Source organism: Mustela erminea, chromosome 1 (assembly GCF_009829155.1).
Source record: "Mustela erminea isolate mMusErm1 chromosome 1, mMusErm1.Pri, whole genome shotgun sequence".
NCBI classification, from domain to species: Eukaryota; Metazoa; Chordata; class Mammalia; order Carnivora; family Mustelidae; genus Mustela; species Mustela erminea.
In genome coordinates this window covers 184,273,339-184,561,696 of record NC_045614.1, presented here as the reverse complement: position 1 = coordinate 184,561,696, position 288,358 = coordinate 184,273,339, and positions in this window count along the sequence as shown.

Here is a 288,358-nt window from a genome sequence, read left to right as displayed (position 1 = left end):
ATCCCTTTGAACTAGTATTTTTGTATTCTTTGGGTAAACACTCAGTACTGTCATTGCTGGATAATAGAGCCAGATGGCTTCTAGATGAATTCTCCCAATACCAATTATTTAAAGAAGAGTTAATATTTATTTTTTTAATATTAAAAAAAAACCGAGGAAGGAAAACTTATACATTCATTCTATGATCCCACCATTGAACTGATACCAAACCCAGGTAAAGACTCCACTAAAAAAGAAACCTATAGACCATGTTCATCCCAGATGAACATGAATACAAAAATCTTCAGTAGAATGTCAGCAACCCAAAGCCAACAATACATTTAAAAAAATCATTCACCTTGATCAAGTGTGATTTATTCCTGTGTTGCCAGGGCATTCAATATTCACAAATCAATGTGTGATACATTTCATTAATACAAGAAAGGATAATAACCATATGATCTTTTCAATAGTTGCAGAAAAAGCATTTGATAAATATAACCACCATTAATGATAAAAACCACCAACAAAGTAAGGATAGAGGGGAATATACCTTAAAATCATAAAGACCATATACCAAAATATGCCAAGTATACCAAAATATATGCCATACTACAGCTAAATTCATTCTCTATTGGGGAAAATTGAGAGCTTTTCCTCTATGGTAGGAATTAGGATATTCACTCTCACCCCTGTTATTTAGTATAGTACTAGAGGTCCTAGTCACAGCAATCTAACAACAAAAAGAAATAAGAGACATCCAAATTATCAGGGAAGAAGGCACACTTTCACTATTTGCAGATTATATGATACTATATGTAGAAAATCTACAAGACTCCACCCCAAAGCTCCTAGAACTCACACAAGAATTCAGTAAAATTGCAGGATACAAAATCAAAGTACAGGAATCTGTTGCAATTCTATATACTAACAATGAAACAGCAGAAAGAGAAATCAAGGAATGGATCCAAATTCACAATTGCACCAAAATACATAAGATACCTAGGAATTAACCTAACCAAAGTGGTGAAAAATCTATACTCTGAAAACTATAAAACACTGATGAAAGAAATTGAATATGACACAAAGAAATAAAATATTAAAAACAAAACAAAACAAAACAAAACAAAACTTCCATGCTCATGGAATGGAAGAAAAAATATTATTCAAATGTCTTTACTACCCAAAACAATCTGCATATTTAATAAAGTTCCTATCAAAATACTACTAGCATTTTTCACAGAGCTAGAACAGTTGTGTTCTAAAATTGTGTGGAACCACAAAAGAACCTGAATAGCCAAAACAATCTTGAAAAAGAAAATCAAAGCTGAAGGCATCACAATTCCAACATCAAACAATATTACCAAGCTGTAGCCATGAAGGCAGTATGGTATTGGCATAAAAACAGACACAGAGATCAATGAAACAAAATGGAAAACCCAGAAAAGGACTCAAAACTATATGGTAAGCTAATCTTCAACAAGGCAGGGATTAATATCCGATGGGAAAAAGACAGTCTTTTCAATAAATGGTGTTGGTCAAACTGGACAGCAACATGAAGAAGAGTGAAACTGGACCACTTGCTTATACCTTATGGAAAAATAAATTCAAAATGGATGAAAGACCTAAATTTGAGACAGGAAACCATCAAAATCCTAGCGGAGAACACAGGCAGTAACCTCTTAGACATTAGCCACAGCAACTACTTTCTAGATATGTCTTAGATATATCTCTTGAAGCATAGAAAACAAAAACAAAAATGACCTATTGGGACTTCATCAAGTTAAAAAAAAAATCTAGACAGCAAAAGAGACAACAAAACTAAAAGGCAACCTTTGGAATGACAAAACATATAAAGAATTTTTAAAACTCAACACACCAAAAATGAATTAATCCAGTCAAAAAATAAGAAAGCATGAATAAACATTTTCCAAAGAAGATATATAGATTGCCAATAGACATATGAAAAGTTCGTTTTTCCTCCACAAAAAAAAAAAAAAAGAAAAAGAAAAGTTGCTCAACATCATTCATCATCAGAGAAATACAAATCGAAACTACAATGAGATATCACCTCATACCTGTCAGAATGGCTAAAATTAACAAAAGAGGGAACAAAAGGTTTTGGCAAGGATGCAGAAAAAGGGGAAATTGGTAGGAATGCAAACTGGAGCAGCCACTCTGGAAAGCAGTATGGAGATTCCTCAAAAAGTTAAAAAAATGGCTGTCCCCTACAACACAACAATTGCAATACTAGGTATTTACCCAAAGGATACAAAGATATACTGATTTGAAGGAATACATGCACCACAGTGTTTACCAACAATAGCCAAATTATGAAAAGAATTCAATCATCCACTGACTATTGCACGGATAAAGAAGTGGTGTATGTATATGTGTGTGTGAAACTAAGTGTAATAGCATTCACACACACACAGACACACACACACGTGTGTGTCTGTGTGTGGGGGGGGGTGGGATATTACTCAGCCATCAAAAAGAATGAAGAATAAATTCTTGTCATTTGGAACGACATGCATTGGGCTAAAGAGTATTATGCTAAGTGAAATGAGTTAGAGGAAGGAAAATACCATATGATTTTATTCATATGTTGAATTTAAGAAACAAAACATATGAACATATGGAAAAAATAAAAGAGAGAGACAGACCAGAAAGCAGACTCTTAACTATAAAGAACAAACAAAAAGTTTCTGGAGGGAAGGTGGGAGGGGGAACAAGTAAATGGGTGATTGGTATTAAGTAGTGTACTTACAGTGTTGAGCACTTGGTATTGCATGTAACTGATGAATCACTAGATTCTATGCCTGACACTAGTTCTACACTGCATGTATGTTAACTAACTGGAATTTAAATAAAAATTGAAAAATAAAAAGACATGGATAAATTCCTCAAAAAATACAATGACTACAACCATGTCAAGATATAAAATATAACTCGAGTAGTCCTATGATTATTTTGATTTGTAATTTGAAGTTTTCACAAAGCAACCTCCAGACCCAAATGTCTTCAGTTGACAGTTTTGCAAACAATAAAATAAAGATTTACAGCAGATTTAGACAACTTCTAGAAAGAAACTGAACAGTTTGTTGATTTTATGAGGCAAATACGATCCAGATACTAGAATCGAAAGAAAGAAAGAAAGAAAGAAAGAAAGAAAGAAAGAAAGAAAGAAAGAAAGAAAGAAAGAGCGGGCAAGAAAAGAAAAAGAAAGAAAGAAAAGAAAGGAGAGCAGGGAAAAAAAGGAAAGAAGGAAAAAAAAGAAAGAAAGGTAAGAAGAAAGGGAAAGGAAGAAAGAAAGATTGATTCACACATCATCTTTGCTTCTTGTCTGTCATATTTGAATAAAAATCTCATAGACTTCTCAATTGAATTATCATTCTGTCACAATTTTTTAAAAAGTCATACTCCACCAGTGGTTTAAATGGCACTCATGAATATAATGAAATCCTTTTTATTAGCTTTATGTGATTCTTTTTATGCGTGTGCTTAAAATGCAATAGTGTCACAGAATCATAAGCACTAATATAATATTATAAGTAATGGTGATGAACTCATTTATAGTCCTGTCCTAAATTTTAGAATATGTATTTATTATTTCTCAAATTAAAAAAATAGAGATACTTTATAAATGTTAAATCTCCTTGATTTATTTATAGTTTCTATCTAGCTACAAAATAGCCTAAAACATCAAGGATTGTAATATCATCTATAATAAACAATCTATAAAGCTCAAAATAAAATATATCATCCAACCTTTTTAAAGTAAGATATCAATGAAATATAGATGGAGAAGTTTTGTTTTTCCTTGGTGAGTAGAGAGTAAATGAAAATGAATGAGATGGAAAAAGGTATATGAAATTGTACATTTTGTTTGTGCCATGATAAAAAAATAAATCAATGACAGCTTTTCTTTAGAACAGTTTTTTGTTTTCTCTGGAGTACATAGTTTTGATGAAATTGATTTTTCTCAATCACTGTCAGCGTTGTTCTGTGTATTTCACTAACAACAATAGTTTTTCTCATAGGGCAAAATTTATGAAATATTCCCAGGTGAGAATAGATGTGACATGTAATATAGGTATATGAACCAAGACAGTCTTACGTAAAAAATACTTAAAATACCTAAAGATATGTACATGTCTAAATGTAATAATATATCTTCATACCATTAATATCAACTTATTCATTTTCTTTGTGTAATACACAAATGCCACAGTACAAAAACTAAAACAAAACAAAGCAAAACAAAAAAAACACATGTTGAAATGAAGCAATCATCAATATAGTTTCTCGAGTGACTATAATAAATATGGCCCTAACATTTCCTCAAGTGAAATAAAAAATGAATGAGAAAATGCACTGTCTTTGGATACTGAGGTGTTGAGTTTGTTTAATAACATAGTAGCATATGTTACACTGTCTTTTTTTAAACAAAATAATAACAAAAAATAGGTTTCATCAAGAATAAAACTTGTTTTCTCAGCCATGTAATATATTTTTTCTTGCATGGAATTATCACAAAAATTATAATAGTAATATGCTCTTTAATATATATGTAAATAAAAAATCATGAGATCTTTATTCTTTTGTTATCTATAGCATGAGAATTGTCTAACAAACTTTTGGGACCACTCCTGCCCTGCTGTGTACATGTAGCATGATGGAAGAATTAATTTTTGCTGAGATAAACCACTAAAGTTTGAGACTGGATATTATGGTAACATTTTCTAGCCCTTCTTGACTAAGCCTCAATCTTAATATTTATTTTAAATTATATTCAATCATTATATTCTATAATTCCATATTTGTGAAATTATATATATTACATATTATCATTATGTAATAATTGTTTCCCATCTTTACATATTTTTGATCTGCTTAATTAGTTTTCTGGAAAACCTGAAGAATCTTTAAATTGGGACCCTTCCTTTTTTTTTTTTTTTTTGATATTACATGTTGTTTTCTTTGGTATCTCCAGTACATACATGGATGGGAAAATTTATTTTTAGCTCCCTTGAATAAATCTTCAACAGTTTCACATATATTCAGAATTTGTTAAAACACACATACACACACACACACACACACACAGCCAAGTACTTGTATGGCCAAATGTATATATGGAAATGAATAGATAATAAAGATAACTGAATTTTATTTTTTAATTTTTGTGTAAAATTTCATTTATTAACAAACTATAACAGCTTTTATACTTTGGAAATAAATTATAAGTATTCATGACAACTAAAGTAACATGCAAAAGAAATATTGCCCTTGATTATTCTTCCTCATGTGGAAAAACAGTACTTTAGTTCTGGCCACTTACAACATTCTGAAAAGATGTTTTGTCAGTAATGATTCATCTTGAGGAAATTTAAAGAAAACATAATAGAACTACTGCTCAAAGGGCCATGGCAATAACAGAATGCCATAGATTGTACCTAATAAACAACAAGAGATTATTAAAATCTTCAAAATGTTGTACACAAAGTAAATTATAAAAACTCTCCCTACCTTTTCATACTGTAGGGTTACTAAGCAACCAACAAAATATATATGCCTTGTAAAATTTCTGCACAGAACTTAAGATACCTATCAAAACTCAATATAAAAATGTTTTCATTTCCTAAAAATGAATATTTGACAATTTTAATTTCCTGGAAAGAATTAATATAAATAGGATTGTCAAACTTCCAGGGTAATTCAGCATTTATTTACAAAGATTATAGGTGCTCCTTTAAATTATAACTTAAAAAATAGTAACTAGAAAACACTGACTTGTCTTAGATAACTTGTTCTCTATGTCATCATGTGGAACTCAGTTCTGATGGACATATATCAAATCTGGTCATTTTCTTCTATTTCTGAAATAGACTAAAATTCAAATATTTTAAAGAGTAATGATTGCTATATATTTATTATTCTCACTAATATTAAAATATTATTGTATAAATAACTATTAATGTCTATGAAGGCAAATGTATCTTCAAACCAAGTATTTAATTAATAGTCTTATTCACAAACTTTAAAAAATTGAAAACATTTGAAAGGCAAAATTCTTTGTTTTTTGTTTGTTTTATAGGAATTGAATACTCTTACAGGAAAATTCTTACTATCTTTGCTTCTTCAAGTACTTTCAGGAAACATCAATTTTACTGCTAAATGGTATTTCTTAAACTTAATATACCATTTTCCTTCATAGTAGAACCATAGGTGGGTCTTGGATTAATAAATTCAAAACCTAATATGACTGATATTAATTTTAAGAATAAAACTGCTAAGGGGTTCCTGCTGTGGCTCAGTTGATTAAGCATCTGCCTTCAGCTCAGGTCATGATCTCAGGGTCCTGGGATCTAGTCCCACATGGGGCTCCTTGCTCAGTGGGGAGCCTGCTTCTACCTCTGCCTCTCTCTCTCTGACAAATGAATAAATAAAATCTTAAAAAGAAAAAGAATAAAGCTTCTAAATCTGTCACTGTTTGGGGAAATGTCTTGGATACTCATGATACTTTCAACAGTTAAGTTTTAAAAGAATAACCTGGTTGCTTATTGCTTTATTTCAAGATTGACTGTTGAAATTATTTCCCACCAGTTCACAAACTTACTATATTGCATGAAGTTGTACTTTTTTGTATGCTTAAATTTATAATTCTCTCCAACCTTCTCACAATTTTACTTTTTCACCTCACCATATAATAAATGTTTGGGAAATCTGTTGTTTTAATTTATCTGATATCATTTAGTTCACTGCAGTTTTATTAATCATGAATGAATTTCATTCATTCATTATTACAAAATTTATTTTACTCATAAGCGAGACTGATTAATCTGAGAAATGTTGCCAACAGCAAGCACAAGTGTAATCTTGATGCTAATAACCTGTGGTGTTTTAAATCACCAGTTTCATGAGGAAACATCAGTTTATGTAAACAAAAAGAACTCAAATTTACAAGTTAGTGGGTCCACCTAGATGTTCCCTAAGGCAGATGCATTTATCTCACTTTTCAGTCAATCATTACTGGAATGATTTTTCATCTCTGCTGGATTTTAGCCTTGGTTTCCCATTTTTAGTTGTTATTTATCTTAGAAACTCAATTCAGACATACAGACTCACCTCTTCACATTAGTTTTCCAAAGACCCACTGTTAGAGTGTGAATATATGTCACAAATTGTATTAGAATTCTGTGAGTATTATAGGTGCAAAGCACCACAAATAACATGAAGCTAGATAATGTGACTAATCTTGGAATCATTCCAGTTTTTTTGATATAACAGAGACTTTCTCAATGGCTATTCCCTTGAGCCTTAGTTATTTTTTCAGGCATTTCACTCTTACTATCCAATTCACAATAGCTCTAAGTGTCACACTGAAAAAAAAATTAACCTCCAAAACCTCCCCTTAAAATTGTTTTTTTAAAAGATTTTATTTATTTATTTGAGGGGGGCATGAGAGAGGGAAAGTTCTGAGGGAGAAGCAGACTGCTTGATGAGCAGGAGGTCAGATGCAGGACTCCCTTGAAATTCCAGGATCATGGTCTGAGCTGAAGGCAGTCACTTAACCCACTGAACCACCCAGGTGCCCTTCAAAATTAAAATTTTCTATATCAAAATACCTCATCAAAATATCTTTCCTAAATACAAAACATGTTTGTATTTTTTTTCAGTAGTGGTATTCATTTAAAATATTTACCTGTTCCACGTAGTTCAACAGTAATTGACAACAGATTTTATTTATGTAGATGCTCTCTTTTATACATACCTTATATGTTCATTCTATTAATGCTGTGTTGGTACTTAAAAAAATCTTACATTCCTATCTGATTAATTTCTCCAGAAGACTTTTTATAAAGAAGGTTAAAGAGAAATAGTTGACAGATGCTACAAAAAGAGAGAATGTCTCCTTGCATGCAGTTCAGTCAAAAGATTCTTTTATCAAAAGCACCCTCCTTTGTGAGAGCTGAAATGTATTTTATGGACGGTTTCCAAGAAATTGTTTGGATTCGATTTGTAAATAGAGGGTAAGCAGAGAAAACTACCTTAACAAATGATAGTGGAAATTCCCAAGTATGCTACATTGTAAGAAGCAGTCAGTTGATGCTGATTGGAAAGAAAAGTGTGAGCAGATCTATAGAAGCTGAACACTCTCAACTAGAAAAAATAAACACACGGAATTAAACACACACATGCATATATATCTTACAAAACATGTACACACAGAAATACAGACAACCCACCCACATCAAAAGTAGTATTTCTTTGAATCAGTGGGAATCCTAGCTATTCCATAATACTTTCATCATCTCTTCACACAAAAACAGCTTAAATAGAAAAGAACAGGAAGGGGGTACCCGGGTGGCTCAATCCTTTAAGCAGCTACCTTTGGCTCAGATCATGATTCCAGGGTCCTGGGATTGAGACCCAAATGAGGCTCCCTTCTCAGCAGAGTGACTGTTTCTCCCTCTCCCTCTGCCTGCTGCTCTCCCCACTTGTGCTCTGTCTGTCAAATAAACAAATAAATAAAAATTGAAAAAAAAAGAAAATAATAGGAAAAAAGTGACATATAAAAATAAAACTCATAATCCAATATATATGCATGAAATAAAAGATCAAAAAGGTTAAACCAAACCTCAAAAGTGTTAGAAAATTGAGACGGATTTATCTGACAGCAAAACATAAAACAATAAAAATAACTCAAGCTGAATGGAAGTTTAAATCTTAAAAGTCAGTGAATTCATGGTGTTGTTAGAATTGGAATAAAGACAACTATTATGGATAAAAAAGGATTGTAAGGGTAATTGGTCAAGATTGAGAAATGCAACCAAATCTAATGAAGTAACATCACAAATAAGTATAGATTTTACCATAAAGATTTATTATAAAAATAAGAGTTAAGCAATAAATCATCAAAATCAATGCTATGTATGTTCTTCCTGAAATGATGGTTTAGCTGATTTTAACAAATTATTTCCCTGAGAATAATTTAAGAAATTAGAAAAAATACAAATTTAACATTTCTGAAGGTTTTGAAGAGCTAAAAAGCAATGCTGAAATAGGTACTAAAAAAATCGGCATTGAATATTTAGGTCAACTTTCCCCTTCAAAGTCTATTCTGAAATGGAAGTCAAAAGTTTATGAAGCTAAGTAGTCTTACAATCAGAATCATTAGACTAAGAGGCACAGCTGGAAATTCAAAGACTGCCAAAGAGAATGAAGTTGTAAAACAGCTTCAGAATTCTGTTGGGACAAGAGGAAAATAAATCTGAAGGTTCAATAAACTAGGCATCCCAAGACTAAAACTTGGTTTTGAGTTTTCTCAACCCTTTATAACATTAACATGAGTTAGCATATCTAGTGGGCTTTTATGAGTTGCAATTTGGCAGCAAAAATAGAACTTCCGTAAAGATTGCACACTACATATCATTGTTACAATAATTTATATTCAACCTTCAACTTTCAATAAGAAAAATATTTTAAATAAATAAGATCAACATTAGAAACAATGAAGATCTTCTAAAAACTAGGAGAAATTTCAGATCTTTAAAGTAGTTTGGGGGGCATAAATGGACTTTGAAATGATTATAATTAATATTTTGAGAAAGTACCAAAGCTATGGGTGCCTCGGTGGCTCAGTTGGTTAAGTGACTGTCTTCAGCTCAGGTCATGATCCCAGTGTCCTGGGATCAAGCCCTCTATGAGGCTCCCTGCTCAGTAGGGAACATGCTTCTCCCTCTCCCTCTGCCTGGCATGCCCCCTGTTTGTGCTCTCCTGCTCTCTCTCTGTCAAACAAATTAGATCTAAAAAATTGAAAAATAAAAAATAAAATAAAGAAAAAAAGAAAAAGAAAAAAAAAGTAACAAAGCTAAGCAGAAGGGAGAAAAATGAAATTTTATGAGGCCTCTGAGAAATTAAGTCATTTAGTGTACTAACATTTGCATTTTAGGGGTCCCAAAAGAAGAAGAGAGCCAATGGTTAGAAAACTTAGTTGAAGAAACAATAGCTGAAAACTATCTGGGGAGGAAAACAAACATCTAGGTCTAGGATGTACAGAAAAACAAAAAGATAATCCAAGGAGATCCACACAAAAACATATAACAATTAAAATGTCAAAGATTAAAAATAACGAGAGACTCTTAAAAGCGTAAGAGAAAATCAACTGGTTACATACAAGGAAAAACCCATAAGGCTCTAAGTTAATTTTTCAGCAGAAATTTTGCAGGGCAGAAGGGAGTACTTGATTATATTCTGAATGCTAAAAGAAAAAGAGAAAAGTTAAAACCAGTAATACTCTACAAGCAGGGTTATCATGAACAACTGAAAAAGAGTTTTCCAGTAAAAATAAATAAATAATAAATAAATCCATTACATCTAAAACATTAATTATGAGACTCACAAAAAAAAAGATATGAAATAGGACATCATATATATAAAACATGAAGGGGGAGTAAAGATGCAATAATTGTAGAATGTGTTAGAACTTAAACAATCACCATCTTAACATTACTTAGAATGTTCTATATGAACCTCATGGTAATCACAAGCCATCAGCCTATAAAAGATAAACAAAAAATAAAGAGGAATCCAAGCATAACATTAAACAGAGTCATCAATCACAGGGAAAAAAACAAAAGGAGAAGAAAAGAATAGACAGCTACAAACAAAAACAATTGATAAAATGATACTAAGTGCATGCCTATCAATCATTAATTAATATATAAATAATCTAAATGTACCAATCAAAAGACATAAGGTGACTGATGGATTAAAAATCAAGACCTTATCTATATGCTGCCTACAAGAAGCTCACTTCAAACCTTAAAATCCAAAGGCTAAAAATAAAGGGATATATCAAGATATTCTATGCAAATGGAATTAAAGGGGGGGGGCCTAGGGTACCAATACTTAGATTAAATAAAAACAGACTTTGAAACAAAGACTATAACAAGAGGCAAAAAAAAAAAAAGGCATTAGATAATGATAAAGGGATCTATCCAAGAAGAGGATATACCAACTGTAAATATCTCTGTACCCAACACAGAAGTGCCTAAATACATAAAGTAAGTATTAACAGACATAAAAGGAAATATTGGCTTTAATACAGTAATAGCAGGGGACTTTAATACCACTAAAACATTAATTATAGATCACCCAGTTAGAAAATCAATAAGGAAACATTAATGATTAATGTATCATGTAAATGATACATTACACCAGATGGATATAACCAATATATACAGAACATTCCATTCAAAAGCAAGATAATTACATTATTTTCAAGGCATACATGAAACATTTTCCAAGACAAATTACATGTTGGACCACAAAATAAGTCTTAGGAAATTTAAAAAGTTAGAAATCACATCAATAATTTCAGGCACTGGATCAATCAGTCTGTTAAGCATCTGTTTTTGGCTCAGGTCATGATCTTGGGTTCCTGGGATTGAACCCTTCATCAAGCTCCCTGCTCAGTGAGATGTCTGCTACTTTCTCTGCTCTTGCTTTCTCTCCTTCTCTTTCTCTTTCTCTCACCTGTTCACTCTCTCTCTCTCAAGTAAATAAATGAAATCCTTAAAAAAATATTCCTTTCTGGCCACAACATTATAAAAGTAGAAATCAATTACAAACAAAACAAAACAAAACAAACAAAAAAACAAAAACTGGAAAAATAACAACACATGGAGACCAAACAACATGCTACTGGAGAGCCAATGGCTAATGAAAAAAAAAAAAAAAAAAAAAAAGAAAATATACTCTGAGACAAATAAATGTGGACAAATAAACCATTCAAAATCTTTGGATGCAGTCAAAACAGTTCTAAAGAGGAAGTTTATAGAGATATACAGACCTACCTCAAGAAATAAGAAACAATTTAGACTTATACCTAAAAGAACTAGAAAAAATAACAAAGCCCAAAGTTAGTAGGAGGAAAGAAACTAAAACAAGAGCAGAAAAGAATGAATGGCTGGCTGGCTAGCTGGATGGATGGATGGAAGGAAGAAAGGAAGCAAGAAAAGAGAAAGGAAGAAAGGGAGGAAGGGAGGAAGGGAGAAAAAGAGGAAAGAAAGAAGGGAGGATGGATCAATGAAGCTAAGTTCTGGTTCCTTGAAAATATCAATAAAATTGATGAGCCTTAAGCAAAATCATCAAGGAGATAAAAGGATGAAAATTAAATCACAAATGAAAGAGAAGTAACTGACAACAAAATAAAGAATTATAACAGACAACTATGAAAAATTATAGGTCAACAAATTCTACACCCTACAAGAAATGAATGAATTCTAAGAAATATATAATCTTTTTAAAAATGAGTAAGAAGTAGAAAATATGAACAGGCCAGTACTAGTATGAATTGTAATTTAAAATTCCCACCAAACAAAAGTGCAGGACCAGATTCAAAGATGAATACTACCAGATGTTTAAAGAGTAAATAGCCATCCTTCTCAAATAATTCCAAAACACACAAGAGGAAGGAAAACTTCCAAATTCATTCCGCAAGACCAGCATTACTCTGATACAAAAACCAAAGTGACCACTGAAGAAAATTACAAGGCAATAACCCTGATGAACACAGATGCAAAAATCCTCAACAAAATATTAGCAAACCAAATTGAACAATATATTAAAAGGATCATTTCATCCCAACCAAGTATGATTTATTTCAGGAATGCAAAGTTGACTCAAAAGCTGCAAATTAATCAACATGATAAGCCACATTAACAAAATTAAGGATAAAAATTATATGATAATCTCAATGTATGCTGAAAAAGACATTTGAAAATATTAAACTCCCTTTATTGACAAAAACTTGCAATAAAGTAGGTTTAGAGGAAACCTACTTCAATATAGTAAAGGACAAATATGACAAAACTATGGTTAACATCATACTCAATGGTGACAATCTGAAAGTTTTTGTTTTTGTTTTTTTCTAGTATGTGGAACGAGACAAGGATGCCCACTCTTATCACATTTATTCAACATAGTACTAGAAGTCCTAACAGCAGCAGACAGACAAGAAAAAGAAATAAGAGACATCAATTGGTAAGAAAGTAAAACTGTCATTTGCAGATGACATGGTACTATACATAGAAAAACCTGAAGAGGGGCACCTGTGTGGCTCAGTGGGTTAAGCCACTGCCTTCGGCTCAGGTCATGATCCCAGAGTTCTGGGATCGAGCCCTGCATTGGGCTCTCTGCTCAGCAGGGAGGCTGCTTCCCCCTCTCTTTGCCTGCCTTTCTGCCTACTTCTGATCTCTGCCTGTCAAATAAATAAATAAAATCTTTAAAAAAAAAAAAAAAAAAAAGAAAGAAAAAGAAAAACCTGAAGACGCCACCAAAACAATATGAGAACTAACAAATGTGTTAAAATTGTAGGATACAAAATATACAACTTGTTGTATTTCTACACACTAATGATGAAGTAAGTAGCAGAAAGCGAACTTAAGAAGCAATCCCATTGACAATCACATCAAAAAGAATAAAATATATAGGAATGAATTTAACCAAGAAAGTGAAAGACTTGTACTTTGAAAACTATAAGGTGAATTCTGAAAATTATAAGATGTTAATGAAATAACTTGAAGGCTATGCAAATGAATATAAAGATATTTCATTTTCACATTTAGAAGAACTAATGTTCAAATGTCCATACTATCCAATGAAATCTAAAGATTCTGTGCAATCACTATCAAAATACCAAAAATACTTTTTACAGAAGAAAAGAACTCATAAAATCTGTATGGAACAACAAAGGATACTAAATAGCCAAGGGAATGCTGAAAAAGAACAAAGCTGGAGGTGTCACAATCCCAGATTTTAAGCTTTACTAAGAGCTATAATAATCAAAAGAGTATGGCACTGGCACAAAAATAAACACATAGATCAACGGAAAAGGAAGCACAGAAATTAACCCACACCTATGTGGTCAATTAATCTATAACAAAGAAGTCATGACTATATGATAGGGAAAAAAAGTCTCTTTAATGAAGGGGGTTGGAAAAACTGGACATCTACATGCAAAAGGTGAAACTGGACCATTTTCTTATAAAACAAACAAAAATAAACTTAAAATGGATTACAGACCTAAATGTGAGACCTTAAGCCCTACAACTCCTGTAAGTAGACCTAGAGAATAATCTCTTGGACATTGGCGTTAGCAAAATATTTATTATGGATATGTCTTTCAAGGCAATAGCCAAATAAAATAGTTAGGTTACATCAAATTAAAAAGTCTTTGCACAGCGAAGAAAACCATCAAGGAAACAAAAAAGGCAAACTTCCAAATGAGAGAAGGTATTTGCAAATGATATATCCAGTAAGAGGTTAATACGTGAAGTATAAAAAGAACTCATACTTGGGCGCCTGGGTGGCTCAGTGGGTTAAGCCGCTGCCTTCGGCTCAGGTCATGATCTCGGGGTCCTGGGATCGAGTCCCGCATCGGGGTCTCTGCTCAGCAGGGAGCCTGCTTCCCTCTCTCTCTCTCTGCCTGCTTCTCCATCTACTTGTGGTTTCTCTCTGTCAAATAAATAAAATCTTAAAAAAAAAAAAAAAAGAACTCATACATCTAAACACCAAAAAGGCAATATGATTAAAAACTTGGCAGAGGACCTTCATTTTACCAAAGAAGACATACAGATGGCCAACACACACATGAAAAAAATACTTTAGCCCATTACTTAGAGAAATACAAATCAAAACCACAATGATATACTACCTTATACCAGGCAGACCAGCTAGTATCAAAAACACAAGAAATAAAACTGTTGGTAAGGATGTAGACAAATGTAAACTGGAGCAACCACTATGCAAGTACCTAAAAAAATTAAGAATAGAAATACCACATAATCCAGTAATTCCACTGTTAGTATTTTCCAAAGGGAAAAAAACATTAATTAAATAATGTATATACAACCTTACCTCTAATGCAGCATTATCTACAGGTATAGAAGCAACCAATGTATCCATTCAAGATATGGAAGCAACTAATGTATCCATTTTCAGATAAAGGGTTAAAGAGATTCACTGTGTGTGTGTGTAAAATCAAATATTACTCAATCATAAAAGAAGAGAAAAATAAATCTTGCCAATCTTGACATATATGGACTTAGAAGATATGCTAAGTGAAGTAAGTCAGACAGAGATAAACAAATACCCTATAATTTCACTTATATGTGGGATATAAAAAACAAATGAACAAACAGAAACAGACTCTCACATACAGAGAATTAACTGTGATTGCCTAGGCATAAGAGGGTTCAGGGATGGGCAAAATAAGCGAATTAAATTTAGAGGGACAAACTTCCATGTATAAAATAAATGACTAGGCTAATTATTTATGGATGAAAGTACAATATAAGGAATAGAGTCAATACTATTATAAATATATTGTTTGGAGACAGATGATGACTACATATTTTGTAGTGAGTGTTACCTAATGTATGAAATTGCTGAGTTGCTACATTGTATACCTGAAATTAATGTAATATTGTATGTCAAATAAACTTCTAAAAAATTAATATTGCAAGATATGAAAAGGCAATATGGAGAATTTTAGCAAAGTATTTCAGAAGGTATAAATACCAAATGCAAATTCTGAAATAAAAACCACAGTAACTGAAAATTAATATCTCTACAATCACAGATAAATTAAAAAATAATCAAAGATATATAGAAAAAAACATCAAGACAGAAGCACAGATTTTTAAAAAGTCATAGAAACTACAGAGAATAAAATACAGAAGAGAATAAAAAGACCTGACAGATTTACAATTTCTGATCCTAGGGTGGAGAACATAGAGGTCAGAAGCACTAAATGTGAGTGAAATAAGTCAAGCAGAGAGAGTCAATTATCATATGGTTTCACTTATTTGTGAAGCATAACAAATAGCATGGAGGACATGGGGACTTAGAGTGGAGAAGGGAGTTGGGGGAAATTGGAAGGGGAGGTGAACCATGAGAGACTATGGACTCTGAAAAACAATCTGAGGGTTTTGAAGGGACGGGGGGTGGGAGGTTGGGGTACCAGGTGGTGGGTATTATAGAGGGCACGGATTGCATGGAGCACGGGGTGTGGTGCAAAAATAATGAATACTGTTATGCTGGAAATAAAAAAATAAATAAATAAATAAATAAATAGTCCATAAAGTATTTTAAAAATTGAACCATGAAGCATATATTCTTCCAAAAGTACTAAAACTAAATAAAGAACCAAATCTTTAAACTATCCAGAAGGAAAATAACAGAACAAAATAAATAAATAAATAAAAAGATAATAAATTGACTTCCCTAATAGAAAATTAAAAAGAAAAAAAAAAGGGAGAAAATGTAGAAGACAATGGAATGATGTTTAAATTGATGAAAGAGAAACAAACAAAAAACCTCCCAAATGAGAATTTTATACATAATAGAGTTAGGAGAAAAAAATATCAGAGTAAGAAATGTTTTAAGTCTACCCTTTCATAAAGCAATACAAAATTTTAAAGAAACTCTCAAACTTTCTTTGAGTTCTGCTTCTAAACAAAAGTTTGCAACAATCTGGATAGGGTTTATTCAACAAAATAATGGATGCTTAATAAAAAGATTGAGCCCTGTGGTGTCTTAACCATTCTCATCCCTTTCTTTGCTCTCCAGCTCAGTAGCATTCTTAAAATTAAGAGACTATATTCTAGGTACCAGCACCTGAAGGGGCAGAATGGATCTTATTGGAAGTAATTGCTTGATATGTGGTCTGACTCTATTTCTATGGGAAATAACCTTGTGCTAAAGCTGTTATCCCAGGAGGTTTTGTTGAAAATGCTTAGAAGCAACTGACTAAATTATGACATGTAACACATGGAACCCCAGTGCAAATAGCAGAAGAACTTTGTAGTAACTGGGATTTAAAAAAAACATTTCTGTCAATGATGTCAATGATTAGCCAACCAATGACCTAATAGAACAGAGACTTCAGCGGCCACCAATGAAAAATAAAGACTTTATAAATTAGTTATATAGATTCACTAAACAATGATTATAAGAGGCAGAAAAATAGCAAGCCTAGAAAATAGAGAATCTGGTTTCCAGAGCTGACACATTATAATATTCAAATGTCCATTTCTTTACAAGAAATTATGAGGAGCGCGCACACACACACACACACACAAACACACACACACACACACACACACACACACACACACAAAGAAGGAGATTATACTCCATGCAAAGGGAAAATACAATTGACAGTAATTTTCCCTGAGGAAGTTCAGAGGCTGGGCTTACTAAAAAGACTTTAATTCCTCTATTTAAATGTGTTTAAATAGCTGAAGGAAATCTTATCTAAAAAACTTAAGGAGGCTATGGAAAGAACCTAGATGTCTATCAACAGATGAATGGATAAAGAAGATGTGAGATAGATATATATATATATATCTATATATAGATATATAGATATATAGATATATATATTTATATCAATACTATGCAGCCATCAAAAGAAATGAAATCTTGCCATTTGCGATGACATGGATAGAACTCAAGGGCATTATGCTGAGCAAAATAAGTCAATCAGACAAAGACAACTATCATATGATCTCCCTGATATAAGGAAGTGGAGATGCAATGTGGGGGGTTTGAGGGGTAGGAAAAGAATAAATGAAACAAGATGGGATCGAGAGGGAGACAAACCATAAGAGACTCTTAATGTCACAAAACAAACTGTGGGTGGCTGGGGGGAGGGGTGTAGGGAAAGGGTGGTGGGGTTATGGACATTGGGGAAGGTATGTGCTATGATGAGTGCTGTGAAGTGTGTAAACCTGGTGATTCACAGACCTGTACCCCTGAGGCTAATAATACATTATATAAAAACAAGCAAACAAACAAACAAAAAAAACAAAACAAAAATAAACAAACAAACAAAAAAACCCAAAATACAAAACAAAAACCTTAAGGAGGTCTGCCTGGGTGGCTAATCCATTAAGCATCTACCTTTAGCTCAAAGGTAAGGATGATCCCAGCATCCCAGCATCCTGGGATCAAGCCCCATGTCGGGCTCTCTGCTCAGTGTGGAGTCTTCTCCTCTCCCTTTGTGCTAATTCTCAATCTCACTCTAAAATTAATAAAATCTTAAAGAAAAAAAATTGTCATTTGACATCTTTTCTTCCCCTTTTCACATGTCAAATATGTAATTCCACTAACATGGATTTTTTTTTTTTTAAGAAAATTAGTTCATCTAATTGAGGAAGCAACATAATGACATTCTATATCTGGCAAATCTATATTTCTAAAAATGATGAATTGGTGTGCCTGAGTGGCTCAGATGGTTAAGCATCTGCCTTCAGCTCAGATCATGATCTCCAGGTCCTGGAATTAAGCCCCTTGTCTGGCTCCCAGCTCAGCATGGAGTCTGCTTCTCCCTCTTCCTCTCCTCCTCCTTGTGTTCTATCTCTGTCTCTCTCTCAAATAAATAAATAAAATATTTTTAAAAATTAAAATGAAATATAATTTCAGGCATTTCCAGACAAACAAAAACTGAGAGTGTTAATTGCTAGCACACCTTCTCACAAGAGATGGTAAGTTGATTGAAAGGCCAGAAGATATTGACACAAATCCACACAAATAAGTAAACACTGATAAAGATAATAACTTTAGTAAGCATAAAGACAGCATTTATGTATTTATAATTTCTTTCTTCCTATTTGATTTAAATATAAAACAATAATTATCAATCTGTATTTTTTACACAAAATGTATAAAGATTTAATTTGTGTTAACAGTATAAAGGAAAGGAGAAAGGACCTATATAGGACACTTGGAATTAAGCTGATATTAATCCAATATATATACTTTTATATTATGTATTAATCCAATATATATACTTTTATATTATAAGAATATATTCACAAGGCAATCACTAAAAATATAACTAAAATTTTATATAGTAAAAGAAATAAAATAATTAAATTGGTATGTTAGAAAATATTTATAATGCAAAACAAGGCAAAAATAGAGAAAATGAAGAGCAAAAAGATATAAAACTTTGGGGGAAAATAATAAAAATATAGAAGCAAGCCCTTTCTTATTATTAAGCCCTTTCTTACTATTAATTACATGAAATGTGCAAAGATTCAAATCTACTATTAAAACTCAGGGATTGGCAGAATAGATTAAAATATAATTTGCTCCAACTTCAAATGTGTATAGAAGACATATACTGCATCCAAAAGATAGGTTGAGATTGAGTTTTTTTAAAAAAGAATGTTTTCAAATAACCTATAATTTTATCTCAAGAAACTAGAAAAATGAGAACAAATAAACATAAAGCAATGAGAAAAAAAAAAGAAAATAATCAATGAAGATTAGAGTGGAAATAAATATTAAATGAGAAGAATAGAAACAATTCATTGGTTTGGGGGTATTTTATATTTTAAATGAAAATGACAACAGCTTGATTGATAAAGAAAAAATGCAGTAGATTGAAATCACTAAGAATAGAAGAAAACAGAGACACTGATACCCAATTTACAGAAACAAATGATGATAAGAGATTATTATGAGCAATTGTATGCCACAAAATGGATGATCCAGATGAAAAGGAAGAATTCCTAAACAGAATAGCTGCCAAAATTGACTCAAGAATAAATAAAAATCTGACGAGACCTATAACAAATTCAGAGGCTTTAATCTGCAACCAGAAAATCTTCCAATGAATAAAACCCCAGAACAAAATATTTCACTGGTAAATTATATAAAAAATGTAAAGATAATGAATACTGTTATGCTGAAAATAAAAAATAAATTAAAAAATTTTAAAGAAAAATTAATACCAATCTAATTCTCAAAGTTAAACACACACACACACACGCACACACACACACACACACACAAGAGGGAGGAACAATTAATTCCTCATCACTGTATGAGGCCAATATTACCCTGACACTAGAGTATGATAAAGACATCACAAAAAAATAAAACTACAGACCAGTAACTACTATAGATATTGCTTCAAAAATATCAAACAAGATATATACTAGAAAACCAACTCTATCAGCATATTTAAATGATTATACACCATGACCTAGTGGCATTGATTGGTTTGATATACAATAATCAATAGATGTAATATACCATTGTAATAGGATTAAGAAAAAAAGGCATATGTTATCCCAATAGGTAAAGAAAAAGCATTTGACCCTATTCAAAACACTTTCACAATAAAATCACTCTTGGGGTAGAAGAGATAGTGCTTAGCCCAATATAAAATGTGTTTTAAAAACACAGTTAACATTATACACAATGGTGCAACCATGAAAAATTTTCCCTTAAGATCAGGAACAAGAATGTCACTCTTGACACTTCTGTCATCATACTAGAATTTTCAACAAGTGTAAGAAGGCAAGGAAAGGAAAGAAAAGACATCTAGATGTGAAAGAAGAAAGAGTATCTATTTACATCTGAAAAAAATCTTATATATAGAAAATTCTAATGAATCCCCACATATTGCAGCTAATAAATGAGTTCCAAAAACATCAAATGAATTTAATTATTGAGCTCAGAATGTAAAGACAATATAAAGGAAATCATTAGTATTTCTCTATAGCAACAATATGTAGTTCAAAATGGAATTTAAAAATTTGTTTCATCTATAATATCATCAAAAAGAATAAGATATTTGGGAAAAATATAACCTAGGAAGTGAATGACTTGTACAGATAATATTTATAATAATCTGTTGAAAGAAGAAAAGACTTGAAAATGGAAAGAAATCTTATCTCCATGGATTAGAAAACTTAATGTTATTAAAATAGAAATACTCCCAAATTCCTTAACATATATATAATTCCTATTAAAATGTCAGCTGCTTATCTTTCACAAAGGTACAGGTTGGTCCTAAAATTCATATGGAATTACAAGGGGTCCCAATAGCCAATAACCATCTTAAATAGGAAAGATTTAGAAGAATCACATTTCTCAACTTCTAAACTTACTACAAAGCTACAATAATCAAAACTGTTTGTGGATAACACAAAGATAGACACATTGATCAATGGAATATAATTCAGAGTTCAGTTACAAGCTCATGGACCTCTGGTCAGTAGCTTTTTGCCTAGGGAGTCAAAACCATTTCATTGGGAAAGAACAGTTATGACATGTGACAACTGGATATTCATGTGCAAAATAATGACAATAGACTCCTACTTCACTCCACAGAAAAAAAAAAATTCAAAATAGATTAAATACCTAAATGTAAGAGCTAAAATTATCAAATTCTTAGATATGCACATAAGCAATTCTTCATGATCTTGGATTAAGCAATATGCAAACAAAAGCACAAGCAACAACAAAAAAATAAATTGGCAAATTAAATTTCATTAAAATTAAAATTTTGTGTATTAATATATGCTATCAAGAAAGTCAAAAGATAGCTGTCAGAATAAGAGAAAGTATTTAAAAATAGTATCAGGCTAGAGTATAGTAACTGGAGCATATAAAGAAGTCTTATAACTCAAAAATAAAAAGATAAACAGTTCATTTAATAAATGCACATAGGACTTAAATAGACATTACTCCAAAGAAGATCTACTAATGGCTAATAGCACATGAAAAAAAAAAGTGTCATATCATTATTTATTGGAGAAATGGAAATCAGAATCATAGTAAGATATCATTTCATATACACTAAATTGGATATAATGATATTCAAATAAAACAACAACAACAAACAGAAAAAGAAAAAAATAGTATTGAAGAGGGTGTAGAGAAACTGGAATCTTCATGTACTACTCACTGGAATATAAAAGAGTGAAGCAATTTCGGAAAACAGTCTGGCAGTTCCTCATATCATTAAAGAAAAGTAACCATATGACCCAACATTTTCATTCTCAATTATATATATCCAAGAGAACTGAAAACATGTTCACACCCCCCCACACACACACACATACAATTATACACAGATCTTCATAGAATCATTATTCATAATAGGCAACAAGTAGAAGAAAAATGTCTATCAAGTGATATATGGATAAACAAAATGTGGTATATCCTATACAATTGAATATTCAGCCTTAAAAAGGAATGATTTAATGATACATCCAATAACATGAACACATCTTCAAATCATTACCTGAAAGAAGCCAGACATAAATGACCACATATAATTCCATTTATATAAAATGTCCAGAATAGGCAAAACCATGTAGATAAGAGATTAGATTAGGGGTTATCATTACCTCACTAAATGTTTCTAATCCATACACTTAAAGAATATAGTGAAATACTATTCTCTCCCCAGCTTATGAAGACCCTGCTAATATCTCTGGCTCATCTCCTGACTCTTTAGTTTCCCTTCTCCTGCCATACTAGTTTAGTTTAGCACACTGAACATGTTATATATGTTCTCCCCATAGGATCTTTTTATCCCCTCTAGTTGGAATGGTTTATACTGCCAGTGTCATGGCATCCAAATCTCAGCTCAGAAGCCTACCTCCTCTCCTTATTCGGCTCAGGTCATGATCTCAGCATCCTGGGATCGAGTCCCGGCTCTCTGCTCAGCAGGGAGCCTGCTTCCTTCTCTCTCTCTCTCTGCCTGCCTCTCAGTGTACTTGTAATTTCTCTCTGTCAAATAAATAAATAAATAAAATCTTAAAAAAAAAAAAGAAAAAAAAAAAGAAATGGGAAGAGGACATGAACAGACATTTCTGCAAAGAAGACATCCAGATGGCCAATAGACATGTGAAAAAGTGCTTAACATCACTTGCCATCAGGGAAATACAAATCAAAACTACAGAGAGATACCACCTCACGCCAGTCAGAATGGCTAAAATTAACAAGTCAGGAAACAACTGATATTGGCAAGGATGCAGAGGAAAGGGAACCCTCCTACACTGTTGGTGAGAATGCAATCTGGTACAGCCACTCTGGAAAACAGTATGGAGGTTCCTCAAAAAGTTGAAAATAGAGGTATGCTATGACCCAGAATTCACAGTACTGGCCATTTACCCTAAAGATACAAATGTAGTGATCCAAAGGGACACATGCTCCTGAATGTTTATAGCAGCCATGTCCACAATAGGCAAACTAGGGAAAGAACCTAGATGTCCATCAATAGATGGATGGATAAAGAAGAAGTGGTATATATATGTAATGGAATACTATGCAACCATCAGAAAACCATGAAATCTTGCCATTTGCAGTGACATGGATGGAACCAGAATATATTACGCTAAGCAAAATAAGTCAATCAGAAAAAGACAATTATCATATAATCTTTCTGATATGAGGAATTTGAGAGGCAGGGTTGGGGTCATGGAGGGTAGTGAGGGAAAAAAATGAAACAAAATGGGACCAGGGAGAGAAACAAATCATAAGAGACTCTTAATCTAAGGGAACAAACTGAGGGTTGCTGGGGATGGTGAGGGAGGGATAGGGTGGCTGGGTTATGGACACTGGGAAGGGTGTGTTTTGGTGAGTGTTGTGAAATGTGTAATACTGACGATTCATAGACCTGCACCCCTGAAGAAAATAATACATTATATACTAATTTAAAAAATAATAATAATAAAAGGCAAGCCTACATCCATATTTATGAATATTGATTATACTACCTTCTGTTCTATATCTTCATATTTTCATGCTTTTATTATGGATTATAGAATAATCTCAAAAGTAGCACTCATAAAAATATTACTATAGTTTAAAAACTTTATAATGATACTGTTTTATGAATAATATGCATTTTATTCAAAGGTAGCTTCAAATTTATTAGTTCAGGACCCTTTTATTGAGAGAGGTGATAAACTGGTATATTTGATTCTACTATAGTTTTAAATATTTTGTTATTTGATTATAGTCCATAGACTTTCCATTTATTGCTTTCATTTCTAACATCATGTAAATTCTGGTACTGAATTAATTATTTGTTCTTTTTATTTATCCTAGTGAATTTCATGTGATTATAAAAGATTCATTTGATCTTGTTCAAGTAAATTATGATTTTCCACAGGGTTATATTTTAAATTATGTCCTCTGTGGTTATTTACATTTTTGTATTAGAATTATTTTTAGGACATGAGTTGTGAATTATTGCTATTTCATGCATCAAACAATCTTATCTGTGTCACACTAAAGATGAAAATATAAATTCCTATCATGAAATGTATTAAAAAATGATTCTTATAAATGCCTAAAATTGAAATCGTATTTGAAGTAATACCAGTCCTCTCCCAGCATGAAAGATACAAGTACTCTTATTTAATTTAAAGAAAAAAAGAATAATAATTGATATGACTTATCTTCCTGTCAATTTTGACATACTTATATTAATAGACTAATAATGCTTGACATGGCTCAATAATAATGCATGCATTTGCATTATCCTAAATTAAGAAAACATTCATTTATTAAATGTTGAAGTTTGAAAGCATTTTGCTATGCTAGACCACTGTATATTATTGGGCCCATAAATGTTACTTTTTTCTATGAAACATTGCCAAAATCTCAAAATGAAATGCTCTTATTATGCTATTCTCAGGGCAAAGATCCAGTTTGAATCATGACCTACGCGCAGTAAGGAAAAAGAAGTTAAAACTGGCCTGTGACTCATTTACCTGCCAACACCGATGCTTCAGGAAAAGGAATAGAAGTTTGGTCTCATATTCTTGTAAATATGATAAGTGGACTCCCTGAGAAGTAGACTACTGATATATGCAAGAAAGGATCCTTTTGTATATAATGCTTTTGGTCCTGGTTTAGCACTGATTTTTCCAAACAACAACAACAGCAATGTGTTTTTGGTGCAGGAACCAGGGGATTTGGAAGCAGCTCCTAATATCCCAGACATTCTTTCCATTTTACTCTGCCCCTTGTTTGTCTTTTTGAAATTACTGATAAAACTTGATATTGAATAGGATCTTCAATTCATGTGAATCTGGTGTCACAACAGTATTTATGATGTCAGCTTACCCAGTATCAATTCCTAGGCAGGAATCCAGAGAACTTAAGTTACAGTTCAATAGCAGTCACAATCTCAAGACTGTCTTATCTACATCTGTCTGTTCCAAGGGGAAAGATAGTTGGTGATATTACAACCTAGGTGTATCTCACAAAGGCTTTTTTGTTATTTTCTTTCTTTGCTCACTTCTTCCATCTCCTTCCTTCTTTGTGCACCACAAATTTTATAATTCTACTTGTATATTATCCTGTAACAAGCAAAAACTTACATTAGGAACATTCTCATAGTAAAATTCCTCCCCAGAGGTAGTACTTACAATTTGTATATAACCTTCTTTCTCAGCATTTTACACACACACACACACACACACACACCCTCACTGGCACATACACACACAGTATATATGTTGTTTTATTTATATAAATAGGATCATCATTTATATTTTTTATTTATCACTTGCTATTTTTTACAATGTATTTAACAATATGTATTAGAGATCTCTCGCTCCCTTTATCATTCACTTTCTCCTTCTCACTGTTATACCTCATCATCATGCACAATATTCCATAGGACACTAATACTGAAGTTTTCTTTAGTAATACCCAAATTATTAAAATTTAAGATTGTTTCCAGTCTTTCTGAATCAGAAAAAATGCTACAATGAATATTACTGTGAATATAAATCTTTCCTTACAACTCCAATACTATCAAAATGTGCATATTCCCAAATGTATGCACAAAGTTAATATCTATTTTTGTTATAATTTTCTTCTCCTTGATTTGTACACATTCTCTATGTAATTTATATCATTATTAGCCATTTTCATTTTTTAATTTTTATTTTTAGTTCAAATCTTTTCTCATTTATCTACTGGATATTTTACTTATTGACTTGTGGAATACTAATCTATTCCTTGTTTAGGTAAGAAATTTGCCAATCACTCAATTGTTTTATACCTTTGCATAAGGTGAGTTTTGTTTTGCACAATTAGTTATGCATTCAAATATCTAAAAAAAAACAAATATATATATTTTACTTTTTTAAAGATTTTATTTATTTATTTGACAGATAGACAGAGATCATAAGCAGGCAGAGAGGCAGGCGGGGGGGGGGGAAGCAGGGTCTCTTGCCAAGTTGGGAGCCCAATGCGGGGCTCGATTCCAGGACCCTGAGATCATAACCAGAGCTGAAGGCAGAGGCTTAACCCACTGAGCCCCATAAGATATATATTTTCTTGATAGTCTGGTGATTTTTTATATACATAGGAAGGTATTTTCCACTTAAATATTATAAAATTATTTTTCTGTTTCTTCTATGATTTCTAGAATTATTTTTTAATATTTAATTAACCTATAATTAATATTTGTATATGATTGTGAAATTCATTAATTTCATTTTTGCTCCAAATAAATTATCAAGTATTTTATCATTATGTATTGACTGCTCTATTAGCTGGTCATTGGAAATTCTGTGTCATATACTTAATTCTTGTTAATAATCTATGCATCTGATTGTGATCACTTGTTTTTATTTCTGTTTGTTTATATTACAAAGCTCACACACTTAATTTATATAACTTAATGTTTCAATATGTTTGAAAGCCAATCTCATATGTTGCTATTTATTTAAATTAGGTCATTTTTCAGGTTTGTTAATCCTCTTACAAAATAACTTGGAAAAAGAACACTTTTACAATATTATTTATTACTATTATATATACTACTCTCATATATGACTCTTTACATTTCAGTCTACTTCCACTGTTTCATTCTTTTAGTGTTTTATTTAGCTCTTACTAATTTTATTTTGAGGTAGTTGAGAATTTTAAAATATTAGCTGCTTTTATGAATACTTATTCTGTTTCATTTTGTAAGTGATTTATTATGGTGTATATTAAGTAAAGATTTATTTTATGTATTTATCCTAAAGTTGATTATTCTCTTGATTTCTTTTTTCTGAATGTATTACACTTTGACTTACGCTCATATATTAATGCATTTATCACTTGCCCAAGACACAGTATGTTGTATATGCATGCAATTGTGGATTAAAATTTTAGATTAAGGAAACTTCTTGAATGAAAGTATGACAGTTTGTTAATGTGCATTACCTAAATTATCGTTGTACCTAAACTAGTCAGGAAGGTCTATTAATATCATTATGATTTTAGGGTGTTCTTTTCATATTGATTAAACTACCTGAAATATTTTTATGCTTTTTCCATATAGAACCAAATTTATGACCTACAAAATCTTATCTCTTATTTTTCTTTTTTTTAATAAAGATTTTATTTATTTATTAGACAGGCAGAGATCACAAATAGAGAGGCAGGCAGAGAGAGGAGGAAGCAGGCTCCCTGCTGAGCAGAAAGCCTCATGTGGGGTTGGATCCCAGGACCTTGGCTAGATCCCAGGACACTGGGATCATGACTACCTGAGGCAAAGATAGAGGCTTTAATGCACTGAGCCACCCAGGCATCCCTATTTTACTTTTCTATGAATTTCACAAGCATTTGCTTGTGAATTACGTTGTTCCTTTCCAGCTGTTTCCTTCTCCCTAGTTGGTTTTAAAACTAAGACAGAATTTTTACTTCTCTGTATCATCACAGTCCTGTGCTCTTACAAATAGAGTTGGGAAAAACAGAAGAGCTTTTTACTCCACCAGTCAGTTATTTGTCTAGTCTTTCTAGGGCATGCAACTTAAAAGCTTTTCAATAAAAGGGACTAAAACATTTTGATACATTTCTAAAATCAACAGTGTAATTTTATACCATTATTAGCTAACCTTAGAAATAAAGATACCCGATTTTACATATGGGATTGAATTTATGATTTTGCCCTGTTTTAAAAAAGATACCTAAGTGTTTAATTTTCTGAAATAAAAAAATAACTTACATAAACATTCATCATTGTAAATATGTGTACTTAGATTGGAAGAAACCTATCTAAAATAACATAATCAGCTAATGAATTAGTCACAATACCATTCTCTCTTTCTCTTTTATAAGATATGAAGACCACCTGTCCCTTTCCAGCCAATAATGAAAAATCCTTTTTATAAAGATAGAATAATTTTACCTGAACTTGAAGTTCATATATAAATGGAATAATGCATCATATAGTATTTGATCATATTTTTTTATCATTATAATTTTATCTCTTTTATTCTGGGGTTATAAACATAACAGCGGTTCTGTATTAAAGCTATTTAGAATCCATATAACACGTTATTTGTACTAATGTTGATGGACAGTTGATTGTTTCTAATTTTTTAAATTATGAGTAGTATATATACAGATGTGTGTGTAAATTTATTAGGTAGCTCATAGAATACTTTTCTTAATGCCTGTGCATTTTCTAAATGTATATTTTACTACAAAAGACTTGTTATAATACAACATTCAGATGGAATGGGAAAAGAGTGATAATTAAAACTTTAAACTCATTATATTTATCCCTGTTTTTATGTCCTAAGAAACAAAATTAGTCCTCTATCAGACATCATTAATTTATCACATACACATACACATAACATTAAAACATTGTTTTACCACATACACATACTATTAAAACATTGTTCCTTGTAGTTTTGCTTTAGAGGATAGTTATGATTTTCTGTAAATTTATTTAAGTACATAAATGAATAAATAGGAAGAGAACAGGCATTGGGAATAAAGACATTGGGAAAATACAGATGCGCATAATATATTACATTTATTTTAAAATTATTATATAAATAAAATGTGTAATCCAATATAATAGAAGTTTAAATAACATGATTATTTAAAATTTAACACAATGGTTATTTATTATAAAATTTACCTTTCAGGCTTGTAAGTAAACCAGAAATACATAGGAGAAAGGTCTCTTGTAGTGGTTGCTTCTGTTAACAGAATTTCTCATAATAATAAAAATAATAGATTAAGAAACTATCATAGTAGATTCTAAGTAATTTAGAGAAAGACTAAAATAATTTAAGTGGTTACTGAATTTTAAATTAAAATAATTACAATTTTTTCCCTAAGTCTTGGTCAAGTTGTTCCTTTTCAATAGCTTGTATAAATGATTTATTATATTCCTGAAACAACACTGTAGAGCTGCTCATGGCCTCCAGCAAGTAACTTATAGGACTGGGCAATTTTAGTTTACCCTCCCACACACTCTTTTAAACTATAATACCCTTCCTCTGGATTGTTTTCCTATATTCATATCTCCAAAACACTCCTTGCATTCTAGGTATTATCACATCCATGACTCAACACTATGTCACACTCCTAAATTCCAAACCTTTGGTCGTGGTCACCATCTTTTTATAATAACTGTGTCTTCCAACTTCCCTGCTTTTATCTAAAGCAAGATCATTTTCATAGGCACTGAGAATAGAGAAAATCATAGGGTCATTTTTAAACTAGTTCTTATTTTCTATTCCCAAGCTCACGAAGTTAAAAGATGCCTTCTGGGGAAAAGTATATTAAATACACTTTCATTAGCATTATTGGAATATTAATATGAAATTTAAGATAATTTATTTTAGTCTGACTAATCTACACAGAAAATAAAATGTATACAACAGTATGCTAAAGTAGTGCAGAAATACACTTTTAAAAACAACCTTGTTTTGAGAAGTTTATTATCATGCAGGGGATGGATATAAGTAAAACGAAGAGTTATGATAAGAAAGGAAGCAAGGAGATCTCAGCTGTTTCTAGCATTTGGGGTGGGGAAGGGATGTTGGCAACTGATCATTAAAAGTTTGACAAAGTTGCTAAATTTTACTAAAAGCAAAGTTAAAAACCTAACATAGGTATTTAGGTATATTTCCCATAATCAGGGATAAAATTCTCTACTAAACTTTGTCTAATATAGGAGATCACAGAGGATAACACTGGAACAAATATCACAGTATATAAAGTTTATATATAAAACCAGACAACACTGATGGGCAGTTCAGGAAATCAGATAGGGAGGGAAAGAAAGGTTCCCAAAATATATTAGGAAGCAAGTCATCACTGTTGGGGAGGGGAAATAAGAAAAGAAAAATGTTTAATCCCACTGTATACGTATGAGGGAATTGAAAGGACATGTTTTGTTTTCCCACCAACAAGGCAAGTAGTCTGAGACATCAACCAAATCAATGTCTACCATTTGTTGAGAGCTGTTTCTGGGAACATGAACTCCCTGATAATTGCTGTTTGGCCTGCACAAGGCTTTAACAAGCTGAAAAATTTTACCAGGTGATATGCCTCTTTTGTAATGATGGGTCAAGATTAGGTAGCTTTTTGATGGAAGGCCATCCAAGATGGGAGCACAAGAAGAACCTAAAATCAACACACCAAATCTATACCTAATATAGAGCAGTTCCTCCTAAAGAAGAACTAAAGGCTGATTAAACAATTTCTGCACAGTAAACAGAAGGGCCACATAAAAATAGGAGAGATGGAGACAAAGTAACAAACAAGAACTGGACCCCTGATGCAACAACCTATATTAGGGAGAAGTATCACTGAGGGGCTTATACACAGACTTACCCTCCCTAAAGCACAATGGAAAGAACAGCAGTGTAAAAGGCAACAGGACTGTAGGTGAAGAAAATATGTTTATTAATTCTAAAGTGTCTGCTAAATGTTTTGGGGGGGAAACTGCTAACTCTCTTCCTCAGGGTTGGAGGCACTAGAAAGGGCCACTGTTTATTCAACCTAGAATTAGATGTTCTAACCAGAGAAACTAGGCAAGGAAAACACACACACACACACACACACTATAATAAAAGGCATTCATATTGGTAAGGAAGAAGTAAACTTGTCACTATTTGTTAATGGCATATTAAAAAAAAAAAAACTAAAAGCTCCACCAAAAACTATTAGAATAAAAAAAATAGTAAAGCCTCAGGATACCAAATTAATATGCATTAATTGGTGTTTCCATAAATGAATAAAATGTGTCAGAATTAAGAAGACAATCCCATTTACAAATGCATCAAAAAAGGTAATACATAGGAATAAATTTGACCAAGGAGATGAAAGACCTATACCCCAGAAATTATAAGACAATGATGAAAGAAATTGAAGATGGCTTAAATAAATAGTAAGATAGTCCATGTTCACATATTGGAAGGATTGATATTGTTAGAATTTAATACTATCCAAAGCAATCTATAAATTCAATGCAGTCTTTATCAAAACACCAACTGTTTTTCACAGAGCTTTAAGAAAGAATTCTACAATTTTCATGAATACACAAAACACACTGAATAGTCAAATCAATCTTGAGAAAGAAGGAAAAGGCTAGAAGAATCATAATCCCAAATCTCAAGCTATATTACAAAATATAGTAATCAAAACAGTGTGGTACTGACATAGAAACAGATATAGATCAGTAGAATTAAATAAAAAGCTGAGAAAATAATGCATATATGGTCACTTAATCTAGGACAAAAGAGGCAAGAATAGATAGGCTCTTCAACAAATGGTGCATAAATGGAAAACTGGACAGCTGTGTGCAAAAGAATGAAACTGGACATTATCTTACACCATATACAAAAGTTAATTCAAAATAAAGACTTGACTATAAAATCTGAAGCCATAAAAATATATTAAAGGGATGGGGCGCCTGGGTGGCTCAGTGAGTTTAAGCCACTGCCTTCGGCTCAGGTCATGATCTCAGGGTCCTGGGATCGAGTCCCACATCGGGCTCTTTGCTCTGCGGGGAGCCTGCTTCCTCCTCTCTCTCTCTCTCTCTGCCTGCCTCTCTGCCTGCCTCTCTGCCTACTTGTGATCTCTGTCTGTCAAATAAATAAAATGTTTAAAAAAATATATTAAAGGGAAATATAGACAGTAAACTCTATTACACTAATCTTTGCAATGTATTTTTTAAACCAGTATTCCCAGTCAAGGGCAAATATATATATATATATATATATATATATATATATATATATATATATACGATTATATCAAACTAAAAAGCTTTTGCACAGCAAAGGAAACCATCAGCAATAAGAAAAATCAATCTACCGAATGGGAGGAAATATTTGAAAATCATAACATCTTATAAGGAGTTAATATTCAAAATATATAAAGAATTTATACAATTTAATGTTTTAAAAAAAACAGAAAATAACTCCGTTTAAAAATGGACAGAGAACGTGGATAGATATTTTTCTAAAGAAGACATACAGATGGCCAAGAAGCACATAAAGAGATTCTCCAGATCTAGTCATCAGGGAAATCTAAATCAAAACGTCAATGTGACTTTACCTTACAATGTCAGATTGGCTATTATCAAAAAGACATACCCCAATGTTTATAGCAGCAATCGCCACGGTCGCCAAACTGTGGAAAGAACCAAGATGCCATTCAAAGGACGAATGGATAAGGAAGATGTGGTTCATACACACTATGGAGTATTATGCCTCCATCAGAAAGGATGAATACCCAACTTTTGTAGCAACATGGATGGGACTGGAAGAGATTATACTGAGTGAAATAAGTCAAGCAGAGAGAGTCAAATATCATATGGTTTCACTTATTTGTGGAGCATAACAAATAGCATGGAGGACATGGGGAGATAGAGAGGAGAAGGGAGTTGGGGGAAATTGGAAGAGGAGGTGAACCACGAAAAACTCTGAAAAACAATCTGAGGGTTTTGAAGGGGCGGGGGGTGGGAGGTCGGGGTACCAGGTGGTGGGAGGGCACGAATTGCATGGAGCACTGGGTGTGGTGCAAAAATAATGAATACTGTTATGCTGAAAATAAAAAATAAATTAAAAATAAATAAATAAAAGACATAAAATGAATGTTGGCAAGGAAATGAAGACAAGGGAACAATCATACATTGTTGGAGGAGTGTAAATTGATGTACCATAATAGAAAACATTATAGAGGTTCCCCAAAAATTAAACACAGAAATCATTCCTGATCTAACTTCTAGGTATTTGTACAAAGAAAATGAAAATAATCTTAAGCAATATATCTATCTTCATGGCAGCATTATTTCCAATAGTTAAGATAAGCAATACAAGTGTCCACTGATAGATAAGTGTATAAGGAAGATGGGATACACACACACACACACACACACACACACACACAGGAATATTATGTGGCCATAAAAATAATAAAATCTTGCCATTTGTTACAGCATCGATGGACATAGAGGATACTATGCTAAGTGAAATTAATCATAAAGAGAAAGATGAATATATGATTTTACTTTTACGTAAATCTAAAAAAGAACAAAACATAAAAGAAACAAACTCATAGTTACAAAAAACAAACTTGGTCAACATGGGGGGGGATGGATTGCAGGGGATGAGTAAGTGAACGGGATCAAGAGGTACAAACTTCCAGTTACAAAATAAATAAGTCATGAGGATGCAATGCACAGCATAGGGAATAAAATCAATTATATTGTAATAATTTTGTATGGTAACAGATTGCAACTACTCTTATAATGAGGATCGTATAATGTATAAAAATATTGAATCACTATGATGCCTACCTGAGAAAATAGGGTATTGTATGTCAGTTATGGTTAAATTAAAAATAAAAAAACTGGGGCACCTGGGTGGCTCAGTGGGTTAAAGTCTATGCCTTTGGCTCGGGTCGTGATCCTACGGTGCTGGGATCGAGTCCCACATTGGGCTCTCTGCTCGGCGGGGAGCCTGCTTCCTCCTCTCTCTCTGACTGCCTCTCTGCCTACTTGTGATCTCTGTCAAATAAATAAATAAAATTGAATTTAAAAAAACCTCTTAATATGAAAGAAGATGCAAAACCTTTTCCTTTACCTTAGGGAAGATAATTTATTATACGATATTTTAATTGGCTCATGTAAATTTTAACAATGTAATAACATCTGAATATTTTTCAGATATTTCTTTCACTCTCTGATGTCCATATACGTAATCATAGCATCAAGCCAGAGGACATACAACTCTTTTTTGCCAGGTCTATTCAACATTATGCCATGCAAGAGACCTCAACCTAGGCCCTTGTACTATTTTTGAACTGCTCAGCACAGTCTTAGCAAAGAATCCTGTTTAGCCATTTCCTTGATCTTGATATTTCATCACTTTGGTCTGCCTTCAGGAAGAATCCTATTAAGTTGGATTAGCAAAATTTCTTCTACCCTAGATGTCTTCTCTTCGTACTTTCCATCCATTGGTTATCTCACACTACTCCTTTGCTATAAAAATCCCCATTTGCCTTTGCTATATTCAGAATTGAGCTCAGTTCTATACTGAAATCTCTGTCCCTTATTAAAATAGTTATAGGATAAATTCTGGTTTGGATGCTTTAACTAATGTCAAGCCCTGATTATCTTAGATAGTTCCCTCCTGTGGAATATGGTCATGTGGTAGGTTATCTGGTTCACCTACAAATAATAATAATAATAATAATAATAATAATAATAATAATAAAATAAAAAATAAAAAATAAAAAAAGAATCCACTAAATGCATATTTTGATGCTAATTCAGTCTTTTTTTCAAGGCAGATCCAAAATTTCCACCTTGTTTACTATATGCTATATTTTTTTAAGTTTCTAGGAACTAATCCAGAAGAATATTAAGAATGATTCCAGGCTTTCTAAATCATAAACAAGTCCCCATATCAAAAACTATTTACTATCCAGCTGTATATTCTATGTCTCAACTTCTATTCAACACCCTAAAGGTTCATTACCAGGCATTTCTCCCATTTTCTGCCAGGGTTATATTAAGCAGGTACAGGAGATTCTTTAAGGTATAATGCTTTCTTCTCCAAAGCAGAGGAAATGTATTAGTTTAAACCAGCAATGCTCAAAATGTACCATGCATCAGAAATACCTAGAAGGCTTGTTAAAATATAGATAGGCGGCCCTTTCTTCATTACGAGGTTTGGGATAGGCCCCAAGAATTGATTTCCAGTATATTTTCAGGTGTATCTGATATTGTTTATCTACTTTGGAAATTACTTGAATCAAAGGAAGAGAGAGGGTGAGGACAAATTAGGGATGCAAACAATATTTTAAAGGCATCTGTCTCAGGTGACTCCTTTTTATTGCACACAAGAGAAGGAATCTGCTCACTATAGTAAGGGAAGACAGACAACTGTCTCAGTCCATATGGTTCAGGCAATTTGGGTGTTCAAAAGTCTTAGAAGAATCTGCCTAAATATTTCCATCCTGTATTTCAGGCTTTCACTCTTTCCCTCAATACAGTACTAAGTTTAGTTTAGTTAAGTTAAGTTTAGTTTAGTTTAGTTTAGTTTTCCCAAAGACTTGCCAGGCTTTTGAATGTCACTATTCTAATAATGATGTTTTGTGCTAATTTTTTAGCATACTCTACCTTCCAGGAGATGAAGACATGTTTAAATGCTGCCATGGAGGGCTTTTGGATTCACATCATATTGCTCTAATTTGATATCAAATTTTTTGGTAGCAGCTGACCTGCTCTCATTTTCTTTTTCTCAACATTTCAATGGGAAATAAAACATATCAATAATCCCCATATTAAATGAGGCAAATCAGGAATAGCCTATTCTATCTTCTTCCTGGAAATAACATCATTTATGCTCATGTTTTACTTTACAAAGAAAATCACATGTCAAACATAACTTGAAGGGTTTGAAAAGTTTAATCCTCAAAGTGCCTGAGGAGTTCTGGAAATATTTGGTGAAGAGTAATAATGACTAAGTTTCATGCTTCTCAACATTAAATATTTGCTTCAATATCCTCTCCTTCTCTCTTTGCCTCTCTCTCTCTCTCTTTCTCCCACACACACACTCACTTTCTCACTACAAAATACTATCCAATTTCTTATCCATTCACCCCCTTAAACTCAAAATCCTGCATCCATTTCTTAGTTACAAATGGCAGTTTCTTCATCAAAAAATTAAGGCTTAAGACCTAAAGCAAGACATTTCAATTAATAGTATATTTGATATTATTCATATATGAATATCCTGCCTAGACACCTCAAAATAACTATATTCAATTCAGAATATTTTTATTAGTAAAATGGTGGGTTACTATGGTTTAGGTAAGGGTTTGGATTAAGTGCTCCCAGGAAATTCTCTTCTCAGAATTCTTTATACAAAATCCTAGAAACATGCCCAGTCCTCTCTGGTGACCTCATTATCTTCCCAACGTGTGTCTAAGGTGAAGAATGATTTTGTCAATCACTGTCCTGAAGGACCAGTTTGGGCTCTGTGAGAGGATCTCTTTTTATCTTTTAGGTCTTTGATCTTCATAGGGTGCAATTATCAGGCCACTGACTCTTCTGTCATTTTTGTCTTTAGGGAAATACCTGCAAGCTTCAATTTTCACATACACTGTAATTTGGACTTTCCTTTATTTTACTTCATAATAGTGGTTTAAATTTAGGTGTACCACTATTTAATAACTATTTCATCAAACTGTATTTGTCATTGTGCTTTGTGCAAAGTGAAAATTGTTTACATATTTTATTTTGTTCCCATAGCAACTGAAAAAATAGGTAATAAATAAAATGCTTCTCCGTGACCCTCTACATTTTCCTGGAAGCCTTATCATTTCTTTTTGAAGAGATTTATGTTTTACTAGTCAAACAAAAGTACCATGCCAGCAAAAGTTATTTTTTGGCAATACTCAAATGTCAGTGCTTATGATATAGTGATTACAGACACTGAGTTACTCATCTATCTAAAAAATTAGATCATCAGCACAACTTACAAATTGTAACCACTCAGTAATATTGTATAAGAGATTTTTACTATGCAACAAAATAGTACCTACTATTGAACTCAACAATTCACTTTTATGTAGTTGCCCAGAAGCAAGAAAAATATATATCCACAGAAGAATTTGTGTAAGAATATTCATAACAATTTTATTTATAGTAGCCCAAAACTGTAAGAAATTGAATTGTACATGAACAAGTAATCATATTGTATTTATATGTACATAATGGAATACCATACAGTGATCAAGAAGAATGGACAAATAACACATGCCATGAGATGGAGGACTCTCAAACATTGTACTTAGTGAAAAAAAGGAGATACTAAAGGACACATAGTATATAATAAGATTTACATAAATTAATAGAAAATTCACACATCTATAATGACAGAAAATAGATCATTTGGTAACTGGTCCTGACTTGAAGGTCTTCGATAACAAAGTGACATGAGGGAACTTTTGGGCATGATGGAAATGTTCTATATCTGGATGGTGGCTGTTGTTCCACAGACATACACATCTCTCAAAAAACATCAAAATGTAAATTTTAAAACAGTTAAAACCTAAACTTAGAAGACCCAAGTTGATGGGGCACCTGGGTGGCTCAGTTGGTTAAGCAACTGCCTTCAGCTCAGGTCATGATCCTAGAATTCTAGGATCAAGTCTTACATTGAGCTCCCTGCTTGGTGGGGAATCTGCTTCTCCTTCTGACCTCTTCCCTCTCCTGTTCTCTTTCTCTGACACTCTCTCTTTCTTTCTCAAATAAATAAAATCTTAAAAAATAAGATACTATTAAAAAAAAAAAAGAAGAAGACCCATGTTGAGACACTCCTTTACCAGTCTACAAAATAATGAATTTTGGGGGTAATGACCATAAGAATTACTCAATATTTCTAATCAGAATAGATCATATTGGTTATATACTAGCTCAGGTTCTGAAAATTATAGTCTAAAATTGTGATTGATATACATCTTCAGCCCACCTGAGATTTTGTGGTCATGAATTGCTAATTCAAGAATCAAAGTTGTAAAGATATCAAATTTTGAGTCCTTCCTTAATGAACATCTCTATCCTTTTAATCCTGTGATGACTTATAATTAATTAAATGAAATAAAGCAAATCATTAGTATTGATAACTTTATTCTAAAATTAAGAATGATGTTTAGCATTAAAATCACTATAATTTTCAAGGGATGTGACATTACATGAATGAAAGAGAAATATTTTGATTCCAGTTGAAAAAGTATAATTTTTCTAAACTCAGGTTTTAAGTAGAAATATAACAGATAATTTAACTTTATTTGAAGCACATCTGAACATTTTTTATAAAGTTCTGTATATAAATTAGATTCTTTAGGCTTAACAAATTTACCCAAGAGACTTATAAAAGTTGTTAAATATTTGTTTAGGTAGGTTGCCTTTTTGAATATAAGATTGCTCCCTTGGACAGCTATAATACTAACAGGGACTATATACTAAAATTCTACTACATGTCAACCTGTGTAAGGAAATTTAATAAGAATACAAATGTTGGGAAAAAAAAGGATTGTAAATGGAACTATTTAAGGATGAATCTATACGAATTGCCTAGAAGCAACACTAATAAAATTACCTATGAAAATAATTATTTATAATTTATACAAAATTTTGGGGTTACTAATTAAAATGACAAGATCTTTCAGGTAGTTTGAATGAATTATATGGAAATTAGATTTTAAATGTGCTACCTTAAATATGAATATGAATTGAATACCCAAGTTACTCTGGAAAACCCAAAGTTGCCCTCAAATGTCAAAAACTGACATTAATAACAAAGTGAAGGCACAGAGTCATAAAATTTCATTGGAGAAAATTATGGCAAGATGATGATTATGAGAGTGTAATTGTTCCGACAGAACAACTAGATGGTGAAGTCAGAAATATGGGCAGTACCTTCAACAAAAGTAGGTGGGGAAATATGCATACTTATCTCAAAATTATAACAGATGAGAATAAACCACTAACAACCATGAAATATTCATGGTGTCAATATCTTTGTGGGAAGAAAAGTAAGGAAGTAAAGAAACAGGCTCTAATGGATTTGTGAGGAGGAAAACATCAACATTAATGATGGATATTCATTGAAAAGAATGTAACAGGAATATTTGAAAATAGCATATAAACATGACAAAGAACCAATAACTGGTGACTTCAAGAGGCCCATAGTAAACATGACCAAGAGCTGAATCATTCTATTTTTTTTTTCAATGTTTGTCTTTTTTAAATTTAATTTATATTTTTTCACTATTCCAAGATTCATTGTTTATGCAGCACGCCCAGTGCTCCATGCAATATGTGTTCTCTTTAATACTCACCACCGGCTCACCCAGCCTTCCACCACCCTCCCCTCTAAAACTCTCAGTTTGTTTCTCAAGAGTTCACAGTCTTTCATGGTTCATCTCTCCCTCTGATTTCCCCCAACTCACTTCTCCTCTCTAACTTCCAATGTTCTCCATGTTATTCCTTCTGCTCCACAGGTAGGTGAAACCATATGATAGTTGATTCTGCTTGACTTATTTCACTCAGCATAATCATTCTATTCTTATTAACTTTCAAAATTTATGTGCCATTCTTGGACAGGGCCCTGAATTGAGAAACAAGTGGGTTCAAATTATTCATGAAAGAGACAAAAAATGATAGATGACCATATGGTCCATAAATAAACAGAAAGTGTGAGGCAAAAATTTTATATCTAACAAATCAGAATAAGCATAAAGAACATAGACAAACCAACATGCAAGTGTATGAGGTACACTGTTCTAATAATTCCCTTGGAAGTTAATTTTAGAAATGGCTGGAGAGACATAGGCACCATGTACTGATGGGCAGCATTAAATATATAATTAAAATAAACTATGAAATTAGAGGGACAGAAGGAGACTAAGGGTTGTAAGTGCTATGTGCTATGACAATATACAGAAAATCTGTATATAAAAATAAGAGAATGGTGAATGAGTGTGCACCATTTTTTCTTGTTTTAAGAAGTTATTTGGTGATAATACTGTTATTGTTATTCTGAAACTTTTATGTAGGGACAAAAGGACAGCACAAATTAATAATTTGGAATATTTGAATTCTATCATGTCCAATATTCTTGACCACCATAAATTTCACTAAGGAATAAAAGAGATGTCAACAGAGTAAAGAAGTTAAGTAAGCATATATTCTTGAATTTGATTGAAATGATAAACATAAAATCACCCAATATGATATATACACATATATAATAACTATAATTCAAATACATACGTACATGTACATGTATTTATCCTCCAAAGAGGATAAATTTTTTAAAAAACTTAAAAATTAAATTAAAAAAATACAAAACAATGAGAAGCCAGTAGCTGATTGTGATCTTATAATATCATTTATGACAAAGGGATTTGGGTTCTATTACTGATTCCAGAATTGTAGCAGGAAATATTAAAGATGACCCCAGAGAAAATACATTTTCTCACACATTATAGTGCTTCAAAAGGTCTTTTAATTAATCTTAAAGGAACTCCCACTAGCCAAACATTATATATATGTATATATACATATATATAATTTCAATAATAATAATTTCACTATATTGAAACCCATCAATGTTTAAATCAGTGAAGTTATGTTTAATTCCACTATAGTCAACACTGTTATGTTTGTTTCAAGTGTATAATATATGATTCAAGAGGTCTATACACTTTTCAATGCTCATCAAGACAAGTGTACTTTTAAACCCTTTCACCTGTTTCACCTTTCCCCACCCAATGCCCCTCTGCTAATCATTTGTTCTCTAGACTTGAGTCTGATTCTTGGTTTGTCTCTTTTTCCCTTTTTTGTTCCTTACATTCCAGATATTAGTGAAATCATATGGTATTTGTCTTTTTCTGATTTATTTTACTTACCAGTATAATCTCTAGATCTATCCATGTTGTTGCACATGGAAAATTTCATTCTTTTTTATGGCTGAGTAATAGTCCATTGCCTATATGCATATGCATATATATAAGCATATATACATTTTAGAAGCAGACTATCCATGTCTATCGATAGATAAATGGATAAAGATCACTTCTTCCATAATTTGGGTATTGTTACTCATGCTACAATAAATATATGGTTTCTATTTTTAATTTTTTTGGGAACCTCCATATGCTTTCACAGTGGCTACACCAGTTTCCATTCTCACCAACAGTGCACTAGGGTACCTTTTCTTCACCCACACTTGTTTCTTGTGTTTTTTTATTTTGGTCATTTTGACAGGAGCAAGGTGATATCACATTGTGACTTCGATTTGCATTTCCCTGATGATGAGTGATGATGAGCATTTTTTATGTGTCTGTTGGCCATCTGGATGTCTTCTTTGGAATAATGACTGTTCATGTCTTCTGTTCATTTTAAATTGGATTTCTTTTTTGGGGGGCAGGTAATGGTTTGTTTTAGTTGTTCATGTATTTTGGATGTTAACCCTTAATGGATAGGTAATTTCTAAATATATTTTTCCATTCAGCAGGTTAACTTTAAGTTTTGTTGATTATTCCCTTTGCTGTGCAGAAGCTTTCTTATTTTGATGCAGTTTCAACAGTTTATTTTTGGCTTTGTTTCCTTAGCCTGAGGATATATCTAGGAATTTTATGGTTTCACGTCTCATATTTCAGTCCTTAATCCATTTGAGTTTGCTTTTGTTGTATGGTGTAAGAAAGGTTCCAGTTCCATTCTTTTGCATTTAGCTGTCTAGTTTTCCCAACATCATTCATTGAAGACATATTTTATTCCCATTGCATATTCTTGACTGTTCTGTGGAAGATTATTTGACTATATAAAATGGATTTATTTCTGAATTTTCTTTTGTTTCATTAATTTATGTGCCTATTATTTTTTTTCCTCTTTATATTTAATTTCTGAGAGAGAGAGAGCACACACAGTGGGGCGGAGAAACAGGGAGAGAGAGTCCCAGGCAGACTCCACCCTGAGCATGGAGCCTGGCTCCAGGCTTGATTCCATGACCCTGAGATCATGCCCTTAGCCAAAAGAAAGGGTCTGACACTTAACTGATATGCCACTCAGGCACCCCTTATGTGTCTATTCTTGTGCCACTAATATGCTGTTTTGATTACTACGGCATTGTAATACACCTTGAAATTTGGGATTGTCATACTTCCAGTTTTGTTCATTTTTCTCAAGATTGCTTTGGCTATTCAGGGTCTTTTGTGGTTCCATGAAAATTTTAAGGTTATTTGTTTTATTTTTTATTTTTTTTAAAGATCTTGGTTCATTTATTTGACAGACAGAGATCACAAGTAGGCAGAGAGGCAGGCAGAGAGAGAAAGCGGGGGGAAGCAGGCTCCTTGCTGAGCAGAGAGCCGGATGCGGGACTCGATCCCAGGACTCTGGGACCTCGACCTGGGCAGAAGGCAAAGGATTTAATCCACTGAGCCACCCAGGCGCCCCAGGTTATTTGTTTTAGTTCTGTGAAAATGCTTCTGGTTTTCTGGTAGGGATTTCACTAAATCTATAGATTGCTTTCATAGCAGGGACACTTTAACAATATTTGCTCTTCCCATCTAGGAGTATGGAATATCTTTCCCATTTGTGTCATCTTCAATTTCTTTCATCAGTATTTTACAGTTTTCAGAGTACAAGTTTTCACCTCTTTGGTTAAGTTTATTCCTAGGTATATTACTGATTTTTGTGCACCTGTAAATGTAATTGTTTTCTTAATTTATCTTTCACTGACTCATTAGTGTATAGAAAGCAACAAATGTCTATGTATTGATTTTGTATCCTGCAATCTTACTGAATCTATTAGTTTGACTAGGTTTTTGGTTGTATTTTAGGTTTTCTGTATATAGTATTATGTCATCAATAAATAGTGAAAGTTTTACTATTCCTTACTTATTTGGATGGCTTTTCTTACTATTTGTTTTCTGACTGCTATGGCTAGGACTTATATTACCATGTTAAATAGAAGTGGTAAGAGTGGACATCTTTGTCTTGTTCCTAACCATAGAGGAAAAGCTCTCAGTTTTTCACCATTGAGTATGATGTTAGTTGTAGGCTTTTCATATATGGCCTTTATTATGTTGAGGCATGTTCCTTCTATACAATTTCATTGAGGATTTTATTATGAATAATGTTGTAACTTGTCAAGTGATTTTTCTGTATCTACTGAAGTGACCAGATGTTTTTTCTTTTTTGTTGATGTGATGTCATGTTGATTTATCTATGAATATTGAATCACTCTTGTATCTTGGGACTAAATCCTACTTAATTGTGGTGAATAATTTTTTTTAATATATTTTTTATTCAGTTTGCTAATATTCCTTGAGAATTTTGCATCTGTGTTAATCAGGGATATTGGCCTATAGTTCTTTTTTTTAGTGGTGTCTTTATCTGGTTTTGGTGTAGAGTAGTGCTGAAGTAGTGCTGGCCTCAAAGAATGAATCTGGAAGTTTCCTTTTTTTTTTTTTTTTTTTAGAATTGTTTGAGAAGAATAGGTATTAACTCTTCTTTAAATGTCTAGTAAATTTATCTATGAAGCTGTCTGGTCTTAGACATTCTTTTGTTGCTTATTGTTATTATTATTATTATTATTATTACTAATTCAATTTCATTGCTGACTCTTGGTCTGGTCAAATTTTCTATTTCTTCCTGATTCAGTTTTGGTAGGTTATACATTTCTAGGAATTTATCCTTTCCTTCTAGGTTATCTAATTTGTTGGCATATAATTTTCACAACATAAACTTAGAATCCTTTGTATTTCTGTGGTGTCAGTTATTTCTTTTCTTTCATTTCTGATTTTGTTTGCATCCTCTTTTATTTATTTATTTTTTATTAAGTTTAGCTAAAGATTTGTCAATTTTGTTGATTTTTTCAAGGAACCAGCTCCTGGTTGCATTGATCTGTTCTATTTCATTTTAATTTTTACTTCTTTCATTTCTGCTCTAATCTTTAATTTTTTCTTCCTTTTACTGACTTTGGTTTTCTGTGTTCTTTTTCTAGCTCCTTTAAGTTTAAGGTTAACTTTTTCATTTGGGATTTGTTTTTCTTGTTTATTGAAGTAGGCTTGTCTTACTATAAACTTCTTAGAACAACTTTTGCTGCAACCCAAAGATTTTGGACTGTTGTACCTTCATTTTCATTTGTCTCCATGTATTTTTTCAACTTCCTTCCTGATTTCTTATTTGACCTACTCATTGCTTAGGAACATGCTATTTAATCTCCATGTATTTGTGATATTCCATACCTTTTTCTTGTGTTTGATTTGTAGTTTCATAGCACTGTGGTTACAAAAGACCCTTGGTTTGACTTCGATGTTTTCAAATTTGTTGGGACTTGATCTGTAGCTTAATATGTGATATATTCTAGGGAATGGTCTATGTGCACTGGGAACGAATATGTATTCTGCTGTTTTAGGATGGAATGTTCTGACTATATTTATTGGATCCATCAGGTCCAATGTGTCATTCAAAGCCACTCCTTTTTTATTTTTTATTTTTTTCTTTTCCCCCCTCTCCTGTTTGGATGATCTCTCCATGGATGTAAATGGCATGTTAAAATATCATGCTATTATTGTAATACTATTGAATACTTCATGTTATTAGTTTTATGTATTTGTGTGTTCCCATGTTACATGCATAAATATTGACAATATATTTTTGTTTTATTTTTCCCTTTGTGATTATATAATCTTTTTGTTTCTTTGTATTGTCTTTGTTTGACATAAATATTGCTACCCTTGCTCTCTTTTCACAACAACTTGCATATTTGTTTCTTTATCCATTCACTTTCAATTTTCTTGTGTCTTCAGTTCTGAGATTAGTCTCATATAGGAAATATAGACGGGTCTCCCTTTTTCATACATTCCAACACCCTAGCCTTTTGATTGGAGTATTTAGTCTATATACATTAACAGTAATTTTGATAGGTGTCTGCTTATTGTCACTTTGTATCTGTTTTATAGTTGCTTTTGTAGTTCTCAGATTCTTTCTTCTCTTAGTCTTTCCACTAACAATTTGCTGGCTTTCTTCAGTGATCTAATTGTATTCTTTTATCCTTATCTTTTTTTTGTACATGTATCACCAGTTTTTGAATTGTGGTTATCATTAGGTTTATATATAACATCCTATGCATATAACAATCTCTCTTAAGTTGATTTTTGCTATAGTTTGAACCCATCCTTCACTCCTCTCCCCTCCACATTTTAGGTATATGGTGTCATAATTTACATCCTTTTACTCTGTAAAACTCTTGACTGATTTTTATAGAGATACCTAATTTTATTGCTTTTATGTTTCCTACTTTCTTTACTCCTACTTGTAGTCTTTCCTTTCCAGTCAAAGAGTTCTCTTTAACATTTATTGTAGCACTGATTTAGTGGGGATGAATTTCTTTATCTTTTCTTTCAGGAACTCTTTATCTCTTTTTTTCTGAATGATAGCCTTACTGGACAGAGTATTCTTGGTTGCAGCTTTTTTTTTTTTTTTCCCCCCAGAATTTTGAATGTATCATGCCACTCTCTTCCACCCTGCAAAATATCTTTTGAAAAACCTGCTGATACCCTTATAGTGTTTTCCTTGTATGTAACTATTTTCTCTTGCTGCTTTAAAAATTCTCTATCATTAATTTTTGCTATTTTTGACTATATGCCCTGGTGTGGACCTCCTCAGATTGATTTTGTTTGGGTCTCTCTCTGCATCTTGGATCTGGATTTCTGCTTTCTTGCAAAGATTTGGGAGGTTTTTCAGCTATTATTTTTTCAACAAATTTTCTGCCACCTTTTCTCTTTCTTCCTTGGATCCCTATAATGTGAATGTTATGCTTGTTGGTGTCTCTGAGTTCTTAGTCTATTCCTTTTTTTTTTTTTTTCATGATTTTTTTTTTAAAGATTTTATTTATTTATTTGACAGAGAGAAATCACAAGTAGACGGAGAGGCAGGCAGAGAGAGAGAGAGAGAGGGAAGCAGGCTCCCTGCTGAGCAGAGAGCCCGATGCGGGACTCGATCCCAGGACCCTGAGATCATGACCTGAGCCGAAGGCAGCGGCTTAACCCACTGAGCCACCCAGGCGCTCCCTTCCATGATTATTTTTTGTCTCTTGTTCATCTCATTGCTTTCTACTACTTTGTTCTCTAGGTCACTGATTCATTTTTCTGCTTCCACTAGTTTAATTTTTATTCCATCTGGTGCATTTTTAATTTCAGTTATTGATTTCCTCATCTCTGATTGGTTCTCATTTTTTGTGTTTTCTATCAATTTTTTGAGGGTCTCACTGAGATCCTCCACTCTTTTCACAAGTCCAGTGAGTATCTTTATATAGCCACTAATTTAAAATCCCTATCAGGCACATTATTTATCTGCATTTTGTTTAGCTTTCTTGCTGTGATTTTGTCCTGTTCTTTTATTTGGGTCATATTCTTCTGTCTCCTAATTTTTTCTAATTCTGTGTTTCTATGTCTTAAGAAAGTCAGCTATGTCTCTTATTCTTGAAAGTAGTGGCTTTATGAAGCAGAGGTCCTGTAGTTCCCTGCAGTACAATATCCTCTTTTCATCAGAACCTGGCACTTCATGTATGTCTCCAATGTGTGTTGTGTGCTGAGCTGTGTTTGCCTTCAGTCCAATTGTCTGCAATGATTCTCTTTGACTGTTGTGGGCAGGGCTTGGTCTTTGTGTTGTTAATCTGGGGTCACTTTGGGCTTCAGCAGACTCAGACCAGGCATTTTTCAGAGATGCAGTATCACCAAACTGCAGGATGCTTTGACCGTGCTGTCCCTTGAGAAGCTTCCATTGATGGCTAGGGCCAGTAGTCAGCCCTGATGTTTGGCCCCCAGGCCACCACTGGGGTCACAGTTGGACTGGTGTGTGGTTATGTTCCCCCTCTCCCCACGGTGGGAATCACTTTAAAGTGGTGCTACCCCATTGGGGCTGCTTACGCACTGCCAGGTCTGTGGTCTGCCATTTTGGATAGGTCTGCCCAAGGGCATATTGGAGGAGGTGGGTTCATAAGAGAACATGGGGAGGGGGACAGAGTGTGTGATATAAATAAGGTCAGCTCCAGCCTGCTGCCAGAGGGGATCTACAGATGCCCTGGAAAACTCCTGCCCAGGCTTGGATAGAAGAAGTAGTCCCACAGAACACAATTCCTGAGCATTATCTTAGCAATATAGGTGCCAAGTGTAGATGCCTCACTGGTTCCTGCAGTGTCTGTATACCTAGGCCAGGCTAGTGAGGGAGGGAAATGACATCTGCCATCTTTTTTTTTTTTTTTTTTAATTCTTGGAGAAATATTACAAAGATCTCTGCCCCTCTAGCACATGCTCTGAGATTAGTAAATGCATCTCCTATGGCTCTGGCATTTTCTAAATTCTTATTTCTATACTATCTCCCAGTGGAACTTTTTAGTGACAGAAACTCTTTCCTCTTGGCTCTCCCAGATCCAAGACCACTTATTTTTGAAGTTCCAGAGTAGGAGCCCTGTTAAACCCCTCTGGTTTTAAAAGCCAAATGTTATGAGTATTTGTCTTCCTCATGGCTGGGGTGTTTGGTGTGAGGATCTGGTTCTCTCCCTTCTCCATGGCCCTGGTATCTCTTCTTCTAAAAGACAGCCCCATCCATCTGTTAAGCTCCACACCTTGTCTCCACCCTTCCTATACGCTTCAATATGGCCTCTTCTCTACATTTATCTGTGGAGAGAATCTGTTTCTTAACATTTCTAGAGGCTAGAAATCCTAAATCAGGTTGCTAGCATGGTTGGGTCCTTGGTGAATGCTCTCTTCTTGGCCTGCAGGTCAATTTTGTGTCTCATATGGTGGAAGGGTGATAGCAAGGGAAAGCAAACTCTTTCATATATCGTCTTATAAGGACACTAATGCCATTATGAGGGCTCCAACCTCATGACCTAATTAGCTCTCAAAGTCTCCATGTCCAATTAGTATCACATTGGGGATTAGAATTTCAACATATGAATTTTAGGGAACACCAATATTCAATCCATAGCAACAACTTTATTATATGTCTCAACTAACACATGAGAAATCCATAGAATTAGAGTATAACTGTTTTGTCACATCTAATGAACACATGTAGCCATTATTTATCAATGGCAGTTGGCAAAAACACCACCAGATCTTGCCAAAGATCACATATGCCCTTGTTAAAAATGTAGATGATAGGGGCACCTGGGTGGCTTAGTCAGATGAGTGTCCAACTCTTGGATTTGGTTCAGGTCAAGATCCCATGGGTCATGAGTTCAAGCCCAGGGTCAGGCTCTGCACTCAGTGGGGAGTCTCTGCTTGAGATTCTCTCCCACTGTCCTTCCCCCCACTCATATTCTCTTGCACTCTCTCTCAAAAAATAGGTCTTTTAAAAAATGTACACAATATTAAAATTAGGTTGATAATTTCTCAGCTTTCTAAAACTCTATGTGCATTATTCCTTTTGTTATCTCTCTTACCTCAACTTCTATTACTTTCCTTTTAGTTCTTTTTCTTCATTTTTCACTGGTCTTTTTGATCTTCACGAAATACAGGCAGGTAAACTCCTATCTACCTCCAGGATTTTACACTTGCTTGTACATTCCACCAATGTATGGGAGTTTAAAAAAACCTCCCAACTTCCTAAGATGTTTACCTATGATATTTATATAAATTAGATTCCTTTTAATACACAGTATTACAGGTCTCTGTTTTATATATTTCTTGATGCTCATGAATGCTAAACCCTCTAGATATTTACTTGTATATCTTCTGTTTACTTCACTGTAATGTAAACCCCATTAGGTAGGAATTTTTTTGTCTATCTATTACTGTAACCTGTGCCTGCATACAAAGTACAACCTTAGTAAATATTTACTATATAAAAAAATGAATGATTGGTTAAAGTGACATGTGGCATGAAGTACAAGGATAGATTTTTGGGAAAAGGTATTATGTTTGAGATACTTGTGGAACATGCAAATAAAAATGTATAGTACACACCTACAAATATGTAGACTTAATAGAGACTTTAAATTTAAACAAGTTATTCATTAAATAAAATACTCAATTTTATAATCTCAAACTAGCTACAAAGAGTATATAAGTAAATAAACATAGGTAGACCATGCCTCTATCAAACTTATATTAAGGCTTTCTTTCTATGGATAATAAAGTCTTTGCAATAAATGTGATTATCTGGTAGGTGGGATGTGTAAAGCAATAATAGCTAAATATCAAAACATATCCATGGAAAATAAAAACTTTTAGGAGAAAGAGATACATAATATTAAAAGTGAGAAAAAGTACAGGCAAAGAAAAAAATGTAAAAATTAAATTCTCTGTAGTGAAAGAGAAGATTTAAAGAAGAGTGAATGTAACTGTGCCAAATACTGCCACAGGATTAAGTAGGATGAGAACAAAACCCAGGGATTGAATTTATTGATGAGGAATTCATTAGTAATAGTAGCAAAAGCTCTTTCTATGTAGAAATAGAGTTATGGACCAGATTTAATGCACTGGGGAAGAGGTAGGAATAGAGACATTGAGAATTACTGTTGCAGTCACTGAGCTTTATCATGAAAGAAAAGAAATAGGGCATAACAATGTGGGTGAGATAGTTTCAAAGGAAGTATTTTTATCATTTTTTTTCCTTTTTTTGTTTATTTATTTGTTTGTTTGTTTGTTTGTTTGTTTGTTTTAACATGGGAAAGACTAATATGTAGATTGACTGAGGAAAAAACACACTGTGGGGGAGGAAGAATAGCCTTGGAGGCCAAAAAGGTCAAGAATAATGTGCCAAAGCCTTGAAGAAGATCAGTCTTCCTCTGAATTAGGAAGGATATCAGGATAACTACTCCTTAAAGAGAGGAAAATTTATAGGTCAGGAGTATGTATATACCTGAAAGATTGCTTCAAAAATAATTCTTTATCAAAAAAGAATTGGAATGCTATATTTGTGACATGTCCAGTCATTTTATTTTGGGTTATATTTGTGAATCCTATTTCCTTTGGATACTTTCTAGACTCTAAAAAGTAGTTACCACATGGGTGCCTGGGTGGCTCAGTTGTTAAGCGTCCGCCTTTGGCTCAGGTCACGATCCCTGGGTCCTGGGATTGGCCCTGCATTAGGCTCTCTGCTCAGTGAGGAGCCTGCTTCTCCCTCTCCCATTCTCCTTGCTTGTGTTCCCTCTCTTACTCTCTCTCTCTGTCAAATAAATAAAATATTTTTTTAAAAAATTAAAAAAATAAAAAGTAGTTATCACAATTGTAATGAAAACAGCCATTGCTATTTTTGGGGGAATGCAGATTAGACTTTTCTAATTTTACGTATTATTCCAAAAATCTCAATGGAAAATTTTCACCTTCAGTTTTACAATGTTACCGCAGAGCAAGTCAATATAAGTTGTATGATGTTACTGCAGAGGAGGTATCAAGAATTACTACAGTGATGAGAAATTTTGAATAAATGTATTACAAATAGGATGTGGTGAGAATCAGAGAAGGGCTTCATGGGGAGACTGCAAATCTGGCCCAGATCAGGGAAGTTCTGATCAAAGGAATAGTAGGGCCTGTATTTAAAGGAATAGAATGGAAATGGTATCATTTTCAGGTAGACAGAGGTAAAGTAGACTAATATTCTGGATTTTGTTGGGCAGAGTACAGGTTTCTGTCTCTAGGGTTTTGGATGTAAGCACTTTTTAGAAAATACAGCCCTACTAAATTATTAAATGTGCACTTTAGTTGTGATTTTATAAGAAGATATTTCTCTGAGGAAACACAAAATACAAACTATTATGACTGAATTTTGTCCCCATACCTAAATTCATTTGTTGAAGCCCTAAATTCCAGTACTTCAGAATATCACTGCTTATAGAAATACATACATTAAAAAGTTATAATGAATACTTTAAATTTGTGTTCTAATCCAATTTGGTAGGCTCAGAAACAGTCAAACCTGCAAATATCTTTACATTGGATTTCTGGTCTTCTGAATTGTGGGAAAATAAATTTTTGTTGTTTAAGGAACCTAGTCTATGGTATTTTCTTATGTCAGCCCTAGCAAACTAAAATACAAAACATCACCTTAAATTTTTGACAAATACTACAAATCTTTCTGCTTGATTATATTGGAAGTGGCAAGCAATAATGATTTCAAGAATGGTAAGAGTTGTACAATTAGGAAAATCTAACATTTGTTAGGATATTACACTAAAACCTTACATAAACTACTGTTATACTCATTTTATGGGCAAAAATTAAATAATTTCCCCAACATCACAAAAAGTAGTGACAGAACCAGCAAATGTTATTGATAAATCAGTTTCCTAGAATCTAACATATTTTTGAAAGACGACTTGAACAGCATAGAGATAACTTATTAATAACATAATATTTTGGAAAACAGAGAAACACAGAAAATTGACATACTAGGGAGGATAAAATGTGAATCAAATAAAAGAACATTTAAGGGCTATTATACAATATATATGTTCTAATTAAAAAATAAAATAATCTGGCAGTTTTTCAGTCTATATCCTTTGGAGCAGATACAGATTAGATGAAATGTTAGATTCAACCAAAATTCCGCTTATCAACCCAATAATAATGACATGAGAAAAAGTCAAGGGAATCAAGTATATAAACAAAGGAGTGTTTATAATTACTGACCATAAAATTTAAACAACTGGAGGACTGTAGACACACAGAAGATGAGAAACATTCAAAAAGTGGGACGGTAAGTGCCTTGATGGTCAGAGTGAAGTATAAGGATTTTTACAGAGTTAATATAAGGAATGAACTGGAATGATAGAAGGTGGTAGGTTGGGGGGTTGGATATATAATGTTACTATTATAGAGGAGTTGTTCTGATAAGTACTGACAATTTATGTGTTACATATCTGCCGTAAGGGTCTGAGAAAGTTTGGACTCCAAGACCTTTAGAGGAAAGCAATTCAAGGTACTGAAAGACAGGAATTTAGAAGTGTCATACACATATGTATTATATTACTTCACACCAGAAAATAAGACAGTAGTACTATTAGAGAGAATAGATTTATCTAGGAGAGAAAATTTCTAGATTGAAAAAGGGGGAAATATGCATGGGTGAATGAGTGACTGCAGCAAGAGTTAGTGGGTAATATGATCTTATCATAGGAGATTCAAAACTAATTTTGTGTGTGTGTGTGTTTTCCCACGAGTGAGAAAAATTAGTCTGAAAAGAGTTACTTAGTTGCCATTTAAGAGGTTTTGAGGGGAAATAGTTCCTTAAGGAAGAGTCCGGTTTCTATTAGAGAAAGGTGAAAGCAAAATAAACATATGGAGAAAAACTAAAAATATATGGGATTTTGCAGAAAATGAATCATAAATTCCAGAATATAATACAACTGTGGGGAATTATATAAGGGGAAATGATGAGGAAAGAGTAGGACCATATATATTATGAGAAGGTGGTTGACTCAGACCTTGGTATTCTTGGTGTGGCTGCCGTAATCAGGCAATAAAGGCATAGTGATACTGATTCCAGTGGACGCAAGACAGAGAGCATTGCAAAAGACTAAATAAGAAAGTATTGGAAGACATGGGTTTTAGTTGATACTGAGAGACAGAAAAGACAATGACTAGACTTCATATAAAACCAGAACTCTTAACAACCTGCATTAAACTCCCCATGTTACCAACCCCTCTGTTTATGATAAACATCTCAGGAAGCCAGCCTAGTAATTTAGACTGCTATCTCAAATAATGATCCAGGAAACCAAACAATAATCCCTGAAATGATTAGCCTCAAATGGTCAGGATGTGATTAATAACTGACAGCTTTTTCAATTTTTGTCCCACTTCTACCAAAGAAATTAAATATGCATCTAAAATCAAATCACATGGGACGCCGTTCTAGTTTGCCTTCCAACAACTCTTTTATGCCAACCATCTCCAATCAGGGTGAAACACAGAACCTTCCTTTTTTTCCACTATAAAGCTTTCTAACTCTACCTACTTTTGAGTCTTTTCCAAAACACAAGTGACCATGGCTGACTCTCTTGCTCTAGCCTTTGCTTATTCAAAACTAACAATAATGACAGACACATCAGGGGAATCATGATCTTAATCTCTGGTCTAGTATAACATTGAAACATTTTGAGGTCAAGATCTCACTCCATGTATATGTGCACCATATTATGCCTGGTTGATGGACTTCAGGATTTTTAGCAAGCTGAATATACTCCCATCATAGTTTTTGTTTGTTTGTTTGGTTTTGTTTTCCCACTTCTCTGTGTGAACTTCTTATGCTAATTTAAGTCCCTGCTACAGTAGCCTCTCCTAACTAAAAAAATGTTATATTGCTATTTATTCCTTGCCCACTTTTCCATTAATTATTCTCTACTCTTATATTGCTTCTTATGTTAATTTGTGTTATAACCTGACCAAGCAGGAATGCAACATCTTCAAGGATAGAAGGCATTTTTTTTTCCTTTATTGAATAAATTCCAAGGGCCTAGATTGTGCTTGGCAAAAAACACTTGATAAATACAGTTTGAATCAATAAAACAATTATAACATTTAGACATAGAAATTTTCTCATGATCAAAACCTTCTGAAGCATGAACTCTATCATAATTTTCAGGACCTACTTTGCTAAAATCCAAAATATAAAGATTTGCTTCTTCATAAACTAGGTTCAGCTGTCTCCAATAACTAAGGAATAATAATTTTTAAATACATAAATATAACTTAAAATGGTATCTGGATAAATATGATCATTAAATCTACTTCAGCAATTCCTTACATTTTACATCCCTGAAATTCAGTGATAATAATGGTATCTCTCCAACTTCCCTATACAGAATGGGAAAACCACTGTTCTTAACTAGTTTTTTTCCTGTTTATATCAACAACCCCTTCCTTTTATGATTAACATTTTTACTAATGGCTCATTTACCTATAATTTTAGAGAGGTTATTTACAAATGTGCTGTCTCTTGTCAAGAGATCCTTAAGTAAATTTAAGGCTCTGACAGCAGATTTTTCAAGATTATTTTGCCTAAAAATCCATACATAGTTTTAAACAGGCAGATAGTATAGTTTGTTTATTTCTTTGTAAGTATTTTTTAAACATGGTGTGCTAAAATATAATGATAATTGTTAATGGGCAGAATTGTGTCTCTGCAAAATTTTCATGTGGAAGCCCTAAACCCATATACCATATAATGTGATTATATTTAGAAATAAGCCATTTAAAGAGATAAATGATGTTAAATGAGATTCTATGGGTAAGTTTTAATAAAATGTGACTATATCTATAAGAGGAGGAAATTTAAATGCCAAATTTCCAGACACCAGTGGTGAACAGGACAGAGTAGGATTCGTGTAAGGGCACGTCAAAAAGGCAGTCATCTGCAAATCAAGGACAGTGGTCTTAGAAGAAATCAAACCTGCCAACACTCATTTTGTACTTCCTAGTTTTCAGAATTGAGAAAAGAGATTTCTGGTTTTTAACCCCCAGTACATATTTTCTTATGGCAAATCTAGCAAATTAATGCAATAATAGTTTTATTTTTCACTTCCATGATAGTCAATTGCCAAAGTAAATTATGGAAAAATCAAGTGAAAATTTCCAGTGATAATTATTTTTAACTCATGCTTCTCTTTTATAAATAGCATGCCACCACTTTTACTCCTACAGTATCATCAACATCAGCAATAGCAGCTGCCATTTTTGTAAGCATAGCTATATTCCAAATGGTGTTTTTGATATACTTTATCTGGCTGTTGTGAACTGAACAGTGTCTCCCCAAAATTAATATCCTGAAGAACTAACTTTGATGTGTCTATTTGGAAAGAGGATCTCTAAGGAGGTAATAAAGTTAAATGAAGTCATAATGGTGGGGTTCTATTCAATAGGATTGATACCTTTACAAGAAATGAAAAGACACCAGAGTGCAAGTGTTCTGGCTCACTCACTTGCTCTTCCCCTCTCTCTCTTCCCCTCCCCCTCCATGTGTGTGCACACAAAAAAGGAGATGAGAAGGCACTGTCTGCAAAATAAAGAGACAGAACTACCAGATATAAATCCTATTGACAGCCTCAATTTGCATTTCCAGCATTTAGAACTGTGAGAATTTAAACTTGTTTTTCAAGCCAACTAGTCTGTGCTATTATTTATTTTTTTTTTATGACAGCTCGGGTTAACAAAACAGATTATAGTATCATAAATGGCTTTCTGCTGTAATAAACATTCAAAAAGTAGCAATGGCTTTGGAATTGTGAGATGGGTAGAGGTTTGAAGAGTTTTGAGATGCATGCTAGAAAAGTTGAGATTGCCTTGAAGGGACTTTTGGTAGAAATATGAGTGTTAAATATGATTCTAGTGAGGTTTTAGAAAGAAAAGAGCAGAGTGTAGAGGATGTATCATCTTGGAGGATACATATGTCATAATGAACAAAATAGCATGGAAATAGGAACATTAAATGTGCTTCTGATCTCAGACAAGGACCATACTGGAGGAAAGATAATTCCTGCTATAAAGTGGCAGAAAACCTGGCTGAATTTTGTTCTAGTGCTTTGCCGAAGTGGTAGAACTTACGAGTTACTACCTGGGATATTCAGCAGAGATTTATAAGCAACATGTGTTCAAAAAATGACCTGATTTCTCCTTACTATTTAGAGTAAAATGCAACAAAAGAAAGAGAACTTGATGGGACGCCTGGGTGGCTCAGTTGGTTAAGCTGCTGCCTTCAGCTCAGGTCATGATTCCAGCGTCCTGGGATTGAGTCCCACGTTGGGCTCCTTACTCAGCGGGAGCCTGCTTCTCCGTCTGCCTCTGCCTGCCACTCTGTCTGCCTGTGCTCACTCTGACAAATAAATAAATAAAATCTTTTAAAAAATAAAGAAAAAAAGAGAGAGAACTTGAAGGAATTGTTAAGCAGAAAGGAATGAGAAATGAAGATTTGTAAAATTCTCAGCTTATCCTTATTGCAAAAAATGGGAACACATGTTCTGGAGAGAACACAAAGGGTATGGCTGAACAGTAACTCCATAAAAAGATTGTCCATAAATTTAATCAGCCATCTTGGCTGAAGCCAGGAATAGTGATGGGGTTATATTAGCAGAAATATTACCTGTTTAGATAAAGGGAATGAAAGTGGGACAAAATGAAGGAGGCTGTCAGATTTCTAAAATCCTGTAAGATGGGTCAATAGAGTTATGCGACCAATAACATATTATCCTTAGAGAAAATGGAAGAATGACCTTAAAAAGCAGTACTAAGAGCTGGGGGACAAAGCAGTCTTTTCTTTAATTTTAAAGAATGAGAACACCTTGTTTTCAGGAGACTAGGCTGTCATGGCCCAGGGCCTGAAGAATAGGGTTTCCTATTAATAGATGTTTGAGCAATACTGCAATCCCAGTGGGTGGAAATTGGGGCCACCAATCAGGTGGGTCCTTATAACAGAGCATAAAGGCAAACAGGATTATTTTCAAGCTATAAATTTTGATGGAATCTTCCCCGTTAAGTTTTTTTGTTTGTTTGTTTTTGTTTTTTACTTATTTGGGGCCAGCAACCACTTTTCTCCATCTAATTTCTCCATTTTGGGGTAGAAATACTCTACACTTGATTCAGATGATACTTAGAAGAGATTTTGGACTTGGAGTTAACACAGGAATGGGTTAAGACCTTAGGGTTGTTGGGATGGGGGAAATGTATTTTTCACAAAAAAAGCATGTGAATTTGGGAGTTGCAGAGGATGAGATGCTATGAGCTGTATTGTGTTCCCACAAAATTCATATGCTGAAATTCCAACCACCATAATCTCAGAATGTAACTATATTCAGAGATAAGATCTTTAAAGAGGTTATTAAGTTAAAATGAAACAATTAGAGTAGTGTCCTAATCTAAAATGTCCAATGTCCTTAGAGAGGATAAACACCAGACATATGTATACACAGAGGAATTACCATTTGAAGAGGCAGAAGAGAATAATAAACTGAAAGCCAAGGAGAGAGGCTCCAGAGAAGCCAATCCTGCCAATGTCTTGACCTCAAGCTTCCAGTCTCCAGAACCATGAGAAAATAAATGTATGTTGTTTAAGCCACCCATCTTGTGGTATTTTGTTACAGCAACCTTGGAAAATGAATATCATTAGCATCAGAATTGAATCATAGTACAAGGACTTGGGATGAAAATGGAACAGATGCAAAAAGAGGTGTACATAGTTTTAAGCAAGTGAATATAATACATAATATTGAGATACAACTTCTAAACACTTCTACTAAACACTTCTACACCCATACCTATTCTTGGAAAATTATTTAAAGTCTCAATTAAGATTCATTCTGTGTCTTTCTTAGAAAACAAATTTATCCTTTAGAGGTTAAGCCATTTTAACAATAATTTAAAAATAATAATGAAGTCATGGGAAATAAAAAGCAAAAAGCAAATAAAATATTTTTCCTACTTATATTTTTCCAACATATTTTTACTCCTATTTGTACACTTTAATTTTAAAATATTTACACCTAGCAATTTCTTTTTAGTGGATATTTTCATAGTAATAGTATCCTTAAAAAATAATTCATAACATTGCAATTAATAATACTTCAATCATCCTATAAAGGTAATCTGATAAATGTATGTGCGGCCACTGGTTACTAAGTGTAGTTACCAGGCCCATCTTACCAAAGGGATTAGCAAGAACACCTGGACGCTATATAATACAGTAACACTCAAGCTGAGAACCAGGAAGGCACTGCTGATTGCCCCAGAGCAAAGTCAGTACCAGGCCCGATGGGTTCCCCTGCAATGCCCAGAAAAAGGAGTTAATTCATAACGCCACACATTGGTTATCCAGCCCCTACTGACTGGAAAGCCTGTTCAGGAAAATTATAAGCTACTTGGAGAGGGCCTTCCCATACCAACCGAGCAGGAAAGCTGTCTCACAGTCTTTGCACTTCTGTGCATGGCTCCTGGACTATTTGACCAGAAAGGATGGTAGAAATGCCTGGACACTGGATTACCAGGGGGCTCAGTCAGTTAAATGTCTGCCTTTGGCTCAGATCATGATCCCAGGGTCCTTGGACTGAGCTTGTGTTGGGCTCCCTGCTCAGTGGGGAGTCTGCTTTTTCCTCTCCTGCTCCCCCTGCTTGTGCTTGCTTTCTGTTAAAAAAAAAAAAAATATATATATATATATATATATATATATATGAAAGAAATGCCTGGACACTGTGTAAGCTAAGGCAGAGAAGTGTGCAAACACAGTTTATAGATAGCAAAACAAAGCAAAGCTAGTGACCCTGTCCAGCCAGGGAACTTATGGTATGGGTCAGCTTAAGTCAAGACCATAAAGAACCCTATGTTTTGCAGCTCAGGCAGGAAAAAAATTATTAATAGTTGTATCTATTGATGAATATAACCTTCAGCCCACTTAACTAGGGAATGTTACCAGGCCACATAGGAAATTGTGACTGTTTATACAACCAATAGACCTGTTTACAGTGGCCCTTGAACAGCACAGCACAGCCAGTGCTTTCCCCATGTGCAGAGAAAAACTGGGACTTATGTGGAAGGAAAACTTAAGTGCAAACTTTTGCCTGATTTGAGTCACCAAACTGGCACGTACAGGCCCTGTGTCTCATCCTTTTGTCACTTCAGGAAGCTATTTGATAGTCCCACCTATTGCTGAGAATAGTACCCAGTCCCAACTATCTAGTAAGCCTTGACTAGTGAACCCAGGCAACTATGGAACCCAACCTATGGTCTCAGTTGGATAGGGAATCAAACCAACTGTCTCATCCAACTGTTTTCAGCCAGCAGCACACTCCCAACTTCTAATACCAGAGTTCAGGCAGTATTCTTTCCCCAAAATAGATCCTAATAACAAACTCCATCTGTCGTACCTTACCATCAGACACACTCAGAAATCCAAATAGTTAACTGGTAAAGAATTGTATCTGGCTAAGCAAACCTGTGAAGTCTCAAAGACCAGACTACTTACTCAAATGCACAGATATCAAAAGAATCAAGGATCATAAAAACTCGGGTAAATATGACATCACCAAAGGAAACTAATAAAGGTACAATAACTGATCCTAAAGAAATTAAAATCTATGAAATGGCAGGAAGATAATTTAGAAAACTTATCTTAAAGAAGTTTCGTAAACTACAAGAACACATGGATATTCAACTAAATTGGGAAAACAATTCATGAGCAAAATGAGAAGTTCAACAAAGAGAAATCATCAAATAACCAACCAATCCACCAGAAAACCTAGACTTAAGGAATACAATGACTGATCTGAAAAATTCATTAGAGAACTACAATAGCAAACTTGACTATGCAGAAGAAAGAATCAAAGACTTGAAATAGAACATTTGAAATATCTTATCAGAAGAGTAAAAAGAAAAAAAAAATCGAAAAGAAGAAAGTCTATCGAACTTATAGGATACAATGAAAAGAAAGAATATTTACACTGTGGAATTCCAATAGGAGAGTAGGAAGAGAAATGGATGTAAAGTATATTTAAAGCAATACTGTCTGAAAACTTCCCAAATCTAAAGAAATAGATAGATTTTGAAATCCATGAGGCCCACAGACCTGCAAGGAGTTTGCACTCTATTAGAACTAAACCAAGATACATTATAATTACATTGTCAAAAGTCAAAGACAATTTTGAAAGCAAAAAGTAAATTTATATACAAGTGAATCTTTATAAATTATCCATGTATCTCTCAACATGAATTTTTCAGACCAGAAGAGAATGGTATGATATATTCAAATAGTAAAAGGGGGAAAAAAAAGTCAACCAAGAACTCTGTATCCAGCAAAGCTGTTCTTCAGAAATGAAGGACAGATAAAGAATTTTTTGAGCAAATAAAAGCTGAAGGAGTTCATCACCAGTAGACCTGCCTTAAAAGGACTGCTAAAGGGAGCTGTTTATGTGGAAGTAAAAGACAGAAATTAATATGATAAAAACATAAAGTTGTATAAAACTCACTGGTAATGGTAAACATATAGATTCTGTAACATGGTAATGGTTGTGCAAAATTCATTTACAATTCTAGTTAAAAATTAAAATATAAACATTAAAAATAACACCTATAATAATCCATCATTAGTTACATAATATAAAAAATATGTAAACTATAACATCAATAACCAAAAATGTGAGGGAAACGTGTAAAAGTATAAAATTTGGGAATTCTATTGAAGTTAAGTTGTTACTAGCTTGAAATAAGGTGTTACATTTTAAGATATTTTAGGTAAGCTACATGGCAACCACAAGGGAAAATATGTAGTAATTACACAAAAATAGAGTAAAGAAGTCAAATCTTACCGTTTTTTTTTTGTTTTGTTTTGTTTTTTGTTTGTTTTTTTAAATCCAGTGATATGTTACTGACTTAATCTTAAAGATACACATGGACTGAGAGTAAAGGGATGAAAAAAGACATTTTACAGTAACAACAAAAACAACACAAAAGCAGGGCTAGCTATACTTACCTCACGTGAAATAGACCTTAAACTCAAAATGGTGAAAAAAAAATCATTATATAGTGACAAAAGGGTCAATCATGTTAGTTTGCAACATTCCAACATCCTTGAAAACTTCCTAGATATAATCTGAAACAGGCCCTCTTATAAGGAGGGTAGGGACAGACTGAAAAAAAAAAAAAACAACAAAAAAACAAAAAAGGTGGTTGCAGTTTTAGTAAGGTAGAAAACTTACATATGAGATTTTTCTTGGGTGGCCACAAGATAAGTATATTTCTGCATATGACTACCAAATCTTTAAAGATTATATGCAGGTCTTAACTGTGTTCAGTCATATATATAGATAGATAGATAGATATAGATATATATATATACCATCCAATAACCTCAATCTTCTATATCATGGCTATATCGTTGGGGCAATTTCAGGGAATGGAGAGGCAAGGCACATGTATATTCCAAGGATAGTGAAGAGGGCAGAGATCCTGTAATTACCCAGGTCCAGTTCATGGGTCAACTAGAAGTCATGTCTTCTCAATGACCCCCCCCAACAAATGTATCAAAAAGTTATAAAAATTGTAAATATTTATATGTTCCATATCAGAGCACCTAAGTTAGTTTAGTACAAATTAAACAAAACTAAACTAAACAAACTAAAAGAAGAAAATAATAGCAATACGTTAACAGTTTGGAGCTTTAATATCCCACTCTCAGCCACTGACACATCCCAGACAGAAAATCAATAAGAAAAGAGCAGATTTGAACAGCACCATAAGCCAAATGGAACTACCACACATAAACAGAATATTCTACTCAAAACCAATAGAATACATATTTTTCTCAAGTACATGTGGGATTTTTTTTTTTTTTTTTTTTTTTTGCTAGACCACATGGTCGGCCACAAATCAAGTCTTAGCAAATTCAAGAAAATTTAAATTATATCATGATTCTATGAAACTAGAAATCAGTAACAGGAAGAAAACTTGAAAACTCTGGAATACATGAAAATTTCCTGAATATTTGATGGATCAAAGAAATTAAAGGGGAATGACAACAAATATCAAAATTTATTGATGTAGCAAAACCAAATCTATGGGGCGCCTGGGTGGCTCAGTGGGTTAAGCCGCTGCCATCGGCTCAGGTCATGATCTCAGGGTCCTGGGATCGAGTCCCACATCAGGCTCTCTGCTCAGCAGGGAGCCTGCTTCCTCCTCTCTCTCTGCCTGCCTCTCTGCCTACTTGTGATCTCTGTCTGTCAAATAAATAAATAAAATCTTAAAAAAAAAAAAAAAACAATTCTAAGAGAAAAGTCATTGAAACAAACAAATCTATATAAAGAAGCAAGAAAGACTCCAAATAAACAACCTAATTCTATGCTTTAAGGGCACATATTGCATGGAGCACTGGGTGTGCTGCATAAACAATGAATTTTGGAACACTGAAAAGAAATAAAATAAAATAAAATGAAAAAAAAAGAAAAATAACACACTTAGCCCAAGGTTAGCAGGAGGAAGGATAAAATTATGATTAGAGCAAAAGTAAATAAAGAACAAGAAAAGAATAGAGTTACCAATGTAAGAGTTGGTTCTTTGAAAAAATAAACAAAACTGACAAAACTTTAGCTAGACTAACCAAGAAAAAGAGAGGATCCATTTCAACTAATTTTAAGTGAAAAGGGGGACATTATAGCAGATACCACAAGAAATACAAAAATTTGTAAGAGGTTACTATGAACAACTATAAGCCAACAAACTGAATGACCTAGAAGAGAAACATTCTTAGAGACATAGAATGTACCAAAATTTAATCAGAAAGAAATTAAAAAGCTGAGCAGAGTAATTGCTAGTAAGAAGATTTAATAAGTAACCAAAAATCTCCCCATTAAAAAAAAAAAAAAAAAAGTTCAGGACCAGATGGTTTCACTGGTAAATTTCACCAAACATCTAAAGGAGAATTAGAACCAATCCTTCTTACACTACCTAAAAATATTGAAAAAAGGAAACACTACAAAAATCATTTCTGAGGTCAGCATTAGCCTTATACTAAACCAGAAAATTACCTTGCTAGAAAATGGCCAAACAATATCACTAATGACTCTCAATGCAAAAACTTCCAATAAAATGCTAGCAAACCAAATTCAACAAGATATTACAACGATCATTCACCACGATCAAGTTGGATTCAAGTGATCAAGTGATTCAATATACACAACTCAATCAATCAACATGAAACATCACATTAACTGAATGAAAGAAAAATATATAATCATCTTGATAGAGATGGAAAAAGCATTCGACAAAATGCAACATCTTTGCATAATTAAAAAAAAAAAACAACTCCTGAAAATTGACTAATTTTTAAGACAGGGAACATTCTTCAATAAGGCTACATAAGGTAATCGCACAGCTATCATTGTATTCAATACTAAAAGGTTTAAAACTTTTCCTCCACTGTCAGAAGTTAAACAAATATGCTCATTCTTACCACTTCAACATAATACTGCAAGCCCTAATTAGGAAGACAGACAAGAAAATGAAAGACATCAGAGTTGGAAAGAAAAAAGTGAAAATATTTTTATTTACAGAGATGACATAATCTTAAATATAGAAAATCCTAAAGAGTCCCCCCCAAAAATCTGGTAGACCTAATCAACATATTCAGGATAGTTGCATGATAGTAAATTAACACAAAAATCAGAAGTGTTTCTATACACTACAACAAATCATTAGAAAAATAGATTAAAAATATTCTGTTTACAATAGTATCAAAATGCTAAATTATTTAGTAATACATTAACTAAAGAAGTGCAAGTTCTCCACTCTTAAAACTATAAGATATTAATGAAAGAAATCTAAGAAGACACAATAAATGGAAAGATATCCTGTGTCTACAGTGTGAAAGAATTAACATTAAAATATCCATACCACCAAAGCCATCTATAGACTCTGTAATCCCTCTGAAGATTCCAATGGCATTTTCTTTTATAGAAGCTTAAAAAAAAAAAAAAAAAAAAAACCTAAGATTAATAGAACCACAAAAGACCTGAATAGCCAAAGAAATCCCAAGAACAAAGCGGGAAACAAAATATTTCCTTATTTCAGACTATATTACAGAGCTGTAGGAATCAACACACTGTGATACTGGCATTGAAAACAGACAAATAGACAAATAGAACTGAAAGCTCAGAAATAAATCCAAGCATCTATGGTTACCTAATACTTGACAAGGGGAGCCAAGCATACGCAGTAGAGGAAAGACAGTTACTTCAATAAATTGTGCTTTGAAAATTGGTTATGCATATATAAAGGAATGAAACTAGATCTCTATCTTTTATCACTCAGAAAAATTAGCTCAAAATGGATTAAAGACTTAAGTGAAAAAAGAAAAGAAATTAAATTTAATTTAATTTAATTAAGAAATTAAAATCAATGAAATGGCAGGCAGATAATTTAGAAAAATAATCTTAAGTTTAGTAAACTACAAGAACATGTGGATATTCAACTAAATTGGGAAAACAATACATGAGCAAAATGAGAAGTTCAACAAAGAGAAATCATCAAATAACCAACCAACCAACCAGAAAACCTAGACCTAAGGAATACAATGACTGATAATTTCCATATATTTTCTCAATTTAAGTAATTAAATGAAAAGAGTTAAATGCAAGACCTGAAACCATAAAACTCCTAGAAGAAACCCTCAGGAAAAAAAAAAGACCCTGGTGCTGTATTTAGGCAACGATTATTATTTTTTTAATTAACATATAATATATTATTTGTTTCAGGGGTACAGGTCTGTGATTCATCAGTCTTACACAATTCACAGCATTCATCATAGCACATGCCCTCCCCAATGTCCACCCCCCTGCAACCCAACCCTTCCACCTCCATTCCCTCCAGCAACCTCAGTTTGTTTCCTGAGATAAAGATAAGTAATGATTTTTTGGATAGGATACCTAAAGCAAAAAGCAACAATAACAAAAATAACAAAATAAACAAACTAATAAAAATTTTAAAAAGATAACAAAAACAAAAATAAGTGGGACTGTATCAAACTAAGACTCTTCTGCAGAGCAAAATAAATAATCAAAAAAGTGAAAAGACAACCTATAGAATGGAAAAAAATATATTTTCAAATTTTATATCTGATAGAGAGTTAGTATCCAAAATATAAAAAAAGGAACTCCTGCAATTCAATAAGAAAAAAAAAAATCCAATTTAAAAATGACCAAAGGATAGGGGGGCCTGGGTGGCTCAGTTGGTTAAGCCTCTGCCTTCAGCTCAGGTCATGATCCCAGGGTCCTGGAATCAAGCCCCGCATCGGGCTCTCTGCTCAGAGGAGAGCCTGCTTCTCCCTCTCCCTCTGCCTGCCTCTCTGCCTACTTGTGCTCTCTCTCTCTGTCAAATGAATAAATTGAAAAAAAAAATAATAATGACCAAAGGACAGAAAGAGACATTTTTAAAAGGGAGATATATGAATAGTCAACAGGTACATGAAAAAATGTTCACTATCACTAATCATGAAGGAAATGCATATCAAAAACCCAAATGAGCTATTACCCAACAACTGTTAAAAAGGCCATTATCAAAAAGACAAGATATTGGGGCGCCTGGGTGGCTCATTAAGCCGCTGCCTTCGGCTCAGGTCATGATCTCAGGGTCCTGGGATCGAGTCCCGCATCAGGCTCTCTGCTCAGCAGGGAGCCTGCTTCCCTCTCTCTCTCTCTGCCTGCCTCTCTGCCTGCTTGTGATCTCTCTCTGTCAAATAAATAAATAAAATCTTTAAAAAAAAAAAAAAAGACAAGATAAAAATTGAGTGTATGGAGAAAAGAAAACCAGCATGCACTATTGATGGGACTGTTAACTAGTACATGGAATATAGTATGGAAAATCCTCAAAAATATTAATAAAATTACCATACTGCTTAACAATTCCAATTCTGAGAATATATTTCAAGGAGGGGAAAACCGTTTGTCAAAGAGATATCTGCACCCTCATGCTTCAAGCAGCATTATTTGCAATAACTAAGACACATGGGAAACAAACTGTGTTCCTATATATATACACATATGATGGAGCATTATTCAACCATACAATAATAAGGAAACAGTACCGCTTATGGCAGTATGGATCAACCTTCAGGTCATCATAATAGCTGAAATCAGTCAGAGAAAAACAGATACTGTATCATCTCACTTATATGTAGAACCTAATTCAAAACAAAAAAGAAACAAACAGAAAAATACCCAAACTCATAGAAAAAGAGATTATTTTTGTGGTTACCAGAGATGGGGGACTGGGAAATTGGAGGAAGGCTCTTAAAAGTTACAACTACTAGTTATAACATAAATAAGTACTGAAGATATAATGTACAACATGATGATTTATATATAGTTAACACTCCTGTATAGTGTATTTGAAAAGTACTGAGTAAACCATAATATTTCTCATTACAAGGAAAAAACTGTAAGTATAAGAGGTGATAAATGTTAACTGAAATTATTGTGGCAATCATTTCATTATAAATATGCCAAGTCATTAGGCTGTACACTTTAAACTTACAAAGTGCTATATGTCACTTGTATCTCAATAAAACTAAAACAATTCCTCATTTCATTAAAAAAAAAATTTACAGTATGCTGGAGTAAATAACATGAAGATTAATGAATGTCAGTATGACATTTTTACATATAAACATTACAAAGCATGACAAGGAAATGGAAGATTTATGATTTAAGATTTTATATCATATGGCCATTAATTGTACTTTCATGGCCTTTAAAAAATATAAATCTCTAACAACCCATCTCAGTAGTGTTTCTTTCTGGGGAAATTATCGATATTCTAGTGAAACAACTCTTCACAGTTTTTCAGTAAAATAATTCCCCTCAATTTTTGTGACCATCAAAAATGCACATACAGGGGCACCTGGGTGGCTCAGTGGGTTAAGCCTCTGCCTTCCGCTCGGGTCATGATCCCAGGGTTCTGGGATCGAGCCCCGCATCGGGCTTTCTGCTCAGCAGGGAGCCTGCTTCCTCCTCTCTCTCTGCCTGCCTCTCTGCCTACTTGTGATCTCTGTCAAGTAAATAAATAAAATCTTTAAAAAAAATGCACATACATATTTTCAATTGTCCTTTGAGTGGATCAGAGGCAAAGGGACAATGTGAGGATAAAAGCAATAAAGTACATAGCACTGAACAGTCTTCTGGAAGGGATACAGGCCTGCTCTCTTATATGTAATTCATAACTTTATCTATGGACTAACCAATTTAAACTTTGATGTGCTTTCTAAAAGAATAAGGAAGAAGTAAGTTTCTATAATGGTAATGAATTCATGTTTCCTTCATAACAACCTGTGAAAATCAGACTGGTTTTAGATCTCCCAAATATTCCTAGTGTGGATACGCTTTTGTGGAGATAAGGCAACAAAGCTTAGAAAATGTTGCAAGCCCTTTAAGTATATAGAGCTAGGGAGTTGGAAGGTGTGGGAATTAAAATTTATTGTTTTGCTCTTATAGAGTAGTACTATTTTTAAGAAGTGCAAGTGACACACTTGTAACATTGTGAAAGTACAAGGAAGGCTCTAAGACTAACATTACAATCTTGCTTTATGAAAAGACTTTGAGACCCATCTCTTCTAGAATGGAAAGAAAGTGATTGGTCTCAGAATAGCAATAAATTGTGGAGCACCTGAATGGATCAGTTGGTTAAGGATCCAACTCTTGATTTCAGCTCAGGTCGTGATCTCAGGGTTGGGAGACAGAGTCCCAAGACAGGCTATACACTCAGCAGGTATTCTGCTTGAGATTCTCTCTCCCTCTTCCTCTGCCCCTCCCCCTGATCACACTTTCTCTTTAAAAATAAATAAAGCCCTTAAAAAAAGAAGAAAAGCAATAAATGATTAAAAACATCATTTCCCTGATAGAGTAGGACTCGAAGTTATCTAAAAACTGGTGTTATTTTCTGTTATGTTGAAGTAGCAGGTTTTCTTGTTGGCATTTTTTATTGTTGTTTGTTTGTTTTTATCTCCCTCTCCAGAACCACATCCCCTCATCTCTCAAGAAATCCACAATAAAAGAAAGGATACAATAGAAATGTTACATAGTGAAAGGGGATGTATAGAACCTCACTTTACCATTTTAAGTTCTTTGTGTTTCAAATGTAATATGACTATTTGAACTAATAAATAAAACTATAGTACATGAAGTATTTCCATAATCTACATTTCCAAAAGGTCAGTGATGTAGGAACCAAATTACAATTATGGCCATCCTTACATCACTGGTAATTATTAATATATTTTAATTACATCATTTAAAGAATATTAGACTTTTTTAGAGCAACCTTAATTCACAGCAAAACTGATCAGAAAATACAGGGGTTCCCCATATATCCTTTGCCCATATATGCACAGTCTCCCCTGTTGTTAATATCTCCTAACAGAGTGTTAACATTTGCAACAACTGATGAACTTAGGTTAACATTATCTTAGTCACTTAGAGTCCTAGTTTACATTATGGTTCACTGTATTCTACATTCTATGCATTTTCATAAATGAATATCTATCATTATGGTATCATACAGAGTATTTTTACTTCCCTATATTTTTTCTGTGTTCTATTTTTTTAATTTTTACCCCCCAAACCTCGGGAACCACTGATCTTTTTACTGTCCTCAGTGTTCTCCCTTTCCTATAATGTCTTATAATTGGAATTATACAGTATAAATTTTTATACTGGCTTCTACTAAGCAAGCGGCATTTAAAGTTACTCCTTATCTTCTCAAGGTTTGATAGCTCATTTATTTTTAATGCTGAATAATATTCCATTGTTCAGATGTACCACAATTTATTCATTTGCCTACTGAGGGACATCTTGTTTGCTTCCAAGATTTAGAAATTATACATGAAGCCAATAAACACATCCACATTTAGGTTTTTGTAAGGACATAGTTTTCAATTCCTCTGGGTAAATGCCAAAAATGAAATTGTTGAATTCTGTGATTAGATCATATTTACTTTTGTAAGTAACCACTAAACAGTCTTCCAAAGTTACTGTACCATTTTGCTTTTATATCAGTAATCTGTAAGAGTTTTTGTTGCATATCTTATCAGTGTTTGGTGTTGTCAGTGTTCCATATTTGGGCCATTCTGACAGGTGTGTAGTGATATCTCATTGTTGCTTTAATTTACATTTCCCTGATGGCATAGGATATGAAGTATCTTTTCATATACTTATTTGCCATCTGTATTTCTTCTTTGGTGAAGATTCTCTTAAGCTCTTAGGTTCATTTGTTAATCAAGTTGTAGGTCTTTCTATTGTTGAGATAAAGAATTATTTGTATATTTTGACTAATGGTCCTTTATCAGAATTGTCATTTGCAACATATTCCCCCAGTCTGGGATTTGTTTTGTCTTTGTCTTGACATTGTCTTTCGCAGAACAGAAATTTGTAATTTTAATGAAATCTATCTTTTGTTTTGGGTATTGTATCTAAAAAGGCATCACCATGTTCAAGGTCACCTAGGTTTTCTCATTTATTTTATAGAAGTTTCATAGTTTTGTATTTTACATTTAGATAGGTGATCCATTTTGACTTACTTTAGAAGTATGTTAAGGTCTGTGCCTAGATTCATATTTTTGTATGTGGTTGCTGAGTTGATCCAGCATCATTTGTTGAAAAGACCATTTTTGCTCCATTGCATCATCTTTGCTTCTTTGCTAAGGACTAGTGGACTATATTTACATGGGTGCATTTCTAGACTCTCTATTCTGTTCCATTAATTTTTGTCTACTCATTCAATAAGATAATGTCTTAACCTGATTACTGTAGTTTTATATTAAGTCTTAAAGTTAGATAGTGTCAGTCCTCCTACTTCGTTCTTTCCTTCAATATCGTTTTGAGTATTTTGTATCTTTTGCTTCTTCATATAAACTTTAGAATCCATTTGTGGATATACTCAAAATAACTTCCTAGAATTTTGATGGGGACTGCATTAAATCTCTATATGAATTTGGAAAGAAATAACATCTTGACAATTTTGAGTTTATCTATCCATTAACATGTAATATTTAGTTATCTTCATTATTTCTTTGCTTCTCAACAGTTTTATAGCTTTTTTCATATTTACTCATATGTATTTTGTTAAATTTATACATAATTCATTTTGTGGGTACTTATGTAAATCTTATTTTTTATTCAAATTTCACTTGTTCTTGATTTGTAATAAAATTATTAACTTTTTTGTATTAAACCTGAAGCTTGAGAACTTGCTATATAACTTACTAGCTCAAGAAAAATTTGTTTTTTGTTGGATTTTCCACATAGATGATCATGTCATCTGTGAACACAGTTTATGCATTCCTTCTCAATCTATATGCCTTTAACTTCCTTTCCCTGTCTAACTTCATTAGCTAGAAACTCCAGTATGATATTGAAAAGGAATTGTGAGGGGGAAGATCTTTATTTTGTACCTGATCTTAGTGGGGGAAACTTCAAGTCTCTCACCATTAATTATGAAGTTAACAATAGATTTTTTTTGTAGATTTAGTAATTAAGTTGAGGAAATCCCCCTCTATTTCTACTTTATTAATAATTTTATCACAAATATTTTTCTGCTTCTATAGATATGATTATGTGATTTTTTTTTCTTTTTAATCTTGTTGATGGGATTAGTTACATTAATTGATTTTTGAATGTTGAGCTAGCCTTACATACTGGAATAAACTCCTCTTGGCCATGGTATGCCATATTTCATATTTTGTTTAGGATTTTTACATCTATGTTCTTAAGAGGTATTTACAGGTAGTTTTTTTTTCCCCCCCTTGTAATGTCTTTTTCTGATTTTATTATGATGTCATCCTAGAATAAGGAAGTATCCCTCTGCTTCTACCTTTCAAAAAATATTGTAGAATATTGGCATAATTTCCTACTTAAGCATTTAAAATTCCCCAATTTACCCATCTGGAGCTAATTTTTTGTTGTTGATCTGAAAGGTAATTATTAATCAAATTTTTCATTTATAGACCTATTCAGATTGTCTATATTTTCTTGTGTGAATTTTGGCAAATTGTCTTTCTCAGGGACTTGATCCATTTCATCAACACTGCTGCATTTGTGGGCATAGAATTTTCCTTGATTCATGGTATTCCTTGATTATTCTTATAATGTCCACAAAATCTGCAGTGGTGTGCCAATTTTCATTTCTGATATTAGTAATGTGTGTCCTCTCTCTTAGTAAGTCTTTCTAGAGCCTTATCAATTTCATAATCTTTCAAGTAATACAATCTTTTAAAGTACAAACTTTTTGTTTGATTTTTCCTCTATTGATTTCTATTTTCATTTCTCTTTTAATTCCTATTACTTCTTTTCTTCTACTCTGAATTTGTTCTTCTGACAGTTTCCTGAGGTGAAAATTTACATTAATGATTTTAGATCTTTCATATTTTCTAATATATGTATTCAATATTATAATTTTACCTATAAGTCTGACTTTTGATTCATTCCACAAATTTTGATGAGATGTATTTTATATTCATTTAGTTCAAAATATTTCTCTTGAGATATCTTCTTCGATCTATATGTTATTTAAAGGTATGTCATTTAATCTCTGCATTTTGAAGTTTTACATTTATTTTTCTGTTATTTACGGTTTAATTTTATAGTGGTCTAAAAGCCAACACTATAAGATTTCTATTCTTTTTAGTTTGTTGAGTTTTAGGGCCCAGAGCATTGTCTATCTTGGCAAATGTTTTCATGTGCACTTTGAAGAATGTACAATGTTGTTGGATGCAGTAGTCTATAAAGGTCAATTATAGCTAGCTAATTGATGATGTTATTGAATTCAACTATGTCCTTACTGAATTACTCCTCTAGAACTGTCCATTCCTGATGGAAGGGTGAAATAATTGGATTAATATCAAGTATATTTGTTTCTATTTTTTTCCTTTCAGTTTTTGCTCCTATTTTGTCTTCCAGTTTTTTTCTGCCTTTTGTTGTTTTAGCCAAGCATTATATGCAATTAAATTTTCTTTCTTACTTCTGTTTAAATAGTTTTGTTTACCTAGAATTTTTAATATCATTATTAACTAATTCAAGTTCACTTTCAAATAACACTAGATATCTTCATGGATAGTGGGAATATCTTATGATAAAAAATAATTATAATTATTTCCTTCTATCTTTTGTATTATTTCTGTCATTTATTTCACAAATATATAAGCATGTATAAGCATACATATGGAAGATAATCATGTATTATATACACATATTATATATGTAATGTATTATATAACACATAAATATGTACATAAAAAATAAAATACATTATTTGTACATAACTGTTAAATCCATTAAGAATAAGAATAGATGAATGTTATTTTATCCTAACTTACACATTCTTCAATGTTCTTCCTTTCCTCATGTAGATCCAAATTTCTGAGCTATATTATTTCCCTTTTCTCTATAAATTTTCTTTTATCATTTCTTACAAGGCATGTCTACTAGCAACAAATGCCCTCAGTTCTTGTTTGTCTGAGACAGTCATTATTTAGCCTTTATTTGGGGGATAATTCTGTTTGTTACAAAAATTTGAGGTTTATGTTTTTTCTCAATGCTTTTAGTATTATATTTCTTTCTCATATACATGGTTTCTGAGAAATTGAATATAATTTTTGTCTTTATTTCTGTATAGTAGGTAAAGTGAATTTTTTTCTCTAGTTTCTTTCAGAATTTTTTCTGTACCTTTTATTTTCTACAGTCTAAAAATGATAAGCCTAGGTGTTTTCTTGATATTTTTCCAGTTTCTTTTTCTCTGAACTTCCTGTATCTGTGATTTTTATGTGTCTTACATGAATTTGATGGAAATTCTCAGCCATTATTGTATCAAATATGTTTTCTCCTCCTCCTCCCCCTCCCCTTCCACTTCCCCCTCCCCTTCCTCCTTTCCCTCCTCCTCCTTCTTTTTTCTTCTGTTATTTCCACCATACGTGTGTTGTATCTTTTGTAGCTCTCCCACAGTCCTTGGACATTCTCATCTGGATTTGTTTGTTTCATTATTTTTTTTTTTCCTCCAGTCGTTATTCTCTTTGCCTTTCTGTTTTCAGGTGATATAATCTCTAGTTCATGATTTTTTTCCTCAGCCTCTTCCAGTGCACTAATAAGCCCAAAGGCAGCAGTCTTTTTTCTGTTATAGTGTTCTTCATCTCTAGAATTTTTTTTTCATTTGTTTTTAGGATTTTCATGCCTCTGTTTACATTGCCCATCTGTTTTTACAGTCTGTATGCTTTATCCATTAGAGCCCTTAGCCAATTATTCATAGCTGTTTTAAATTCCCAGTCCAAATATTTCCAACATCCCTGCTATATCTGCTTCTAATGCTTGCCTTGTCTTGACAAATTGTGTCTTTTGCTATTGGAATGCAAGATTTTCTAAATAACCATACATGGTGTACTCTGGTAAAAGAAACCGCTATAAATAAATACACTTTTAGTAATGTGATAGGGAGGTGTGAGGTCAGTGGAAGTGCTGTATAGTCCTATTCTTAGGTCTTGGTCTCTTAGTAAGCTTATACTTCTGGACTGTGAGCTTTGCAATAGTTTGGGTTTGTTTTTTGTTTGTTTGTTTTCTCCCTTCCTGGGTGTAATAGGATAAGATGAGTGGCTGCATTTGGATATTTCCCATCCACAGGTCTAACAATTAGAGCCCAAGTTGCTGGGATATTAACTAGTTTCCCTTGAGGCAGGCCTTGTTAAAAAGAGCAGAGTTTTCTGGCATATTTCAAAATGGTTCCCTTTGCCTTCTCCTGTCAGATGCCTGATGGGATTTTTTTCTGATATTTTCTCCATGGGAGCCTGGTAGACTTCCTTTAGCTAAAATCTCACAATACAGTGGGGAGCTATGATTGGGACCCCTTGGAATTCTTAACTCTTACAACTTGTCTAAACTAAAACTTCAGCAATTCATCAATTATAACTCAGGGTTTCCTACCCCGGCATTTGTTTCCACAGAGATTTTTGTTCATGGTTTTATGCTCGGGTAAGCTATGACTCCCTATATTCAGTCTCTCCCATCTTGGGAGAAGCAATTTGCCTTATATCTTCCATCTCTTAAGGGTCCAAGAAGAATTGTTGACCTTTTAGTCTCTTTAACATTTTACTTGTTAGAATGGCATGGGAACTGCCAACCTCCTGCCATGTTGAAATGAAACAACAACACTTCTGAGGTTTAATTTTGAAATAATTTGCATATAGAGGAGAAAAATACATAATGACGGGAAATATATCTTCCCATTAATTTAAGAATATCTCATTCTTGGGGCACCTGGGTGGCTCAGTGGGTTAAACCTCTGCCTTCGGCTCAGTCCATGATCCCAGTGTCTGGATTGAGTCCCACATTGGGCTCCTTGCTCAGCAGGGAGCCTGCTTCTCCCTCTGCCTCTGCCTGCCATTCTGTCTGCCTGTGCTATCTCTCTCTCTCTGGCAAGTGAATAAATAAAATCTTTAAGAAAAAAAAAAAGAATATCTCATTCTATTTATTTTATATCTTTGGGTGTTTATTATTATTTTTCTATTATGTTCAGTTAGCCAACATGTGGTACATCATTAGTTTTTGACATAGTGTTCAATGATTCATTAGTTGTGTATAACACCCAGTGCTTATCACATCATGTGCCCTCCCTATTGTCCATCACTAAGTTACCCTACATAGATTTATCTACTTTTGTCTTATTACAGAGAAGCTAAAGATAAATTTGGGTCTGCTAGTAAACATGTTTTAGGCCTTGTTGGAAGGTTATACTATAAAGATGTACATATTCCTATAAATTACTAAATATATTTATAAAATTTCCAGTCTAGAGAATTCTGATGTCATAGACAGTTCAGTTTCTTACTACTTAGTTTTCACACACACAAAAAAATCAGATTTATAAGCACCAAGAGTTCTAACAAAAATAATATAAGATGTATGCTCTTGGTAAGAAAATTATAAGAGTTAGAGATGTGTTTGTTGAAGGCAAAGTGTAATTTTATCCTAAAATGAGACTGGTTGTATAGAATGGGAAATATTTGAATATTTTTTTAAGATTTTTATTTATTTATTTGATAGACAGAGAGAGATCACAAGTAGGCAGAGAGGCAGGCAGAGAGAGAGCGGGAAGCAGGCTCCCCGCTGAGCAGGGAGCCCGACGTGGGGCTCGATCTCAGGACCCTGAGATCATGACCTGAGCTGAAGGCAGAGGCTTAAACCACTGAGCCACCCAGGCGCCCCATGAATATTTTATTAAAAAGTTGTGGAACGTTGTGGAAAGGGAATCTTTGGAAAAGAACTTTATGAGTGGTCAGAATTAAGGTTGCAATAAATGAGTCTTATTATTTATTTATTTATTATTATTATTTTAATATTCCTGCTTTATCTCCCCTCTTCCCAGGGGCTTATCACAATGAGCTTTTCCTTTCTTTCTTTTTAATATGTTCAGTTAGCCAGAATATCATACAATTACTTTTTGATGTAGTGTTCAGTAATTCATTAGTAGTTTATAACACCCAGTGCTCATCACCACATGTGCCATCCTTAATACCCATCACACAGTTACCCCACCCTTCACCCCACAACTGCAACTCTCTGTTTCTCAGAGTCCCGAATCTGTCATGGTTTTTCTCCTCCTTTGCTTTCTTCCCATTCAGTTTTCCCTCCTTTCCCCTGTGGTCCTCCACTCTATTCCTTATGTTCCACATATGAGTGAAGCCATATGATAACTATCTCCCTGCTTGACTTATTTCACTTAACATAATCCCTCCAGTTCCATCCATGTTGATGCAAGTGGTGGATATTCATCCTTTCTGATATCTGAGTAATACTCCATTGCATATATGAACCACATCTTCTTCATCCATTCATCTGTTGAAAGGAATCTCACCTCCTACCACAGTTTAGCTATCATGGATATTGCTGCTATAAACATTGGGATGTATTTGTCCCTTCTTTTCACTATATCTGTATCTTTGGGGTAAATACCTAGTAGTTCAGTGGCTAGGTTGCAGAGTTGCTCTATTTTTAACATCTTGAGGAACCTCCATACTGTTTTTCAAAGTGGCTCTACCAGCTTGCATTCCCACCAACAGTCTAAGAAAACGCCTCTTTCTCCAACTCCAAATTACTAGAACTCATACAGCATTTCAGCAGCATGACAGGATACAATATCAATGCACAGTAATCCATTTCATTTCTATACACTAACAATGTGACTGAAGAATGACAAATTAAGGAATTGATTCCATTTACAATAACATCAAAAACCATAATATAACCAGGAATAAACCTAACAAAAGAGATAAAGGATCTATACTTTAAAAACTAGAAAACTTATGAAAGATATTAAGGAAGACACAAAGAGATGGAAAAACATTCCATGCTCAAGGATTGGAAGAATAAACATTGTGAAATTGTCTATGCTTTCCAGAGCAATCTATACTTTCAATGCTATCTCTAACAAAATACTATTGACATTTTTCATGAAGCTAGAACAAACAATCCTGAAATTCGTATGGAACCAGGAAAACCCCCAAATCGCCAAGGGAATGTTGAAAAAGAAAACTAAACCTGGGAGCATCACAATGCCTGACTTTAAGCTATATTAAAAAGCTGTGATCATCAAGACAATATAGTACAGGCACAAACCAGACACATAGATCAATGGAACAGAATAGAGATCCTAGAAATGGACTCTCAACTCTATGGTCAACTAATATTTGATGAACCAGGAAAGAATGTCCAATGGAAAAGACAGTCTCTTCAATAAATAATGCCAGGAAAATTGGACAGCCACATGCAGAAGAGTGAAACTGGACCATTACCTTACCCCATACACAAAGATAAACTCAAAATGGATGAAAATGTTCAGTGCAAGGAAGGAATCCATCAAAATCCTAGAGAACATAGGCAGTAACCTCTTCGACATTGGACACAGAGACCTCCTTCAAGAAATGTCTCTAAAGGCAAGGGAAACAAAAGCAAAAATGAACTTTTGGGACTTCATCAAGATAAAAAGCCTTTGCATAGCAATGGAAACTGTCAACAAAACTAAAAGGTAACAAACAGCATGGGAGAAAATATTTGCCAATGACTTAACAGATAAAGGGTTCATATCCAAGATATATAAAGAACTTACCAAACTCAACTCCCAAAATGTAAGTAATCCAGTCAAGAAATGTGCAGAAGACATGAACAGACACATCTGCCAAGAAGACATGTAAATGGCTAACAGACACATGAAAAAAATATTCAACATCACTAGACATCAGGGAACTAGAAATCAAAACCACAATGAGATACCGCCTTACACCAGTTAGAATGGTTTGTTTTAATAAAAACTGGTATTTATTCTTGGCAATTGGGTAAAACCCATCCAGTGAAGTAAATTTTATGAAACCATTATCTAACCTTGCATAATCTGAAATAAATATTGCAGGCAAAGGTCACTTTAAAATGAATGCAATAATATTTTGAGGGCAGGATCAAATAATTTTTTTTGACTCAAGTAAAAGAGTTCACTATTAAATATAATAGATTATTAAATAATGTAGAATATACCTCCAGATATGTTTAGCTACTGGGCTGACTAGTAGCATCATCTATAAAGGCAGTGTAACTATTAAGGTCTTTTAACCAACCCCACACACTTCCATCATTAATGGAATATGAAAGAATATATTCCTTACATGTATTATGGCAAAATAAAAACTTATGGGAGGATATGTATAACAATAATTAAAGTATTTTTAATGTAACTAAGCACTCAAAAAGGTGTATGCTAAAGCTAACTTATTACATGCTGATTGAATAATTTATCCATTGCTCTTTTAATGTGAAATATTATACAGATAATATAATAGTTTCATATTATGCATCCGTATACAGTAAATTGCTATTCATAGGAAGCCACAGGTAAAACTTCAGTAGATAATTCTAAGTTGATTTTCAAAGTATTTACATGCTCATAAAAAATGAGACTTTTCTAAATGTTTTCTTATTGATATTTAATTATAATTTTTATATTCCTGGTGAAAGTGAACATCAATATGTTTTCTTAATTCATCTTTTATAAATTTATTTCTTTGGTCATCTCCATTTTTGTAGTTTTTTTACTTGTTGACTTATAAAAATTGTATATTATAAATACAAATTCACTATTGGTTGAATAGTTCAGTAATGTTTCCTTGTATATATCTCAACTTCTTTTTCACTTAGCTTATACTTTTTATTGTGTTGAATATTCATTTTAATAGAGTCAAATTTATCAATGCCTTTCTCTTTCATGCATACTTCAGGGTCTTGTTTAAGCAATCCTACAAAACATCAAGGTTATATTATCTAATATTTCCTGGTAAATATTTTAAATATTTAATACATTTAGTTCATTTTTATTTATATAGCTGACATAATGCAGAAATTTATTAATTTTGTTGCATGAAAAAAACTGAATGTCCCAGGACTATGTTAACAAACCATTAATCATCACTTTATAAGCAGTTGGGGAATATCAAGTTTCCACTTAATGGGGCCGCTTCAATTGATCTATGATATCTGAGCAAAAGTTTAATGTCAATAAAATTGAATTACTCTTTTCAGTTTTTTCCCCCATAGTCCTTTAATCAGTCAATTCTCTTGAGGTCAAATGGGTCTCAAGATTCAGAACTTTTACAATTTAGGAAGAATTTTAGAATTAGCAAAGTAATACTGGAGATATACCATGCACTATACTGTATCTCCAGAGTGGTCAAGGAGAACATTCTTTAAGAGAACTAATTAAAATTTATGAATCGGGGCGCCTGGGTGGCTCAGTGGGTTAAGCCACTGCCTTCGGCTCAGGTCATGATCTCAGGGTCCTGGGATAGAGGCCCGCATCGGGCTCTCTGCTCAGCGGGGAGCCTGCTTCTCTCTCTCTCTCTCTCTCTGCCTGCCTCTCCATCTACTTGTGATTTCTGACTGTCAAATAAATAAATAAAATCTTAAAAAATAAAAAATAAAAAAATAAAATTTATGAATCAAAAAATATAATTATTCACACACATAGGATGAATTTTTAAATATTCTCACAACAGTGTAGGTCAGATTTCCTGCCTAATGAGTTCAGGTCAGATTTTTTTTTTTTTTTTTAAAGAAATTAGTTATGCCAAATAGCATGGAGGACTTGCGGAGTTAGAGAGGAGAAGGGAGTTGGGGGAAATTGGAAGGGGTGGTGAACCATAAGAGACTATGGACTCTGAAAAACAATCTGAGGGGTTTGAAGTGGTGGGGGGGGTGGGAGGTTGAGGTACCAGGTGGTGGGTATAATAGAGGGCACGGATTGCATGGAGCACTGGGTGTGGTGCAAAAATAATGAATACTGTTATGCTGAAAATAAATAAAAATAAAAATAAATAAATAAATAAATAAATAAATGTAAAAAAAAAAGAAAAAAGAAATTAGTTATGCAAAACTTTAAATATTTTGGGATAAATTTAACAGAAAAATGTGCAAGACCTCTACCCTATAAATTATAAAGTATTGCTGCTGATGGAAATAAACAAATAACTAAATTAATGGAGATATATACACGTATTTATGGATTGCTATAATTGTAACTCTTCTTGAATTTTGCTATAGATTCAAAGTACTTTCAATCAAAATCCTACCAGTTATTTTGAAGAGATCTACAAGGGTTTTTCTAAAAATTTATATATATGAAACAAAACGTTTATAATTTCAAAAAATAAAGATCAAGACTAGAAAATTTGGGAGACCTTATTTTTAGTGTATTTATTAAATAGGATAATCAAGATAGTAGTATTGACTTTAAAATGGCCATCTAGATCAATGAAACTTAAATCCAAATACAGATCAACATTTATTGCCTAATTAATGTTGAAAATCATCAATTCAATGGATTATAGTCTTTTTAACACAAGGTGCTAGAACAACTTGGTAGCTGTGTTTTGTTTTTTTTTTAATACTAAAACTAACATCATACAATACAGATCAAAACATAAGAACTTAAATTATAATATTTCCATAAGAGAACAGGGGAAAATATTTGTTACCTTATGTTAGGCAAAGATTAATTAAAGAGGATGTAAAAAGCATGGATTATAAAAGAACAAAAGTATTGTAACAGAATATCAAAATTAACAACTCTTGCTCTCCCAAAGACACAAATAAGCAAATGAAAATATAAGCAACATATTAAGAAAAAATATTATATTCATATATCTAAGGAAAAGCTTGTACACAGAAAATATATAGAACTTTAAAAATTAAGTAAAAAAGAAAGATCTTTGAAAAATGGAAAAATTTTGAGCTGAAACTTCAACAAAAGTATATGAATGGACAATAAGCACATAGAAAACTTTGCCAGAATCATCAGTATTAAGGAAATGAAAAGTTAAATCACAATCAGATACCATTACATTTGCACACTCTAGTGTAAATGTAGATAAAATTAAGAAGCCTGAAATATCATGTTAGTGATTATGTGGTACACTAGAGTTCCCATATATTGCTAATGGGAATGAAAAATTCACTATCAATTCAGAAAATGGAGGACAATGTTTAATAAAGTAAAACATGCATATAACTCAATAATATAATTTAGTAATCACAATCCCATATAATTAACCATGAGACATAAACTCTATACTACACTAAAAGCACAAAGTTGTTCTTAGCACTTTTCTTCATGATAAATAAAAACTAGAAAAAACCCTAGTGTTCACAACTTGGTCAAGAATTAAGCAAATTGTGGTTTATCTGTAGTTTGGCATATTATTCAGTAATACAAAAATTAAATTATTAATAGATGCCAAAGCACAGGCAAATATCACAAGCATTATGGCATTAAAGAACAAAGATCAAAAATGCTTGTATGTATTAAACAATTCTATTTGTTTTAAATTCAAGAAAACACAAATTTATGGAGACAGAAAACAGATCAGTGCTTTGCAAACCTGTAGAATTGGGGAAAGAGACTGACTGCAAAACAGCATATGGGAGGTTTTTTGGAAAGATGTAAATGCTAATATCTTGATTTTCAAGATGATTACAAAGCTGAATATCAAAAATCACAATCTGTACACATAAATTGGTTTATTTTTTTGGTCTTATAATTACATCAATAAGCCTGGGATAAAAATCAAATTTAAGGAAAAATATTTGCAATGAAATATTTAAAAATGCAAAATAAATGCCCATACTAGGGTATGAACAAAGTTTGAATGCCTGTCTCAGATTTTTTTTTCAGTTATCTTAATATTTAAGAAAATGACCTATTAAAATAATCTTAGTCAAGTCAAATATAGAATGTATTCTTTCTAAAGCATACCAAGTAAAATCCTCAGACTGTGGCATCACAAGCCTAAAACTTAGACTTATTTCCTGGAGTCTGCACAGTATCAGTCAAGCAACTAGTTTGCTAAATTTGGTACAGATTTAATTTGGCTACTGAATGCCTAATCTAGATTTCTTTTCCCATGTGCACTGATCCCTATGGCAATAAATGAATAAAGGATATTTCACTATTTGAACACCTTTAATTTAAAGCAACTTAATCAACCCTCTTCATTGAAAGATTCTGAACTACAATTACAGCACTAATGTCTAGCTGTCGGTTCTTTTCAGGCCTGGTACCAAAGAATAATTGTATCCCATGTATTTTCTTGTGGAAATTGCTTCATGCCCAGAGGTTATATTTTTTTCACCTTAATCATTTCTTCTGTATGTTATAACTGCTAGTCACACAGAAGACTTTTTAGCTATGATATTCAAATGTGACCTACCCCATCTGGATACCATAGAGGTACCAAAATTAATTAAATTATAAGGATTTAGCAATGCCGAAAGTACATTTAATAGTAAGAAGGTTACACATTCTCTGCAATGTCTCCTGATATTTATAGGATGCTCTAATTTTTAAGATTTACTGAATGCTGGGAAGAATTTATTTCCAAAATTTTAAGAGACAGTTCTTTGACAATTTTTTTCACTTTATGCTCTAATAACTTTTGTTTTAATACTCAAAATAGTTTTTTTTTTAAGATTTTATTTATTTGACAGACAGAGATCACAAGTAGGCAGAGAGGCAGGAGAGAGAAAGGAAGGGAAACAGGCTCCCTGCTGAGCAGAGAGCCCAATGCAGGGCTCGATCCCAGGACGCTGGGATCATGACCGGAGCTGAAGGCAGAGGCTTTAACACACTGAGCCGCCCAGGCGCCCCTATTTAAATACTCAAAATAGTTTATTAATAGTTGACTAAAAAATTTGCTAGACTGTTTAAAATAATATTGCCATCAAAGACTTTAAGTAGCTCTAAAAAAAGAAAATCCGTGGAACTTTTATAGAAAATTCAAACCAATGGCAGAAATTTATAAACATCATAAAATTTGACTGTGTATTTATATATTCCAAGTATATTTCAGTGTGAGTTCATGACCTAAAATATGTAATCATCCATCTAATATTTTGAGCTTTAATATTTATGACTGATCCCTTATAAAGGTCATTAACCTAATTATATTAAATATAATCTACTGTTATCCCAATTATCCTCTAGTGCAATGTTATATATTCCTCACCCAGCATTTCTAGAGTGTTACTTGTAATCCTTTTATCTTGCACTAATGCAGTAAGTCCCTCCAGCTCATCTAATTTCTTCTTTAAATTCCAATGAAAATTTAAAAGTGTCATTATTTCTTCCTAACAAAGAGCAATCTGAAAGCAGTATAAAGTTGTTATCCTAATTTGTAATTAAAAAGTTGAATAACTTCTAACTTTAGGTCTAAGGGCATGGCACAAAATGTCACTTCATTTTTTTGTTTTGTTTTTTGTTTTTGTTTTTACTTCAGGTGTCTTGGTGTTTTCCAGTTTTGTCAGAGTCTACATCCTTGAGAATTTATTAGCCACAGACTTTCCATAATAAGGATAATAATGAATACTTTAGTATTTTATATTTTATTTATGTCTAGAGAAACAACATAGTGATCTCATAAACTACATCCTTATCAGCTTAGGTGGAAAACCAGTAATTAGAATTGTGTTTTACCTGGTTTGGCACAATCAGACTTCTGTGATAATTTTGTATTTGAGGTCACCATATTTTTTTGTCAAAAACCAAAAGTACTAACGTTTGTCTGCTTCATTGTTGCCTCAACTGTTTAAAACTTCTTCATGGATCTGTAAGACCCTGTTTCTCCTGCCTCTAGAATGGATGTCCTGGTAAACCTATTTGAGTTTTGTCCCTCGAATGGTGGAATGTTGGAGTTCTCTTGGTCACAGGTCCTCCATGCTCCTGACAACATGAGTGTCCATTATCAAAGGCCTGTATAGTTACAAACATAACTGCTACTGAGCAGTTTTTGAGTCACAAAAACATATTTATGAATGAGGGTCATAAATATGAAATCATTTTATGCTATTTTCAATTGTTCCCTATAAACTTTTATTTTTAATTCTTAATATTTATGAGAGATTCCATATATTTATATTTATTCACTGTGGTTTAAAGTTAGGAAAGATTTAATCAGTCTCAGATACCGTCCCCCCTTCTGGATATGGTTCTTCTGGGACTTTAGGACTAGTAGAAAGAAAATAAAAAAGGGCAACTATTTGTTGTGGTTTTTTATCCTCTCTCACTCTTCACAGTTTTCATATCCACCAGTTACTGCTGTCTGTGCCAGTCCAAAGGAGTTACCTTCTAATGTGGATTAAAATACACATATTCTGACATGGAGGTCTGGCTCCAGCTCACTCTACACAATCTTTTTCAACTGATGATTCCCTATTGTAGGAGATTCCTTTTCTACTTTTGCTGGAGTAAAAGTAAGAGAGTAAGTCCCATTGTTGTCTGAAATAATATTACAATTCTTGGAAAAAAACATTTACCTTTATCATCATATATGATAAGTGTGCAGTCTTTTCCACTGCTACGTTCTCATTATCCATCCTGTCATCTCCCCAAGTTTGATTTTCATTTCCCCAATAGATACAGGAAAGGGTTGGCAAATCTAATGATTGAAATGCCCCAATGGGGCTTGTGTTTTTTTTAAGGCAAGTGCTCCAAGTATTTTACAGTGATTTTTTTGGACTATCATTTCATTAGACTTCAGGCACTAAAATTTTGTGACTTCTTACCTCCCTGTGGTAGACTCAATCAGTTACTAAATCAGTTAATTTAGCAACAATTATTTTTTTTTATTCTCCACTTAACAGAATTTGACACTAATGAAAATGTGCGTGTACACATCAACCTAAAAGTGTATGTTTTCTTGGTTCATAAGAGAACATACAATTTCTTTATTTCCTTCCCAAAACTTTGGCCATCCACTCAATATCTTTCAAATCCCCTTCTCCCTGTTCCCATTTTCTCATTTATTATTCTCACTGAAGGATCTCTTCTAGGTTCTCTTTCCTTATACTCTACATACAATTTATCCTTGGGCAAAATTATCTACAACCATATTTTCTGTTACCATGTCTGAGAGATGGTACGTTTTTCCCAATTAACCTTTTCTTTTTAACCTGTAGAAAAATTACATATTCTAACTCACTATAATATAATTTGAAGGGTCTTTCTACCTTTCAAAGAATAATTTGAAGAATTATTTCTTACTTATTACACGTAGACTAGGTCATGGATTTGCTCTTACAATATGAATGTGAGTGATCAATAGGAGTCTCCAAGAATATCACAAAATGCCACCAACATGATTGTACTTTGCCTTCACTTACAAAGTGGTTAACTTACATGTGGGTTGCAACTTCAGCCTAGATCTCACATTGAAGAAAACACGTAGACCTGCAGTTGATTGTAGCCTGATGCTAAGCCATAATTTAGAGTAGACCCACAAGCAGCTCGAAGAATATAAATGTAAAAATGAGGTTTTTATAAATGTCTTTATTGTTGTAATCCATAAGGATATTGTTGTGTGGTACTGTAACAAAATAAACTTCAGACCATGAGTATATTTCAAATATCTAAATCTTTAATCTGTGTCCAGAACTGACATGAATGACTCTAATCCATTCACTATATCATTACAGAAGACTGTTCTAAAATTACGATTTCAGCATTGTGCCTTCCAAGTTGACATAAAGAGCAGACAAGCAAATGTAATTATGCATTCTTAGGAAGATAAAACTAAAGGGCGAAATTATTTAAATGTGCTAACAATATGATCTAATTGCTTCTGTAATATCTTTAATGCTTTTCTCAAACTTTATAAACTAGCATGAACTTGTATCAGTGATTCCAAAGTTTTTTCCTGACTTAAAGACCTTTGCATGAATCATTTCTTTCATGTCATTTTTTTTTAATTTGGCTAGTTAATCCATATTCATTCTTAAGTTTTAGTTTTTTTTTATTATTATTATGCTTTATTTCATGTGCCTTCTATATCTGTTTCCCCTCAAGTCCGTGGATACCTCTTTAAATCTTTATCAGATCTCTTTTTCACCTTTGTTGTACTTAACTTTTATCTATATACTACCTCAGAAACACAATTACTAAAAGGGAAAATATCTGGAGTGTGTCAAGTAAACTTCTTGGGAAAAAACTCCATTAATTTAGTGCACTTTGACTTTTTAACAACCCAAGAACTATAATGACTCCCTGATAAAGTGGCTGAGGAGAGATGTTTCTATAATATGAGAAATTCCTCTGTAAATTTTGTTTAAAATATCTTTAAACAAATGTTTCTAAATTATCTGATTTCTTTTGTAAGAAAAGAGTTTCTATTTAATACAACTATGTTCTTTTTAAACTAAGCTTTAAGAAACTGAATCAGATTTTCATAAAGTTCATTGTTATGAAATCTCTTCTGTTTTGAAAGAAAATTAAAGTCAGTCATTTTTGGATATTGCCTTATATCCTTGTATGTGCCATATTCATGTATTATAACCAAATATGAGTGCTTGGTTGGTTGGCAAGTTTTGATATGAAATAACTGGCAACAAGGATATATTACATGTTCTTGAGCTAAAGAATAACATAAATATCTATTTAGTGTTTGTACAAAGTAAGTTTTAAGTTTATTTGAAGAAACTTTTGCAACTAGAACTTAGTGGCTAGAAACACTACCGCATTCATAAAAGAAACAAAGCAAACCGGCTTTAACAATTTAACATTGGTCATAGTCATTCAATAACCAAAAAAAAAAAAAGGAAAAACCATTTAAAAGTATGACTTGGCAACCAGAGAATTCAGGGAGTTAATGTTAATAAGGAAAAGAGGTAAAAGGTAAATGACTTAACGATTGCAGACTTAAACATAATAAAAGAATGAAAACTTTCCGTTTGCAACAACATGGCTGGAAGTAAAGAGTATAATGATAAGTAAATGGAAGAAGACCTATTTGTCAAAGTTATTCTATAATCCTTTGACTGGGTCTTATCTAAGATTAAGAGAATTACTGTCAGCTATTTCTTTGCTTGACTAATAGAAACTGTAATCCACTCAAGAAAAAGAACTCACTTTTTTGGAGTTGGAACTCTAAGATGTGGTCTTAGAAAATTGGAAGGCAGAAATTGGGATACAGTGAATAATACTACAATTACCTTACTAATAGTGAAGTTTTAATGTATCATTCAAAATGTTAAAATTATATTGAAGTATTATATAAAATATTATATAATTGAGTAAATATTCTCAACTGTGTATTTGTGTTGGAAGTTTGAGATCCATTTGATTATAGTTTATTATTTTAAGCCTATACACAGAAATATTACAAAGTATAATAATCATGTTGATTTTGTTAATAGTATATTCACATAATTTTGTCTCCATATGGTTAGGCACTTAAATTTTAGGAATGGAGAGACTGGGAGTAGAACTCTGTATTTCACCTTCAACCAACATAAAAACAATGCTAAATATTGCTCCCATCTCCTTTGTAAGGTATAAATATAGTTCTTTACAAAATCTTTAACGAAATAATAAGATAATTTATTCTTTGAAGACCACTGAAATGAATTTACATGTTAGGAAGGATCTTTTATGTGTTGGAGAAATTTCATGGGCTACAGACCTGTGATATTAAGCCATTTTGGTACTCTTTTAATAGTTTCTTGGGTAAAACTTTGTACAGTAAATATTGTACTTCTTGGTCTAGATAAAAATGAAAATTGTCTTATATGTCTCCTTCAAAGGTTTAAAACATTTCTTTCTTTATTTTTTTTCCCATAAGTCTTCTGGGAGGTACAAGCAGCTTATTAAAAGCTTTGAAATTATTCACATAAGTCATTTACTGCTATCTTTTCAAAAGGATGCTAAAATTCTTCTTCTTTCTCTTTTGATTGCTTCTTTTCCCTCTTTTTTGATTATTCCCTTGTTGGACAATTTTTCATGCTGATAAGAAAAATAAAGCTATTTTTATCACAGAAGAATATGCATAATGATATAAAACATATTTCAATTTATTTAGCCTTTTCTGGGATAAAGTCCAATTACAGCTTTTAAAGTATGCCCTAGTTGATACTACGTCTGAACTGAACTTTTAAGATATGTTTTATGATAAAGAGCCATTTAAAGAGTGCATCTTGGTATGTGTTAATTTTAAAGTACTGTTTTAGTTACTATTTTCTTTTCCCAATTAGTCTTCACTGTATAATCTGTGTGTACATATAAACAGCATACATTTAAAATCACATTAAGCAAATGAGCACTTTGCAAATACAATTTTTTTCATCAGTTGTTTGTATTTTTTGTAATTGCTCACTATATTTAGATGACAAAATAATTTTGACTATTGAAGTAAGCTTTATTTTTCTAATTTGCATATGTTATTAATCATTTATTTGCCTTATTAAGAATTTTATACTGTGTTTATAGATGCCTAAATTCAATAAAGTATAGATGTAACACATTTCAAACTTTAATAATAAAACTTGGATACTTTATGCTAACCACATATATACTAAACTAATATTCACAAGGGCAGGTCTTCAAAACAAGTAAATACTGGTTCAGTAATATATAAGAATTCTCCTTTTGCTCTAAATGTTTCTCTTTCAGACTGGACTAAGTAGAATTTATGGATCTTACCCTTTACTTTAAGGCAATAACTTTCCTTCATTTAGCTCCTTTTAAACATTTTTATATGGTAAAGTAGTTGTGTTCTTTATTTATGTTCTTAGTGGATGATTTTTAATAATACATAATTAATCTTCATAGGACCTTAAAATTGGATTCAGAGTAAAGAGATATCATTGATTAAAACAGAATGACAGGGATCTAGTTATTTCTATAACTGGGAAAATAAAATGCATTTTTATTTGTAACTAAATAACTTAGAACTCTTTAATGTTACTTGAAGTTTGGAATTCAGAAAGAAAATGTATATTTATGTGTTCTCAATTTAATTAGAATGATAAAATTTGTGAATATTTGTAACTAGAAGAAACTTTCAATTGATCATTTTGAAAACACATGCATAGCTGGTTGCAGCGTGTGAAGAGGAGAAAAGGGGGAGAATTGAGAAGGTACTCTTCTGGTAACAATCTACAGTATTTCTATATTAAGGGTACAAAATAGTTTAGGTTAATACATCTCTTGACTTGAAGTCCTAAGAGACAATGTAATTGTAGTCTTATCAGTTTTAAAACTTTTGCTGCGTCCTCCACAAATTAGGTAATGGTCTTGTAAAAGGAGAGCTTTTTTCCTAGTGATTCTGCTCTTATCTCATTGCCTAGATATAAGATCTAAAGAAAGATTTTTCTAGATGCTAATGTACATCATTTGTAGCAGGATTTAAGTCCAGATATTTGTCCAAATCTGCCAGATATAATTTAAACCAGATATATCCTTTGGATTTAAAGTTGTTTACAAATAATATGATTGCTTTGTCAAAAACTTACTTGAAAAATTCTGAAATATTATTAGATCACCTATATTATATGATTATTTGACATCAGACAAAGATAAACAGAATGTAAGATTCTAGGCTATGATTTTTGTAGTACCTCCATTTTCCTTTGACTCCTTATAATGATTGTCCGGAACTGTACATAGTCCATATTTTACATGGCACCAGCACAATCATTGTCTTATTTGATTCTCAGAGCCACCCAAGGAAATAGTTTAGATTTTCAGATTAAGACTTCCAATACTAACAGAGTGAAATGTGTGGGAGCCTAGTTCTTAAGATTATTGTTTACTGGGTATGCTTCTAGTTGTAGATCAATTTTATTTTTTTAAAGTTAGTCAAGTATGCTGCAGGATGATAGCCTTACTCATCAGTACAAAAAGTATCAGAAAAACAGAATTTTATTTAAGTCTTTTTTTTTTTATTATTGCTGTCCATTTGTTCTTTATATTTTCTTAAACATTCCTCAAAATTCCTTTTTCCTATCCTGACCAGTCATATTAGAAATCATTGATATTAAATAAACAAAACCAAATCAATTTCTTAAAATTTCATACCACTGATTTCTTTTTTTCTTTTTAAGTAGAAATCTAAAGTTTTTTAAAAGCCCAATTACTTGTTTTTGGAAAAGAGAGATCATAACTATTTTACACGCTGTATTGTAGATATTTTGTTCTCTGAAAGACTAACTACAAGTATACATTTTAATCTGTAATCACTATTAACTCAGTCTGAAGTATTTTTGCTAATTAATTCACCCAGCCTATAACTATTGGGTTCTTGTCTTATTACAAACATTTTATCAGTTACCTCCAGGTAGCTAATAAAAATATCAAAATTTGTAATAAAGAGAGAGAAAGTCAACAGATATAGAAGCCAAATACTAATGTGCATTTCAACATAAACCAAAACCAGAATATAGCTGTCTTTACTAAACTTTAAATTGGGGGTCTTGCTACTCTAAGCCATGTCCACAGACAAGATTTTCAGCATCTCCTGGGAACTAGCTAGAAATACAGAATCTCCAGTTCCACTCTAGCTGTTAATATATATAATAAAGTTTACAAAGCATTGGTAGACACACAATTTTACATAATTACATTCACAAACAAAATGTTTACTATTTTTATTTTCATTTAATTAAATCTGTTACACATATGCATAGGTTACCAAATAGAGGAATGAACATTTACAAAGCATGCTATCCTCTCAGCTCAAGCTTCTAAAGTTAGGGTACAGGGTATAAGACAAACAGTATTGGAAAATCCCAAGTAAACTGGTGAGCATCCTAAGGGGGGAAAAATGAACTTTTTGCAGTTCCTTTGGGAAAAAAAAAAATTCAGCCATCAGCACTCATAATATCAAAGGAAATTGCTAAAGAGCATAAGGATCTTCTTATCACTCAGGCCCTGGTATAATTCAGCCCATCTGACTAGCTGGTGATTCTTTTTTTTTTTTTTTTTTAGATTTTATTTATTTATTTATTTGACAGACAGAAATCACAAGGAGGCAGAGAGGCAGACAGAGGGGGGGGGGGGAAGAAGGCTCCCTGCTGAACAGAGAGCTGATGCTGGGCTCAATCCCAGGACCCTGGAATCATGACCTGAGCCAAAGGCAGAGGCTTTAACCTACTGGGCACTACTAGGTGCCCTACCTGGTGATTCTTAACCATGGACTTCACCCATAAGAGTCTCAGTTACCTCATTAGTAAAGTGAAGATAACAGGAATTATGTTTAGGAGCATTGAGAGGATAACAAATCATTTGCATAAATCATGTGATCTACAAAAGGGGTTTGATTATTGAAAATCATACATTGTACAATACATGTTGATTAAAGAATACAAAATCCTGTGTCATGTTTTGTATATTACTCAGCAAACATATTTACAAAACTTAGAGACTAATATTGTTCTTAGATTAACAAAAGTGTACTTTATTTAAAATCCTTTTTTATCTCATCTCTTCCTATAATTGTTTCACAACATATCCACATGTCTTCCAGTCACAGAATGAGAAATGAGTATTAGCAGTCAATGACCAAGTTTAACTCCATTACAAGATAAACTCCATAAGAACAGGGAGTTGGTTAGTCTTTCCCATAGTCTGAAAAGTGATGTGTTTAGCTCATGCATTTGGGAGAAGAAACAGTTTGCTCAGATCAGCTCTTTCTGTCTGCTTCTTGTAGTAACAGGGAGGTTGAGAGACGTTTAGGGGTAAGAAATGGTATGAAACATACCTCAGAAATCATAATAGAAATCATTTCTTAAGCTGCAGATCTAAACTCTGTTTTCTATAAGAATCTTCAACAACAACAAATTATGTTTTTCATATACCCATGTTTCCTGCCTTTATTTTCCCCCTCTGAATCAATTGCTGCTGGACTTAGAGGGTATATTTATAAGTCCTATAAATATTCATAGAAGCATGCCATATAACCAACAAAGTACTTAAACTATTGGGGTTTATTCACATGTAATAAAGTATGTTGTTTTTCTGGAAATGGTTCAATTATATTAGATTTCTGAGTTGAAATAATGACAGAGACAAGCCCAAATAAGGTTATAAAATATTTGAGATGAAATACTGGAATGATAATCAAAGCTCTTGTTCAAACAGAACACATTTCCTCATTATTGTTAAAATATTGAAATGTACTTGTGTATTTTTGCTTCCCTAAACTCTCTACTTCCAAGTATTATGGCCACTTTCCCCACTCCCCTTTCTGTAATCTAGCAATTCAAAGGCAAATGCTCGCCTCTGTGTGAGACTTCCCAGTCTGTCTCTTATGCTTCTGAAAATCTTGAACCTATATTTTAGTATCATCAACCCCACCCCACCAGGACAGTTCTCTATATAAATAGACAATTTCTGCTTGGGTCCTTCTCAGGTCATCTAGTGGAAGAATTTGCACTCTGTTTCTGTTCAAAGAAGCCAAATTTACTCAATGTGTATGGAGTTGAACTCTTTCTATTATGCTGGAGAAGCAAGAACTTATTTAAATATAGTATTTTATTGAAATGATCTAGTTTTTATTTGTTTTGTGTTTGTGACATAATGAACTAAACAAGAGAAATTTTAGGAAGAACATTTCCTCTCTTTCTCACTCTCTCTGTATACATAAACAAACAGAACAAATATATATTAATTATATTCTTATCCCCAGTTATCTATGCTACTAAAGATTATATGTTGGCCTGATAGGGCCACATAATTCCTTCCATTAGGATAAAGATCAGAAGAATACAAAAGATTCTACTTATTATCCTCACTGTATACCTATTATCATTTAGATGTTAAGGACAAAAATGCAAATCCTATCATTCTTTAGAAATAGTGACTATATCAGAAGATGTAAAGTCAGAAACAGTGGAAGAAAGAAAAAAAAATCAATAGATGAAGATCTAGAATGACTATTACTAAAGCACTGAAGAAAGAACAATAAAATCCCTGATTTATCCTTTTATTCACCTAGTTGAGTCTATTAAATAATCATATACCCTATTATTAGTATGATATTGATATTGCAATCCTGTTTTTGTTTAAATATAATTTGAACTTTAGAAGATTTCTACTCAACTTAAACTAGGTGCTATTACATCTCTTAATTAAGAAATTAGTTAAGAACTCAGTTCTAAGTGTTCAAAAAATAATGAAAAATACAGTCCCATACAATCTCTTTTACATTTGGCTCTATGTTCATAACAATATATGTTAACATAATTGGTTCATAACTAGAGTATCTTATCAGAAGGTGAATAAGATTTCCCCCATCAATCTGCCTTCTATTTGGGGAGCATTTACCAGAGAGTAAAGAATCACCTTGTTCTTATTCAATATCTTCCTTTCTGTGTGTATGGTCCTGGCAAAACGGAGAGTGTCAATTTTGGAAAAAGTCAAATGTTCCTTATTAGTCTAATGCCTTATTTTTTTTTTTTAAGATTTTACTTATTTGAGAGAGAGATAGTGAGAGAGAGAGAGCACAAGCAGTGGGGGAAGGGGTACAGGGAGAGGGAGAAGCAGGTTCTTCATTGAGGAGGGAGCCTGATGTGGAGCTCAATCCTAGGACCCTGGGATCATGACCCAAGCTGAAGACAGATGGTTAAACAACTGAACAACCCAGGGACCCATCTAATCCCATTTTAAGTGACAATTCTGTTTGTAGCTTGGAAAGTAACAATGCTAAATTGTAATACTTTGTGTAACATTTAAGCATGAATAAACTCTGATCACATGACATCATCTACAGAAATGGAAAGTCAAGCCATATTCATTGCATGACATAAGAAATTAAACTTTCACTTATAGAATAATATAAATGACATTTAAAACTAAATGACATTTAAAACAAATTGTAATTTGTTATAAATTTGTATTTGTAAATTTTTGTCCAAAAAAGGACACTTTTTTTTAGATAATAAAATTTCTTACTAACTGCCAAAAAAGGCATAAGAGTGGAGATTGAAGAATATGCAAATTAATCTTACTGATTTGACCATTGTCGCGCTCTCCCTGCCTGCAGAGATGACGCAACACCAACACACACACAGGTCGATGCACAAGCTCTTATTTATTCCCTGGTTGATCTTTCTCCTCCCCTTGCGGGGAAGTCCCCTTGCCTTATATAGGGCATAACAGCCAATCACAGAGGTGTTCACGTGAACAGGAGGTATCTGGGGCTCGTAGGCAGTGGTGGCATGCGGTGTTCATGTGACGAGCACAAGGTCACCTGTGGCCAGGGCGGATGTTTTTCAGGCTGTCCTTGCTGCTCGGGCTATGTAGCCAGCGCCATCTTAGGGGCGCGACAGGTGCCATCTTAAGGTGCGACCCCGACAGACCATGGTAAATTTATCATATACTCTGATATTTTGGTATCCTTCAATATCTTCTCTTTTCTCATACTATTCCTAAAAGATACATCAATTGCACAGAATGAGTAATCCAGAAAGTGCAAAGTACATTTAATGTATGACCTAATTTTTATATTATATAGCACTTTTTAAAAATGTAATTAATTATTGCAATTGATAAGTAAAATTTACATTAGAAGAAAACTAAACTACATGTATAACCTGGGAGTAGGGCAGAGATTTAAGAAAAGGGAAGAAAGAGGGGTGCCTGTGTGGCTCAGTGGGTTAAAGCCTCTGCCTTTGGCTCAGGTCATGATCCTAGGGTTCTTGGATAAAGCCCCGCATCAAGCTCTCTGCTCAGTGGGGAGCCTGCTTCCTCCTCTCTCTGCCTGCCTCTCCACCTACTTGTGATCTCTGTCTGTCAAATAAATAAATAAAATCTTAAAAAAAAAGAAAAGGGAAAAAAAATAATAGATTTTAAAAAATTCCCTATTTGTGATATTGTAACTTATAAGAAATATATATTTGGTCAAATATACACACCCCATATACCCTACTGATTGTCTTTCTCTGTAGAACTCTAATACCAGTTAAAACTTTATAGTCTGTTACTATCAAACTTACTGCTGCATTTCAAAATTATCTACTGAGAAATGGACTTGTTAACAAAAATATACCTTGTCATAAATTCTATAAAGTTAGCCCCCCCAAAATATCAGTACTTACACCAAGTTCTAATTTCAGTTGAGACTTGAATTAGTTCTGCCTAAAATGGTTGAATAATTATACATATCTTCAGAAACGCTATCTGTGATTAAGTTCCACACACTTACTGCTCTCTAGGTAAAAATATTTTTTAGGAAAAGCAAAAAGTTGGTACTCAAATGACTTTTCCCCTAATGAACTGAATATGTAATAGCCTTATTATCTCCTCTTTGCTCAGCTCCTGTTGTTATAATGCCATTTCGGAAAGAAGAAAATAGGTCACAAGAGTTCTATTGGCCTCATGCTCATGGTGATGAGGTGCTCCTTGAGAGAGACTTTCTCTAACTGATCTCACAACAGGGTCTTGAATTCAGCCACAGGCTACAGGACACAGTTGTAAAACCTTCAGACCCTCTTCAGTTTTATGGAAGAAATCTTTTTACTATAGCCCTATAAATGAACTATTCTCTATTTCTCCATCCCATTATCTCTCACTAATCTCTGTGTCTACTTTGACTACTTCTATAAATGAGAAACCATGCTTATTATGCTTGCTTTTTCCTGAAAATAATTTATTTAATCCTATATTCTCCCACCATTTCCTCTTGAAGTATAGCACATTGTAGTACTTACATCACAGGATTGTTAGAATATAAAATATTTGTTGAGATCTAAATTCAAAAATTGGATACTGGTTACATAACAACATGACTTCATCTATAAGTATGTTAAATATATTTGTAAAATATGCATATTTAAGGTTCTATTATAAAATAGATAATTATCAGTCTAAATTTGTATATAAAATATCAAATATATTTTAAGTAATGAACTCATGTTCTGATTCTGGTTATCCTAAGCCTCAGTTCCCTAACTGAAGAATGAAAATAATTGTTGTTCTTCAGAGTTATTAAAAAGTGTTGAGGGAAGGGGCAGCTGGGTGGCTCAATGGGTTAAAGGCTCCAAACCTTGATTTCAGTTCAGGTCATGATTTCAGTATCCTGGAGGACCCTGTTGGGCCCTGTATACAGGATGAGTCTGCTGGAAGAGTCCCTCTCTTCCTCTGCCCATGCCCCCATTCATGCATAAGCACTTTCTCAGACAAGCATTTTCTGTCTCTCTCAAGTATATAAATCTTTAAAAAAAAATTTTTAGAGAAACAAAAACTTTGTCATCCTAAGACTGCACAGTGGATTGAGCTTTTTTATTTTTAGATATATATAAATTAAAATATAGAAATTAAGACACCAACTCATTTGAAAATAAGAAATGGAAAGAAAACCCATAAACCAGAAAGATAGAGTTGTCCCTTAAAACACATATACAGAATAACATCAATCAATTAGAACCAAGACATAGCATGGTTTGTGGACTGATGAAATATTATGTCAATGCTTCCCTAGAGAAATGAACAACAACTGCATGGTAGAAGCCCTGAACTCAAGTTTGTTGAATAACTGGATTTGAAAATGCTTATCTCCACCATAAACTCTAGAGTTCAAGGGTAGAAACCAATCATTTGCCCATGACTGGAACCAAAAAAATAGTCACTCTGGAACTGGACCTCCAATATCATTGTTGAAAATAATTTGCCTGTAGTCATTAAAATTGAAAATCTTAGTGATAGCTGGCCTTTTTCTTTCTCTCAGGTACAAATCAAGAGTGAATTCCATATACTCTACCTCCAAAATATATTTAGAATCCAATTAATTCTTACAATTTACCATCCTAGACCAAGCCATGGTAAGGTCATACCTAGAAACTTGGATAGACTCCTAGATGATCTCTCTACTTATATCTTCACTCCAAACAAACTAGTGTCCATGTTATATAATCATCATTTTTAAATAAATCAGCTCACTAAATCCTAAAGAATTGACAGCTTTCTGGTCTCTACAGAGTAAAGGGCAAATTTATTTAATTACCTTAAAAAAACAAACAAACAAACCAACAAAACAAACAACTAAATGATTTGCCTCTTCTATTCATCCACCTCTCCAAATATATCTTATCTCATTCTCACATCACTCACTATGCTCTGGCTAGACTGTGATTGCCATTTCATGAAGCATGTTTATCATTCCAAGATGAGAACATGAATATATGTAAATAATAAACCTTTCAGTGAACGTTGGCAAATGATTTCCAAGGTCTTATGGTGTAACCATGTTTTGGGGGTCTCTGATAAAGGATATCCTAAAAGAAAGGTCTTTCTCAAATACCCTAAGGAAACACTTTAAATATTTTAGTCACTTAAACCTCAGGTTGAAAAGCCCCAATTAGTTGAATTTAAGAAAAAAAAAAATATCTAGGGGCGCCTGGGTGGCTCAGTGGGTTAAGCCCCTGCTTTCAGCTCATGTCATGATCTCAGGGTCCTGGAATTGAGCCCCACATTGGGCTCTCTGCTCAGCAAGGAACCTGCTTCCCCCCTCCCTGCCTGCCTCTCTGCCTACTTGTGATCTCTCCCTGCCTGCCTCTCTCCCTACTTGTGATCTCTCTCTCTCTTTGTCTGTCAAATAAATAAATAAAATATTTTAAAAAAAAATAAAAAAAGAAAAAGATTATCCAGAATAACATGGTTGGGCCTGACTTAATCAGTTGAAAGTGCTCTTTTATTTTTTTTTTCAATTTTTATTTATTTTTCTAAATTTATTTTCAGTGTTCCAGAATTCATTGTTTATGCACCATGCCCAGTGCTCCATGCAATGCATGCCCTCCACAATACCCACCACCAGGCTCACACAACCTCCCATCCCCTGCCCCTCCAAAACCCTCAGATTGTTTTTCAGAGTCCACAGTCTCTCATGGTTCATCTCCCCCTCCAATTTACCCCAACTCCCTTCTCTTCTCCATCTCCCCATGTCCTCTGTGTTATTCCTTATGCTCCATACTCATCCTTTCTGATGGAGCCATAATACTTCATAGTATATATGGACCACCTCTTCCATATCCATTCGTCCCCTGAAAGGCATCTTGGTTCTTTCTCACAGTTTGGCAACTATGGCCATTGCTGCTATGACCATTGGGATACAGTTGTTTCTTTTCTTTCTTTTTTTTTTTTTTTTTAAGATTTTATTTATTTATTTGTCAGAGGGAGAGGGAGAGAGAGTGAGTGAGCACAGGCAGACAGAGTGGCAGGCAGAGACAGAGGGAGAAGCAGACTCCCTGCCGAGCAAGGAGCCCGATGTGGGACTTGATCCCAGGATGCTGGGATCATGACCTGAGCTGAAGGCAGCCGCTTAACCAACTGAGCCACCCAGGTGTCCCCTGTTGGCTATTCTTTTCACTACATCTATATCTTTGGAGTAAATACCCAGTAGTGCAAATGCAGGGTCATAGGGAAGCTCTATTTTTAATTTCTTTTAAATTACAGCTGAGTCTTCCCTAAGAGACAAATTCCTCATGTGCAGAGTAACGTCAAGTCATGACTGTAGTTCGAATGTATTAGTGCCTTTCCTCACTGCCTGACCTACATTTTTCAGACTTGCTTAGCCAGCCCATAACTGGGCTGGGTAAAACTGGGTAAACCAATCCTTGTAATCATTAAAACATGTCATATATATATATATATATATATATATATATATATGTAAATTCCATATATAATTACATATTCATATATATATTTAAATATATGGCTCAATTTTGGGTCAAATTTTGACTGATATTACTCATAGGCCAAGACTAAGTTGAATACTTTTTTTAGGGTATTTTGTGATTACTGTCTTTTTTTTTTTTTTTTAATAGTGGATAATGAGATCCATCTGGTAAGAAACCATATCGGCCTTATCACTTACCAAATAAAACACATAGTTTCTTACCACATCATTTTTTGCTTAATAATGTGTTAGTCAATATGCTACAGTACCAAATTGACTGTGAGATCCCAATGGTGAAATGTAACAAATGTATTTTATACTCATAAAAGTCTTCTGAGGATTGGAAAGTTCTTTAGAACAATGTTCTTCCAATCAGTTACTCAAGAATCTAGTTTGTTTTCATTTTGTGACCATGTAATATCAATGGTTGCTTTTCGATCTCTCAGAAGGAATATAAAGAACAAATTTTCAGATTGTGCACTCTAAGTAATTTCACTGAGAAGTGATGCATGGCCTCCCCAAACTACAAAAAGTCTAGATACATGAGAAAATATGGCTATTTCTTGAGCACTAGATATGTTTGCAACATCTAGTAAATGACTGAAGCTTATCAGGCACTAGATCATTTTTTATATAACAAAATGAGTTAAAGAAAATTTCCTCTCCTGAGAAATATGTTGATTTCCTGATAATTTGACTAATAGTTGCTGATGATATATATGACTTTAAATATGTTAGTTGCAAAGCAAGTTAATTTACTATGCTAATTCCAAAAATATACTTTATAATATATAAGGTTCTTATTTATACACTATATTTGGTCTGTATTTCATATGTAGTATTTAAGTATTTATACTATAACCCTAAAATGTGCTCCAGCCTTGTAGAAAAATCCTTGGGATATTTTCTTTGGGAAACAATGAGAGCCACTCTCTTCATACCTATAATGATAATAGGCCTTCTAAATATCAGGGGGCTTTTTTGATGGTACACACATAAAGTAGATTTTGAGGTTTATAAACACCTGTTTCTCTTTGACCTGACAGGGGGACAGGATTTAGAAAATAATAAAAACAAGATGATTGTATATTCCTCTATACACATACAAAACACACACACCAAAAATAGTCTTGATTTTAGTTTTAACATTTTGTATATGTGGGTATATAGAAAGAAGCTGTGTATAGAAATATAGAAAGAAAAATGGCATCATTAGTGCCTATATTTAGATTTTAAAATAAATACATCAAAGTCCTGGTGCATTTATTTACATATTAACTATCATAACTATAGGTTATAACTTAATATAACTCAAGTCGAAAACCCTACTTGAGATACTGGCCAATGTCGCTCTCGCCAGCAAGAACGACCAGGAGACCTCAGTGAAGCAAGCTTTATTTCTGCGTAGCTGTTGGGATCTCTCTCTCCCCCGCCCGTGCATGTCTATATATACCAAGGTTGCACAACCAATCACTCGCAGCCACATAGATACAAAATCCTAAGTTCCGCCTACTGGCTCGCATCTAGCCGCCATCTTAATGGCGTGTTTACTTGGCACCGAAAAAGTCGTGCGGCGCCCGGGGCCCCCCCGTGGGCCCAGCGGCGGCCGAGGCAATGAGCGGGCACAACGGAGCCCAGAAGCATCACCGCGCATGTGCTACAAGCCTCTCGGGCACCAACAGGCCAATAGTACTATTGTTATATTAATAGTAATATTAATATAATATTAGTAACATTAATATTTCTTTGGTAATATTAATACAAGTTGAAGGAATATATTCAAGTATTTTTAGAAGTGGTTGCCACCAGTTAAGGGTTTTTAAAACTTAAGTATTAGTGTATTAAAATAGAAAAAAACAATCTTCATAATTAATATGGTCAGAATCAAATTGTTCATCTAGGCTTTAGATTGCAAAATTTTGGTCAGGTATGAATTACTGCTTAATTTTCTTAAGAGAATGTTTATAAATTGGCCACTTAATTATGATCACATCAATTTATTTTTTATTGTTGATTATTTTTCAGACTGATTCTGCTCTTGTCACTTTTCTTTATGAAACCTTCATTCTATTAGCTGTAGATCCAATTAATCTTCTATTAAAGAAGTAAATCATACCTTTCTACTAGTAGTATCATTAAAATTATCTCTGCAAACACACATATGTGTATGGGAATGTGTGAGTGGCAAATATATAATTGCCCTTTACTAGTTCTATTTTATATAGACTGCAGCCTAGAAAGAAAATGGTCATCATATTTTAATTATTTTATCCATGAAGATACAAATGAGTTGATGTATTATAATTTGATGATTTTATTTATTAACTAAACCTTCATCCATTTACTTACATCCATTCAAGAGAAAATAAAACATTTTACAGAAAAAGATTGGTATTCACATGTAACCATTTATATATCAAGCTTCTAAAGTTTATGCTAACAATTTGTTTTCTCTTACTACTAAACATTCTATACACTTAATACAGGTCTTGCATTTCTTACAATGCCTATTTTGTATTACTATACCGATCTGTATTATTTAACTTTTGTTTTTGCTCTATGCTCTACGGTATTAAAATGATGAACTTGTGAGTTCATTCCTAAATGTGCATAGTTATTTCCTTTCAAAATTACTGTTATTTCATGTTGCTTATTTTACTTATAAATTATAATTTGATCATAAAGGAAAATTCATATGAGCATAGCATAACAATACAGGCAAGAATTCAATAAAACCCTATTAATTTTTTCTGATGTAAACTATTAACTTTGTTTTAAAATTACATAATGGAATTTGACTAACATTCTCTTTGTGATGTAATGTGTGATATTTTAATGTGTTTAAAATTGGCTTTAACCTCTGAGCTTGAGCCACTCATATTGGAAGGCAAGGAGCAACTACTGGCTAAATCAAATATGTATTTCAAATAAGGATATTTCACATTGCAGTCATGGAAACATAGCTTTTATGATAATGCTTCAATTTTTATCAAAATTGGTCCCCTTTCTAAAATGATTCCACTCAACTCACCCTACTCATTAACATGAAATATGTGAAGGACATGTGTCTCTCAGGAAACCAATAATACCTCTGTCTCTAGAGAAAACTCCATCTGAATACCAAGATTTGATGGGCTCGATTGTCTAAAAAATGGGGTGCAGGTGGGAAGGTCTCATTTTAATTATTCAGAAATAACTCCATCTAAAAGTTTGAAGTGGAATTTTTACAACTTATTGCGGTCACCTTCACCTCTTACATATTAATTGAAATTATTTTTTTCATACTTGTCTTTAAGCATATAGAAGAACATTTGAAGGATCTTGTTAAGCACATTCTAGTACTTAACTATAATATAATTTCACAGTGTTCTGAAGAATGTGCTAGTGAAATAATAAAAATGTTACATCATAGAAATTATAAAGATTTAAATCAAACAAAAATCATCACATTCCATTCAATGCTTCCTTAATGATAGTAGATAATTGAGACCTGCTCATTCTAAAGTTAAAAATATCACTTCCTAAAGAAGAATAGTTTAGAATGGATTCAGAGAAAGATTAGGTAAGCAATGCACTCTGTACTTTACCTCCATAAATCAATGAGACCATTAAAAATCAAATCAATTGACTGCAGACGAGCCCACGCCCACGCCACTCAGATCTCCTAGCTGGACATCGGAAATAACTTTTGATGGTTTAGGTCTTCACTCATTTGACCCCAGATCCATTCTCCTCTCCGCATGTTCTGTATCCTAAGAGACTGATCTTAAGGAACTGCATCATCTGCTCACTAGCCTTCTTGCTCTGCTGGGTTCTGCCAGTGAAAAAGGGAAGCAAGAATTTGGAAGGAGTCAAGATGGTGGAGAAGTAGCAGGCTGAGACTACTTCAGGTAGCAGGAGATCAGCTAGATAGCTTATCTAGAGATTGCAAACACCTACAAATCCATCAGCAGATCGAAGAGAAGAAGAACAGCAATTCTAGAAACAGAGAATCAACCACTTTCTAAAAGGTAGGACTGGCAGAGAAGTGAATCCAAACCGACGGCAAGATAGACCCTGGGAGGAGGGGCTGGCTCCCGGCAAGCAGTGGAGCAACGGAGCACAAAATCAGGACTTTTAAAAGTCTGTTCCGCTGAGGGAAATCACTCCAGAGGCTAAACCGGGGTGAAGCCCACGCAGGGTCAGTGTGGACTCAGGTCCCACAGGGTCACAGAAGGATAAGGGGTGTCTGAGTGTCGCAGAGCTTACAGGTATTAGAATGGGGAAGCCAGCTGCAGAGACAGAGCTGACAGTGAGCTCACAGCTCGGCGTTACCTTGAACCGGTCACAGGCTCAGTGAGCTCAGAGCACGGCCAGAGGTCAGGCAGATGGGAGTTACTGGGCCCTGTTCTCTGAGGGTGCACTAAGGAGTGGGGCCCCGGGCTCTCGGCTCCTCCAGCCCAAGACCAGGAGGCCGCCATTTGTATTCCTGTCCTCTGGAACTCTACAGAAAGCTCTCAGGCAACAAAATCTCCTGAAAGCAAACCCAAACAGATTACTCAGCCCGGCCCCTGGTAAGGGCGGATGCAATTCCGCCTGGGGCAAAGACACTTGAGAATCACTACACCAAGCCCCGCCCCCAGACAATCAACAAGAAATCAAGCCAAAACCAAGTTCACCTACCAAGGAGTGCAGTTTTAAACCAAAAAGAGCAGAAGAATTCTAGAGGAGGAGAAAGCAAAGCACGGAACTTATGGCTTTCTCCCCATGATTCTTTAGTCTTGCAGTTAATTTAATTTTTTTTTTCTTTTTCAATTTTTTTTCTCTTCTTCTGCTAAAATTTTTTTTAACTTTTACCCTTTTCTTTTTTGTTTTTAAACTAGTTTATCTAATATATATTTTTTCTTTTTTATACTTTTTATTTATTCGGTTTTTTTTTTAAATTGTTTCTTTCTTTTTTTTTTTTCTTTCTAAACCTCTTTTTATCCCCTTTCTCCCCCCTCACGATTTGGGATCTCCTCTGATTTGGTTAAAGCATATTTTCCTGGGGTGGTTGCCAATCTTTTAGTATTTTACTTGCTCCTTCATATACTCTGATCTGGACAAAATGACAAGGCAGAAAAATAAACCACAAAAAAAAAAAAAAAAGAACAAGAGGCAGTACCGAAGGCTAAGGACCTAATCAATACAGACATTGATAATATGTCAGATCTAGAGTTCAGAATGACAATTCTCAAGGTTCTAGCCAGGCTCGAAAAAGACATGGAAGATATTAGAGAAACCCTCTCGGGAGATATAAAAGCCCTTTCTGGAGAAACAAAAGAACTAAAATCTAACCAAGTTGAAATCAAAAAAGCTATTAATGAGGTGCAATCAAAAATGGAGGCTCTCACTGCTAGGATAAATGAGGCAGAAGAAAGAATTAGTGATATAGAAGGCCAAATGACAGAGAATAAAGAAGCTGAGCAAAAGAGGGACAAACAGCTACTGGACCACGAGGGAAGAATTTGAGAGATAAGTGACACCATAAGACGAAACAACATTAGAATAATTGGGATTCCAGAAGAAGAAGAAAGAGAGAGGGGAGCAGAAGGTATACTGGAGAGAATTATTGGAGAGAATTTCCCCAATATGGCAAAGGGAACAAGCATCAAAATTCAGGAGGCACAGAAAATGCCCCTCAAAATCAATAAGAATAGGTCCACACCCCATCACCTAATAGTAAAATTTACAAGTCTTAGTGACAAAGAGAAAATCCTGAAAGCAGCCCAGGAAAAGAAGTCTGTAATATAAAATGGTAAAAATATTAGACTGGAAGCAGACTTATCCACAGAGACCTGGCAGGCCAGAAAGAGCTGGCATGATATATTCAGAGTACTAAACGAGAAAAACATGCAGCCAAGAATACTATATCCAGCTAGGCTATCATTGAAAATAGAAGGAGAGATTAAAAGCTTCCAGGACAAACAAAAACTGAAAAAATTTGCAAACACCAAACCAGTTCTACAGGAAATATTGAAAGGGGTCCTCTAAGCAAAGAGAGAGCCTACAAGTGGTAGATCAGAAAGGAACAGAGACAATATACAGTAACAGTCACCATACAGGTAATACAATGGCACTAAATTCATATCTCTCAATAGTTACCCTGAATGTTAATGGGCTAAATGCCCCAATCAAAAGACACAGGGTATCAGAACGGATAAAAAATCAAAACACATCTATATGTTGCCTGCAAGAAACTCATTTTAAGCCCGAAGACACCTCCAGATTTAAAGTGAGGGGGTGGAAAAGAATTTACCATGCTAATGGACATCAGAAGAAAGCAGGAGTGGCAATCTTTATATCATATCAATTAGATTTTAAGTCAAAGACTATAATAAGAGATGAGGAAGGACACTATATCATACTAAAAAGGTCCGTCCAACAAGAAGATCTAACAATTTTAAATATCTATGCCCCAATGTGGGAGCAGCCAACTATATAAAACAATTAATAACAAAATCAAAGAAACACATCAACAATAATGCAATAATAGTAGGGGACTTTAACACTCCCCTCACTGAAATGGACAGATCATCCAAGCAAAAGATCAGCAAGGAAATAAAGGCCTTAAACGACACACTGGACCAGATGGACATCAGAGATATATTTAGAACATTTAATCCCAAAGCAACAGAATATACATTCTTCTCTAGTGCACATGGAACATTCTCCAGAATAGATCACATCCTGGGTCATAAATCAGGTCTCAACCGGTATCAAAAATTGGGATCATTCCCTGCATATTTTCAGACCACAATGCTCTGAAGCTAGAACTCAACCACAGAGGAAGTTTGGAAAGAACCCAAATACATGGAGACTAAACAGCATCCTTCTAAAGAATGAATGGGTCAACCAGGAAATTAAAGAATAATTGAAAAAAAAGCATGGAAACAAATGATAATGAAAACACAATTGTTCAAAATCTGTGGGACACAAAAAGGCAGTCCTGAGAGGAAAATATATAGCAGTACAAGCCTTTCTCAAGAAACAAGAAAGGTCTCAGGTACACAACGTAACACTACACCTAAAGAAGCTGGAGAAAGAACAGGAAAGAAACCCTAAACCCAGCAAGAGAAGAGAAATCATAAAGATCAGAGTAGAAATCAATGAAATAGAAACCAAAAAAACAATAGAGCAAATCAACGAAACTAGGAGCTGGTTCTTTGAAAGAATTAATAACATTGATAAACCCCTGGCCAGACTTATCAAAAAGAAAAGAGAAAGAACCCAAATAAATAAAATCATGAATGAAAGAGGAGAGATCACAACTAACACCGAAGAAATACAAACAATTATAAGAACATTCTATGAGCAACTCTACGCCAACAAATTTGACAATCTGGAAGAAATTGATGCATTCCTAGAAACATATAAACTACCACAACTAAACCAGGGAGAAATAGAAAACCTGAACAGACCCATAACCAGTAAGGAGATTGAATCAGTCATTAAAAATCTCCAAACAAACAAAAGCCCAGGGCCAGACAGCTTCCCTGGGGGAATTCTACCAAACATTTAAAGAAGAACTAATTCCTATTCTCCTGAAACTGTTCCAAAAAATAGAAATGGAAGGAAAACTTCCAAACTCATTTTATGAGGCCAGCATCACCTGGATCCCAAAACCAGACAAGGATCCCATCAAAAAAGAGAGCTATAGACCAATCTCCTTGATGAACAGAGATGCGAAAATTCTCACCAAAATACTAGCCAATAGGATTCAACAGTACATTAAAAGGATTATTCACCACGACCAAGTGGGATTTATTCCAGGGCTGCAAGGTTGGTTCAACATCCGCAAATCAGTCAATGTGATACAACACATCAATAAAAGAAAGAACAAGAACCATATGATACTCTAATAGATGCTGAAAAAACATTTGACAAAGTACAGCATCCCTTCCTGATCAAAACTCTTCAAAGTGTAGTGATAGAGGGCACATACCCACCACAAATATCATTCTCAATGGAGAAAAAACTGAAAGCTTTTCCACTAAGGTCAGGAACACGGCAGGGATGCCCATTATCACCACTGCTATTCAACAGAGTACTAGAAGTCCTAGACTCAGCAATCAGACAACAAAAGGAAATTAAAGGCATCCAAATTGACAAAGAAGAAGTCAAACTATCACTCTTTGCAGATGATATGATACTATATGTGAAAAACCCAAAAGACTCTACTCCAAAACTGCTAGAACTTGTACAGGAATTCAGTAAAGTGTCAGGATATAAAATCAATGCACAGAAATCAGTTGCATTTCTCTACACCAACAAAAAGAGAGAAGAAAGAGAAATTAAGGAGTCAATCCCATTTACAATTGCACCCAAAACCATAAGATACCTAGGAATAAACCTAACCAAAGAGGTACAGAATCTATACTCAGAAAACTATAACGTACTCATGAAAGAAATTGAGGAAGACACAAAGAAATGGAAAAATGTTCCATGCTCATGGAGTGAAAGAATAAATATTGTGAAAATGTCTATGCTACCTAAAGCAATCTACATATTTAATGCAATTCCATCCATCTTTTTCAAAGAAATGGAAAAAATAACTCTAAAATTTATGGAACCAGAAAAGACCTTGAGTAGCCAAAGGAATATTGAAAAAGAAAGCCAAAGTTGGTGGCATCACAATTCCGGACTTCAAGCTCTATTACAAAGCTGTCATCATCAAGACAGCATGGTACTGGCACAAAAACAGACACATAGATCAATGGAACAGAATAGAAAGCCCAGAAATAGACCCTCAACTCTATGGTCAACTAAATTTTCGACAAAGCAGGAAAGAATGTCCAATGGAAAAACGACAGCCTCTACAGTAAATGGTGTTGGGAAAATTGGACAGCCACATGCATAAGAATGAAATTGGACCATTTCCTTACACCACACATGAAAATAGACTCAAAATAGATGAAGAACCTCAATGTGAGAAAGGAATCCATCAAAATCCTTGAGAAGAACACAGGCAGCAACCTCCTCGACCTCAGCCACAGCAACATCTTCCTAGGAACATGGCCAAAGGCAAGGGAAGCAAGGGCAAAAATGAACTATTGGGATTTCATCAAGATCAAAATCTTTTGCACAGCAAAGGAAACAGTTAACAAAACCAAAAGACAACTGACAGAATGGGAGAGGATATTTGCAAACGACATATCAGATAAAGGACTAGTGTCCAAAATCTGTGAAGAACTTAGCAAACTCAACACCCAAAGAACAAATAATCCAATCAAGAAATGGGTAGAGGACATGAATAGACATTTCTACAAGGAAGACATCTAGATGGCCAACAGACACATGAAAAAGTGCTCCATATCACTTGGCATCAGGGAAATACAAATCAAAACCACAATGAGATACCACCTCACACCAGTGAGAATGGCTAAAATTAACAAGTCAGGAAATGACAGATGCTGGCGAGGATGCAGAGAAAGGGGAACCCTCCTACTTGTTGGTGGGAATGCCAGCTGGTACAACCACTCTGGAAAACAGCATGGAGGTTCTTCAAAATGTTGAAAATAGAATTGCCCTATGACCCAGCAATTTCACTACTGGGTATTTACCCTAAAGATACAAACGTAGTGATCCAAAGGGGCACGTGTACCCAAATGTTTATAGCAGCAATGTCCACAATAGCCAAACTATGGGAAGAACCTAGATGTCCGTCAACAGATGAATGGATAAATAAGAAGTGGTATATATACACAATGGAATACTGTGCAGCCATCAAAAGAAATAAAATCTTGCCATTTGCGACAACATGGATGGAACTAGAGCATATCATGCTTAGCGAAATAAGTCAAGCAGAGAAAGACAACTATCATATGATCTCCCTGATATGAGGAAGTAGTGATGCAACATGGGGGGGTAGGAGAAGAATAAATGAAACAAGATGGGATTGGGAGGGAGACAAACCATAAGTGACTCTTAATCTCACAAAACAAACTGAGGGTTGCTGAGGGGAGGGGGGTTCAGAGACGGGGGGTGGGGTTATGGACATTGGGGAGGGTATGTGCTATGGTGAGTGCTGTGAAGTGTGTAAACCTGGCGATTCACAGACCTGTACCCCTGGGGATAAAATATATTTTACGTTCATAAAAAATTAAAAATAAAAAAATTTTAAAATATATCCTAAAAAAAAAAGAAAATCAATTAATATGCCATCAAGTTGGCTATCAAGTAACAGTTACCAAGTTTTCAATTGCCAAAGTTCTAATTTCTTATATATACAAAGCTTCACATCACTTTTCTATATCAACTTTCTTTACTTCCCTTATCTCCCTATCTGAAGATTTTATAAGTAGGCAAAATTCTGTTGCCTTCCAGCATGCTACTAAAAACAACAACAAACATTTTAACTGGGACAAGAAAATGGTCCCACATATTGCATTTTGCCAATATATAAAAACAAGTTGCATTAAAAATTGTATAATAAAAATGAGCATATTCTGACCTGTAAAGGTCTGCTTTTTCACTCAATGTGTGTGTTAATGTTCCAGGCCATCTAAAATCCAAAGGGTCACACATTGGCTCCATAAGAGGCCAAGCCATCTAGCCACAAGTTGATACTACCATGAAAATGAATACCTATTAAAAACAGATCTGTGGTGGTATATTATAAAATCAACTTGGAAATACAGTGTGAATATAAATGAGAATATTTTATTTTAAGTTCACAATTATGAATTTGCTTATATAATGTTTACAACTATAATTAAGTCATTTTTCCATATAACCTTTCCTTGATAATGACATACAAAAATAATACTAATGAAAACACATTATTTAGGAAACAGATGCTATGTTTTTGATCTATCACCCTTAATTAACTACAATTAGCTAAAAGTGTTTAATTTTAATGCTATAATATAGGAGTTGAAAATGGATGAAAATTCTAGATAATTTTAAACTTTATAAGAACATTCTGAGATATAGTTAATAAGGAAATTAAATATTTAATTATATACCATTCAAGTAATTATGAAAAAGTGTAAAATTTCTGTTTATAACCTCTTGTCTTTAAAAGCAGATCTTGCTAGGGGAACCTGGGTGGCTCAATGGGTTAAAGCCTCTGCCTTCACCACAGGTTATGATCCCAGGGTCCTGGGATTGCGCCCTGCAATGGGCTCTCTGTTTAGCCAGGAGCTTGCTTCCTCTCCCTGCTCTCTCTCTGCCTGTCTCTCTGCCTACTTGTGATCTCTGTCTGCCAAATAAATAAATAAAATCTAAAAAGAAAAAAATATCTTTAAAAAAATTTAAATAAATAAAAGCAGATCTTGCTAATACAGGCATATGAAAAAGCCATTTTTCTTTTAGTTGACCTTAAAATACATTTGTAGTGTATTACTTACCATTAAGATATAAAAGGAACTTAGAAAAAGTTTTCAATTCCTTTACCCATTTATCATATTGGGTTTAACAGGATTAACACCTACACAGAAGACACCAGCACTAATATTTATTTCTCAGTAGTATGCATTCACATAAATATTGATATTTTATACTGATAAAATCATCCTTTTATTAATTTACTCATTGTAAATTATTTTTGTTAATAGCCAACTTTAGAATTAAAAGTATACCTTAGTATTTTAGCAATGACATGGTAGAGAGCTTGCAATATTCTTTTGTGCCCTTTTAATGCTATTTTGGGCTTCAAAAAATACTTCCTGAGGAGAACACAAAGCTCCGTAAAATTACATTAGATTATAATATATTGCCAAATTTTCATTAGTTAATCATTAAAGATAGAAGAATATCAACATTTTCTATTCCTTGAGAACTTTTTATTGCAAAAACCATTTTGAGCACCAATTGACTACAAATCAGAAAACTTTATATTTATGATCCACATTTTCATAGACTGTAGGGAATGGAAAAAAATGTGGAATCAGAAATAATTAAAATCTAGTTCTGTATCAACTGTATATCAAAGTGTGATCCTCTGTAATTTGTATAACATTTTTAATATAATTTTATGTAACTTAAGGTATGTGCTTTGGTGAGTGCTGTGAAGTGTGTAAACCTGGTGATTCACAGACCTGTAGCCCTGGGGATAAAAATATATGTTTATAAAAAATAAAAAATTAATTAAAAAAAAAAGTAATTCCTTTTAGGTTTATTGCAACTTAACAATATATTACACATATAAAATAATTAACAAATGTTATTTTGCCATTTAAAAAATTGTTTATTCATTTGACAGACAGAGATCACAAAATGGCAGAGAGGCAGGCAGAGAGAGAGGGGGGAAACAGGCTTCCTGCTGAGCAGAGAGCCCAATGCAGGCTCCATCCCAGGACCCTGAGTTCATGACCTAAGCTGGAGGCAGAGGCTTTAACCCACTGAGCCACCCAGGCACCCTTGCCATTTTTCTAATTTAGAAAGAACTTAGTGATTCAGTGTAATATAGGCAATATAACAATTACAGTAGTATTAATCAGGTTCAAATTAGTGAATTCAACTCTATGACCTTGAAAAAGTCACTAAGTTTCTCTGAACCTTCATGTATTTATCATGAAGAGGACTACAAAAGTTGGACCTTAAAGTTCACATATCATTTGCAAATTACTAATGTAAACTAGTTGTAAACATTATAATAAACTTTATTAGTAACCTGATTAAAAATTTACTTTTTAAAGATTTATTTAGAGAGTGTGTGTACATGTGAGTAGTAAGGAGGGACAGAGGGAGAAGGAGAGAACCTCAAGCAGACTCCCTGATGAACACGGAGCCTTGGGTCCCAAGACCCTGAGATCATGACCTGAGCTGAAACAAAGAGTCAGATGCTCAACCAACTGAGCCAAAAGGTGTCCATAAATGATCATTCTTTTATTAGAATTGAAGATTAGAAGACTTCCTACTGTCATCAACAGATGATTTGAAGTCTCCCATTTATACATCGAAAAAGATATACCCTAAAGACTCACTCAGATACTCCTCTAGCTATCAATACCTATTGATCTATCATTGTACTTGATGGTTCTCTTAATGGATTTTTCTTTTCCACAGTAGGGAAGAAAAAGCATATTGAAAGTTAGCATGAAATATGTTTTATTTTTAAATATTTTATTTTTATTTATTTGACAGAGAGAGAAAGAGAGAGAGAGCGTGCACAAGCAGAGGCAGCCACAGAGAGAGGGAGAAGTAGGCTCCCTGCTAAGCAGGAAGCTCAATGTGGGACTTGATCCCAGGACCTTGGGATCCACGACCCAAGCCAAAAGTCAGATGTCCAACAAACTGAGCCACCCAAGTCCCCCTACCATGAAATATATTATGGTGAAATTGTGTTCCATATGAGAACTTCTCTATTTTCTTTCGAAACAAAGGGGACACATTACATTTGAGTCAATGTATTCAGTCTAACAATACCGGTACTGTGGATTCTATTTTATAAAAGCAAAATGTCATTTGGTTATATTCTAAATAAAAGGAAAAGAAATAGCAGTACACATACTGTGCCTTCACTTATAAATAAGATTTAGTAATTTTCTTCAAATGGTTTCTAAAAATATGTGAGGAAATTGCACTTAATAGTTGGTTGATCAGCAGAAAAGGAAATACCCCATTGTCTTTCTTTACAAGTTCATCTTGTGAAGTAAAGTTTTCAATTTTCTTGGTAAAAGATGAAAAACACTTTGAATAGGCCAACAGTCTAAACCTGATGATTACTGAAGAAGTCATCAAAAGACTTATGCAAATATGATGTGCACATGTAATTATTGAGAATGTAAGAAACACCATTCAAGATAACAGGTGCCATATCCTGGGGTGCTTTTTCTACACTGAGTAGTGAATAGATGCTGTGAGTCTATCACTAATGATGGCTAAAAAAAAAAAAAAAATTTAATAAGTCATATGATGGTACTCAACCCAAGAATCCAAATACAATTAAATCAAGTAACTTATAAGAGATTTTATATTATGCTACAAATAAATTCTAAAAATAAATGTTTTACAAGTTGCTATCAAAGGACCTTTATGGATCATGTTTACACATGTCTCCCAATGTGGTAATTTATTTTTTCTTTAATCTAAAATCACATTGTTATCCTTCCTATAACATTTTAATACAAGGTTAGCAACATGGCACTAGCCTATCCTGAAAAATAGTTTAACAGATATATTACTTTAACACACAGAAATGCAATACTACTTAAAAGATAGGAACCTGAAAAAAAAAAATAGAAGTTCTATGTACTGTTTATAAGTTGGTTTTGGTGTTGGTAAATAATTTAGATTCTAGAAGTTAATATGTAGAAATTTTTATGAGGCAAACATGTTTTATTAGCATACAAAGCAGAATTTATATATTCCAGGGCTTCCCATTTGGAGAAAAAAATAAAATATTTTCTACATTTCAAGTTTTCTATATAAAGTGTTCAAGGTCTTCAGATTATGTTATAATGCTGTATACCTTGGATATAGAAGTATTTATATTTTCACTGGCTTTTTAAATTTGGTAAGTAGTTTAAACTTTCCACTGTCTTCTGGTTTCCATTTTTATTGAAACCACTAATATTTAATAACTAACCACCCAAGGATATTAGGGTGAGATCAGTGAAAGTGACAGAACTGACTTATTGGAAGAAAGCATAGGTTTAACTCAAATTGTGAGTGGTTTTGACTTATGCATTCCAAGGTAGTGGTTTTTAGCACTGAACACCTGTAATAAAATTTAAGAGATGGCTGTTATCAAAATCAAAATAAAATTGTTTTGGCAAATATGCTCTCATCCACATAAAAAATTTGACTAAACTAACCATCAATATAAAAGCACAATGATCTACAATTGTCTTTTTTTGGTAATAAGACAATTCCAAATATATTTTGTGAACCCTGACACATATCGAATGACTGTTGCTTATCACAGATTTATGTAGTACTTGACTAATAACTCTAATAATTTTATGTTATTTTCTGAAATTTTGAAATTTTATTTTGAAATTTTATTTGACATTTTGAAGTTTTACTTCCCACTGAATAGAAGGAAAAATTTAATATTGTGTCTCACAATAAAATATTTTCTCAAACTTCAGATTTTTTTTTTAAAGATGTATTTATTTATTTGACAGACAGAGATCACAAGTAGGCAGAGAGGCAGACAGAGAGAGAGGAGGAAGCAGGCTCCCTGCTGAGCAGAGAGCCCGATGTGGGGCTCGATCCCAGGACCCTGGGATCATGACCTGAGCTGAAAGCAGAGGCTTTAACCCACTGAGCCACCCAGGCGCCCCTGTTTTGGTTTTTTTTTTTTTTTTTAAGTTTTTATTTATTTATTTGATAGAGATCACAAGTAGGCAGAGAGGTAGGCAGAGAGAGAGGAAGGGAAGCAGGCCTCCTGCTGAGCAGAGCCCGATGTGGGACTCGATCCCAGGACCCTGAGATCATGACCTGAGCCGAAGGCAGCGGCCCAACCCACTGAGCCACCCAGGCGCCCCAGATTTTGTTATTTTTGATACAACTGAATTGTTTACATTTTGGCATGGTTATCTTTTTTCTATAAAAATTATCATTGAGCTATCAAACACAAGAAGCTCAGTTAACAGGAAATGCTTTTCAAAGAAAATGGAAAATGTTTTTTTCAGTCATGTATACATTCATAAATATTTGTTTCATGCCATGAAAACTTCCACATACTTGGAACACAGTAGTGACCGACAAAAAGCTATCCTACTTAGCTACAATTTTCATGAAAGAAGAACATTATTAAAGGCAACAGACCTCAAATAGAGTCAATTATGCTAATTCCTATGTCTCCAAATTGAAGCTTAACTTATAGTTTCAGCTCTCTATAAGGGAAGAGATTTGGCAATTACCAAACTATTTGGGCCTAGTATAACATCCTGGTTCCAGCCCCCTTATGCCTGTAAAATACCTTGCCTCATATAGCTTTATGAAGCTTCTTTCTATCTGTTAGATTGGATGATGCCTGTTTCATGAATCACTGAACAAAGCCAATAAGGTCTTTAAAATTTATTAAGTTGAATTTTATTATTGGACAATTTAATAATTCATATTTTAGTTGATGATATATATTATGGAGAGAATTAAACAGAATGAAGCAAAGTGCTACAATAATACGTTATTATTTTAAAGATAGGGAAGACCTCACAGATAAACTCACATTTAATAAGATACCTAAAGGAGATGAGAAGTTTAATATGGGTATCAGGGGAACGAATATTCCAGGCTCAGAAATAGTATGTACCAAGTACGGAAGCTATAATGTATATTTGTCATGTTATAGGAATAGAAAGGAGGCTCCTGTGTCTGGATCAGAGTGAGCTAAAGGAGAAGCAGTAGGGAATAAAGTCAGAGTGGAAAGGGAGGTCACAGCACTTGAAAAACTTTGTGAACATTTTAATTTCAAACTGAAGAAAACAGTAAGCCATTTGAGATCTATGGTTAGATCAATGAGTTTTTGTAAAGGATAGCCCTAACTGCTATATTTGGGATGGTTTGGGGAAAAAAATATCAAAGGAATAGCAGTTTACAGACTATAGGACAATTTGAGAGAGGACATTCTTGCTTTGTTCCCAATCTTAGAATTCCATCCTTTATTTAACTTACGTCAATAATCTCTCCCCCACAAGTTTTCACTGAAACTTTTCATCAAGATAACTTATAAAACTCATTTCCCTAATTCTAATGGTTAAAACTCAGATATTTTATTTGACCTTTTTGTAATGATTAAATCTTTTAGACTCTCTTTTCCTCCTTTGGCTTCTATAATATCATACATTCTTGATTTTTTTTTAAAGATTCCATTTATTTATTTGACAAGGAGAGAGAGATCACAAGCAGACAGAGAGGCAGGCAGAGAGAGAAGGGGGGAGGCAGGCTCCCCACCAAGCAGAGAGCCCAAAACGGGGCTCGATCCCAGGACCCTGGGACCATGACCTCAGCAGAAGGTAGAGGCGTAACCCACTGAGCCACCCAGGTGCCCTTGATTTTATTTCTTCTTTACACGTTACTATTTTTAAATTTCCTATTTCCAATAGGAACATAGCCAATACAATAAATTAACCAAAAGAAAGAATTAAAACCTAAATAAAAATAAAACTGCCTTTGTTAGGGTGTAAAATTATTGTCTGGAGAAGAAATTTAAAAAAAAAAATTACTAAATTTTTCTAAGTAAAAAATAGAATATGTAAGTTTATCAAGGTCTTAAGAAAATGAGAAAATAAAGTAGGATTATCAGGCAGCATTAAGGGCCCAGAATTTACTGGCAGCGATAAATGTAAAGATCAGTTAATACAATGTTGTCTCCTTTTGCTGGCCACTTATAATGGCACATATTCAGCCACTGAAGGTGTAGAAAGATTTAATAAGGGTGATATTTTTTCCATACATGGACTTTAGAAAGAGAGAGAAAGAGAATTGAGCATGTGAGTCAGGTTTAAAAAAGAAGAAAAAAAAAGGCAGTACAAAGTTAGTTGGGATCAATAGATTTTTAGATGTAGTAAATTCTAAAAAAGATGGCAATATGGTATTTGTGGGAGAGAAATGGGAAGATAGTTACCTGGAAAATTGGATGCCTTAAACTGAGACTAGGATATGGATATAATTCTTGGTAATGAGCAGTGTAGAGGAAAAGCCCCTCCCCCCAAGAAAAAAAAATCAAGGACTGAGAAACCTTGATATAGAGGTTCATCAACATAAACACTGAAATTGTCATATGTTGGGAATATTTTAATAAATAGGTTACATAGCCATGACATCTGCAGATAATTATAAAAAAGGTAGGAGAAAAGAGGATATAATCTGTTTGCAAAAGACTAACAGCTATATGATTATAGGAAAAAGCAAAAAGAGAGCAAAAGAGAAGGTGATGATATTTGAAATGAAAAAAAAAAAACAGAAATTCAGAGAACAACCATCAAAAACCCAAATTCATACCATTCCGGAGCACTAATACTCATCTGACCTGATCACCTTAAAGTCCTTGAGTGAATGGGATTCACAGACACCTCAAGTGACAATTATCAATTCATTTGCAGTGAAAAATTATCAGTTCATTTTCAGTGAAAAATATTACTTTCAAGTGTTCCAGATTCTTTAAAAAGATGAGACACTATATTTAATTCACTATATTTAAATTATATGTTCACAATAGATAAAAGTGTTTTCAGGTACAATTATTTATTTGTATGAGAATACTTCTAACTATGCATATTGTCTACTGAGATTTTTAAAGGTTAAAATGTTTTAATCTTGTTCTTGTTTCTTCCTTGGTTTGCCTAGCTATATCTGAATAACTATGTTCCATATTCCTAAGGATACATAGTCATGTGTATGAAAACTGAATTTCTCCAACTAAGGATAAAACAGTATTGTTATTTTAAATATTTTCATTTCATAAAACAAAATCAAACATATGTTCATATAATTTAATCTTTTAAGTATATTACTTCAATATAGAACCAATATTGACCCACTGATGCATTACACACAATCATATCAGTTGACTCAATTGACCTGATAATAGCATTAAAAAATAATAGTTATCCATTATTGAGTCAGGTACTATGAAAAGGGATTTCTCAAAAAAATTCTCTAAAGGTTTTAGTATACAAAAAACAAAAACAAAAACCTATGAGAGAGACAGTCCATTTTGATCTCTACTTTACAAAGGAGAGCTGAGGTATAGAAAGTTTAAGTCACATGCCCAGTATCAAGGATTAAGTGACACAGCCAGACTTGAATGTGAGCGATTTGACTCCAAACCCCATATTTCTAGCTACTAACCAATATGCATGTAGGTTAACTAATGTCCCAAATGGTACCTTTTAAGGTGATTACAAAAGAATTGTTCTTCTTTCAAAAGTCTTGGTTTTAGTTAAAAAAAATATTACATTAGCAGAATATTTTCTTTTCCAGTGCTCAGATTATGAGGGGAGGGGGTAAAACAATTTAGTTTATCATGTTTCCTTTCCTGCTACAGCATTGCTGGAAAATTGTTTCAGACAATATAAATGGAGATAAAGGCCAGTCATTTAATTTTTGAGCATAAACAACAAAATATGAAAGTAAAAATAACAACAACAACAACTTGAAAATCTTTTTTTATCATCTGATACAATGGGAAAAAGTTTAGAATTTAATGTAATAAATATCAGGGTCCAAATGCCAGTTCTTCTACTAACTAGCTATATAATACTGCTTGGGCAAGTGACAAACTTTCCAGGCTTTTATTTCTTCATCTGTTCAATGAGAGTTATACTTCTTCCCTTACACAATTACTGGTGATTAAATGAAATTAGGTATTTGAAATGCCTAACCCTATTGTGAGTATTCAATAAGTGTCAGTGACATTATATTCTAATCTATCTCTAAACAAAAACTTCTCTGGGTGTGGGGTAAAACGTTACATGTACTGGTTACCCTAAGAGATTATCAGAAAAATTGGTTATTTTAAAATCTGCATGAAATATTAAACAACAAAACTACCTGTTATACCATCATGATATATATTTTCAAAATAAAACATGTCAATCTAAGTGATAAGATCAGTAAGGTAAACATGGTACAAGAAACCTGAAAAAAATATTTCTGACCTAGTTGTTAGTCTTACAATTCTATCATTTATTTCCTAGATTATATGTAGAAAACTCTTGCCAAAACTAAAATTCTAACAACATCTACTACACTTTAATATTAAATACTTCTTAAGTGAAGGATTCTACTTAAGATTAAAAAACAAAACAAAACAAAAAACAAAACAAAACAAAACAAAACAAAATAACAACTATACAGCATGAAGCAATATAGCTTAGGGTTCCCTCCCTCTCTCATTGCAAAATGAAAAAAAGCTTAAAAAGTTTTGTTTTATTTAATGTAGGGGTTGTTTTTGTTTTGTTTTGTTTTGGGATATACTTTTTGACAGCAGATACCCAATTATATTTTCATGGTCCATATCCATGCACAGGGGCAGAAAATTATCAGTTCTCAAGGAAACTGATGAAAGGACCAAAAGATTAGAGAGAAAACAAATCTTTAACTTCTGGATTCATAAATCTTTTATAACCTAAAAATCAGTAAGATCTGCCTCGTATCAAGTTTTAGGGTAAATAAAAAAAATAATTCAAGCAGATTATTCTTTAAGTGTTCAATAACTTGAAATGCTGCCATCCTACTCTAGACTTTTGGAAATCAATACTAGAAATGAATCAGGCTGCAAGGGATTCATCTACTATAAGCTTCCTTCTGAACCCAGACAAAATAAGAAGAGTTATGTTATATACCACTGGAAAAGTGTCATGTAACATTGATTTACTATGTTAGTGACAGCACTGAAAAAACAAATCAAACTACCCAAGAAAAAGCAAAATGTGCTCTCTACAATTGTCCTTTGGATAACATTATTAGCCCTGGGTAAAAGCAGGAGGCACAAAAGATACATTGAAAGTGTCCATGAATCTTGCTCAATTTATTTGACCTCTTAACATTGAAAATTTTACTTTACTTCAATATATTTATCAGATATACTATCACTATGGAATGCAATTCTCTATATATTTATTTATTAAAAACATGATTGAATTACTAAGTGTGACGCAAACTATTAGAAAACTTATTATTTTGAAACAATGTGGTTTCATGTAATTTGAGCATTTAGTTCTTTAAAGATTTATTTAGGCAGTGCTTTGAGAATTTAAAGATGAATTCTCTTTTTCTTCTTTTTTTTTTTATGAGTTTTCTTTTCGCTTTCTTTTTTTTTTTTAAATATTTAATTTATTTATTTTTTTTTATTTTTTTTATTTCCAGCATAACAGTAATAGCTAAAATATTAAATGCATATGAAATTTTCTATTTAGTTAATATAGAACAAATCATGATTTTTTTTTTTTTTTATGGTTAAGGGTAACATTCTGCTAGTCATCAACAGTGGCAACACAGGATTTTCACTGAAGCCAATTTAGAGACATCCCAGTATTCATCTTCTCCTTTTATGTCAGTTTTAGGTTAATTTTATTATAATTTAATAACATTCCTCTTCAAAAAGTCACCACGACTTTAATTTTGTTTATGATGTGTTATGGTCTCATAATTATAGTTTCTTCATTTATCCATGAAATCAAGAAACATGGTATAGCTAAAATTTAATTTGATACTAACCTAAGGTAAGTAAAGGATTGGTACATGTAATACTAGTAACAAAATACTACCCTCCCCACACACAACAAATGAAATATATTCATGGTACAAGTGAAAATCAAATGAAATTTAATTAAATTGCTTCAGAGTCAAAACACATTTTATTATTTTCTTTTAAAAATGGATATATAGTTCTAGGAAACTAACATTTGCCTAGAATATCTTTAAAATTTATAATATCAGAAAGCCTTTCCCTGCATTCCATAGTTATATTTGTCATATCCACCATACATGAAATATTTATGGCTACCTGAGTCTCACACAAAAAGGAGTGGATACCACCTCAGATTCAAGATTGTAGTCATTTTCCAGGGAAGAGTCACAACTTCCTAAGAATTTCTGCTTGGATAAAGAGCAGTTTGTTTCATGGAACATCGATTGCTAAGCTTTTGAAAGAGCAATTTCACAATTCTGCCTGAGAAGGCATGACTATTGGCCCCCTTACAGAGACTAAGACCATGTGAGCAGGTATGGTGCCCAGTGGAAACTGTGATTTATCATGCTACTGTCAATAAACTACAGAAGAGTTTGGGCCAAACAAATAGGAAGCTATGGTGGAGGTCCATGGTGCAAGGAAGCCAAGTAATAGGGGAGCCAAGCGTGTGCTGGGCTAATTTAATTTTTTAAAGCTGTAACTCAGCCCACGCCTTAGGGACACAATTTCTTTCTGGCAATATTTTCTGTGAAGCTAAAACAGCTGCTTCACCTATCTCAAATCAGATACTGTACTGTTTCAAGCAAATGTTTACCAAAAATAACAATTGTCAGGCATGCTTTTCCAGAAAATTTAGACTGAACAGATTATCATGTCCCTAAAAGTTAGGGTTGATATGAACTATATTTGATAATAAAATTTAACTCTGATATTTCTAGTAATGTGAAGAAATTAAGCAAATGTCCACAGATGCTATAAAATAATACAAAACCATATATTTAAACATTTTTCTAAAGATTTTATTTTTTTTTTTGACAGAGATCACAAGTAGGCAGAGAGGGGGAGGGGAAGCAGGCTCCTCACTGAGCAGAGAGCCCAATATGGGGCTGGATTCCAGGACCCTGAGATCATGACCTGAGCCGAAGGCAGAGGCTTTAACCCACTGAGCCACACAGGCACCCTATTTAAACATATTAAGAAAAAAATTGCTATATAGGGTAATAGGTTTATAAAATATGATTTAAATCCAATTTAAAATAGTCTTAATCTTTTACAATATAGAAAATCTTTAAAGTATTTGAAACAATAATTAATGAAAATTTAACAAGTATTATATTTTGCCCGATTTTCATTCTCCTAATAAAAATAAAATTTCACAAGAATACCAGATCGGATCTCTTAAACATTGAGTGTATTTTTATTTTCTGTTTTGGTTTTCTCAGCATATTAAAATCAAAACAAGAAACTGTTAAAGAACTAGCACTCATTTGAAAAGAAACTTTATCCATAAGATACTGAAAATACAACATATTTACCTATTCACTATAGGACATAGACTTCAGTGCCATCCAATGCCAGTAGGTGATGAAACGGGTTTTGTTTTTGTTTCCCCAGCTTTAAACACCAGATCCTCATTCATAATTTACACTTTTAATCATACAAAGATAGAATGAACATACTAAACAGGAAAAAGCATGCATGACTTAGTATCTTTTTATGTATGTCAGTTGGAATCAATACTATGCATCCACAAAGGACATTCAACAGCACAGTGTTAGAGGACTCTTATATGCCTCAGGAAGAGAAAGTCTACAAAACCTCAGCAGAAGCTGAAGGTCAGAATGTAAAGAAAACTAAATCCAGGTCCAGGAGGTACATTAAACAAAAAAAAAAAAAAAAAAAAAATGCTAGAAGGCAAAGTTTCTAGCTTCTGGCTAAATTTAGTGAGATGTCACAGTCCAGATGAATCAAGTTTCAGGAAGTAGGATGAATGTCAAATGGTTTATGCCAAAGAGCAGCTTGTACTTGGAGCATGCTTAAGGCCATTTTGTTCAGAAATTTCAGGGAGGAAACAACCTGCAATTGTAACTCTGAAAAGCCCGCTAAAAATCATTAAAAAATATATATCTTTTAGACACATTGGATTATATGAAATGACTGAGTAGGCCTGCAGCAGCATCCTGAGAAACTTTTTTTGTTTTTGTTGTTAGTAAGAAATTGTTTCAAGAGCAGAATAACTGAGAATAAGTCCATGTAGCTTTCTGAGCCAAAGTCAGCAGATGTCCTCTTATCTTAAATGTTACATGAAAGCAAGGCAAACAGAATAAAGCATATGGACTTGACAAAATTCAGAGTTGGGTTTAAATAGAAATATACAGCGGCCAGTTTTGATGTTGTGAATATACCTTCCTTCCAAATAATGATATGACTGACAGACATGTGGTTGGTTGGCCACAGATACCCCCCCAGTTATGACAGCACCTCTGGTGTTGCCAAGATGACTACTATGATTCCAAATGCCAATGCCACAACTAACACGTTAGCATCATGCTTGCAATGCTCATATCACCCTACATTAGTTACACTGATATTCCATCTGTCAGAGACATATCTGGCACTTGAATAATAAATGATACTATATTAGCATGACTTAACAGAACAACAATTAATAGCACCATCTGTTTATTAAAAGCAAGGATATTTGTCTAAACCTTGGCAAAATCTTCCTTTGTGAACAAATATTTTCTCTTGGTGAACTGGGTCAAAAATATTACAAAAATGTCGATCAAAAACAAATCTTTTTTAAAAGGATGGCGTATCAAATATAATGTGGTTCTACAATATATGCTGGAAATGTCTAAACAACTTAATTATATTTGGTGGGAGACTACAAATCATGTTCATGGAAGCAGAAGAAAAAAATGGTGACTGCAGACATAAACTATAGCTATGATTATCCACACAAGGGATATATGCATTAAACACTGTGCTTGAAGTCATAAGAAATTTAAACTCCTTAGGGACACAGAATACAATCTTCCAATGGAAAATTAAACAACCTAAGTGAACATAAAAATAACTTTTGCCAAAACTCCTTTCCCTAACTACAACTGCACACCCCAAACCTAGGTAATTGTTAAAGAACATACAGAAAGAAACTAGGGAAGAAGGAAGGAAGGAAGGAAAGAAGGAAGGAAGGAAGGAAGGAAGAAAGGAAGGAAGGAAAGAGAAACAAAAATCCACAAGTGAATAAATGGGGTAAGTAGAAATGGGAGAAGTCAGGTATCAGAAATATAATCAGAGAAACTTAAAGTTTTGACCCCCTTTTTATGTAGTATATCTAAAGCAAATATGCTGATTTATAGGTGTTATTATGAAGCATCTATGTATTTATTTTCAATGTAGAAAGATCTATATGTAATTCCATGGTAATATAAAGTGAATAGCTTCTTGGAGGATATAAACATAACTGCTATCCACTTTAAATTTTATAATTTTCACTTTTCAGAATGTATGAACTTATTATTTTTGTGAGCATTAAAATCAACAGCTAAACTGAGCATCAAAATCAGTCTTTAATTAATAATAATTCATTACTAAATGAGAACATTTATAGATTTGTCACCAAACCAATTAGCTATATAATTATTCTTCTTGATTTTAAATATCAAATAAGGTACACTGAGATATTATTATTAATAACAAACAATTATTAAGCATTTACTAAGTAAAAGGGATTGGTCTAATTTCTTTTGTATTTAATTCTCAAAACTCTTTGAAATAAGCACCATTTTTTGTTTAATTTTGCCTATGAGGATTTGAGAGAAGAAGCCCAGAAAATGGTCTTGAGTTACAGTTACAAAGAAGCAGGACCAGATTTCAGCCCTTGGGAATCTGGATACAAAGTCTGCATTCCCCTTAATGAATAAACCTATTTCCTTCTTACATGTTTGAAAACAACTGTAGATATGGTCTGAAAAATTACATGTACAGGGGGATTATTCCCATTCAGTTGATACCCAGCTAGAGATTCCTACTTCCTGTCATCATAGTGTACCAAAATTTGGATACACCTAAATTGAATTTAATTTTATACTAATATCTCTTAAATCATGTCTTTCTGTAGGGAGATTAGGTTCAAGTATATTTTCAGTATTTCTGAGACAGGAAACATTTCAAACTTTTTCAATTTGATAACAATTTAATTGAATTTTGAACTTAAATATTTTAGTTTTTGTGTAACACTCTTTTTTGTTTTTGTTTTTTGTTTATTAAATATTTTATTTACTTGAGAGAGACAGAGAGAGAGAGCACAGAGGGAGAGGGAGGAACAGACACCCAGTTGAGCAGAAAGACTGATGTGATGTGAGGCTTGATCCCGGACCCCAGGGATCATGACCTGAGCCAAAGGCAGATGCTTAACTGTCTGAACCACCCAGGCACCCCTATGTATATCACTTTTAAACTCTTCTTGAATGAATTGTTTTTTTATAACTTAAAACAACTTGGAATTCTAATTTTATCAAATAATATATCAGCTAATATACAGATATTTTGTTCTCTGAAAATTAAATAAGTACTTTCTTTATATTCTGTCAAGTCATTAATAAACATGTAAAATAGTATGAAATTAATGATGAAATCCAGTATCATAACCTCAGGCTCCTCTCTCTAGGTTTAAAACAATCCATTCATCAATGATGTAGAAATAATTAATCAGCAACTATTACATATAAAATGAACAATCACTTATGTCCCTAGAATAAAATAATATTAAATGTTTCCAGGAACACAAAATCTAATAAAGATATAAATAAAATCATGTCAGCATTATGTGAACTTACATGTGCTGTTTGCCTTCTAGCTGTCATTTTCCTTCCAAAGAGCTGCCATATCATTTATTATTATCAGCTGTTCTAAAATTTTGTCACTAGTAAACATTTACATGATAAATCAGGAAGTTTTAAAATCTGTTTTTTCACTGTTTTATATACTAAATATCATCTGTTGTACTTCTACCAATTTCTCATAATCTAAGCATACCTAAGCCCTGTAGCTTTCTCTGGTTCCTCTTTAATTTAATATTGTAAATAATGAAGACAAATATCACATTCAATAGCAGCATCTAATAATCTCTCTTATTTGGATTGCAGAGTAAGGAAAATTAAACATCTTTATCCAAGTCTTTATCCAAATATATAAGCCTATGTAAGTTATCAACTTTCCATTTCTTCTGGAAATCATACAAATTAAACAAATGGAGAAAAATACAAAGTACATGTCTGGCAGATTTCATATTTGGGGCAGTATTTGCAAAATAAATTGTGCAAAACTGCTTTTTGAATTAAAATTGGGCAAGAACAACAATCCTCTCCATGAAGAGCAAAACTATCCTTTATTTACAAGAATATTTGTAGAAAGAGAAGGTCTTGGGTTCTAAGAGGTCTACTCCAAAGAACCTTGTACAAATAGTTGACCAAGGAATTTTACTCCATTCAAAGAGCAGTGATATAAGGTAGAATTGACCAAGAAATAAAAATAAAATATCAATATAAAGACATATTAAAAAATTGTTGAAGACCCTGGAAAAATATTTGCACAGGTATAGATAGAAATTGTGCCCCACATAATTACTGAAAGTATTAATTTTATGTAGGAAGAACACATGATAGAAATGGAAGAACACAGAAAAATGAAAAGACAATAAAAGGTGATTCACTGATTTTCCTTTTTTCCATCTTCTGTTTTCCACCCTTTTTGTGAATATATATTATCCATATAACAAATTATTAAAGGTATTATATAAAGTAAGTTTCATAAAATGTAGAGTAGAAAATTGAAACTTTAAGTGTTGAACTAGTCAAATCAATTTTTAAAATGCAAAAATTTTAATTAAAGTATAGAAAATTTTAAGTTATTTGAAAAAAGTATAAGCGGGGCGACTGGGTGGCTAAGTGGTTTAAGCCTCTGCCTTCAGCTCAGGTCATGATCTCAGGGTCCTGGGATCGAGCCCCACATCGGGCTCTCTGCTCAGCAGGGAGCCTGCTTCCCCCTCTCTCTCTGCCTGCCTCTCTGCCTACTTGTGATCTCTCTCTGTCTATCAAATAAATAAATAAAAATCTTAAAAAAAAGTGTAAGCATGTCATGTCAATATATTACATTTACTATATATATATATATATGTACCACATAAAATAGCAAAAATTAGAGAAAATACAAGATGTGGAAATACAACAGGAGTGAGTGATGTCAGCATCACAGTGATATAAATCAGTCTACTTTTCTATTTTTTTTAATAGATATCCATAACTGAATAAAAATGCTTATATACCCTATACCAAGGGTCCCAGGAGGATTCTAACCCACCAGTGCATCCAAAGATAAAGACCTTGGTAAGGACAACAGATCCAAGGGAGTTTGCAAGACTGCCATATCCTTAAAGGACTGTGACAGGGGCAACAGAAAAAAAAAAAAAAAGAAAAGAAAAAAAAAAGAAACAAAACAAACAAAAAAAGACACAAAAATACAACCTTGGAGAGTAGGTAACTGGGCAGATATTTACAGGTGAGAGAACATTTGTAGAAGTTCAGCGTGCTTGAGAGATGAATCTAGCATTGCACTGGAAGCAGAGAGAGAAGAGTCTAGATACAGAGAAGAGGGAAGAACTCACCAGAGATACCCGTCCCCCAAGGCAATGCTGCTCCAATACTAAGCTGTTTTGTGGTGGCAGAGGGGACAATCTCCAGAGAAAGTGCCAACCTCTCAGCTAATAAGGGAATAAATTTCCTGACATCTGCTTGGGACTTTGGGAGGAAATCTTCCTACAAGTATCCAGGAATATCCCACTCAAGAATATCTCCATCAGACTCATGGGCACCCCTAAACCTACACTTCTCCCATTTTGCTGTTGGCACCTTGTGAACACTCCTTAATTTATTTAAAAAAGCAATCTCTGTTCTACAGTGGACATGCCCAAATAGGACAAGGTGAGTGGGGAAGAGAGAAAACACAAACCTGAGCTATAATACCACCTTCTCAAAGTAAAAATAAGGCTTCTAATTGCCAGCCTGTTGAATTGTAAGAACCAAAGAACACATAAAATTTTAATTAAGGAGCTATATACTACTTCTAATATAAAAACAGACATGTATACTTACAACAATATAAAAGCAATCAAGGAAATATCACAAAAGGAAAATAAGTATCCAGCAACTAAATTCAAAAGCCCTGAATGTTAGGATATAACTGATGAAGAATTTACAATAGCTGTTACAAAGAAATTCAGTGAAGTACAAGAAAACTTGGAATGACGATTCAATGAAATCAAAGATAAAATTAATAAATGGGAGTTCTTCACCTAAGAAATTTTAATTATAAGAAAGAACCTTATAGAAATTCTGGACTTGAAGTAGTCAATAAGGAGATGAAGAATTCAATAAAGAGAATCAGTAACAGGACAGACTAAAGGAAGACAGCATAAGTGATTTAGGGAATAGGAAAATAAAAATAATATGGTTAGAAGAGGATTGGGAACTAAGACTTTTTAAAAAAAATTGAAAAAAGTCTATGAGAGCTATCATGTTTTATCAGAAAGGCAAATAAAATAATTGGTACTTCAGAGTGACAAGAAAGGAAGAAAGAGACAAACAGTTTAATCAAAAATAAATAAAGAGGAGAATTTCCCAAACCTGGGAAAAGACTTGAAAATACAACTCCATAAAGCTTACAGTACTACCTATTACCTCAAAGCCAAAGACATTCTTCAACACATAGTATAATGAATCTATCAAAAATCAATGACAAAGAATCCTAGGCAGCAGCAGAAAAAAGAATGTAACCTAGAAAGGAATCTCTATTAAATTATGGGCAGATTTCTCAGCAGAAACTTTACCAGCCAGGAAAGAATGGAATAATATATTTGAAGTGTTGAAAGATACAAATTGCCAGGGTGCCTGGGTGGCTCAGCAGGTTAGGTCTCTGCCTTCAACTCAGGTCATGGTCTCAGGGTCCTGGGATCAAGCCCCACATCAGGCTCTCTGCTCAAAGGGGAGTCTGCTTCCCCCTCTCTCTCTGCCTGCCTCTCTGCCTATGTGTGATCTCTCCCTCTCTATCAAATAAATAAATAGAATCTTTAAAAAAAAAGAAAGAAAGATACAAATTGCCAATCAAGAATGCTTTCTCCAGCAAAGTTATACTTTAGATATGTTGTAAGAGAAATAAAAGCTTTCCCAGGTAAACAAAAGTTAAGAGTGTTCACTACCTTTGGACCAGACTTGTAAGAAATGTTAAAAAATAGTATTTCAGGCTGAAATGAAAGAACACTAGTTATACGAAAACATATGAAAGTACATAACACACTGTTAGAGGTGAAAAATAGACAATTAGAAAACTATTTGGTTAGCCTTTAGTTATTTAACTATAACATAAAAGTTAAAGGCAAAAAATTCTAAAAATAACTGTAACTACTATAATTCATTAATGAATACATATCATAAAAGAAGGTAAGTTGTGACATCAAAAATATAAAAGGGGAGGAGTAAAGGGTGACACCTTTATAGTGAACAAAGATAAGTTGCTTTTGGCATAAAATAGATTGCTATAGTTATGATGTATTTAAGCCACAAAGCAAAGACAGTAACCATAAAGCAAAATTCTAGTGTAAATTCACAAAACATTAAAAAAAAAAAAAAAAAGGAAACAGAGCATATCACCATGGAAAACCACTAATTTACAGTGATGGGCAGAAACAGAAGGGAAAAGAACCAATGTAAATACAAAACAATCAGCAATCAATGAGATGAAAGTATTAAGTCCTTACATATCAATAATCACTCTAAATGTAAATAGACTGAATTTAGCAAACAAGCAAACAAAAAGACACAGAGCAGCTGGATAGCTTAAAACAAAGTAAAACAAAAATCTATGTGTTGCTTACAAGAGAATCATTTAAACTCTAAAGTTACACAGGCTCAAAGTGAAGGGATGGAAGATTTTCTATGCAAATAGAAACAGAAAGAAAGTAAGGATAACCATACTTATATCAGACAAAATAGAATTTAAGACAAAAGCAGTAACAAGAGATGAAGAATTACACCATAAAATGATAAATTGGTCAATGCATCAAGATGATATAATAATCATAAAGATATACACATCAAACATTGGAACACCTAAATGTATCAGGCAATTACTAACAGCTCTAAAGGAAGAAATAAACAATAATAGCAGAGAACTTCAATCGGTAAATAGGACAGCAATATATAGATCATCCAGAGCAAAAAAAAAAAAAAAAAAGGAAAGAAAAAAAATAGTAAGGAAACTTATAATTGAACCATACTTTAGACCAAATGGACTTAACAGATTATATTTATTTTTATATAAAAAACATTCCATCCAACAGGACACACATTCTTCCCAAGCAAACACAGAACATTGTTCAAGATATATCATATGATAAGCACAAAACCATTTTTAGTAAATTTATGAAGATCAAAATTATAACAACTATTTTTTTCTGATTATAATGGTGTGAAACTAGAAAATGAGAAAAGCTGGAAAATCCTAAATTTGCACAAACTACACACCTCTGAATAACTGATAGATCAAAAAAGAAATTACATGAGAAATTTTAAAATATTTCAAACAAATGAGAATGGAAACATTCTGCAAAAGCAGTAAGGCTGCAAAAGCAGTACTGAAAGGACAGTTTTTAGCAACAAATTCATATATTAAGAAATTTGAAAACTCCCAAACAAGTTTATGTTTCAGTGAACTAGCAAAGTAAACAAAAAACAAAACTCAGCCCAAAGTTAGTAGAAGAGTAAAAATGATTAAAATCAAGAGTAGAAATAAATGAAATAGAGAGGGATAGAAATAGAAAGGATCAATAAAACTAAGAGCTGTTTTCCAGAAGATACAATTGGCACATCTTTAGCTAGCCTAATAAAGAAAAGAGAACTGAAATAAAATTAGAAATGAAAGGAGACATTACAACTCCATTAATACTGCAGAAATACATCAGATCATAAGGTAATACTATGAAAAATTATATGCCAATAAATTAGATAACCTAGAAGAAACTAAAAAGTCCCTAGAAATATACAACCTACCAATATTGAATTAGGGGGAAAAAAATCAGAATATACCAGTAACAAAGAAATTGAATTCATAATCAAAAACTTCCCAACACAGAAAGCCCCAGGACCAGATGGCTTCACTGGCAAATTCTACCAAAGAGTTAAAGAAGAATTAACACCAATGCATCTCAAACTCCTCCAAAATAATTGAAGAGAAGGGAACACTTCTAAACTCACTTTGATATGCCAGCATTACCCTGATATCAAAGCAAAACACACACACACACATACACACACACACACACACCCCACTACAGAATGATATCCCTGATAAATACATTATAGCACCAGGACAGGACCCATTAGCAGAAAGAGCTGCCTTTTAAATGCTGCTGCTGCTTCTTCTTCTTCTTCTTCTTCTTCTTCTTCTTCTTCTTCTTCTTCTTCTTCTTCTTCCTCTTCCTCTTCCTCTTCCTCTTCCTCTTCCTCTTCCTCTCCTTCTCCTTCTCCTTCTCCTTCTCCTTCTCCTTCTCCTTCTCCTTCTTCTTGTTCCACTTCCCGTGCTTGTGTTCCCTTTCTTGCTGTGGTCTTTCTCCGTCAAATACATAAATAAAACCTAAAAAAAATATTAAAAATAGAACGACTTTATGAGCCAGCAATCACACTACTGGATATTGACCTGATGAATACAAAAATGCTAATTCAAAGAGGATTTTCAAAAATGCTAATTCAAATGCACCCCTATGTTTACAGCAGCATTATTTACAATAGTCAACATACAGAAGCTGCTCAAATGTCTATCGGCTGATGAATGGATAAAGTTGTGGTATGTATACACAATGGGATATTATTCAGTCATAATAAGAGTGAAATCTTGACATTTCCAATAGCATGGATGGAACTAGAGTGTATTATGCTAAGTAAAATAAGGCAGTTAGAGAAAAGTAAATACCATATTATTTCACTCACATGTGGAAATTAGCAAAAAGGAATAGAGAGAAACCAAGAAACAGACTCTTAATTATATAGAACTGATGTTTACCAGATGGGTGTTGGGTGGGGGATAGGTTAAATAGATGAAGGATTAAAGGTACTTGTCATGATGAGCACCAGGTGATGCATGCAATTGTTGAATCACTATATTGTACACCCAAAACTAATACAACACTATATAGTAACTGGAATTAAAATAAAAACTTTAAAAAATGGGAAAAGTATACAAAAACTTAAAGAAATGATAAGTGCAAAGATGGAAATATTGAGTTAACTTTTATAATATTATGAAAAAAATTAAAATATAAAATATTAGGAAAATTTCTAGGAAAATTCAGTTTACCTAAGGATAATTCAGAAATGAGAAACCATCTGCAAAGATAACTTTCCACAGATGGAATACAGAATTTCTCAATAAATTTTTTAATTATTTTTAATTAATAAGTATTTTTTAATTAAACAATACAGTTAGATGGTTTGCCAGTAAATACTAACAAAGTTTAAAGATAACTCTACGTAATCAGAGAAAAAGATTGTTCTAACTATAACACACACATATGAGGTTCAAAAAATATTAAGTAAAATATTAAAACACTAAAAAAGATAAGGTGGGCTCCATTTAGTTTTATTTCTATCGTCCAATACTGCCTCCATTGTGGAGAGAAAAATCCAAGACTACAAAAATCCGAGTACAAAAAGGAGCTGATAGCATGGAAATACATTTCTAGGCCTGAGATGCAGTGGTGCCTATTCTGGGTGCCATGTCAGCAAACGGAAACTAGAATTTACTTTTGTGTCCCTGTAAATGCTCTGCTTGACCAGCAGTGCACTATATACCGGCAGCCAATTCCCAAATGCAAAGCCCACTCAGAGCTTTATATTTAATTCCCTTCTTCTTTTTCAGTCTACATTGCTCCAACTCATCAGATACTTTCTATTTCTTCTCATCATGTCCTTTATTCTTTATACTATAAAAGCTTCCTGCCTTCTGCCCCATTTTGCAGTTCTCCCAAAGTAGACTGTCCACTTCAAAAAGTGTTAGAGTTTGTTTGTATCATCAAAATTGTCTTTAATAATTTTTCAACAATGGCCAAAATGAACATTCATTTTTCAATGATGCTCTTCACCCACTATATGCTCAAGGTTACAAGCACGCTTTTCTGAATCTAAAACGAGAGCTCCAAGAGGATACTACTTCTGGAGAGGTTTTTGTTGTTTTGTTTTGTTTTGTTTTGTTTAACTTGTCACCCTTGCATTCCAAAAGGTAAACTGATACTTGATTTTTATGAGCAGTAAGTGTTAAATTGGCAGAGAAATGCAAACAGTGATGTACAAAATCAGGTAGAATCTTGGAATCATATGCTTACTGTCTAGAAGTGAACTTCAGGAACAGAGAATTGGCTGTTTGGGTTTTTCTGCATCATTAGCTCTGGTGGCTGGGAGTGAAGCTTCTATAATGGAATTATTCACAGCTATTCACCTGGGGGGTTCATCAAACTACAGATGACTGGGCCCCACCAAGAGTTTCTGATTTGTAGGTCAGAACAAGTTCTAATAATTTGCTTTTCTAATGATTCCCAGGGGATGATAATTATGCTGGTCCAGGGCCACACTTCAAGATGTACATTAAGTTCCTCTTTTTGAGATGGAGAAACGGACCTAGCTAATGAGATTAGAAGTAACCTGGGACACCTGAGTGGCTCAGTGGGTTAAGCCTCTGCTGTCAGCTCAGGTCATGATCTCAGGTCTTGGGATAGAGCCCCACATCAGGCTGTCTGCTCAGCAGGGAGCCTTCTTCCCCCTCTCTCTCTGCCTACTTGTGATTTCTCTCTCTGTCAAATAAATTAAAAAATATATATAATAAAAAAGAAAAAAAAATAGAAGTAACCTGCCTGGGGCACCTGGGTGGCACTGTTCCTTAAGCTTCTGACTCTTCATTTCAGCTCAGGTCTTGATCTCTGCAGGTTGATGAGACCAAGCCCCATGTCGAACTGTGCTCTATGAGCAGTCTCCTTGAGATTCTCTCTCTCCCTCTGCTCTGTCCATCCTGCCTCTGTGCTCGCTCGCTCTCTTTCTCTCTCTCAAAGAAATCTTTAAAAAGAAAAAAAAAAAGTAGTGAGTTGCCCAGGATCACACTATCTGTTTTTGACACAGCCAGAAGTCAGTCTTGAAGCATGTGGCAGTTCTGTTATTTCTCCTCTCTCCCTCTTCTTCCCATCAATATATATATGAAATGTGTAATTGTAATATATACATGTATATAATACATGCATGTATAGAATACATAATATATATGTTTTATATATGTATATATATATATATATATATATATATATATATATATATTAGTTTTTCCTCTAAAAGCAGAAAAGCTTGTCCCTCACCAGAATGTGGAGTGAGGAAATGATTACATTGAAAAATACAGTAAGACCATGCTTCCATAATAACCTATCTCAAAGTTTAAAAAAAGAAAAAACTCTCCAAATTCACAAGTTTAAAGAAAAAAATTTATTTCCTACTCAATCTGCATTACCATTAAGGGACAGCTGGTTTTTCAAATCTGGCTCACTTATGGTTCCAAGCTAAAGAAGAAGTTATCATTGAGATTATTGTTAGTTACAAAGCGAAGGAATGAGATATTAAAAATGCACAGTGGCTCTTATTATTTCCACCTGGAAGGGGTATAGTTCACCTCCATTCATTTTATTTTATTTTATTTTATTTTTAAAGATTTTATTTATTTATTTGCAGAGAGAAAGATCACAAATAGGCAGAGAGACAGACAGAGAGAGAGATGAGGAGAAGCAGGCTCCCTGCTGAGCAGAGAGCCCAATGCGGGTCTCGATCCCAGGCCCCTGGGATCATGACCTGAGCCGAAGGCAGAGGCTTAACCCACTGAGCCACCCAGGCGCCCCATCCATTCATTTTATTATTCAGAGAAAGTCACTCAATCACACCAAAAGTGTGACATATTTTATGCTTCATCCCAAAACCTCTCAGCCCTTCTTTTGGCTTTGACTTTTGCTGTATGTAACCGACAATATATGCATAGCCTTACAGCACTATGGCTTAGTGGCAGAGTGCCTATCTTTCTTTCTGCATAAAGGTTGCCTACCCAGCCATTGAAAGGCATTTGTAGGTGAACTCACTTAGCCATCTTGGGATGTGCAAAAACCCATGTCTGTGAAAAGATAATATCCCCAGATCAATCTTAGAGATATAGGGGATAAAAAATTACCCCCTTTTCCTTCTTTCTAGGGAGTTAGTTCCTGTTTGATTCCACAGGATAAGATGATCATACCCCAGATTAAGGGCTATACTTCCTACTATAGGAAGAATTCTAGAAACATAACAAAAAACTGGAAAGTACATGAAAGTGATTATTTTAAAATGAAATATTAGAAAAAATCATTTAAACATATGAAGAGAAGCTTAACCTCTTTCCTTCATAAAAATAAATATGATTTTCACTTAACTAGTTGGTAAATTTACATATCTTTGATCACACTTGGAAATGCTGTGGGGACAGAGCAACTCTCATGCTTTGTCAATAGGCATATAAACTAATAAAAACCCTATAAAAAGTATTGTAGCAATATTTCACATAACCTTTGCTCAGCAATTCACTTCTGAGTTTTCAGTAACTGATGTATCTGCACATGTACGTAGAGATATGTTTACATTATCATTAGTCATATCATCAGTGTTAATGCTAATAATGAGAGATAGTTTAAATTTTAATTAGGGTTTAAATGATAATGTATCCATATACAACTACTATGTAGCTCTATTCTCTGTATCATATGGAATGCTTTCTACATATATTTTTAGATTAAAGAAATATAGAGCACATAGGAATCTTTTTAATTATGAGAAATTAGAATTTTATAAGTTTGTATTTGTTTAAATATGCCTGGAAAACTCCAGCTGATACATCAGAAAATATGATTAGTTCCCCTTGCATGGTAGGATGTCAGCAGTCAAGGATGTGCAAGGATTTTTTTCATTGCATTTTTTTAAATGTCTTTAGAATTCTAAGCTGTTGGCATATGTTATCTATTCAGAAAACTAAGTTAGGGGTGCCTGGGATCAAGCCCCACATCAGACTTCCTGATAGTGGGGATTCTACTTCTCACTCTTCTTCGCTCCTCCTCCTCCTGCTGCTCAGGCTCTTTCTCTCCTAAATAAATAAATAAATATTAAAAATTAAAAAAAAAAAAAAACAAGAAAACTAAGTTATATTCATGACTCAAATTGCAGTAATCTATGTCCGTATTCTCATCTTCTTGCTAAATGGTGATTTATGTATAGTACTAAACAAAAGAGTTCTTTAACTGTAGTCTCCACTTTCAGAAATACCAAAACAAAACAAAACAAAAACAAACAAACAAAAACGACAGAAGTTTTTAAATAAACTTCTGTTTGTTTGTTTTTTAATTTCTTACAACACATTGCCCGAGTTTCATGGATTTATCTTCACTTAACACTGTATATTTTAATAATTCGTGACTTTCTTTTCTTCTCTTAAGGGCATTTTAAAATTCTAGCCATGGAATTACACTTATTTTCTAAACTTATGTTTAAATAATCTTTTATGTTGTTGTATGAGACAAAAACTCTTCCCTTTTCCCCTTCTAGGTTCTTTGGCTGACCTAATTAAATTGACATAAAACATACTAACTGGAGAAAAACAGATTTAATTTCATGCATACAGGAGCTTATAAAAATATGACACTACAACAGGTGACCAAATAAGGCAACTTTTATATATTTTAGGCAAAGAAACAACAAATTTATCTAGACTTGACAAGACAAGGAAGTTTGGGGGGCTTGGGGTAGTAAATTAATGAAGTAATAAGGTTTTTTTGTTTGTTTTCTTTTTTATAATATTTTTTGGCCCTATCCTTGCAGATAAGGAAAACTTCTACATTCCTAGTACAGGCATACCTCATTTTATTGTTCTTTGCTTTGTTGTACTTAGCAGATAATGCAATTTTTGCAAAGTGAAGGTTTATGGAAACCTTGTGTTGAACAAGTCTGTTAAAGGCATTTTTCCAATAACAGTTTCTTACTTCATGTCTCTGTGTCACATTTTAGTAATACTCAAAATATTTCAATTTTTTCATTCTTGTATTTGTTATGGTGATCTGTGATCAATAATCTTTGATGTTACTATTATTATTTTAGGATGTCAGGAACTTTATTAATAGAAGACTATGAATTTATTTTTTTAAAGATTTTATTTATTTATTTGAGAGAGAGAGAGAGTGAGAGAGAGCATGAGAGAGGAGAAGGTCAGAGGGAGAAGCTTAGTCCCTGCAGAGCTAAGAGTTGGATGCGGGACTCCATCCCAGGACACAGGGATCATGACCTGAGCCAAAGGCAGTCACTTAACCAACTGAGCCACCCAGGTGCCCGAAGACTATGAATTTAATTGATAAATGTTGTGTGTTCCTGACTTCTTCATCTATTGGCCACTGCCCCACCCTGTCCCTCTCTTTAGGCTTCCCTATTCCCCAACACACAACAATAATGAAATTAGCCCAATCAATAATCCTACAATGACCTCTAACTGTTCAAGTGAAAAAAAGAGTCACATACCTCTCACTTTACATCAAAAACTAGAAATGATCAAGCTTAGTGAGGAATGTATATTGAAAACCAAAACAGACTGAAAGCTAGGCCTCTTGCACAAAGCAATTACTCAAGTTGCGAACTCCAGTGTAATACAAAAATGATAAGTAAAACAGTCTTATTGCTGTTTTAGTGGTCAGAGTAGATCAAACTACTCCAACATTGCCTTAATCCAAAACCTTATCCAGAGCATGGCCCTAACTCTCTTCCGTGAAGATGAAGAGTTGAGGAGGCTGCGGAAGAAAAGTTTGAAGCCAGCAAAGGTAGGTTTGTGAGGTTTAAGGAAAGAAGCCAATCCTGTAACATAAAAATTCAAGATGAATCAGTAAGTGCTGATGTGGAAGCTGCGGTAAGTTATCCAGAAGATCTAGTTAAGATCATCAATGAAGGTGGCTACACTAAATAACAGATTTTCAATGTAGATGAAACAGTCTCTTATTAGAAGATATCTTCTAGGGCTTTCATAGCTAGAGAGAAGTCAATGACTGGGTTCCAAACTTCAGTGAAAGGACAGGCTTATTCATACATCTTGGGTACCTACATTGTAGTATAAGCGTTTTCACATTAAATTTTCACTTTCAGAAGAGAGGGAAAAGAGTAAGAATAATTTAAAGATTTTGACATGTCACGTTTTCATTATTATTCTGTCCAGATAATTTTTTTTGAAGATTTTATTTATTTGTCAGAGAGGGAGAGAAAGAGATCACAGAAAGGCAGAGTAGCAGGCAGAGGCAAAGGGGGAAGCAGACCTCCTGCCAAGCATGAAGCCGGATGCTCAAATTCCAGGACACTGGGATCACGACCTGAGCCAAAGGCAACCACTTAAATGACTGAGACACCCAGGCGCCCCTAATTTTTTTATAACTTTTATTTTATTTTAATAAAAATTTTTATAACTTTCTTTGTAATTTCTCTGACTCAATTAATTTAAAAAATTTTGTTTAATTTCCAAATATGAGGAGATATTCAATCTATTTTTATTATTGCTTTTCAGTCTAATCCCATTGTTGTCAAAAATTATTCTCTCCATGATTTTAATCCTTTGAAATTTATTAGGACTATCTTACGATCCATCAGCTGGACTTAATTGGTAACTGTTCCATGTTCTTCTAAAATAAAGTGTATTATATAGTTGATCAGTGTAATGTAGCATAAAAAAACATTATGTTTACTTTTGTTTATAGAATATTTCAATTTTTCTGAATATTTACTGATTTTTAAAAGTTTAGTTATACCAGTTTCTGAGGAGTATTAAAATCTTCCCTTCAAATTGTGAAAGTTTCTATTATTCTCTCTAGTTCTGATTTTTACATCTTGTATTTTGTAGTTAAGATAAGGTTAACGTTTTTTCTTTTAAATAAATTGATTATTTTGTCATCACAAAATATCCCTTTTTATTTCTCATAAATGTCTTTTTTCCTGACACCTATTTTCCTGCTACTAATAAGCCAGTCTAACTTCCTAATGTCTCATGGGCCTAATATTTAAAAACGTATTTTCTATCCTTTTACTGACATCCTCTCAGGGCCTATATATTTAAATAAGAAACAGATATGTGCTTTTTACATATATATGTATATTTAATATACATACATGCATAGATATATCTATATGTATAGAGATAGATAGATTTTCATTTAACAATATACTTAACATCTCTTGTACTCTGCTTCTATTGATTATTTTTTTCTCTTGGTCATGTGACACATTTTCTTGTTTTCTTTCATATTTGAATTTATTTTCTTTAATGCTGACCTCAGGGATACTAAATTATTGAAAGTATGGATTTCCTTTTATTCTTCAAAGATTTTGTTGTTGCTGTTGTTGTTGTGTTTTTCCTAGCAGACATACAACTATTTTTATGGTAGATCTGCTTTGTCCTAGCAAGGTTTATGTTTAGCTCTGATAGGTCACTACCATTAAGGTGTGACCTTTCTGGGTTATCAGCTGATTGTCTGGGTGATGAGTGAGGATGTTCTTCTCTAAGTGGTTGAAATAGTAATGTCTTTTGTCCTTATAAGACTTCTAGAATGTCATTTACCTCACAATCTCTTGGTAGGTTGTTTTTGTCCCAACTGATGTTTGTTCTTTTCCAGGTTTAATGGAATCATACTTTGAGCATGGGTAACTTAATAATCAGTAAGAGAGTCAAGCTTCTAGAATTATTTCTTTTCATATTTTCCTTATTTCTCATACTCTACCCTGCAAATTCTAGCTACATCTGCCCTGCAAATTCTATCTGCTCAGAATGCAGTTCTTTTCTTTTATATCTTGTTATGTTTTAAAACAACTTTCCTATTTGGAAAACCACCTTAGTTGGAAACCCAGGGTAACTGTGGAGATCATCTCATACATTTCCCTTATTTCAAAGGTAGTATCTTTCAATGTTTCATTGTATACTTTATGAAAAACATTTAATATAGTCTATTAAGGTTTATAATTATTTGTGGTGTGATGGTAAGGCCGATATTCACCATTCCATCCGTGCTAAAACCATAAATCATCCATTTAATTTTGATTAAGATTTTCTCTTCAGTTCTCTTGCTTTCCCTCATATTTTCTATGTGGTTATGACTTATTTATTAAATCACATCTGTAAATCTGTTTTCAGCCCTGTCTAGTAATTGGAGTCTACATCCAGGATTTTGTTGAAAATTTCCATTCCAATAGTCTACCAAAAAATCAAACAAAATACATAGATTCCAAAATCATGGTTCTTTTCTCCATTTCATAGTCTTCCCTTGCTCATTTAATTATTATCTCCTCCTTTGATCAGATGAAAAAGTCTAAATATTATTTCTCTCTCACAGTCTCTAATGCCAATCAGTTTTCTAGTATTGCTAATTCTCTCTTTGTAATATATTTTGTATCTTTAATTATAACAGATAGGGGAACCTAGGTGGCTCATTTGGTTAACTGCCTGACTCTTTATTTTGGCTCAGGTAATTCTCTCAGGGTTGTGAGATAAAACCCAAGTTGGGTTCTGTGCTGTGGATTCTCTCTCTTCCTCTCCCTCTGCTCCCTGCCTCCACTCACACACACTATCTCATAAATAAATAAATAAATAATTTATAGTAGTTAGGGCATTGATTATATGTGGCAAACACACTGGCACTACTATAAGTATGTAGGGGAAATTTCCTCAAAGTTACAAGTCATTTCTTATAATAAAACAGCTGGAATGCATCCATAATTAAGGGATGGAGTGGATCATTGAAGAAGCATGATCTCAGAACTCTTTTTTTTCCCCATAAATTTTCTCATCTGTGGACATCTGTTTTATTTTTCTTAATACAAATCAGTATTCTTTTTCTTTAAAGATTTTATTTATTTGTTAGAAGGAGAGAGAATGAGAGAGAGAAAGCATGAGAGGAGAAAGGTCAGCAGGAGAACAGACTCCCTGCTGAGCAGGGATCCTGATGTGGGACTCGATCCTGGGACTCCAGAATCATGACCTGAGCTCAAGGCAGTTGCCTAACCAACTGAGCCACCCAGACATCCCCAAATCAGTATTCTTTGCTTCACTATTAATGTGGAATAAAATTGCTATCTAGTATAGACCAATATCCTTGATGAACACAGATGTGAAAATTCTCACCAAAATACTAGCCAATAGGATTCAACAGTACATTAAAAGGATTATTCACCACGATCAAGTGGGATTTATTCCAGGGCTGCAAAGTTGGTTCAACATCCGCAAATCAGTCAATGTGATACAACACATCAATAAAAGAAAGAACAAGAACCATACGATACTCTCAATAGATGCTGAAAAAACATTTGACAAAGTACAGCATCCCTTCCTGATCAAAACTCTTCAAAGTGTAGGGAGAGGGCACATACCTCAATGTCATCAAAGCCATCTATGAAAATCCCACCACAAATATCATTCTCAATGGAGAAAAACTGAAAGCTTTTCCGTTAAGGTCAGGAACACAGCAGGGATGTCCATTATCACCACTGCTATTCAACAGAGTACTAGAAGTCCTAGCCTCAGCAATCAGACAAGAAAAGGAAATTAAAGGCATCCAAATGGGCAAAGAAGAAGTCAAATTATCACTCTTCACAGATGATATGATACTATATGTGGAAAACCCAAAAGACTCTACTCCAAAACTGCTAGAACTTGTACAGGAATTCAGTAAAGTGTCAGGATATAAAATCAATGCACAGAAATCAGTTGCATTTCTCTATACCAACAACAAAACAGAAGAAAGAGAAATTAAGGAGTCAATCCCATTTACAATTGCACCCCAAACCATAAGATACCTAGGAATAAACCTTACCAAGGAGGTACAGAATCTATACTCAGAAAACTATAAAGTACTCATGAAAGAAATTGAGGAAGACACAAAGAAATGGAAAAATGTTCCATGCTCCTGGATTGGAAAAATAAATATTGTGAAAATGTCTATGCTACCTAAAGCAATCTACACATTTAATGCAATGCCTATCAAAGTACCATCCATCTTTTTCAAAGAAATGGAACAAATAATTCTAAAATTTATATGGAACCAGAAAAGACCTCGGATAGCCAAAGGGATATTGAAAAAGAAAGCCAAAGTTGGTGGCATCACAATTCCGGACTTCAAGCTCTATTACAAAGCTGTCGTCATCAAGACAGCATGGTACTGGCACAAAAACAGACACATAGATCAATGGAACAGAATAGAAAGCCCAGAAATAGACCCTCAACTCTATGGTCAACTAATCTTCGACAAAGCAGGAAAGAATGTCCAATGGAAAAAAGACAACCTCTTCAATAAATGGTGTTGGGAAAATTGGACAGCCACATGCAGAAAAATGAAATTGGACCATTTCCTTACACCACACATGAAAATAGACTCAAAATGGATGAAGAACCTCAATGTGAGAAAGGAATCCATCAAAATCCTTGAGGAGAACACAGGCATCAACCTCTTCGACCTCAGCCGCAGCAACATCTTCCTAGGAACATTGCCAAAGGCAAGGGAAGGAAGGGCAAAAATGAACTATTGGGATTTTATCAAGATCAAAAGCTTCTGCACAGCAAAGGAAACAGTTAACAAAACCAAAAGACAACTGACAGAATGGGAGAAGATATTTGCAAACGACATATCAGATAAAGGACTAGTGTCCAAAATCTGTGAAGAACTTAGCAAACTCAACACCCAAAGAACAAATAATCCAATCAAGAAATGGGCAGAGGACATGAACAGACATTTCTGCAAAGAAGACATCCAGATGGCCAACAGACACATGAAAAAGTGCTCCATATCACTCGGCATCAGAGAAATACAAATCAAAACCACAATGAGATGTCACCTCACACCAGTCAGAATGGCTAAAATCAACAAGTCAGGAAATCACAGATGCTGGCAAGGATGCAGAGAAAGGGGAACCCTCCTACACTGTTGGTGGGAATGCAAGCTGGTGCAACCACTCTGGAAAACAGTATGGAGGTTCCTCAAAATGTTGAAAATAGAACTGCCCTATGACCCAGCAATTGCACTATTGGGTATTTACCCTAAAGATACAAACGTAGTGATCCAAAGGGGCACGTGCACCCGAATGTTTATAGCAGCAATGTCCACAATAGCCAAACTATGGAAAGAACCTAGATGTCCATCAACAGATGAATGGATAAAGCAGATGTGATATATATACACAATGGAATACTATACAGCCATCAAAAGAAATGAAATCTTGCCATTTGCAACAACATGGATGGAACTGATATGAGGAAGTGGTGATGCAACATGGGGGCTTAAGTGGGTAGGAGAAGAATCAATGAAACAAGATGGGATTGGGAGGGAGACAAACCATAAGTGACTCTTAATCTCACAAAACAAACTGAGGGTTGCTGGGGGGAGGGTGGTTGGGAGAAGGGTGGTGGGGTTATGGACATTGGGGAGGGTATGTGCTTTGGTGAGTGCTGTGAAGTGTTTAAACCTGGTGATTCACAGACCTGTATCTCTGGGGATAAAAATATACGTTTATAAAAAATAAAAAATTAAAAAAATTGCTATCTAGAGCACCAAAGTTTATATAGCAACTATTAAAAAAACAAGACTAGAAAGAACTCTATTATCCCCAAATTTAAATTCATAAAGCATGGTATCATTAACTTAGATTATGTAATATTGTCTTTGTAAATGAAGATCTGGAAGAAAGACATATTGTTCAAATTGTCTACCAAAAGTTATTTCTAGTAATTCAAATATAGTTGTATTGAGTAGGGTATTATATCTTAATAGGCAGACGACCGATAGATGTTTATGTCTTTTAACCTCTTAAATGATCAAAATACTCACGCATTTTATATAGTTATAGAAACTTCCTTAGACCAATTTGTTCTCTTATTGCCATAAGTCATGTGTGATAGTTCTGTAATTAAGTGTGGTCACAGGAACAGAATTGAAGGCATATTACTTTTCAAATAAAACCTAGATTATTCATTACCTTTGTAACTTTGGGAAAGGTATTTTATATTTATTAAGTTCATATTTCTGTAAATCATAGATAATATAGTAGCCATCTCACAGGCTTGTTATGAAGATAGATAATAAAGAAATACTCAGTACAATACCTAGGACATGGTATGACTTAAAAAACATTAGCACCATTATACCTATTTTTCCCAGTAGATTTGAAGAGCTTAGTGTTAAGGAATAAGTGCTAAGAATTTTAATTTTAACCTTCCTTATAGCACTTCAATAGACTTTTTCACTTAGCCATTGTTCAATAAATATATATTTATTTTTTTTAATAAATTAATGCTTTGAAAACAGAATGTTCTTGCCCAAAAGTTGCTGTGGTCCTCCTGACAAACAAATTCAAAAATTATTTTTCATACTCTACCACTTTGATAGTTCTTTAGCATCATCCTGGAAGGAAATGTCACTCTTCTTTATAATGTTCCTTTCTTGTTTTCTGTATTTCCAGTTCCACCCTGAATTTTATGATTTTTCCTTCTCTGCTTCCATTTCTTCTATTCTTATTTCCATACCTTAAATATGGAGAGAGGAGGGAGAAACTCGGGTAATAATTCACAGTTTCATTTCTCTTAGTCATTTTATTTAATCATATCATTAAAATCCCAGGTTTATATATTAACTCAATGCAGATTAATTTCAGATCTTCAGCTCTAGCTTCTCTCCAAAGCTTCAGGCCTTCAAAGTCTATTACCTACTAAAATTGCTTTCCAAATACTTTCATAGTTCCACAAACTCAAAAATTGTGAGACAATTTTAGCCATCCCTAACATTTTTCTCTATCCTTATTTCCTTCAGCTTTCAGATTTCTGTAAATATTACCATTATTCTTTCAACTGTATAGAATCGAATCTGGCAACTTTGTAACCTTGAGAATACAACTGAACATTTACAAAAGAAAATAATGTGATGTAGATATATATTGGAAGGTGGGATACATCAAAATGAAAACAGATTCATGAAAGAATACTATTTTGAGAAAATGAATGTATATTTTTGATAATTTATTAACTAATTGAAGAGATGTTTATTGAGAAACTACTAAATGTTAAGCATTAAGGATATAATTAGCCAGATATAGTTCTTGCTTCATGAAATGTAAACCTAGTATATGAGATAAAAGCAAATAGAAAATTATAAAACATATTATTAAGTACTAAAACAGTACTCTAGAAATACGCAGGAGACACCTAATCTAGTCTTGGAGACTTGAGCAAAGCTTTTCAGATAAAGGTTTTGATGTGTGAGTTTGGTAAAGTGAGGAACAAGGTGCTCATGGCAGAAGCAAAATATATGTTTTAAAAATATTTACTGTAATCAAGATAAAAAGCTTCTGCACAATGAAAGATATGATCAACAAAATGAAAACACAGTGTGCTGAATGGGAGAAGATATTTGCCAATGTTTGATAAAGGGCTAGTATCCAAAATCTATGAAGAATGTATTCAAATTCAACACGATCCCCCCAAAAAAAATCCAGTTAAGAAATGGGCAAAAAACATGAAAAGACTTTTTCAAAGATGGCTAACAGACACATGAAAAGATGTTCAACATCAGTCATCATCAGAGAAATATACATAAACACCACAATGAGATACCATCTCATACCATTCAGAATGGCAAAATTAGCAACATAGGAAACACCAAATGTTGATAAGGGTGTGAAGAAAGGGGAATCCTCTTGCACTGTTGTTGGGAATGCAAACTGGTACAGCCACTCTGGAGAAGAGCATGGAGATTCCTCGAAACTGTTAAAATAGAACTACTTTATGACCCAGCTATCACCCTACTAGGTATTTACCCAAAGGATACAAAAGTACAGATTTGAAGGGAAAAATGCATCCCCCTGCTTATCACAGACTTATCAACAATAACCAAATTATGGAAAGAACCCAAATTTCTACGGACTAATGAATGGATAAAGAAGAGGTGGTATATGCAATGGAATATTACTCAGCCATCAAAAGGAATGAAACCTTACCATTTGCAATGACATGGATGGAACTAGCATATATTATGCTAAACAAAGTAAGTCAGGCAGAGAAAGACAAATATTGTATAATTTCACTCATATGTGGAATTTAAGAAACAAAATAAATGAACATATGAGAAAGGGATAAAAGAGAGGGGGACAAATCATAAGGGACTCTTTATGATAGAGAACAAACTGAAGGTTGATGGTGGGTAATGGGCTAAATGAGTGATGAATATTAAGAAGGGCACTTGTCATGTTGAGCACTGGGTGTTAAATGTAAGTGATGAATCACTAAATTCTACTCTTGAAACCAATATGACATTCTGTTAACTAACTAGAATTTGAACAAAAATTTGAAGGAAAAAACATGTTGACTAAAATGTACTAAGGATCTCAGTATTAGAGAGAGTTCATTAAGAAGGGTTTATCATTTGCAAAGTAGGGTGAAACATGACTGAAGAATACACAAGAACCTCACCAACAGAGATGTTAGATGAATCATTAATGAGTATGGACTTGATTCTAAATGTAATGGAAACTCAATGAACTATTTTGATCAGAGAAATGATCAGAATCAGATTTAAGCTAGAGAAAGAGCATTCTACATGAAAGTTATGAAAGAAATTATAGAGGGCCAGGACTTAATCAAGGATATAAATTAAGAAATAGTAATTATAATTCAAATAAAAATAGATGTGGCCTTTATGTAAGAGGTAACAGTGAATGGGGTAACAAATAGGCAAATTAGAAACAACTAGGAAATAGTCTTGAAAGGATATTATAATTGGTTAGATGGGAAATTTGACAATTATGTATTAAAGACAGCTAGGTTCCAACAAATATAGATCACATTCAGTGTACAAAAACTAGGGTATTTTAATAACTATAAATATAGAATCTGATGTGTTTGTTTAGGAATAACACATAGCTAGGAAGATAGGTGAGGAGTGATCCCTAAGAAATGACTATATGGAGAGTTGCACGGAGAAGAAAAAAGAGGTGCTTAATGAGAAGGCATATGAGGAAGAGATATTGGAAAACCAGAGAGTATGCCAATATGAACTCATATGAAAGCGTATTTCAAGAAGTAATTAATTACAAAGTCACATACTGCAAAATGATCAAGTGAAAAGAAATTGCCTTATGGATTTTACACAGGGTATGGAAGGAAAATTGTTTTTAGGAAATAGTACAACAGTAGCCTCCAGAGTAAATAAAAGACATCAAAGAGAGAAGAGTGGATTTTATTATCATTGTATAACATTAAGCTTTGATGCCAGAAGGAAAATCAGAGTAGTAATTAGAGGGAGACATTTAGTTGTGGATTTTGCTATGCTTTGGTTCTCTGTGTTAAGTCTAAAGGGGCTTGATCATAGCTAATTTCTTTTTTAAAAAAAAAAGACTTTTATTTATTTATTTGAGAGAGAGAGAGATCACAAGTAGGCAGAGAGGCAGGCAGAGAGAGAGTGGGAAGCAGGCTCCCTGCTGAGCAGAGAGCCTGATGCGGGGTTCAATCCCAAAACTCTGGGATCATGACCTGAGCCAAAGGTAGAGGCTTAACCCACTGAGCCTCCGAGGCACCCTGATCATAGCTAAATTCTGATGGAAAGAAGCTAGTAAGGAGAGATGCACTGATCAGAGAAGAAGGGCGTAGTAGTAGAATATGCCATTAAGAAGAATGGAGGGGGTTTCTGGTTGGTAAATGGGAAAATTAATTTTAAAAGATCAGCATTTTGCTTGTTCAAACAAGAAAAATGAAAAAGAAATAAATGAAGATAGCAAACATGTTGTATAGTAACAGGAAAGTTATGGCTTTTAAAGGTCAGTGTATCTTTTATTGAGCATTCTGGTAGTCCATTCCAAGATCACATTAAAATATTTACGTGAGTAGCACATGAATAATTATTTTAGAATTTATTTATTAAATAACTTAATTAAATTGAATTAACTTATTAAATTAATTAGAATTAATTTAGATCAGGTACATCCTGATTTTATGTCATCTATTGGATATTTATTTATAAATTACTATCATAATATTTTAAGTTCTTTGATCTTAGATTGATGGTTTGTACTATTTTAGAGTTTTAGACATAATTTTTAGATTCCATCTATATTTTAGAGATAATTACATGTTTCTAGATGTGACCTATGAGTGTGCAAGGACACATCATGCAGACTCAGAGTATTTGCTTTTTATCATAGCTCTAGAGCCAATATTTGATGCATTAAATTTACCCATGAGCTCATTTTCATTTCACTCTGTAAAAAGGACAATTGTTGACATATTGTATACTTGTTTCCATATACTGGCAATTGTTTTGGAAGATTTAAAAGAGATACAATCTGGTAAAAATGTGGGTGACTTTATAGCATTTAGGAAGATGAATCTGCATAATTTTTTAAAAGCTCTTCTGGATTATGCATGTTTCCACAATACAATTATTTGATGAAAAGGAGATGGCATTTTAAGCTTTTTTTTCATAATTCTATGCAACATTATAGCAGAGGTCTATAAGAAAGATCAAAGGTGATTTTCAACGTAGAAAACTATTATGTGATGCTAGAAAACTTGTTTCTAGTTGTCATGAAATGCCAATTGTGGTTTAGAATACTATTTCATGCTCAGCAGTTTTAAAGAAAAGAATATTAAATTTGTCCCACTCAAAAAATCAGCCTTTAGCCAAAAGCCAAGCTAAGTTTAAAATAAGGAAACTATATTTTTTCAAAACATGTACATCCTATATTTCAAAGCAGGCATTATTACATTTTGACATGTTAATTGATTAGACAAGGTGAGAGGATGATGCCTCACCTGGAGCTGCAGAGAAAGAGAGAAAAATTGAAGAAAAGAGAGAGGCTTCTTTGGCATAATATAGTGTCAACTATGCCCTTGAATACTTGACTATCAAATTATTCCTGGACCGTGTTTACACATGTTGATCATCTGTAGCAATACAAAATGATAATGCTGAAAATATTTTCTAAATGGTAAAGGAAACCACAACTAATGCAAGATAATGTGATGCTGCAGAAAGCAATTTCTCTACCATCTTATTTAAAGCATTTTCTAGAAGCATGGTTACAAACAATCCATGAAAATAACTCATAATGATGTTTTAGTAGAAGCACATGCTTATTAAAACCACTAATTCAGTTTTTCTCCAAGCCTTGGAGTATTTTGCATATTTGCCTGGCTATTATATTTAATTAGGGAACTATATTTTCCAATTTAATTACTTTGAATTATAGTTTAGGAACATCAGAAGTCCAGTCTAAACATGAAAAATGCATTTATACTTCTCAAATTTTGGTTTTGTATTTGAATTAAAGACAATAACATAACACATTAAATTATATTTACAAGTTTCAAGCTCTTGTAAGATTATCTTGTTAATTTTTATTGTGTACAGTATCATAAAGATTAATTAAGGCAGGATGCCCTTTGATTTGCCTAAACAATATAGTGAGATGACCACAGAAATATCATATATTCAGAGTACTGTTTAAAGGAATATTTTGCATCTAAAATGATATAAATCTTATTATAAACCCCAAGGATTATGAAGCCTAAGGAAAAGATACTTTAAAAGTAAAAATTGCTCTGTGTCACTAACTTTGCTATTAAGTTAGAAATTCTAACAAATATGCACATTCAGAGATTAATATTTTCTATGTCTGAGCTCATATACTCTAAAGTACTTGCAAATTTTAAACTTACTTTCAAAAACTTGAGTTTACTCTAAATTATGTGAAAATCATAAATACATTAATGTATACACAATATTCTAATTAATGGATAAAAACAACCTTACTGATTACTTCAGTGATCCCTGTACACAATACACGCAGTTCTTCAAAGTGAGTTCTGCATTTGCAGAGGATAATGGAGGATTGATATTGAGTCCCTTTTAATTAGTTGAAACAGTAAACCAAAATACAATATTTTATCTTAAATATGAATTAAATTAAGGTTAAAAAACAGAATATAGGTGAGAATTCATTAAATAGACTGCTTAGCTGGGCCATAAGAAATCTAGAAAAATTGAAAATGATGCAAATTGATCACATTAAAAGTAAATTGCTAACTTTGTCTTAAACTTCTATATTTATTATTTTTATAAACAATAATATGGGATTTTTTGTTGCCATATTTATATCACTGCCAAAAAAAAATTTCCCCTAGTCAAAGATGAAAGAAAAAAATATTTAAAGATGATTTAGCATCAGAAGATTTAATCAGTTCCCTTACAGTAATCTTGATTCTGATTGTTACATGTGATTGAAAAAGTATGTTTTGTTTGTTGTTGAAAGATAAATGTAATGTTGTCCAGTGAAGTCATGCTTTATTTATCATGTATTCAAGGGTTTCCTTTTAAAGTCTTTCAGGCTGACTTGCTGCTTAACATGCTCTAGCTTGACTGCCTTAATTTTGTAATAAAAAATAATTCTGTATTGATTGACTTATGGTAGAAAGAACAAGAGAACTGGCACTGTTTCATATATATGTGTGTGTGTGTGTGTCTGTGTGTGGCATTTAAACTCTTTTTCATAATTCTAAGCAAGATTATACCAAATGTCTGTAATATGTAATATATTATATATAACATATATATAATATAAAATATACACACAGACACACACATACACACATACACATGCATACAAAGAAACATTTTGTTTGTTGTAATATATCAGAGATAAGTTGACAAATTCATCAACCAGTCTTCTTACTTTTCTTAACACTTTGTAATCATGGCTTTTAAATATTAAAATTAAATCTTTAATTAAATTAAATTAAATTAAAACTTTAGGGTAGAATTTATGCCCAAAATAATTCAAGATGTAGGAGAATGAATTGTGAACTGAAACAAAATTTAAAAATAAGGCAGTGTAATTTAATTCACTAAACATTTGGTATCAAGTTGGCAAATCAATACATTAAAGGTAAAATAGATCAAATAACTGAGCTTCATTACAAAGGACAAAATAGTTTTATACCAAAGGTACTAAGTTATTTTTTTATGGAGGTTAGCAAATAGGTTACAGAAAAAAACTCCAAATTGCATATAGTCACAAAGAAGCCCTTTGGATTAGTTCTCCTAAAACATGGTAATTTTTTTTTTTTAAATTCCCTCATGGTTAGAATGAATAGGTCTTTCAATGCACATACACACAAATAGAGATGCTGCACATACACAGACTACTACCAATTTAACAGTTTTTTTATTCCAAGAATAAGTAATGAAACAAAGAAAATCTATACTTTGGTGCAGGAAATATTTAAGGGACTTGCCTTTTTCCTTTAAGGATTTTTTTTTTTAAGGCACTTTAGTCCTCTAGGTCCAGTGTCTAAGGCTGTATTCTTTATGCCTGTGGATCATGCACAAATGAAAAGCCACCACCTCTACCTAGCTATTTAATCACAAACAGATTCTACTCAAGAACATACTTTTTTTTTTTTTTTACTTTTTTTTTTTAAATTAATTTTTTATTTTTTATAAACATATATTTTTATCCCCAGGGGTACAGGTCTGTGAATCACCAGGTTTACACACTTCACAGCAGTCACCAAAGCACATACCCTCCCCAATGTCCATAATCCCACCCCCTTCTCCCAAACCCCCTCCCCACAGCAACCCTCAGTTTGTTTTGTGAGATTAAGAGTCACTTCAAGAACATACTTTTGAAACTTTATTCTCTTACTTTTGAATCATCAGATCCTTCTTCAAGAGAATACTTTCCATCAATGTTCAAACTCCCTTATCTTTAGCAAAGCAGAACTATACTACCTAAATCTGGTGTGTAAATTACTCACAAAAGTGTCATGTAAATATTTTGTAAAGTTGCTTCGTATCTTTTATTTTTAGGTAACATACTATAATAAAATTGACATATCAAACTTCTGTTTTCCTTTCCAGAACCCATTGATCACCTGCCTCTCCAAAACCAATGACCATCATGAATCAATCATATTCTTATAATTTTCATACACACACATACTCTTATAGAGCTTATAAAACAAACATATACACACATGTGTGTGTCCACACATGCATGTACATTCATACACCTACACATACATGTACATTTTAAAGGTGAAGAAACATAAAATTAGTTACAGAATATCTAAAAAGCTTCTTGAAGGTCACAGAACTAGTAGTTGATAGTATCAAGATCCAAATACCATCGCACTCTGGAATTCATGTACTTAATCAATACTTGATCTTCAATAAATACTTGATACTGATTCTCATGCATCTCTCTAATAGAAATCACTAGATATATGTTATATATCACCAATTTTATCAGAAAATGCCAAGTATCTTTACTTGATTGCACTAATGAATATTTTCACTAGTAATTACATACACATTTCTGTTTTGCTATCACATTGCCAGTATGTAAATGTATTTTTTATTTTAAGCAAACAGATATGTATGACATGGTATTTAAGCTTTATTTTAGTTGAATTTTTTTTTTTGTTAATCGAAAATTGACACCTTGTAATATCTTAAATTTTCTCTTTCTAGAATTTCATATGCATTACTTTTGGTTATTAATTTTTTTCTAATTTATAGAGATTTATTTTTATATATCTTGAATTTTATTGCCCAATTATGACAATGAAAATCTTTCCATCCACTCTTTATTTTTTCTTTAAATTAATTTGCTATTCATATGTTTTATTACTTAACATATTACAATTTTAATGAATTTTGAATATTTTTATTTTATAAACAAATACCATATGTACTTCAAATTATTTTTCAGTTTCCAGATCCCAATTCATCAGCAATTTATTGTATTGTAACTTGCAAGAAAAGGATCTATTTCTCTTCTCCACTTCAGTTATTAATAACCTACTAGAACTATTTCCTAGAATATGTTATATAGATTTATGTCACAGAATAAAGTCCACAATCTGGTTTAATCTGATTAAAAAATAGAGAAGAAGAGAGAATATTGATTATGTTGTTTAGTATAGATCAAGGAATTTTCCATCCTTTAATAATTTTTTTTTTAAAGATTTTACTTATTCGACAGAGAGAGATCACAAGTAGGCAGAGAGAGAAGGGGAGAGAGACAGAGAGAGAAGGGGAAGCAGGCTCCCCGTGGAGCAGAGAGCCCAACGCGGGGCTCGATCCCAGGACCCCAGGAACACGACCCTAGCCGAAGGCAGAGGCCCCAACCCACTGAGCCACCCAGGTGCCCCCACCATCCTTTAATAATTTTTTAAAGTCTTATTACTATGGACTGATTTTGAATTTTTTTGAATTTTTTCTACATCTATTAAAAAATGTTCCTTCTACTTAAGTAGCTTGATGTAGGTAGATAAATTAATAGTTTTCAAAACCAAGCTATCTTTGTTTCCCTAGAATAAGTTCTTCTTGTTTGTGGCAGTTTAAAATTTTTGATATGTAGGATTCATTGACACTTATTTAAAGAATTTTTCTTTCTAAATTTTTAAGAGAAATTAGCTTATATCTTTCTTTCCTTATGAAGTGATATGTAATTTTACTCATAATATGTTAGTAGCCTAATGAACTGACCTGAATATGTTCTGCTATTTTTTTTTTTAATTTTTGAAATGTTTGTAAAAGTGGTGAGTTATTTATAATTTGAATTTTGGAAAACTCACCTATGGTTAGGTAATGGCTTTTAGGGGAATTTTTTTTCTTCACTATTATTTAATGTCTTTCATATTCATGAAACTAATCAGTTTTCTGTATTTTATTTAAGTGACTTTTGATAACTGATTTTTTCTAGAAATGCCATAATTTGTCTCCTAAGATTTCAAGTACATTCACAATTTTTTTCTATTTTTAATTGAGTAAATATTTAGTGTATCATATTTCTAACAAACTTTTATATGCTTAGAGACATTTCTCTTTTTATGAATTAATGTTCTTTTAAAGTTTTGTATTTTTCTAAATGTGTATTCATTCTCTCTCTCTCTTTAACTTACTATAACTTTATTTTGTAAATTTTCACAGAACATTTGATATTCTTCACTTTAAATGAAGACACACTTCCTGACTCCCAAAATGTTCATTGTTTTTTGGGGAAAGCAATATAGAACAAAAGATAAGTAAGTAGGTAGGTAGGTAAATAAGTGAGAGAAAGAGAAAGTAAAAGAAGAGACAGAGAGAAAAGAAAGAAAGAAAGAAAGAAAGAAAGAAAGAAAGAAAGAAAGAAAGAACGAACGAACGAACAGAGGGAAGGGAAGGGAAAGGAAGGGAAGAAATGGAAAGGAAGTGAACAAAGCAAAGGAAAAAAATAATTCGTAAACTAAATTAATCAGGAGTAGTTTAGAAAACTATTCCTGGAGATAATTAAATCTAAGGTAATTTAACAACAGAGAAAAGATGATCAATGCCATACAAGTTGAATGACAAACAACAAGCAACTACATTGATGCAGAAGAATGAAACTTTAAAAAATGTCTGATGAATATTAAGAAAGTTTTACTTCAAGATAATATCTCCCTATCTATTAGTTTTTTTTTTTAATTTAACTATGAAATTATCTTTCTGTATGGTTATATAAATATTTGGTATGTAAACATAATGCAGTAGACTATCTTTCTGCTCAATGAAATGTTAAGTCAATTAAATACCCCTGAGTTCTAATCTGAGACACCTGAAATTTGGTGTGGGTTGGAGCAGCATGCAAAGGCAAGCATGGAACATGTAATGCTGTGGTAGTAATCAAGCTGCATAGCCAACATTGGGTGTGGCAAGTAAACTGGTTTTTCTTTCCTTTTTTTTTTTTTTTTAAGGATTTTATTTATTTGACAGAGATCACAAGTAGGCAGAGAGGCAGGCAGAGAGAGAGGAAGGGGGAAGCAGACTTCCTGTTGAGCAGAGAGCTCGATGCTGGGGCTCCATCCCAGGACCCTGAGATCATAACCTGAGCCAAAGGCAAAGACTTTAACCCACTGAGCCCACCCAGCCATCCCTTAACTGGTTTTTCTTAAGGGCCATTTCCAGAAAAGGCATCTGGACTTGCACTTCTTAAAGGAAACTTTATGAGGTAAACCTTAAAATATTTTACAAATATTGACAAGGCAATGACCAATCAGAATGGAACTAGCTGTGCCAATATTTACTGGGTAAATATCAGATCTGAGGTTGCACCTAGGAGAGCAGTTTCCCAGAACACTCTATTGGCAAATAGATTTGTGAATGTTCCCCAGGGAAGAGAAACTGAGAAATATTTGTTCTCAATTCATTGGCAAGACCTAAACTAGGAGCAGGACATGAGCTTCAAATTGTGAATTTGTTCTAACCCGTCATTAGTTTGGACTGAAATTTAAAAAGAAACTGCCTTTTTAGCTGAGAATAACTGATAAGGCATGAGATCTACCCTTATTGTCATTTACTGGAAAGGGTTATAAATGCTGAGTAGAACGTGTATAAACTGTGAAGGGGAAAAAAAAAAGTTTTCTAGTTTGTATGCCTGGGAGTCTAAATTATTCAATAAATGACCATTTTCATGTGTGGGAAAATAGATTAATTGCTGCATGGTTTTCCATTATATGAGCCAAATATGTTTACTTGGTTGAAATTACAAAATATGTATGTATATAGATAATTCTAAAGTATATAACATATGTTTTGTTTTTACATATGTACAACAGAATTTGTATTATTATTGGTTAGGATTGTGTCATAGTAGCAAACCTCAAATATCGTTCATTTAAAAAAAATCAATTTCAAAAATATTGTGATTCAGGAAGTCTCAATAGCTGAATCTCAGAGCTGGAATATGCAGTTTTGTGTTTTTTTTTTTTTCTTTGTCTACAGTGGGAGGGAGGAAGAAAACACTGGATTTCCATATGAACAGTTAGATACTTTGGACTGAAGTAATATGGCATTTCTATTCACAATCCATTGGCCTGAAAAAGTCATATGGCCCAGCCTAAATGCAAGGAGGGTAGGGAAGTATAATCTACCATATGTTGTACAATAAAAAAGCTGAGTGAGACTGAACATTGAAAGTCTTTATATAGCCAATTATTAGCTGTGGCCACTGTCTTATACATATTTCACACTTTAATAGATTATTACCCAGTTATATCTTTAAAATATTTTATAGTTTATACTTCTACCAGATGTGTATGAGTTGCTATTTAATCACAATCTCGGCAATCTCAACATTTAAGCTGTTGGCAAGTCAAATGGATGTGAAATAATCATTTATTTGCAATGCATCATTGTTTCCTCACTACATATATTATCTATCTATATCTTTAAAAAATTTTTGGTTAGATTTTTTATACTGCTATTGATATGGAGAATGCTATATACATTCTAACTGCTAATGCTTTCTCTGTTATGTTGTAAATGACTTCTATCAGTTGGTGTCTTATCTTCTAATTTTCTTTAAAATCTCATCCCTATGTAAAAATTTTAATACTATATTGTCATATTTATTAAAATGTAAGAGGTCTCTGTTACTGATATTGGGCAGTATAGTCAGTTCTCCACCAATACAAAGACTTCTCTCTCTCTCTCTCTCTCTTTTTTTTTCCTGGTCTTAACCAGAAACTTTATCAACAATTCCCACCCCTTCAGATAAAAGACATTTAAAATAATTTTTAGCTGGTATGTTTCTAGGATGAATAATGCAAGAAAGCACACCATTTAAAAGACTGATAAATTTGTGCCTATGAAGAAATCAGACACAGAAACAATTGAATACCTTATATCTTCTCCCACATAATCTTCTGGAATGAAGATGTAAAAAGAAAGAGAAAGGGAGAAAAAAAATAATTAAGAGAAATTGAAGTGAGGTCAGTAGAGAGTCATTGGGAAAATTTGAGATACTCCTAAAACACTCCTAAATTTCAAGAATAATTTGTTTGAAACTTATAAAATTCAGACAACCAAGAAAATAATTGGAAATGTATAATCATTCTGAGAAAGTACTGTAGGGAGATTTAAAGCTACATTGTTCTCTTTGATCACAATGATCAAAATTTTCAAAATGGAGTTTAAAAAAAGGTGTACAACTTTATAAAAATTCTAAGAGAGAAGAAAATGTTTGAATCCCATTATGCTCCTAATTGGAATTTAAAATTTCTTTTGATATGCTTTCCTAAAATAAATACAATTATATAATCCTATTTTATCTTTTAATGAAAAATATGATTACCTTTGGGTATGTGCACACACACACAAACATTTGTTCACATATTATTTCATTTCAAAGGTGCTATTAAAATTAAATATTATTACCCTAAATCAATTAAATATTCACTGTTGTGGTTTGACTTATTGCAGTGTTTGTTTTCAAAGATCAAACTTCCTTTAGGGCACTATTTATGATTTCTAGAGTTTTAAGTGGATATTTTGCCACTGCTATCTTGTATAATACCTTCTTTTCCTTAGTATGCTGAATTAAGTAGTGTGTGTGGTAATTTATGAATTTGGAGCATTTTGTGCTCATTTACAAAATGAAAAGAAATTCTTTTTTAATCTATAAAATAGAAACTTGAATTGCACAAAAGCTAGAATTTATCATTGCATTTAATTGAGTCATCTAATAATTAGTATCTATGATTCATTATTTTTATTTTTTGAAGCACCTTCAGACAAGATGTCAGAAACATGTATAAAAGTACTATATAATTGAAGTCTCTATTGTTTCCATTAAAAGTAAAACTTTACTGTCAATGCTCAGTGCATGTTTAAGCTTCACTGGAGTTTAATAAGCTATGCATCAACCCAGAGTAAAAGAAAATGGAACTTTCAGAATGTTGTCCATTTATTGCTTATTCTTTCTAATTTCTTGTTCTTTTCTTTCTTCCTTCATAGTATTAACTTACTTCTATGATTCAGTCCACAGATTATCACAGAGAAATGCTGAAAATAAAATGCCAATTTGGCAATGAATGCAATCAAAATAGACACTACAATGTATTAATTTAAATCACTGAAAATATCTAATCATAAGAACAAGTCTATAGTTACAGTAATTAAACTTTATTATTAAGAAGTCTATGGCACTTAATATAATTCTATATTAATTATTAGGAAGCACAATTTAGTATAATGTAGCATTTCTAAGCTCTATACCTGTTGACATTTTAAAAGTAAAATGAAAATGCAAAATAATATTGTACTTTCTCACTAAAGTTTAGATTTCAGAAATTTTATAGTTAAAAAATTGAAAACTATTGATTTGTGACTGATTTCAATGCCAACAATAAATAAAAATATCTAAGTTGTTTTATTCAACACTTCAGAAATAGTCTATTTAATTAATATAGTGACAAAAAGGGAATGATTTGGAAATGATACTTCATTGAATTAAGCACCACAATTCAAAGACATTAATGAATTATATCTATACAAATGACAATAAACACCTGAAAACTATAGAAAGTTTATGAAAGACATTGAAGAGGACACTACACAAAGAAATGAGAAAGCATCCCATCTCATGGATTAGAAAGACAAACATTGTTAAACATTAAAATATACTACCCAAACCAACCTACACATTTAATTCAATACTTATCAACATACCACCAGCATTTTTCACAGAGCTAGAACAAATAATCCTAAAAGTTATATGGAAACATGAAAGATCCCAAGTAGCCAAGCAACCTTGAAAAAGGAAATTAAAGTAGGAGGCATCATGATTCAGGACTCCCAGCTATATTACAAAGCTGTAATCACCAAGACAATATGGTACTGGCACAAAAATAGACACAGAGATCAATGAAACAAAATAGAAAACTCAGAAATGGACCCACATCTATATTACCAACTAATCTTCAACAAAGCAGGAAAGAATATCCAATGGAAAAAAAGACAGTCTCTTCAACAAATGGTATCAGGAAAATTGAACCACCATATGCAGAAGAATTAAACAGGACCACTTTCTTATACCATACACAAAATTAAATTCAAAGTAGATGAAAGATATAAATATGAAAACCAAAAGACAACCCATGGAATGGAAAAAGATATTTGTACATGACATATCTGATAAAAGGCTAGTATCCAAAGTTTACAAAGAACTTATCAAATTCAACCCCCCAAAAATAAATAATCCAGTTAAGAAATGGGCAAAAGTCACAAATAGACTTCCTTTTTCAGATGGATGTCTGTTAGATATCCAGATATCTAACAAACACATTAAAAGATGCTCAATATCACTTATGATTAGAGAAATACAAATCAAAACCATGATAAAATACTATCTCACACTAGTCAGAATGGCTAAAGTTAACAAGGAAATAACAGGTGTTGGCAAGGGTATGGAAAAAAGGGAACCCTCTTGCACTACTGGTAGGAATGCAAACTGGTGCAGCCACTCTGGGGAACAATATGGAGGTCCCCCAAAAGGTTAAAATAAAACTATCCTATGATCCAACAATTGCACTACTAGGTATTTACCTAAAGGATACAAAAATACAGAGTCAAAGGGCCACATGCACCACAATGCTTATCACAGCATTAGAAACAATAGCCATACTATGGAAAGAATCCAAATGTCATTCAAAAGATGAATGGATAAAGGACAGGAGAGATACACACACACACACACACACACACACACACACACACACACAATGAAATATTACTCAGCCCATAAAAAGGAATGAAATCTTGCCATTTGCAATGATGTGGATGGAGCTAGAATGTATTATGCTAAGTGAAATATGTCAGTCAGAGAAAAAACAAATACTGTATGATTTTACTCATACGTGGACTTCAAGAAAAAAAATAACATATGGAAGGAAAAAAAAAAGAGAGAGAGGGAAACAAACCATAAAAATCTCTTAAAGATAAAGAACTAACTGAGGGTTGATGGAGAGAGGTGGGTGGGAGATGGGTTATGTGAGTGATGGGTATTAAGGAGTGTACCTTTAATGATGAGCTCTGGGTGTTATACGTAAGTGATGAACCACTGAGTTCTACTCCTAAAACCAATATTATACTATATGTTAACAAACTAGAATTTAAATAGAAATTTGGAAAGTAAGTAAATAAATTAACAATAAACATGAGGGAGTCAAAAAATCCTGGTGTGTTTCAGCAGAGCCATGAAATAGGATTGGCTTCTCTATTTGTTCTCTACTTTTGAAAATACAAATCAAATTAAGTCTGCGAACAGCAAAGTCATGAAAAAATAGGGTAAACATCTTCAATAGTCTTGGCAATAAGAACTATAGAAGCAAAAATGAAATGCAGTTTATGCTAAGAAATTTTTTTCAGATGTTATGAATATTCCACATTATTCCAGTAAAATAATATTAAATAAAAACTTGCAATTCCATTACAAATATAAGTACCACTTGAAGCTATAATCTGTCTTAATAATTAACAGTTACTAAAACACTTTAGCTGACTAGGATCAACAGTGATCTACTTTACAACTTTACTGGTTTGCTAAAATTTGAAGACAATTATAATTCTTATTTGAGAATACTTACTTGAGAAAAGCACTGTTTAGGGAATGTAACTTACATTGTTTCTGTAAACTAGTTTTATGCCACTTCATATTAAGCTATTCATAAAATTAGTTTGTATAAAATGACATTTAAAAAAAATAGAATGGTCACAATCATATCTCTTTTTTAGTTAGAAAACTATTTGATTTGTTCTGAGAGTGTATCTAAAAGAACAACTAAAAACAAATGGTCTAAAATAAATAATAGATAAAATAAAATAAAATAAAAGTAATAAAATAAACAAGATATACACTAAAAATGGCCAAATAAAGTATAAGAAACTCATAAACAATGCTTATTTTTGAAGTTTTATTGGAAATAATCGGTGAAATATGATATTTTAATATTTACCACCAGTTACTTGAAAGATTTAAAAAATTAACTTTTCCTCTTTTACCACACAGATTTTAATCCCACAAATTATTTTCAAATATTGAATATTTAACTACAAAGGCTTTACCATCATCATCCTTAAAATGGGTTTGCAAGTGATTTTTAAATTACAGAAATAAGGCCATTAGGATGTTTTGTATTACCTGACACATGAAAGACTAAATATACTTTTTGTCAAAATCATTCAGTTTCAGATAAAATTAATATCAAAGTTCATTTTTTTCATCAAAAATCACTAGACATCCAAAGTACCATTCTTATTTGAATAAGATGCCATTCCTTTTCTTTCTGTTCTCTCTTCCTTTTTCTAAATATGGTAAATTAATTACCACTCCACATAAGAATGACTTGTAATTAAATTAAATTTTAAACAAAAAGTGTATAAAATATATTTAATTCAAAACAATAAACAAAGACATCATTAATTGCTTGTGATATGCTCAGTTTTACTGTGTGAAAATTAAGATGATGCAGCAGCTCAATGCCTCTGAAACAACTCAATATTTAACTAGTAGAAAGCTCACCATTTAGTGCATATTAAGCCATTCATTTTAAAGAATTTGCAAGATCTCCTGTGGAACTGACACAATAGTTTCTTTTTTAGTCAGGTTTATAATATTTCATCTTATTTTCTTCTGTAGAGCATGATATCCACAAAATATTAAAAATCATACATATGAAGGTGACTACAAAGGAATGGGAGAAAATAATGAAAAGATGCAATTGACAATTAGGAAATTCCTAGGTAATCTTTATTGTTCTGGGTGATATTAGCTATAAAATATAGAACAAACCATACTACTCTCATTCACGATTATACATATGAAAGCAGATTTTTAAAATCTTAGTCTAAAAGTGAATCCTTCTCAAGCTCTAACCTGACCTTTTCCCGGTGACGTGCACACATTTCCAAATAATATCTATTTGTATATAGACAGACTTAACAGATATAGTCAGAACATTTCATCCGAAGGCAGCAGGATATACATCTTTTTTGAGTGTACATGGAATAATCTCCAGAACAGATCACATACCAGATCACAGATCAGGCCTCAACTGGTACAGAAAGATTGAGATCATACCATGTATATTTTCAGAGCACAACACTGTGAAACTTGAAATCAATCCCAAGAAAAAAACTTAAAAAGACTATAAATACATGGAAGTTAAAGAACACCCTATTACATAATGAATGAATTAACCAGGAAATTAAAGAATTAAAAAAACATACATGTAAGCAAATGAAAATGAGAACACAACAGTCCAAAACCTTTGGGATGCAACTAGGGTTGTCCTAAGAGAGAAGTATATCACAATACTACCTCGAAAAGCAAGAGAAATCTCAAATGCAAAACCTAACCTTACACCCTAAAAGAGAATAGCAAATAAAGCCCCAATTATCAGGAAAAGAGAAAAAAAATTAGAACAGAAATAAATAATATAGAATTTTTAAAAAATCAAAACATGATACACTAGATCTGATATAGAATAGATCAATGAAAGTAGCAGTTAGTTCTTTGGAAAAATTAATGATATTTATACACCCTTAGTTAGACTTACCATAAAGAAAAGAGAAAGAACCCAAATAAATAAATAAAAGCATGAACGAAAGAGGAGAGATCACAACCAACACCAAAGATACAAAGTATTTTAAGAGAATATTATGAGCATTTATAAGTCAACAAATTACACAATCTTGATGAAATGGATAAATCCCTAGAAACATATAAACTACCAAAATTGAAATAGGAAAACACAGAAAATCTGAGCACACACACAATGAAACCAAATATACAATTTGTTGAAGGGGGAGCATAACAAATACCATGGAGGACATGGGGACTTAGAGTGGAGAAGGGAGTTGGGGGAAATTGGAAGCGGTGGTGAACCATGAGAGACTATGGACTCTGAAAAACAATCTGAGGGTTTTGAAGGGACGGGGGGTGGGAGGTTGGGGTACCAGGTGGTGGGTATTATAGAGGGCACGGATTGCATGGAGCACGGGGTGTGGTGCAAAAATAATGAATACTGTTATGCTGGAAATAAAAAAAAAAAAATCTAGAACTAAAAAAAAAAAAAAAAAAAAAAAAAAGGGACTATATTTACATATAGATATATGTAAACATATATCTACATATAGACATATACATATCTATATTCATATAGATATATATAGATGGATATCAATTGATATCTATCAATCTATGTGTATGTGTGTGTGTATATATATATACATATATATATATATATATATATATATATATATGGTATTTGGGATAATTGGACAGCCACATGCAGAAGAATAAAACAAGACCACTTTTACACCATACACAAAATTAAATTCACAGTGGATGAAAGATCTAAATGTGAGACAGGAATCCATCAAAATCCTAGAGGAGAATACAGGCAGCACCCTCTCTGACCTTGGCTACAACAACTTCTTGCTAGACACATCTCCAAGGGAAACAAAAGCAAAAATGAACTATTGGAGCCTCATTAAGATAAGCTTTTGCACATCAAAGGAAACAGTCAACAATGCTAAAAGGTAACCTATGGAATAGTGGAAGATATTTGCAAATGACCTATCTTATAAAGAGCTAGTATCCAAAATCTATAAAAAACTTATCAAAATGAAAACTGAAAAAAATAAAAAATCCAGTCAAGAAATAGACAGAAGACATAAACAGACATTTCTCCAAAGAAGACATACAAATGGATAACAGGCACATAAAAAAGTGTTCAAAACACTCAGCATCAGAGAAATCCAAATCAAAACCACAGTATGATACCACCTTACATCAGTCAGAATGGATAAAACAAATGACTTAGTAAACAACAGATGTTGGTAAAAATATGGAGAAAGGGGAACACTCTTATACTGTTGGTGGAAATGCAAAGTGGTATAGCCACTCTGGAGAAGAGCATGGAGGTTCCCCAAAGAGTTAAAAATAGAAATACCCTATCACCCAGTACCACTAGGCATTTATCCAAAAGATACAAAATAGTAATCCAAAGGGTATTATGCACCCCAATATTTGTAATATTTAAAAAAGTATCATGAAAAATACATCATATTTTTACTTTATATAATCAGAAAATGTTGATCTTCTTTGAAATGAGAAATTAAATGAAATATGTTACATAATTCATTAAAAAACCTACTTTCCACATCATTTAGCTTTTACCCATCACATTTTTTTTTTAAGATTTTATTTATTTATCAGAGAGAGAGAAGGGGAGAAAGCAAGCACAGGCAGACAGAATGGCAGGCAGAGGCAGAGGGAGAAGCAGGCTCCCTGCTGAGCAAGGAGCCCGATGTGGGACTCAATCCCAGGACCCTGGGATCATGACCTGAGCCGAAGGCAGCTGCTTAACCAACTGAGCCACCCAGGTGTCCCACCCATCACATTTTTTAATTTACATTTTATTCTTCAGATACCAATAGAAAAATAAAAGACAAATTATTGAAATATCTGGCTATTTGAAAATGTAACCCAAATGATGTTTTTTTTCTGCTATTTATGCAAATACTGTTATTGTTTCAAGTTTGAATTAAATATTCATAAGGCTCTTGTCTAATATAGAACTGTAGACATCATTACTATCTGCCATCTAAGAAACAAGTGCCATCTAAAATTTTATAATTTGAAAATAAACTTGAATAATACCCATGATGTAAATTCTCTAAATACGTATTGCTACATTGATATTTAATGGAAAATAACATTAACAAATTTTGATAATTTAAATAATTTAAAAGTAAATGAAATAGACACAATTTATATGTTTGAAGTATATGATATCCTAAGACATACTGTTGAAGTGAAGTCTGTGATTTTACTAAATATATTCCTCTACTCAGGTGGTTGTTCAGTTCCACTATAAATAATATCAACTATACAGTGTTCAAGTAATACTGTCTTCTCACTGAAAATATAGCTTACAAATATTACCAGTTTGGTATGGGATTTATACATTGCAATATTTGTTTTCAGGACATAACTATCAAATAACTGAATAAATAATGCCTAATAAAATGCAAACAGTTCTGCAGAAAGTGAGAAAAAATAGCCAAATACAATTAACTGTTATGATTGTGGTATGAATCAGAAATCACACAGCCCCAGTTGCTGCTTTCAACCTCCTTATAACCAAGAAAGAATGGTCTGAAGACATAAGCCCTATGTGGGACACAAGAAAGACAGAAAGAATCTTGATACTTGACGTTCAAACCACAAATTGTACACATTCTCTATAATATATGTCATATGATCCAGTAAATCTTTGTTGCAAAAGCCAGGTTGAGTTTAGGTTTCTCAAGCCGAAAGCACCCTGACAGATATAATTCAAATATCTTCTTAGTGGGTAATTGTACTTCTATGTACTTATCTATGAACGTACATAAAGTAATACATCAAAATATGTTAATGTTAATTACACTATTAGTAATGTTGAAAATGGGAAATTGTTCTCATGTCTAATATGATATATGACATGCTATAAAATATTATATATCAAGTAAAAATAATTGTGTATATCTATAAGGTCAACAGTGGAATTATTAATCAGAAAAATATGCATAAAATGTATAAGAAGGTACTACATTTGTCTTATTTAAAAAACAGTTTGGCATACATACATAAATGTATATAAATATCAGGAAAATTTTGTAGCTTACTCTTAATGGTGGTAGCCTCTAGAGAAAAATAAAATCGGTTTTAATATAGAGAAAAGGATACTAAATGGACTCAAAATATACTGATAATCTTGTAAAGGTCTTTATTTTTAGTAGGTATGTATTTATAATGGCTAAAACACATGTATTAGTTTTTATCAAAGCATATGTATCAGTAAGAACTTAAAGGATTAAATATTCAAATACCAAAACAAAGCAAAAAAAATTATTTTTACAATAAAATTAATACATAGTCTCTTTATTCTCTCCAAGTGCAATAAATCATCTTCAGACTAAATATTTTAAGAACTTACTGGAATCAAATTTCACTTACCATAACAAATTAATGAATATTATTATATAATAATATTTATTATTACTATAGATATTAACTTAAGAATTTTTACTTACAAAGTATTTATTATTAAGTGATATATATTTCTAAGCCACAGAAATGCAATGTACCATAAAGCAGCCTGATTTCAATTGAGACTGAGTGGTTTGTAAGCCCCAGAGTTGGTTCAACTCAGGCTCAGATATAACCGTATTAGGAAACAGTATTGGATGAATGAATCAAGTAAAGTTCAGAGGGTTAGTTTGATTAAAATAAATTGTTTATCACAGAGGCTACTGATTTTCCTGGTAGTTGCTGATATACCATTGGGGTATTGAGGACACAAATTTCCTCAAATAATAAGGAACACTAAATTGTAAAAGTACATTTGAAATTTTGATTATTGTTGATAATACAGTAATAATTTTATTATACGGTACTTTGCATCATGTATGTTTTATATCCATATATATTTATATTCACACATATTTACGTGTTTATCTTTTCTAGTAATCTGTGAATCAGAGTGAAGAGGGATGCTCCACTAACATCTAAAGAATAATGCCTGAAAGAAAGAAAAAATCTACAAAATATGAGCTTAATGTATGATGGTGAACAAATATTACTGTGAGGAAGATATTGGAAAGTCACTGAATAATCATAGCTTATTAAAGTCTATATGTAGATAAAATTTCTTAGAAAGTATGTACCTAAAATAACTGGTACTATGTTTAACCTGAAACATATGGGGAACCAGCAGTCACATTTATGCAAATAGTTCATTCTATTAAGTGATTTAGTTTAATTAAAATATAGAACTATGGGTTATAGGATATGTTTGATAACCACTTTCCAACAGAATTTTGATGAAAACACCAGACTACTGTAAAAATTGGAAAGACATGAATCTCTGATGGAAAGCAGGGAAATGTATCTACCACTATAAAGATATTTTAAGTCCTGTTGCTAGATAGAATGCAGGAGGTACACAGCAGTTCTTCCAGAGAAGGCAACTCAGTGTTGCAATGAAGTAAGTACCAGAACCAAGGGATGAGTTCTAGAATCAAGGGCACCTGTGGAGCTGAACATTCCACTTGATGGTTTTTTCATAATACCATTCAAAGGTTTAAGAAGTAGCAATCCTTTATAGAATTGACACATTCACAAAGAATAGAAATCTGCAGGACCACTGTCAAGAAAGTGTTCAATCATGAAGCAATGAATGGTAGGTATAGGAAGGAGGCCTGACACAGTCTTAAGAGATATTAAAATGGAGATCAAACAAATGCTAAATATGGTAATTTGCTTTTGTGTACATTGACTTCCCTAAACACAAAGAAACCACACAGAACTGGGTTTGTCTATGACCCTTTATTTTTTTTCCAAATCGCTTAGCCTTCAGATCACTACACTATAAATATAAACTTACATCAACAAGCCATCCAACTTATGTTCCAGAAAGAGGTTTTATAAACGATATTGGAAGACAAGAAATATATATGCATAGGATTTTTGAGCAAATGTCACGATTGAATAAACCAATATTCATTCAAAGATGAGTAAGGAAAAAGTAACCAAAATTTAAGTAACTCTTGTTTAATTGGATTTGATTTTGAAATGCAGGTTTGTGTTGAGTTCTAACATTGCTACATTGTTACTATGTGACCTTGGTCCAGATACTTAAAAGTTGATTTTTTTTTATAGTTTCTAATGTCTATTAAAATAATAGCACATATTAGTATTGCTATAAGAATTGATTTAATAATAAATAACATAAAACCTAAGACATGAAAAAATCATTATATATATATATATATATAAATCCACAATGGTTTAAAGCTACATAAAGTTTTATGCTCAAATATAATATTACATTTCTACTCAAAATTTGAAGTAAAAATGTATCTTAAAAATTTGTTCTTGGTTTTTAAAGTAATTTTCACATCATCTGTACCAATAAAGTTCAAGAAAACATGGACTGTTTAAGACACTGATAAAGAATAAAATGATGGATCGAAATATTTGAGATATAGCTCTAAGAAGAAAATCCAAAACACTTAGAGAATTACAAAATTTTTAAAGCTATCAATATTGACTGTTAAAAAGACAGACCTCAAAATATGACTATCTCTAGAAGTGACAAGAGCAAGGTAACAAAGTAAGAAGCAATAGTTTATGTTCCTCAAAAGAAATGTTAAAAAACTAGCATAAATGGTTGAAACAGCTTCATCAGATCTCTGTAGAAATTAATCAGAGGTTTATAGCAACCAAAGGACTACAGAACCAAGAAAAATGATCTTAAATATGATAAGAAAGCTTTATGGTATATTTAGATGCCTTTGGCACACTCTTCCCTGGGTTGCTGTCAGTCTTGAAGACGGCAATCCACATTTCAAGAATGGGATCCTTGTCCCTGCTTCTGAAGACAGTAGATCTATTCACTAATTATTTTGTCTGTCTGTTCTAACCTGTCTAGGAGTTACCTAAAGGACTGATACAAAAGCTCACCTCTGCTTTGCTTAAAACATAATTCACTCAGTCCAGAGAAGCAATGAGTATTACTCAGACAAATTGTAAGACAGATGAACAACCTGCATAAATTTGGGGTCAAAGATCACAGTTGAACATACAATTGATAGACTAAGATCAGGAAGAAAAAGCTGGAGAGAATTTATTTGGAAAATTAGAGCATTAAAAAGAATCCATGTATATGGGAGACTGTAGGAATACCCACACATTTTCAGGGCAAGATAACATGGTCTGTGGACTTGAGAAAACCCTGTTTTTACCTCAGGTTGATCTCTGGCTTCAGTGCAAGCCTGGCTAAGTGTGGAAAGAGATCCCCGGCAGAGAGTGAATTTGCAAAGATGGAGTTTGCTTGTTTTTTTTAGCTCTAAGGAAATAGCTATTAAAACACTAGCTATACACAGCTAAAGAACAGAGACTTCAGTGACTACATTTAATAAGCAATATAATTTCTACTGAAAAAGCTTAGAAAAATCACTAAATAAATGGATGATTATAGCTGTCAACAATCAGTTTTTTTTTTTTTAAAGAAAAAGTTATGTCTGGGAAGAGGAAAATTTGACCTCCAGAGTTGCCCACTTAATAATCAAATACATATTTGTCAAGAAAATATCACAAAGTATACTAAGAAACAAGAAAATATGGTCCATTCACAGGAACAAAATAGAAATTATTCTGAGGAAGCACAGGAAATGCACTTTCTAGAAAATATTTTAAATCAGCTTTCTTATCTATATCTCCAAAATACAAACATAAAACATAGAAAAAGAGCTAAAGAAAATCAAGATAACAATGTATAAACAATAGAGAATATCAGTAATAAGAATGGGATTATAAAAAAGGGAACAAACAAATTCGAGAGTTGAAGAGTACAATAACTAAAGAATTTACTAGAGGGATACATCGGATTTGATCAAGCAGAAAACTTGAAAATAAGACCCTTGAAATTAATCATTGTGCAGAGAAAAAACAATGAAGAAAAGTGAATAGAGCCTAAAGGACCTATAGGGCACCATGCAATAGACCAATGCATAGATCATGGAAGGCCCAGACATAAGAAAGAGAGAGAGAAAAAAAAAATGTTCAAAATGAACATTTGAATAATAAAAGGAAGAAAATTTTCTGAAAAAAATAAGAATCTATACTCCAAGAAACTCAATAAATTGAAAATAAGATAAGCAGAGGGATCAATACTCAAATATGTTACAAAGAGAGAATGTTAAAAGCAGCAAGAAGAAAGTGTCTCATACACAAAAAATCCTCAATAATATTGACATCTAATTCTTTATCAGAAACCATAGTAACCAGAAGGCAGTGGGATGACATTGTTAAAGTGCTGAAAGAAAAAAAAAAAAAAGTCAACCAAGAATTCTATATCTGGCAAAAATGCCCTTTTCCAATGTGGGAACTATTAAGACTCTTGTACATTAAACAAAACAAAACAAAACAAAAACAAAAACGAAAGAAAGAAAGAAAGAAAGCTGAAGCAGTCTGTGACCACTACACATGACCTAAAAGAATAAAAATCCCTGGTAAAGGAGAAAATATACAATCCAGTAAAACTAACTTTTGGTTTGTATCTCTGCTTTTTTTTTTTTTTTTCCTACATCGTGAAAAAAACAGGGCTAAATAACTTTCATGTATCTGTTTTGTGGAACACAAAGTAAATGATGGAATTTATGACAATAATACCATAAATGGGGGGAAATCTATATAGGAGCATTTTCTTGAAAGTAAGTTCAAGTCAAATCAAATCAAACTAAATCATTATAAATTTGGGTGTTAAATTTCGTATGTTAAATCTTAAATCTCCATAGTAGCCAAAAAGAAAATAAATACATGCATAAAAGTTGAACACTGGACACTTTTTTTTTTGAGAAGAAAGATTGTATTATATCATAATGATGAATACATGTTATTATATATCTTATTCAAACCCTAGAATATTCATGAAGAGTGAATCATAAAGTAATCGGTAGACTTTGGATGATTATGATGTGTCAATGGAGGTCCATCAGTTGTAACAAATGTACCACTCTGGTGATGATATTAACAATGTAGAAGGCTGTGGGAACAAGGAGTATATGGAAAATCTCTGTACCTTCTACTCATTTTGCTGTCAACCTAAAACTTCTCTAAAAACATAAGATATATACATATGGACTTGGAATTGGAAAAAAAAAATATGATCTAGGTGAAGAAAAAATGTATGCACACATACACACACAAAAGAAAATGAGAAGAGAAACAGAAAGTTTGACTTAAAAAAAAACCCCACTAAAAACAAAATAAGGTAGTCATGGAGGAAATGAGTGACAAAAGAGGCATGATAAATACAGTTGAAATACAGCAAAATGGCACAAGAAAGTCTCTTAAGTTATTACTTTTAATATAGGGTTAAAATCTCCAAACAAATGGCTGCAATTAGAAGAAAGTATAAAAGCATGATCCAATTATATGCTATCTTCAAATGACTCACTTTAGATTTAAAGACATAAATATGATAAAAGTGAAAAATGGAAAAAATATTCCATGCAAACTGTAACCAAAAGAGAGCTGGGTAGCTATAATGTCAGACAAAATAAACTTTAAGTCAAAATTTATTAAAAAAGAAAGAAAGAAAGATATTTTTAAATATCTTTTAAAAATCTGAAAAAAGATTTTAAATATCTTCAAAAATCTGATTTTTAAAAAGATGATTAATCAAGAAGATAGAACAATTATAAACATATGTGCAACCAACAGGAATCCCCAAATACATGAAGCAAACATTTACAGAAAGATAAAATGAGGGAAAATAAAAGTTCTACAATAATAATTAGAAATTTCAATACATCACTTTCAATGATAGATAGAACAATAATGGATAGAACTAATAAATATATCCTGAACAATCCACCCATTCTTCTCAAGGGCATATTGACAGACCAAGACAAAACATATGTTAGGCCAAAGAACAAGTTTCCCTAATTTTTAATAAATTGAAATCATAAAAAAAATCTTTTCCTACAACAATGGAATAAAGCTAAAATAATGAAAGAAAACCTGGAAACTTCACGAATATGTGGATATTAAATCACAAACCTTTTAAAAATATTTTATTTATTTGAGAGAGAACATGAAAAGGCACAAGCAGGGGGAACATCAGAAGGGAGGGAGAAGCAGGCTCCTGGCTGAGCAGGTGCCTGATGCAGGACTTGATCCCAGGATCCTGGGAACATGGCCTGAGCTGAAGGCATATCCTTAACCATCTGAGCCAACCAGGTGCTCTTAAATCACAAACTCTTAAAATCAGTAAGTCAAAGAAGAACTACAAGGGAAATTAGACAATATTTAGAGACAATTGGAAGCAAAACACAATACACCAAAACTTACAGGGTTGAGTGGGATCGATACTCAAAAGAATACTTACAATGGAAAACACCTACATTAAAAAAAAGAAGAAAGATCTCAAATCAACTACCTAACTTTATACTTTAAGAAAGTAGAAAAGAACTAGACCAAAGCTAGTAGAAGGAAGGAAAATAATAAAGATAGTGGAGATAAATGATATAAAGAAGGGAGAACCAATGGAGAACTAAAATTAAACAAAAGGTTATCTGAAAAGATAAAGAAAATTAATATATATTTAGCCAGATTGACAAAAATAAATAAATAATTAGAATCAGGAATAAAATGGAGGACATTACTATTGATCTTACAAACGGAAAAGGTTTATACAGAACACTATGGAAAATTCTACAATGAATGAAATAAATCATAAAAAAGGTAAAATTTCTTGAAGATACCTAAACTGATTCAAGAAGAAATATGTATCTATATCTATCTATCAATCTATCATCTATCTATATCTGTATACATATAGATTTAGATTGATATAGATATAGATAGATAGATAGATATTCATATAATATAACAGAATCAATAACTGGATTGAATTAGTAAACAAAAACCTCCCCAAAAGTAAAATTCCAGTACTGATGACTTCACTGATTAATTCTTTCAAACATTAAAGACTGGCTCTTCTTTGAAACTTTTCCAAAAGAAAATGAAGAGGAAGAGAACATCCTTACTCATTCTGTGAGGAAAGATGGCAAGGAAGAAAAAAAAAAAAAAGAAGAAGGAAATAAAAAAGAAAATTAAAGACTAATATCACTCATGAATATTAATGCAAAGTGCTCTACAAAATTCAGCCAACTGAGTCCAACACTATATTAAAAGGATTTTTACTATTATCCGGTGAAATTTATTACAGAAATGCAATAGATGTTTAACACAAGAAAAATGATCAATATAATACACCACAGTAATAGAACAAAACCCACATCATCATCCTAGTTAAAACAAAAAGAACATTTGACAAAATCCATTTTCATGATAAAAATGCTCAGAAAAATAGGAATGGAAGGAAACTTAACATACTAAAGGATCTCATGAGAAACCCACAGCTAAAATCATATTCAAAAGTGAGACTTCTAAATTGTTACTGGACCTACTAATAGGAAAAGCCATTATAATTGTATTAGATGATGTTACTGCCAAAAGAAAAGTACCACAGACTGGGGGACTTATACAACAAAATCTATGGTCTCTCAGTTCTGGAGGCTAGAGGTCCAACATCAAAGTATTGATTGGCATGTTTGGTTATTTTGTCTTCACAGGAGGTTCATTCTGTGAAAAATTCGGTGTCCAAATTTCTTTTTTGTTTTGTTTTATAAGGACACTAGTTGTATTGGATTAGGGATTAATCCTACTCCAGTATGACCCCATTTTATCTAATGATATGTGCAATGATCCTATTTCTAAAGAACAGCCTTAGGTAATGGGAATGAAAACTTCAACATATAATTTCAATTGGGGGGTATACAGTTCAACCCATAAGCATCTGCCCTCTGCTCTTCCAAATCTATGTCTTTCCTATGTTCAAAATACATTTTCCCTGTCCCAACATCACCAAAAGACTTTAGCATTCCAGCATCAACTCTAAGTCCAAAATCTCATGTAAATATCAATTCACTGACCATACGAAGTAGCATGCAATTCATGATAGTACAGTCACATTCTCTATTTTTAAAGCTTTAACCAAGTTGAGACTTCAAAGACAGATGTCAGCTAATGCTGGGTTGTCTGATTTCGCAACACTATAGAGATTTTTCACACATTGCTTTTGCTGAGATCAATGGATATATGTTAGCTCCTGTTCTTCCTGAAATCAACTATACCAGATTTTCATTCAATTCTCTTTGAGTTTAAAGAACTCAATGTTCTTTTGCTAACCACCTATTAATACTTGTTTAATGTAGAAGCAGACATATTTGTTGTTTATCATTAAAAAATCCTGAGAACATAAACCTAAGAGAAAACAAGGAAAAGTAAAATAGACTTTCAGAAAAGTAAAAAACAGACTTAAATTATAATTTATTGATAATAAATAAGGATAAATAAAATACAATCACAATAAAAACTCTGGAATAGTAAGAAATTTCTATAGTTAACATATTAACTGACATTCCAGGCATCTTTTGTATTATAGTTTCCATTAAATTGTTGATATTTGTATGTATCATTTTTATACTTGATTTCAAAGTAAACTAAATCAGAGCTCCAAAAAAAGCAGTTAATGATGAATAAAGCATGTGTTTCTCTATTTGTTTTTAAAAATTTTATTTATTTATTTGACAGAGACAGCAAGAGAGGGAAAAAAACAGGAGGAGCTGAAGAGGGAGATGCAAGGCTCCATCCCAGGATGCTAGGATCATGACCTGAACCAAAGGCAGATACTTAACAACTGAGCCATGCAGGTTCCCCTAACCCATGTATTAGCATGTGTTTATCAGTATACCATAACTATTTTGGAATATTGATATTGGCTTCATGAAATGAAGATTATCTTATGAAATTATTTTTTCCTCAAATAAACATAGAATTGATACACAATGCTTAATTAGAACTGCAAGGTGATTTACAATTTGAATTACTTCAATACCATTTTTTTAAGAATTAAGGTTCTTGAATTTCTTAGCAAATATGGAAAGTAGAATATATATTTAAGTTTAATCAAAGAGAATATGTTCCATGGAGAGAAACCTATCCTGAAGTAAAAAGCAATTTGGAGATAAAGCTTACAGTGATTATAATAATGAGAATGATGGCAGTAATGATCCTTGTTGAAGTTATTGACTGTTTTTATAATGCACCTGGACCTATTCAGTCATTTATATGTTTAAACTTATTTAATTATAATTTAATTATAATGATATGTTAAAAGTTTGGATTTTATTTCCTTTTCTTTTCTTTCTTTTGGCACTTAATTCCACAACATAGGGTAGAGATTCTTATTTCCTCTTTCTAAAATAATGCTTCATCTTATAAAATGTTCTTAGGTAGGCAGAGTCATGAAGTTTAAAAATATCCATAGGTGGATAGCAGGTAAGATGGTGGAGAAGTAGGTGATCTTAAGGTTGCCTCCCCTCTCCAACACAGCTGGATAAATATCAACTCCTGCTGGCCACCCCAAGAAATCATTTGGAAGTCTTTGAGAACAAAGAGACACAGTCTACAAACCAGAAAAATGACTCATTGAAGATAGGAATTGCAGAAACTTGATTCATGGGAAAAAAGAATTGTGGGTACTGCCCCAGGAAGGGAGCCCTGATCAAGAGAAAAGGAGGAGAGAGAGAGAAAGAGAAAGCACAGACACACAGACACACACAGACACACACACACATACAAGTGAAACTATGAGCGGGGGACTGCACAAGAAAACTATTTTCCAAAACTACTGACAGGGAAAAACATCATCTTTTTTTTTTTTTTTTTTTTTTTTTTTTTTTTTTTAATAAGCAGGTGAGCACAGAGTCTGAAGTTTCAGAAGTCTGTGACATTGCCAGGGTAGCATCTGAGGGCTGAATGGTGCTCTGCAGGAGCAGGACAGAGCCCTAGCTGTGGGCAGTGAAGATCCCCAGAGTCACACAGGGAGAAGCAGTTTCACTGAGGTAGAGGTGATAGTGCCTCTCCATGGGCAAAGGACCATGTGGACATCATTCAGCTTTCCTGCTCACCAGGATAGGAACAAAAACACCAGTTGAAGGCAGCAATCCCTGGCACTGGCTGTATGTTACGATTTACCAAAACTCTGAACCACTTTGCAGTTGTTTCTTGGGACAAGCTGACAGTGACCACAACTTTGAGTGCATTTAGGAGAGGTGATACAATCTCAAGATAGGCAAAGGATTGTGTGGGTGCAATTAAGCTTTCCTGTTCATCAGTTTAGGAAGAAAAAAGCCTGCTGAGGGCAGCAAAACCTGGGGCCAGCTGTGTGTTGTGATTTACCACAAACTCTGAATCACTGCACAACTGCACAGCTGTCTTCTGGGACAAGCCAGCACTGGGTACAGTACAGTGAAACCCTCTCCCAGAGGATCAGCATGGGTCTGCGCCATGGGGGTCTCCAAAATATGGGGTTTTGAAACACAGCCACACTTGAGATAAAACACAGGAGAGCTGTGCCCTCTGACAAGGTGGGTCATTGCTTGTTCATCCATGAGGGCTTCTTGAAGAGGGGTGGTACACATTCCTTACTCACAGAGAAGAGAGAATGGTGCAAAGCCTTTTTTTTTTTTTTTTCCCTCCATGCCCATCATCCTGATTCACCTCAGTGAGCTAAACAGTTCCACCAAGCAGAGAAGAAAGCTGCTACATCAAGCCCCACACCACTGAATTCTGCACGTATATCTCCACGAGGGCAATTCCACCTGAGAATCATAACAGCAGACCCCTCCTCTGAAGAAAATACTTGCACAAACCCATCACCCACACCAAGTCTATTGATCCCAGAGTGCTACAAAGTTTCCCCTCTAGGAGAAACAGGATCTAACTTCCTTTGTTTATTTTGTTTGTTTGTTTGTTTGGGGGCTTTTTTTGGATATAGAAAGAACAATTATTTATTTATTTTTAATTTATTTAATAGTTTCTTAATTTGTATTTTTTTCTTTTTTCTTTTCTTTCTTTCTAACTTGTTGCTATCTATCAAGTTTCTTGTAACAAGGAGACCAAAACAGACATAGGACCTAACTTCTTTTATTTTTTTTTAATTAATTGTTTAACATTTTAATTTAATTCTATTTGGCTCTTTTTTTTTCCCCTCCAAAATGACAAGATGGATGAATTCACATCAATAAAAAGAAAGGAAGAGAAGAGGGCTAAATATTTAACCAATATAGATATAAGTAAGATATTTGAGCTAGAATTTAAACAACAGTTATAGAGATATTAGCTGGACTTGAAAAAAAGTATAGAAAATACTGGAGAATCCCTTACTGCAGAGATAAAACTAAAATTTAGTCAGGCCAAAATTAAAACTGCTATAACCAGGGTACCTGGATGGCTCAGTGGGTTAAAGCCACTGCCTTCAGCTGGGTCATGATCCCAGGATCCTGGGATTGAGCCCCACATCAAGCTCTCCGCTCAACAGGGAGCCTGTTTCCTCCTCTCTCTCTCTCTGCCTGCCTCTCTGCCTACTTGTGATCTTAGTTAAATAAATAAATAAAATCTTTAAAAAAATGCTACAACCAAAAAGCAAACCTGAATGGATGCCATAAAAATGATAATGGATTAAGCAGAAGAATGAATCAGTGATATAGACAATAAATTATGAAAAATAATGAATCTAACAATGGTAAACTTAGGGAACCCAGAGACTTATTAAAGCAGAACAAAATTCATATCACAGGAGTCCCAGAAAATGAAGAGAGAGAAAAAGGGGCAGAAGATTTATTCAAGAAAATTATACTTGAAACCTTCCCTAATCTGGGGAGGAATACAGATATCAAAAAACCAAGAATAACAGAGCAACCCCCTCCATTAAATGCAACAAAAGCTAAACATTGCCAAGACATATCATAGTCAAATTCACGAAATACATAGACAAAGAAAGAATTCTGAAAGCAGCAAGTGAAAAAAAAAAAATCTTTAACCTACAAAGAAAGACAGATCAGCTTCACAACAGAGTTGTCCACAGAAACATGTCATGCCAGAAGAGAATAGGAAGATATATTCAATGTGTTGAATGAGAAACATATGCAGCCAAGAATACTATTTCTAGTAAGGTTGTCATTCAGAATAAGGGAGATAAAGATTTCCAGAACAAACAAAAACTAAAGATATCATGACCATTAAAACAGCCCTGCAAGGAATTTAAAGTGAGATTCTTTCTGTGGGGAAAAGACTTGTGAAAAGATGCTCAACATTACTTTTCATCAGGGAAAAAACAAATCAAAACCACAATGAGATTCCACCTCACACATGTTAAATGGCTAAAACTAACAACACAGGAAACAACAGGTGTTGGCAAAGATGTGGACAAAGTGGAACCCTCTTGCTCTGTCAGTGGGAATGCAAACTGATACAGGCACTCTGGAGAACAGTATGGAGGGTCCTCAGAAAGCTAAAAATAGAATTTCCCTGCAATCCAGCAATTGCACTACTAGGTATTTACCCAAAGGATATAAAAATTTGAAGGGGTACATGCCCTCTGATGTTACAGCGCATTATCAACAATAGGCACACTATGGAAAGAGCCCAAAAGTTCATTGACTGATAGATGGATAAAGAAAAGCTGGTATATGTATACATGGTAATATTATTCAGCCCTCAAAAAGAATGAAAGCTTGATATTTGCAATGATATGGATGTAGAGCTAGAGTGTATTATAGTAAGTAAAATATGTCAGAGAAAGACAAATACCATATCGCCTCATTCATATGTGGAACTGAAGAAACAAATACATGAACATATTGAAAGGGGGATAAAAAAAGGAGAGAGGGAGAAACAAGCTATGAGACTCTTAAGGATAGAGAACCAACTGAGGGTTGATGGAGAGAGGTGGGTAAGACTGGGATAGATGGGTGATAGATATGAAAAGGTCCCTTGTTGGGATGAGCACTGGGTGTTGTACATGAGTGATGAATGACTAAATTCTACTCCTGAAACCAATATTGTACTGTATGGTAACTAATTAAAATTGAAAGAAAGAAATAGAATAAAGTGTGAAAGAGAGAAAAGAGGAAAGAAACAAAGACTAACCAGGAAGAAAAAATATATGTGTGTGTGTGTGTGTGTGTGTGCGTGTGCAAGGAAACCATCTTGAATTATATAGGTTTGCTTTAGTTAGACCTTAGATGTGTGATGATTTTCCTAACTCAGGAAAGTAATACATTGGGCAAACTGTTAAATTTTGCATGAGCTAAAACATATTTTTGCTCTCCTAAGCCATACCTGTGCATATAGTTAAGTTTTGCAGGTAATTACTTCCAGGTGCTTGCCTATAGGAATTCATTGCAATGCAATGAAATCAGAGTAATAAACTCATCAGCAAAAATTAACCCATAGGCATGTTACAGAGACACGTATATTTAAATGGCATCAGTATTATAATTTGTGAATTCTGGATGTTTATGTTCTTGATGGAGACAATCTCCTCCTAGGTAATTAGGAAGATCTACATACAACTAGTTATGTTTAGCATTATCCTAAGCTCATTAGAATATTATACATGCCCAATTTTTAAATTGGGCATTTAGATTTTTATCATTTACCATAAAGAAATCTTTATGATTTGATTGTCCCTTTGTTACAGTTAAGGAAAACACAATGTAGCTTTCTCTTTACTATTTCTTTTCATTGATTAACATTCTATTAACTGTCAAGGCATATTAAATTAAATATAAAATTATTTGGTGAAGAGAACCAAACCACTTTCTACAAACTTTCTATTTTAGCATTTTCTTAAAAAAAAATTCTCTCTTAGATCACTGAGTTGCCTTAATCACATATAAGAAAGATAGATTCCCATACATTTCAAATGATTAGCTGTAGTACTTACTTAATGTTGTTGCATTTGAAAAAGATGAAAATGAAAATAAAATTGATTCCTGATAAAATCTCATGAAATTAAATTTAATTTCTATTATCATATATTATACATTATATTGTATGTAACAATTATTTAATAATTCCTGCTATTAGAAACCTCTCCAAACTTGTAAATGATGAAATTAAAATACTCATATCATATAATATCGTGGAACTAAAATTTATACATGTAAATAGATGTTATCAAACATAAAATTCTGAGGATCCTGAAAAACTACAGAGACTTTACACTGCCATTTATGTTCATATAGGGTAAATCATTTCCATTCTTATAAAGTCTAAGTAAATAATTATAAAAGTAAATGTAAATAAAAATAAAATTATGTATTTTTATGTGTAATTTTCATTTTTAAAGATTAGTTTTCTCATATATTTTTGAATTGTATTCTATTTTTATTCAAGTCATTATGAAGTTCTTATAAAACAGTATTACTGAGAAATATTCAGGTAAGAAGACAATTTTAGTTGAGATATTTATCTTCATTTTTCCCAGCTCCCTCATTTCCTTGTAACATGCAGTAAGGAGCATTAAAAATGATGAGGGATGACTAATAGAACTCAATTCCTCCAGGACACTTGGAAAGAATGAAAATTGCATGCTAGAAACACAAATGATTCTTGAAATCACTTTTGTAAAAAATAAATAAAATTTTCAAAAAGTATAAAATTGAATTACTATAAAGAATTTTAGGAAAAAGGTAGAATTTATTTAATTTCAAATAACTGTGAGGCTAGATGAGGTTAAGTTTTGACTTAAAATAGATTTGGGAAGAATATTTTGAAGTGCTTACAAGAAGTATATCAGATAGTCGAGACCACCTAAGTACACATGGTAGGCCTTACTATAGGTTTGGTAGCCACTTTTTTGGAAAAAGAAGATAGAGGTTACCATAGAGAAGGTACTATTTTAGGTATCAGTTATTAATGATTTAGACAAAAACAATCCAAAACTTAGCATAGCAACAGATTTTTACTATTGTTTTTACTTGAAAGTAAATCACCTGGGAAATCTCTGGTTTAGATTCTATGTCTACATGTTGATCAACTTTGCTTTGAGCAATAGCTCTGAGATAACTGGGGTGTTGTTCCATGTGACTCTTGCTTTCTGGAATAAGAAATATGAATACTGTTTTTATCATAGCAATTTCAGAATATAAGAGACAAATAGAAATACATGTTTTTGAGAGGATTAGGCTCAGAACTGATATTCTGTTCTTTCACCCACAAAAACTAGACAAAATAAGAGAAATGGTCTCTTATATCGAGGAATAGGGATATACATTCTGTATTTCATATGAGGTACATTCATCACATCAAAAATATTAGAGATATTTAATTGTAGAGGATAAAGAAAAGATCGGGGCATATGGATGGCTCAGGCAGTTAAGCAACCAACTGTTGGTTTCAGTTCAGGTCATGATCTCATGGGTTGTGAGATTGTGTTGAGCAGGGAGTCTGCTTGAAGATTCTCTTCCTCTGCCCCTTCTCCCACTCACAGATACACTCTTTAAAATAAATAAATAAATCTTTAAAAAGATGAGATTCTAAAGCTTCAACTAGTGTCTGTGTGCATGTATGTAGGAAAAAGTGGAACTGAGTCCTTTTTAAGTTAAATATCTATAGTAGAATATTACCACCTCTTTATCCAATAATAGTTGAATAATGTCCTCCTGAACTGACTCCTCCACAAATATCATCTATATCTTCTGGATGTAATAGGAAAAACAAACAAACAAACAAGTATCTGGAGGCAACAAAGCCTGAAGAAGAGTGGTCATTCTGGTTGAGATTTCATTTTCAGAATGGGGGATATATAAAAAACATAAGTGTCTTGGGGTGTTTGGGTGGCTCAGTTGGTTATCATCCCACTCTTGATTTTGGCTCAGGTTTGGCTCAGGTCACTATCTGAGGGTCCTGGGATCAAGCTCCATGTCAGGCCCTGGGCTGGGCATAGGACTTGCTTAAGATTTTCTCCTTCCTTCTCTGTTTGCCTCTCCCTTTTTGCTCCTATTTGTGCTCTCTCAAAACAAAATGTATGCCTCTTTTTATTGTTTCTGAAGTGGGTGAAGTTGTAGTCATTGCAGAGTGATGGGGTAGAAGGACTGCAAGCTTTCTGTCCATGTGAATCAGACAACTGATTTGTAGCAACAGTGGCCACTGGAGATACAGAAACATACAAAATAGAGTCAGAGAGGGGATCTCAAATTCTGTCTGACAACACTGGACTGATCTCTGAAACATAACATGCAGAAAAGACTCAAAAAAACTCAACTAAAGATTAAAAAATTCTGAAACTTGGTGTTGCTTTGCAAGAATAAGACTTCATAGTTCATGTCCAACAAAGTTAATTGCTTAATAAAACAACAACAGGGGCACCTGGGTGGCTCAGTGGGTTAAAGCCTCTGTCTTCAGCTCAGGTCATGATCTCAGGGTCCTGGGATCGAGCCCTGCATCAGCTTCTCTGCTCAGCAGGGAGCCTGCTTCCTCCTCCCTCTCTCTCTACCTGCCTCTGTGCCTACTTGTGATCTCTATCTGTAAAATAAAATAAATAAAATCTTTAAAAAAAAACCCAAAATCATTAATCATAAGAAAATAAAAAATCAGAGTCTTCACAACATAAAATTTTAAATATTCAAAAACACAGTCAAAATAATTTGACGTTTGAGGAACAAGGTAAATGGAGTGCTTTCTAAAGGGAAAAAAGACAGTTAATATGAACCACCCTATGATGATCCAAATAGGAAGTATAATGTAAAAATAAAAACATTTTAAAAACGTGTTCTCAAGGAATGATGAGATAGGATATCTCAATAAAGAAGTAAAACTATAACATGGATGGCAAGGAGTACTGAGTATTATATGCAAACAATGAATCATAAAAAACTATAACAAAAACTAATGATATATTGTATGGTGACTAACTAATATAACATAATAAAAAAAGAAGCAAAACTATAAAAAGAACCAATGGAAATTTTTGAAATAAAAAAAATAGGAGAAATATTATTTCATGTCCTTAATAATAGAATTGTAATATTGAAAGACAGCTAATGAACTTAAAGATAATGCAATAAATACTATCCAATCTGAGAAATGGAGAAAAAAATTTGAAAAATATAAACAGAATCACAGAAGTATTAAGTATTTTGAAAGAGTCTAAAAAGGATTATTAGCCATTTAGAAGAAGAAAAAGAATAGAAGTGATAATCATTTACTAAATCCTGGAAAATGAACACATTTGATCTAAAGTATAAACTTATATATTTACATGTTTAATAAACACCAAGAAAGTTCCAAAATCTATACAGAACTTATCAAACTCAACACCCAAAGAACAAATAATTCAATCAAGAAATGGGCAGAGGACATGAATAGACATTTCTGCAAGGAAGACATCCAGATGGCCAACAGACACATGAAAAAGTGCTCAATATCACTCGGCATCAGGGAAATACAAATCAAAACCACAATGAGATACCACCTCACACCAGTCAGAATGGCTAAAATTAACAAGTCAGGAAATGACAGATACTGGCGAGGATGTGGAGAAAGGGGAACTCTCCTACACTGTTGGTGGGAATGCAAGCTGGTGCAACCACTGTGGAAAATAGCATGGAGGTTCCTCAAAATGTTGAAAATAGAGCTACCCTATGACCCAGCAATTGCACTACTGGGTATTTACCCTAAAGATACAAACGTAGTGATCCGAAGGGTCACGTGCACTCGAATGTTTATAGCAGCAATGTCTACCATAGCAACTATGGAAAGAACCTAGATGTCCATCAACAGATGAATGGATAAAGAAGAAGTGGTATATATATACAATGGAATACTATGCAGCCATCAAAAGAAATGAAATCTTGCCATTTGCAATGACGTGGATGGAACTAGAGGGTATCATGCTTAGCGAAGTAAGTCAATCGGAGAAAGACAACTATCATATGATCTCCCTGATATGAGGAAGTGGAGATGCAACATGAGGTGTTAAGGGGGTAGAAGAAGAATAAATGAAACAAGATGGGATTGGGAGGGAGACAAACCATAAGTGACTCTTAATCTCATAAAACAAACTGAGGGTTCCTGGGGGGAGGGAGGTTGGAGAGGGGAGTGGGGTTATAGACATTGGGGAGAGTATGTGCTAAGGTGAGTGCTGTGAAGTGTGTAAACCTGGTGATTCACAGACTTGTACCCTGGGGATAAAAATATATTATATGTTTATTAAAAAAATAGAAATAAAACTGGGTTTTGGTCATGGCTGCACAACTTAAAAAAAAATTTTAAAAACCCCACCAAGAATAAATAAAAAAAATAAACACTAAGCTCCCCTTTTTTAAAAACAGACTGTGCCAACTCAAAATTAGATTCAAGCTCTTAAAAGCCAAAGGCAAAGCATAAGTTTTGAAATCAGCAACAGAAAAACTGTTTTGACTACTCTAGGTGCATATTTTCTATTACACACTGATTAACAAAGTTGTAGGACCAACACTACTTGACTTTAAGGCTTATTATGAAACTGAAATAATCAAAATACTGTAGTTTCAATTTCTCATTAGATAAATAACCAATTCTATTATATGTAATTAAAAAACTCATAATGGAAAACTGATTTTAACAAGGCGCAAATGCAATTCCATGGAGATGGGAATTAACATTTTAAATAAATGGGTTTGGGACAATTGGGTATCCATATGCAAAATAAGAGAAGCTTAATCCATATGTTACATCACGTACAGATATTAACTCAAATTTGACCATCAATCTAAATGTAAAACTTAAACTATAAAATGTCTAGAACATAAAAAGATACATTTGTATTTTTTATAAAATTATTTTTGTAATTTTTGCTAGGCAAAGCTTTCTTAGATATGTCACCAAAAACATTATTATACGATATTTATAAGTTGTCAATGATTTCATAAAAAAAATTTGACTAGGGGTTAACTTTCTTCAAATGTCCTTGAATTAAAGAAAAAAATCACATCAGAGTTGTTAAATATCCAACAACAATAAAAAAAAAAACCCAAAAAGAAACATAACCTTAAAAATTATAGAAATAAAATACACCCAATCCAGGGTTGGGGTAACCTTTAGGAGGGAAGCAGTATGATAAGTTGTGGAGTAACACAGTAAGACTGTACTAGTACTAGCTCTCTTTGTGTGGAGGATAGGATCATGAATATAAATTATATTATAAAAATACAAAATTAATGGACTAAAATAAAATAATATATAAAATAAATGAGTGAGTCAGACATAAATTAATAGTTAAAATTAATGGAATTTTGTATACCTGAATTTTGTATACCTGTAATAAATGAGAATACTTCCTTATCTTGTTTATGAAATATTACAGGAAATAATAGTAAGTACATTGCCCTAGATAAATATTGTTTTGCAGAGGAATTGAGAAAGAGAAAATATATATTTTGTTACATCAGCAACCTCCTAGGTACTCAATTTTTTAAAAAATTTTCCCCTAATTAACCAATTAGCTGGAATTCTCAGGAGTTAGGAAGTCTAATTATAGCAAATGTAAGCAATTTTTTATCTTGTTTGGTCTAACTTTTAAACAATTTACCATTAGAAACTACTTATAGTACTTAATGAGTGATTATGTTAGACATCATACTTTACATGGATTATGTTATTTTAACCTCATAATGTACAAGATGGAAATTTTAAATATTCAGTTTACACATGAAGAAATTAAGGTTACATTAGATAATATATTAAACCAAATTGTTCACAAAGTTTGAAGATATCAGGAATTTATCCCGTTCGGTTTGACTGCTAAATTCATATAATCATTACTAATTAAACCTGTCTCAACTCAGTTCTGGTAAATCATCAATGCCTTTTCCTTGGTAGTGAGAGAAATATAAATAATATATTATTCTGTTCATGCCTGAGCCTGGATGTATAACTCCCATATACTAGATTGCTATCAAAAACAAACAAACAGGGGCACCTGGGTGGCTCAGTGGGTTATAGCCTCTGCCTTCGGCTCAGGTCGTGATCGCAGCAGGGTCCTGGGCTTGAGCCCCGCATCGGACTCTCCGCTCAGTGGAGAGCCTGCTTCCTCATCTCTCTCTGCCTGCCTCTCTGCCTACTTGTGATCTCTGTCTGTCAAGTAAATAAAATAAAATCTTTAAAAACAAACAAACAAACAAACAAAAAACCCTCACTTTTTTAAAAATAATATTTCTTAGTCTTTGAAATGTTTTTCAGTTTACTATTCTTTCATAAAAGTTAGTGTTACATCTTTTGCTGTATATGTGTCATCTATATTTATTTTTCCAGTTATTAATTATTTTAAAAGAATATATTTATTTGGGGGACACCTGGGTATTTTAGTAAGTTAAGCATCAAATCTTGATTTCAGCTCAGGTCATGATCTCGGGATGTAAGATTAAGCCCCACATTGAGCTCCATGCCCAGCATGGAGCCTGCCTAAGATTCTCTCTCCCTCTGCCCATCCCCTCCACTAGAAGAAAGAAAGAAATGAAAGAAAGAAAGAAAGAAACTCACTTATATGTATATTTTTAATATGGAAATTTATATCTAGTACTATTTTTATTATCACCTTAAATTTTAAAACATATACTATTTCTATTAAATACTTTTAAGAAAGCTTGAAATATATATATATTGCATACATATATATATTGCATATATATATATATATATATATATATATATATGCAATCACAATACTAACTGGTGGGTCACTTAGGTTGCTTGTCACAATCATATAATCATTATGGCTTAAAACATTCCTACCACTAAGACTACATTGCTTTGTTTTGCCAGACTTAGAACCAACTAATAAGGGAAAAAGTATTTTCTATAAAGAGAAATTCTGCCTTTTTTGATTGTGGCTCATTTTGCAGTTAATGTGGCAACAGAATCTTTATGATATGCCACTTTCTATGAAAGGTCTTTCAGGCCATTCTTAGATTCTCACTTTCAGTCAGATGATGACTACATCCTCTCTAAGGTGCCAAATTAGGATGTTCAACAAATAAGGGGTAGCTGGCTGGCATCAGAAGACAGCCACTCTTGATCTTAGGGTTATTAGTTTGAGCCTCATGTTAGGTGTAGAGATTACTAAAATAAATAAGCTTAAAAAGTTTTTAAAGGACATTCAACAAATATGTAATATGTAAACTCTATGAGAGAACAACAACCACAATTACACACACACACACTTTGTTGTGTACTATTTAAAAAAAATCTATGTCAACATATTAAAAACACATCAGTAAACCATGTTTATATATCAAGATCTAATCATTAGTGGTAAATTATCAATAAAACAATTCTGTCCCATGGATACTGACATCAAATATCATGTTCTTTTAAATACAAAGCAAGTAATATTTCAATAACTCCTTGGGGTGCCTGGGTGGCTCAGCTAGTTGTGCATCAGGCTCTTAGTTTTGGCTCATGTCATGATCTCAGTGTTCTGGGATCATGCCTTGAGTTCCCACACAGTAGGGAGTCTCCTTGAGAATTCTCTCTTTCTCTTTTTCTCTCTCTCTCTCCCTCTGCCCTTCCCCCTTCTTGAACCCTCTCTCTCTCTCTACCCCTCTAAAGTAAATAAATTTAAAAAATAAAAAAATAAAAAAGAACACCTCAAATACAAATTTTTAAATGATTTTATTAATCTTAAAGTCCTTATACTTTCCACTGCAAACATTGTACTTTATGTGTCTTTTGTAGATGTCATTCATATCTATCTTTAAAATCTCCAAGCATTTTAAACTCCCAATATCTTCCTGTATGCAAAGAATTCTGATTTGTAGAGAGAGGCTTCCCAAAGGACTCAGACTGAGACACACAGTCTTAAACAAATCAATTTATTTTCACTAATACATATACACAAATTACAACTGCAGCCTTTAAAATATACTTTTTCTTAAGTGTTGACATAGATTGATGATATGCTGTTTTCATGTTAAATAATAAACAGGAATGGTTTTGGTTTCATTGATTTTTCCTAATCTCTGTGTCAGAATTACCAATATTATTAAATTGTGGCTGTTAGATGGTACTGTGTTGTTGTATATAGCCAAAGCATATTGGTCACTGATTCATTACTCTTCTACTTCATAAACTTCTCTGTAAGTAAAGAAGATACATATCTTCAATAAACCCAATGGAGGAAATAAAATGTTTCTCTTTCATCTTTGGGCTTTATGAAACACTTAATAAAGAGTTCATATGTATTAAAAAGCAGGAAGAATTATCTAATGTTTAGCTCTTTTGGTCAAGTTTTCCCAAGCTTACAATTATGTACATAAGTATGTGTGTATTGTACTATATTTCAATCACTGTACTTCAATATTACACATAACTTTACTGAACATATTTTCTTTCTGAGTTATCCTAAACCATAGGCTTCAAAGATATCATCTAATTACCAATTCCTATTGAGAATTAAAACTTTTTTTAAGATTGTATTTATTTATTTGACAGAGAGAGACAAAACAAGAGAGGGAACAGAAGCAGGGGGAGTGGGAGAGGGAGAAGCAGGCTTCCTATGGAGAAGGGAGCCCAATTCAGGTCTCAATCCCAGGATCCTGAGATCCTGATCTGAGCCAAAGATATCTGTTTAACAACTGAGCCACCAGGTGTTCTGAGAACTAAAACATCTATTCAAGAAAGAGCATGTGTTAGAATCTTAAAACATAACTATAAATTTTTGGAAGTGCATGATGATATAACATTCTCTTAAACATGAATTACAAAAATATACAAAAATATTAAAATCCACTCTCATAGTGTAGTTATATGAAAATAGGTGGATATTTTCAGGATAAGAAACTGAGAGATAAATGCCTTAGCAATGTTAATTTCTAATATATTGTAAGCTCATCTGTATAAATTAGTTTACTACTGAGTACCTTAATTGGAAATTTGAAAAATGGTGAAATATATAGGCCTCAAAAAATGCAGAAAAGACAGAAAATCAACCACTTTCCCGAAGGTAGGACATGCAGAGAAGTGAATCCAAAGCAATGGGAAGATAAACTGAGGGAGGGAGAGGCCTGCCCCTTGCAAATGAGCGAGCAGTGGAGCACAAAATTGGAACTTTTAGAAGTCTGTTCCACTGTGAGACATTGCTTCAGAGGCTAAGCATGGGGTGGAGCCCTGGTGGGGACAGTGTGATCTCAGGACCTGCAGGGTCACAGAAAGACCAGGAGGGCCTTAGTGTGGCAGAGCTCCCAGGTATTAGACCAGAGAAGCTGGATACAGAGATGGACCTGAGGAGTGCACTCTCAGTGCAGGGTTACCTTAAACCATGAGTCACATGGTTAGTCACAGTCTGACCACTGCACTTGGAGCAGGGACCCCACAAGTGGCAGATCTAAGAGATCCCCTCCTTCCTCCTCTGGGAGGAGTGACATGGGAGCATGGTACAGGAATTTGCTGGGTCTGGAGACTCCAAATGGGGCCAAGTGCCAGAGATAGAAACTCTCAGTCACAAGCTGGGTGAGCACAGAATAATGGATGGAGATCAGGGAGATGGGAGGGATTGACTCCTTATCTCTGAGGGAATACTTGAGGAGTGTGGCCTTGAGCTTTCAGGTCCTATGGATCAGAGATTTGGAGGTCGCCATCCTCATTCCTGTGCTTCAAAGCTGTACAGAAAGAGGAAAACATTCAGGGAACAAAAGCTACTAAGAGTGAACCTGAGCAGATTGCTTAGCCTGGCCCCTGCCAAGAGTGGTTCAATTCTGCCTCAGGCAAAGACACTTGAGACTCACTACAACAGGACCCTATCCCAGAAGATCAGCAAGAACATTTAGCCAAGACCAAGTTCACCAATCAACAAGAATTGCAGAACTCCAGAGCTAGGGCAAAGTAATTCATGGAATTCATGGAATTCATGGCTGTTTTCCCATGATTCTTTAGTTTTGCAAAGTAAATTTTTTAAATTTTATTTTTTTAAATTCTTATTTATTTATTTTTATTTTTTATCTATTAATTTTATTTTTCCTTACATATTTTTAAGCTTTTTCTCTTTCCTATTTTAATGTTTTAAACCATTTTATCTTATCAATACCTTCTTAAAAAATCTTTTTAAATTTTCATGGCTATATTTTATCCCTTCCTTGTATTTATCCTTATTTTTTATATTCACATAGTTTTTTTTTTTTTTAATTGTGGGATACAATTTCTTCTATATAGATCAAAATATATCCTAAATCTAGTGCTTGGCTTTGTTCTAGTCTCCAGCCTGATCACATTCTCTCTCCTTTTTTTTTTTTCTTTTTCCAACCAACTTATCAACTCCTTTTTAGAATCCTTTTTAGTTTTCATCTTTACAGTCATATTCCATCCCTTCATCGTGTTTACCCTTATTTCCATACATATATTTAATTTTTTCCTTTTTTTACATTTTGGGAGGTAATTTCTTCTAAGAGACTAGAATATACCCAGAATCAACTAGGTGGCTCTGTTCTATTCACCAGTCTGATATGATAGATTTACCAGACTGGTGAATAGAATATATATTTACCCCTTTCTTCTCCCTCTAGTTTTGGATCTCTTCTGATTTGGTTAGCATATATTTTTCTGGGGTCTTTGATCCATTTATTTTCTTTTCTCATTCATCTATTATTATCTGGATAAAATGAAAATGTAGAAAAACTCAACACACACACACACCAAAAAAAAAAACCAAAAGAACAAGAGGCTGTACTGATGGCTAGGGACCTATCAATATGGACATTAGTAATATGTTGGAACTAGAGTTCAGAATAACAATTATCAAGTTGATAGCTGGGCTCAAAAAAAAAAACACCTGGAAGATATTAGAGAATACCTTTCTGGAAAAATAAAATCCTTTTCTGGAGAGATAAAAGAATTAAAATCTAACCAAGTTGAAATTTTAAAAAAAGTTATTAATGAGGTACAATAAAAAATAGAGGCTCTTACTGCTAGGATAAATGAGGCAGAAGAGAGAGCAAGTGATATAGAAGACCAAATAATGAAGAATAAAGAAACAGAGCACAAGAGTGACAAACAACTCCTGGACCATGAGGGGAGAATTTGAGAGATAAGTGATACCATAAGACAAAACAGTGTCAGAATAATTGGGGCCCCAGAAGAAGATAGAGGGGCAGAAGGTATAATGGAGCAAATTATAGTTGATAATATCCCTAATATGGCAAAGGGAAGAAGCATCAAATCCAGGAGGCATAGAGAACTCCCCTCAAAATCAATAAAAAAGGGTCCATTCCCCATCATCTAATAGTAAAACTACAAGTCTCAGTGACAAAGAGAAAATCCTGAAAGAAGCTCAGAACAAGAGGTCTGTAACATACAATGATAGAAATATTAGATTGGCAGCAGACTCATCCACAGAGACCTGGCAGGCCAGAAAGGACTGGCATGATATATTCAGAGCACTTAATGAGAAAAATATTCAGCCAACAATACTATATCCAGGTAGGCAGTCATCGAAAACAGAAAGAGAGATAAAAAGCTTCTAGGACAAATAAAAATTAAAAGAATCAGCAAACACCAAACCAGACCTATAGGAAATATTGAAATAGGTCCTTTAAGCAAAGAGAGAGTCTAAAAGTAGTAGGCCAGAAAGGAACAGAGACATTATATTAGTAACAGTTATCCTACAGGCAATACAATGGCACTAAATTCATACTTTTCCATAATTATCCTGAATGTAAATGGTCTAAATGTCCCAATAAAAAGACACAGCATATCAGAATGGAAAAAACAAAAACAAAAACAAAAACAAGACCCATGGATAAACTGTCTACAAGAAACTCATTTTAGATCCAAAGACACCTCCAGATTTAAAGTAAGGAGGTGCAAAATAATTTATCATGCTAAAGGACATCAAAGAAAGCTGGGGTGGCAATCCTTATATCAGATCAATTAGATTTTAAGCCAAAGACTATAATAAGAGCTGAGGAAAGACACCATATCATACTTAAAGTTCTGTCCAACAAGAAGATCTAACAATTTTATATATCCATGCCCCTAACATCAGAGCAGCCAATTATATAAACCAATTAATAATGAAATTAAAGAAGCACATTGACAATAATACAATAATAGTAGGGGACTTTAACAACCCCCTCACTGAAATGGACAAGGAAATAAAGGTCTTAAATGACACACTGGACCAGATAGACATCACAGATATATTCAGAACTTTCCATCCCAAAGCAACAAAATACACATTCTTTTATTATAGTGCAGATGAGACATTCTCCAGAATAGATGACATCCTGGGTCTCAAATCAGGTCTCAGCCAATACCAAAAGACTGGGATCCTTCCCTGCATATTTTCAGACTACTATGCTTTAAAACTATAACTCAACCACAAGGGGAAAGTTGGAAAGAACTCAAATACATGGAGGCTCAAGAGCATCCCACTATAGAATGGATGAGTCAACCATTCAGGAAATGTAAGAAGAATTTAAAAATATGTCATGGAAACAAATGAAAATGAATACACAACCTAACACTACAACTAAAGGAGCTGAAGAAAGAGTGGCAAAGAAAGCCTAAACCCAGTAGAGAAGAGAAATAATAAAGATCAGAGCAGAAATCAATGAAATAGACACCAAAAGAACAATAGAACAAATCAATGAAGGTAGGAGCTGGTTACTTGAAAGAATTAAAAAGATTGATAAACCCCTGGTCAGACTTTTCAAAAGGAAAAAAAGATTCAAATCAATAAAATCATAAATAAAAGAGGAGAGATTATAACCAAACTAAAGAAATACAAACAATTACAAAAGTATAGTATATGCAACTATACGCCAGCAAATTTGACAATCAGGAAGAAAAGGATGCATTCCTAGAGACATATAAACTACCAAAACTGAACCAGGAAGAAATAGAAAACCTGAGAAGACCCATAAGCAGTAAGGAGATTGAAGCAGTCATCAAAAATCTCCCAACAAACAAGAGCCCAGGGCCAGATGACTTCCCAGGGGAATTCTACCAAACATTTAAAGAAGAATTAATTTCTATTCTCTTGAAACTGTTCCAAAAAGTAAAAATGGAAGGAAAACTTCAAACTCATTTTATGAGGCCAGGATTACCTTGATCCCAATATAAGACAAACACCTCATCAAAAAAGAGAATTACAGACTAATATCCTTGATGAACACAGATGTGAAAATCCCCACTAAAATACTAGCCAATAGGATCTAACAGTACATTAAAAGCATTATTCACCATGACCAAGTGGGATTTATTCCAGGGCTTCAAGGTTGGTTCAACATCTGCAAATCAATCAATGTGATACAATACATTAATAAAAGAAAGAACAATAACCATATGACACTCGCAATAGATGTTGAAAAAGCATTTGACAAACTGCAGCATCCTTTCTCAATCAAAACTCTTCAAAGTGTAGGGATAGAAGGTACATTCCTCAATATCATCAAAGCCATCTATGAAAAACCCACAATGAATATCATTCTCAATGATAGGTTTTCTCCTATCCTGAGAGGTTTTCCTTTCCTGAGAGGTTTTCTCCTAGGTCAGGAACAAAGCAGGGATGTCTACTATTACCACTGCTATTCAACATAGTACTAGAAGTCCTAGCCTCAGCAATCAGACAACAAAAAGAAATTAAAGGCATTCAAATCGACAAAGAAATCAAACTCTCACTCTTTGAAGATGATATGATACTTTACGTGGAAAACCCAAATGACTTCACTCCAAAACTGCTAGACCTCATACAGGAATTCCTTAAATTGTCAGGATATAAAAGCAATGCACAGAAATCAACTGTATTTCTATATACCAACAACAAGACAGAGGAAAGAGAAATGAAAGAGTTGATCCCATTTACAACTGCTCCCAAAACCATAAGACACCTAGGAATAAACCTAACCAAAGAGGCAAAGAATCTGTACTCAGAAAACTATAAAGTAGTCATGAAAAACATGGAGGAAGACACAAAGAAATGGAAAAGTGTTCCATGCTCATGGATTGGAAGAACAAATACTGTGAAAATGTCTATGCTACCGGAAGCAATCTACACATTTAATGCAATCCCTATCAAAATACCATCCTTTTTTTTTTTTTCAAAGAAGTGAAAGAAATAGTCCTAAAATTTATATGGAACCAGAAAAGACACTGAATAGCCAGAGGAATGTTGAAAAAGAAAACCAAAGTTGGCTATATCACAATTACAGACTTCAAACTCTATTACAAAGGTGCAATCATGAAGATACTATAGTACTGGCACAGAAACAGACACATAGATCAATGGAACAGAACAGAGAGCCCAGAAATAAACCTTCAAATCTATGGTCAACTAAATTTTGACAAAAAAGGAATGAAAGTCCAAAGACAGTGTCTTCAACAAATGGTATTGGGAAAATTGGACAGTAACATGCAGAAGAATGAAACTGGACCATTTCCTTACACCATACACAAAAATAGACTAAAAAATGGACGACAGACTTCAATGTAAAACAGGAATCCATCAAGATCCTAGAAGAGAATACCAGCAGCATACTCTTCGACCTCAGCTACAGCAACTTCTTCCTAGAAACATCACCAAAGTCAAGGGAAGCAAGGGCAAAAATGAACTATTGGGATTTCATCAAGATCAAAAGCTTTTGCACAGCAAAGAAAACAGTAAAAAAAAAAAAAAAAGACAACTGACAGAATGAAAGAGATATTTGTAAAATCACGTATAAGATAAAGGGCTAGTATCCAAAATCTATACAGAATTTATCAAACTCAACACCCAAAGAACAAATAATCCAATCAAGAAATGGGCAGAAGACATGAACAGACATTTATGCAAAGAAGACATCTAGATGGCCTAAAAATACATGAAAAAAGGACTCCATATCACTCGGTATCAGGGAAATACAAATCAAAACCACAATAAGATACCTCACACCAGTCCGAAAGGCTAAAATTAACAAGTCAGGAAATGCAGATGTTGGCGAGGATGCAGAGAAAAGGGAACCCTCTCCTACACTGTTGGTGGGAATGCAAGCTGTGCAACCACTCTGGAAAACAGCACGGATGTTCCTCAAAATGTTGAAAATAGAGTTACCCTACAACCCAGCAATTGCACTACTGGCTATTTACCCTAAGGATACAAATGTAGTGATCTGAAGGAGCACGTGCACCTAAATGTTTATAGTAGTCATGTCCACAATAGCCAAACTATAGGAAGAACCTAGATGTCCTTCAACAGATGAATGGATAAAGAAGAAGTAGTGTATATATACACAGTGGAATACTATGCAGCCATCAAAAGAAATGAAATCTTGCGATTTACGACAACATGGATGAAACTAGAGGGTATTATGTTGAATGAAATAAGTCAATGAGAGAAAGACAATTATCATATGGATCTCTCTAATTAAGGAATTTGAGGGGCAGGGCAGGGGGTTGTGGGGTGTAGGGAAGGAAAAAAATGAAACAAGATGGGATTGGTAGAGAGACAAATCAAACCATAAGAGACTCATAATCTCAGGAGACAAACTGAGGGTTGCTGGGGGTGGGGTAGGATGGTTGGGTTATGGACATTGGGGAGAGTATGTGCTATGATGAGTGCTGTGAAATGTGCAAGTCTGATGATTCACAGTCCTGTACCCCTGGGCATTAATAAATTATATGTTAATTAAAAAATGAAGAATATTTCAGAATATTTCAGAAACACATTCATGAAATACATTAATGTATTTCTTTGTATTTGTTCCACTAAATGCTGAGGAACTTTATTTATATTTATATTTTACATATTTTATTTTCTATTTTATATATTATTTATATATATACATTTTTATATATTTCATACATAAAACTGCATTTGTAAAAAATATATTTGTTCTGCTTTTATATCTTTTATTGGCTATAAACTGGGTTAAGTATTCTTTTCCTGATTCATTTCATGTTACTGCAGAAGGCCTCCCACACTTCTTATGATAACTTGGCTGACACCTTATTATAGTCCTTTTGTATAAGCTGATTTTTTATTAGTTTTATTGAGTTGTAAATTACCCTGAGTAATACTCATCCTTTTTAGTCTACCATTAAATGAATTTTGATAAACTGATACAGTTATATAACCATCATAACACAGATATAGAAATTTCTCATTACTCAAAAGCCCATTTTTTCCAGTAATTCAAATAAAAGGAAGAATACAAAATGTAATTGAGTTTGACTTCATTTTCTCTACTATAATGCATGTAGGAATCATTGATGGTATTTTGTATGGTTGGTTTCTTTTTACTGTCAAGTAACGTTGCACTGTATGGAAGTATTATAGTATATTTATGCATTCAACAGTTAAAAGATCATTTTATTGTTTTCAGATTCTGTTAATTATGAAACAGCCCCCACTAAGTATTTGCATATAGGCTTTAGTATGAACATATATTTTCATTTCTGTTAGACTAATCTATTACATTTGCTTCTTATGCATATTTTAAAAATAATATTTGGTTTCTACAAAATATCTTGCTGGGGTTTTAAGATTATATTGAATTTTAAATCTGTTTGAGGAGAACTAACAACTTAAAAATTCTAAATTCCATTTACACCTTGACTTCTGTCATCATTTCCTCACTTTTCAATACACAGAACTTGCATTCCTTTGTTAAAATTATATATAACTTTTAAATGATTTCATGTGCTTTAGTAAATGATACTTCTTTCAATTTTAATGTTCATTTGTTTTCTGTATTGAGGAATATAATTATTTTTTGTATATTGTCCTTATATTCTTTGACCTTGCTAAATTTTCTTATTAAAAATATTTGTATATTTGTTTGAAAATTTGAGTAGATAGCTGTTTCTTTTGTTGCAGCTTTCTTGTTCTCTTTCAATCTCTATGTATTTTTTTTTCCTTTTACCTTATTGGATCCATGATGATCTAAAGCTATTAACTAAGAGGGCTGACAATAAGCATACTGGTTTTGTTCTAATTGTAAAGACAAAAAATATAAGTGTTTAGTCATTGAATATGATGTTATCCATAGAGATTATTATTGTCTCTTAATTATGTTAAAGAAATTTTATTTAATTCTGAATTTTCTGAGCTACTTTTTAGGATTAGTGAATATTCAATCATGCAAGAGCTTTTACTGCATCTATTTGTGCTTCACATATTTCTCTCAAATTTGGATTATTTTTTAATTTCCATTTTATGATAAATACTTTTGCATTTTACTTGTAATACAGATTTTGTGTTGGACCCATCAGTTATTTAGAAGTGTGACTAATTTCCAAATATTTATGAATATCAAGGTTATCATTTTAGTATTATTTTCTTGCTTAATTCCATGTAGCCAAAGAATATTCTTTGTATAATTTAAAGTCTTTTAAATTTGTTGAGTTGTGTTTATCACATAGAATATGATCTACCTGAGTGAATCATGCACATTTAAAAAGAATCTTCATTCTGCTGTAAGGTAAGGTTTTCTATTAAGTCTACTGCTGAGCTTGACTAAGGCATGCTTTATTTTATTCCTATGTTGTTTGTTTTCTAGAATTTCTGAGTCTTATAGTTAGTCTTATAGTCTTATAGTTTTTATAGTTCTTATAGCTTAAATTCACCACCTGTTAATGCATGGTGTCTACCTTTTCACCTAGAATACTTAATGCAGTAATCTAGTCAGAAAAAAATTCCTTGATGGTAATGTCAACATGAGAGATATTTGTGAGATTTGGTTCCAAGTCAGTCTTTTGATTGCTTTGAATCTTAATATTAGGTTATCAGGCTCACACCACGGGGTTGGTCTCTCTCCACTCTTTTGTTTTCTCCCCTAGTATTGGACCAGTTTTGTTGTTAGTTGACACTTTGGGGACTGATAGCAAAGGTTGAGGGTGAGTCTCTGTATTCTGCATCAAAACTTGTGCTCAAGTCTCAAAAAAGGGAAATCCTCAGCCTTGCCTATTTTTCCCAATGGCAGCCAACAACTAATTTTTATCTTAGTAATCATTGTAGAAGAAAGTATTTCTAGTTCCCTCTACCTTACTCCCAGCAGTGAGAGACTTTCAACTTTATTAGTATAGAATCTCTGGTGTTCTTTCCTATCTCACTTCTATGAGTAAATGCTTATTTTTCTCTCACATTCTCCCTCCTACAATTGGTCTTCACCCTGGTCCAGACAGCAACAGGATTTCTACCCCTTCTTTCATGGTATAAGGCTTGACTCATCATAGTAAGTCAGGGTCTGTGTGGGTTTGAGTGTATTTCCTGTCGTAAAAGTTGATTCACTCCTTTTACAAGTGAAAGTGAAATTCTTTTTGTGAGCACCACATGGAAATTTACAGAGAGAATGGATGACTATATCTCTGGTTTCAGGTGTTTTTATGCTTTTATGCTAGTCTATACCTGCTCTTTAACAATTTATAAAAAATTTATCTGGATTATTTTGACCCACTTTTATGGCACCCAGCCACTCTCCCCCTGCCCCGTGCTTCTCCATAGATGAATAATTGCTTGTGCCTTGTCTCTTCTAGAGGGACTTATCATTTCTTATGTTTCAGACTACTTTAATTACCTGCAATTCATATGGGTTCAAGAAAATTTATGATTGATTTATCCATATTTTTTCTTGTTATTATGCTGAAAGTATTACCCTTTCAAGCTATATATATCTTAAGCAGAAGTGGGATAAATTGTGACTATAAGGTTTCTCTTTGTTTTTAAATTGCAATATATTACTGTGATGTGGCTATGATTATTTTATTTTGTATTTATTATTCTTATAGATGGGCCATATTCCTGTATGTGCCTTCATATTCAAAATCTGCAGTCATTGTATCTTCAAAGTATTCTTCTATCATCCTAACTTTTTGCCTAACATAATTAAATATGTTAGACTATGTCCCACATCCCTTCCACTCTTTGTACCTATTGCTCATTCTCTTCATTTGTTTGAATATAATATAGGTATGTCTTTTCTTTTGCTTTGTTCAATATGCTGTTAATACTATATGAATATTAATTTTATTTTTTTTCAATTAATGCTAAAATTTTCATGTGATATTTTTCATCTTTTCCTTCCTTATTTTCTCAAAATATCAATCATATTTTTTGTCAATATCTGCTAATTCTATTTTTTTGGATCATTTACACATACTTTTCCATATCCTTTTTTCTTTCTTTCTTTTTTTTTTTTTTTTTTTTTAGTTTTCTAACATATGGTTGTATTCCTACATGCTTTGAAAGTATTAAATGAATATTAACATTTGTAAATTGCATTACTTTTCAGCATATGTAATTGGGTTTTTGTTCCTCCTACTAGAAGTAAAGGATATTTCTCCGATATTGAAATTGGAATTGATCATGTTGCTGATTTGACCAATAAACATTAGTGGATGTGGTATGAATGTGTGTTTTCAAAGTCATTTTGTGTTTTATTTACTGTCTTTTGCTTCTACCATCATAAGTGTACTCTAGAAAGACCACTAGCCACAAAAGAATATAGATAAGGCTTGAATCTCACCAATGGTCAAGAATAAGAGTCAAGCTCAGCTGAACAAAGCTTAGATAAGACCAAACTGTAGACACTAGAAGCTGTAAATATAAAAAAAACAAATGATTGTTGTTCAAGCCAATGAGTCTTTGTGTGCTTTATTACAGAAAATTATTGGAATAATAGCTGACTGTTCCAGGAAACATATATTAAAAAAAAAATAGTAATTCTGAACTGTTATCTTTCTGTAAAGAGAATTTATGTTTCTTGTGAAAGGTTGATAGAGACTATTACCTCAATCTAGCCTGAAATGCTTGCACTCCTTAGGTATGGTTCTTTAGAATCTTGCATGAAAACTAGACATTTTTCTTAGAGTTCATTATTCCTAGCTAATTGTTATCTTCCTGTCAAGAAAAAACTATTAGAATTATGATTAAAAAAAAATACAGCAGCTTCTTTATGCTGGATTTCTTTTAGCACTGACCCCCTTAAGTGCACGCGCGTGCGTGCGCACACACACACACACACACTCACACAAACACAGAGATTTGGAGAAGATAGATGCCTCAGGAAGATTGTGCTCTGAATGATGGAACTGTTGCAGCTGTCTTTCCTCTAGGATTTGGTCCTCTGATCCCTGGCTATGCCCTAACTGTCAATTTATGTCCTAAATTTCAATGTATGTCTCCCCAGGCCATTATAACCACTCCAAATTCTAGATTGCTATTTTCTGTTTAGCTACTAATACCAATAACCAGAAAATATAAAAAAAAAAAATCAACAGAATAAAATAGGTTCATCTCATTTAGTTTATCTTATATTCTGGTCCCTGAAGTTCTCTCTGACTTGAATGCCTTCCAAAACCTTAAGGAGAGTTGTGTTGTTTTTGTTGTACATAATGATGATGATGATGATCGTGATGGTAATGATAATGATGATAACAACCACCTAGAATTTTAGCTTTTCTAAGTGGATGGATTAGTTTGATATAAGCTGAAAGTAGTATTCTGTCTTCTTCTGTAGGTAATGTTTATTTCCTTCCTTGCGGCGAGTGGGCTGTTGTCACTTTTTCTAGATATACTGTGATTACACTACACTTGTATCAAGCTGAGAATTTATTTTTATTTACCTTGTTTGGGAATCAGCATGCATTTTTTTTTTTTTGAAAAACACAGGTCTTTCTTCAATTCTAGAAACTTAATAATTATCATTTCTAGTATTCTTTATCTTCCGTGTTATGTATTTTATTCCATTGGAACCACATTTGGACCAATTATATAGTATCTCTTCTTCATACTTCTTAATTTCTTTTATGATTCAGAACACTTATATAAATCACTGTTGCCAATGTTGGCAATAAGGATCTTTAAGACAGTTTTATGTTTCTTTTGGATAAGTTGACTAGAGTGATACAGTGCCCAACATACTAAGTATACAATGTGGCAATGTGTGTGCATGTGAATGTACACTATAATATTTAGTAGGGCAGTAAAACACTTTTAACAAAACAATCCAACTGATAGAAGTGCTTGTCATATTCAGATACACAAAAACTACAATGGCAGTATCTACATAAAGACAAAAAAAAGTTTGGCAAGGAACACAAAACCACAGATGGTTGTAGGTGGCAGTCTCTTAGCAGCAGAAACAGATTTTCCTGAGAAAACATTTCAACAAAACGTTGTTTTGAACCAGTCTGTTCTGCCATATCGAGGGCAATATTCAGGAAAAATTTAAAAAAAAAATCTTTGCTAACATACAATCAGAAGTTGGGAATTTTTTAATATGGTGGTTATACGTTTAAAAAAAAAGGAGATAAGATAAATGTATAATACTAATCTCATTTCCATTATATGATTTTTAAAAATTTTATTCATTTATTTAACAAAGAGATTACAAGTAGGCAGAGAGGCAGGCAGAGAGAAAGGGGCAAGCTGGCACCCTTTAACTCAACCTTTAACTCATCTGTAAATAAACAGTTTAACTCATCTGTAAAATAAACATATAATTTTTGTCTCATGAGTTTTTTTTGTCTCTTGAGCAGAACAGAGAGCCTGATGCAGGGCTCAATCCCAGGACCCTAAGATCATTACCTGAGCCGAAAGCAGAGGCTTTAGCCACTGAGCCACTCAGGCAACCCTCTATCATGCAATCTTCAACAGGTCCAGACTTAACCCAAATAGTATATTAGGTAAAGTAATTTCAGAGACTACAGCTTCTCTGCCAATGTCCTGCCATTCCTATAGTTGTTCTCATTTGCTGTAAGCCCCCAAAAGAATTCAGCATCACCAAACCTCCATGAAGTATCTATAGCTTTCAAAAGAGAAGTTTATGCTCACAAGATTTCATATTTGCTTTCTTTATGAGGTCTTGGCATTTGAAATAAGATAAACTCTTACACTAATTGAATAAATCCCACTGAGTCACTTTGGAAAATCAGATATAAGCCAAAATAAATTATTTTTTTCTCTTAGAAATACTATACTGCTGACAATATTTTATTGTACAAATGCCTGTTTTGACTATTAAAATGTTTATGATTTATTCATTAGAATAATCATTATAGAAAACTGTGCAAACATTATCAACAATTAGTAAATAAGAGTACAGTGACTGTTAAATACGGGCTTAAATTATCAGACAATATTCATAGCATTTGTCTAGCTTTTAACTTTACCTGTTTCTGGTGTGCATTATTTTCTATTTGATTAAACTAAAAGGCCACTGTATTTTAGTAGTTAAGAGTACAGGTCACTTCCTAGGTGTAATTTGTAAACATCAGTTTAACTCATATGTAAAATAAACATCTAATTTTTGTCTCATGAATTTTTTATAAGAAAAATATAGAATGTGCAAAGCACTTAAAATAACACCAAGCTCTAATTACTCCAAAGTAATGAAAAATAAAAATATTTAAAAGTTTTTACATGTAGGATGATAGTAACTTTGATATCAAATTATTGATCTTCAATATTTTTCAACAACTACTATTATGACCAATTCCACTTTAGTAGCTTAAATTTATATAAGGTATATATTTTTATTGCTTAATAAATATCAGTATAGCATTCTTCATATTGTATATTTATCTTGGAAGTAAATTAACTTTTTCTTTCTTAGCATTGGACCTATTTCCTGGTTTAGAAAACTATGCCATAAAAAGATTGTATTTTCTTTCATGTTCTCCTTTACAGTTTCAAAAGCATACACCTTAAATATATCCATTATTAAAAAGCTATTGAAATGCAGTCATATTTATCAAATTTTTTATATACATTTGATAAAATAAGGAGGGATGACAAAGAAATAAAAAGTGGTATTTATACTCACAGAGTTTAGCAGAGTTAAACACATTTGCTTTATATTTAAGATTATAATAAGTTTAAAATGTCATCTTCAATAACAATGAAATATAACAACAATAAAAATGTAAAACAGAAAAGATTTAGCCAAGGCTATTCATAATAGACAAAAATGAGTTATGGCAAAAAGACTAAGAGACCCAGCTTGGTGTGTTACAAGTAGAGGGGAGGCCTTGCCCAGGGGAAAAAATGGACAGAGAAATTGGAAAGAATATCTTCCTTAGAGATAGATATGCGAAAGTAAGGTGAAGGCTGAACTAGCCAACAGAAGGTAGCTCACAAACTAAAAGGCTTCAAGAGAACTTCAGGAAGATTTTATTAGTTCCAGTGTTATAAGTCAGAATAAGGAGAAAGCACTGAAAAAACACACTACTATCTTTTGACACTAGTCTTCCTTAAGTGTCAGTGCCCCAAAGGGGGAAAAAAAAATCAAACATGTTTTCAGTTTAGGTAATTTAAATAGATATTGTTGTCTAAATATTAAGATAATAATTCAGCGTAGTTTTAAGGGAACAATAAATTTGTATTTCTTTTTTCCTCCAACTGTTCACGGAAAATGACTACTTATTTTCATTCAGCACATAATATCCCACAGAAAAAAAATGTTTTTAAAAGGAAAAAAATAATTGTTTGGTCAAACTATACTCAGAATTCATTTAAACATTTTTTCCATTACAAAATTTTATATATACTTCAGCTGTCTGTGTACTATCAATACATTTCCATAGCATAACATTTAGTTTCTTTTTGTTGACTTTCTTACAGAATGTTTTCTTTTGATTGATCACAATAAGAAGGAGTTAAAACTTAAAAAAAAAAAAACCAAATTAATCATTTGTACTAAATGATCTCAAAAAAGAACAAGATAAATAGGAAAACACATATCAAACATAAACTTTCTCCATAACAGCAGCTCTGAGAAAAATAAAATGAAATAAAAAAGCACATTTTTTTTTGCATCAATCAATTAGAGAATATATGACTTTACAATTTTCTGGTGAAGAAGAATGCATATTATCCCTGAGTTCTAATGAAAGTATAATAAAACCTCTGTGACATTATGGTTAATATTTAAATGTATGAGGTTTTGTTGTAGGAAGCAATAATCCATTTACCCAGAGAAGATTTTCAAAAATCACATTTATAGGGTGCCTGGGTATTTCAGGCCAATAAGTGGTTAAGTGTTTGTCTTCAGCTTGGATCATGATTTCTGGGTCCTGGGATCAAGCCAGCCTCCAAGTGGGGCTTCCTGTTCAGTGGGGAGTCTGCTTCTCCCTCTCCCTCTGCCCCTACCCACCTCATGCTCTTTCTCTCATACTCTCTTGTGCTCTCTTTCTCAGATAAAATCTTAAAAGAAAATCGTATTTGCTCCTCATCTTTTCAATTCTGACACAGCATCCTGGGATATTATTTATTGACAAAACAGAAACTTCCTTTCCCCAATTATGCCCAACCTACTAGGAAATTATAAACGTATATTGTTAAAATAATGATCATTAAAAAGTTTGGCTCTTATGCACAAAATCAAAAGGAAAAAGGAAGGAAGGAAAGAAAGAAGAGAACAATCTATTCAGAATCTTGAGAACAATCTGAACAAAAGAAAACTGAATATTAGTCCAATAAAAATTTTAGAAACAGCGAGTGCAAATTGTCACTCTTAGCAAATTATTGATTTCATGAAAATATCTTCTACAACAATGGGAATAAAAAATTAATTACTTTATATTTGAAAGCACAAAAAACTTCAGGTCTTGTAATTTCCATCAAGTATCACCTTGTCTAATCATTAATGGCAAAATGTTAGTAATAAAAGAGAAGTAAGCCAAGTGACAGCTTTCCTTATGTTCACTCAGCAAATACATGCTTAGCCATTTTATACCATCTGGTACACAAGTGTTAGAGCAGTGAATGATTGGTGGAAAAAACAGTGTTGGGATATCAGTGGGGAGAGTCAACTAAAAAAGAGAATGGTTTCCAACTGTGGCAAGAGATATAAACAAAGGACCTGAGTGGTCATTCCCCATGAAGTACAGATAGCTAAGAGAGAAATTGGAGTCAATGGGAAGTTAGAGTTGATAATCTAGGTTGGAGGCCCCACTGCTACATCCTTTAGTCTGCTGTACTTTAAGAAATAAATAAACGCTGTAAAAATAACACTTGGATGAAAAACAAGCTGCTTCCAACACACAAATCAATACTGTTTATAAAGGAGGAATTTTTGCTCAGAGCTCTGTCTCATGTATGTTGTTGTTGCATGTGTGACTATTTGGTTGGTTGGTTTTAATACTTTTATTGCAGTTCATTATGGCAGGTAATAGTAAAGGTAGAATTTATGATTCTGCCTTATTTTGCCATAATTATTTCTAGGTAGTTGAAAAATACTTCTCAAAAAAGTGCTGTAACTATCCTTAGTATAAATAACATGACAGAGAAAGACTAGGGGTACTGAGGGTCAACCACCATTTGGCAATTTAAATTATCAGAGGAAAACAATAAGCTATATAACTTTATAAAATATGATTTCCAAATTTCAGTGATCTAGTGTAATTATTAGGGTCTTCTTACTCCATAATGTGGAAATGACACTTCAGAAACTTAAAAGTGATATGTTAAATCTAAATTACATTTGAGGTTTGTATCAATTTCCAAAATCTAATATACCATTTTACGTGCCTGGTTATGCCTCCCATTAAACTCCAAAGTGAAACCTTTATTATAACTAAGCTCATTTTTATTTTTCATGGTTCACACATAGAACTTGCTTTGGCAGTATATACACCAAAATTTCGTTGTTCACATCTAGAAACTACTTTCAGTCTGCAGTGTCTTCTTCTCTGACTTAGCCTAACTTGGCATTTCTCCAAGTGTAGCTTCCTCAGTAATGTTTCCATAATGATGGCTGCCTATAAAGAGTATATCTATTAAATGATGCTCTGGATGTGACCTATAGCTTACTGTCATGTTCTCTAATGGTAGTAGCATAATTTAGCATACTTACCCCTATCACTTTTCAGGGTTATTTCATATTTTCCCTACAATTTATGTGTATGAATAATTAGTCTGTTCAAGTGGATTATAAATGATTTTTGAGCAAGGGGTGAAACATAGTACCAGGCACAAATTCATTTTAGTTAGAGTTTCATGATAAATACAAAGACCCTTTTAGAATTCCTGTTTACTTAATGTGAGATTAAGCACAAGAATTTGGTGCTTCAAAATTACTGAATAGGCTGGAAGAATAAAGAAAGACAAATATGAATTCCTCTAACTTCTTGCTTTACCTACAGCTTTCAGAGAATTAGAAGGGTGTTCCTCTCATTAAGGTAAGGAATTGCAGGATTTCACTATTCATATGCACATCTTCCTGGCTTATTCAAGCAGGTGATTCAGAAAAGGACATTTCAAAATCATTGCAGAAATTATTTTCCCCAAGTTTATCTGTCTGATGATGTGGAATGAATAGTAAACCCTTAATTTTTCTTCTAACTTACAGATGATTCCATTTCATTGGTGGGACAAAAATAAGGAGTCTCTGTAAGCACAGGAGTCTGGGAAATGTAGTTCCTAAACTTACAACTTCAGCAAGAAAATGAAGAGTGCAATATGAGAGAAGGGTGGTTAAGAGGTTTTTCTAAATTGTACCCAGCTGTTGGCTGCATATTTATATAGAAATGTGTCAATTATTTGAAGTCATTTATCTAAAAACAAACAAACAAAAACCTTTTAATAAATTAGTTAATTCTTATAAATTCACTATTTTAAGATTAAAATTACTATTTATATAAGGGTCCCTCAATTAGTAAGAGCTGATGAAAATAGTTTTGTGGTGTCCTGTACAAACAGAATAACCACCCTATTTTTCAGACAGAACAGCTGGTGGCAGCAATACATCAGGAGAAACTAGTTGGAGATGTATTAATGATCCCCATAGGTAGATGGGACTATGAACACTAAGTCACTGAACCTGAAGTTTTATGAAAACTTAAAATGTTTTAAAGTTTAAGATTACTCAAGGAGCAGAACAACTACACTCCATCCCCAAAGCATTCATACAACATGGGTTGTAACCTTACCAGAACCCCCAGGGTAGTGTGACATGATGAGTAATGTTCAAGTTAAGGTTTTCCACCAGTTCAGTCACCCATTTGGGGTGGCAATGCAAAATGAAATTTTAAATGAGATATAGAGTCCTAAAAGCTATATTTTTGCCACACTGAAGCAGAAATTAAGATTTGCTTTCTAGAGAAGGATATTAATCTTTATGAAGCTAAAGGAGGAATTTTATGGGATCCTACATTTGTATATTTGTACCTGGAAAAAAAACTATGTTTAAACAGTGAAGGGGTAAAGGTGTCTCTAAGGCAAGAATAGTAGGTGCTTCTACTCACATAGCTTTGGAAAACATGTCTGCATCTTCATTCGACTGCTGTGGATTACTATGCATAGCTATACATTTGTAAGTCATAACTAAGTCTCCCTCTTAGGTCCCTTCCAGCAGGCCAGAGTCGTGGTGTCTTCCTTCCAAGGCATTTTTGATCAATATTTCACTAGTCTATTAAGAAATATTACACAGGGAATTATTTTTACATTTTATTATGGATATTTAGAGTTATCATATTCATTTTTACATAGCCTCACTTTTTAGCCTAATGTTGATAGATTTGTTATATGAACTGTACCGTACCAGTTATTCTGAATCTGTTGCCATTTATACTTCAATCAAATGATACTAACAATAAAGGTTAATAAAAGTAGGTGAAAGAATAAAAGAAAAGGAAAATTTACAATATTTGTTAGATATGTGTAAAATATTATAATAGATAAAGTTTCCCATTTTTCTTTTACATTTGAACTCAAGCCTTATATCTTTGTGGATAATTTGCATTTTACACTCCATCATTATATTAAATATGTATATTTATGTACATAAAGACATGCTTATATATATAATATATAAATAAATATAAATCCTGGGAAATTTATCTAAAAAATCCTTTCAATAAATCAGTTAATTCTTATAACTATTTTAAGACTAAAACTACTATTTATCTGTATAAGAATCCCTCAATTAGGAAGAATATGGTGTATATATAGGCTATATATAGATAATATAGGGACAATGTCTATATAAATATTTATAGACTATATATATGTGTGTGTGTGTGTGTGTGTGTGTGTGTGTGTGTATACCAGGATTTATATTCATGTATTATATGTTACATGTTATATATTCTATACCATATACATTATATGTTACAATTATGATATAATGTCCATTAATAGCATTATTTTTAATAGGTCATTTTGATATGTATTATTTTCACATGCTAAAATGTTAAGTCAAAAGATTTGAAAGGTCTGAAATTTTACCTTAATAATGAGCTCAAAAGTTAGTCCATCACAGATTCATAGACCCTGGCAGACAAATACAAGGCCTTTGGATCGGAGACAAAAGACAGTCTCTTGATCACAGCAATGGGTATGAATAATATCTAGCATCTGTTCTGCAAGCTCTAATTTTCCCATGGTGACATATTAAAGATTAAATCATCTATACATACAATGGGGTGCATTACAGGAGATAAACCCTAAGATTAAGAATCCCTGATTTTATTATGGAGACTGTTCATAAACTTGCCTATTTCTCCCATGCTAGAGAAGAGATATTTTCTTAATATTTTGAACACAGTTGAAACTTCTCCAGGAAAAGAGAGAGAAATCTCGATCTTTGCTATCTGGAAATTTAAGTAAATCTGCTTCAGTGGGAGCCACTGTATTTTTCCCAGGCTAAGCATTATATAAAGACAAACAAAAGAAAAAGTAGTCTAATGGAATGTGTTGCTAATACCTAATCATGTAGGAATATGAAAGATCTATGGCCAATTGTTTCCTACCAATACATACACATAAAAATAATAAATTTATCATTTATGGTTGACGTGAATATTGAAAAGATATAAGTAAATATATGTATATAAATGTAAATATAAATTCTCCTTGTGCTAAAGGAGATATCGTAAACTTGGATTATAGTATATCATATAGCCTTGGATATAAAGCACATACATATAGTAGCTTTGTTAGTTAACTATATCTTAATTATAAAATGTATTAAGAAAATATTCAGAATAATTTATCTAATTCTTAGAAAAACATATATGCTTCTTGAATTATGCATTTTTAGTGATAAAAGGCTAATAAACTAAGTAAAAATGGTTGTGGGAAATCAGTATTTATAATGATTGTGGGTTAAATGTTCAGATTATAAACTTTCATTTACATAAAAATGACTGCTTTGAATGTGGGGTTTGAAATTCTTTTTTGAGAATTATTGTCTCATTGATTTTTTTTTTCCTTACAGAAAAGCAGATGCCCCATATTAGATGTGATTTCAATTCACATTCAACATTTTTAGTGCTAATTATTCCTAACTAAATATGTTGTCCATATCAACAGCCCACTTTGGAGAATACAAAAATGCTGTTTTGTTTTGTTTTTTTTTTAAAACTCAAAATATTTATGTCTAGGATGGAAAGCAGTTTAATTTTAGTTACCCTGACTTCTCCTGAGAATTTTCATCCTACTAGCTTTAGGAACAAGAAATTATGTTAATAGTGGATCCATGGTGGCACTTTGGAAAGCAGACCAGTAATTATATTTAGAGATAAATTAAAAGGAATTTATTCTTTGACAATAGAGAATGTTCATAATGAATTTATTCACAGGAATAAAGACAGTGGTTCAATTCTGTTTTTTGTTTTGTTTTGTTTTGTTTTGTTTTTAGAGTTTGTGACTAGCAGAGATTTCATACTATAAAGGAAACTCCTTTTAATATTCATGATAGAGGTATCGGGGTGGCTCAATCAGTTAAGCATCTGACTCTTGGTTTCAGCTCCGGTCATGATCTCATGGTCCTGGGATCAAGCCCTGCATTGAGTTTCACACTTAGTGCAGAATATTCTTCAGATTCTTCCTCTCTCTGACCCTCCCTGCTTGCTCTCTCTCTCTCTCTGAAAGAAAAAAATAAAATCCTTATATACTCCAGAAAAATACATATCAATGTATTTGCCTGATTGATTCCTGTGGTAGAGAATTTATCACTTTTCATCTGAAATTTCAAATTCTTCAATTGCTGCATAATTATCACAGATATATTTTTCATGTCATAAAATACCAGTTTTTGGTGGTACGTACTGTATGACTTCTAGAAACAATTTTAATATACACTCATATACTCCTCTTTTTTTTTTTTGCAAATAAACAAAATTACCAAATATTATGTAGTGACAGACAAAGGCCAGAATTCATTTTTTGTTTGTCTCCAGTGTTCATCATCTTCAATGTGTTATCTGGTAAGAGAATTTTTACCTTTTATACCGATTATGGCTTTTGATACGGGTCTAGCTAACACTGAAAATCCAGGATAGAGGTTGATTTAAAATATAAAGAAAACATTTCTAAAGTGAACTGAGGTATAAACTGAGCTTTATTTACCTTAAAGTTAAGTATCACCTGTAATAGAGAGGGTAGAAAAGCATCTTTTTGTAATTGTATAATTGAGAAATTCATAATGTGTAAGACTTACTATTTGAAGTGAAAGAATTATTTGGTACAGTATAGAGCATGTTTTAAAAAGTCTATGAATCTCTTCCTTTCACTCAAAATTATTTTTAAAAATATAGGTTAATGTTAATGTGATATGGTAAACTCAATTTCATTATGTGCATTAAATAATTTATAAATAAATAAATAAAATGTCTTCAAACTAGGTTACCAAAACCATATAGAAGTTTGATGCTCCTCAAGGCTCCTTAATTTCTTGCTTGAATCAGAATTTCCAGTTTGAATCTTAAACTCAAGTGAGAATTCACATCTGAGAGCCTTTTATTGAGCCTGAATAGTGTGAATAGGCAGCCTACATAGATGTTTTCTTTGGTCCTGCTGTTCTCCATATGCTTCTTTGCTAGTATACAATTCCTGTTGTGAGGATTATCATCTGTTGCCAGGATATCATGAATGAGTAGATGATTCTAACCAACCCCAAACACTTCATATTTATAACCCATTTTGCATTAGCAAAACTGACCAAATGAACATATTTCACTGTGGTTTTTAAGAAGTAAATTGTGTACAAATTTATTTTGTGCATTTGTATTCAAAGTAGCTCCAGAAATTTTTTAAAACTTACATTCACATAGTGTTCACCTATATCATAATTATTCCCCATACTATTAGAATCACTTAGTCTCCTTCCCCACTCAGCATAATTCTAAATCTAAATTATCACTCATATAGACTAAGGTAATTGTAAAAACTAAATTTGTGCATTTGCCACAAGTCAGTATCCTAATGAATACATTTGTCTTTTTAAAATCTGGTGGGCTAAACCATTTTCCAGGTCAGCTTAAGTACCTTAAATAAAATCTACGGAAGAAGCAATATCCACTCATGTCTTTAGTATAAATGCACAAATGTGGAAAGGTTGGGGAGCAGAACTAAGCTTGGAGAGCACTAAAGTAAACAAACTGAGCAGGGTGAGCACTGGAGCAGAACAAAATGATGCTGAAACAAAGTGAACAAAGCTCAGCTAGGTTAGAAGCCCAGCTAAGCAAACAGAGAACAGCGCTGCGCTCAAAAGAAGAGTAAGAACTCTAGGGAAAGCTTTGAGGCAGTTAACAAAATTCATTATGAGTTCCTCTACCTATAAATGGACTTTAGCTATTTCAATCCCATCTGTGAACTGTCTGGACATAAAGAGAGGCATTGCCAAAAACATTATCGTGATGGGTTAATTAGAGGAAAAATCAGTAGGCTACTTTTATTGGACTATTGTTCTCTCAATTTGTTTTTAAAAATAAGTTATGTAGAACTCTACTTCTATTTATAACAGATTAAGTGTTAAATTGATCAGCCCTACCATTGTAAATCATGTTTAAAATAGGCAAAATATAAGAGGCAGTTCTTTTCAGATACTGAATAACAGGAAGTTCAAGGTTATAATTCATGATAGAAGGAAAAATCATGATGTAAACCACATGATTAGCATTTCTTCAAACTGCATTGAGCTAGATTCCAAAAATACATGGTTATTCTCTGCACAAAATGATCAGATCAGAAGAAATGTCTAGAATTTTCAGGATAAATCTTTAGAAAGTAGATATGTAGGTGGAAGAGAAGCATTATAAATCATTGTGAAAGTTCCCCCATAAATCCTTAGATGACAGCAAAGCTGTGTATGCACAGGTAAAATTCAAAGCTTATCAGAAGGATATTCATTTGTCAGATCTACTACCAGTTTGAGAGACAAGTATGTACAGGAGAGGCCAACAGTGCTTAGAGATTTTAGATATTAATTCATCCAAAGTAGAGCAATATGTTTATCACAAATACATCTGGCTGAGATGCCAGGATTACATGTAAGAATCAAAACTACCCCATGTAAGAAGAATTCATCTTCTAGACCTCCTCTTACAAAGTTGAACCCAAGGCTTGACAAGATCTCCACTGAATGCAGAGATTGGATTGTTAAGTCAAGCCACGTTAGAAGGGCTTTGAAAACACCTCAGATCTTTAATTACACATCTGTATAATTCACAAATCCTAAATTTAAAGAGTATAAAAGATCAAAATGATTAGCCAGTAATTCAAGTATCTGCTAGAATCAAAATCAATACAACACATGTTCAACGTAGAGTCTCTACAGTAGTTAATCTGTAATATAAAGCACACAGTTAAAAATCATTAGGCATGCACAGAAACCAGAAAATGTGATCCACCAAGGTTCAAACTGTCAACAGAAGTCTTAGACAAAAATAATGAACCTAGCAGACAATGATTTAAAAGCAGTTATTTATAAATATGTTCATGATCTTTAAAAAATATAATCTTAATGAATAAATAGATAAGTGATCTTGTCACCTGTGAAAGGGTCTGCATTGCATTGTGTGAATGTAGGTCTCAGTCTTTGGATTCCCCATGAGAAGATTTATATGGGGATCTACAACTGAATACAGACAGCCAGAAGGAAAGTAGCAAATACCAAAGCATTTTATTAAATCAAAAAGATACTCTCATTTTGGAAGAGCAGTCAGGTTTCAGGAGGTGGAACCAGCTCCAGGTTGTTCGGGGACTGGATAGTTGCTGTATTTCTCTGGGATACAAGAAACTATAATGTACAGTAGGTGGCCTCTAAAAGAGGTTGCTTCCAGCCATTTGGGGAGCTCCTCTTACAAGTTTTTTACCCTACAAAGTTTATACAAGAGCCATCATGGCAGCTTTTCAAGGGCGGAAGAAGGAGGGATGGTACCCACAATCCAAATGCATTATAATGAGTCTAGGGGTTACCCTGAGGCAGAGGTAGTAGAAAAAAAGTGCAGGTGCCTCACCTGTGGCTCTTGATCTGTCAGCTCTGAGGTCTTGAAGTCTCAAGGTCAGGATGTTGTGGCCCTAAGGGCTTTTAGTGGATAGCTTATTTATTATTGGCTTTAACTCCAGCTCATGTCTCTATCATTCCCCTTCAAGGACTTGGGACTCTGCTTGGGGGCATTCTTTCCACTGCTTGTGTCTAGCATCTACCTAACAATCTCAATATAGAAACAGATGCTATAAATAAAGTATTATAGAAATTCTATAATTAAAGAGTATAGTCACTAAAAGGAACATTGCACTGAATGAGTAATACAAATATAGTGAACTTGAGAAGTAACCACTTTGAAGGATTAAATCCAGGAACCAGATGAAAAAAACTAAAGAAAATTAACAGAGGCCCTAGTATCTTGTAATAGAATATCAAATGTCAAACATACCTGTACAGGAATCCTAGGGGAGAAAAGAATCCTAGGGCTTGGGGAAAAAAAAAAAAAAAAAGATTTAAACATATAATAATTGAATTTTTCTAAAATTGGGCAGGGGATCAGTAATATACAGATTTAGTTTAGCTGTCTATTAGCAAGATAAATACAAAGAAAACCATACCTACTCAAATAATAGGCGAATTCAAAAAACAAAGATAGAGGTAAAATATTAAAAGTTTTCACAGTGACAAGATAAAATATGGAGAAGAAACCAAATACATAAAGAGTGGCTGATTATTCATTCACCAGAGACAATAAGGGTAGAATAATGGTTCAAGATTTTAAAAATACTGGAAAGGAAAAACAAAATAAAATACTTCCATCCCTGGAAGAAATTTATTACTGATTCCCCCATATACTTAATTGATTAATCCAATGCATTTTTCATATTATAGCCAAGATCCTTTCTAATATGTAAATATACTCATATAATATTCGTGCTTCTAATGCTTTACTAGCTGCCATTTGTCCTGATAAAATCTAAACATATCATTTCTAAATGTAGACACTTCAGCCTAATTTTTCAACTCCACCTTCATACTTTCTATAAAATCAAGTTATATATTGAACTTCTCTTTTTCCAACAAAATGCCATGTTTCCTCTTTCATCCCTGACATTTGAACACAAGGTTTTCTCTTATCCTGATCTCTTCTACATACAATCCTTCACATTATGTTCAGTTGTTTCCATAGTGCAATGGTAATCATGTTCGCCTGACACATTATATTCAGTTAGTATATTACTTAGAGTATTCTAGGTTATAATGTAGAAACAGACAACCTTCAATTTAGAGTGACTTAAAACACCAAAGGTGTAGTTAAGCTGTTGGTTGATGAAACTCTTCAGAGAAACCAACCTCCAGTTTGTATAACATATGCTTCCGTGATTGCTGTGTCAGAGGAAGAAAAGTGTACAAAGTGGTGTTCTAGCATTGTTACACCTGTATCTGGAAGAAACGTGTAACTCTTCTGCTTAAAATCCATTGGCCAGGGGGACCTGGGTGGCTCAGTGGGTTGAGCCTCTGCCTTCTGCTCAGGTCATGAGGGTCCTGGGATTGAACCCCACACCAGGGTCTCTGCCCAGCAGGGAGCCTACTTCCTCCTCTCTCTCTCTGCCTACCTCTCTGCCTACTTGTGATCTCTGTCTGTCAAACAGACAAATAAAAAATCTTTAAAAAAAAAAAAAACTATGCACAAAATGAAATAAAAATGTAACAAAAAAATTCTTAATATGAAGGGGAAAACAGAACTAAGGAAGCAGTTGCATTAACAAAAAGGGAAACATAAATTTTAACCAAATAAAATAAAAATTTTACTACCTAAGTAATAATACATTCCTTATTTCAGAAAACAAGCACTTAACATAGAGAACTAAAAACTTCATATTTTTCTCTGTTCTTTCTTCCATTTGTATAATCATGGAGAAATTTGGGGTATGTACAGGCAATGTATGGTACATAGCATCAGCCAATAGAAGATAGTAGAGTTCTATAGTACTATATTCACTTATGAGTCAGAAATAATTTTCTCTTCAGTAGATATAATGAGGAAGGAAAATTGTAAGAATAAATACTTCCCTGGAAGACATTTTGAGTGTCAAGGATGTTATGAGTGTCAAAGCTCTTCTTTTGGGGGATCTTGGGAGTGTTTCAGGCCAAAACATGCTAGTGCACAAAATATTTTTGTAATTTTTCTCTACTTCACAAATATATTATTTGTATATTTGCTTATTTTTAAAAGAAGAAATTATTGCTGGGCAATGCCCAAAGAAAAGAAAATTACTGGTATCAGGTCTCATCCCAAATTGCCTATCACACTCAGATAATCACCATGACTCAAATTCTTTCCCTTCGGAAGGCAATTTAGAGACATCGGTCTTTACTAAAGCCAGGTCTTAACGTAGGGGAGAGTAGGCATTGTTCTGACACTCCATTCCAAAATGTTTCAAGACATACATTCATCTTCCTGAATAGTTTGAAATAAACACAACTTTCCTCATTTTGTCATATAGTTTAAGTACTGGACACCTGCAATGATGCTTATTTCCTTCAATCCAGTTGTGAGCTATATGAGAGCCAATGCCAGAAAAGGGGAAAGCAACTAATTCCAATGCAGATACAATAGAAAGGCATCTTGAGAAACAACGAGGTCCACGTTTCAAGAGAACTTGTCAAGCTTGAAGAATAAAGCAGTTCAAAGTCCTGGTTTTTGATAAGATCACAGAACAGAGAAAAAGTAGCAAATATCACAAGTTAAGTAAATGAAGAATAATCTAAGATACCTCTTTTCTTTCTTGTGTTTTCCAAAATACACTTACTAGCTAAATTAACTAAATGTTTTAATATAACTTTTAGGTATAAAAGGTATAGAAGTTTGGATATTCTAAACTGTTTTTACAAAAAATAAGGAAAACTATAAAAAATTTATAAAAGTAATTAACTGTAAAAATGAATTTTAAATTGATTTCAGTGTTCTGCTCATATATTCATGTTTTTGTATTCATAAAATTGAATTGAAACAATTCCCCGACTTTGAAAACTCTTTTTCTTTTTTTCCCCCAGAGGGAGAGAGAATGGAGGAAAGAGGACGGAGTGGCGGAGAGGAAGAGAGAGAATCTTAAGCAGGCTCCACACCCAGAGCAGAACTGGATATAAGATTCAATCTCAAAACCCTGAGATCATGACCTGCACCAAAATCTAGAGTTGGAGACAACCAATGAGACATCCAGGGAGCCTGAAAATTCTTAATATCTCTAATGGAAGAAGTACAAATAAATGTTTTAGTTCTTTTGATAATTGGGCTTTTTTTTCCCCCCAGTCCTAACAAAAACACACAATTCCCTATAGAAAATAATGACATTTCCTTAAAAATATATATTTTAATTACCTAGAAAAGAGTGTATTTAATTTCATAGTTGCTTAGAAGGTTCATAAGACCTTGCAAAAATTTTTAATTACTATCTATAATTTTTTTTCCATTTCATTTTATTTCTTTTCAATGTTCCAGAATTCATTGTTTATGCACCACACCCAATGTTCCATGCAATATGTGCCCTCCATAAGATCCACCACCAGGCTAACCCACCATCCCCGTCCCCTCCTCTTCAAAACCTTCAGTTTGTTTCTCAGAGTCAACAGTCTTTTATGGTTTGTCTCCCCCGCAGTTTCCCCCAACTCACTTCTCTCCATCTCCCAATGTCCTCTGTGTTATTCCTTATGCTCCACAAGTAACTGTGATAATGTAATTGACTCTCTCTTCTTGACTTATTTATTACTATTTATACTTTAACAGAGGCAATGAAAGTCAGTTTCCAGTAAGATTCCATATGTATTCATACATATATATGTATTTATTTTAATATGAATCCACATATACATTGACTGAATATGTATTTTTGTTTGTGTGTGTGTGTGTGTGTGTGTGTGTGTGTATAAAATGTGAGAAGTGAGATGCTTGGGTGGCTTAGTCAGTTAGGCATCTGCATCAGCTCAGGTAGGGTCTCAGAGTCCTGGAATCAAGCCCCACACTGGGTTCCCTGCTCAGTGGAGAATGTTTCTCCCTCTGCCTCTCTCCCCACTCATGCTCTCCCTCCCTTTCTCTCACATGTTCTCCTCCCTCTCAAATAAATAAATAAATAAATAAATAAATAAAATCTTTAAAAAATCAATTATGAGAGGTGATCACTTTTTAAATTTGGAAGAAAGTTGATATAGAGGGTTTAAAATTATATAATGGAAAGGTGACATGACAGAATAATTATTTGATATATCTGATTGCTAAATAAGGCAAAAACAGCAAATCCAGTGAATATAAAAACTAACTTAAGCTGCGTACATACAGATTTCACAAGGATGACAACTTTAGCAAAAGTTTAACCATGAAATGAAATGGTATAAAAAGAGAAAAAAATTAAAATAAGAATAGTTCTTTATATTTTTTACATAAAAATAAGCTTTATTTTCTCACATTGACACATGTAAGTTCATTGCAGCTGCTTGGACGTCTGTAAAAATAAAGAAAAGTAAATTACAGATATTTTTAATGAAATAAGCTGCCAGACGGTCATGACTCTCAATAGTGCTTATCAAGGAAGATATTTTCTTTGCTCTTTAAGCATGAAAAAAGGAGGCATGTTTAATGGCTCCGTAGGGATGATAGTTTGTTTTCAAATCTGCTTCACAAAATGTTGGCTTTGAAGACGATGTTTTTTTTTTTTTTTAGTGTTATGAGATTGGAATTTTGGAATTCTTCCTTTTCATACTGTGTTTCTATAATCAAAAGATAAACATAATAAAATGTTTAAAGGAATAAAGAATAATTCTGTTTGAAATCATAAAAAAGTCCTAACAAAATATACAAAACCAAACATGATGTCTTTGTTTGAAACATTATCTAGTATTAAGAACAGCAAAAATAAATTAAGTAAAATATTCAACACTTTCTCTTGATCTTTCAGTAGGCTTTTATTTTTTAACAGATCCTTGAAATGTGTTTTGCATTATAAGCAATATGGAGAAAAAAGATTTTGATGAATGTTAGAACCTGCTGATAGTTAATGGCTGCCACTTTAACAAATGGATACACACACACAAATACATATAGGTTAGTGTCCCTGATAATATTGAAATAAAATACAATATGGAAATTTTTTATGAATGAGTAGAAACATCAAGTTATCTGAATTGTTCTAGTTCCAACTCTTTTTAGCTCAAAAGATTGTTACAATTGTAGATCATATGAGAAAAACTGGGAGACATTTATATAAACAAGAGCATTCAAGACATAATTTATTGATCATTCTAAAAATGAAAAATTTATTGATTACTAATTTTCAAAACTACTTTGTTTTAAGATAGTAGGAAATGGCTGCTTAATATAATGATTTAAGTGTTTAATTAGTTAAAAATTAATCAAACCAATAGTTATATTTTTAATTATATTAAAATGTACAACCTTGAAAAAATAAATAAAAAATAAAACATTCAATCTTGAAAAAAAATAGGTAACACATTGAAAATTACTAAGAAAAAAGATAAAAGGGATTTTAAAATCATTGAATTCAATCCAACTTTGGATTTTAATTCCAATTTGGAATTTAATCCAATTTCTGCCAATAATTTTACTCCTTCTTATCCTGGTATCTAAAATCTACTCACAACTTCCAAGAAGTAGTTGTCAGAGATTAAGTAAAAAGTAAAAACCAAGAACTAGTTCTGTAATCTCTTGCTATTTATAATTCTCAAACTCTCAAGAAAAAATGAAGATCATTAGAATGGTATGAATTACCCTGAATTTATATAAAACGAAATTGGAAAAAAATGTTTATGTCATAGCTCTTGTCTTACACCACCCTGAATAGCACACACTTGCTCTAAAAACAATTCCATCATTGGAATGTAGTAGCAAATTATTTATTTTAACATATATAATTCCTTATCACTCTAATCATAATCCATTCACCTATGTCTTTCTACACACCAAAACACAAAATTTGCAAATTCATTACAGTCAGGCATTATATGATTCTGCCCCCCCAAATTATATATCCATCACCAGTTATGGTGTGTAGCCAATTGTATGACTCTTTTTATAAGGTTCCAGAAATTGGTAAATATACAAAATAATGACTCTGCATTATTAAAATTAACACACACACACACACACACACACACACACCCCTCAAAGATGAAGAGAGCTGGAATTAGTAGTCTCCCCATCTCTACATTAAAAAAAAAAAAAGCTAGGGAAGTGCAAATTAATGACTGTTCATGAACTTGTCAGAAAACTAAGGTTCCAAGACAGAGTCATATATAAAATCTAGAGGTACAGAACCTGAGCATTTACTTAAATGAAGGAAATGTGAGTGAATACAATACAGTCTGATCAACTATTGAACCAGTAACACTGACAAATTGTTGGGCTAGCATGAAAGTATGAAGTTCCTGAGTTAAGAGTCATAGAAAGGAAACAGTTAACAAAATCAAAAGACAACTGACAGAATGAGAGAAGATGTTTGCAAACGACATATCAGATAAAGGACTAGTGTCCAAAATCTATAAAGAACTTAGCAAACTCAACACCCAAAGAACAAATAATCCCAATCAAGAAATGGGCAGAGGACAGATGAACAGACAAATGAACAGACCTTTCTGCAAAGAAGACATCCAGATGGCCAAAAGACACATGAAAAAGTGCTCCATATCACTCGGCATCAGGGAAATACAAATCAAAACCACAATGAGATATCACCTCACACCAGTCAGAATGGCTAAAATCAACATGTCAGGAAATGACAGATGCTGGTGAGGATGCAGAGAAAGGGAAACCCTCCTACACTGTTGGTGGGAATGCAAGCTGGTGCAACCACTCTGGAAAACAGTATGGAGGTTCCTCAAAATGTTGAAAATAGAACTGCCCTATGACCCAGCAATTGCACTACTGGGTATTTACCCTAAAGATACAAACGTAGTGATCCAAAGGGGCACATGCACCCAAATGTTTATAGCAGCAATGTCCACAATAGCCAAACTATGGAAAGAACCTAGATGTCCATCAACAGATGAGTGGATAAAGAAGATGCGGTATATATACACAATGGAATACTATGCAGCCATCAAAAGAAATGAAATCTTGCCATTTGCGACAACATGGATGGAACTAGAGCGTATCATGCTTAGCGAAATAAGTCAAGCAGAGAAAGACAACTGTCATATGATCTCCCTGATATGAGGAAGTGGTGATGCACCATGGGGGCTTAAGTGGGTAGGAGAAGAATCAATGAAACAAGATGGGATTGGGAGGGAGACAAACCATAAGTGACTCTTAATCTCACAAAACAAACTGAGGGTTGCTGGGGGGAGGGGGGTTGGGGAGCAGGGGGTGGGATTATGGACATTGGGGAGAGTATGTGCTTTGGTGAGTGCTGTGAAGTGTGTAAACCTGGCGATTCACAGACCTGTACCCCTGGGGATAAAAATATATGTTTATAAAAAATAAAAAATTAAAAAAAAAAGAGTCATAGAATTCCCACTCATTTACAGCCTTTCCTGCCAGGAATCTCACTAAGCTCTTGAAAGGAGGATTAGGAACAGTATGAATAAGTACCCCCCACTTAATTCAGGCTAAAGGTGGGAATGGCAGTCTTTATGAACTCCAACCAGATTGCTTTCCACCAGCACCCTCACAGAACAAGTTACTTGTAAAATAAAGATACCAAAGCCTGTGGATCAGTGCAATTCTGTAATTTCATCACAGTTGAAGGAGAGGAAGGAAGTTCTCCACTGAGTCATTTAACTTATCTCACCTAAGAAACAAAATAATTAATCCTCAAAAGGAAGGGCTTTAACTACATAATGTAAGGATCCTGAGGTCTACCAGCTGCATGTGGGGGAAAGGAATTGGGTGGAAGGAAGGTCCATACTTTGATGAGAGGCAGGACAACTTGAAAGCACCGAAACTAATACACAAATCCGTTGTTTTCCCAAATACAAGCTTAATCATTACATCAAGAAAGCCTCTATTCCCATCACCATATAAATAAGCCTTAAGTGAACTAGGACATTGGGAAAGCTGGAATAGCTGTCAGAAAAGGGGTCTCTCTCAGGAGCAGCCAAGGAGGAGAAGATACAAAGTCAAACAAGGAGGGAAGGGAAAAAAAAAATACACTCTTAGAGGAATTTGAAGTTACTTATGCCTACAGAAACAGTAAATTTTAACAACAGGAACAAAGAACCTCAAACAGAAACCAACTGTTGCTTAGAAGAACAAAAATCCCTACATTATAGCTCCAGCAGAAACAAAAACAAGTATTCTTCTCCATTCATAATAAATATTTACTTCAGTATCTGCTATCCCATAAAATATTTATATCTGGTTCAACAAGAAAATTGAGGCATACAAAAAATGTAAGAATAGGCATTATCTGAAGAGAAGTATCAATCATTAAGATCAGATTCTAAATTATTAAATCAAATTCATTAAGATCAGATACTAAAAATTAAGATCACAGGAATAGAAATTAAGAATGCACTTATAAGTAGACTTGTCATAACCAAGAAAATAGTCCTTGAACTTGAAGGTAGAGTAATTGAAATTAAACCAACAGAGGGGTAAAGTAAAGAAGAAAAAGAAAGAAGAGGAAAGAGGAGAAGAAGAAGAAGAAGAGGAGAAAGAGGAGGAGGAGGAGGAGGAAGGAAGGGAGGGGAAAAGAAGGGGGGAGAGTTGGAGGAGGGGGAGGCCAAAGCGTGGAAGGAGGAGAAGGAGAGGAAGAAGAAAAGACATGACAAACAAAAATAATACAGGTAGGGGGCGCCTGGGTGGCTCAGTGGGTTAAGCCGCTGCCTTCGGCTCAGGTCATGATCCCAGGGTCCTGGGATCAAGCCCCGCATCAGGCTCTCTGCTCAGCGGGAAGCCTGCTTCCTCCTCTCTCTCTGCCTGCCTCTCTGCCTGCTTGTGATCTCTCTCTGTCAAATAAATAAATAAAATCTAAAAATAAATAAATAAATAAATAATAATAATAATAATAATATAGGTAGAACAATTCATTCAAGCCCTAAGGGCCAATATCAAAAGTTTAAAAAAAATGGGTAACAGAAAGTGAAAAAAGAGAATAAGCAGAAACAAAAATATTTGAATAAAGAATGCTTAGAACTTTCCAAAATGGTGACGAATCCCAAACCACTGACTAAGAAGGTCATGAACAGCAAGCATGTTAAATATCAAAACACAAACACACACACTCACACACACCTAAGTGTAACATTTAGTATCCAAACTTCTTAAAACCAGAGACAGAAAATCTTAAGAGCAAACAAAGGGTTTGTTTGTTTGTTTATCTATTTATTTATTTATTTACTTACTTACTTATTTTTTCCTTAGAGGAACAAAGATAGAAATTAGAGCAGACTTCATCAGAAATCATTGTAAGACAACAAAGCAATGACATTTTTAAATTCTGGAAAAAAAGAAATAACTGTCAGCTTATAATTCTTTATTTACTAAAATATTATGCAAAAAGACAGAGAAATAAGAACTTTCTCAAGAAAATTTCTCAAGAATATTAGTTCTGTCCTACACGAAATGTAAAGGAAGTTCTTTAGACAGAGGGTATGCTACGGAATAAAATATTTGATCTACACAAAGAAATGAAGAGGACCAAAATGTAACTTAATACAAAATATACTTTTTTTGTATTTTAATGATTATAAAAGCAATACTGATTCTTTAAAGCAGTAATAGTAACAACGTGTTTGTTGATTATAGTATACATAAGTTTACTTGACAATAGTGCAAGAAATAGGAAGAGGAATTGGATTATGTGTTTCACTACCTGTGAAGAAATGAAATATCATTTGAAGGTGGAAGTAACATATTTAAAGATTTATGTTGTAAACCCTAAGGAAACCACTTAAAGCAGATAAAAATGCACACATAAGAGTAAACAGAGGAAATAAAATGAATCATAAAAGATGCTCAAACAAAACCATAGAAGGCAAAATTGAAGTCAAGGAAACAACAAATTCAACAAGTAAAGAGCTAACAAGATGGATGATTTTCATTTCACTTTATCAACAATCAACTTAAATGTAAATTGTCTTAAATACATGAGTTAAATGTCAGATTTTCAGATCATACACAAAAGAAAAAAAAAACAATATGCTTTCTATAGTAAACTCACATAAATTTAAAGAATGAGATAGGTCAAAAAAAGGGATGGAGAACAAGACACCATGAAAAAACTAAGAAAAAAATTAAGGGTTGAAACAGCAATATTAATTTCAGAATGTGGTAACCTCAATACGAGAAAGATTATTAAGGATAAAAGGAAACTATACATAACTGATAAAGGAGCCAATTCATCAAGAAACATAATAAGCGGGCACCTGGGTGGCTCAGTGGGTTAGGTCGCTGCCTTTGGCTCAGGTCATGATCTCAAGGTCCTGGGATGGAGTCCCGCATCAGGCCTGTTTCCCTTCCTCTCTCTCTGCCTGCCTCTCTTGTGATCTCTCTCTGTCAAATAAATTTTAAAAATCTTAAAAAAAAAAAAAAAAGAAACAATAAGCCTAAACAACATGCATATAACAATAGAGCTTCAAAAATATATGAGTTAAAAACTAATTGACTGGGGGTGGGTAAACAGACAAATTCCAAATTATAGAGACTTAAACACTGCTTCCTCAGTAACTGATTAAAAAAAAAAAAGGCAGAAATTCAGTATGCAAATACATGACCTAAACAGCACAATTAAATTTGATCTAAATGACATTTATATAACACACCATCAAACACCAGCAGTATATATCTATGTTTCTTAAGTACACATGATAACTTCACTCAGCAGATTTTTAAACTAAAAATGACCAAGATTTTTATGTAAATCATACATGGTATATTCTTGGACATAATGTAATATAGCATTCAGAAATAGAAAGATATCAGAAAACTCCACAAATATTTGGGAATTAATACACTCTTGAATAGTTCATTAGTCACACATATACACACACACATATATATGTATGTGTGTGTGTGTGTGTGTGTGTGTGTATAGCCAGGAGATAGATATATATATATATATATATATATATATATATATATATATATCCCTTGAATAACATGGGTTTGAACTGTGTGGGTACACTTATATGTTAATTTTTTTCAGTAAATACAATACAGTACTGTAAATGTATTTCCTCCTGAAAAAAATGTTTAGTGATTTTTTTTTATTTATTTGAGAGAGAAATAACGTGATCCAGAGAGAGAGAGATATTGAGCATGAGTGAGAGAGGGGCAGAGGGAGAAACAGATTGCCCTGAGCAGGGAGCCTGATATGGGAAATCATCCAAAGACCACAACCACAATCATGACCTGAGCTGAAGGCACTTAACCAACTGAGCCAGCCTCCTGAAGATTTTATTAACATTTTCTTTTCTCTAGCTTACTTTATTGTAATATGGGCATTTAATACATATAACATACAAAATATGTTACAAATGACAGTTGTGAGTAAAGCATCTGATCAACAGCAGATTATGAGGAGTTAGGTTTTGGGGGAGTCAGAAGTTAGACATAGATTTTCAACTGCAAGAGAGGATTAGTTCCCTTAATCCCCACATTTTTCAAGGGTAAAAGTGTGTGTGTGTCTCTCTCTCTCTCTCTCTCTCTCTCTATATATATATATATATTTAAAAATATATATACATATATTTTAAAATATTTAAAACAAACTACACATTTATATACACATAAACTTTAGTCCATTATTCAAAAAATTAGATAAAACATTAGATCAAAAAATTTCAAATAAAGTATTAGAACATCAAATTCAATAATACATAAAAAGGATAATGAATCACAACCAATTGAGTATCACTCCAGGAATGCAAGGCAGGTTCAACACTTGAAAGTATATTTGTGTAATCATTATTTTAAAAAACAAAATAATAAAAGCCATAATCATATTAATAAATGTCAAAAATGCATTCCAAGTAAGGAAAAAAATATTTTGTGATAAATAAGCCTGTCAACAAAATAGAAGTAAATGCCCTTAACCTAAAAGATGGTATCTAAAAAATTCTTACCGTTATTATCGTACTTAATGGTAAGACATTGAATGATTTCCCACTAAGATCTTAAATAAGACAAGAATATTCATTAACACTTCTATTGAGCATCGTATTAGAAATCATAGCTAGTGCAATGAAACAAAGCAAATACAAGGTATATGGGTTGGAAATATCTCTATCTGAAGACACTTTGATCACCTATGTAGAAGAGAAATTCTCAGCTGTAGGTGATTTTGCCCTGTAGGTGACATTCAGAATTGTCTGGAAACAATTTTGGTCATTGCAAGTAGGACTGTGACACTGACGTCTAGTGATCAGATGTCAACGTTAGATTCCAGGGATGGTAAACATCCTATAATACAGAGCACAGCAACAACCGCCCCCCAACAAAAATCCAGCCCTAAATGTCAATGTGCCAAGGATGAGAAACTCTAATTAAGAAAATTTTAAATAACCTACACAAAACTCCTTCAAGCAGTAACTTAGTTTACCAAGGTTGCAGGGTACAAGAAGAATATGCAAAGATTGATTACATTCCTATATGCCATCAATGAACCACTGTAACTATAAATTTGAGGAAAATATCATTTATAATAACACCAAATTAAAAATACTTAGGTATGATCTCCCTGATATGAGGAAGTGGTGATGCAACATGGGGGCTTAAGTGGGTAGGAGAAGAATAAAAGAAACAAGATGGGATTGGGAGGGAGACAAACCATAAGTGACTCTTAATCTCACAAAACAAACTGAGGGTTGCTGGGGGGAGGGGGTTTGGGAGAAGGGGGTGGGATTATGGACATTGGGGAGGGTATGTGCTTTGGTGAGTGCTGTGAAGTGTGTAAACCTGGTGATTCACAGACCTGTACCCCTGGGGATAAAAACATATGTTTATAAAAAATAAAAAATTAAAAAAAAAAAGAAACAAAATACTTAGGTAAAATTTAACAAAATATATGCAGGATATGTACATAGAAAACCACAAAACACCAATAAAATATATCAAAGAAGACATAGATTAAACGCTATTCAATATGATCTACACAGTAGGGGCACCAGGGTGGGTCAGTAGGTTAAAGCCTCTGCCTTCAGCTCAGGTCATGATCCTGCGGTCCTGGGATCGAGCCCTGCATTGGGCTCTCTGCTCAGTGGGGAGACTAATTCCCGCCTTCTCTCTCTGCCTGCTTCTCTGCCTACTTGTGATCTATCTCTCTCTCTACGTCAAATAAATAAATAAAATCTTTAAAAAATATATGATCTACACAGTAAATGCAATTCTAATCAACATACTGGTAACTTTTCTTATAAATATTGATAAGCTGATTATAAAGTTTAGATGGGAAGTCCACAGAGAAGAATAGCGACATCAAAAATAGATTCACTTAATCATTGGGTTTTTAACAAAGGAATAAAGGCAATTCATCTTGTCATTTCTATTGTCGACAGATGATACTGAAAAATTGAATGTTCATATACAAAAACAACATAAAATATAATATCTTATGCAATAGGCTGTAACTAATTAAAAATGTGTCGTATATTTAAATGTGAACTGTAAACTATAAAATTGATTGGAGAAAATATGTATAGGGCTGCAATTTGACCACGAGGTTTAGATACAATATCAAAAATACTATCCATAAGAAAAAAAAGTTAGACTTTGTCAAAACCAAACATTTGTGCTTTGCAAAATGCACTGTTAAGAGAATGAAAAGACAAATCAAGAACTAGGAGAAAGTATTTTAAAATCGTGTATCTAACAAATAAATTACTTCCAGAGTAAAGAGAGAACACTTAATTCTTAACAATAGTATTTTTAAAAAACAGTAAAAAAAATAGGCAAAAGAACTGGACAGACAAAAGGCATAAAAATGGCAAATAAACATTTGAAAATGTGTACAACATCATTTCTCAGTAAGGAATTGTAATTTAACCCCCTCCCCCCAGTGAGATACTACCACTACACACTCTTTAGACTGCCTAAAATGCAAAGCTTGACAACATCAAATGTTAATGAGCATGGAAAGCCACAAGAATTCTCATTTATTACTGGTGGGATTGCTAAATGGTACTAACACTTTGGAAGACTGAATATATGCCTCAGAATTTAAACTGAATGTTCACACTAAAATCCATAGGTGAATGATTATAGAAACTTGATTCATAACTATTAAAAACTTCAACAAGGGAATAGACACATAAAACCATGGCATATCTATAAAATGGAAAGCTATTGTTATAAAAAAGGAACATGCTCATGATTCATGCAACAACATGGATGAAAGTAATGCATTTTGCTAAATGAAAGAAGCTAGATCCCCAAAGGCTGAATATTGTAGGATTCCATATATTTGACCATCTGGAAAAGACAAAACAATAGAGACAAAGATATCTGTGGTTTCCAAAGATTGGAGGACCAAGAGTAGATCCCATAAAGGGCATACACAGGGGATATTTTCGGGTGAGGGAACTATTCTGGCTAGTATTGTGCAGATGGAAACATTGTTGTATGCATTTATCAAAATCCAGAAAAATGAACATTACAAGTGAACTTTAATCTTTGAAATACCTTCTAAACAAAATATCCAAGATATTGAAAAATCCTAAAGAGTGCATATTATGTCATAATTTGTTATAGGTTTCATTCTTTCTTTCTTTTTTTTTTCCCCTACATCTCGAGATCTTTACAAGGAATTTGATGTAGACTGTAAAGCTTCCAACTGGTATTTGAAATTGGGTGCTAATTTTCAGGCAAATAGGAAGATTACACTTTCCTACTCCTTTGAAAATAGATATGAATATGTGACAAACTTAGGTCAGTAAAATGTGAAATGAAGAGGAGGGTGTCACTTCTGGGTGGAAGCATATAAGTGTTATTTTATGATTTTCCTTATCTGTTCCTGTTGTTATAATATTGGAACTGAAGGCTAATAGGAATGTTATAAAATCAAACTAGCCTGAAATGTGGCAATGCATTGTTCACTGATGCTCCAGAGAAAAATTTGGAGACAGAATAGAGCAAACATTGTATGAAATAAATTTATATTTTGTAAAGCCACTTATAATTTGAGGCTGTGGGTTACAGCAGCATAATACAGTATACCTTTACAAAGCTCTTATTTAAAAAAAAAATATTTTATTTACTTACATGAGAGAGAGAGAGAGAGCAGGAGCAATGTCAGGGGAAGAGGCATAGGGAGAAGCAGACTCCCTGCTCACAGGGAGCCAGATGTGGGGCTTACTCCCAGGACCCAGAGATCATGACCTGAGCCAAAGACAGACACTGAACTGACTGAGATACCCAGGTGCCCTGCAAGACTCTCATTCTTATTAATAAGTTGGCTCTATTCTCTCAGCCCTTTACTGGAAATGTTCTCTTGCATATTGTTATTGTAATTAATATATTCCTAACATCTTCAACCTGGGCCTTTTAAATAGCATTTTACGTTGATAACCAACTTTGTAAGAAAGTTTTCAATATAATACTGTCATTGCAGAAGTTTATAACATATGGCAAGGGGGAGTCACTCATTCTCAAATCATTCAGCTATGTGGTCACATCCTGAACATCTTGAAATATTTCCTAAAATATATTTTTATTTAAATATGTTCAATTTTTTAAAAATGTTCATTTTTAAATTGTTTCAAAATCTACATGTGTGTCTGTGTGTACCTTCACCACCAGCATGTCATGAAAGTTTGTTTCTCATGTTTCTGCAACACTTGATTTTATTCAATCTTCTACTTTCCATAATTATGATGAATCTAAATGTCAAATCCATTTTAACTGCTTTGCATGATTTGCTAGATAATGGATAATATCTGCTAAAGTAAAGATAATGTTTGTCTCCACTACCTTTGTATTTGTGTCCATTTGCTATATTATGACTGCAAAGAACAGTGTTTTTGCTAACAGACGTGGAAAGCAAATTCTCAATGACACAGGTCAGAGGATACTTTCCCTTTGAAAACTCCTATAATATTCAATTCAGAATTAATTTTAGCTCTGTGTTTTAAAAAAAAGTATACCCCACCACCCAGAAAAATGCTTTATAGACTGTTCCGTATCCTTTTATATAAAGTATGAAACTGAAAAAGAAAGCAAGCTCTCTATTTTTTCCAACTTTGCATCCAGTGTCTTTCATTTTAGAGGTCTTCAATAAACATTTGGTTCAATTGATAAACATCTTAAAAGCTCTTAACTAGAATCAAATGATAAGGAAAATAACTCTATGACATCAGAAAATGTTTTGGGACTGATATATTATTGAAATGATATTAATGTCTTAATTAACCTTTATAAAAATAATTAGTTTTTCATTATAATTGAAAACAAGTAAAATATCATGCACTAAGATGTTTAGCTTCAATCATTACATTTAGTTGAAATCATGACAAATATTTCAACATACTGTTTGTCTTTCCATAGTTGTACTTCAAATAGTTATAGTGACATGAAATGTAAAAAGAGATTTTTATCCATTTTTATCCAAATATTACTCCATTTTGTCTTAACTTGTGCCCCAAGTATAATGGCTTTCAGAGTTGTGGGCTTTTTTTTATTTGTTTGTTTTCTCCTTAAATAGTCCCTTAACTTTATATATTTGAAATGTCAGTAAATGTAAAATAAATTATGACAAATATTTTCAATCTAAATATTTATATTTCATAAATATTTTACAATTGCTTCCCATTGTTTACTAAAAATTGCTAACTAAATAGTGTTTCAGATATTCCTTTAGGCAATCAATGTGTTTCCAGAGAAATACTGGAGGTAAGAGGCAGCTAGAACAGCAAAACTAATTTATTCATTTAGTTTATTTAAAATGTACACATTGCCCAAAGCCAGTACCACAATGTACAGAACATAAATTACAACATTTAAACCAAATGTAACACCTGAGTGGAAGAAATAAATACTAATGGGGATATATATATATATATTCCCATTTATAGAAACATACATATATATGTGTTATATAGAATATATATATTCTATATATAGAAATTATATCTATATCTATATCTATATCTATATCTATATCTATATCTATAGAAATATATATATATCCCCGTATATAGAAACAGCAGGCAATAAATAAATAAATAAATAAATAAAAGTAAAAGGCCATTCTGATGTAGAGCTCACTTCATCTGGAAATCAGTTAAATTCCAGAGATAGTTTATCTGTAGAAGTTTAATAAAAGGATATAGACCTGGATTTTTAGCAAAGGAAATGCAGTTAATCTTAACATTTATGTTGGGAAGTATAGTGAAATACAAAATACTATAAAATTATATGTGAATTAAAAGTAAAATTTCTCATGTATATTTGGAATATGAAGAGATAAAATATAATTTTAAAAAATACTTAAATAAAAAAATCCCAATACAAATTGGCTATTTTTAGAAAGGGAATGCCATATGGAAATTGTTAGCTAATTTTTGCCATGAAATCTTTGCATAGTATTTTCTAGTAGGATTTATTATATATATATATATATTTTTAGATTTTTATTTATTTATTTGACAGAGAGAAATCACAAGTGGATGGAGAGGCAGGCAGAGAGAGAGAGAGGGAAGCAGGCTCCCTGCTGAGCAGAGAGCCCCATGCGGGACTCGATTCCAGGACCCTGAGATCATGACCTGAGCCGAAGGCAGCGGCTTAACCCACTGAGCCACCCAGGCGCCCCGGATTTATTATATTTTAAATTTCTGTGTATTGAAAGATTACTTTAAAATTTCCTATAAAAAATGACAAAATAAAATTTCTTAATAAAAACCAAACCACTAACGTTTTCATGGGTTTTTCATGGATTCATGTGAATGGTGATCCCCCAGAATATGTTTACATCCTAATACCTGAGGCCTCTGAATGTTAAATGAAAAAAGTAGTGCCCGTACATATAATTAATTAAGCCTTTGGAGATCATGAGCTACTCTCAATTTATCTGTGTGGGTTGACTCTGAGTCCAGTGATATGTGTTTCCATAAGATGGAAACAGAAGGAAATTAGACAATTGGACAAGTTGCATCCATCCAGAAGAAGGTGATCTGAAGCACGTGGTTTTGGAGTCAGACAACTACCAGCTAACAAACACCAAGGATGATTGTCAGCAGCTACCAGAAGCCACGGAAAAAACATGAAATAGACTCTCCTCCAAAGTCTCTGGTGAGAGAGTGGTCCTCTCTCACCAATCAAAAACAAAATGATTTTGAACTTCTTAGCTCCAGAACTGTGAAAGAATACATATATTGTTATAAAAATTGAAGGTGTGTATTTTTTGTTTTACAGCAGCCATCAACTCTTTTTGTTAAGTTCTCCATGACAATGGAATTTGGAAAAGTTCCAATTTATTCTTGACTGCATTTCCAAATCAGTGGAATACTAAAATATTTTAATAGATTTAATTCCATTCCTGTGTAATCCCATCATCCATTCTTATTCCCAGTGCTTATTAGAACATTGTAATGAAATTAAATAGTGCTTAATAGTTATTTGAAAACACCTTTTCATAGTAAAATATGAAAGAGACTACTTGAATGTAAAATGATGGAAATAAATTTCAGGAAATTAATAATGAAGATAAAATTACATAGCTATGTAAACATTAAAAAGGTTGTAAGGCCAAAAGGCATTAATCAGGATAAAGACAACATTAAAAAAACAAAAAGAATTGTGAACCTGGATGCATTTAGCAAAATAGACCAAAGTACATGGCATAACAGTTGTCAATATTACAAGAATAACTGGCAATCATACGGATAGATTTTAGGACTTTTCATTTAAAAAAAAATTGATGTGGTAAGTCACTATCAAGCAATAAAAATAATATGGATAAAAGATTAATATAGGTATAGAAAAATAGATATAAATATAGAACTATCATTAGGAAGCTGGACACAATGTCTGTGCATTAGTAATCTTTTTTTTTTAAAAGATTTTATTTATTTATTTGACAGACAGAGATCACAAGCAGGCAGAGAGGAAGGGAAGCAGGCTCCCTGCTGAGCTGAAAGCCCAACGTGGGGCTTGATCCCAGGACCCTGGGATCAGGAGCTGAGCTGAAGGCAGAGCTTTAACCCACTGAGCTATCCAGGTGCCCTGTGCAATAGTAATCTAAAAGAGGATTTAGGAGTGCCTGGGTGGTTCAGTTGGCTGAGCATCTGAATCTTAGTTTCAGCTTAGGTCCTACTTAGGTCATGAGATTGAGTCCCAAGTCAGGCTACATGTTCAGTGTGGAGTCTGCTTGGGATTCTGTCTGCCCCATGGTCTCTCTTTTTCTTTCTCTCTCTCATAAATAAATAAATCTTTAAAAAAGAAAGTAAAATAAAATAGGATTTACATTATCTGATGCAATGAAATTATACTAAAATCAATAATAAGAACTAATTTAATATACATTTTTTAGAAATTTTAAAATACTAAAGAGTATTTTCAAAATAAATTATGATATGCTATATATGAACAACTAGAGCTAATTTGCAGTGATGAGTCGTATTGTGTGGTGAAAGCTAATACTGTATCATTCCAAAAATTTAATTTCTCTCTTTGTATCTGAGATACCTTCTTGCATATGAACATCAGAAAATTTATATAAAAGGCTGCTAATTGTAGCAACTATCTGCATTTTGAAAAAAAATGTGAAAAACCTAATGTTTCATCCATAGGAAAATTAATAAACTTTATACAATACAGAACTAAAATTAATGACATAATTTCACATAAATACTTGATAAAACAGATTGGGAAAAAAATTGCAAAAGATATGTAAGTTGATAATAGTTACATATTATTTAAAAGGATACAAAACAATCTTATCTATTACCAATAAGTTCATAGGAATAACACAGCTCAAAATAGAAAGGCATCTATTTCTGGTCTATGAGGTGAGCTAGAAAAGGTAGGGTTGATAACAGATCTTTGATTTTATAGTTTTTGCTTAAATACCTGGCAAATGTATAATATTTGTTTTAAATAAACAGTGTTTATGTGGAGGCCTTTTAAAAATTTGTATGTTAAATATTTGTTTACTAATTTAAAATGAAAAAAAATACAAGAATAGGTTTTTTATGATGTATATGTCCTGAGTCTTTGAATTTTTGAAAATACCTTTCTTTCACTAATAAACACTGACAACTTGGCTTAATATAGAATAAATGTCACAATATCTTTTCTCAAAATTATATACCTCTCAATTATATTAGTCACCATTATAGAGAAATATGGGCTGTTTTTTTTTTTTTTTTTTTTTTTTGGCATCATGGGAAAGTTTATTATTTAAAAAAGGAGCGAGATCTATTTGGGGGAATTCCCATTTCACTTTGTTTTGTTTTATGTTAAATTCCAGTATAGTTAACATACAGTGCTATACTAGTTTCAGGAATACCATATACTGATGCAACAATTTCATACATCACACTGTACTCATCATAGCAAGTGCCCTTATTAATCCCCATCATCTATTTCATCCATCTCTCCATCCATCTTCCCTCTGGTAACCATCTGTTTGCTCTGTATAACTAAGAGTCTGTTTCTTAGTTTGTCTCTTTCTCTCTTTTTCTCCTTTGCTTTGTTGTTTCTTAAATTCCACATATGAGTGAAACCACATATATTTCTCTTTGATTTATTTCAATTACCATTATACCCTCCAGCCCTGTCCATGTCATTGCAAATGCCAAGATTTCAGTCTTTTTTATGGCTGAATAATATTCCATTATGATAGATAGATAGATAGATAGATAGATAGATAGATAAAGATATAGATATTTATCTATATCTATCTATCTATATATATGAAATCACATCTCTTTATCCATTCAGCTATTGGTGGACACTTGGGTAGCACCCATAATTGGCCTATTGTAAGTAATGCTGCAATAAACATAGAGGTACATGTATCCCTTTGAATTAGTGTTTTTGTATTTTGGGTTATTTGTATTTTGGGTGTAAATATCCAGCTAGTGTGAGCTCTGGAATGATAAGGTAGTTATATTTTTAACTTTTTGAGGAACCTCCATACTGTTTCCCACAGAGTCTGCACCAATTCCCAATCCACCAAAAGTGCAAGAGGGTTCCTTTTCTCCATATCCTTGCCAACTCTTGTTGTTTCTTGTGTTTTTGATTTTTGCCATTCTGACAGATGTGAGGTGATAGCTCAGTTGGTGTTGATTTCCATTTCCCTGATGATCAGTGATGTTGAGCATCTTTTCATGTGTCTGTTGGCCATTTGAATGTTTTCTTTGGAGAAATGTCATTCATGTTTTATGCCTATTTTTTTAATTGGGTTTTTTGGGTGTTGAGTTTTTAAGTTCTTAATATATTTTGAACACTAACCCTATATCAGATAGGTCACTTGCAAATATCTTCTCCCATTCAGTAGCTTGCCTTTTAGTTTTGTCAACTGTTTCCTTTGCTATGCAGAAGCTTTTTATCTTGATGAAGTCCCAATAGTTTATTTTTGCTTCTGTTTCCCTTGCCTTAGGAGACATATCTAGGAAAAAACGTTGGTATAGCTGATACCAGAGAAATTAGAGCCTGTGTTCTCTTCTAGGATGTTTATAGTTTCAGGTCTCATATTTAGGTCTTTAATCCATTTTGAATTTATTTCTATGTATGGTGAAAGAAATTCTTTTACATGTTGCTGTCCAGTTTTCCTAACAACATTTGTTGAAGACACTGTCTTTTTTCCATTGGATATTCTTCCTGTTTTTTCAGAGATTAATTGACCATATAATTGTTGGTTTATTTCTGGGCTTTCTATTCTATTCCACTGATTTGTGTGTCCAGAGATTCCACCAAAAATCTATTAGAACTGATTAATTCAGTAAAGTTACAGTATACAAAATAAATTGTTGTTCTATACAATAATAATGAAGCATCAGAAAGAGAAATTAAGAAAACAATACCAATTACAACTGCACCCAAAGTAATAAAGTATCTAGGAATAAACCTATCCAAAGAAGCAAAAGACCTGTACTTTGAAAAGTATATAACACTGATGGGAGAAACTGATGATGACACAAAGAAATGTAAAGACATTCTATGCTCACGGATTAGAAAAATAAATATTTTTAAATTGTCTATATTACCCAAAGCAATCTACACATTTAGAGCAATGTCTATCAAAATATCAACAGCATTTTGCACAGAAATGGAAAAAACAATCCTAAAATCTGTATGGAACAGCAATTGTCTGCAAATAGCCGAAGCAACCTTGAAAAAGAAAAGCAAAGCTGAGGGTACCACAATTCCAGACTTCAAGTTTTTATTACAGAGCTGTGGTAATCAAAACTGTCTCTGTTTTGTAAATAGATTGACACCATTTATATTGCCCTAAGAAATACAAAATTTATTCTTTAAATTTAAAATTCAAAAATTTCATCTTGATATACATGGAGGTGCATATCTCAGTGTTTTACCTGATAATAGTGGGGTCCTTTTTATATGTTGACTTTTTTCCTCTTGTTATTTCTTTAAAAAAAAACCCTTTTGTCTTAAAAAAAAAATTCTTGTTGGAACATCTGGTTGGCTCAGTATGCAGAGCATGCAACTCTTGGTCTCAGAGTCATGAGTTTGAGCTCCACAATGGGCATAGAGATTATGTCAATAAATAAATAAATCTTTAAAAACAACCCTTGTTACTCTGAAATATTACTGATCATAAAGTAAAACTTAATTCTGTGTCTTGTAGATTTTCTGTTTAGAATATAGCTTTTCTTTGCATTTTTAAGTATTATATTATTTTTTGTGTTATGAAATTTTTTGCAGTGCTTTGATGGAATTTTTCTCCTGCTTATTCATTTTTAAGATGATTAAATAATCCATATTCCATGGAAATGAGAAACACATGTAATTTAGATTATCCTTTTTTTCTTTTTTCTTTTTTTTTTAAACTAGGCCCTTTTTGCTGTTGGGATTTTCATTTAAGTCAGAAGTCTCATTGCTATTTATCACTTATATCTATATGATATTATTATATAGTCCTAAGTTTTAAGTGCTTTATTAACAAAAGAGGAAATATTCTTGTCCCTCCCTTTAATATATTAACTTTATCCATTAACATACTTTTGAGGGGCTCGATTCCAGGACCCTGAGATCATGACCTGAGCGGAAAGCAGAGGCTTTAACCCACTGAGCCACCCAGGTGCCTGAACTTTCTCATATTTTAAAATACTAAAAGAAGTTTGCTCGTTAATTTGTTCCTTTGATTTTAATGTTTAAGGTAGTATTTGCACAAGGTTAGCATTCAATATTTTTGTTCACTAAAATAAATGTTCATTGCATTTTATCATAGTCAAAATTAAATTTACAGGTATATAAAAACCCAAGGACCTTATGTGTTCATCTCTGAAGAATTCTCAGCCAGTATGATGAATCTGTATCTGGTTATAATTATTATGAAAAACAAGAGACTCCAAGAGGCACATTGATTGCCTCTAAAAATATGAAAAACATTAAAATAGGATATAAAATAAATTACACGGGGGCGCCTGAGTGGCTCAGTGGGTTAAGCCTCTGCCTTCGGCTCAGTCATGATCTCAGGGTCCTGGGATCGAGTCCCACATCGGGCTCTCTGCTCGGCAGGGAGCCTGCTTCTCTGTCTCTCTCTCTCTCTCTCTCTGCCTGTCTCTCTGCCTACCTGTGATCTCTCTCTGTCAAAAAAATAAATAAAATCTTTAAAAAAAAGATTTAAAAAAATAATAATAAAAATAAAATAAATTACATAATGAAAAAGAGCAAAATGATGCAATATTTTAATCATTGCTATTTCAAAACCTTTCTTTTGAATGCAATTTTATTATTTTATCTCTGCAATATTGCACTTCACTTCATAAAACAGCAAGGGAAAGATTAGTGAAGTAGCAGATATCCCCTTCATGGTACGAAAACCATTATTGAGGTAGCCTAGAAAAAATTATCCCCCAAAAGGCTAAAACCATTAGATCATTGTAACAACAGACCAATATATACATAAACTTGTAATGCACATATTGAAAAATTAAATGAAAGCAACTGAAGCAAACTTTTGGGAAGACAGAATTGAAGCCGAATTATGAACCAAGTGATTTTACTGTGCAATACTTAAAGAAATTGTTAATAGGAAGAAGACAGAATTATTAAAACATGGAAAAACAGAAGGTAAGTGTTTCACTAGCAATGGCCAGGAAGACATCATCATAGAGAAAAATTTTAATACCTTCAGTAGTTCTCTGTAAATTGGAGATGGTTACATGAACCTGCCCATGATAATCCTATAGCACTAGACATTAATATCATCCAGTTGATTTCCCATGCAATTCAATATTCATCAACAAACCTCCCAAATAGAAATTTACATTGTTTTCAATTATTTTTATCGGGGAGAATATATGGAAGAGTAAAAACTGCTTTTTGCTTTAAAGATGTTTCTTTCTATAGACATTAATAGATACCCACTCAGCATAGATACAATTTATTAGCTATGGGTAAGGATATAACAGACAGATTATGTCAAAATGTACTCAGAATGCTGATTTATTTTTTTAGAGATATGAAAAGCTAAAGACTGAAAAGTGGGTAAGTGTCCACACAAAGATACTGCTTTACAATGATATCCTGCCTCTATGTATAAATGGTACCTATAGTAATACCAGTGGCTTATATTATCTCTCAGTATAACAATGGATGACTTTGGATTTTATCACTGCATTGGGGAGAACTTTAATTGTCATGTGCACAGTTCACACAGTTCAGAAAACATGGGATTTTAGGTCTGGAAATTTAAAATGTTTTTCCTTATTAGGTATTATTTCATCATCTTAAGCAGATCTTTTCAGTTTTCTAATCCCTATGCCAATAATATCTGTTTTTAGCTACATCAAGAAAGTGTCAAGATTTGCCAATTAAGAAAATAAATGTGAAAAATTTAGAAAGTGCTATGTAAAGAAAACCAATGCTTGAGGTGCTAATTAATGGATTTCATCAATCTGGATAAAAATTTATCTTTGTGAAATGGTCTTCCAGTAATCTCCTATTCAACTGCTTTATTTCAGATTCTTAAATTAATAGAACACACAAATTTTATTCAGGACATTTTTCTTATTTCTTTTTCAGTAAAGCAAGAAAAACAGTTGCCAAATTACTAGTAAGGGCTGAATGACTTTCATTGAAGATGGGACCAAAAGGAAGAGATGATAGCTGACTACCCAATGCATAGGAAAAACTTTAAAGCCCTTAGGTGAATTGCTGTTGATGATTATGAGGCAATTCTGGTATCTATAGAGAAATAAATAAGTACTCATAAAAAAAAATCAATACTTAGGAACAGCTGGGTTGCATTTACAATTAGATTTGAGCAATCATGAGAATGTAAAATGGTAAACAATCAAGGTTTATAAGACCTAAAGTAGTTCTACATATAGACATAGTACATTGTTATATCTCCCTCTGACTTAATTACTACCATACAAAAAAAAAAAAAAATGCGAACATAATGGAACAAAGAAGAATTTGAAAATTCTTAGCTAGTTTTGTTTTTCTTTAGCTAGTTTTTAAATTTACTTGGTCACTTATAAGTGATTTTATGTTAAAACAAATCATTTTACTCTAACAAAGAAACAAGGAATTAGAACTAGCTCAAGTGATACATTTTTAAAGATAAGTAAAATATCCAAGATAAAAGGTTTACCTTCATGTGAGAACAAGATTCACAGACTATATAATAAATTGAAAGGAGGAATCTAACGATTTTTAGGTGTTATTGCTCTGTGAGAATCAAAACTTCAATTTTATTATTGTTCCTTTTATTGAAATTATAAATAATTAAAATGCTTTGCTTTGATTAATAAAAAGGTTAAAAGGCAAACACTTCTGTATTATTTAACATTTTTATATTAGTGGAACTATATAGCTATTTGTGTTTGTGTCTCTGTATATCTACTTTAGACAACAATTTCCCAATCAGACACATTCATTTTTGGGCAAATTATTCTAATGTCACTGAAATTACAAAGAAAGTCAACAGGGATGCTTTTCTATCATTTTCCTCTTCCATATACATTAATTCAGTTAAGATTTTTCAAATGCAAAAGTCCTAACTTAATCAAATTCAACTTTACTATAAAATCATATTTTAATCAATGATGCTTATCAAGACTGAACTTATACATTTTGATCAAGGAGGGTAGAATATATTTGAAGAACATTTTTATTGGGGATTCATGAAAGTAATGCATATCAAGCAGAAAACCTGATGGAATATTCTAATTTTGTCACACACACACACACACACACACACACACATCTCAAAATTGAGAATTTCTCTTTTACTTCAGATTCATAAGCATATAATCTTTAAGAATATTTAAGAATAAATATGAATTTAATACAGAACTCTACACTTTCAAGTCTGTCTTCATATTCAGTAATCAGCCCACTCGTTTTTCAATTAGTTGAGGTTACACAGTTTCATTTAATATTTGAATTATTCAGTTTAATTAAAGTAACAAATTCAGACTTAAATGTGCTCAAAGGGGTTGAAAAATTAATTGCAATTTAGAATGTAGCATTTAAAAAAAATATGTCCTCTAGCAGCCTGGAACTTAAAAATATTTCAGTTAAAATTTGAAAAGTTACTCATTTGAAGCTCAAGAAGAATGCCAACTTTACAAATATTAAATAAGCAATTTTGTTAATGCATTAGATGATAACTTTATAATTTACTTGACTGTAAAGTGAAGAGCACAGGAACAATATGACATAACAAAAACTAAGTAATATAAATATTACAGCACTGTAAACTATTTTCAAAGGAATAATAAAGTACTGTTTTAATTTAGAAATATGGGGTGCCTGGGTGGCTCAGTGGGTTAAGCCTCTGCCTTTTCCTTAGGTCATGATCTCAGGGTCCTGGGACCTAGCCCCGCATCGGGCTCTTTGCTCAGCAGGGAGCCTGTGTCCCCCCTCTCTCTCTGCCTGCCTCTCTGCCTACTTGTGATCTGTCAAATAAATAAAATCTTAAAAAATATACTAATTTAAAATATGCTTATATATCAAACAGTTCAATATAGGAAAACATTCAGGATTTAAAATGACAAAAGTTCAAACATATGCTTTATCATATTTACAGAATACTTAATATGGGCCATTGTGCTAGAGATTTCACAAGTATTGTCTCCTTTTTATGTTTCAACTCCCTGATGAAGTATTATTTTTTTTACATGGTACACTGATACAAAGAATTAGAATAGATCTTTTGTACTGTAAAGCATGTTTGCCATTTAATTTTAACAGCAGCCTCAGATAGATTGCACAGGTATCATTATAGTAATTCCGGAGATCAGGAGACTAAGAATGAGAAATGCAAATGATAACTCCTAATGTACGTATATCATCTGTTTAGAGCTAAAAACCTAGCTTTATAATTCACATTCTCTTGCTTTTTATTAATGACTAGATTAATTATTAATTATTCTAAATTAATATTTAGAGTAATATTTACTGCTGATTAGTAGCAGTAATGATGATAACTAATAATGACAAATATAACTCCTAGTATGTGGTAAAGGAAAATAAGATTATTAATTTATCTTAATTATCACCTCATCTTCAGTGTGTTACCATATTCCTAAAATATTTATTTTAATGAAAGATGGATTCTTTTTATAAGTATTATGCTGAGACCCCCCAGCTTGACTTTGGGATAGCACGGACTCTAGTATTTTTTGTTTTGTTTTGTTTTGTTTTCACTTACTAGGCTCTCAGAATTGGAAGGCATTGTAAAATCAATGTATTTCCTTAATTTTTTACTATGTTAGTGTCACCATCTTCACACCTCATATAGTCAATAAAAACTGTTGTCAGATTGATTACATTCTTTATAAGCTACAAATTCTTAAGATGATGAAAATTCATTAATTCTTATTTGTGTTCCTGACTATTGTTTTCTACTGGCTAGATTCATACACTATAAATTATTTTTGTACTGTCAACTTAAGGCGATATCTGCTTGTCTTTGGCAATAGAAATATTTAAGTACATAGTTTATACTGATGTAACTGACTCTTTTCATTTGACAGTGAAAGGAAAACATATATAAATACAATTGTCCTTTTTAATGCTTCCATGTGATTATCTTCAGAATACTCTTTTCATGTGTAAATGTCTCTAGAATTTGCCTTGATTCTATTGCATAACTCTAGGAAAAAAATTATTTTGGGTTTTGGCAAATTGTTGTATAAGTGAAAGTTATGCTAAGTAATCAGGTTTCAAAAGAGATGAGGGTGTTACCTGGGTTTACCAAACATTTTATAAATTATTGAAAACTATTGCCAATAGTTCTTACTAAGATTGGAAGGGGAGCTGCTGGAAAGAAGTTGATAAAACTTTCCATCTCAAATCAATTTTTGGAATTATACTGCCACAGATACAGTATATCTGGATACATATATTCCTATGATATTACTACCATAAAAGCAAGAAATCTGTCCCTAAGAAATTTAAAATTTGATAACAACATCATTAATCTAATAAAAAGAAAGTCAAAACAATCTAGAATGAAGTAACGGTGTTACCCCAACACTTGTTTACACATTGCAGGTAGAATAGACAATTTATTCTTTTCAACATTCTCTTTGTTCCCATATAAAAATGGACAGAAATAAATTGAAAATTTTATCTTTCTGCTTTTCCTCATAAGGTGTGTTTCCAGTGCTTCTAAGAATTAAATGAAGGCAAAAGTAGATATAACTAGAAGCTTATTAAAATTTCATCTTCAGAGTAATCCCATTTATCAAGAGTTTAAATGAAATAGGAAAAAAAGATAAATTTAATGCAATCAAAGTAGAAAGGCTTATGCAAATAAAACAGAGTAACATGAAATATTTAACTTTTCTTGTTGTAAGGACTGAGTTTGCCTGCCAAAACTATTTCATTTAACTGATGAGAGGCAGTCTAGTTAAAAATAAAGGGCCATGTATTTAATATTAGCAGATTTTTTGTTATGACATAGTCTAAGTTATAGTTAAAAGATCCAAGTCCCTAGATTTGTTGTTAATAAGTTAAAAAGTTTGATGTTCTAGCTTGGGCTTATAAATTTTAATTATATGAGAATTGAAATGACATGGAATATTGGAGTTAATGTGTTCCACACATAAATCAGGATCTCTCTACCATGTGTTAAGATCATGATCCTTGCTAAGTGAAGGAACAGATAGTAGGAGTCTATACTCTTCCCCCCTAGCAATAATGTTTCAAAGTCTCCTCTACTGATAACATAAAACATAATAAAATGAAATTAAACCTGCTTGGATAGTTGCTTTCAGTCATTTAAACTAAACAATTTTCCTTATTACTGTTACCTCTTCCAGGTAAATTTCTAGCATCCTTAGATTACTGATCATGAACGATTAGAAAGCATGACATTAATCTTCACTATCAACTCCATTTGTACTACTGCCTAAATATATGAAGGAAAAGAAGTATAGATACAATGTTCTTAAATGAAAACATTCTTTATATTGTACAATTATCACCATGTTGATTTATTGAACATTCCAGAGCCAAAATTTCAAAGCTAAATTACAGTTTAGAGCACTAGTGGTCAGCTGTAGGGTCCTTTACAGGTGTGCAAACAAATTATGATTAAATAATAAAATGCTACAACTAGTAGACACACTAATCAAGGAGATGTTCAGAACACAGAATTTGAACTGAGCAAGTTATGGAATGTGTTATAGAAAAGACTTGAAGTATCAAAAAAACCTTACTAAGTATCAAGAAACAAGTTATTCATGCTCTAACCAGAACATAAGATTGTGGTCAGGGCTGTAAAATTCCCTCACAGAAGCTTTTGAAATATTCAGGAAAATAAAGAGAAGAATGAATACCCAGCAACATTTGCTGCAGTATATTTGTGCATCATTATCACTGCCTTGATTATCTTGAATCATTTAGTTGCCTTATAAATAACTAAATAATCCTAGTATTTGAAATTTTACTAGGAAGACAAAAAAAAGGTATGACAAACTGATATAGAATCTGCAATTTTCAGCTTCTTTTTCCACATTTATTTTCTAGAAATATAACTATATTTTCTTGTACACAATTGCATAAATGAGGGCTTATGTGGGAGGTGACAGAAAGCCCAATGTTAACTAGATGACTAAAAAGAATTTATCTTAAACTATATCTGAACATTCAAGACACCAGCCATGACATTAAGATTTATTTTCTCTGCCTCTAAGATTTCTGGGTCTTATCTTTATACTCATACGAACTCTTGCAACATCAATAAAACACACTTATATTCTCACACTCCACCCCTCCCAAGATTATAGCAAATGACTCTTCTTCAAAGTTGACATCCTGACTGCCTCTCTCCTATCATGTCAGGGCTGATATGTATGTGGTATTTCTTCCCTCATGTATATTTATCTTTATCTATTTTGTCAAATATTTGAAAGAGATGTTAGAACCCTGTATTTATCCTGTAATACTTTTGGGATAGGTTCTAATAGTTATAAAAATGATGCTGAATGCATGTTATACATGCATTCAGTAAGCTGTAAATGGCTGATTTATGAATAAAATTAAAGTTCAAAAGGCTAATTGTCTTCTTAGATTTTACATTTAAATGATAAAAAAGTATTAAACTATATAAGTGTTTGCTTGATATGCATTTTTCTTTATTTATTTGCAATATTAGTTCTTTCAAAGTTAAAAGAATTTGGGATATAAAATGAGGACTGAATAATCCTTTCACTTACATACTATTTTAAAAGCACTTTTTTTTTTAAAGATTTAATTTATTTGTCAGAGAGAGAGAGGGAGAGCGAGCGAGCACAGACAGACAGAATGGCAGGCAGAGGCAGAGGGAGAAGCAGGCTCCCTGCCGAGCAAGTAGCTGGATGTGGGACTCAATCCCAGGACGCTGGGATCATGACCTGAGCCAAAGGCAGCTGCTAAACCAACTGAGCCACCCAGGCATCCCACTTACATACTATTTTAAATAAAATTATAAAAAGTTGCTACCTACTAAATTTCATTGATCATGATTATTTTCCCAATATACTGTCCACACCATTTTGATTATGAAATATTAGAATATTACTTTGCTGGAAGTTCCTTTTCTATTATTCTAATGTTGTATATACAGTTTTGTTCATCATTCAACGTTATTTTCTCTCAACACTATTTGCAGAAAACAACTACCAAGTGTTCCTACTCTACTAACAAGATAATTACTACTTAACACTGACTAGTCTTTTCATTAAACACCTACTCATTTTCTTAATGTAGAACACATCATGGAAATTAAAGATACAAGTTTCTTAAAGAATTAATGTACTAGTACAATGAATTAAGACCAAGCAAAACAGCATAGCTAACATGTCTTGCTGAATTCTCAGTGAATGATCTTTTTTCCTATATCACAATTTTTTTTTTTTGCTTTTATTTATTTATTTATTTTTATTTCCAGCATAACAGTATTCATTATTTTTGCACCACACCCCGTGCTCCATGCAATCCATGCCCTCTATAATACCCACCACCTGGTACCCCAACCTCCCACCCCCCGTCCCTTCAAAACCCTCAGATTGTTTTTCAGAGTCCATAGTCTCTCATGGTTCACCTCGGCTTAGACCTGTACCCCTGGGGATAGAGTATTATGCCTCCATCAGAAAGGATGAATACCCAACTTTTGTAGCAACATGGACGGGACTGGAAGAGATTATGCTGAGTGAAATAAGTCAAGCAGAGAGAGTCAATTATCACAATTTTTTTTTAATGATTTTATTTATTTGAGAGAGAGAGAGACAGAGAGAGAGTGTAAGTGGGGGAAGGGGCTGAGGGAGAAGCAAACTCCCTCCTCAGCAGGGAGCCCAATGAGAGTCTTGATCCAGGGAGTCTGGGAACATGACCTAGAGTCAAAGCAGATGTTTAACTGCCTGAGCCACCCAGGCAACCCCCCCCATCATGCAATTTAAGATAAAACATAACTTTACAAATCCCACCCTTCTTTTAATTAACATATTATTTGTTTTCCTTAAATATTAGTGAGAGAACAATTAAATAATATGTATCATTTGAGAAGTAACTTATGCATATATCATAATATATATAGTATACCATAATATAAACATATATATTTTCCAATATTCTACAACTGAGCATGACCCACAGGGTGAAACATAATTTAGCTATCAGTATCTCATTTTTAATTTGCTGAGTTTTATACACATTTATCAAGTACTTGTAATTTTTTTCTGCACCAAAATAATTTTTTATAATTTCTCCTGTTCTTTTTTAATGGATGCGTACTTCAAGTGTACTTTGATTGAAAGAAATGATTTATATAATGACAATGCAAACTTTTGTAAAACGTAAAAACCTATTATAGTCAAACAACTCCTGTGTGTTAAATGGCCATCTAATTTATCATCCTTGTGCTATGCATAGTGAAGGAATGCATAGCCTTACAGCTCATGTTTAGTTTTCAACACAGTATTGCAATATTGTTAAACATTTATTTTAAATTTTCTATACAAATGGATACACACAAACAGTGCTATGTTGTTTTTATTTTTCTTCCCCTAAATCCTATTCCAGTTACCACTAGTGACCTACAAGATTTGTACTTTACAAAGCCCCTGAATTTTTAGTTCAATCACATTGGGAAGGCTTCCATATTCATTAGGACAGCAAGAAGATAGATTTGAACATGCTTCTAAAGTGACTAGTATATTTATCAGTCAATTTCCATATTCCTCAACTTTCCCAGCTTGTTTAGGAGTATTACCATATTCACGAATATAGGAAATTGTTTGTACCCAAATACTAGCAATGTTAAACAGTAGTAATATTCCCCTCATTATAAAAAAAAATAATGCAGCCAAATGTCAATTACAATTAGTTGGGAATACACAGTGAACAATTCATAGTTCATATGTGCATTCATACTAGAAAAACTAGCTCTATAACAAAGATACATTCAAGATAAAAATAAATTTCACATAGGAACTATAGGAGCTAGTCTCTAAACAACAAGAATAAAATTGGGTTTAAGATACTTATTTTTGAATATTTATTGGCAACCAAATAGAAAATTTGTTTCTTATGTAAATATATATTTCCATATATAGACTATAGAGCAAATATAATACATATTCAAAAATATTAATTTTTACTAATTACATTTACTGAGTGAAAATTCTATGTGCATACACAGGTGATATCTGGGGAAAGAAAAACACTTGTAGGTTTTAGGAGTATTCTGTGATTCATGTGCCTGTCACATTTTTAAATAATAAGCATCACATTTTAAAATTATAGCTGATGATTTATTTTTCTTTCAAAGAATATGTACTATTCCTATTAGAATAAATGTAATAATGGTTTGATTGGAGAAAAATTTTCCACATTCTATAAATGAAAAATTTCAAAGTAAATATTCACATGCATGTCTAAATAGTTTCAGTCCACCAGAGAATATATTCAAGAGAGGAAAGAGGGGATTTTTTTTTCTCTTTCCAATAATAGTAGAAACAATGTTTCTTCATTAATTATTATAGCTAGACTTACCCGGAGTATATGTTCAACCTAGCTTTTTTTTTTTTAATATTTTTTTAAAGATTTTATTTATTTATTTGATAGAGATCACAAGTAGGCAGAGAGGCAGGCAGAGAGAGAGGGGGGGAAGTAGACTCCCTGCTGAGCAGAGAGCCCCATGAGGGACTTAATCCCAGGACCCTGAGATCATGACCTGAGCCAAAGGCAGAGACTTTAAGACACTGGGCACCCAGATGCCCCATCAACCTCTCTTTTATAAGCATTCCTCTTGTACTAGTATTTCCTTTTTTTACTCATCAATTGAGTACCATTTACCAGTATTTATAAAATGCTGTATTAGAAAGCTCATCTCTGGAGCAGCTGGGTGGCTCAGAGGGTTAAGCTTCTGCTTTCAGGTCAGGTCATGATCTCAGGGTCCCAGGACCAAGCCCCGTGTATGGCTCTCTGCTTAGCAGGGAGCCTGCTTCCCCCTCTGCCTCTGCCTGCCTCTCTGCCTACTTGTGATCTCTTTCTCTCTATCAAATAAATAAATATAGTCTTCCAAAAAAAAAAAAAAGTGTTCATCTCCCCTCAAATTTTCAACAAATGGCAGTAACAACAGAATGGATCTTGGCAGCCATAATTAGGTCTTGAGATCTTCCCTGTCAGCTCACAGTCATGAGAAAATGGCCCCTACATCACTTCCACTTTCTATATTCACTTGAATGCTTCTTGTCAAAACTAACTTAAATTGCTCTTACCTGCACAGAGATCTGACAAACATGATTGTTTAAATATAGTTGTCCTGTTGTAAGGGAAGAAATGTACAAGGTGGGGGGAAAGGATGCTGAGTAAGCATAAACAATATTCATCTCTATCCCAACATGGAGTATAAACAGCAAAACCATAAAATATAGGGAAAATAATAGAAACTGGAAAAAAAGCCTAGTTAGAGTCACATTTTATTCCACTGAATTTTAATCATCTAAATTAATTAATGCCAGCCACAAGATCTTTTTCATTCACATGTATGGAAAAATTGTGGATACATAATATACGTATCAAATTTCATTAATATGCCTTATATTAGTAGACAATCTAACTCAATCATAGTATTAAATATTAAGCATAATTAAGACCACAGTAAAGGGAGGCACCTGGGTGGCTCAGTGGGTTGGGCCTCTGCCTTTGGCTTGGGTCGTGATCTCAGGGTCCTGGGATCAAGCCCCACATCTGGCTCTCTGCTTGGCAGGGAGCCTGCTTCCTCCTCTCTCTCTCTGCCTGCCTCTCTGCCTACTTGTAATCTCTCTGTCAAATAAATAAATAAAATCTTAAAAAAAAAAAAAAGGCCACAGTAAAGGTAATACTTACACATTTTAAAATCAAAAAAAGACTATAAATGTATTTTTGATTGTACATAGGTGAAAATATAATATAGAGTGTTACCAAAGTAAAAGATAAAAATACAAAATGGAAAAAAAGGAAACAAAATCTAATGTGGGCATTCCAATAACCATGAAGAGGAAAAGGCAGACTTGTGAAACCACATTTTGAGTGTAATTTTCCTCCATATTTTTTTAGTAAGTGTTACTTTATTGGTGGAATGATATTTTTTTGCTAAAAAAAAAAATCCCTGCTTTATTTCTGCTCAGTTTTCTTACATTATATAACTAGACAGTTTCTTAAATGTTCACTTACCAGTCATAGTAATGCTTTGTCTAACTTTACATGTACATGTACAAGTTTCATTTTAGAAACTGCTGAGTGTAAACTAATACTTGATTTCTATGGGCACTAAGTGTTAAATTGACACAGAAATGCAAACAATAATGTAAAAAATCAGGTAGAATCTTGGAATTATAGACTTACTATCTAGGAGTGACCTACAGGAACAGAGATTAAGCTCTCTGGGTTCTTCTACAGCATTAGCTCTGGTGTCTGGGAGTGAAGCTTCAATAATGGGATTATTCACAGCTATTCTCAAATTTGAATGAGCATCAGAATCACCTGGGAGGTTTATCAAACCACAAATGGCTTGCAAACCGCCCCTCCCCCCCACCAATTTCTGATTTGATCTGTTCAGGTCTGAACAAGGTCTAAGAATCTGCATTTTTAATGAGTTCCCAGGGGATGATAATTATGTTGGCTCAGGGCCACACTTCAAAATTTACACTAAGTTCCTCTTTTTGAGATGGAGAAACAGGCCTAGCCAGTGAGATTAGAAGTAACCTGCCCAGGGGGCACATGGGTGGCACCATTGGTTAAGCTTCTGACTCTTGGTTTCAGCTCAGGTCATGATCTCAGTTCATGATCTCTGCAGGGTCATGAGATCAAGCCTCATGTCCAGCTGTGCTCAGCAAGGAGACTGCTTAAGATTCTCTCTCTCCCTCTGCTCCTGCCCTTCCAGCTCTTGCGCTGTCATACTCTCTCTGTCTCTCTCTCAAATAAATCTTAAAATAAATAAATAAATAAATAAAGATAAAAAAGTGAGTTGCCCAGAATCACACTCTCGGTTTTTGACCCAGCAAGAAGTCAGTCTTGAAGCATGTGGCAGTTCTATTATTTCACCTCTCTCCCTCTTCTTCCCATCGAATTTATGTACATATAAAATATATATATATACATATATATATATATATATATACACATACACACACACACACACACACACGTAAGTTTTTTCCTTTAAAACAACAGAAAGCTTTTTCCTCACCAGAATGAGTACGAAGAATGAGGAAATGATTACATTGAAAAATACAGTAGGACAATGTTTTCAAAACAATATCAAAGTCAAAAACAAAAACAAAAACAAGCTCCAAATCCAATAGTTTAAAAGAACAAATATATTTTTTTAATTTTTTAATTTATTTTTAATTTTTGTATAAACATATAATGTACTTTTATCCCCAGGGGTACAGGTCTGTGAATCACCAGGTTTACACACTTCACAGCACTCACCAAAGCACATACCCTCCCCATTGTCCATAGTCCCACCCCTCTCTCCTGACCCCCCCTCCCCCCAGCAACCCTCAGTTTGTTTTGTGAGATTAAGAGTCACTTATGGTTTGTCTCCCTCCCGATCCCATCTTGTTTCATTTATTCTTCTCCTACACCCGTAACCCCCCATGTTGCATCTCCACTTCCTCATATCAGGGAGATCATGTAATAGTTGTCTTTCTCCAATTGACTTATTTCACTAAGCATGATACCCTCTAGTTCCATTCACGTCGTTGCAAATGGCAAGATTTCATTTCTTTTGATGGCTGCATAGTATTCCATGGTGTATATATACCACTTCTTCTTTATCCATTCATCTGTTGATGGACATCTAGGTTCTTTCCATAGTTTGGTTGTTGTAGACATTGCTGCTATAAACATTCGTGTGCACATGCCCCTTCGGATCACTACATTTGTATCTTTAGGGTAAATACCCAGTAGTGCAATTGCTAGGTAATAAGGTAGTTCTATTTTCAACTTTTTGAGGAACCTCCATGTTGTTTTCCAGAGTGATTGCACCAGCTTGCATTCCCACCAACAGTGTAGGAGGCTTCCCCTTTCTCTGCATCCTCACCAGCATCTGTCATTTCCTGACTTGTTAATTTTAGCTATTGTGACTGGTATGAGGTGATATCTCATTGTGGTTTTGATTTGTATTTCCCTGATGCTGAGTGATATGGAGCACTTTTTCATGTGTCTGTTGGCCATCTGGATGTCTTCTTTGCAGATATGTCTGTTCATGTCTTCTGCCCATTTCTTGATTGGATTATTTAAAGAACAAGATTTTTCAAATCTGGCTCACCCATGGATCTAAGCTAAAGAAGAAGTTATCTTAAGATTATTGTTAGCTAAAGAGAGAAGGAATGGCATATAAAAATGCACAGGGGCTCTTAGTATTTCCACCTGAAAGGGGTATAGTTCACCTCCACTTATTTTATTATTTAGAGAAAGTCATTCATCCACACCTAAAGTGTGCCATATTTTATGCCTCATCTCAAAACCTTAGCCCTCCTTTAGGCTTTGATTTTTGTTGTATGTAACCAACAATATATGCTCAGCCTTACAGCACCATGGCTTAGTGGCAAGGTGTGTATATTTCTTTCTGCATAAAGGTTGCCCACCCTGCCACTGTAAAGCATTTGGAGGGGGTCTCACTCAGCTACCCTGGAATATGCAAAAATCCATGTCTATGAAAGGATAATATCCCCAGATCAATCTTAAAGATATAGGGGATGAAAATAACCCCCTTCTCCTTTTTCCCAGGCAGTTGGTTCCATGTTTGACTGCCTGATTTCTTTGAGGGTTTTCAGAGAGATTGAGTCCCAGTTGTGCATTGGAAAAATCTAACAGCTCAATAACTCATCCCTGAATAGCATTCCTCCCTTTCTTGTTTTATTCTTCCGCATTTTTTCATTCCTATCCTCTGGAATTTGTTCCCAAAATAAAATACCTACGTGTAAACTCATCTCTCAAGCTCCGTTAAGACATCTATCTTCAAAAGGGTTAGGAAAGTACATTTGTACAATATTCCCAGAAGAAAGAAAGCCAGAACCATCATTATTGATTAACACAATTAGTAAATGAATTATACCAACATATCAAAAGTAAAATATATTTTAATGAAATGAGATTTATATCAGGAATGCCAGGTTAAGTAAACATGAGGAAAATTACGCATATGCATTGTTTAACTATGCATTATAGTTGTTTAACAAATATGTGAATATTTGTTAACTGAACACATTGTTTTAATAGAACAAAAGATAAAAACACATAATCATCTCCATAGATGATGAAAAGGCATTTGCAAGGTTATTAAAAAGCTACATTCACTTCTCCTTCCCTTACAAATAAATATTTATTCTTCCTAGTTAAGAAGACATTTTTCTCTTTGTGAATAAGAATTACGAACCATGAGATTTGGTAATAAAAGTACATTTTTATTTTAGGGAAAGAAGTATAATGGATATTGTATTACTCTGAGGAAAAATTTTTGAAACTTTTCCAAGATATTGGTTATTTTAAAATCTAAAACATTTTTCTAGGAAAATCACACAAGATTATAATTATGTGATCATTCTAATGCATAGATGATTCACTCTGTTGAATTTACCATACATATTTGAATAATTTACAGTACAAGGTATTATTCTGAAGTAGCTTTTTAATTAAATTTTAAAGATATGTATATATGGTCTACACAAACTTAATAACTAAGTGCTTAAAAGTGTTTAACTCAAGACCACTTAGGTGTAAACTGTTATGGAATTTGTGTTAAGTATACAAAGGTATAACAAGACTTATAGCTTTAAGTTGATTTTAACTAATAGAAAATATACAATGTGCATATAAAAAGTGAAGCTTTTATCTCAGAGTAGCTAGAAGGAAAAAATAATGAAATAAAGTTCAGAGTTTTTCCAACTCTACAAATTTATAGCATGTCATATTTATCAGGTAAAGAGAATATTAGAAATACCATATTTCAACAAAATCATACCTGTGTTTCATTATCAGAGGAAAATCTAAGGCGTATGAACAAGTAACTAGTGAGACTATTTTTAATGACTTAGTGCTGGACACATTTCTACTAGAAAATGTTTTGGCTGATACTGCCAAATATCACTGTCACCATGGCAATAGTCACTTTTAAAAATGATTTAAAATAGGGCAAAAGACAAAGTAATTCTCTAACATACGAAATATAATTATATGAAATCTTTTGGTGATTTATTGAAGAAAAAAAAATCACAGATAAAAATACAATCACTTTCAGAGAATACAAGCAGAGGGAATACTTCCTGCTTATCTGTAAGGCCAGCAACACCCTAATATCAAAACCAAAGACATGTTGGGAAAAGAAAACTACAGACCAATTATATCTCTCATGAACATAGATACAAAATTTCTCAATGAAATATTAGCAAATTAGACATTCAACAGTTTATAGAACGAATTACACATTATGACTAGGTTGAATTTATCTCATGTGTGCAATTTGGCTCACTGTTCCAAAACCAATTAATACATTCCATCACATTAACAGGCTATAGAAGAATAATCACGTGATCACATAAATGGAAGGCAAAAAAGCACTTGACAAATTCCAACAACTATTTATGACAAGGACTCTCAGTAAGCAAGGAATATTATGGAAGCTTCTCAACTGATAATATCTATAAAAACTGAGCACTAACATCATCCTTTATGATGACACACTATGAACTTTCTTACTAAGATCAGGGACACAGCAGGGATATTCCTTTTTACCAGTCCTAGTCAATAGCATATGATAAGTCCTAGCTAATTCAATAAGACAAGAAAATAAAATACAAGGTATAATGATTGGGAAGGAAGAAATAAAAACAGTTTTTATTTGCAAGTGACACAAATGAATATGTATATAATTGAAAAGAATCAACAAAAACTCCTGGAACTTATAAAAACTTATAGCAATGTTGTAGATACAAAATAAATATGTAAAAGTCATCCATTTTCCTATCTACCACAATGAAAAGGTAGAATTTGAAATTAAAACATAATACATGGCTCAGTCAGTTAAGCATCTGCTTTTAGCTCAGATCTGAGATCGAGTCCTGTTTCAGGCTTCTTGCTCAGTACAGAGCCTGCTTTTCCTTCTCCCACTCCCCCTGCTTGTGCTGTCTCTCTTTCTGTCAAATAAATAAATATCAATCTTAAAATAATAATAATAATACCATTTACATTAGCACATCCTAAAATGAAATATGTAGGGGTATATTGAACAAACTATTTAGGAGATCTATGTGAGAAAAACCATAAGATTTGTTTAAAGAAATCATAAATATTTCATGTTCATGGATAGGTAGACTTCATAGTATTAAGATGTCAGTTCTCAGGTCTCAAGGTGTCTGGGTGGCTCCATTGGTTAAGCATCTGCATTCTACTTGGGTCATGATCCCAGGGTCCTGGGATTGAGTGCTGCATCAGGTTCTCTGCTCAGCAGCAAGTCTGTTTCTCCCTCTCTGTCTGTGCTCGATCTCTCTCTCACTTTATCTCTCAAATAAATAAATATTTTTTTTAAAAAAAAGAAGATATCAGTTCTTCCCAACTTGACCTACAGATGCAATGTGATTCTAATCAAAGTCCCAAGAAGTTATTTAGTAGCTTTGATAAACTCATTCCTAAAATTATATGGAGCAGAAAAAGACCCAGAATAGCTAACACAGTATTGAAGAACAAAGTTGGACTGACACTACCCAAATTCAAGATGAACTATAAAACTAATCAAGATAGCATGGAATTATTGCAAGAATAGACAGAGCTCATGGAACAGATTCAAGAGCCCAGAAGTAGACTTACATAAATATAATCAACTGATCTTTGACAAAGGACCAGAGGAAATGCAATGAAGCAAAAATGACTTTTTAAAATAAATAGTGTTAGAAGAATTAGACATTCACAAACATGCATAAAAATTGAACCTAGTTATTGACCTTAGCTCCTTCACAAAAATTAACTCAAAATGAATCATAAACATAAATGTAAAACACAAAATTATAAAACTCCTACAAGATAACATAAGAGAAAGTCTAAGTGACCTTGGATTTTGCAGTTACTTTTTACATATAACATCAAAGGCATGATTATGATCCATGCATGAAAGAAAGAATTGATAAACTGAACTGCTCTATGTAAAGACATTGTGAAAATAATAAAAAATACAATGCACTGCCTGGAAGGAAATACGTGCAAAAGACTTATCTGATAAAAACTATTATACAAAAGAACTCTTAAAACTCAACAATAAGAAACCAAATAACTTAATTAAAAATGGCCAAAGATCTTAACAAATATATCACCAAAGAAGATTTACAAATGGCAAATAAGCATAAGATTCTCCATATCAAGTGACATTAGGAAGATGCAAATTAAAACTATGAGATACCACTACACAGTTATTAGAATGGCTCAAGTCCAGAACATGGACAAAACCAAAATCTGGTGAGACCTTAGAGCAACAGCAACTCTCCTATTCATTGCTAGTGGGAATATAAAATGGTACAGTGACTTTGAAAGTGGTGGTTTCTTACAAAACTAAATATAATTGTTTCTGTATGATACAGAAATCATGCTCCTTGGTATTTACCCCAAAGAATTGAAAAAATATGTCCACATAGAAAGCTGCATATGGTTGTTTATAGCAACTTTATTATAAATGTCAGGACACAGAAGCAACCAAGATGTCCTTCAGTAGGTAAACTAGATAAATAAACTGCAGCACATTTAGACAATGTAACAATATACAGTGCCATAAAGAAATAAGTTCAAACTATGAAAAGGCATGGTGGACTCTTAAATCCATATTAGTAAGCAAAGTAAGCCAATCAGAGAAAACTAAATACTGTATGATTCTAACCATGTGTCATTCTGGAAAAGGCAAAGTTATGGAGGCACTGAAAATATCTGGTTGTCAGGGGTGGGGAACGGAGAGATGAACTAACTGATGGAACACGGAGGAGTTTAAAACAACGAAAATCCTCTGTATGATACAATTATGATGGATACATTATAAATTTGTCCAAACCCACTGAATGTACAACACCAAGAGTGAAACCTAATTTAATCTATCAACTTGGTGATAAAGTAGTTTCAGTATAGGTTCATTAACTGCTGCTTAGGGAGTCTCTGACATGTGGGTGCAGGGCCTATGGGATATCTCTGTATCTTTCCCACTTAAAATTGATCTTACAACAAAATAAAGCTCATTTCTGAGATAATTCAAGTTCAAACATGAGTTGTATAGAATCTGAATGCTTGCCACTCTCCCAGCTGAGATTCCAAGAGCTGTGCCTAAGCATGTGTAGGGTAGGGATAATTCAAGGGCTGAAAAGCAAACTGTCCTAAGTAGGAAACACACTTTGCAATAGAGATTTATATGTAGGCAGTTAATGGTGATAGTGCCATCTGGGAAAAGTTATAAGGATTTGATGGAATTAGGATTAGGAAGAAGGGAAAGTTTAACTTGGTAGAATAACAATTGAGGCCTTAGGAAACCCTACAGGAATCACTGCAGAGTTGTTATAATTAAAACTAGAGAGTCAGAGGTATATTTTTGAATTCCCATATTAATCACATATTGAATTCAACTGCCCCTAGTGAGGAGTCTAAGATTGGGTGAAGCAGTTCTTTTCTTTCTTCCTTTCCTTACTTTTATTTTGTTTTCTTTCAAGATTTTTATTTGTAGAGAAAGCAAGAGCAATAATGGAGCAGCGGGCAGCTTGAGAAGCAGACTCCCTGCTGAGCAAGGAGCCAGATGCAGGACTCCATCCCAGGACCCTGGGATCATAAACTGAGCCGAAGGCAGATGCTTAACTGACTGTGCCACCTAGGCATCCCAAGGCAGTTATTTTCATCCATATACAATTCAACGTTCTATTGATCTTTAATAATTCTACACATTTTTGTGAGTAAATAAGTCCCCTTTGTTCTTAATTATCTTTTCAAGGATGTTTCTATAATGAGCATATTTGGAAGATAGAGCCAGTAACTCCATCCAGAACAAAAGGCAGGGATGCTTATGGTTCAGTGTAACAAAGACAATGACTACAGCTAGAGCCAAGGGTGATCTTGCTATCACCTTTTAAAAAACCTCAAATTCCCTTAGTTATAGGCCATTCATGTGATATAACCCAACACATGTATACACACCATCTTTCACTCTTTGGTGCAGATATACGGAAAACTATGATTGTACTGAATCGGGAGTCTTAGGTCTTCTACTAGCATCCATTACACTGTGCCAGCCAAGTTGTTAATCTGCAAGTAGAGTAAAATTTCAGATTCTTCATACTTCTGGACAGCCGTTAGCAGAAAGCACACCTTCAGCTGCTGAGAGGAGTATTTCATCCTGAAAGAAGGACCTGGGTAGTGAATCTTTTCTTTTCTTTTTCTTTTTTTTTTTTTTTAAGATTTTATTTATTTGAGAGAGAGACAGTGAGATAGAGCATGAGAGGGGAGAAGGTCAGAGGGAGAAGCAGACTCCCAGTGGAGCTGGGAGCCACATGTGGGACTCAATCCTAGGATTCCCAGATCATGACCCGAGCTGAAGGCTGTTGCTTAATCAACTGAGCCACCTAGGTGCTCTGGATAGTGCATCTTGACACTCATCCAGAGAACATGGAAATCTGCAAGAAAATGTTCAGGGAAGAATCAAGACTTTGGACTCAGTCTACTAATATGGGAAAACATAAAACAAAGAGAGATAGAGAGAAACAGAGAAAGAAACCGACCCCAACAGAACTCCCCTAAAAATCATTGGTATGTGACACCTTCACGAAGTGATCGGAGTCAAATGATGGGGGGACTATCGACTGATGATCAGTAGACGTCTTTATTTCTTACAATCACTTCTTTTATTCTTTACACAAGATCCCGTTACAAACAGGATATAGATTTACATGCAGGACTGAACTGTGTGTGAAATGTGAGCTATGTGTAGGATGTGGGCTACATGCAAGCAATCAAGTGGGACAAGTGGACAACAATGATTATCTTTTAGCTTTAAATGACAAGAGCAAGTTAAGGTTTCTCCACACTTAGCAGATCCATCTAAAGGAGGACATGAAAGCCCTCCGGGATTCTTTCATGTTTATTCAAGGCATGGGCCAAGGAAGACTCTTGCCCTCCATCTCCTGGAGTTTACTCACAGGATCCGACAAGACCCCAGTTACATTGGCGAGTATTTGGGTTGTGTTCCAACAGGTATGCAAAATTGGAAAACATTCATTATAAGAGTTTCTGCAGTGCTTAAATACATGCCAGAAAGTTGTTGTAAAATAATGGTGTGGAAATGGTTTTGTGTAGGGAGCTCTGGACATCCTTAAACATAAGGAGAATACTGTAAAGTCAGAGTTTTCTCTTAAAAATCATATAATATTTTAGAATACTTCGAGCCTATGACATATAATTAATACCATAAATAAATAAGAAGTACATTTTTAGCAGAAAACTGTGACTCTCTTACAGGCTACATAAACCTTAACACTGTAATAATAAACACAAATAAAAACAAAAAAATACTAAGGAAATGTTATGGTTTAGCTATTTTTTCCCTATGCATATGTTATAGACCTCAATTATTTAATTCCTGCAGTGATACATTACTCATTAATTTATAAAGCAGAAGTGTTATCTTGAAAAGAATTTGGTAACTACTGAATTAACCCCAAAACATCATTTTTAGATTTCAATATTCATTCTTTTTGCCTTTTCCCCAAAGGTCAGTTAAGAGCTCTCTTGTTGCCAGTGAGCTACTTGATGTAAGACATAAATGTGCAAGTATGACATAAAGCTCGCTTACACGCTATGGCTTTAAGTGAGGAAACAATTGTTATTCCACATGAAAAATTTACTAAGAAGATCTATAGCAATAGAACAGACCAAAGATTTGCTGTGCTGAGGTAGCCAATAATCCAAACTGATACAATGACTTACACATAATCAAAAACTCAAAACTTATAACACATTAGGTAATTTTAAAGCAATTATGTAGTTAGATAGGATGCCAGAAAAGGGGTTAGTTATAATATAATACATTGCCAATTTCACTGAACTATTTTTTAATCTCACTTTTTTCTCTATTTGAAATAAATGTTTTTTTTTTAATGAATTTTTAAGAAGTTAAGATATTGATATCCACATAAGGAGAAAGAATATCTGCATTAATATTTGCCAGATAATTTTTTTAATGTAATATTTTAGTTGACCTTGGATTTAACCTGAAGTGTGGGGAAAGAATATAAAGATCTCTGAGGAAAAGTAATTTGAACCTAAGGAAAAACATTTGTCATCTCAATAGTGAGAATTAGTTTATGATTACCAAATCAAAATTTATAAAACCTTGCAATGGTTAATTTTATGTGTTAACTTGACTGAAGTTTACAGTGCTGAAGATGTGCTTCAAGTCATAGCTTGCTCTGGATATGTTTGTGAGGGTGTTTTCTAGATGCAATGAACATTTAAAATGGTAACTGATAAAGCCCTCCTAAATATGGGTGCGGCTCATCCAACCCACTGAAAACCTGAATAGAACCAAAAGGATTGTTACTGGTAAGTGTTTGAGCTTGGATAACTGCCTTTCTCTTACCCTCAGACTGGAACACCATCATCTCTGCTGGTTCTCAGACCTTGTGACTTGGGCTAAAATTACACCACAGTCATCTTCTCTGTGTCTAGATTTTTGAGTGTAGATCTTGGGACTTGTCAGACTCCAGCATCATGGGAGACAATTCTTTAAAATAATCTATTTATCTATCAACTATCCATCCATCCATCTTTTGAATTATTTATCCATCCATCTTTTGAATTAGAAGCTAGATAGGAGCAATAGAAGAATGCCCTGAGGCAGAGTCCCAAGTCCTTGAAGGGGAATGACAGAGACAAGAGCTATAGGCAAGGACAGTGATAAACTACACATTAAAATCCCTGAGGGTACAACATCCTGACCCTTTGGCTTCCAAGATATCAGGGCTGAAAGATCAAGAGCCACAGGTGAGGAGCATGCACTCTCTCTTCCACCTCTGCCCCAGGGTAACCCCAGACTCCTTATAATGCATTTGCCTTGTGGGTACACCCCTTCCCCCACCCACAGAGGAAGGCTGCCATGACGATTTTGGCACAAACCTTGTAGGGTCAAAAACTCCTTTCAACCTGTGGGAAGCATCCCCCAAATGATTGGACGCAACCTCTCCTGGAGACCGCCACACTTGCACACATCATAGCTCCTCCTACCCGAGAGAGAGACACAAAAAATATCCAATCTCAAATCTTTCAGGGCCAATTCTATCTCCTGGAACCTGCCTGCTCTCCCACCTTGAGAGGTACTTTCACTTTAATAAACTGCTTTGTGCTTGCTACTTTCCTTTTTACTATCTTTATTCAGTTGTAGATCCCTCATAAATCTTCTTATTGGGAATCCAAAGACTGATTCCTCCATTCACACAATGCAGGCTCTCACATCAGTAACATAAACACACACACACACACACACACACACACACACACACACAAAGATACATTTATATCCTACATCTGCACTCCCCATCTTATTCAGAGTCTATATGTTGCAGGAAGTCTCTGCCTTTAGTGCCCAAGGTTCCTGGTCATGCTGCTTCAAGGAATGAAGAGGTAGAAAGGACGAATAGTGGTGAGCAGCAAAGCAAAGTTTATTGAGTAATAGTATAAAGCTCCCGGAGTAGGGTGGGGGCAGGGAGTGAGGGGGAACCAATAGGTTTGCCCTTGGAGTTTCTAACTTTAAGGGTTTTAATGACCTCTTTTGTGGAACTATCTTAAGCAGTCAGGGTATACTGAGTCATGCCAATCAGGGCTTTGGTCATGTATCTGTCTAGTTTAATGTCAAGTTGTTGGTCTTTTTTGCTGACTTCTAGGGGCTTATGTCTTAACTGCCCCTTTTCTGTGATATTGACCAATGCTTTGTGGTTAATTGCCTTACTTTACAACATTTTGAAGAAGTCATTTCTGCAAAGGCTGCAAAGCAGAATGCTCGTGTGGTCCTATCTAAGCTGCAAAACAAAATGCTAGTGCTGTTTTGTCTTTGTGCTGTCCCAAATCTATATTTTTCTTGCTGGGGACCCTGGCCCTAACTACCTAACTGTCCAACTAACTCTGAACACAAAAAATAGTCCACCAATAAATATTTCAGCCTTTGAAAAATATATTCATTTTAAATAGTTTATAGTTCCTTGGAAATGACAGAAAAGTAAATATTTGATACACATATTGGAGTCAAAGCAGGGTTGTACTGGTCAATGTTTGACAGTCAGCTCTTCATCTCTCCAAGAAGGTGGAAGAGTTGATTTGAAGATTTTGCCAATTCCCATGGTGTAAAATCTCCCACAAGGTCAGCTTTATGCTCTCAGTTTAACATCCTTCAACACAAATTTTTGAGCACATATGAACAAGCCAGCTCTGACTGTCATTTCAATATGAGTTAAGAACCTTGTGATTCAACTGACTGTAAGAAAGAGTAGGTGTTTCAGGGAATGATAGGAATGATACAAAATCAAATGTAAGGAATTTCTGATTTGGGATGACTTGAAATGTTTAGCGTCAGGTAGCCTACAATTTATTTGAGAGACTTTTTCATTGAATCTGTTCTTTGAATTTGAAATACATTTTTTAATATTAATTTTTAACCTATGAAAACAATACTTGCTTGCAACATTTTCCATTAGAAACTTTTTTCATTTTCATCATTGCCTCTCTTAACTGAATCCCCAATTTTTAACTAAATATTTTCTAGATAAATATAATATCCCCCATACGAAAATGTTGACAAAATATGTTTTTCATCTCCACGACTCTATCTTGTTCTTCTGATATGAAAACAGAGGGCTTTGGGAAACTACTGGACAAAATTATTTTGCTTAATCTCCCAATGGTGACTCCAAACAATGTAAAACCTTGATATTTTTAAAAATAATTTACACAATTTTATGTCACATAAAATTTTATGCCAATTATTCATTATAAAAATTTTTACTTATTTTGTGGCCAATATATAATGCTACAATTATCAACCTTAAAAATAAAATAGCTAGTTATTTAACCAGGAAAAGTAAGTTTATTCAGGACTAACGTAAGAATGGCAGTTGAAAACACGCAAACTATGGCAAACCATAGGCGAATCTGAAGAACAAAGGAGGAGAGCATCCTTTTTATAGGAGAAACTTGGGAGGGTTGTTTCAAACAAAAATTCACTGTAGGAGAGCAACAGTTTGGGCTTGTGGAGGGCTCTCCCTGGGTGAGTTGTGTTGGATTTCTTACTGGCTGGTTTGTTGCCAGCCAAAGAGAAAATCTTTCTTTTTCTTAGTTTATATAAACTAAGCTTCTTCCTGCTGGTGTATGTAAAGTAAGCTTCAATGAGTGGTGTGTGAGTGAGAGCCTTCTTTTCATTGCTTCCCAACTCCATTTTGAATAAGGTTTCCTTTATTCATTTTCACACTATAATTGTATTAATAATGTCACAAAGAAAAAAAGTGTTTAATATTGTTTTCAAATAAAACACATGACATCAACATATTAACCTACCTTTCAACATCACTCAGACTTCTTTGTATCAGTCTCCTATAAATAGAGGTCTGACCTATTTTCAAGGCTCCACTCCACATTGCATATGCAAATGCCACCTTTGCTTTATTATGTTCACAATGTGCAAATGCTAACATGCAGATTCTCTCACACAGTGCTGAAGAGTTTGCACTATGCATTGTACTCTAATATAATTATTTTTCATTGCTATTGGAACATATACAGAGCCTAAGATGAAGTTGAGAAAACCCAGGCAACACCAAAGAAATAAATTAAAGATTCTTCTCTCACAGGAAAACTTTTACATCATCTGTTGGTAAATGCCCAATTTCTATGAGGAATGCACCCTTTCTCCTGACCTTGGGTAAAGGAGAGCATTCGAAGAGCGCCTCATTTGATAAACGTGGTTTTTGAAATGGTGGTTTCCTTTTTAAAACAGAAGGAGGTCTTGGTTTTAATTATGGATTTCATATTTTCCAGGAATGCTGAAGAAATTAATAAGCACTCAGAGATGAAGGCTCTGTTTGAAAAACAGTGTTGGTAATAAATAACTCAGGATTACATAGCAATCCTAATTTCAAATTCCAAAGCCATGTCCTCTGGAGATGAGTAGTGTTGCAAGTAAATTATTCTTGAGATTTTTTTTTGTTACAGATATCTTGTGTCTTACTCTAGAACACTCTGCACAGGTAATATAAGTAACTCCACAAATCTCTTTTCACTTACATTGAAAGTTTGAATTTAAGCCATGTTCTCTGAGGTAAAGGGTCAGGGGTTTTATCTACTAAGCCACCAAACCCTCATTTCAAGTACTTTTGAGTCCTGGTATTTCTTTGTGACAGAAGACACTCATGAGGAATTATGCACTGTGCCTGAGGGTGAAGAAGTAAAAGAAAGACAGCCTTATTAAGAGTACATGTGCTACAGCCAGAAAGATTTTGACCTTCACAATGACACAAAGGCAGAGATGAATGCAAAAAAGCTCTACTGCTGTTAAACATTGTAACAAGACAATCTTTAGGGCATTCAAAAAAAAAAAAAAAAAAAAGGAAACTATTTATCAATACTGGGAGGATGAAAGGATGAAAACAAATTTAGGATTGGTCTGAGATTTAATAGAGAAAAATTCAGAGAAAACTTTAAAAACTGATAGTTAAAGAAGATACTAAGGAGATGGGATATGAAGTGATTGGTAATCTTGTTTAATACTGTCTGATATTGTTTGCCTCCTATATATGATTAAATGGTCAATTAAACTGCTGCTCCCATTTTGAAAATAAAAATGATTATTATTCCCCAATAAAGAGCTGATGGACAGAATACTTTTCAGATTACTTTTGAAAAGTATATTCTGATTGAAAGATAAATATATCCAGAATTGAACACAAAAAGTCATGAACAAATACAAGAACACTCATAACTTAATTAAATTTTGATGTTAAATTAAGGGGGGTAAAGTATTACAAAGACAGGATAGGAAAAACCCACCTGGTGCCATCAGTTCTATGTTGAGCAAACAGCATTCGTACTGTAGAGTAAAACCATACAAATTCGTATGTTTAGCTGTAAGTAAAAATTATTACCACATTCTGTCATATAATGTTTACTAATGAATTACACTACACTCATGTTCTCATTAACAGGAAGTTGTGTCCTCTTCCCTGACTTCTCTCACTTTTGCCCAAAGCATCTTGGCTTGTGTCTTGTCTACAATCTAATCTAAAGTGGTTTAATTCTCCCTTCAAGTGTCAGGAAGAAGACAGCATGGGGAAGCCCACTGCAGCTCTTGCTTCCCAAACTGTCAGGGAGTTATCAGCAGCATCCAGTTACAATTGCTCATGCTAATATCTTAAAAATCTATATTCATCTCAAAATAGAAAAATAATGTACAAATCACAAGTACTGATACGTTAAATTATTTTAGAAAAACCTAACATTCATCAAGATAACTTAATTTAAATTAATATTTTTTTAATCTATGAAAGTTTATATTGTGGAATTTCTTAAAAATACAAATGATTCTGAATTTTCCATTTTTATTTATTTTTTGTTTTTTTGTTTTTAAAGATTTTATTCATTTATTTGAGGGAAAGAGAGAAAGAGACAGACAACATAAGCAAAGGGGAAGGGCAGAAGCAGAGGGAGAGGCAGACACCTGCTGAGCAGGGAACCCAACTCAGGACTCAATCCCAGGACCCTGAGATCACAACCTGAGCCAAAAGCATACACTTAGAACTGACTGAGCCACTCATTTTAAAAATTACAACTATAATTATATTTAAATTTAAAATAATTTTAAGTTGTATGCTGTTATAATTTATTAATGGAATTTTTAATTATTGATATTGTGCTCATTAGGAGGAATTAATTTTATATAATGCTCATTGGTCAGAATTCATGATAATTTTTGTTGGCTAAAATGTATCATTTATACTGTCATAAATATAGCAGTGATAGAGCTGTAAATTTAAAAGGTATATATTAATGCAAGGGCATACTTTCAATACATATTTTCCAAAACTTCTATTTAAATTTGCCCAAATAGGGTGCCTGGGTGGCTCAGTGGGTTAAGCCACTGCCTTCGGCTCAGGTCATGATCTCAGGGTCCTGGGATCGAGTCCCGCATAGGGCCCTCTGCTCAGCGGGGAGCCTGCTTCCTCCTCTCTCTCCCTCTGCCTGCCTTTCTGCCTACTTGTGATTTCTCTCTGTCAAATAAATAAATAAAAATCTTTAAAAAAAAAATTTGCCCAAATATATTCTTTTTCTGTTTATTCATTAGGTGATGTAAGAAATGGACAGATACTTCTATTTACTAAATAATGGTTCATAAGGTGGTTTTTTAAAAAAGTTATGGAAGCAACTGTTGATAACAGTAATCTAAAATGAACACAATTTATGAACATTATATGTAGATATAATCTCTTACTCTTTGATTATTAATCTCCCAGTGTTCTATATCAGAGGTAAATGTATTTCATTCTATGAGTTAACCCACAGGATAATGCATCCAGATCTCTCTATAACATTTGCATCTTCATATAGGCAGTATTTCCCATACTCTTTATCGAGTTCATTCTAAATGAATGCTAAATGAAAAAGATAATTAACTCAAATCATCTGGGATGCAGTTCCCAAACTTTAGCCTAAAATCAGAATTATCTAAAGAGCTTAAGAAAACAGATTTCTGAGTTTCATCTCCAGAGTTAATGAGTCACTCGACCTGGGGTGAGACTCAAGAATTTGTATTTCTCAAAAATTCCCAGTGATATAATATCACTAACAATGGGACTTCACTTTAAGAAACACTGCTCCAGAGGAACTGTGTTTTTAACACATTTTCAGGTGATTCTGCTGGTTTCCTAAGATGAGGGCAAAACTTTTACACATGCATCTTTGCCCATCCTGTGCTATTGCCACATTTCTTCCTGCCACATTCCTCTTCACATCTGAGCATGATATATCTATGAAATATAATTCGACACAACATACAAATTAAAATTTGAAGAGACTAGTTACTTCTTCCTTCATTTAACATGTAACTCTTCAATTTTTATGATTATATTCGAACTTGGGTTTAATATTCTGCCTCACTGCCTGGAAAGTGGATTACAAATGTAAACGCTTACAAGGACTGGGAAGACAAAATAAATGGGATAGGTGGGTTGGATGGAAACTGGTAAACTGGATGGTCCATGCCCTGTCAGAAGGCAAAAAAAATTTAACTATTACTATTTTATATTACTATAAAAATAATTATTACTATACGACTATAATATAAAAATTAACTATTACTATAAACTATTACTATAAAAATTAACTATTACTATAAAATATATAATATTACTATAATAAAAATTAACTGCTACTATATTTATAATATAAATAAACTATTATTATAATTAACATACTATAAAGAATGTTGGCCCAATATTAGCAAGCAATGAGGACTTTTTAAGTGAAAAATCACATCTAGATGTGTATAGATGTGTAAATGTGAGCATTTAATATTTCTTTAGTGAATGAATAAAGATGATTATAAATCTTACCTAATTAGCTATGATTTTCATCAACTTTATTTTAGATTAGTTTTAGATCTGTAAAAAAGCTGCAAAAATAATACAGAATTCCCATATACCTGTTATCATTTTTATTTTAAGCATTTTATATTTTCATGGTACATTCATCGCAACTCAGGAGCCAAATCCAATATATTATTAACTAAACTTGACAATTTATTGATATCTCACTAATGTTCTTTTTCTGTTCAAGGATCCCATCCAGATGACAAAATTAATTGTTATGTCTTCTTGGACTTCCTTTGGCCATGATGTTTCTCATAATTTACTTGTTTTTGATGGCCTTAGCTGTTTTTAAGGAGTACTGTTAAGGTTTCTGTTCAGTGTCACTCTATTAGGGTAGTAATCTCATAATTTTTTCTGGAATTAAACTAAGGTTATATGATTTGTGAGAATTTACATATACGTAAAGTAACATGTCATCACATTACCTGAACTACATGTTATCAACAAAACTTAATCATTAATGATGTTAATAATCAGCTGCCTAAAGCAGTGTTTGTCAGTTTTCTTCATAGTAAAGTACCCTACCCCCTTTTTATAATCTACTCTTTCAAAGAAAGTCATTAAACAGGACCTACACTCAAGAGTGAGAAGAGCAGTTACACCTTCTTAAAAGGAGAGTATCTTCATAAATTATCTGGGATTCATTTGTAAGAAAGATTTGTCTTTTCTCCCTCATAACAATACTCTTTTAATAAGAAAATTAGTAAGAATGCCTTCTTCAATTTGACATAATGTGACACTTTAAGGGAATGTATACTATTCTTCATTTTATTCTAATGGAGCAATCTTTATAATTAAAATATTATTTTCTAAATTCAGATGGCCTGTAATAACTTTTACAAATGTAGCTTCCAAATTGGGTGCATATTGATATTCATGAATTGATGAATATCAATATGCACCCAATTTGGAAGCTACATTTGTAAAAGTTATTACAGGCCATCTGAATGGCTCTGATCTCCATATTGCAGAGGAAGGAGCACAAGCCTGAATAAGTTAGTAAATCAAATCTTCTTTGGGATAAAGCAGGATAATGTATGACTTTGTAGAGTACGTGATATACAAGGGGCAAAGATAAGCAGTACATGTTGCATTTGATTGACTCAACCCTCCTTAATATATTAAAGACTTTAATGGCTAACCATATTTTTAGATTTCCTTTGCTATGGCCAACAAAGAGACAACAATAATAAAGAGAGGAATAGAGCTCAGCCATCATTAATCTGATAAGCTCACTTTGTGTATATGGAAATATTTAACCTGGAAATGTTGAAAGACTTGCATTGTGGTGTATAGCTATCTGAGGGATGAATAGCATTATCTCCCATTTTTTGGAATTCCAAGTCAGTGTTTTATTATTACACTCATTTTTACTATGAAGAATCAAAGAAGAAAATTAACCCTTACCTGGAGAGAATGTTGAATTGCAGTTTTCTTCTTGTTCTGGTCTGTTATGTGCATTTGGGTAAGGCTGAGAGTATTGCTTCTTTGAATTCCCTTTCCAGGCCTTCAGATTACAGATGGCTAAGAGTAAAATTTACATGAAATGTGGAGGGTTAAAAAAATAAAGAAAGAACCTTCCCAAGAGCTGGAAATTTCCATTTCCACAGACCTGGCTCAGAGATCCCTCTTTCCCATTGTTCTTCAGTTTCCAGATGTGTTTGTTTGACTTCTTGGATTTTCTTGCAGCTCTGATTTGTGTACTAATACAGACTTTTTCTCTGATTCACTGACTTCCCCATTCCAGATGATTTTTTTTTCTCAAATTCTTCCTCAGCCCCTATTTTTTTTTTTTCATTGTGTTTCATTTCATTTATGCTTCACTCCTCTAGACTATAAATGAAGGAAAAGCCGAATATTCCTTTTGGAAAAAAGGGGATGCTTCACTATAAATCAGATGACTTAAAAAACAGAGAACGATAGAAATTGACATCAAATTTGTTACTTGTATTAGTATGCTCAGACTGCCCTAACAAAATGTCATAGACAGGTGGCATAAGAAAAACGAAACTGTTTTCTCACAATTCTGGAAGCTGGAAGTCCAAGATCAAGGTGCCAGCATGATTGGTTTCTGGCGGGACATCTTTTCCTGGCTTTCAGATGGATGTCTTATTATGTCCTCGTATGGCCTTTCCTAGGTGCAGGCATGCTGACAGACAGAGAGCTGGATTTGCTTCTTATGAGAATTCTGATCTTATCAGATCAAGGCCCCTTCTTAATTACTTCCTTAGAATGCCCACCCCAAATGCTGACACACTGGGATTCAAGGATTCAACATATGAACTTTGTTGAGTAAACAACCATTTAGTCCGTACAGTTACATACTCACATAAAAACAAATAATAAAGCAAATCAATGTATAAATATGTAAACAAATAAGGACAAAAAAAGTGAGAAGAACCACTGATTTGAAAGTTTCACATCAGATATTTCTAAATGTTGCCCTTAAATGTGTGCCAATCTGACTTCTGAAGAATTAAACTGAGGGTTACTGGAGTGGAGGGGGATGGGAGGCATGGGGTGTCTGGGTGATGGACATTGGGAGGATATGTGCTGTGGTGAGCACTGTGAATTGTGTTAAGACTGATGAGTCATAGACCTGTACCCCTGAAACAAATAATTCATTATATGTTAATTAAAAAAAAAGAAATAAAAATAATTTAAGGAAAGGATGAAAACCAGCCAAGTATAGAGTTCAAAGTTGACAATGTTCTAATGAAAGCAATAAACATTGATTACTTTCTTTCAAATATTTTTCCAAATATGACAAATGCTAAAGCCAAACAACAAACTCTGAATGAATAAAATATGGAGGTTCTAATTTTAGAAGACAGAGATAATGTTTTTTTCTGGAGATCATTAATCTATAAAACTAGCATAAAATATATGTATCCACATACCCACAAAATAAAAAACTAAAATTTCTCAACCAAAAAAGAAAAAAAAATAGAATTAAGGATTTCCCTCAAAATATACATTCCCAGTGTATATTATGATGAGAAATTTCCCTGAATGATTCCTAAGAAAACTGATTTATAACAGTTGGTTGAAAATAAAAAAATCCAATTCATGAGTAGTCTGCTTTTAGTTGTATTACAGAAAAGATTTTAATGCCAAGCTTAACCCTAATTTGGAAGTACTATACCTGAGGCAGAGCTCCTCCTATGGATGCAGAAAGTTACAGTGATAGCTGTATGGCCTATGTGTGTATGTCATTACTTGCTAAAAATTTAAAAAGAGATGTGTAAGATTCATATCTGCAATGTTTTCCTTTAACTGAATATGATTTCCTAGGTTTTTGAAGTTTCCTTAAAAGTAAATTTTAAAAAGTTTGAAACATATTATGAAACTTTATAGCAAAAGTGAAACCAAATATTCTATAAATGTCAAATGTATCTAAAGTTTTATTATATATATATATACATAGGAAGTAAAAGATAAAAAATATAAGAAAGGTTAAATAATGGGAAATGTTTTCTTGAATAATACAAGAAGTCATAAAATTAGATTTCTTCCATATTTAGTTATTCTTTTTTAATAGAAAAAAGAAATGTAAATAACTTTTTGGCAAAGAACTAACTCCTAGAATTAATAAATGTTGGCAAAATGCAACTATACCTGTCTTTAAATAAATTCTTAAAAGCACAACTAATTGGGACAGAATTATTTGTCTTAGAAAAAAGAAGTCTATAGAGTGAATTAATGGTTTAAAAGTGCATAAGAGATTATTACAGAGGAGTATTGTACAGTTGTTTCTGTCGCCAGTGAAGTTACCACATAAGCAGTTGCTCTATTAAAGGAGAAGTCTGAAAATCCACTGAATGAGCTGTGTTTAGGGATGATACGAAGAGACAACATATCCTCTAATTTAAAAAATGCAGGAGTTAAAGGCAGGATGAGCCAGTGAAAATAAACTAGACATAGTTAGCTTGAGTGAGGGCTGAGAAATAATGTTTTAAAGAAATATGTTAAAGTGAAGAATATTAAAAGCAATTAAAAAAGTAGAACTTTATTAAGGCAAATAACTCTTCAGCCAAATTAATCTTTTTATTTTTTCCAAAGGATTATAATCCTCTTTTATATTACTAGTGTTAATATTTGAGAGCAGACAATGTAAATAAATGTGATGAAGATACTTTAGGATTATCTGAATGGGGACCAGGTGTGGAAGTTAATATTCTGCCATTAAGACAGCAGTCTGGTCCAGCGCTTCAGAATTTTTTAAATTCATCACTTTGTTCATTATTTATACATGTCCACTGGCAGCTTGCCAATCATAATGTATGCACAAAGACAAAAGCCATATAATTAGCTGTGGATGACCTGTTTTGACAGAAACCTCTCTGTAATACGTCAGAAATATTATTTTGAAGCAAGTATTTTGAAAAAATACTATTTAGAGTAGACACAACTGTCACTAATAAACTATGTCTACATTAGAATTTTCTCATGTATTCTTTCCAAAATTATTTGTTTGTGGTAATAATGACATTGGCTGACTTGCAGGATGCAAATTATTTTCTATGTAATGTTTGCTAATATTATATAGGAAAAGCTATTTGCTATGTGCATCAAGATGGAGAATAATGGTGCTGACTTTTCAGTAACTTAACAGTTGACTGTATTTTCCCATTTTATTTTATGTGCATTTTGAACTGCATATGCACTATATTTCATAGTTGATTTTAGCACAGGATCCAGATGTTCCTGACACATCTGTTTTCGTACCTTTATATAAATGAACTTCGAAATGATACTAGAAACTCTGGGGACTGCATTAGTCACAATAAAAAGTACATATTTTTGTCTTGTCTACATAGGGATCATCTATGTATAAAGTAGATGTCGAGTAGCTAGTCATTTTTTATGTGTCCTTGCAATGCAGTTATTTACATACTACTGATTTCTTATGCCTGGCCATCTGGTTATAGATGAAATGCTGCACTTACTTTTTTTTTCTTTTGCCTTTGTTTAAAAGAACTTTCTAAATGTTATCAATACCAAATGTTCTATGATTATTTATATTAATAACGTACAAAATATTTTATATTTTTTCCAGATTGTTGCATGATACATTTCTTAATTGACATGCCATTTGATTTTTAGCTGACTTTGTAAAATGGAAAAATTAAATAAAATGTTTTGAGTGTTTTTATAGATGTTGTACAACGCACACTGTTTCTTAATAACCATGTGAAACAGTAGATATACACCACCTGCTCTTTTACCAGTAAAGATGCTGCCGGATAGTTAAAAGCTCAGGCAGAGCAGTCAAAGTGTTTTGTGGCAAGAATGGCTGCTGGCTTTGTTGACTGTGTGAATTTGGGTAAGATACAAATTTCTCTAAGTTGAAATTTCTTTATCTGTAAAATGAGGATAGTTGTAGAATTAGTTCATACAGGTGTTGGAATAATGTATTAAATTAGATAACCTTTTTAGATAACTTAACACACATCAACCATATAACAGGTATTTTGAAAGGATAGCCCTTAAGTTAATATGATTAAATAGAGAGTAATTAAAATACTTTATATGATTTTGGAAAAGTTGAATTTATTACTACTTACTTAGCATCTGCCTTCAGCTCAGGTCATGATCCCGGAGTCCCAGGATCAAATCCTGCATTAGGTTTCCTGCTTGGCAGGGAGTCTACTTCTTCCTCTGCCCTTCACCCTGCTCGTGCTCTCTCTTGCTCTTTCTTTTTCTCTGTTCTCTCAAATAAATAAATAAAAAATCTTAATTTAAAAAAGTCTAAAATACATTTATACACAAGTCTAAGTCTTTTTAAATAGCTTTAATTAGGTATGATTAATATACAAAAACTGCATATATTTAATATATACAATTTGGTCAGTTTAGATATGTAAATACACTTGTGAAACCAAAACCACATTCAAGATAATGGACATATCCATTATCTCCAAAAGTCCTTGTGTCCTTGTGTGCCTGTGCCTGTATGTGTGTGTGTATGTGTGTGTGTTTTAAGAACACTTAACATAAGATCCACCCTTTTAACAAATTTTTGAGTGCATAATACATAACCGCGGACTAGAGACACTATGCTGTATATAGCATGACACCTGTCTCCTTCATGACAACATCTTCTAGTTGGAATCTCTGTCCTCTGCAGGAATTCTGAAGTATCCTGTTGGGGCACCATAACAGAGAGCAGTGAGACTCCATTTCCAGCCAAGAGCTGAATTTCTGCTTTCTCTCCTTTGCACCTGCAATTTGCTGTAAGTTGTAGCCCCACCTCCTTTCATAAGCAGGAAAGCATTACCTCTTCATCAGGTTCTAAGAATCAAGTGTTTGTTGTGGTGGTGTTTATTTTTTCTTGTCTACATTGATGTTTTAATTATTTTTCAGACTAACTATTCATTTTCACTTATGTGGATTTGTAACAAGTGGTTTGGCAAGGTTTGAAATCGCTGTTTCTTTTGAACCAGAATTTTTTTGTATCATTTTTATAGTATTATCCTTCAACCAAATTTTTGACATATTGTGTACTGTAAGTTATAATCATGTCATACTGGAGAGCTTTCACTATCCATAAACAAGTTTTGGGTTTTGCTAAAGTCTACCTGAGTAGCCTAAATTTTAAATAATGACATGACTAAAGTCTAAGTTTGATTGTCATTATTTCACAGACTGCCTGGAATGCAGTTTTTAATCATTCACATCTGACATCTTATATTCTTTTTACATATTTTATTTGTTTATTTGACAGAGAGCTACAGAGAGAGCACAAGTAAGCAGAGCGGCAGGAGAGGGGGAGAGAGAGAAGCAGGCTCTCCACTGAGCAGGGAGCCCAATGTGGGTCTCAATCCCAGGACCCTGGAAACATGACCAGGCAGCTGCTTAACCAGCTGAGCCACCTGGGCGCCCCTATTCTTAAATATATATCTAAACTACATGTTCTTTGTGCTGGTGACATTAATATTTTAAAATATAACTGAATTATTATATTACATTAGATCTTAACCATATCCAATTTTAGAGATTTATAAGAACCCAGAAAAACTTAGTAAAATAGTAAAATTTTATTTACTTGAATAAAAAGAATACAACTTTCCGTATCTGTAGACCTCTAAATATCATGTTACTACACAGTTTCTTATAAAAATTTTCTTCCTAATGATTATGGCAGTTATCATAATACAGATTAAATATCATGGTGGAAAAGCCAATATCATAAGATTTTTGACTTGAGGTCTCTTTCAAGATCCTCAGATAACAAATGATGTGGAATGTGAACTTGGCTCATTGATTAAAAGAGATATCAAAGATGTGAATTTAGACACACAGTCTTTAAAGGCAAACATTGTTTTTAGAACTTTTAAAAATTATAACACCATAAGAAATCATTGATCAATATAATTTCATCACATGAAAATTAGTGCATTTACTTCTGAAGTTCCACTTTGTTTACCTGGGTAACTATCCTCCAACTTATAAGATCAGCTTATGTCTTGATATATGTCAAAAAAAATAGCACCTCATAAGCTGCATTACATACTTTAAAATGAAAAATAATCTTTGAAATAAAAATGAAAAATAGTGTTAATACAACTTTAACTTTGTTTATCCTAGGCTTTATAATTTAATACTTCCATTAATGAACAAGAATAAATTCCTTAGTTAATATTCATTTTTAATCTATTAAATTACCTGGCCAGTATATAAAAAATATGCTATGATTACATAAATGTGTATGATAACACAAAGTAGGGTTTGCTATGCTAATTTGCCTTCAGAAATTCTGCCTTTCATTTCACTTGTATGAGAGTATGTGACAAGGTGTGAAGTGCAGTGAAGTGCACTAGACTGGAGGGAAGGGCTTTTAAGTCCTCATGTTTACCCTGATTTAACAAACAGTGTGAACTAGGGCCACCCTCCTTTTTCTCAATTGTATGATGTGTCTCTCATTTTTGACACATCAAATATTATGCATTTCTTTCTGCTTAATAGGTTCTTTGTATCTCTAAGCCAACCTAGAGCTTCTGGAAAAACAATAAAACAACAACAACAACAACAACAGAAAAAGTATTCAATAGAATGACCTATTAATAAAACCAAAGTTCCTTTAAGGAAGCTTAATGTAGAGAAGAGGAAATGATAGGTGGGGAGGATATTGAGATTTGGAAATATTTCTTTTAATTGGAGCTAAGACTTTATATGAAACAGTAGAAATTTTAGAAATTTCTAAATTTTAGAAATCAGAATAAAATATGGCTGAATGCAGTTCTGACTGGAAGTCACATTGTGATGTAGTAGTTGTGCATGAAATTCTTATATAGCTGATTGCATTTCAAAGGCATAGTAAAAAAAACATATATATATAACTATATAGTTATATATATATATATATTTAGTTTCCAAGATCTGCCTGCCCCCATGAGAATTACAACCCAATTTAAATAAGTCCAATGAACCGTCCTATTGAGGAAAGAATCCGATTTCATCAAAATGGATTCAGCCTTTGGCATGCTGTGTTTGCTTGTGGCCCAAGTCCCAGCCCGCTGGGAGTGGCAGCCTCTGCCATCAGCGTCAGTCAGGGAGCAGGCATTTCTCTCTTTGTATTATCAAGGAGCTCCAGGCTCTCATGCTGGTCAGACTGCACTGGGAGGCTGACAGGGAGCTGCTGCACAGACAGACCAGGGAGAGGATCTCACTTGGTATTTAAAGGCCCCAAGAGCTGCAAGAAGACAGTGTTCCTGCTTCTAAGTGGCATGTGTGGAGAAATATCTGATTTAGCAGCTCTGACAGCCCACAGGAAACTTGATCCAGAACAGAAACAGAATGTGAAATAGCAGGAGGTATCATCCTTGAGTGTAAGAAAGAGGAGAGACCAAGAATTTCGAGTATCTCTGATAAACCAGACATTATACTGGGTGTGTTAAACATGTACTTTCATTTAATTTTCCCAAACACCATGTATACTTGTAGAGTTTAAATAATGTAACTTTGGTCACTAGTACATAAGTAGTTCTGGGTGGAAAAAAAAAATCTGATAATCTGAAACTGTGATTCAAGCACAGGGATGAAAATTGTAGTTTCTGGAATCCAGCAACATGGTTTCAAAATTTGTTTCAACCACTTCTAGTGATGAGGCTTAAACAACTTTTCTGTATTTTTTGTGCCTTAGTTCCTCATCTGCAAAGTATAGGTAGTGTTTACATAACAGAATTATAAGATGCAAGTTAGATTATCTCTATTAGTTGTTTAGACAAATATCTAATGTGTAGTAACCCCCCAGAAAATGTTTGGTATTATTTCACAAAGATCCTCAAAATCTATGCTACTCTAAAATGTCATTCTGCTTCCTGTATTGGAGTGTGACAATCATAATACACATTGAAATAGACTTTTCATGTTTCTATTAAGATTAATTAATGGTGATAATCTTATGACACTTGTGTATTTGTTAAAACTCAACTTATTTTACCCGATTGTTTTAAAGTTGCTCTTTGATGAGTTATAAGTAATACATTAATAGAAATGGGAAACTTAATTGGTAACTTTGTAGCCTTAGAAATTGTGAAAGCAATAAACACAGAATTTTTTTTAATAAATGAAAGGAATAATGCATTAAAAGAAATAGAAACACACAAAAAATCCTTCAAAGAAAATGTTATTTTTGTACCAGTGTCTGAATGCCTCACAGATATCTTGAATTTAACATATTGAGAAGAAAACTACTTACTTCCCATCTCCATTGCAAAATGACTTTTCAGTCTGCTTTGTACATTCTATTAAATGAGATGGATTAGTAATCTGATAATTCATTTGCTCTTATTCAAACCAAATCTTTGTGAATTGTATAGTAGTAGAGAGAGATGTTCTAGAGTGTACATATTCATACTTAGAAGAATACATTCAATAAATACTTGACTAATGCTTTTCAAAGACTTCACTTTTTTTAAGTTTATAAACAATAGTAAACAATATTGAGTTTGCACTCTTTGAAGAAATAGACAAACCCATACATAATACAATTAAAAATTCTGATATTACTTACTATAAATAAACACACTAACAAAACAAAACAAAACAAAAAGGAACAATGGAACTAGTTGGAAATTCCAGGGAACCATCCAAGTACTATTTCTTTGGTCTGGGACACACCTTTTCAGGTAAATTCTATTGTCCTCTCAAATCTTCAGGCCTCTGTTCCCAAAGTTGGCTCTCCATCATCTATATAAAATATTAACCCTCCTCTAATATAAAAGGGTTAGACTTCCTTTAATAGTTTATTTAAATAATAATACATATTGACAACTGACTGTGTAGCATGTTTACTTATATATTTATTTTCTCTACCACCAACCAGAATGAAAATCTGAGAAGGCATGGATTTTATCTCCTTTATTGTTATATGCCAGGGCCCAGAAGAACCAGAGACATACTAAATACTCAGTAAACATTGTTGAATAAATGAATGAGATACATTTGCCTGCAGACCTCAAGAAAAGGAGAAGCTAATGTGTTGTGGGAGGAGAACTTATTAGCAAAGGGAGCACAGTATCTACCTGCAGAAATATGTAAAGAACCTAAGAGCTTAGAAAAATTAGGAGCTAGTATATCTGGGATACAGTGAAAAAAGAAACGTGGCTAATAAGAGAGTGGAAATATGCAGTGTCAATCCTTTCAAGGCTTTCTTATGAACAGGAAGAGCTAGGTTCTTGTCTCATGGAGTCAAAGAGTGAATCTTGGGGACAATGGGGAGTGAGTAAAGTGATAGAAGCTTATTAAGTGAGGATACAGAAAAAGCTCTTAAGAGTGAGATGGGTCGAGACAGGGCTATCAACCAGGGCCTTTATGGTTGGTCTTTTATAGAAAGCTAACCTGGAAAGAAAGAACTTAAATCCTTTTAACATTTCTCTTGATATCACCTTCAATGGCTTACTTCCTTTTAGGGTTTGGTTATTCTTTGTTGGTCACAGATGATTATCATAAAGACACCCACCCCACAGGACTCACCCTACATGCCTAGGGTAGGGTGATCTGATTTTTCCTCTTATCTCTGGTTTCACCATACCTCACATTTTGGGAATTTCTATGAGCCTGATCACATAGCCCCCAATCTATCTCTCCCTACCTAACCCGGCCTTTCCCTTACTCAAAAAAAAAAAAAAAAAAAGAAAAAAAAAAGAAAAAAAAATTCAAATATGTTTTTAATAAATTAGAGTGACTGAAGGTCTTGAAAGTAAATTAGTATAATCCCATTTACTTAGTGTTCATTTAACATGGTTCTTTAAGTATTTTTGTAAATTTTACATGTAAAAAATAATCAAATTGTAGTATAATCTCCGTAAAATAAGATGTGTCCATTGTAATTTTCATATGCATGTTCTAATAACTCTATACATTGCATAACTACAAACTCAGTCAAGATATCAAATATTTCCATCACTTCCAAAAAAAAAAACCTTGGTTCTCCTTTCTATGTAATCCACAAAGGGCAATCTTAGATTGGCCATCGTGGATGGACTTTGTGACATAATAGATCTGTTTTTCCTGTTTCCTATTCTTAACTTTAAAAAAAGAAAAGTAAATAAATAGATGTAATCATACCAAATATACTCATCTCTGTCTGTCTTCTTTTGCTTACAATTATATTTTTGAGTCATCCATGTTATTGAGTTCAAAAGGAGTCCATTTATTTTTTTTTTATTGCCAAGTTGCATTTTATCGTGCTAATACTTCAGGATTTTTTCTTTTTCAACCATTCACTGGTTGGTGGACACTTACTTTGTCTACAATTCAGAGCTATTAAGAATAAGCCTGTTTATAAACAGATAACAAATACATGTGTGGACATATATTTCATAACTCTTTTGGTAATGAAGGATTGGGATGATTAAGTCATGCAATAAATTTGCTTTTAAATTTACACACATTACCATAACGTTCTCCAAGTAGTCACATCATTTCACTTAGTACCATCAATGTTCTATGAGTCAAACTTTCTCCACATCCTCACCAATACTTGATAATTTTAGGAATTCTAGTTGGTATGTAGTTGCATATTATTATGGTTTTATTTTATATTTTCTTGCTGTGTAATAATGTTTGCCATCTTTCATGTCCTTGAGGCTATTAATCTGTCTTCTTTCTTGAAGTGTTTGTATGAGTCTTTTGCACAGTCTTAACGGGGACTGTTTATCTTCTTATTGAATTTTAAGTTTTTCTTTTCTATTTTTTACATACAGGTCCCTTTTAATATATTTGTATTGCAAATATTTTTTGACCAGTTTGAAGCTTCCCTATCACTTTCTTAACATTTTTTAAAAAACACTCTTTATTTTATTAAATTTAAAATATATTTTTTTAACTACTTTCAGCTTCTTATCTCTTTAGGTGTCTTTGTCTACTTTGAGGCATGGGTTGTTTTAGATCTTTAGTCTAACTTCCCAATATTTATAGATTTTTGTATGATGTGTATGGATTTCTAATTTAACTTTTTGGTGATCAGAAAATTTTTTCTATGATTTCAATCCATTTACTTCTTTTTTCTTTCAGATTTCTCTTATAGCCTTCTATTGTCTATGTTGTAAACATTTCACATGCACTTCAATAAAATGTGTATTATGGTAGTTTAGGTTGTACTGCTCTAAAATGTCAAGTAACTGGTTAATATTGTTCAAGTCTTCTATATTCTTAGAGAATTTTCTGTTGCTTTCCCTAGCAATTGTTAATAGAAGGGTGCCAAAAGATCCAATTATGGTTGTGGACTTGTCCACTTCTGCTTCCCTATTTGTTATATCTTCATATCTTATTAAGGTTTGTTGTTATGAACACATACATTTTGAATTACTATGTCTGCTTAATGAATTGAAGCTTTTATTATTAAAAATGTCCCTTTTGTCCTTAATAATATTCCTTTCTCTGAAGTCAACTTTTTCTAATAAGCATATTGCCACTTCAGTTTTTTTTATGATTGTATTTTAGTGTAGTTTATTTAAATTGTGTTACCTAAAGACAGCTGATAGTTAGGCTTTGTTTATCCTTTCTTATATTTTTAGTCATTTACTTGGGGTATTTGAGTCATTTATATATAATGTAACTACAGGTATAGTTGGTATACTGGGCTGAATATTTTCTCCCCAGATTAATGCCTACCTGGAACCTGTGGATATAACCTTATTTGGAAACGTGATCTTTGCATATTTTATTGAGTTAAGGTGAACTCAGACAAGATTAGGATAGGGGCACATCCAGTATGTCTGGTGTCCCTATGAAAAGAAGAAAATTTAAACACAGAGACACATTTGGAGGGGAGAGGGCCACGTGGAGATGGAGGCGCAAATTATAGTTATCCTTCCAGAAACCAAAAATGCCAGGAATTACTGACAATCACCAGAACCTAGAAGAGGCAAGAAAGGAGTCTTCCTTAGAGCCTTTGAAGAGAGGGTGGCCCTGCCAGTTCCTCGAGTTTGGACTTCTGGTCTCCAGAATTGTGAGAGAATAAATTTCTCTTGGTTTAAGCCATGCATTTTGCACTAATTTGTTAGGGAAGCTATAGGGAAGTAATATAATTGGTTTTAAACCTACCATCTTACTATTTCTTGTATGTCTGAGTTTTTTTCCTTTTTTTAAAATTAAATGTGTACTTTGTAGTTAGTACTCAATTTTTTCTCTTCAGTGGGCTTACTAGCTGTATACACCTATATTTTACAATGTGCATCTTTTGTTTCACTTTACAATATTCAGCTCTAGCTTATCAAAATCTACTTCCATTTCAAATGTAGTCCCATTCCGCCCTTCCAGTCCTTTACATTATTTTTAATACATTCTGATTCTAAATACTTTATAAACTTCATATTGTTATTCTTACTTGTATTTTTCAATTCCAATATAAATTGTTTATTTTTATTTAATTATTTCATTTGATAATTTTTATAGTTTCTATTTTCTCATGATATATCCAATTTAGAAGTATAATTTTAATTTTTATTATTTCTTTAAATATAGTTTTCTTTAATTTTTAAAATGTATTAATAATATCTGAATAAGGGTATTATTTGGTGTATCTAACATGTGGATCATTCAGAGTCAGTTCTTGGTCAATACTATTTTCCTGAGTATGTGCCCTGTCTTATTTTTTGCAAATCTAATAAATTTTAGTGAAAACTGGACATTTTAGTTACTATTTTGTAGCAACTCTGGATTTTGCCACCTTTCCTCCCTCAAAGGTAGTTGTTGTTTATTGCATTTTTATTTATTTATTTTAATTTTATTAATTAATTTAGGTATATTTATTTATCTATTTCAGTAACTTTCCTGGACCTTATCTGTGGAATTTGTCTCCCTTGAAGTGTACAGCTGGTTATATCATTTCTGATTTTTTTTAAATTTTTATTTTAAAAAATTTTGACTTACTTATTTTCAAAGGTCAGCATAGCTTAGTTGTTGACCCAGAATTGGAAAGAAGTTGTGCTTAAAAAACTTGATTTTATATGACTTCCAATCTCTGCCAATAAATCTGTACATGAGTTAGAGACCATATTCACCATAGAGGCAGTTTTCAGCTCCTGCTCAGTACCGGCTTTTCTGGAGCCTTCTGCTATCCCTTGTATGAGAACATAGTTTCCCACTCGGCCAAAGATGTGGAAAAGTTATATATCCTTCTATGTGGAAAAGTTATATATCCTATGTTCCTCTAATTTCAAAGATTCCCCACCAGTTTTCTGGCTAAATTATCAGTGACACAATAGAGATGCTAATCCTAGAGTAACAGAGTCATAGGATTTCCCCATTGTTTTCTATAGAGTTGGTTACCTTTGCTGATGATCCAGTCAGGTATTCACCTTCTGTCCCAAATCAAGTCTGTTCTTTGGCAGTAAAGCTGTTTGTTTCCCCTTTCCTAGACTAAATACAGCAGCATTACAAAATCAAGCTTTACAGGGCAGAGTTTTTGGTAGTGGAAGATAAACAAGATGCCCCCAAGCAAGAAGGCTGCAGAATCCTGCTGTTTTTACCCATTATTTAATATTTTTTTCTTGAAGAAACACTTACTAATTTCCAATTGGTCCTTGTTCAATTTCCAGAGATGAGAATTTATGAGATTTTTTGAATAATATTTTTTCCAATTTTTAATTTGTATTTTTATATTTAAAGGGAACGATTTCCCAATCTTCTTACTGCACCATAGCTGGAAATAAAAAAACAATCTACTGGATTTTCTTTATGCTATTTTAAATTATATCATTTTTAAATTTACTTTTTTTTAATTAACTTTACCTGGACGCTATTTAGGAATGTCATTTATTTTTAATTACCTAATATGAGCAACATGGATAGGACTGGAAGAGATTCTGCTGAGTGAAATAAGTCAAGCAGAGAGAGTCAATTATCATATGGTTTCACTTATTTGTGGAGCATAACAAATAGCATGGAGGACAAGGGGAGATGGAGAGGAGAAGGGAGTTGAGGGAAATTGGAAGGGGAGGTGGACCATGAGAGACTATGGACTCTGAAAAACAATCTGAGCGTTTTGAAGGGGGGGGGGTGAAGGTTGGGGGATCCAGGTGGTGGGTATTGGAGAAGGCACAGATTGCACGGAACACTGGGTGTAGTGCAAAAATTATGAATACTGTTATGCTGAAAAAATGAAAAAATAAATAAATAAATTTTAAAAATTACCTAATATGAAGTGAAGTTACTGAATTCACTTTTTTAAAAGATTTATTTATTAATTTGAGAGACAGAGTGTACATGTATGCAAGTAGGGGGAGTGGCAGAGGGAGAGAATCTCAAGCAGATTCCCTGCTGATCATGGAGCTGATGATATCATGACTTAAGCTGGAACCAGGAGTCAGATACTTAACCAACTGAGCCACCCAGGCATCCCACTTAATTTGCTTTCTAATTCTAATGTTTCTTTAGGTTTTTCTGGATTGTGTACATGCACAATCATTTGACCATAAATAATAATAACAAAATTATTTCATTCTTTCCAGACTTACATTTTTTATTCCCCCCCCTTTTGGATCCTTTAAGATCTCAAGTATGATTTGGATTAAAATAGTGATAGCAAGTATCTTTACCTCATTCCTATTCTTAGGGTGAAGGATTAAATACATTCTATCAGATTAAGAATGCCCCCTTCTCTTTCTAGTTATCATATATGTTATCTTTTTCATTAAATTTGTGCTGAAAAAATGCTTTTGCAGTACCCACTGAAAAAGTTATAGTTCTTTTTCTTTTATTCTATTGATGTGTAGATTTATTTGGTAAATTTTACTAAGAATAATATTGCATTCCTCAAATAAATCCAACTTGTTTATGAAGATTGGATATCTTGTAATTTGCTGGGTTTGAATCTTTAATTTATGGTTATCATATAAATTTCAGATTTTGTGTTTATGATAGAGATGGGCCCACAATCAACCTTTCATATTTTGCCCTTATTAGGGTTTTCCTATCAGGATTATACTGGTCTCATAAAATAACTGAGAAATGTAAATATATGGAAGAATTATTAAAAACTAGTATAATTTCATTCCTAAATGAAAGAATAAATTCAACCAACAAAACCATCTGGGCTTAGAGATTTCTTTGTGTTTATTTTCTTTATTGGGTATAGGATTATACTGGATTTCTATTTATTCTTGTGTCAGTTTTGGCAAATTATGTTTTTTTCATGAATGTTCATCTTTTTTTCCCCTAAGTTTATTTGATAAACTTGGTCATAATATCTCTGTTATGTTTAATATTTAACACATAGTGGGTACTTCAAAAATGCTGAGTTTTACTCAGAAAGGTATTGCTATGTATTAATCTGAAGTTTTCAAAAAAAGACATTATTTGTTCCATACACGACAGGTTCCCCAGAAATGAGTGAAAGGGAAAAATGTATTTTAAGAGGTGTTTACTACTCTGAGATCAATTCATGTTTGTAGTTACCACTTTAGAGATTTCCTTTCTATAAAATAGAAATGTGTTAATTTGAAAGATAATTGAGGCATTCTTGCTACTGGCATCTTAAATCAATGCTTATATGGAGAAATAAATTATTTCTAGAACATATATTATTTATATTTATAATAGATTCTAGCTAAGAAAAATAACATTCTTATATATTGTCTTATTTGCTCTAATTTTAACTTCCAACATTGGTGCTGTATTGGTACTCTATCAGGACATTTTAATTAATTAAAATCAATTTTCTATTTTTCTATTGCTTAGAATCATCATTTATTTATAAATAGAATTGAAAATGTTTTTCAACTGCATTACTGATGGATCATTATCGTGATGTTTCTAAATTATGCTATTAAAGGGTTTCTTAAAGCAATTAGAGATTATGAGTTATTTTTTCATATACATTTTTCTACCTTATATAAGTCTTTTGAAATTAGATCTTATTAATATTCAGATTGTTTTACGACAGAAAACTGAGTCTCAGGCAGATTCTTATGGAATGGAGGAAATATTAACCAAGATATGTTCTTAAAACCTTTGAGAATATCCAAACTCATTACCCCTACGTAATGTGTACTTCATAATTAATAGAGGCCAAAAGAGCAGTTTGAGTTGATGATATGCTCTGCAGAGTATGTTCATTCACTTCCTATGTGGTTTTCTCCTGAACATAAGCTTTGGAACATAAGCAATTAAATTTTTTCCTAACCTCAGCAAAATCACAAACTACTATGAAAAGTTGAAAACTTTCTAGGTTACCAACAGATAGTTGAAACTATAATTGTGTACTTTGAATGAAAATCTTATTCAAAATCCTATCTCTTTCTCAGTATAGTAAGAAAAGAGAAATCCAATTTCATTAATCAATTATTTGGTATCTCAGTGTATTAGTGCATAAGCAGACTATTCCAAATCAAAATCAATAGCATAAGAATTTAATTATATTTCATGTAAAAATTACAATACATCAAAATATTCACTGCATACTTCTATTATAATTTTCTGTAAGATTTATCTATGTCATGTTATTCAAATATATTTTTTCAAATTTTTACAGATGATAGTATATTTATTTTTTTATTATGTTTTCTGAACTTTTCTTTGGAAAGAATGAGACACTCTCTCATCCTGAGTATAAATCTTCTTCCCTCTCTCTTTATGAGGACCATAAACTAATCAATATCAATAAAATAAAAGAAAAACAAATGCATATGTCTCTTTAAGAGTTTCACATCAAATCAGCTCTGATGGACTTGCAGTTGTCTATCAAATAGGTAACATTTTCTACAATGACCATGAGGAGACTATTGTGCACTAAAAGGCATAACTGCTTTTATAAACTGACCATGTTTCCAACTTCAAACCTCAACCAAAAATCTTCATCTTTACCTGAAACATTTCTAACACTCACAATCCTTTTATGAGTTTTTTTCTTAATATTTATAATATGGCTAGCATTTGGCAGTTAACTAAAGACAAGTGTAAAAGTCTGCTACTGTTTATATTACCATGTATTTAAGAATATTTTTGTATTGTTGTGCTATACTCGTTTTAATTGCATTTTCACAGAACTATTACATAGTCGCTTCTGACTCATAAAAACATGATTTGTAAATGCTTTTACCCATAAATCATTACTACTGGTTCTTTTCTATTTATTCATTTTTCATGACCATAACACCATTTACTGCAGTCATGGAAGCCATATGAAATCAAACAAAACAAACAGGCAAAGAAAAACCAACCAGGAAAACAAAACAAAACAAAACTGCTTTTAAAGCATCAGTGGAAAGAAGTAAATGAAAAAATATATCAGTGAAAACAAGAAACAATATTAGCAGTGTTTTTCAGAGTAGTCATTAGCTCTAGTTTTATCAAAATCCCTTATCTTGATGTTAAGATGCTGGTTTTCAGAGTCTCCCTCAAATTTATTAAACTAAACTCTCTAAAAGTATAGCACCAGAATAAATTATGATTTCAGCTAAAACCCCATGATATTGACACACAAGAAATCTAATAACCCAATTTTGTGGGTCTGGACTGGAGCCCCATGAACCAGCATTACAAACAAGAATTCATTTCTTTTAATGAGGTTATTCATTCAGCAAACACTTCCCTAATATTCTCCATCGGACTCAGGAAGATTGATAGAATCGGAATCCCAATTCTGGAAATGAAAAAGTAATTTTGGAAAGTGGCCTTCACACAGTGATAAGGCTGGCATCTATGGAATGTTATGTGCAATGTTATGTTGAGGTTACTTTATCGCTAAAAAAATGGACATTCAAACTTGGAAGATTTGTATTAACAGAGGGTGGATTCATAAATTGTTTTAATCTTCTGCTTATCTTTGGATTGATTAGAAAATTTATTATTTTATTTTTTTTATTATTCTGATAATACATGACCTCTTTTCCCAGGATGCCAGACTGTTTTATTATACACAAAAAATAGCAAATTGTTGCATTCTAGAAAAAAAAAGAAATTGCTACTTGTGAAGAAGCATAAACAACTAGGAGTTCTAGATCATAGAAACTAGATTTTGAAAACCCATGCTGAGACAGGAATGAGAACATAGGCTTAACATGAGACAGGGAGCTAGAGAGGGTTATTTGCATAAAGCCAGGAACTGAAACACTGGTCCATCATCCATAAATGGGAACCTATCTTTGCTAAAAAGGGCTTTGAATACAATTTTAAACTGTCTTATTTTGCTATAGCTGTGTAATAAATTGCCTCAGAACTATGTGGCTTAAAATAAAATAAGCATTTCCTAGTTTCTGAGGGTCAGGGACTTATAATGGTTTAGCTAAGTGATACTGGCCCTGGGTTCCTTATGTTAGAGTATTAGTTATGGATCTCCAAAGAAGCACAACCAACAGGACCTAAATACATAGATACATGCACATACATATATACTAGATTTATTATAGGAACTGGATCATGTGGTTATGGAAGCTGAGAAGTCCCACAATCTACCGACTCCAAGTTGGAGAACTAGGAAATCTAGTGGTATAATTTGGTTTGAGTCCAAAGGCTTGAGAATTGGGGAGGATGGGAGGGGTTGTTGGAACTGACAGTGTAAGTCCTGATGCAAGTCTAAAAGCCCAGGAACTAGAAACACCAATGTCTGACAGAAAATAAAATGGTTGTCTCAAGTTAAGAGAGACTGATTCAACCTTCTTCCACCTTTTTGTTGTATTTAGACTCTCAGCCGACGGGATGATCCCTGCTTGCATTGGAAAGGGCCATCTGCTTTACTCAGTTCATCAGTTTGAATGCTAATCTATTCTGGAAGCATCCTTACAGATATCCCCAGAAATAATGTTTTGCCAGCTATCTGGACTTCCCTTAGCCTGGTCAAGTTAATAAATAAAACTAAACATCATATGCAGTAAAAAGTCAGGTGTTGAACAGAGTACTGTCATCTGAATCTTTGAATGGTGTGAAGCAATCTATTCCAATGTGGCTCACACACACCCCTCGCAAGTTAGGCTGGTTATTGGCATGAAGTCTCAGTTCCCTACCATGTGGATGTCTCCATGGGCCTTTCCACAAGGTGGCTGTCTTCCCCCAGAGCAGGTGATGCAAGAGACCACAAAATGGAAGTCATGATGTATTTTACAACCTATTATTATTGGAGGTCACACACAGTCATTCTTAAAATATCCTTTTGGGTGGAGGGAGACTTACACAAGGGTGTAATGTGAATAACACAGTTTGTTGAGTTAGGTTTGCATAAGTCAGGGATGTTGAAAGAGAGAGAGAGGGAGAGAGAGAGAGAACATAAGCACAGAGAGAGACAGACACAAAAAAGAAAGGGACAGAAAGAAAGATGATAGATAATATCTGAATTCTGAAAACCAAGATCTTAATGCATCTATGAAATAATCAAGTAGAAGCTACTAAAAATTCCCTAGGATTACCAATGCTCTCTGTTACACTAGGAACACAACAGAAAGGAAACCAACATCATACTTCTTATTAATGGAATTTCATGAACACATTTCATCTCAATTTATATTTCATGGCATCCAGGTGCTAAGTGCAGTTTCAAGCATACTCTACCCTCCCATAAATTATACAGCAAATCATCACTTGGTAATGGGCATTTTATTTTTCATGCTGATTTCCTTAAGTGCTCCACTCTGAGGTCTCTCAGTCATGGCCATATGCTTTTCTTTCCTTTCACATATTTGAATATAGAGCTATATTGATAGATCCAAGATTTTTTTTTTCCTTTTATGAACTCTGGGTTATTCAAAATTGTTCTTTCAGATCAAGAAAAGTAAAAATCTTTCACAGAAAACCAACATGTAGGGGACTCTTTTTTTTTTTCTTTCTTTTATCATTCCTGCTAAGATTCATTTGAAAAAGATTTTCCTGAAAAAGATGAAAGAAAATATGACAACTTTTGAATCAAAAATGCCTCAGAAAGTAGAAACATAGCTCAAGAAAATGTGTTTCAGTTTTTAAGAACTTTGACACATTAAAATATGTGTCATTTTATTTGTTTGTTTTGCTTTGCTTTTTTTGCTCTCTTTCTCTTTTATTTGAGTGTAGGTATACTTGGAGTCAGATACGGGATAGAAGATAAATCATGTTTCAACAATGCATACATTAAAGGCTGTACTACTATCCATGAAAAACTCTTCTTTTCCCTCATCTTCCTCAGGAATTCAGCACAATTAGCTCATTGGCATTGTGACAACCAAACCCCTAGGCAGTCTTGGGTTGATGTCTGGGCAAATGTTTCTCCTTGCTGCTAATTCCATGTACTGTTCTGGCCTGTTTCCAACTGTTCATTTTCCCTTGCCTCAGAATGTAGTTTTCATTTTTCAAAGGTTCCTAACATTCTTCAAAGCATATTTTTAAGAGAAAATGTTTTTTACTTGAAAATTTTGTTACCTAATTCTCAAATATCACATCTGTTCATAATTTCTAATTCTTATGGGTTGTTATGATTTGAACTGTGGAAGATAGGATGGAAAAATTATTATATCTAATTTACATTGGTTTTCTATAAAATGATTTATTTCTGTATTTTCCTTTTAAATTACTTCTAACACTAAGTAGGAAACTAAAATAATTCTTGGGGTGCCTGTGTGGCTCAGTTGGTTGAGTGTCTGACTTGATTTTGGCTCAAGTCATGATCTCTTGTGAGATCGAGCCCCACATTGGCCTCTGAGTTCAGTGTGGAGTGTGCTTCAGATTCTCTTTCCATCTCCCTTCTGTTCTCTCTCTAAAATAAACAAATGAATAAATAAATAAATGTCTTTAAAATAATTCTTTGAGTAATTTGTAAGAATTTATGCAGATGTTTCTCTGTGGTCTTGGAGACCAGGGGTACAAGAACAGTTTATTTATTTATTTATTTATTTGTTTGTTTATTTATTTTATTTATTTGAGAGAGAGAGAGCACAAGCAGGGACAGTGGCACAGAGAGAGGGAGAAGTAGGCTCCCTGCTAAACAGGGAGCCAGATATGGGACTCAATCCCAGGACTTGAGATCATGATCTGAGCCAAAGGCAGATGTTTAATGGACTGAGCCACCCAGGGACTCCACACAAAGAATGGTTCTTAAGCAACCAATGTGGAATAGAAGAAAAGCAGAAAATTTCACATTTTCATAGGGGATTTATTCATTTGTCCAAATGGCAGAGGATTGCACAGATATCTATCACAGTTGCTATTCAACAAGCTTTAGATTTATGGCAAAATGTTTTAAAATGAAATGGAAATGTGTTTCTAATAAAATTTAATGCATATTATTGTTAAAAAATTAAAATTTAATAAATGAAGTCATCGTTTTTAAGTACATAGATTTTTAAAGTTTTACAAATAAGATAATTTTGATTAGTGGGCAAATTAAAGAGAATAATTTATTTGAAATTTTCAGGAAAAAGAGAATTTTAAAAAAAATAATTTTATTTATTTATTTGAGAGAGAGAATGAGAAAGAGAGAGTGTGAGAGGGGAGAATTCAGAGGAAGAAGCAGAATCCCCACTGAGCAGGGAGCCCAATGTGGGAGTTGATCCTGGACTCAAGGATCATGACCTCAGCTGAAAGCAGTTGCTTAACCAACTGAACCACCCAGGAAGCCCAAAAAGAGACCTTTTATTGAAGCATATTTTGTAAATAACTCTTCAAACTTCAAGTAAGTCTTCCCCTAACTTTATGGAAACATTCTAAAGTATAAGATGTAATATTTTGCTTCTGTAACTGAAGTATTTGTTTCCCCTAAATCTTTGCTACCTAAATCCTCATATCATTTTGAGCATTCTTTTGATGAAACAAGAATTAATACCATCAATAAATAATAAAATGCTTTAAACTGCTTGGCTATACTTTGATAGTCCCTATTAGGCTTGGATTTTGTTCCTATTGTTTTCCTTGTTCAGTGTTATACTACTAATTGCTATTCTCTATAACATTGTCGAGTCCCATTAATACCCTTAAAAGTCAGAGTTTTTTATCCACCCAATTACCATGAAGGTTTCTAAACTACATGTTTATATGCCCCATAACCAAAATTTATCATTAGTAAGATTGACATGGGCTGGTTAATCTTTAATACTTTTTTCTAAAGCCATGCACTAGATTGTCTTTTTAACAATCTTCAGGAATAATTATTCTAATTACTACTTTGTCCTTGATTATAGGTTGGGAATTAGGATGATTTCATATCATATATATTCCTTACCACTAGCCTGAAAAGAGACCATAAGTGGGATATCAGAACAAATGTTTTTCTTCAAAATATACTTTGGAATTTTATTCCCCACTAATGTTCCTTGTTTCCCAGAAATGTTATTGTGAGTTGTATGAAGATGAAATGGAAAATAAATGTTCCTGGGAGGAGAGGGAGAAGAAGGCTCCTACTGAACAGCAACATGGGACTGATTCCCAGGACCCTGGGATCTTGACCTGAGCCAAAGGTAGATGCTTAACCAACTGAGCTACCCAGGTGGCCCCAAGACTCAGTTTCTTTTTGTCTTAAAGCTGTGAGATTCTTTACTACCTGCCATTTATATCTTATGATAATGTTTTGTATCATTGTTTTATTTCTGTTGATAGCATCCTTTTGGCTCCTCTTTACTGGTCAATGCTGCCACTGCTCCTTTGTTAAATGTTGTCCACCCATATAATCATTTTCACAAGGCTTTCCACCAAGGAGTCTAGAGATGTGAGATCAGGACATAGTGCTACTAGCTTCAGGTTCACAATGGTACCAGATGGTCCCATGTTCTGACCAAGAGATGCAGCACATTGTTCAATTCCCTTCTTTCATCCTGTGCTTTTCTATATGAAGGATGAACCTTCATATTATAAGAGTGATAGGCTAAACATTAAGTCTCTAAATTAATCTAAAGTATACATAGTTTTAGGCTGGGCTTTAAAAGAACTATTTATGTGTCTCAACTATTCATGTGTTCTTGCCTTTTTTAGAGTGCTAATGCTACAAAGATAGTTGGTTAAAAGTCTGACCTTAGGGCATATTAAAATACTATAGATTATTAATATAGAGTTCATTTCTTTGACCACTTTGCATGCTGTAAAAATGAGTATATTTTTAAATATCTATGCTATGATGCAATTTCTTGTTTATATAACTATATCCATAAGATTGTGAATTCTCTGATGAAGTTCACACTGTATATGTCTTTGTAATTCATAAACTTGCCATAGCATATGTACTTAGTAGATATTGTTGTCAAGTAAATCTATTACATTTATTAATTTCCTTTTATATATTTAAAATATGAGATACTTGTATTAAATGATTAAGTCATATAAATAAAAACATGTATTATGAATCATTATGTTACTGTTCATGGTACATTGTTGAATGAGACTGTTATTCTCTTATAGAGCTTGCACTCAATGAGGGACAATAAAATTATTGATTAATTAGTTAATATAAAACCAAATAAGTATTTAAGTATATAATTATCTGATTAATAAGTATTAATTAATATATAAGCAAAAATAGGTACATAATTTTAGGTACAGATTAATCCTTTGAAGAAAAATAAAACAGTCAAGGAATCAAGAATGATCTGGGGGCAGGAATGATGAGGTCCTCTTTCAATCTTGAGGAAAGGAGAAAGTAAATAATATGTGCTGTCTGGGTGAAGAACAATTCAGGAAAAGAAACAAAAAGGCAAACTCTCAAAACAAACAAACAAACAAATAATGGTAAACAAAGGCCAATATGACTGCAACAGAAATAAGCACTAGGTATAAGGGGAGAATGGGATTAAAAAGAGAATCATGAAAAATGATCACATACAACTTTACAAGTCATGTAATGGTTTTGTATTTATTCCATGGAATAGGGTTGTGACTGGAACAGGAAATGTAGATTAGTGAGATCTTTTTTAAAAAAAATTTTTAAAAATATAAAACCTATTACACATGTTTAGGAAAAAGCTCACATGAAAGGAAAGCTTAAAGAAATGTAAAAGTGCAAAGTTGATGAAAAGGTAACTAGTCTGAGAGGAGATCTCTTCTATATAATGGGAAGAAATAAAATAGTGATGTGTATGTAAGTGTGACAGTATGTTTGCTAATATGCTCGTGAAGATGCACTGCTCTAATCTGCCTTCAATATTGATTGCTGTCACCTGGGTGTCAGCATTGGTCTCAACCACAGAGAACCACTTTGCCCAAGGGAACGGTCTTTCCAGGACAGCCCACATGTATGACTGATTGAAGCAGAGGTATAATTTCCCAAAACATCAGACAACTCTATGGGGGCATGTATGTTCCAGAGTTCTCTGCA